Source organism: Entelurus aequoreus, linkage group LG02 (assembly GCF_033978785.1).
Source record: "Entelurus aequoreus isolate RoL-2023_Sb linkage group LG02, RoL_Eaeq_v1.1, whole genome shotgun sequence".
NCBI classification, from domain to species: domain Eukaryota; kingdom Metazoa; phylum Chordata; class Actinopteri; order Syngnathiformes; family Syngnathidae; genus Entelurus; species Entelurus aequoreus.
In genome coordinates this window covers 40,130,800-40,419,157 of record NC_084732.1, presented here as the reverse complement: position 1 = coordinate 40,419,157, position 288,358 = coordinate 40,130,800, and the positions used below count along the sequence as shown (strand labels likewise).

General features: G+C 40.4%; 2 protein-coding genes across 2 annotated transcripts; one reads left to right on the top strand and one right to left on the bottom strand.

The window, feature by feature from the left end:
- Positions 1–78,614: 78,614 nt before the first annotated feature.
- Positions 78,615–279,253, bottom strand: spon1a (spondin 1a). The gene is made up of 17 exons (XM_062026768.1): positions 279,190–279,253; positions 278,322–278,723; positions 271,696–271,802; positions 242,522–242,655; positions 191,613–191,686; positions 191,120–191,242; positions 175,352–175,500; positions 108,889–108,953; positions 100,882–101,083; positions 96,934–97,074; positions 92,055–92,130; positions 91,803–91,985; positions 89,763–89,933; positions 89,517–89,684; positions 85,900–86,064; positions 84,425–84,694; positions 78,615–79,653 (listed from the first exon to the last, which is right to left on the bottom strand). Exons 1-17 carry the CDS (start codon positions 279,236–279,238, stop codon positions 79,490–79,492), a joined length of 2,643 nt encoding a protein of 880 aa, XP_061882752.1. The 5' UTR covers positions 279,239–279,253; the 3' UTR covers positions 78,615–79,489.
- LOC133663219 (uncharacterized) lies at positions 258,309–262,551 on the top strand. Its single transcript, XM_062067528.1, has 11 exons — positions 258,309–258,388; positions 259,621–259,698; positions 259,788–259,862; positions 259,968–259,994; positions 260,113–260,303; positions 260,506–260,623; positions 260,777–260,868; positions 260,984–261,061; positions 261,151–261,224; positions 261,324–261,464; positions 262,409–262,551. The coding sequence occupies exons 3-9, from the start codon at positions 259,807–259,809 to the stop codon at positions 261,201–261,203; spliced, it is 615 nt and encodes a 204-aa protein (XP_061923512.1). The 5' UTR covers positions 258,309–258,388; positions 259,621–259,698; positions 259,788–259,806; the 3' UTR covers positions 261,204–261,224; positions 261,324–261,464; positions 262,409–262,551.
- Positions 279,254–288,358: the final 9,105 nt, after the last annotated feature.

Here is a 288,358-nt window from a genome sequence, read left to right as displayed (position 1 = left end):
TTATAATTGTTCCCCCAGACTTCCACACAGTAGGTTAAGTATGGTAAGACTAATGAACAGTAAAGAATGTGGAGTGATTTGTGATCCAGAACCTGCTTTGCTTTATTCATTACTGAGATGCTTCTTGACAGCTTAGATTGTACATGTTTTATATGCGATTTCCAGTTAATTTGATAGTCAATTGTAACTCCAAGGAATTTTATTTCAAAAACCCTTTCAATATCCACCCCATCTATTTGTATCTGCACCCTTGTTTCACGTGTCCTCTTTCCAAACAGCATTAACTTAGTCTTAGTCAGGTTTAATGACAATTTATTATAGTCAAACCAAGTTTTTAGTTTACTCATTTCTTCCATAATTACTTCCTGCAATTGATTTAAGTCATCCCCTGAACAAAAAATATCAGTGTCATCAGCAAATAACACTAATTTCAATAATGTAGACACTTTACATATATCATTGATATACAGGATGAACAATTTTGGCCCCAACACTGACCCCTGGGGTACACCACAAGCAATGTCCAAACACGATGAACAGCAATCCCCCAACTTCATAAACTGTTGTCTCTTATTTAAGTAACTTTTAAGCCAGTCTAGTACAACTCCCCTGATTCCATACGTTTCCATTTTATTGATTAATATTTCATGGTTAATGGCCCTGCGATGAGGTGGCGACTTGTCCAGGGTGTACCCCGCCTCCCGCCTGATTGTAGCTGAGATAGGCTTCAGCACCCCCGTGACCCCGAAGGGAATAAGCGGTAGAAAATGGATGGATGGATGGGTTAATTGTTTCAAATGCTTTTTTTAGATCAATAAATATTCCCATTGCATATTGTTTCTTGTCTATGGAATTTGTGATTTCCTCTATTGTTTCAACTATTGCCATTAATGTAGATCTGTTTGATCTAAACCCATATTGACAGTCAGAGAGTAATTTATGCTTTTCTATAAATGTATCTAACCTGTTATTGAATAGTTTTTCCAATATTAGGAGAATTGTGAAAGTAAAGAGACGGATCTATAGTTTGTGAAGTGGGGTTTGCTCCCAGTTTTAAACAGCGGTATAACTTTAGCTATTTTCATTTCATTTGGAAATGCGCTGGTTTGAAATGACAATTTTCAGATATATGTTAATGGTTTTGATATCCCTGTAATGACCTTTTTCACCAATGCCATACTAATGTCATTGGAGTCAGTGGACATTTATTTTCTGACATTTGTTTACAATATCCAACACTTCTTCTTCACCCACTGCATTTAAAAACATAGAATTGGGATTTCTCTCCAACAATCCCTCCATATTTTTACCAGTTGTCCGTGGATCTGGGATTTTTTCTGCAAGTTCAGGTCCAATACTTACAAAGAATTTATTGAAGGCATTAGCCACGTCTTCAATATTATCATTTTCTTTTCCATCATTCGTGAAATACTTTGGATAGTTATTTGAAGAGGTACTATTTCTTATAACACTGTTTAATGAATTCCAAATTCCTTTGATATTGTTTTTATTATCATCCAGTAATTTCTTATAATAATCTCTCTTATTTGACCTTATAATATGAGTTAATATTGTTTTTATGTTTTTTATATTTATTTTCTGCTTCTTTTGTTTTCAATCTTATAAATTCCCTGTAAAGAGTGTTTTTCTTTTTGCAAGCATTTTGCAATCCCTTTGTGATCCAAGGACAATTAGTATTTTTTTTTTTACTGGTAAATAAATAAATGATATATAGTGGTGCATTCTTTTATTGGGCAATTTGTATCATATAATGACCTACATGTTCTCAAGAATATATTGTAAGCACTATTAACATCACCATTTTCATAAATTACATCCCAATTCTGCTCCAAGTAAATCATGTTTAAATGAACTAATGGATTTCTCTGATCTCGTTCTTCTGTATTGGGTTGGCTTTCCTAATTTTTTTGTCCTGTAGTTTCCATTAAATATCTGAAAAACTGGGAGGTGGTCAGTGATATATTTGATCAATAGCCCACTTACGGTCTTATTCTCAATATCATTAGTGAATATGTTGTCAATTAGAGTGGCAGTGGGATGTAATTCGACTTGGTCTGGTAATTTTGGGATATAGACTCATACTGTACATTGTGTCAATGAAATGATCTATATCATTATTTTTACTGGGATTTAACAGGTCAATATTAAAGTCTCCACAAATGAAGACAGCTTTATTAACGTTGCTCTTCTTTGAAAACAGGCATTCCATCCAATCTGTAAAATGTTCAATGCATGTACCTGGCGAACTGTATATCAACTAATAATGACATTTCTACTTTTGTCCATACACATTTCAACTGTTAGACATTCAAGTAGGTTATCAACCACAGTTGTCATATCATCCAGATGTTTGAATCTCAAGGTGTTATCCACATTGATTGCCACCCCTCCACCCCCTTGTTTTGTCTATTCACATTAATAAGTTCATAACCATCCAGTTCAAAATCTGTCACTTTTTCACTGTTAATCCAAGTTTCAGATACTGCACTTATGTTAAAGGACTACTGAAATGAATTTTTTTTATTTAAACGGGGATAGCAGATCCATTCTATGTGTCATACTTGATCATTTCGCGATATTGCCATATTTTTTGATATTTAGTAGAGAACATCGACGATAAAGTTCGCAACTTTTGGTCGCTGATAAAAAAAGCCTTGCCTGTACCGGAAGTAGCGTGACGTCGCAGGTTGAAGGGCTCCTCACATTTCCCCATTGTTTACACCAGCAGCGAGAGTGATTCGGACCGAGAAAGCGACGATTACCCCATTAATTTGAGCGAGGATGAAAGATTTGTGGATGAGGAACGTAAGAGTGAAGGACTAGAGTGCAGTGCAGGACGTATATTTTTTCGCTCTGACTGTAACTTAGGTACAAGGGTTCATTGGATTCCACACTTTCTCCTTTTTCTATTGTGGATCACGGATTTGTATTTTAAACCACTTCAGATACTATATCCTCTTGAAAATGAGAGTCGAGAACGCGAAATGGACATTCAAAGTGACTTTTATCTCCACGACAATACATCGGTGAAGCACTTTAGCTACGGAGCTAACGTGATAGCATCGTGCTTAAATGCAGAAAGAAACAAAATAAATAAGCCCCTGACTGGAAGGATAGACAAAAGATCAACAATACTACTATCAGGAGACACCGAACCAAACACTGGACCTGTAACTACACGGTTATTGCTGTGCCGCCTGTCGAAGCCTAGCAATGCTGTTGCTAACGACGCCATTGAAGCTAAATTAGCTACGGGACCTCGTCAGAGCTATGATAAAAACATTAGCTATCCACTTACGCCAGCCCTCATCTGCTCATCAACACCCGTGCTCACCTGCGTTCCAGCGATCGACGGCGCGACGAAGAAATTCACCCGATCATCGATGCGGTCGGCGGCTAGCGTCGGATAGCGCGTCTGCTATCCAACTCAAAGTCCTCCTGGTTGTGTGTTGCCGCTAATACACCGATCCCACCTACAACTTTCTTCTTTGCAGTCTTCATTGTTCATTAAACAAATTGCAAAAGATTCACCAACACAGATGTCCAGAATACTGTGGAATTTTGCGATGAAAACAGAGCTGTTTGTATTGGGATACAATGTGTCCCAATACTTTCGGTTCAACCATTGACGTCACGCACAAACGTCATCATACCTAGACGTTTTCAAGCGGAAGTTTCCCGGGAAATTTAAAATTGCACTTTAATAAGTTAACCCGGGCGTATTGGCATGTGTTGCAATGTTAAGATTTCATCATTGATGTATAAACTATCAGACTGCGTGGTCGGTAGTAGTCGGTTTCAGTAGGCCTTTAAAGGGTTGTGAAAAGGTGTGTAAATAGTCCTTGATGTCCTTGAAATTCCTGTTTAGGCTTCTACTATTGAAATGGATAATTGATAATTTGCCTTTAGTAATAATATTCTGGTTGTACTGTTCATTGGTGTAGTAGCAGCAGTTCTCATTGATATTGAGGAGGAAATTATTGTCCGGGTCTATATCATGTTCCAAGTCTTGTAGGTGGTGCTCAGTGTATTGAGATGCTTTCAACTGTACATTGTCATATTCACTTACCAACTGAATTATGTGGCTAGTGTCATCTTGCGTATTGTCAATGTGTGTCATGATTGTGTTTAATCGCTTTTACCTTACAGTCCAGTTCAAACGTCATATTCGTTCAGATCTTCGATGTTTCTAATCACCAGCACTTTGGCGTTCTCCGGAGTACCGTTGAGTTGGATGAATACTTTACAGTTCGCAGTCCAAGTTTGTAGAATTTTCTTCTCTCTCCTCATTTGGTGTGCTTTTCGGGCTATATCAGCATTTCGTTTGGTCAAATGGTCGTTCGTGTATACGTTTGTTCCTTTTAGCTTTCTTCCCTGTTTTAGTAACGCGATCTTGTGCTTTCTGTTTACAAATCTCAGGACTACGCTCGGCTTGTCGTTTGTTCCTCTCCTGGGCAAAAGGTGACATGCTTTGATGCTGTTACAGTACAGTTTTATATCCTTGGACTGCATGAAGACCGCTACCTGTCGCTCCATTGAAATAATATCCAACTCCAGCGGCTCCCCTCCATTCGCTGGGGTTACTGCTCGTGCGTAAGACCGGGGTTTGATGCTAAGTCCGGTGATGATCACATCATTGATCCGTGTGTACTGCTCAATATCAGCAACTCTGTTCTCCAGAATTGCAATTTTCTTATCTTTCTCCAGTTTGTCCAGCTGCACAACAAGGGCTATGATGGTTTTTTGCTGCTCCTTGATCGTAGCAACTTCTTCGATCAGAGTGTCGATTGACTTTTTAAGTTCGCTATAATCAGCCTTGGGCGCCATCTCGTCTTTGTAACAGCGCACCGGCTAGTTACTCCAGACATTCACTTGTTAGATTAATTGCAAACTTCCTCCTTACATTTTTAAACTTAAATGTATGGAGTAAAACTCGTGAGCGGGTGCATGTGCTATCAAATTTGCATGTGTTTTGCAAACCTTTAGTAGATCAGGCCCTGCGTGTCAGCCCTAATATTGCAAGGTGATGACTCCGAGGTATACCCCGCCTCTCACCCTGGGATTGACTCCAGCACCAGTAAATGCTGTAAAGAAAATGAATGGATGGATGGAATTAGTATAATCCACTTTAGAGGAAATCCATGGTAAGACGAAGAGAAAATAAGGACTTCTGTACAGCGAGCAGAGCAAATCATCCATCGGGATTCCGTTTAAGATTGATAGGGTTCTTATCATGTCACTTGTCATGAGCTGCTGAGAAATCTGCTTGGTTTATTGCCAAGAAAGAGATGAAAAGCAGTGTTTGGCGCATCAGAATCAAAGTACAAGAGCTCCACTATTTGTTGTTTCACAGAAAAGAGGGCACCCTCATCACATACATAGAGGTAAATATAGATTGAAACCTGCAGCTCATACAGTAATGTTTAAGACAATGTAGCACATTCTCATTTAGGGAGCTGCTCTGCTCCTGTTTGCTCACAGGTAAATGACTTTGCTTTGCCTCGATCGGTTCCATTTGACTTTCAGCTTTTCTGGTGTTTCCCACTGTTTACTTTCCCTCCACTTTCCTGTGGTCACGGAAATCACCACTGAAGTACATTGGCTCAAATAAAAGTATGTCCCTGCAGAAAAGGAGCAGAAATGTTCAAAATGGCACCAACTTTTGAGCCTCGGAAGACAGGACTTGCATGCTGACCCAAGAATGTTCGAATCCTCTATAAGAATATAGTATATAGCATATTTTTTCTGACCCTAAGGTGCACCAGATTATATGACACACTGTCGATGAACGGGTCTGTTTTTATACAGAAGGTGCACCCGATTATAATGCGCATTAAAGGGGTCATATTATGATTTTTTTTCTACACTTAAAACACTTCCTTGTGGTATACATAACATATTATGGTGGTTCATTGATTATATTTTACATATAGTTTTCAAGCTGCTCTTTGACCGTCTCTTCACGATGCGCCATTTTGTGGGCGGATCTTATTTACGTGGTTCCACTTCGACAGCATCATCTCCCCGTCATCTGTTGTTGTAGTTTTTAGCGCTTCCATAGCGAGTCTACTGACAGAATGCGTTTTAACTTTACACTACTTTGTATTAGAAATGTCAAAAGTGCAAGATGAATGCTTCACAAAAAGAGGATAGAGATAAAGAAGGAGCTTATTGACACGGACTATAATGGCGGATACGGGCACATTTTCGGGACTTATGCAGATCCCAAATACACAACAGCAGGGACCAATGGATCAGAAAAGTTGGTTTTGCATAGAATTGCCAAACACAACGCCAGATAATGTCTCCTAATAGGTGCTATTATGGGGTCCAGAATAATACCCGTGTGTTGAAGCATAGTACGTCTGACTATGGTAGTCGTAATGCTCTGCGTTCCGTCAAACGGCTTTGTAGCTTACCAAAGTCGTACTGAGCGCCTTGTGCAATGTTCTATATTGTCAATAGCATCATTGCTAGCATCATTTATTGAACAGGCGTCAACCTGCAGTCCACACGTATCTCTTACGTGTGACTGCCATCTACTGGTCACACTCATCATTACTCAATGTACCACATAAAATTGGTTCGATGTCAGTAACCCCAACCAGAATTAATATGTACATTATGCGCACAGGGTTATAATATAAGGCTGTCACTGTTAATTTTGGAGAAAATGAAAGGATTTTTAAAATACAGTACATACTGTACAGTCATAGTCTGATATCAATCAGGATTATTGTGGTATAACACAGTAACATTTCCATTGATTATTGTTTAAAGGGAACAACAGAACAGGAAAACGGTTAAGTGTCAGTCTTGCATACAAATCAATGAACCATCAACCACATACGTGCAACTCAATGACTGTTGCCTCTTAAAAATCACGCTGGTTTTTTTTTAACCGCTCACCATTTTTTGACTCAAACAATGACATTTGTAAAAGAGCAGAGTAGGAAGGCGAGGATTTTTTTTTTCTTTATCTCCCCTTTTTGTTGCAGTGTCTTTATTTTTTTTCAAATTGTTTTTTTTTCTTCATTTTTTCTTCTGAAAGTCAGGCTTTGTGTGTGAGTGACAGGTCTTAAAACAGCGTGTGTGCACAGAAGATACAGTGTGTAATGGAGAAGCTGCAGAAATGATTGCACTGTCCGTACCAAGAACAGGATAAGGCAGAGTACTGGTATGGGGGGAGGGGCAAAGAAGGAAAAGTGGATGTCAGAGGGAAAAATACACTTGGTCAAAATAGATGTTGAATAGCCATGCCAGGATTTAATTTTTTTTTTTTTGTGGCAGACATTTATTATCATCCATGGATATTATTGTCATTCATTAAATGACTTTGATTATTTTGATTTTCAAAGAATTACCACACAATGTGTCACAGTGTTATGTGCATATACCGTAAAACTGCTTATGGAACAGGCTGGTTACAACATATACAGCAAACTCTATAAGCAACTCATGTTAACATTATAATCTAAATGTGGTCATATGATGAATATGGCCATTAGTTTTGGGCTATTGTCCAATTATACACAGCCGGTGCATAAATGTGAGTGAATGAGCTTTAGGTGCTAGCTCGGGGACAGGTGCTAGCTCGGGGACAGGTGCTAGCTCGGACGCTAGCTCGGGGACAGGTGCTAGCTCGGACGCTAGCTCGGGGTCAGGTGCTAGCTCGGACGCTAGCTCGGGGTCAGGTGCTAGCTCGGACGCTAGCTCGGGGTCAGGTGCTAGCTCGGACGCTAGCTCGGGGACAGGGGCTAGCTCGGTGACTGGTGGCTGCGGCTGAGAAAAGCAGAAGACAGGGGGTATTTGTCTGGCAGGTGGTAGCCTGTCTGGGTGCAGCTGTGCTACCACATCAGCACAGCCACCAGTACTAAAATGGAAGAGACTAGTACTACCCCCCCCCCTCCAGCTGTGGAGGTGCGTGGCCGCTGTCTGTGCGGCGCGTGTGGGGGCGTGTCCTGCGGTGCTTGCAGCGCACAAGGTTGAGGGCGCATTCCAATGCGCCCCGGCCGTGACACACACTTGACTAACTACACTAGAGCAAGCCCAGGCACAGGCAATTACAGAGTCTGCTAGTCCGGGTGAGGAGTCAGTTAAGCTCGAACTAGCCAGCGCCAGGCTGGATAATCCCTGTACGCATAGCAATTCTCTTGGAATAATACACAACTAACATAATGTTTTTTCTGTTGTGACTGTGTCAGAGATGGACATGCATTCTACTGAGGTGGCAAATTATGATGCGTTCAGTTTATCGCAGCACCAAGCAAACAATCTGAAAATTCCAGTCATAGCAATTCCTAGATATGGTCGAAACTATTTAAAGTGCACTACGCATAATAAACGCAACATTATTAATATTGCTACTACGGATAATTTCAACAAAAACTCGTCAAAACAGCCCAATACCTATAATATGGGCTTTTTAAACATGTCTACCAAAACATTATTAGTTAATGAGGTCATTAGAGACAACAATCTTAACGTCATTGGTCTCAGCGAAACCTGGCTCAAACCAGACAATTTTTTTGCGCTAAATGAGGCATCTCCTCCTAACTATACGAATGCCCATATTGCCCGTCCTCTTAAAAGGGGTGGGGGGTCGCACTAATATACAATGAAAACTTTAACATTACCCCTGACCTAAATAATGAAAATAAATCGTTTGAGGTGCTTACTATGAAGACTGTCACACCGCTACCTCTCGACCTGGCTGTTATCTACCGCACCCCTGGGCCCTATTCAGATTTTATCAGTGATTTCTCAGAGTTCGTTGCTGATCTAGTGACACACGCCAACAATATAATCATAATGGGGGACTTTGATATCCATATGAATACCCCATCGGACCCTCAGTGCGTGGCGCTTCAGACCATAATTGATAGCTGTGGTCTTACACAAATAATACATGAACCCACGCATCGCAACGGTAATACAATAGATCTAGTGCTTTTCAGGGGTGTCACCACCTCCAAAGTTATGATACTTCCGTATACTAAAGTAATGTCCGATCATTACCTTATAAAATTTGAAGTTCTGACTCATTGTCAACAAGCTAATAATAATAGTAACTGCTATAGCAGCCGCAACATTAATGCTGCCACAACGATGACTCTTGCTGACCTACTGCCTTCGGTAATGGCACCATTCCAAAATTATTTCGGCTCTATTCATAACCTCACTAACAACTTTGACGATGCCCTGCGCGAAACCATTGATAGTATAGCACCGCAAAGCAAAAAAGGGCCCCTAAAAGGCGCACCCCATGGTTTACAGAAGAAACTAGAGCTCATAAATTATCATGTAGAAAGCTGGAACGCGAATGGCGCGCGACTAAACTTGAGGTTTTCCATCAAGCATGGAATGATAGTTTAACAACTTATAAACGAATGCTTATCTTAGCTAAAGCCAAATATTACTCAAATCTCATCCGCCTCAACAAAAACAATCCTACATTTTTGTTTAACCCAACAAGGGACTCCTCCCAGTAGCTCTACCCACTCGGCAGATGACTTTATGAATTTCTTTAATAAGAAAATTGAACTCATTAGAAAGGAAATTAAAGACAACGCATCCCAGCTACAACTGGGTTATATTAACACAGATACGACTGTGTGTAGATGGATGGATGGATGGATGTATGGATGGATGGATGGATGACTGTATATACGACGGATACCGCCCTCCAAAATAGTCTCTCTCTTTTTGATGAAATAACATTAGACGAATTATTACGGCGTGTAAGTGGGATAAAACAAACAACATGTTTACATGACCCACTTCCTGGGAAACTTATCAAGGAACTGTTTGTATTATTAGGTCCATCAGTGCTAAATATTATAAACTTATCACTTTCCTCCGGCACTGTTCCCCTAGCATTAAAAAAAAGCGGTTATTCATCCTCTGCTCAAAAGACCTAACCTCGATCCTGACCTCATGGTAAACTACCGGCCGGTGTCCCACCTTCCTTTTATTTCGAAAATCCTCGAAAAAATTGTTGCACAGCAGCTAAATGAACACTTAGTGTCTAACAATCTCTGTGAACCTTTTCAATCCGATTTCAGGGCAAATCACTCTACGGAGACAGACCTCGCAAACATGAGTAATGATCTATTGCTAACGATGGATTCTGATGCATCACCTATGTTGCTGCTTCTTGATCTTAGCGCTGCTTTCGATACGCCGATCATAATATTTTATTAGAGCGTATCAAAACACGTGTTGGTATGTCAGACTTAGCCTTGTCTTGGTTTAACTCTTATCTTACTGACAGGATGCAGTGCTTCTCCCATAACAATGTGACCTCGGACTATGTTAAGGTAATGTGCGGAGTTCCCCAGGGTTCGGTTCTTGGCCCTGCACTCTTCAGTAGAAACATGCTGCCGCTAGGCGACATCATACGCAAATACAGTGTTAGGTTTCACTGTTATGCTGATGACACCCAACTCTACATGCCCCTAAAGCTGACCAACACGTCGGATTGTAGTCACCTGGAGGCGTGTCTTAACGAAATTAAACATTGGATGTCCGCTAATTTTTTGCAACTCAACGCCAAGAAAACGGAAATGCTGATTATCGGTTCTTCTAGACACCGACATTTATTTAATAATACCACCTTAACATTTGACAACCAAACAATTACACAAGGCGACTCGGTAAAGAATCTGGGTATTATCTTTGACCCAACTCTCTCGTTTGAGTCACACATTAAGAGTGTGTCTTGTCTCGGTAACTGTAACGTATTATTTTCAGGTCTCCCCATGTCTAGCATTAAAAGATTACAGTTGGTACAAAATGCGGCTGCTAGACTTTTGACAAGAACAAGAAAGTTTGATCATATTACGCCTATACAGGCTCACCTGCACTGGCTTCCTGTGTACTTAAGATGTGACTTAAAGGTTTTACTACTTACGTATAAAATACTACACGGTCTAGCTCCTGCCTATATTGCTGATTGTATTGTACCATATGTCCCGGCAAGAAATCTGCGTTCAAAGAACTCCGGCTTATTAGTGATTCCCAGAGCCCAAAAAAAGTCTGCGGGCTATAGAGCGTTTTCTATTCGGGCTCCAGTACTATGGAATGCCCTCCCGGTAACAGTTAGAGATGCTACCTCAGTAGAAGCATTTAAGTCTCATCTTAAAACTAATTTGTATACTCTGGCCTTTAAATAGACCCCCCTTTTGAGACCAGTTGATCTGCCGTTTCTTTTCTTTTCTCCTCTGCCCCCTCTCCCTTGTGGAGGGGGAGTTACACAGGTCCGGTGGCCATGGATGAAGTGCTGGCTGTCCAGAGTCGGGACCCGGGGTGGACCGCTCGCCTGTGCATCGATTGGGGACATCTCTGCGCTGCTGACCCGTCTCCGCTCAGGAGGGTTTCCTGCTGGCCCCACTATGGACTGGACTCTCACTGTTGTGTTGGATCCACTGTGGACTGGATTTTCACAATATTATGTCAGACCCACTCGACATCCATTGCTTTCGGTCTCCCCCTAGAGGGGGGGGGGGTTACCCACATATGCGGTCCTCTCCAAGGTTTCTCATAGTCATTCACATCGACGTCCCACTGAGGTGAGTTTTCCTTGCCCTTATGTGGGCTCTGTACCGAGGATGTCGTTGTGGCTTGTGCAACCATTTGAGACACTTGTGATTTAGGGCTATATAAATAAACATTGATTGATTGGTTGATTGAATGGGCGCCTCCACCGCAGTCATTGTAAAAAGCTGGTGTTTACGCATCCGGTCGCAGTGTAAAAATGCTTTGAGTGTCTTGAAGGTAGAAAAACACTTAGATTTACCATTTACAAGCCCACAGGGGAGCTTAAAATCTTGCTAGGCACTGCATTGTCATCTTGTGAAAAGCTCTTAAAGAAATTAGATGGACATTCATATTCATGCTCTGGACACTTCATAAGGAACACATACACAATCTAATTCAATTCAATACATAGTCATTACATGGTCATTGCATGACGCAGCATACTTTTACAACATGGCATACTGCAATGATAAGAACATGGCATGGTTACAGTAAATTTGCAACTCAGTCTATGCGTTCACGGTTGACCTCATTAGAACTTGACACAAAAAACATGACACAGTCACAAGCCCCAGCGGAAAGATTTGGCAGCATTTGAGCTGAATGCAGCACAATAAAGCGGTGAGCAACAGTTGGCCGGGAAGATAGCAGGTCACTGGGGTAATCAGCTGGTGAGTGGAAACAGGTGTGTCGAAGTAGACTCAGTGGGCAGATAAAGGAAAAAACCCTTTTGGGAACTAATACATGACATAAACAATTGGAGCGGCACCATGAGAGTTGAGTTTTCTGGTTTGGCGTTCACATAAAAATTCATTGACAGAAGAGCCACAGAAATAAGTTTTGTGAGGAAAAAGCTTCAAGCTAAATTTACTTTGGAGCCAGGGACCCCCTTGCTGCATGACAACCGTGGTAAATGATGACCCACTCTGCCAAAATCCATGTAACCTTTGAATTGCAGAATTTCGCCATTATGGTCAAGATGTACAGATTCCAAAGTGGTCAGCTTGGATGTGGCCATAGCAGCATTTTTATCCAAACTCGACAAATTGCCTCATAAATGAGCAGAAATTGCACTGAATGTTTTTCTTCTCTAAAGAATGTTCTTACTCTTCTCCCGACCGACTTAAGCAAGAAACGCCAGCTCCTAGTCAAACTAGCACATCTAGTTTTGTTCTTAAAGGTGCTGTTTAGATCATGCTCAGTAGAAGCATTTAAGTCCCATCTTAAAACTAATTTGTATACTCTATCATTTAAATAGACCCCCCTTTTAGGCCAGTTGATCTGCCAGTTGATCTGCCCCCCCCTCCACGAAGGAGGGGGGGGGAGGGGGGGGCTTAGCCCACTCAAGATGATCTCCTACTGGCCCCACTAAGGACTGAACTCTCACGTCCATTGCACCGGTCCCCTCCAAGGTTTCTCATTGTCATCCCATTGGGTTGAGTTTTTTCTTGCCCTGATGTGGGATCTGAGCCGAGGATGTCGTTGTGGCTTGTGCAGCTCTTTGAGACACTCGTGATTTAGGGCTATATAAGTAAACTTTGATTGATTGATTGATGGTTTGCAACTTCCTCACAGTAACATTTTTCAAAGCATAAAATATATAACAAGAACACCACCGGCTAGCTCATGTTACCATTAGTTGTTTAACAGTGTCATGTTTTGTTTCGTTTGATATTTATTTAGCTGGTGATTAGTTATGTTGTTTGTTTTCTTTGTTGCCAGGGGTGCTGATTTTTGCCACCTGCCTCTGATTAGTGGTCGGGACTCTCCCCTACTCCCGGTCACTAATCAGAGAGCTATTCATTCTTGCCTCCCACCATACTCTACCTGGCAGTCTTAGTCGCAATATGCGACACTTACGTTGGGATTTATTTTCATGTGAGTTTTGAACTACTAGCTTCGTGCTCCCTGGTTTTCGAGTCTCCTTGTTAAGCTTTGCCGTAGCTTCCCATGCCATCGGCACGTTTTCTGTTTTCATTTGTTTGCCTTTATTATTGAAATAAATCACATTCTTACCTGCACACTGCCTCTGGACGTCAATCTGCAGTTTGGGGAACCGACCACCGCATAAACATGCGACCCTGACGTGACAAACAGAACACATTTGTTTGACAATTGTCTATATTTTTCACAATTCCAAAGTTGATGTAATAAACCATGTTACCGGGCGAATAAACGCGCCTCGTCAACGTACACGCAGGGAGCGCGAGAACACATACAAAAGCAGTCCAAGAGAAGGAACAAACAATTTGCAGTCATGTTGTTGTTATGATTGAATATACATTCAATGACAGCTGATGCTAGCAATCCAAATTGTTATTATTAGCCAACAACACCTAAACTTAATGCGCTTGAATGTGTTACATGCGTACTTAATTACATCATTACTTCTGAGAAGCCGTGAGAGGGAGTGATATATTGTGTAAAATACATTGGAAAGTTGGCACCCTCTAGGCATCTGTGTAAATGTTGCAAACAGCCCCTTTAAATGGAACATTTGTTCAATCCCCGTTCAAGTTTGTCTGGCCTCTTGCCCTAGATTCGATTTCTCTCTATCCATTTTATCTTTTCTAATCTTTTGAGAACACTTTCACAGCGATCAGTCTCCAATCCTGCTTTTCCCAGCTATCTGAGGACAAAAAAGTAGACAATGTCCTGGATATACTATTCCACTACCCTTAAGACTTTTGTAGGGGTTTCCTTTCTTAAGGTCAACTTAATTGATTTCCATGTAAAAAGAAAACCCCCAAAAAAACTTTCAAAGTCCTTTCCATGTGTGTGTCACTGATATTTGTATGGAAATGTGGGGAAAACGCATGACTTTGGGATTGAAGGATCTCAATCCGCCTGCTTGTTGGCGGTGTGATTGGCAGACTACAAACTACTCTGGGAATGAGATGTGATGCTGTGAGACACAGTTTACCTCATGTGGGAGCATCCCAGATAAAAGGTTAACACGTGCTAAAGCCTGCTGGGGCCTCACGGGATATTGCTCTTAAAAAGGATTTAGGCAGTGGAGAAAAGAATAAAGCGGAGGACACGCATGGATTCAGTGTATCAATTCTAGCCGTATTTATTTATTTTATTTTATCTGTGGGTGCCTACACACCTATCTTATTCTTCCGGCACATGCAAAGACATGTTGTGAAAATGAAAAAAGCAGTGTGTGTGGGGGCTTGCTCGTGGGCTTTAATGGGGCATGGTCGGAAGGGATGAGATGCATGTTTTTGAATAATATTTATAGGAAAAAAATGTTCAATAATAATTTTTTTGCATGAAATAACAAACTTAACATTATTAAATAAATAACTTTACTTTTGTTTTTCAAGATTTCACTCTGATTTAGTGTATTCTTTACCTTTTATGTCGTGGCTGTGATTCGAACTACTGTATGTTGGTTGAAACAAAAGACTGAAACTCCAGCACAAGACTCCTCTTATTTAGTTTGTTTTCTTTTACTTGTTCATGATTCATGTTGCCGTGTGGAGGAGAACGCTCTCTTATTTGGCATCTGACCGCTGATGCATGCTGTAAAACGTTTCATGTTTGTAAGAAGGCAGTCCTAGGAAACCAATCAATGAGCTTGTGGGCGGTCTAAAGGGACAAGCTTCAGGCTGAGCGCCCCTTTTCCGCCTGACACAAGTGTTTGACTTGTCTCCATTCAACATTATTTTTGGATGTTAAAGAGCGCAGGAGACAAGTACAGCTTTTTGAAAAAGTGCTGGGGACATTGGGCTCCAACAGAAATGGCACTTTTCTCACAAAGGGCAAAAGAGCGGGTGCTTAAGCATCATTATCTGTGCAACACCTGTTGTTTGATCAAGTCTGAATCAGGCTTGTAAACCGGCTGTTTGGTGTATTTTCACACATAAAAAACCCATACAAAACCATGTGAGATCAGCAAATGCTGTTTGCCGTAAACATGGAGGCAGGAAAAAGGAATCGGAGTACTGACTAGCGAGTGAAGTAGTCTTGATAAATCCACCTATGGAGCAAAATTGGCATTTGTTGAGGATGATCTAAGAAACCACAGTACACCATCCACATGATTTAAATGATTCTCCTCATGTTATCCTACACTAAATATGGTAAGACAACTGTTACATTGTCCAGAGCTAAAGTATGTCACCTTATGCAGTTTATAGGAGACCCATTATGCAAAACAAACTTTTGATGGTACCTGTTTTGTGTGTTTCGGATCTGTATAAGTATCTAACATTTTAAATCAAACCCTGGAGGCACTGCAGGGATATTTATAAAACAGTCTTGCCTTCCTTCATACTTCCTCCTAACCATCTATTTGGAATTTGCTCTGGCCTGTGGCGTATACTGCCATGTGACGTCTCCAGATAGCACCACATATGGTAAAGTTTTACCCAAAGTTATTTGCTTGAGTCCGCAATATTTAATTTATGTAGGAGCGTTTGAAGTCCACAACATGTCCAACACAAAATGCTCTGTTGTTGGTTGCTTTAACCAGCGCACGTCATGACACACACTTTCAGCCTCATTTGATGTAAAAAGTGCCTTACATTTAACTTTTATGATTCCTGGCAATGTGCATTCATCTGTGAAAACTCCTGCTTCACAAACATGAGCCAGTTTAAAGATGGATTTTCCGAAAAACTACTTTTTTTTTTTTTCTTATAATGTCCTGCCCAGCTTCTCAGGCAAATCATATAGTAGATGTAGATGCCCATATCGGCTGTTCAGATTTACTTTACAAAAGAGAAGTGTAGGATACTTCTCTTGTTGCCTTATTTGTATTTTGACTTTATTAAATGTATTTATATTATCATTTGGTGCAGCCGGGCCGGAGCAGGAGGGGATAGAAAGAGAAAAAAAGGAAGACAGAAGGGGGAATTGTGGGGACAAGAGGGGGATTAGACAGAGAGACAAAAACAACAACAGCAAACACAACAACAACAACAACAGAGCAACATCAGCAAATACGACATGTACAAATATGATGGTAAAAGTAATAGCAAATAAGCAGTTAGCGAAAATAAAAAACAATACAGAAATGACAATGAGCATTATTACACAAAAAATGGAGCAATATGAATACCAATAGAAATAGTGCTATTGAAAATAAACAATATCAATACTTTACCTTTATTATCAACAATACAATTGTTCAAATGCAACAATACATATACGTAATGATAACTTGAGATACGAAAGAATGCAGAAAAATGGAGGGGAAGAAAGAGAAGCAACCTACATTAACCTTGTAGATTGTTATAGGTCCAATAGGTTAAGCTTTGTCAGTGTGGCATGTGTTATACCCAGTTTACCCTAGGGCAACAACGTTAATATATGTTTGATGAAACGTGATTATGTGCATGAATGTATGTGTGCATATGTACTTGCATATGTACAGTATGTGTATATGTGTGCTTGTACAGTGAATGTATATGTACAGTATGTGTACATGTGTGTTTGAACAGTGAATGTATATGTATAGAATGTGTATGTGTGTGTTTGTACAGTGGATGTATATGTACAGTATGTGTATACAGTATGTGTGTTTGTACAGTGAATGTATATGTACAGTATGTGTATGTGTGTGTTTGTACAGTGAGTGTATATGCACAGTATGTGTATATGTATGTTTTTACAGTGAATGTATATGTACAGTATGTGTATACAGTATGTTTGTATAATGAGCGTGCGTGTGGATGTACGAACTTTGAGTGTGTAAATATGTACTGTATTTGTATATGTATGTGGGAGTGTAGGTACCTATGTATGTGTGTATGTATGTATGTGAGTATATGTGAATTTGCATGTACAATACATTTGACTCCCAGTGTGTGCGGGAGCCAGAGTATGGCCCCAGCCTCCCCGAGAGCCCATCCCACAAACAGTAGGTGTGGTGCCCAGGGAACCAGGGACCACCGCCCCCACGCAGCCAAGCCGGACAGCGACAGGAACCCCAGAGCCTGGCCCACAGCGCCGCCCACAAGGGCCAGCAGCAGGCCGCAGACAAGGCACGAGAAAAGCAGGGGGAAGCCAGACCCCAAGCCAGCGAGAGACCACACCCCACACGGACAAAAAGGCGGGACGCCCCGCCTGAGGGGCCCGGAGACCCCCCACAACCGGACGGGAAGACTGCCCCCGCCCCACCGGCAACCGGGCCCCCATGAGCCCCCCCGAAAAACTACTTTTAATGGCGGGTCTGCTATTTATGGCAATGGACGAGACAATGCGGTAAGTAAAAAGAGTAGGTTAGAAATTAGTAAATGATACCTGAGCAATGTTAGCTTGATTTGTAGTGTAGCTAGTTTAGCCTTCTAATGTAAGACAACAACTTCACCGTCCTACGGCAATATAAAGAATGATTTTCCTAAAAACGACTTTAATTGGATCAGTGCCTGTTGTGTCTGGTATTGGACAAGTAAGTAATATATACCTTTATTATGTTCACCATCTAGTTCATACCTCAGCTTATAGCCTTCAGCCTATTTTTTTTTACAAGGGGTCAAAGCAGCAGTGCAGTGGTGTTGTTAAAATGATATAGAATAGAAACACCTTTTATTGTCAATATACACATGTACAGTTGACGACAGACTTATTAGCCCCCCCATGAAATTTTCATTTTTTAATAAGTATTTCCCAAGTGCTATTAAAAAGTGCAATGCATTATTAACACAGTTTTTACGAGCATCCTCCTCTCATTTTGGATGCTTCCAATACTTTAATTTGCAAACAGAAACAAAGTTAATTCACAAAAAACAAAAGTGAGTAGAGTCAAAATTATTAGCCCCCTTAAAAACTCCCACCAGTTTGAGAGACAGCAAGTGTTGAAAGCAATATGCTCTGGTTAATGCAGTGCTTCTCAATCTTCTTCTTCTTTCGTATGAGACAGCTAGGCAGCCAGCTCACTGTGTCAGGGCTCAGATAATCAAGATCCAGGTCATTGGGTGGGGGAAAGGTGGGGCACTCGTGGATGATGTGGTGGGCGGTCTGTTACTCGGCTCCGCAAGGGCAGGCTGCTGATGGACGCAGACTCCAGCGGTGCATGTTGGCGTTGAATCGGCTAACACCAGTCCGTATCCGGTTTAGTGTTGACCAGTTCTTGCGAGGAAGGTCAGCACCCGGTGGTAGGCTAGTATTTGGAGTGCTTCCCAATTATTTAAAAAAATAAATAAAAATAGTCCTTTTCAATTCCCCCTGGGAAGACGAAAACATTTCACGAACCCCCACTATCCGCCGTGACTATAAAAAGTATCACTATTGTAATTTATCATATTGTACATAGTGCTTTGTATATTATCGTATCTGTATTAACGTTAAAGAAATTAAAAAAAGAAACAAGAAAGAAATACAGATCAACTTCCAACGGACAATAACTTTATTAACATTCAATCATCGGTGCTCTCGTGCACTCTGTTTTGTTTGTTTTTGCGCGTAAATTGTGTGTCCGCGTGCTCTTACACCTGCGAAAAGCTACTGAACATCAGATCAATCACCCCTACGGACTTATTACCGGTCATTTTAGCGTCAGCTGCAGATTTGGTCCATTATTTGATCAAAAGAGGGAAACCGCACCGAAGAGGAAAGTGAACGGGAGCCCTTTTCCGTCTACGCAGACGAGGATTACGCACGCCTTTATCTGGAATCTTTCTCTCCAACGTCCGCTCACTTGCCAACAAGATGGACGAGCCAGCGTTGCTGATGAGAAGAAACAAGGACTTTTCCTCATCTTGTATTTGGTGCTTCACGGAGACATGGCTGAGCGCCAATGTCCCGGACAGCGCGGTTCAACTGGAGGGCTTTCATTTTCTTCACGCGGACCGAGACGCGGGGCTCTCCGGCAAAACAAGAGGCGGTGGAGTCTGCTTCTTCATCAACAGCAACTGGTGTACAGACGTGACGGTGATATCCCAACACTGCTCTCCTGCTCTGGAATATCTTTTCATTCACTGTAAGCCCTCTTACTCACCGCGTGAGATTGTTTCATTCATACTGGTGGCTGCCTACATACCGCCCAGCGCGGACGTGCAAGACGCTCAGCGCCCTCTTGCAGACCAGATCTTACATGTGGAATGGTCTTATCTGGACTCTCTTGTTATCGTGCTTGGTGACTTTAACAAGGTAAATCTGAGCCAGGAATTACCTAAGTCTAGGCAGTTTATTAAATGCCCGACCAGAGAGGAGAACACTTTGGATCACTGTTACACTACAATAAGAAAGGCATACCATGCAGTCCCGCGCGCTGCTCTCGGACTATCAGATCACGTGATGGTGCACTTAAAGGCCTACTGGAACCCACTACTACCAACCACGCAGTCTGATAGTTTATATATCAATGATGAAATCTTAACATTGCAACACATGCCAATACGGCCGGGTTAACTTATAAAGTGCAATTTTAAATTTCCCGGGGAACTTCCGCTTGAAAACGTCTATGTATGATGACGTTTGCGCGTGACGTCAATGGTTGAAATGGAAGTATTCGTACACATTGTATCACAATACAAACAGCTCTGTTTTCATCGCAAAATTCCACAGTATTCTGGACATCTGTGTTGGTGAATCTTTTGCAATTTGTTTAATGAACAATGGAGACTGCAAAGAAGAAAGCTGTAGGTGGGATCGGTGTATTAGCGGCTGGCTGCAGCAACACAACCAGGAGATCTTTGACTTGGATAGCAGACGCGCTATCCGACGCTAGCCGCCGACCGCATCGATGATCGGGTGAAGTCCTTCGTCGCGCCGTCGATCGCTGGAACGCAGGTGAGCACGGGTGTTGATGAGCAGATGAGGGCTGGCGTAGGTGGAGCGCTAATATTTTTAGCATAGCTCTGACAAGGTCCTGTAGCTAAGTTAGCTTCAATGGCTTCGTTAGCAACAGCATTGCTAGGCTTCGACAGGCGGCACAGCATTAACCGTGTAGTTACAAGTCCAGTGTTTGGTTCGGTGTCTCCTGATAGTAGTATTGTTGATCTTCTGTCTATCCTTCCAGTCAGGGGCTTATTTATTTTGTTTCTACCTGCATTTAAGCACGATGCTATCACGTTAGCTCCGTAGCTAAAGTGCTTCACCGATGTATTGTCGTGGAGATAAAAGTCACTGTGAATGTCCATTTCGCGTTCTCGACTCTCATTTTCAAGAGGATATAGTATCCGAGGTGGTTTAAAATACAAATCCGTGATCCACAATAGAAAAAGGAGAGAGTGTGGAATCCAATGAGTCCTTGTACCTAAGTTACGGTCAGAGCGAAAAAAGATACGTCCTGCACTGCACTCTAGTCCTTCACTCTCACGTACCTCATCCACAAATCGTTCATCCTGGCTCAAATTAATGGGGGAATCGTCGCTTTCTCTGTCCGAATCGCTCTCGCTGCATTGAAAACAATGGGGAAATGTGAGGAGCCCTTCAACCTGCGACGTCACGCTACTTCCGGTACAGGCAAGGCTTTTTTTTTATCAGCGACCAAAAGTTGCGAACTTTATCGTCGATGTTCTCTACTAAATCCTTTCAGCAAAAATATGGCAATATCGCGAAATGATCAAGTATGACACATAGAATGGATCTGCTATCCCCGTTTAAATAAAAAAAAATCATTTCAGTAGGCCTTGAATCCCTTCATACAGACAGAGACTGAAACTGGCTAAACAGACACTGTGACCTCATACATACAGTTCAATGAGGCGGGCATCATTCCAACGTGCACCAGGGCTTGTTATAACAACGACAAGCCCTGGTTCACACCCAAGCTCCGAAAGCTGTGCAAGAAAAAGGACACTGCGTGGAGGAGCGGGGACCGGAGTACCTACAGAGAAGCAAAGTACCACTTCAACAGGGAAGTGGGGAAAGCTAAATCCGTGTACTCTAACCGTCTACAGGAACAGTTCAGCTCCAATGACTCTGCAGCTGTGTGGAGAGGATTAAGGGCCCTTACAAACTATAAGCCCAAAGCCCCCCAGGCTCTGAATGACCGGACTCTCGCTCAGGACCTCAACACACATTACTGTCGTCATGAATGGCCTTCAGCTCATCAAAGCTCTGCTTCCCCCCACCATCACCCCCCCACCAACTCCAGCACTACATTAAAGGACTCCAAAGACGAGGATGTTGTTGTGGCTTATGCAGCCCTTTGAGACACTTGTGATTTAGGGCTATATAAATAAACATTGATTGGTTGATTGATTGATAAAGGACTCCAAGAACATCACAGGACTTCATCAAAAGCCCTCTCCATCCGAGAGGAGGATGTACGCCGGCAGTTCTTGAAGCTGAACACGCGGAAGGCCCTCGGGCCGGACGGTGTCTCCCCCTCCACCTTGAGACACTGTGCGGATCAGCTGGCTCCTGTCTTCGCTGACATTTTTAACACCTCTCTGGAGCTATGCCGCGTGCCGTCCTGTTTTAAGACCTCCACCATTGTCCCTGTCCCCAAGAAAGCACGAATCACAGGACTTAATGACTACAGACCGGTGGCGCTGACGTCTGTGGTCATGAAGTCCTTTGAGTGCTTGGTCCTGCCCCACCTCAAGGACATCACCGCCCCCTCCGGGACCCACTGCAGTTCGCCTACAGACCCAACAAGTCTGTGGATGATGCAGTGAACCTGAGCCTCCACTTCATCCTGGAGCATCTGGACCCCCCAGGAACCTACGCCAGGATCCTATTTGTGGACTTCAGCTCTGCCTTCAACACCATCCTCCCTGGACTGCTACGAGACAAGCTCTACCAGCTCAGCGTGCCCGACTCCTTCTGCAGTTGGATCAATGACTTCCTGACGGACAGAAGACAGCACGTGCAGCTGGGGAAGATTGTCTCGGACAGTCGAACCACGAACACTGGCTGTGTACTTTCCCCCTGGCTCTTCTCCCTGTACACAAACTGCTGCACCTCCAGTCACCAGTAGGTAAAGCTGCTCAAGTTTGCGGACGACACTACTCTCATCGGGCTCATCTCGGATGGCAACGAGTCAGCCTAAAGGAAAGAGGTGGACCGGCTGGCGTCCTGGTGCAGCCTCAACAACCTGGAGCTGAACGCCCAGAAAACAGTGGAGATGATATTGGACTTCAGGAAAGTCAAATCCTCACCATCCAGACCCACACCTTCCGCCACCTGAACATTTTTTTCCCCTCAGCCATCAGACACATGAACAATAACAAGATCTGATAGCTCAGTTACAGCTCATGTCATTCTATTCTGTGTTATATGTGTTTTTTGTTGCACGATTCCGCCAAGTAAAATTCCTAGTTTGTGAACCCGTTCTCAAACAATGGCAATAAAAACTCTTCTTCTTCTTCTGAATGTTTATTTTTTCAGCCCTAAATCACAAGTGTCTCAAAGGGCTGCACAAGTTACAACGACATCCTCGGTTCAGAGCCCACATAAGGGCAAGGAAAAACTCACAACCCAGTGGGATGTCAATGTGAATGACTATGAGAAACCTTGGAGAGGACCGCAGATGTGGGTGACCCCCAGCCCCCCTCCCCACCTCTAAGGGAGACTGGATGCAATGGACGTCGAGTTGGTCTAGCATAATATTGTGAAAGTCCAGTCCATAGTGGATACAACATAATAGTGAGAGTCCAGTCCATAGTGGGGCCAGCAGGAGACCATCCCGAGCGGAGACGGGTCAGCAGTGCAGGGATGTCCCCAACCGATGCACAGGCGAGCGGTCCACCCCAGGTCCCGACTCTGGACAGCCAGCACTTCATCCATGGCCACCGGACCTGTGCGTCCCCCCCACGCAGAGGAGAAAAGAAAAGAAACGGTAGATTAACTGGTCTAAAAGGGGGGTCTATTTAAAGGCTAGAGTATACAAATGAGTTTTAAGATGTGACTTAAATGCTTCTACTGAGGTAGCATCTCTAACTGTTACCGGGAGGTAACAGTTAGAGATGCTACCTCAGTAGTGGCCACCGAGTAGGCCACCTACTCGGTGGCCTAGTGGTTAAAGTGTCCGCCCTGAGAACGGTAGGTTGTGAGTTCAAACCCCGGCCGAGTCATACCAAAGACTATAAAAATGGGACCCATTACCTCCCTGCTTGGCACTCAGCATCAAGGGTTGGAATTGGGGGTTAAATCACCAAAAATTATTCCCGGGCGCGGCACCGCTGCTGCCCACTGCTCCTCTCACCTCCCAGGGGGTGAACAAGGGGATGGGTCAAATGCAGAGGACAAATTTCACCACACCTAGTGTGTGTGTGACTATCATTGGTACTTTAACTTTAACTTCCATAGTACTGGAGCCCGAATAGAAAACGCTCTATAGCCCGCAGACTTTTTTTGGGCTCTGGGAATCACTAATAAGTCGGAGTTCTTTGAACGCAGATTGCAAACATTGTTTTTCAAAGTGTATCAATTTCCCTGAAAGGCTGAAATCGGAAAAAAAAAGATCCCTACTAAATTATAAACATCGTTTGGCCAACTTGAACCATTTAATACTGAAAAATAAAGTTAAATAAACGCAATAAATAATAATGAATACAAATTGATCAGCAATGTTAACTCAGGAGCACAATCTATAAAGCATTTTAACCTACAAAACTAAAATTTAGTTTTTTGTTGTTTTTTTACAAACTGAAGTTAATGGCTTTAATGAGCACGTTTTTCAGTGCCCAACTTTTCAAAGCGGGGTTTGAAGCATGATACTGTACACCACCTTATATGATGCTAACAGTGCCAGCTGGCTTACTGACACAACACTCACAAAGCAGGATGGTTGTTGGAAATAATCGGCACGTTTTTGCTGAAAAAACTCAAGTGGCTTATCAGCGTGATTGGGGAGTAACGTCTTTAAATGGCGCCTTAATTTATTTGGCTTCATACTGTCCGCTGCCAAATTTTAGACACAGTAAACACACTGCTCTTTTCTCGTCTTCAACCGTAGTCGCAATGAAGCAGAGCGCGATATATTCGTCGTCGTCAACTTTCGTTTGTCTTGTCTTCATCTCTTTGTGCCTTTCTTCTCATCCCTGCTAAATATATTTCCATTGTTTCTCTGAGTCTTGCGGGGTTGTTGACTTAACTTCATATCTGTGCTGTGTGCTCTTCCTCTGTGGAAAAAACCAGAGCTCTCTGCGCAGACTCTATGACGATTAAAGCGTTACCGACGTCTAACAGAATGGATGTGCAATTACACAAAAAAAAACACGTTTTTTTTCTAACCGCATTTCCCCGTGGTCACGCACCAGGTGCACCCCACTATTTGAGAAGGGCTGGGTTAATGAAACCTATTTTCAAGTCACCAGTGAACACTGACTCTGTAAGAGAGACCTGCAGAGCAGTGCAGGAGATTCAGTTCACACTGGTTTATTTGGACTCAGAAAGGTTCATGCCAAAACAAAACAAGTCAGTTTAAACTTAAATCATTAATGCACACAAAGCATTACACAAACCATACACAGTTATCACAGTGTTTCCAATTGTCAAGAACTGGAGTGAGAAGTGTCAAATAAGTAATTCAGAGACAGCCGCATGGTACAAAACAAGCCTGGCAGAGGTAGGAAAGGAAATATTTCAAACACTCTGAAAAGAAAGCTAATAAAAGATGTCTCTAAAGACACTAGTGAATGACTTGGCTCAGTCTGTAATTGTAGTCTCAAAGAAGAGAGTCACTAAAGCATAGGAATGGACTGCAAGGCTGCAGAACAAGACCAACTCCACTTCTGCAATAAAGACACATCCGAGCCAAATTGAAGTATAAGGCCCCGTTTGCACTAAGCCGGATAAGGTTATCCAGGGTAAATCCCACCTAACCTTATCCGTGTCCACACACAACAATGCCGCCGTTTAAGAACCCCGCCCCCCTCCGTCCGCTGGTGCAACGTGACCTACTACGCATGCGCGGAAAAAAAAGCGTCCGTCTGCTCCAAGCTCTCCAGTAGATGACTTTGCTTCACTGTGAAGTTGTTCATTAAAAGAGCTATATTGTAAATAGTTTGTTGTGCATTTTACATTTGTTTGCTGTGTTTTGTGTGCAAGTTTTTAAATTAAAATGTATCTCCTTTGAACAATATCCAGTGTTGTGGTATTTCAATGAACTAGAATCCAGTGTGCTGTGGGGCCCTATTGTAGTGAATCACACCTGAGCCATCATAAATTATTCAAATATTTATTAGACATAAGAAAGTAGACAATGCGATAAACAGTTTGGGGCACGAGGGGATGGTTCCACCTTTCAGCTGCGCGCTAATGGCGGAGTTAGCGAAGATGCGGGCATCACGCACGCTGCTTGGCCATTTCACAGTCACATCCATAAAGCAATATTTGTAGTCACACACTGCCGTATCACATCCACGGGAGGAAGGGACAAAGTTTTTCGGTAAATAGAATCACAGCTGCGAAAGTTCTCTTGCCGTCTGAGAAGTGTTGTATCCGAAATAGCTGCAATCGCCCGTTGCCTTCTCTTAAGGTATTGATTTGTGATTACCAAAAGCGCCTGTACATGTACAAGGAGGAGAAACACGGGGATGTCTGCATGATCCACCTGCATCTTTGTTATGTCCGCGCCTGTGTGGGACGCTGACTTTCTGGCGTCACTTCCTGTGTGGGGCGCTGTCTTTCTGGCGTCACTTCCTCTCCGAACTTACTTTGTAAACGATCAATGAGTCCATACAAAGCTAAGTGCCGGAGATTCAAGAAATACACGGCTGACTTACCCGTGTATAAATTTGTCTGAGGACTGGGACCTTAAACACTGGTTTAGTGTGGCTGAAACGGGGCTTAGGCTAAATAATTATCCGTTTAAGGAGTTAAACGACTTAGTGTAGACATGGCCTAAAAGACAACCTAGAGAAAGACTATGCATACTGGAAGCATGTGCTTTGGTCAGATGAAACAAAAGTAGAGCTCTTAGGGCATTCAGACACTGCTTATGTTTTGAGAAAGAAGGGAGAGGCATACAAGCCAAGCACACGGTCCCCACAGTGAAACTAAATGGTGGTAGTATTATACTGTGGGGATGCTTTAGTGCATTTGGATCTGGGAATCTTTGAACGATTGTGGAAGATCTTGGAGGAAAACCTAATGCGGTCAGCGGAAGAACTGGGTATGGGTCCCTGCTTTGTCTTCCAAAATATATGTCACTCCTGGTAAAGAACTACCTCCAAAAGGCATACATGAATGTTATTGAATGATCTGCACAAAGCCCTGACTTGAATGCCAACGAAAATATTTGCGGAGAATTGAAATCCGTGGCGGGAGACCGTCAAATCTATGCGGAGCTTGAGAGGTTTGCTTGGATTGATCAGAGGGTTTGTGTGTGAGACTTGTGGGAAACTGTAACATAAGATTGCAGGCTGTTATCCAGTAAAAAGGACACACCATTGCCTAAGGGGGGCAAATTTCGTTCTTATCTGTACTGTAAAGTAAAACATTTGAATGACAATAACAGGAAGTCTCAGTCTAAGTCTAAATAAAAAAGGACCAACGTGCATTAATCTGGACATATCCTTAACCTGATTAGTTCATTTGCCAGTTAGATTACATCTCAAGACTGATCGTTTTCCCTGTATATGCTCAAAATAAACTTCAACCAACCTTAAACATAAAATTAGAAAGTAGACACCAGAGAACCTGTTGTCCCAACACATTGTTTTACAAAATGTATTAATTACTTTACACACATGCTTCTATTTCTTGGGTGAACATCTCCAGAGATGTATACAAGGATGCTTTTAACAGTATATTTTTTTCAATGCATGAGCTGCTTCCTTTTGCTCTTTTTTCATTTAGCCTGAAGGCAGTTTGGTAGGCTGCCAAATTCTTCATCATCATTTAAAACTGAATCTAAAGGAACGGGTCATTTACACTGCACTAAGTCTGACTGCTGTAGTGTTCAAACAGGTGAGCTGATGAAATTTCAAAACTCTGGTGAGTGCGCTAGTGTGATCCTCACAGCGTGGAAGAGTTTTGCTTTTATTGCTCTTGGATTGATTGAGTGATGACAAGCGATCCCACGAATAAGGCATTAGCGCCAGCCTGCATGTTACTGTGTCCATGGTGTCTTTGCAGAGCATCAGCGGGTTTGCAGAAAGAGAGAGAGAGAGCTCAGTAAGTAGACTCTGGGGAACAACAGAGGGCAGGTGGGAGCTCTGTTCATGTGAATGCTGGAAGTCATGTTTTAACGTCTTTGCTTGCTATATTATGCATGTTTTCCCGAATAAACATAAATGTACCGGGGGACAGTAAGCAACGTCATCTCATGTTTGAAACATTGCTGCGCATGTTGGCCATATTTCAAGGAATGGCGTGTTTTGTATGTGTGTCCTTAGGAGCATTGAGTATTGTCGCATTCCCTGCAGGCAGTTGTCCAATATAGGGAATCACACCACTATATCCAAAACTAATAGACGTATAAATATTTTAGTTGAGTATCATCATGTTTGAGTCACTGCAACAGAGTGGTTCTATCTGTGCTTGATTTGATGTATATTTTATATTATAAACAATCTTAACTGGTAAATTTTAATAAGAAATTTGGAATTGAATGTAATTGTTTTCATGTGTGATTTCCTTAGGTGTCGGGTCTTTCTCAACACCATTGCAACGACCACCAATCTTACAGTCGAAAAGGACGCACACACACACACACACACACGCATGGTGTGGTTGCCGTGGTAACAATGCAGCAAGTATCCCAAGCTCTCATGTCTTCAGTTATGGTTGTCCACTTCCATTCTTAGGTGGAAGGATTGATCGCTTTTCCCTTCCCCAAATCTCAGCATTTAGGAGAAGCTGGGAATGGCCTCAACTTTTTAGTCTCTGAAATGCTGCACTTTACGCGTCAAGTGAAGAAGAAAACCAATTGATTTGGTACTTGTGTCACTGCAAATGGACAAATGCATTTTCAGCTTTAAACCTCCAGGAAACAGGAAGTATGCATTTCTCAGGTGGACTTCCTGGATGCTTTATCTGCTTGTAGGGTTAAGGCGTCTTCCAGGGATGAGATGGAAGTTGATTAAGGAACTGTGTTTGCACAATTGTACCAGCATGATACCAGTGTTTTGTCGCAGAGGGTGGAGCAAATAATCATGACCGGCAAACACATGTGTGACTACTTTGCCATGACCAGTCTGACACAGCAGCAGCGGTAAGCGCACCCCTCTCCAAGCAAGCATGCTTATGATAAAAATGTGTCAAAATGCAAAGCAAAATATAATTTGAGTGGCCATGATCAGAAAGGATGGTCCACATCGGAATAATTCATTCATTAACAACTGCCATTAAGTTCTCCTCATGCTTCATCTACATACAGTGCATACGGAAAGTATTCACAGTGTTTCTTTTTTTTCCACATTTTGTTATGTCACAGTCTTATCCCAAAATTTAAAGGCCTACTGAAACCCACTACTACCGACCACGCAGTCTGATAGTTTATATATCAATGATGAAATCTTAACATTGCAACACATGCCAATACGGCCGGGTTAATTTATAAAGTGCAATTTTAAATTTCCCGCTAAACTTCCGGTTCAAAACGCCTTTGGAGGATGACGTATGCGCGTGACGTCGAGAGATCCACGGAAGTGTTTGGACCATATTGGACACAATACACAGAGCTCTGTTTTCTTCGACAAAATTCCACAGTATTCTGGACATCTGTGTTGGTGAATCTTTTGCAATTTGTTTAATGAACAATGGAGGCTGCAAAGAAGAACGTTGTAGGTGGGATCGGTGTATGCGGCTGGCTGTAGCAACACAACAAGGAGGACTTTGACTTGGATAGCAGACGCGCTAGCGGAGAACTCACCTTGACTTCCTACGTCTCCGGGCCGCCGACCGCATCGTCAAACGCTGGAACGCAGGTGAGCACGGGTGTTGATGAGCTGAGGAGGGCTGGCTGGCGTAGTTGGAGCGCTAATGTTTTTATCATAGCTCTGACGAGGTCCCGTTGTTAAGTTTGCGTCGTTAGCAACAGCATTGCTAGGCTTCGACAGGCGTCGAATACACATTAACCGTGTATTTACATTTCCAGTGTTTGGTTCGGTGTCTCCTGATAGTAGTATTGTTGATCTTCTGTCTATCCTTCCAGTCAGGGATTTATTTATTTTGTTTCTATCTGCATTTGAGACAGATGCTATCACGTTAGCTCATGCTAAGAGCTTCGTCGATGATGGGTGAAGTCCTCCGTCGCGCCGCCGATCGCTGGAACGCAGGTTGATGTAACCGTGTAGTTACATGTACATGGTTTAATAGTATTGTTGATCTTCTGTCTATCCTTCCAGTCAGGGGTTTATTTATTTTGTTTCTATCTGCATTTGAGAACGATGCTATCACGTTAGCTCAGTAGCTAAGTGTGTCACCGATGTATTGTCGTGGAGATAAAAGTCACTCTGAATGTCCATTTTGCGTGCTCGACTCTCATTTTCAAGAGGATATAGTATCCGAGGTGGTTTAAAATACAAATCCGTGATCCACAATATAAAAAGGAGAGAGTGTGGAATCCAATGAGCCAGTTACGGTCAGAGCGAAAAAAGATACGTCCGGCACTGCCTCTAGTTCTTCACTCTAACGTGCCTCATCCACGAATCGTTCATCCTCGCTCAAATTAATGGAGTAATCATCACTTTCTCGCTCCTAATATCTCTCGCTCCATTGTAAACAACGGGGAATTGTGAGCAGCACTACCGCTTGTGACGTCACGCTACTTCCGGTAGGGGCAAGTTTTTTTTTATCAGCGAGCAAAAGTTGCGAACTTTATCGTCGATTTTCTCTACTAAATCCTTTCAGCAAAAATATGGCAATATCGCCAAATGATCAAGTATGACACATAGAATGGATCTGCTATTCCCGTGTAAATAAAAAAAATTCATTTCAGTAGGCCTTTAATACAAATTAATTTTTGTCCTCAAAATTCTACATACAATACCCCATAATGCCAATGTAATAATATATATGTTTTTAATTTTGCAAATGCATAAAAAAAACATGCTTTCAGCCCTAATGCAGCTGAGATAGGCTACAACACCTCCAGCAATCCCGGAAGGGACAAGCGGTTGAAAATAGATGGATGGATGGATGGATGGATGGATGGATGGATGGATGGATGGATGGATGGATGGATGTACATAAGTGTTCACAGCCTTTGCTCAATATTTTGTCGATGCAACTTTGGCAGTATTACTACAGCCTCAAGTATTTTTGAATATGATGCCAAAGGCTTGGCATATCTATATTTGGGCAGTCTCGCCCTTTCCCCTTTGCAGGACCTCTCAAACTCCATCAGGTTAGATGGGAAGTTTCGGTTTTCATCCAGGATGTCTCTGTACATTGCTACATTCATCTTTGTATAGTCAGGAAGATGACCAAGGACCCGATGGTCACTCTCTCAGAACTACAGCATTCCTTTCTGGAGAAAGGTGAACTTTACAGAAAGACAACCATCTCTGCAGCAATCCACCAATCGGGCATGTATGGTAGAGTGGCCAGACGGAAGCCATTTCTTAGTAAAAAGTTTGCCTAAACGCACCTGAAAGGCCACTCAGACCAAGAGAAAAAAAAGTATCTGGTCTGAGCAGACAAAGACTGAACTCTTTGGCGTGAATGCCAGGCGTCATGTTTGGAGGAAACCAGGCCCCGCTCATGACCAGGCCAATACAACCTCTACAGTGAAGCATGGTGATGGCAGCATCATGCTGTGGAGATGTTTTTCAGCGGCAGTAACTGGGAGACTAGTCTGGAAAGAGGGAAAGATGAATGCAGCAATGTACAGAGACATCCTGGATGAAAACCATCGCTGCCTATCAAACCTGATGGAGTTTGAGAGGTGCTGCAAAGAGGAATGCGTGAGACTTCCCAAATATAGTTGCATTTAAAATGTATATATATATATATATATATATATATATATATATATATATATATATATATATATATATATATATATATATATATATATATATATATATATATATATATATATATATATAGCCGAGCTAAATTTTATTTTATTTTAATTTAATTTTGGTCAATTCACATCATTTTTTGTTGTGAACTTCCCCAAAAGTGTTTCTCATTGTAAATAGGTTCCACTCTATTATTTTCCGTTACATACCTTTTTGTTTCCCTGGGGGGGGATTTGGCGTTGCACCTTTGTGACCAGTTTCAGTGAGCACTGACGCTCGGAGCTGGTAAGTCACGTTTATGTCTCTCTCCCTTTGTTTTTTTATAAACTTTTTGGATGTCGCTTATAAAAGTGTTTTGGGGGAATGTGCATTGTCTTGTGACTTGTTGGTGTGCATGCGTGTTGAATTCCCGAATGGTTGTTGAATTGTTGAAAAAAAAACGAACTTTTGTATGCTAAAGGGTGTGTGGATTAGCTTGATTAGCTTACTGCTAGCGGCAGTTGTTGCAGGGTCTCCTGTCTCATGAGTTTGTGCACGGGTCAGGGGCTCTGCTGTGTGTCTGTGTGGACATCTTGTGTGCCGCTGTAGCATTATTTTGAGTGTGTATTTTTTTCTTTATTCTTTAGTGGAGAGAGATTCTGTTTGCCGTGGACTGTGTGTGACGCCCTGTTTTTGTTTTTTTCCAAAAAAAGGTATGTCTGTTATGAGTTTTTTTGGCATAGTTTATTGTATAAAAAATATAAAAATAATTGATGTGGGTGGGAAAGATGAGGTGTATTGCTGCACATTTAAGGATCCTTTTTCTTAATATATACTATTTGCTGAAGTATATATTTTATATACTGTGTTTTATTTAATCAATTTATTTCAGACTATTTTATGCTTTATTTACCTTTATTATTATTATTATTATTATTATTATTATTTCCATTTCCACATTTAAACATATATCATTGAATTCAGTGAGCACTGACGCTCGGAGCTGTGGAGAGAGATTCTGTTTGCCGTGGACTGTGTGTGACGCCCTGTTTTTGTTTTTTTCCAAAAAAAGGTGAATAAATCCCAATGATTCAACTCCGGTGTGTGCGCCTCACTAAGAAAATACACAACGCAGAACACTGACTGTTACATATATATATATATATATATATATATATATATATATATATATATATATATATATATATATATATATATATATATATATACTGTATAGCGTTGTTCTTTAAAGACTCAAAGCGCTTTACATTGTTAAACCCAGTGGCGGGCTGTGCTTTTCCCACCTAGGCCTTCAGTGATGTCCGACTTCAATGATTACCTCTCAAAATACCATCATTTATGTTACCACATGACCATTGCTGGAGAAATACTATACAGACACACATTTACGCACTACTGGGCATTGAATCACCTCAACAGTGTACACAACTGGTTATTTTCTGGCGCATTTAAAAATCAATAAAGCCGCATCAGCAATTAAAACGTATCTTATGTGGTACTGTCAAAATTAAAATTGCAAAAAACATATTAAACGTGAAATAATAAATAAATAAAATATCTGAACTCACATTTTGTAGAACCCATTCGAGCTTCCGGGGTTGGCCGACATCGTCTCACAAGATGTAGTTTCTTTTTAAATATCCTTCTTGAAAATGGCCTTGCAAATATATGTGTTGTCTTGTCTAATCATAAAAGATGCAGACGAGGCGTGTTGGCTGACTTCTTAAAGTTTACTCCACAAGGTGCTGATCAAAAACATCCCGCTGCCGGTATGGCTAAACGCGGCTACTGCGCATGCCCTTCACTCCTGTGGCATGCTGGGTAATGGAGTTCTTTTGTTATCTAGCTCATAACATCACAATATATATCTGCCTTAGGCCAGATAGAAGGCCTTACTGACAACAACTCGTGATCTGATTGGCTATCGTAATTGTCTGTCAACTCAATGTGCCCGTTCACTTACAGTATGCCAACATTGTTGATTCTGAAGGCTTCGGGCAGATTTGGTATAGCATGACAAGATAAGTTTGCTGAATTCTGATTGGATAAAAACTCTACAACCTAAAAACAACAGCGCTCGAAGGAGCATAATATGACATGAAGAGAATATAAATACTTTTAGATATTTAGGGAAAGTTAATAAAAAAATACTTTTATCTTAATTATGATCATGATTTCTGGTTATGTTAGGCCAGCATAGAAGGCCTTGCTGGCCCTGATGGCACACCACTGGTGAATCCCAATATGTACATCTTCAAGCTACATTTAAACCAGTGTGGGTGGCACTGGGAGCAGGTGGGTAAAGTGTCTTGCCCAAGGACACAACAGCAGTGACTAGGATGGCGGAAACGGGGATGGAACCTGGAACCTTGAAGTTGCTGGCACGGCCGCTCTACCAACCAAGCACGCCTCTATAACTTTTCATATTGTCATTATGAGGTATTGTCTGTAGAATGTATTCAATTTTAGAATAAGGCTGCAACACACCGAAGTGTGTAAAAAGTGAAGCACTGTGAACCCTTTCCAGATGCAATGTTGTATTTTCACAACACTGAACTATTTAGGCTATGGCAATATAGTTAATTACTATTTTACAAAGGTGTATGCATTATTGATACATTCTGGTTTACAACACTAGATTATTTGGGTGAACTTCTCATTTCCATTGAAGTTATTGACACAGTGAAGACGCTGCATGTGTACAATTAATCACACCAGCTTCCCTGTCTTAAATGCTGCATAGTCTGCATAAGACATGGACATATGTGCAGGCGGTCCGCCTCGCAAGCTAAGCCAACATATTGTAATCGCTAAATGACGCCGAGCTGTACGGTTAAATGGAAATTAACAGGCTTTGAGGAAGAGGCAGTAATATTACTGAGATAAAGAATAACCCAAGGAGTTTAATGCTGGGTGGGGGTTGCGAGATATGGGAGAACACTAGTTAGAGCCGTCACATGGTCGCACACAGTTCAGGAAGCCATTAGCTTGTACAAACAAGTCAAGCCTTGGCTGAGCTTTATTCATTGATTTACCAATAATCTGTCTTTGAACATTGGGGAAGTGCAGGGGTCCGCGACTTACACAAAAGAGCAATTTTGCCCCATCTTGCACAAAATACAAATAGTTTAAAGCTGCAATATTTAACACATCTTTTAAACATTCGAACATTTTAATCTGTTCTTAAATTTTACCTGTTACAACAATTGAATACAACAAACAAAAAGGCAAGACTGTGGTAATCTGAAATTTCCTTGCTCATTTCTGTTGTCTGCACTCCATGTTCACTCTCTCTCTCGTTCACAGTATGGAGTGCAGCTGACGCAAGGCAGCAGCACACACCTGACAGTAATTAGAAACAGCTTATTTAACCTGGCTGCTGACAACCTGTGAGCGCCGGAACTTTGCCATTGCTTGCAACCTGTTGGTCGTGCCAAGAGAACTCACTAGTTCATCGCGTACCTTTCACCTCAGGTTGGCCCGTATTATTCCTAGCCTTGCCTAGCGTTTTATTTTGTACCTAATCTATTTACTTCTTTCATGAAGTATGTTTTCCTAGCCTTGTCTAGCGTTTTTATTTTGGTACTTTGTTTTTTCTATTTAACTTCTTTCGTGAAGTATTTTTCCTAGCCTTGTCTAGCGCTTTTAGTTTTGTGTGTTTTTTTCTCTTAGTAGTTTTTTACATGGTGTGTTTTTGTGTTTTCCACCATAGCCTTTGTTTTGCTACCTTGTGCTTCCGCCTAATAAAAGGAAGAACAATTGTATACACAAATTCGTCTCTGCATCCTTGGGATCCACCTCACCTATATCGTAACAGAAAAGTTCCGGCCAATACTATGGAACCCACAGAGACAGACTCCTGCAAAAGAGCATTTCAAGGCCATGCTCAACGGATCAACCAGCAGGGGGACCAGCTTGACCACCTGAGCCGAGGTCTACAGGGGATGTCGGAGCGTCAAGACGCCATGTTGGAGCGAGTCAACATGCTGCTAGCCACCGTCATACCCACCTCGACCGCTGTGCCTGACCAGGCATCCACCCAACCTACACAACCCGCAAGTACCAGCAACATACGGCTATCCCGACCCGAACGTTTTTCCGGGGAAAGGGAAGACGTAAGACAATTCCTGACGCAGTGTGAACTTCATTTCGAGCTAAACGCTTCCGCATTCACCTCTGAGCGGGCTAAGGTAGCGTTTGTTATCTCTCACCTGTCTGGCCGTGCTGGCACCTGGGCGACTGCCGAAGGGAACCGTCAGACCACCTCCAGCTCCACATACGCGAACTTTTCCAAATCCTTGAAGCAAATCTTCCAACGACGACTCCCAGGTAGAGAGGCAGCGAGATCCCTTTTCCGGCTGCAACAGGGTTCACGACGGGTCGCGGATTACGCGATCGAGTTCCGCACCATGGCCACCGATTTTGACTGGGGTCCCTCAGCGCTGTTGGACGCTTTCTTCCTGGGTCTCGCGGACAAGATTCGTCACATGATGATCCCGCTGTCACTCCCGACGAATCTGGATGATCTCATCGAGCTGGCGGTGCAAATCGACTTCCGCCTATTGGAGGAGAGGAGGGATCGACGAGGGAGACAAGCCCCACCTAGCAGCCAATCAGCGCCTGCTAGACCTGCCATCTGCAAGACGGAGCAACTCGAAGACACCTCTCATTCATGGCAGATAGATGAGCCGATGCAACTGGGAGGCCGCCGACTCACCACCGCCGAGAGGGAACGTCGCGTTCGCCTCCAACTCTGCCTATATTGTGGGGCCGCTGATCATCTCATCTCCCGCTGCAAAGAACTGCCGCGCCCCGCCGCACGGCCACGAGTGCGCCCTCACTCGCCAGAGGACACGTCCACCAGAGGTCGCCGTTCTCCTTCGTTGGCCGCAGGCAGAATGCAGCTAAAAGGTACTCTTTCTTTGTCTAACAAACTAATAGACATTTGCGCTCTCATTGACTCAGGAGCAGATGATAACTTTTTGGATTTTGAGTTCATGAGACTCCATAAGATTCCTGTTGTCAAACTGTATGTGCCCAAGAGGGTGTATTCTCTTGATGGGCGCCTATTAGCCAGCATAACCCACCAGACACTCCCACTCAACCTGCGCTTGTCTGGTAATCATTGTGAGAAAATAATTTTTCTTGTTGTGCCATCACGGTCCGCGCCCGTCATTCTAGGGTTAACCTGGTTACATAAGCATAACCCGCACATAGACGGGCCTCGTTCGGCCATTATTAATTGGAGTGTAACCTGCCACACACATTGTCTTCGTTCCGCAGCAGGATCTCATACACCGCCACCTACCGCTGTTATAGAGAACATAGACTTGACAAACATGCCCAAGCACTACCATGACTTAAGGGCGGTGTTTAGCAAGGATAGAGCACTCTCACTTCCCCCCCACCGACCCTACGATTGTGGCATTGATTTGCTAGCCGGGGCGGCGTTACCATCTACCCGTTTGTACAAGGTGTCTAACACCGAACTCAAAGCACTAGAAGAATACATAAACACATCTATAGCTGCCGGCCTCATTCGCCCTTCGACCGCACCTGTAGCCGCTGGATTTTTTTTTGTAGAAAAGAATGACAAGTCCCTACGGCCTTGTATAGACTACCGCACTCTTAATCAGATTACTATCAAGAATAAGTATCCTCTACCACTCCTTGATTCTGCTTTTACTCCATTACAATCAGCTAGGTTTTTTACTAAACTCGATCTACGTAACGCTTACCATCTAGTTCGCATCCGAGAGGGGGATGAATGGAAGACCGCATTCAACACTCCTCTCGGACATTTTGAGTATCTTGTCATGCCTTTTGGACTTACTAATGCACCTGGCGTTTTTCAGGGCTTCATTAATGACATTTTTCGGGACATGACAGGTCGTTTTCTCTTTGTTTACTTGGACGATATATTAATTTATTCATCAACATTTGACAAACATGTGCAGCAGGTTCGGTTAGTCCTTCAACGATTGCTCGAGAACAAACTGTTCGTCAAGGCGGAAAAATGCGAGTTTCACTCATCCTCCATTCCCTTCTTAGGTTTTATCATTGAGGAGGGTAGACTCAGACCGGATCCCGCTAAGGTAAAAGCAGTAGTAGATTGGCCCACTCCGGTTTCCAAGAAGCACCTTCAGAGATTCTTGGGCTTCTCTAATTTTTATAGGCGATTTATTCGTAATTTTAGTCGCGTCGCTGAGCCACTTACGCGGCTAACCTCTACTAAGGTTCCGTTTGAATGGACACCCGAAGCCAATTCCGCGTTCTTGAGGCTGAAAAGATTGTTTACTTCGGCTCCTGTTCTGTGTTACCCTGACCGTTCTCTCCAATTTTTTGTTGAGGTGGACGCTTCTGATTCAGGTGTAGGGGCCGTACTCTCCCAGCAATCTACTACCGACCAGAAGTTGCACCCCTGTGCTTTCTTCTCTCGTCGCCTATCCCCTGCTGAGAGAAATTATGACATTGGCAACAGGGAGCTTCTGGCGGTCATTTTGGCCCTTCAGGAGTGGAGACATTGGCTGGAAGGGGCGGAGCAACCATTCATCATCTACACGGACCACAAGAACCTGTCCTACTTAAGGACCGCACAGAGACTGAACCCCCGCCAGGCCAGGTGGCAACTATTTCTGACCCGTTTAAACTTTATCATCACTTTCCGACCTGGTTCTCAGAATGGGAAGCCCGATGCCCTGTCCCGTGTCTACTCTTCGTCCTTTGAGAATTCTTCACATGAACCAATTGTTCCCCATACCCACGTCATTGGGGGACTCCAGTGGGACATCGAGCGGCAAGTCTTGGAGGCCCTGAAGTCGGACACATCTCCTCGGGGCTGCCCACCAGGTCGGTTGTTTGTGGTTCCTCGGCTCCGTTCCAGCGTTCTGGATTGGGCACATGGGTCGAAGATCGCTTGCCATCCAGGTATTCGTCGCACCAGTTTTGTCCTCTCCCAGCGTTTTTGGTGGCCATCCATTCTGGCAGATACGAAGGCGTTTGTGGCAGCATGTCGGATCTGCGCCCGGAACAAGGCATCCCACCAGGCTCCAGCAGGACTGTTACACCCATTACCCATCCCCTCCCGCCCGTGGTCACACATAGCTGTGGACTTTGTCACAGGACTGCCCCCCTCCGAGGGAAATGACACTGTCTTGACCATTGTGGACCGGTTCTCGAAGATGGCCCACTTTGTGGCCCTCTCCAAGCTGCCGTCAGCTCTTGAAACTGCCCAATTATTAGTGCTCCACGCTTTCCGGCTGCACGGCATCCCCACTGATGTGGTATCCGACAGAGGACCACAGTTTTCCTCGGCCGTCTGGAGGGCATTCTGCAAATCTCTGGGGGCCTCCCCTAGCCTGTCCTCTGGCTACCACCCTCAGAGCAATGGACAGACCGAGCGGACCAACCAAGACCTGGAGGCAGCCATCCGGTGCACTTGTCATCAGCAACCTTCAACCTGGTCTGAGAATCTCCCATGGATCGAATACGCTCACAATTCCCTCATTAGCTCCGCCACCGGCCTGTCTCCATTTCACGTTGCCTATGGGTTCCAACCACCAGTTTTTCCTTCTACCCAACCCAGTGCCGACGTTCCATCAGTTACTGCACACCTGCATCGGGCTCACCAGGCTTGGCGCAACACCAGGGCGGCGTTAAGAAGAACATCGGCCAGGAATCAACTCTTAGCCAACCGCCATCGCACACCAGCCCCACACTACCAGTTGGGACAGAAGGTCTGGTTATCGTCCCGGGACCTACCATTGGCCACCGAATCTAGGAAACTGGCTCCCAGGTTCATTGGACCATTCCCCATTGCCAAGATCATCAATCGTGTTGCAGTCAAGCTCCATCTCCCTAGATCTCTCAAGTGCCATCCTGTTTTTCACGTGTCCCGCATCAAGCCTGTCTCATCCAGCCCGCTCAGTCCTCCTGAGGTACCGCCTCCTCCACCCAGGCTGGTTGAGGGTCACCCAGCATTTACAGTAAACACCATCTTGGATGTGAGAAGAAGGGGCAGGGGTTTCCAATACCTGGTAGACTGGGAGGGGTACGGCACGGAGGAACAAGGAATTTTACGTTTGATTCCCAGACAAGCCAGGTAGGCCGCCAGGAGGCGTCCGTTGAGGGGGGGGGCTACTGTGGTAATCTGAAATTTCCTTGCTCATTTCTGTTGTCTGCACTCCATGTTCACTCTCTCTCTCGTTCACAGTATGGAGTGCAGCTGACGCAAGGCAGCAGCACACACCTGACAGTAATTAAAAAAAGCTTATTTAACCTGGCTGCTGAAAACCTGTGAGCGCCGGAACTTTGCCATTGCTTGCAACCTGTTGGTCGTGCCAAGAGAACTCACTAGTTCATCGCGTACCTTTCATCTCAGGTTGGCCTGTATTATTCCTAGCCTTGCCTAGCGTTTTATTTTGTACCTAATCTATTTACTTCTTTCATGAAGTATGTTTTCCTAGCCTTGTCTAGCGCTTTTATTTTGGTACTTTGTTTTTTCTATTTAACTTCTTTCGTGAAGTATTTTTCCTAGCCTTGTCTAGCGCTTTTAGTTTTGTGTGTTTTTTTCTCTTAGTAGTTTTTTACATGGTGTGTTTTTGTGTTTTCCACCATAGCCTTTGTTTTGCTACCTTGTGCTTCCGCCTAATAAAAGGAAGAACAATTGTATACACAAATTCGTCTCTGCATCCTTGGGATCCACCTCACCTATATCGTAACAAAGACAGCTAATGTCTGTATGCTATAGCAGTGGTCCCCATCCACCGGGCTGCGGCCCGGTTCCGGTCCATCGACCGATTGGTACCGGGCCGCACAAGAAATTTAAAAAAAATAAAATATATATTTTTTAAATTTTTAAAAAATTTGTTTTAATCAAACCAACATGAAAAACACAATATATACATTATATATCAATATAGATCAATACAGTCTGCAGGGAAACAGTCCGTAAGCACACATGATTGTATTTCTTTATGACAAAAAATAAATAAATAAAATACCATAACCGCAGCTACAAAAAGGTTGGGGACCACTGTGCTATAGTACAAACGTATGTTGTGTAAACTTCACAAACGCCGTAATAGGTGCAATGCCCAGCAAAACGACCACCCATTTTTTTTAACTCAATAGATAGCACCAGGGGCGTAGCACCAAATTTTGGGCCACTATAAACAAGACTCCTGAATGCCCCCATCCCACCCTAAACCCAACACACACACTTGGTATGTTTACATGCACTAAAAACTAATTATTGCATGGATTTGGTTGGAACCATCTTTTTACAACACATGTAAATACCTTAATTAGGTTTTAGTTGTTTTTAAAGATGAGATTAACATATCTAGAACATATGTGGACAAAATTCTCCCCAAAAATGGCAACAAATTTAACAAAGTGACATAATATAATTTTAAGTAATCATGTAACCTGAAACTTACTGCAACTAAGTAACTATAACCTGTCGTTATTTACACATTTTCTTGATTGGACTTTGAAACGTCTGGAATCCGTCCCTTGGGGGGAGGGTACTGTCATGATCTGTTTCTGCTCGCCCTGTGGTTTGTTCCCCATGTGCTCATTAGTGTCATAAGCTTCACCTGTGCCTTGCCCTGGTTTCATCCAATCCACTCTCTCTTTCCGCTTGTTTATAGTCCAGGTGTATTCAGTTGTCTTATTAGTCAGTGTATTTAGTTCTGTTTGCTGTCTCGTCTTTGTCCGATCATCAAATGTCCGGTGTGGTGAGTTCCCCTCCAAACTCTTGTTATAAGTCACGGTCTTAGCTTTTCCCTTCTGTTTTGGACATTTCTACTTTGTTTCTTATTTTGGAATCCTGTGTTCTCGAGTTGTTTGGTATAAACCTTTTTTTGAGCAGCCTTCCTTACCTTCCTTGCAATTGGGTCCATCCTTATTATTAAACACCCCGCCAAAAACAAACTAAAGCCCATAGTGCGCAACTCGAGGCAAATGCAGCACAAGCCCAAGGTGCTAAGCAGCAGAATGTTGAACAGGCAGTTGGAATGGACATTATTCAACAGCTGTCAGCAAAGATTGAGGCACTTACCAAAGTGGTTGACTCACTAAAACAACCAACACAGGTACAACCACCAGAACAGTCATGTCAATGTCCCCAGAGGAAATCGACGACTGCTGGGAGAGAGAGGACTAGTGGCTTTCCTAAGTGTGTGGAGCAGGGCCTGTCACTTTGTCGTCATTGCTTCATCTGTGGTGAAGAAGGTCACAGGGCTGTGGGGTGTCTAAAAAGACAGAAGAACCAGGGAAACTGGAGCCGGTCACTGCAAGGGGGAAACCAATGATCGAACACCAACCGCCCCAGCACCGTGGTGTCCAAGACAGCCAGACTAATACAGAGGACACGACCAAAACAAAACCTTCACTATGTATCTCTCCAGTAGTAGCCTGTGCGAAACAGAGACATGGACAGAGAAATATAACCGCTGAATTGCCATCATCAGACCCACTGAATGCGAAAAATGAACTAGTTGCAAGACTAGTTGGGAGAAAAGCGCTAATTCAATCTCACCTGAATGGGCTAGCTGTGAATGCTTTGTTGGATACTTGGGCCCAAGTGAGTATGATCGACCGGGCGTGGAAAGACAAACACTTCCCTCATCTTGAGACCCAGCCGCTCACTGAGCTGATGGAAGAAGAGGATGAGCTGGGAGTATATGCAGTGAATGGAGACCTCATCCCATTTGATGGTTGGGTAGTAGTAACAGTAAACTTACCTGGTAATGAAGACCCTAACCTGTTGATCAGTGTCCCATTCCTCGTGAGTAGCATGGCTTTGGAGAGACCGCTGCTTGGTTTCAATGTCGTGGAGGAGCTGATCCGGGGGCAACCAGAGAAACTCATCCCAACACTGATTACTTTACTCTGCGGGGCCATCTCCATCACAAATGACAAAGCAGCGGCCATAGTGAGCTGTGTATCCATCACAACACCCAGCATGCAACACGGACGCCTGAGGCTAGGCCAACATGACATGGTCATCCCTGCTGGTCAGGTTTCATGGATAAAGTGCAAAGTCCCACCCAGCATGAGTCCATCTAGCCCTCTCTTGTTTGCGCCAGACGAGTGCAGCGTGCCACTAGAACAACTTGATGTGGGTGAAGGCTTGCTCGAAATACAGAACCAGAAGCGACCATATGTGACAGTGCCAGTTGGGAACAATGCTAAGCATGACATCACTCTGCCTCGAAAGACTGCCCTGGGAAATGTTCAGACAATAGCAAAAGTAGTTGAAACATACTCACCTGACAACACTGAAACGGACCGGTTGGGGTCGACGTGAAGATAAACAGTGTCACCACTTCATCGGCTGATGAAAGTCCATCCTTGTGGAACCCCCCAGTTTATATCACCCACCTAGAAGAGAAACAGCAAGAGACAGTAAAGAAGATGCTGTATGAAGAATCGACAGCTTTTTCACGAGACAGCGACGATATCGGCTGCATTCCAAGTTTGGAGATGGCGATCAATCTCAAAGACGACATTCCCGTTCAGAGAGCGTACTCTACCATCCCAAAGCCATTGCTCAAAGAGGTCAAAGAATACATCCAGGATCTCCTGGCAAAGGGGTGGATAGTGAAATCTACATCCTCCTACTCGGCACCAATGGTGTGTGTTCGGAAAAAAGATGGAACTCTGCGCCTCTGCGTAGATTACCGCCTTCTCAACCAGAAGACCGTTCCAGACCGACATCCGTTACCCCGTATCCAGGACCTAACAGACTCCCTTGGTGGTTATTCCTGGTTTAGCATATTGGACCAGGGAAAAGCCTACCACCAGGGATTTGTGGAGCAGAGGTCCAGACACCTGACGGCCTTCGTCACACCCTGGGGGCTCTACGAGTGGGTACGTATCCCATTCGGCCTCACAAACGCACCCGCAGCCTTCCAGCGGAGCATGGAGGAGATGCTAGGCCCCTTGAGGGACGAACACTGCATCCCCGACCTCGACGATGTCCTATGCTACGCAAGGTCATTTCAAGAACACGTGGAGGCAGTACGCAAGGTCCTTAAAGCGCTCCGACAACATGGCATGAAACTGAAGCCTGAGAAATGCGAAACTGTTTCGTCGAGAAGTCCGGTATGTGGGGAGGCTGGTGTCAGCCGTGGTAATCAGAATTGACCCAAAAGATCTGGAGGCAGTGGTGTCCTTTAAGACCAAGACTCCACAGACAGTGGGATACATGAGACGCCTTCTCGGATTCCTAAGTTACTACAGATCGTAAATCCAGGACTTCTCACGGATTGCCAGACCTCTTTATGAACTACTGCAAGTAAAGCCTGAGATGCAAGGGTCCCTGACACGCAAAGGGAAGTCCAAAGGACCGCAGCTATCCTCCAGAACTCCTGTAGAGTGGACAAGAGAACATCAGATGACACTTGAGCGACTCGTGGACATGCTCACAAGCCCACCAGTACTGGCCTATCCTGACTTCAACCAGCCGTTCGTGCTGCATACCGATGCGTCCGAGCAGGGGCTCGGAACGATCCTGTACCAGCAGCAAGAGGGGAAGTTGAGGGCCATTGGGTATGGTTCAAGAACATTAACCCCTGCAGGGAGAAACTACAACCTACACAGTGGGAAGTTGGAGTTTCTCGCCTTGAAATGGGCAGTGTGTGAGAAGTTCAGGGACTACCTGTATTACGCCCCTCACTTCACGATTTATACAGACAACCCGCTCACCTACATCATGAGCAGTGCCAAGCTAAATGTCGTGGGGTATCGATGGGTAGGGGAACTGTCTGATTTCCGTTTTGATGTGAAGTATTGCCCGGGCAAGGTGAACATCGATGCAGATACGCTGTCACGGATCCCGCTAGACATTGACAGATACATGTCCGCTTGCACTGAGGAGTTAACCCAAGATGTGGTGTGTGCAACGTGGGAGGGAAACAGAGCGGCTCAGAGGAAAGATGTCGCCTGGATCGCTGCCCTACACATCTCCTCTCTGAACACCAGACAGCAGCCACCTGCACTCCTGCCAATGATAAGCCATGATGAGCTGGTGAGAGCACAGCGAGAAGACCCGGCTATTGGAGAGATCGTGAAGTTCAAGGAGACAAGTACAGCACTCACTGATGAGATGCGGAAAGCAGCCAATGTACATACCAGGAAGCTCTTACATGAGTGGAGTAAGCTACACTTGGAGAATGAACTCCTGTACAGACGGACTGATTCCAGACAGCAGCTTGTCCTACCTGCAAAATACAGACCTGTGGCATTGAAACATCTTCATGAAGAGATGGGACATGTTGGTACGGAGAGGGTGCTCAACCTGGCTAGAGAACGGTTCTACTGGCCCTATATGAAGAGGGAGATTGAGGACTATGTTACCAGGAGGTGCCCATGCATCAAACAGAAGAAACCTGTCGCTCACATGCGGGCTCCTATGGGCAGTATAACGACAAGCTTCCCTCTAGAACTCGTCTGCATTGACTACCTACACCTTGAGACTAGCAAGGGAGGTTATCAATACATCCTGGTTGTAATTGACCACTTCACGCGATTTGCACAAGCGTACGCTACGAAGAACAAGTCAGGTCATACCGCAGCAGAACGCATATATAACGATTTCGTCCCACGTTTTGGTTATCCGGCCAAGCTGCACCACAACCAGGGTCGGGAGTTCGAAAATTAACTGTTTCGGACGTTGCAGAAACTCTCAGGAGTTGGACATTCCAGAACGTCACCATATCACCCACAAGGCAACCCAGCAGAGAGGTTTAATCGCACCTTATTGCAAATGCTGAGAACGCCGGCAGACCGAGAAAAGGAGCGCTGGAAAGACCATCTACCACAAATGGTACATGCGTACAACTGTACCCGGCATGAGGCCACTGGTTACTCGCCACGTTATCTGCTCTTTGGCCATCACCCACGCCTGCCAGTCGATCTGTTATTTGGGTTGATGGAAGAAACAGACCCAGTCACACCAAAAGGGTATGCACAGAAGTGGGCAAAGAGAATGTCCGAGGCTTATCACATTGCAAGCGAGAACAGCAAGCAGTCAAGTGCCAGAGGCAAGTCATATTACGACCAAAAGATGAAAGGATCTGCCCTGCAACCTGGAGACAGAGTGCTTGTGAGGAACCTCAGCGAACGAGGTGGTCCTGGAAAGCTAAGGTCGTATTGGGAAAGAGCCATATACATAGTCAAAGAACAGGAATCAGAAAACCCTGTGTACGTTGTGTATCAAGAAAGTGGAGACAAGCAGAAAACAAGAACCCTGCATCGTAATCTGTTGTTGCCTGTGAGTGACCTACCTGTCGAAACTCTTCCTGGTCCAGTGAACTCAGCACCTGAGGGAAGACAGAGAAAAAAATGTTCAAGAGCTTGTGATGCAGAGCAACAGATGCTTGAGAGTGACAACTCTGAGGATTCAGAGGACGAACAGAGCACTGGACGCTATTGGCTAAGACTGCCTTTGAATAGGACAGAACGGAGAGACTCAGTCCATGAACCGAATTCAAGTCGAAGAAAATGAACCTGTAATGGAGGGAATAATGAGTGAAGAAGAATTCTTACCTGGTAGACTCCAACAACCTGTGAGGGAAGAAATACACTTACCTGATCCAGTGGGAGTACCTGAAAGGGAATACCAAGGACAACTACAAGAACAAAATGATGAAGAATACATGCCTGATCGAGTTCCATCACCTGCAAGAGAAGAACTGAGGCAATCAGAAGGAACAAATGACGATGAACACTTACCACTAAACAGTGATGTCAGAAGATCGACCAGAGAGAGGAGACCACGACACATATTTACATATGATACACTTAGGCAGCCAACAGTAAACACAGTTGAGGCATACATACTATTCTGGGGTACACCCTACCATGTTCCACTAGCATACCCACCCGCACCTTACATGCCACAAAGTGGTTAGAGTGTCCGCCCTGAGATCGGTAGGTTGTGAGTTCAAACCCCGGCCGGGTCATACCAAAGACTATAAAAATGGGACCCATTACCTCCCTGCTTGGCACTCAGCATCAAGGGTTGGAATTGGGGGTTAAATCACCAACAATGATTCCCGGGCGCGGCTACGCTGCTGCCCACTGCTCTCCTCACCTCCCAGGGGGTGATCACGGGGATGGGTCAAATGCAGAGGACAAATTTCACCTCACCTAGTGTGTGTGTGACAATAATTGGTACTTTAACTTTAAATTTAGCATACAGTCCATACTTTGCACCCATTCATTGATTTCGAGTTTTGAAGAAACATTTGTATTGAATATTTTGAGAATGTCAGGAGCCATTTTTATTTTGTCGGGGAATGTGTGACACCCACAAAAAGTTGTCATTGTGTATTTTTATAATTTGTTTTGATAATATTCAGGTGAATAATATTTAATGGCGAAGTTGGTAGAGTGGCTGTGCCAGCAATCGGAGTGTTGCTGGTTACTGGGGTTCAATTCCCACCTTCTACCTTCCTAGTCACGTCCGTTGTGTCCTTGGGCAAGACACTTCACCCTTTGCCTCTGATGGCTGCTGGTTAGCGCCTTGCATGGCAGCTCCCGCCATCAGTGTGTGAATGTGTGTGTGAATGGGTAAATGTGGAAATACTGTCAAAGCGCTTTGAGTACCTTGAAGGTAGAAAAGCGCTATACAAGTATAACCCATTTATCATTTATATTATCATTTAAACAACAGCTAACTACTGACAGCAGGGGGCAGTGTAGGTCTGTTTCACCATGGGAGTCTCCTGTACACTGACGTACTTCCGCCCAAACTTCACAATCCTGTGGAATTTGGGAAAGCGACAACACGTTTCAATTTGTGATCCTTGTGTCCATACTGCAGGATAATTATAAGCTGTAACCAGGTACCCAAGCCGAGACCTGTAACAGTCTCATTTACAATGTTTCTGTATTTTATTGTCCCATTGATAAGGATGCTACACTTGCATTGAATATAATACACAGGCTGTTCAAATTCATGGCGTGGAACAAATATTTAGGCAATAGGTTGAAAAACAGAAACAGTCCAGCGCCATCCACCAAGTGAGTGTACTGAATGCAGTGCATTGAGAGTATAGACTTGGCTGTGCACTAAAAAAGAGAGGGCAGAGTTAAGACAACCTCATCCCAGGTTTCTTCCCTGTAAAAAATGTTTTGCAATTTTTCCCTAAAATGGCCCTATGATAATTTTAATCTGAATTTACAACACTTCCTTGTGGTGTACATAATATGTACTGGATATGTTTTGGTGTAAACTTTGCGTAAATGTTTCTCCACAGTCACTTTTAAACCCATTTTTTTGAGTCTGTATACAGGATGTTTGATCCTGGAGGTATTCTAAGATTGCAAATGAAACCACGCACCACCTTCTCCAAAAGTATCATACCTTATTTTATGAAAATGTACACTCTTTAAAATAATTCTTGAAGACATCACAGCAATTTTTTTTTCTAGATACGTTCAAAAATACATTTCATAAGCATTACATAGATGTATCTATTAGGTACACCTGCACACTGGCCAATTGAACCAGAGCTACAAGCTACAATTAGATGAAAAAACTACTCTATCCTACCTTTTTTATGTTTCCTCATAGCCTGAATCAGAGAGGTAGGGGCTCTTCCCGCTCTGGCCGAGAGATTTACTTTATGTCCAAATTAGAACGCCCTCCTGGCTGTGACGTTATGATGTAGCTCGACTGCAAAACCCCGCAAACAGAATCATCCAAAACCGCAAATTGCATTAACCTTACGATTTGACACTTTACTATTGTTTAACACGAGTATCAAATATAGTAGCATTTATAAGTGAGGAAAGACAAAATTCATCATCAGTCCCCTTGACGAAAAAAACAATTGGAATAACAAAACCCAAAACCGGTGAAGTTGGCATGTTGTGTAAATCGTAAATGAAAAAAGAATACAATGATTTGCAAATCCTCTTCAACTTATATTTAGTTGAATATACTGCAAAGACAAGATATTTAATGTTCGATCTGAGAAGCGTTTTTTTTTTGCAAATAATCATTAATAATAATTTCCTTTTAACAACACTCAGTAAGCGTTTGGGAACTAAGGAGACCAATTTTTGAAGCTTTACAGGTAGAATTATTTCCCATTCTTGCTTGATGTACAGCTTTAATTGTTCAACAGTCCGGGGTCTCCGTTGTCGTATTTTACGTGTCATAATGCGCCACACATTTTCAATGGGAGACAGGTCTGGACTACAGGCAGGCCAGTCTAGTACCCGCACTCTTTTACTACGAGGCCACGCTGTCGAACACGTGGCTTGGCATTGTCTTGCTGAAATAAGCAGGGGCGTCCATGATAACGTTGTTTAGATGGCAACATATGTTGCTCCAAAACCTATATGTACCTTTCAGCATTAATGGTGCCTTCTCAGAAGAGTAAGTTTCTATTGCCTTGGGCACTAATTTTTTTGATTCATTGAAACTTGTATTAGTAAATTGCACAGTTCAGTACATATTCCGTACAATTGACCACTAAATGGTAACACCCGAATAAGTTTTCCAACTTGTTTAAGTCGGGGTCCACGTAAATCAATTAAAGGTACAAATATATACTATCATCATAATACAGTCATCACACAAGTTAATCATCAGAGTATATACATTGAATTATTTACATTATTTACATTCCGGGGGGTGGGATGAGGAGGGTTTGGTTGATAACAGCACTTCAGTCATCAATAATTTCATCCTCAAAAAAATGGGCAATGAGACAGTATAGATCTGACTTGGTAGGATATGTACATCGAGCAGAGAACATAGTGAGTTCAGATAGCATAAGAACAAGTATATACATTAGAAATACATTTGATTATTTATATTTGGTTATTTACAATCCGGGGAGGGGGGAGGGTGTTAGTCAAGGGTTGAAGTTGACTGGAGGTATTGTTTTAGTGCGGTTTTGAAGGAGGATAGAAATGCACTTTCTTTTACACCTGTTGGGAGTGCATTCCATATTGATGTGGCATAGAAGGAGAATGAGTTAAGACCTTTGTTAGATCGGAATCTGGGTTTAACGTGGTTAGTGGAACTCCCCCTGATGTTGTGGTTATGGCGGTCATTTACGTTATGGAAGTAGTTTGACATGTACTTCGGTATCAGGGAGGTGTAGCGGATTTTATAGATTAGGCTCAGTGCAGGTTGTTTTACTCTGTCCTCCACCCTGAGCCAGCCCACTTTGGAGAAGTGGTTTGGAGTGAGGTGGGATCTGGGGTGGAGGTCTAAAAGTAACCTGACTAGCTTGTTCTGGGATGTTTGGAGTCTAGATTTGAGGGTTTTGCAGGTGCTAGGGTACCAGGAGGTGCAAGCGTAATCGAAAAAGGGTTGAACGAGAGTTCCCGCTAGAATCTTCAAGGTGTTTTTGTTGACCACAGAGGGGATTCTATAGAGAAATCTCCTTCGTTGGTTGACCTTTCTGATTACCTTGGTTGCCATTTTATCACAGGAAAGATTAGCCTCTAGAATGGAACCTAGGTAGGTGACCTCATCTTTCCTGGTGATAACAATGTCACCCACTTTTATAGTGAAGTCGCTGACTTTCTTGAGATTGATTTGGGACCCAAATAGGATGGATTCCGTTTTACCTAAGTGTATGGATAGTTTATTGTCAGCGAGCCAGGTGCAAATACTAAGGAGTTCGGCACTGAGGATTTTTTCCACCTGTGACTTGTCCTTGCCGGATGCCAGCAGGGCCAAGTCATCCGCAAACAGGAACAATTCACAGTCGCATGCTGATGACATGTCATTTACGTATATTAGGAACAGTAAAGGCCCTAATACACTGCCTTGGGGGACTCCACAGCTTACTGAGAGGGGGGGACATGGTGCCGTTCACCTCTACCACCTGTTTTCTCCCCTCCAAGTAAGATTGCATCCAGCTCGATGAAGTTTTATCAAATCCGATTGCTCTGAGTTTATGCAACAGTATAGCATGGTTAACGGTGTCAAAGGCCTTCTGAAGGTCTTGGCGTCCGAATCAAACGGTTTTGAAAACAAATGAAATAAAGTAAAAAAAATACACCCCCATACCATCACAGATGCTGGCTTTTGAAGTTTGCGCCTAGAACAATCCAGATGGTTATTTTCCTCTTTGTTCCGGAGGACACAACGTCCACAATTTCCAAAAACAATTTTAAATGTGGACTCGTCAGACCACAGAACACTTTTACACCTTGCATCAGTCCATCTGTGGCTTTAATATAAGCTCTCCATGTGTTGGGCGTTTTATTTTATTTCTTAAGGTGTTTTTAAAAATATGTTCATCAATTGGCCCACCTGCCTCTGATTAGCACAATTAACCACATTGCCTAATCTCCATTTTAGCAAATATATCACATTTCTTACATGTACCATCATCATTAAAATAGGCATGGAAATAAAACAAGAGACGAGAGTGAGTGAAAGAAAGTGGAACACTTTTTATATACAAGAATTGCTCAACAGGGTGGTCAAAAAATCATGTTTCAGCCATTTAAAGTAATACCAAGTATTTTTTGGGGGCAGGTTCTGCTTTGTTGACATATCCTTGAGATGCTATATTCTCGGCTGCTACATGTTTTGAATCAAAGGCCATTGGATTTGGACCACTTGGATTATGTGTGCACTCAAGACCTGATGTTCTGTAGTGCCAGTTCTAATATTGAGACAAATCATAAGCATTTGTGGCAAAGGAGTAATATCTAATTCACTGTATTGGGGCTATGTACAGCATAACTGGTCCACCGTTTGTTGAGGAATGGTGTAACCTTCCGCCTGGGGAGTGACAAGTGTCAGCTGCCTTTGTCCACTTCCCCCTGAAACATTAAAATATCAATCAAAGTTCTAAAGTTTGGTATAATGACATGACTAAGAACACAGAATAGCAGTGTAATTTGATGAGTGGATGTGTTTATCCGCAGCCTTGTAAAACATCAACAAAGTGAATATTGGCTGCATCACTTTGTATGTACAACCATTATTGTACATGTGTGCTTATTTACAGTGGCGTGCAGTCACTAGAGGCAGATAAGGCCGTGCCTCACCTGCCATCATGGAAAGTAAAAAAAAGTAAAAAGAAAAAAAAAAAATTAAATTGTTATATGTATCCAGTGATTATACTAAAGTTATTTTCCATTTAACTTCACCAGTTTTAGATTAATTTTATTTTTATTTTCACATTTGCCGTTCAAATACTGAGAAGAGACGGTGCGGTGATCAGCAGCCAGTTGAGGTACGTCACTGCGTTGTGCCTCAACATGGATTGTGCGCAATGACTCGGCTAACTGCTGGCCTGCTGTGCAGTGAGACCGTATTACTATATGAATTATATTATACATTTCCATAGTTTAGTTAGCTGAGGTATATAATGTCCAGTGTATTTTGTCAACAACTGTATGTGTGTAACGTATTTCTTGTGCTGAGCCATCATAAATCTGCTGCGAAGACGCACTGTGAGAGGCTCGTCTCATAACCCCGCCTCCTTGTGCCAAGCACCTCCACCGCAAAATGCACCGCCCGACGCGAGCGCCACAGCCACATCAACCAAAGCCCACACCCAAACCCTCCACGTGCAAGACCGAATCCACCCAAAAAAAGTCACTTAACAAGAAGCCAAAAAGTGCAAAAACAACAATGCTCGCGCTGGAGAAGCCGCGAACGACCGCAGGGACACAACATTAGGTACACCTGCAGACTGAAGCACGGATTTCATATTTCATTCATTCACAACTCTTCCAACACGAACACCACTGTTCCCGCACTTATAAGTAAAGGTAAGACCATAATAACATTATTTTTATTAAATGTGCTTTTTTGTGTGTTACAGTTTGTAAGTATAAAGTTAAAGTTAAGTTAAAGTACCAATGATTCTCACACACACACTAGGTGTGGTGAAATTTGTCCTCTGCATTTGACCCATCCCCTTGTTCACCCCCTGGGAGGTGAGGGGAGCAGTGGGCAGCAGCGGCGCCGCGCCCGGGAATAATTTTTGGTCATTTAACCCCCAATTCCAACCCTTGATGCTGAGTGCCAAGCAGGGAAGAATGCTGGTATGAGCTTTTAAACATTACCCGTTAACTGCTGCCAATCACATGGTGAATAAGATACTATTTAGGGTTCATATGTTTGTAAATCTGACTGTGATGATGCAGTGCCTCACCAGACATTAACCTCACCGCACGCCACTGCTTATTTATGACATATTAAAGATCATTAAGAACAAAATACTTTGGAGAAGGACAACCAAAAATGTGAAATTGTGTGACACATTTTATTATAGGGGTCATTTAATGATTTTGTTTTCTATATTTAAAACACTTCCTTGTCATTTACATCAGTGGTCCCCAACTACTACTCCGGGGACCGGTACTCGTCCGTGGCGCATTTGCTACTGGGCCACATAGAAACATGAAGTACTTTATAAACAACTGCCTTTTCTCAGGGTCAATGTCACTAATGCGTCAGATCCCGTTTACACTAAGCCAGATAAGGTTATCCAGGATAAATCCCACCTAACCTTATCCGTGTCCACACACAACAATGCCACCGTTTAAGATCCCCTCCCCCCTCCGTCCGCCGGCGCAACGCGACCTAAAACGCATGCGCGGAAAATGCACACGTCATAGTCAGGCTTTGTGTGCAAGTTCTTAAATTTAACTTATCTGAACAATATCCAATGCTGTGGTATTTCAATTAACTGTAATCCAGTGTGCTGTAGGGCCCTATTGTAGTGAATCATACCTGAGACATCATAAATTAATCAAATCTTTATTAGACATGTAAACAATGTGATAAAGAACATTTTACATCAATCAAACTAGGGATCTACATATCTGGTCAGGACACTCCTCACTCTTTTGCCTTCACCTTCATTGTCCATTTGTTTTTGGTGACTTTATATATAGCTTTATAGTATAGCTCGGTTGGTAGAGCGGCCGTGCCAGCAACTTGAGGGTTGCAGGTTCGATCCCCGCTTCCGCCATCCTAGTCACTGCCGTTGTGTCCTTGGGCAAGACACTTTACCCACCTGCTCCCAGTGCCACCCACACTGGTTTAAATGTAACTTAGATATTGGGTTTCACTATGTAAAGCGCTTTGAGTCACTAGAGAAAAGCGCTATATAAATATAATTCAATTCAATTCAATTCAATTATATACTCTGGACCTGGACGTTGAGTCCGCGACTTACATGGCGGACAATAACTGTGAAGTGAAGTGAATTATATTTATATAGCGCTTTTCTCTAGTGACTCAAAGCGCTTTTACACAGTGAAACCCAATATCTAAGTTACAATTAAACCAGTGTGGGTGGCACTGGGAGCAGGTGGGTAAAGTGTCTTGCCCAAGGACACAACGGAAGTGACTAGGATGGTGGAAGCGGGGATCGAACCTGGAACCCTCAAGTTGCTGGCACGGCCACTCTACCAACCGAGCTATACCGCCCCCACTAACTGATACAGTCTGCTTTGCCAGTCCAAATGCACTCGCCATTTTCCTCGACGGCCAGGTAATACAAAGCACACGCTACCTTTTTATCACATCCACGGGAGCTCGCATTCTCGTTGTCTCTCCTTCGACAAATGGACAAAGTTTTTCGCTAAGTAGAAACACAGCTGACCCGGCTGGACATTCGAAAGTTCTCTTGCCGTCTGAGAAATGTTGTATCCGAAATAGCTGCAATCGCTTTCTCTTAAGGTATTCATGTGTGATTTCCACAAGCATCTGTACATGTAGAGGAAGGAGAAACACTGGCATGTCTGGATGACTTGCCTTCATATTTCTAGTGGTTAGCTCCAAGTTACAAAACCGCTTTATTATGAAGCTGGCTGTGGTGCGTTTTTTTCTGACGTCACTTCAATCAATCGATCAATCAATGTTTATTTAAAAAGCCCTAAATCACAAGTCACAATAAACTTCCTCTCCGAACTCAGTTTCTAAACGATCAATGAGTCCATACAAAGCTAGGTGCCGGAGATTTAAGAAATACACGGCTGACTTACCCGTGTAAAAATGTGTCCAAGGAGGGGGACCTTAAACGCTGGTTTAGTGTGGCTGAAACGGGGCTTAGGCTAAATAATTATTCGTTTAAGGGGTTAAACGACTTAGTGTAGACATGGCCTTGAATTTCAAACGGCTCATAAACAAGCAATGTTCTGTTTTTTATGCATGCTGAAATATGTAAAGTTGTAAAATTTTAGATTTAAAGGCCTACTGAAACCCACTACTACCGACCACGCAGTCTGATAGTTTATATATCAATGATGAAATCTTAACATTGCAACACATGCCAATACGGCCGGGTTAACTTATGAAGTGCAATTTTAAAACTTCCGGCTGAAAACGTCTAGGTATGATGACGTTTGCGCGTGACGTCAAGGGTTGAAGCGGAAGTATTCGGACACCATTGTATCCCAATACAAACAGCTCTGTTTTCATCGCAAAATTCCACAGTATTCTGGACATCTGTTTTGGTGAATCTTTTGCAATTTGTTCAATTAACAATGGAGACTGCAAATAAGAAAGCTGTAGGTGGGATCGGTGTATTAGCGGCTGGCTACAGCAACACAACCAGGAGGACTTTGAGTTGGATAGCAGACGCGCTACTGTCCTCACCTTGACTTCCTCCGTCTACGGGCCGCCGACCGCATCAATGATCGGGTGAAGTCCTTTCATTTCAGTAGACCTTTAACCAATACATTTAAAAAAAAAGATTGATAAATCACCTGCCAATAAAGATTGAAGTGCAGCATGCACAAAGCATGTTTTGCAACTGGTCATGTTTTTCTTTTTCTTTATCTTTGTGGCTTTTTTCCAACATGTATTCCAAAATGAGGGGTATCAGAGGAAGAAGAACATGTACTGGAAGTTATGTGAGATAATAACAATAAATGTACTATATTTGTTGTTCTTTTTTGGAATTAAACTATGCTGTAGAATCAAGTTAGATAATATTGCACACCAGACAGTAAAATATGATTATTAGTTTTATTTGCAAGGAGCTAACGATGTGTTGCACTGCCACACTATTGTTTCCATGTTAGAATAAAATACAATGACAATTAGGTCTGTAGAGAATTATTTTCATTCATGCCATTATAATCCAGTGAACAAAATTGGCTTTGACAATAATCCCTCTGGGTGATGTAGGGAAAGCATCCCTTGATGCAACCATGGCAACATTACAGCATTGCAATCCTGTCCGTCCACACAGGTGTTGGATACCTTTGGGGGTACAAGCTTCATTAGCAAGCTAATCTCCAAGTAGCTCTGCTTTCATCCACCTACTGCTGACAAATTTGTTGAGATTAGGAAGAGACAATGTTGGTATGTTTAACCTTAGTTCTCCAATACCTTAATGCTTTCACCAAGATTTGGGGGGAGAAATTACATGCATAAAATGTTGTATAAATTGCAGAAAGCCAGCATATAACGCATGAGATGTAAATATATTACAAAAGACCTAACTGTGCATGTGGTTTGATTTTTTTTTTGCGGTTCAAAGTTTTGTATAACCATTTATAGTTCCTGCCTAATCGGTTTAAGATCTGACACCTTGTTTTTCCAAATGTAAAAATTCATTTTCCAATCTTAATTCTTCATTTTAGCAAGATCGCTATGCTTCCAGCCCTGTGGTAAATGTTTGGGTGAAGTTATTCATTAGCTTCGTCCAGGCATACATTGTATCAATTTATGTCTCTAAATGTACAATTTACACAAATGTACGCCTTTAGGCTCTTCCAACAACCCAAACGCCTGCAGTAATAAAAATGTGCTTTGTATTTGTCGTCAAACAAATTGACCATGCATAGAAATAAAAGCAATGTGATAGAGTATGTGGAACAGAAATTAGCAGCAAGAGACATATCTTACCAGGCCACAGCAGCTCGTCTATATGGTCGTAAACAGTGTTTCATGAGGCGCCGTATCTTGATAGTGGTTATTAATTTCACAGGAAATATCACAGGGACCTTTGGTGCAGCCCCAACAGATGGGCGTGTGATTTTCTGGTTTCCTCGACATCTTCCTCTTGATTCATTGAAGCCCAAACCATTCTGGACAGAGTGGAGGATTGGGCACACTCAGAGCGAGACTAGATCGGGTATCAGCAAAAAAATAGGTATCTAAAATGTACGACATTAGAACTTTGATGCAAACAGTGTGTTCTGAGCTCGCTAATGTTGCTTCTTGCAAGCTCAGCAAACAGATAACATTTAGCGTTCGTTTGAAAGCCTTTTAAGAGTCTTTACTTCAAAACATTGCAAAACTGAACAAACAGAACAGTATGTCAGTATAACTTACATGATATACTAAATAACTTTTCTGTGACATTCTAACATAAAATACATTCAAACAAATGTGCTAGATCGATGCTAATTTACATTGTATATGCCACATATGCATGCTACGAACTAGCTCCAGCAGTTTTATATGGTCATTTATACACCTCCAAACTTAATTATAGTGCAAGTTTATTTTATTTGTCTTTTATATGCATTCAGTAACGTTATGATTCATTATGTATTTCCATTTTTTTTCTCATGACATGTCCGAAAAGCAGTAGGAAAAAGCAGATCTTCTTTAAACCTACCCCTTTTCCATTGCATAACACATTTCTTCACTTCCTGTTCTCAATTTGTAAACAATTTAAATCCTTATATAACACAGTTCTCAATCAATAGTAAAATACGTTATCATTTGCATACTGAGATACAGTAAATAAGATTATCACATTTTTCAATAAATTTAAAAAAAAAAAAAATCAGGATGTCAGGCTTGTCACTGACAGTTTTGCTTATGTTTTAGTTTTCCCTCTGTTTGTTTTTTATTTTCTGTCAGCGCTCTTATTTTTGTTCAGTTTCCTGCTTGCCTCCCTTAGCGCTGTTCCCCTCAGCTGCGACTGATTGGCACCTGGGCACACCTGGTGTCAATCAGTCGGCTGCTATTTATACCTACCTTGCCCTCCAGTCAGGGCTGGAGTATTGTTTGCTGTATGCTGTGGACTGCCTGTTTCTTGTATGCTGTGAGCTAGTGATGGGTTGATGAGGCGTCATGAAGCGTTTCGACACATAGCAAAACTGTATTGATACTGTGTTGATACTGTGTCACTAAATACTGACATCTGCTGGACATTAAAAATCCCTACAGGCAACCTATGGACCGACTCAACTGACACTGATTTTATGACCTAGTATATACAATAATATAAACCATCCATCCATCCATTTTCTACCGCTTGTCCCTTTTGGGGTCGCGGGGGGTCGCTGGAGCCTATCTCAGCTGCACTCGGGCCAAGTCATTGTATTTCATTTAGGATTATTTCATATCTTCATTTAAATAAAAATATACTTTTATCTTTTTTAGATACAATCAATAAATAATGTGAACATGTATCATAACATGGAAAACTAAGAGAACGTGTTGTGGATGAGGATGCTTGTGGGATGGGAATTTTTTATTTTATTTTTTTTACACATTTTTATTTTAAAAAAACAGTTTTTCCAACGTATTAAATTTTAGATGATTTCTCTTAGTTATTATTTCTCCGGCTGTAGAAAAGACCCGCTCACAGGCAATGTTCCCTCTAATTGTTCTTGGGTCTGAGCAAACACAAAAACTCCCTGAGCATTCAGTGGAGCACATGTGAGCAACATCACACGTGGCAATACCAGTAGCACACCTGTCTCAAACCAATCTTTTATAATAACACTCAAATGAGAGGAGTCATTTTCATGAGATTATTTTGTAATATTAGTGATTTGGCCCACTTGTAATGAAAATAAAAGAAATGTTGTTTTTCATAAGCTATGGATTAGTATTGTACAGTATGTCTGGGTGGGGGTCCTGCTTTGGAAATCATTTGTACCCCTTTCAGAGATCACATTTAGTTCCCCTTAAACATCCTTATGTTGCACAATGAAATGTAAGCATAGGATGAAGTGTGGATTCCTGTAACTTTCTCTAGTAACAGCATTCCATGATTAATATCAATAAATTAACATTAATAATAAATGACAGTAGAATAAGCACACGTATGACTGAGGAGTCATAGTGTAACTTTGTGTGGTGTTTGAGTTGTCTGACTTTTTGTGTGGCCATAAACGCACCAGTGGCTTAGTGGTATGCGTGTTGGTGACAGATGACAAGTTGGTTTTGGCCTGGTTTGTACAGGAAAATGACAACATTTTCGAGATATAAGTTTTTTACTCATGTTTTTGGTGTGGTTATGGCCGAATATAAACAGTTTTGCTCAATAAAGTGATCGATATAATTCCTGTCCTCGAAGCATCTCGATAGACGTTACAATAATTGAACGGTGTTGACGAACACCGTTAGGGTCGCTTGTTACACAGAATAAATGTGTTTATTTTGTTTAGAATTGAGATGGGTTTGATTTGGTGCGCGGCACAAATTTGCTGTGCGCAGAGGACGCTTGAGCAGTGCACAATTGCGCAGGCGCGCACCTTAGAGGGAACGTTGCTCATAGAGCACAGAGGAGGCGTCAGTGCGACACAGTTCGCGTATCAGTCACGTGACCAAAACAGCCCATGATCGGTCACGTGACTTTCTAAAAGCGGTATGCGCACCGACACAGGGTTTCGCTCTATGAGCTCGACGCATGCGCCGATGCATCGGTGTTGCCGGACCCATCACTACTGTGAGCTATTCCCTGGATCCTGACTCCTGTCCCTGTTTGCTGTTTCCTGGTTTCTGGTTCAGGTTTTCCTTGCATTTTTTTAACATTAAAACCATGTTTTCTTGTACCAAGCCTGCCATCTCTGCATCTTGGGGTTCGTCACCACCACTTCATGACACAGGATTCTTCTTCTTTGTACTTTAAACACTTTAAAGTTTAACAGTTTCCTAAACAGCATTATACTAGTACATTATTTCATTTTTTTTGCTTAATCCATTCCACAATTTAGAGCCATGTACTGATAAACTAAAGTTCTTATTTCTGTACCTATGTACAATTGTTTTAAATTACTTTTTAATTACTTGGTAATGAAAACTTCTATGAAGATGCACGTTACAAAAAAAAAAAAGTCTGATCTGTATCAAGTAAAAATAAGTATAGACAGTCTATAAGCTTCAAGAGTGGCACATCCAAACTACTTCCTGACTATGGCAACACATCTGGGACAAACTGAAATTGTCACGAGTGAGGAGGTAGCTTTGGCGACGTGACCCCAAGATGCAGCAGACGAGCGCCAGATGGTGAATAATATTCTTTAACTTAACAAAGGAAAATGCACTCATGAAGGAGGGGTAAAACACATGACGAGGAGTAGAACAAAAGAAGGCAAGTGCAGCTATGAGCAAGAAGTGCAATGATCCGGCGCTGTCTTCAGACGGCGTCGGATAGGATTAGGGGACTTATTGGCAACTGGGTGCAGGTGTGTCCTGGTTGCCAATCAGGCAGCAGTTGTGGACGCTTGTGCACGGCACAGTGAAGTGAACATTATAAATAGGGGCACAGGTCAGGAACTAAAATACCACATACAGAGAAAACACAAACATAAGCCTAAAACAGGTACAAGGATGTCAGAGATATGAATGCTTACTTGCAAATGAGATTTAAAAGTGTAACAAAACAAGATATAACAACAAAATAGATACAGTAGACTTTGCTCAAGCACCAAGATCCAGCATTTAGAGCCTAATTAAAAGTAAAAGTATGTCTATCTGTGTTGGCCCTGCGATGAGGTGGCGACTTATCCAGGGTGTACCCCGCCTTCCGCCCGAATGCAGCTGAGATAGGCTCCAGTACCCCCCGTGACCCCGAAAGGGACATGCGGTAGAAAATGAATGGATGGATGGATGGATGATTAATGCTTGTATCGGAATGGACCGATAACCGTATCGGCCAAAAGTCTGGGCTGCAAAATTGGTATTGTATTGGAAGTGGAAAATGTTGTATCAGGATACCTCTAGTAAAAAATGGTTTGTTGACACATGACTTTATTTGTTTTTGTAAGTTAACTCTTGTGATCCTGAACAGCTGCACAAAAAAGAGTGAAAGCTTGGTAAAACATGCACCACTACTGTGTTGCATGCGTTATTGTTTATCTGACAAATACACCACACGCTGATGCTCTTATTGACCGGCTGATCCCATAAGTCAAAATTCCTTGAAACTCCACACAGCTCAATGTGCTGTAAAAAAAAAACCCACATTGTTACTTTAAAGGGGAACTGCACTTTTTTGGAATTTTGCCTGTCGTTCACAATCATTATGAAATACATGATGACAGATGTACTATTTTTTAATGCATTCTAAATATTAAATACATGCGATTAAAGTCTGCTTACAATAGATCCTATGGGAGCCGCTCCATTCTGCCTACAAAGCCCTTAAAAAAACATCCAAACACCTCCATTAAGATGGTATATACATGATGTAAGTATATATGTAATGTAGTAACAGGCACATGAATTTAAAAAATGCATCACAGCGTTCGCTTTTTTTCTAACCACATCACTGATTACTTCTCACTGCAGACTTTATGAGAGCCAACAAGAAAAGAGGGGTGGAACCAAGCATCTTTTTGTGTCGTCCTCGCCATTACTGGGTCTAAATTGGCTGTCAAAGTGTACCAATACGGTACGGAATGCGTCTTGGTCCGTCTATCACCCAGGTGAGAGGCATGATTTATGATCGAGAATAAAGTTTGACAAGCAAGGAAGCAGTTTATCAGTCGATCATGTCAATAAAGCCACAGTGCTTCTCAAATGTTTTCTGTTACACACATAACATACTTTTATTAACATTAAAGGAAACAACACACCAGTCTTTCCTCTTCTCCTACTATGTGGTTACGGTGGAGCCAAGTACTACAAATGCTTCATCATATTCCGATACGGCAAAAAAAGCATGTTCCTTGAGGTAACAAGTGCCACCCCACTATTTGAAAAGGATTGATATAGCCACACAAGCTAGTGATAACGTCACCGCTATAAATAGTTTGTCTGCGTTAGCGCTTATAATAAAAATATCACTAATACTTGGTTAATACTCAAGTCACAAAAATGTAAATGGAGTATTGTTGGTGCTTTTTGGATGGTTATTTATTGGGTTTTATTGACGGAATAGAGGACTTCCTATTGGCTCTGTTGTAAGAAGACTTTATTTTACATTTATTTACAAGTTAGAATTCATAATTTAAAAAAATACATCCGTAATCATGTCTCTCATGATTGTGAACGATGGGCAAAATAAATAAAAAAACGTGCAGTTCCCCTTCAAGGTGTTTAGCCAAATCACTTTTGAAATTTGGTACACACTTAAGGGACTGACGAGCACTTGTATGTCAAAGGTGAGCAAGATTGGTTGAAAAACATGGCCGCCATCAAGCAAAACGTAATTGCAGGGACACGAGCTGTCACAATTTGTCACGACAGGTCTGAAATTTTCCTGTGAAGTGAATTATATTTATATAGCGGTTTTCTCTAGAGACACAAAGCGCTTTACATAATGAAACCCATTATCTATATCTTTAAGCGATATTCTGACCAGTGTGGGTGGCACTGGGAGCAGCTGGTTAAAGTGTCTTGCCCAAGGGCACAAAGGCAGTGACTAGGAACCAGGAACCCTCAATTTCCCTATTCTCTGCATTGTTTCTTGTTTCTGCTCACTTTCTGTCTGGTTACGCCACTCTGGCCTGAGCACTGTTTCCCTCACCTGTTCCTGATTGGCAACCACAAACAGGTGTGCTCAGGTTGCCAATCAGGCTTCTTTGTAGCCCAGCCTGCCCTGCAGTGATTTAGAGGCAGAATGACTTGCTCCCATTAGCTGCATTGCTAGTTGCCTAGAAAAAACAATATTACAAATTAGATTGCAAAATTTAAAAAAAAACTTTGTCTTTAATAAGGATTGTGAACGATAGGCAATTTAAAAAAAAGTACAGTTCCCCTTTAAGGATATCTGTATAAACTTACATGAAAAATAGGACCTTCCAACTCGTTAGACTACAGCTTTGTCAGCTGGTTCACATGTTTTGTTAGTGTTTTTTTATTTTCAGTCTCAATCATATATTTGTAATATAGATGAAATGACATTTAATGTGCAGTTTTAAATCCAGACAGGTTCTACACTTGGGCAGTCAGTCTAAACATTTTTAGAAAGCAGTCAACTACCCCATTGATTTTCCTTTTGAGGTTTATTAGTTCATGAAATTCAATAATTCCTCTCTTGCTGGGAAACTGTGCTCCAAGCAAAGAAAAACAAAGTGCTGTCATAAAGTCTGGCAATATTTCTCCTTCTTTTGAGAAGGAGCTTTCTCACTTAGGGCATGGAATGTGTCAATGGATTGATTGACCCTTCATATACTCAAAACTCCTATTGCTCAGTGTTCCTTTTAAAGATTTACTGTCTTCTAGTTCGGCGAGTGCGTGTGTGTTAAAAAGATAGCGTGTACAAAATAATGGGCTGCTGTCAAGACTTGGTCTGTGGCGTGGTTTGCTCTCCCGTGGTGCAAATGAATTGGACCATACGTGGCGTCCAGGTGAGGACATGTTTAATATTTTAACTCAAACAAAAAGGTACAAACAAAAGGCGCGCACAAATGCGGAAGTAGAAAACTAGACTATGAAACAAAAGACATGCACTTGGGCATACAAACTATAAACATTAAATCAAAACTTACTTGGCATGAGATGAAACAAAAACTATGGTAAACAGGTGCAGAGCATAAATTTGTGTGGAGAAGGTGTGATATCGCCAGGACGAACAACAGAAACAGAAAAGCTTATATAGTGACATGATAAGTGAAAACAGGTGCGTGACTAACCGTGAACAGGTGCGTGACATGACAATGTGAACCAGGTGAAACTAATGGTTGCTATGGTGACAAAGCAAGGGAGTGAAGACAAGAACTAAAAAGTGTCCAAAAACCAAGCAAAACAAAAACAAGATCAACACAGACATGACAGAGCCCCTCCCCTTACGGACAGATCCCAGATGTCCAAAAAACAAAACATAAAACAGGATCAAGAGTCATGGGAGGGCGGGAGGGGGACATGGCGGTGGGTCGCCAGGCCAAGTGGCCCCGAATCCACCGAGGCAGGATCAGGTGGCGGCGACGCGTAGACCGCCGCTGTACCTGACGAGGTGGGCGACCCGGGAATGGCCATATCCATGGCCGATGAGGAGGTGGGCGCAATTGGCGTGGCGGACGACCAGGCAGTGGCCACCTTCGTGGCAGACGAGGAGGCAGGCGTGTCGTCATCATGGCAGGCGGCGAAGCTTGGCGTGGCGAAGCTTGGCGTGGCGCGTCAGGCGGCGAAGCTTGGTGTGGCGCGTCAGGCGGCGAAGCTTGGCGTGGCGCGTCAGGCGGCGAAGCTTGGCGTGGCGGGTCTTGGCGAGGGTCTTGGTCTTGGCGTGGGTCTTGGTCTTGGCGGGGGTCTTGGTCTTGGCGGGGGTCTTGGTCTTGGCGGGGGTCTTGGTCTTGGCAGGGGTCTTGGTCTTGGACTTGGCGTGGTTGGTCTTGGTCTTGGACTTGGCGTGGTTGGTCTTGGCCTTGGACTTGGCGTGGTTGGTCTTGGACTTGGCGTGGTTGGTCTTGGACTTGGACTTGGTGTGGCGGTGCTTGGACTTGGTCTTGGTTTGGGGGTGCTTGGTTTTGGCGTGGAGCTGCGACTGGCGGCACTGGGCGTCGTGGAGCTGCGACTGGCGGCACTGGGCGTCGTGGAGCTGCGACTGGCGGCACTGGGCGTCGTGGAGCTGCGACTGGTGGCACTGGGCGTCGTGGAGCTGCGACTGGCGGCACTGGGCGTCATGGAGCTGCGACTGGCGGCACTGGGCGTCGTGAAGCTGCGACTGGCGGCACTAGGCGTCGTGAAGCTGCGACTGGCGGCACTAGGCGTCGTGAAGCTGCGACTGGCGGCACTTGGCGTCGTGAAGCTGCGACTGGCGGCACTTGGCGTCGTGAAGCTGCGACTGGCGGCACTTGGCGTCGTGAAGCTGCGACTGGCGGCACTTGGCGTCGTGAAGCTGCGACTGGCGGCACTTGGCGTCGTGAGGCTGCGACTGGCGGCACTTGGCGTCGTGAAGCTGCGACTGGCGGCACTTGGCGTGGAGCAGGTACTGGCGGCGCTTGGCGTGGAGCAGGTACTGGTGGCGCTTGGCGTGGAGCAGGTACTGGTGGCGCTTGGCATGGTGGGGCTTGGCGTGGAGCTGGGCGTGGAGCAGGTGGAGGTGGCCGTGCTGGTGGCTGTGGCTTGGCAGGTCGAAAGACAGGTGGTGGGGGTCGTGCTGGAGGCTGTGGCTTGGCGTGACGAAAGACTGGTGGTGGGGGTCGTGCTGGTGGCTGTGGCTTGGCAGGTCGAAAGACTGGTGGTGGGGGCCGTGCTGGTGGCTGTGGCTTGGCAGGTCGAAAGACTGGTGGTGGTGGTCGTGCTGGGGGCTGTGGCTTGGCATGACGAAATTCAGGTGGTGGTGGCCGAGCTGGAGGCTGTGGCTTGGCATGGCGAAGCTGACCCACCCCACCTGAACAATTCCCAGCCCTAGCCCCCCCCCCCCTCAAGGAGCGGATCCCAGACGCGCTCCCCGCGGTCTGGAACCGTCTTTTGGGGTGGGTGAAGGGAGGTCGGAAGGGGGGCAGAATCCTCCCCTCCAAACTGTCCAAAAGTCTCTCTTTTTCTACCTGGGACTTTGAGTGAGAATTTTTTTTTGTTGTGACATGGGCGTGACTTGAGTCCTGGGGGGCGGGACATGGAAACTGGGTGACTGTGATTGACATGCTCTTATTTCTAAAAACATGTTTTGATAGTGCTCTATCTTGGACTTAGAGTCTTTTGCTGGGGGCGGATGATCAGAAGAAAAAGAGTTCAAAAAAAAAAATCCTGGTCTGTGATGTCATCCTGGCTAAGCCGGGCAGGCTGTCGGACCCCACATGAGATCCCTGCGCTCCATGGGGGAATGGCGGAGTGACTCGGCTTCCATGGCGCGCAGGACCTCCCACGTTCCTTTGTCCAATCTTGCGGGAGAAATCTTATGCTGGCGACATCTGTCAAGACTTGGTCTGTGGCGTGGTTTGCTCTCCCGTGGTGCAAATTAATTGGACCATACGTGGCGTGCAGGTGAACACATGTTTAATATTTTAACTCAAACAAAAAGGTACAAACAAAAGGCGCGCACAAATGCGGAAGTAGAAAACTAGACTATGAAACAAAAGACATGCACTTGGGCATAAAAACTATAAACATTAAATCAAAACTTACTTGGCATGAGATGAAACAAGAACTATGGTAAACAGGTGCAGAGCATAAATTTGTGTGGAGAAGGTGTGATGTCGCCAGGACGAACAACAGAAACAGAAAAGCTTATATAGTGACATGATAAGTGAAAACAGGTGCGTGACTAACCGTGAACAGGTGCGTGACATGACAATGTGAACCAGGTGAAACTAATGGTTGCTATGGTGACAAAGCAAGGGAGTGAAGACAAGAACTAAAAAGTGTCCAAAAACCAAGCAAAACAAAAACAAGATCAACACAGACATGACAGCTGCTAGATAATCATCCACTGATCAATACATTATATGTTAGAGATTATAGAAAGTGTATTGATTAATTATTTGTTTCTCTATTTTGGGGGGAAAACACATCCTCTCAGTGATATGTGGTGATATTCAAAACAAATCAATATGCTCTGATCAATAAACAACTCTTTTTTTGGAATTTTGCCGATTGTTTACAATCATTATGAGAAACAAGGGAATAAGTGGTAGAAAATGGATGGATGGAAAACACATACAGTATATATTTTTTAAAATAATTTTATAGACTTGGAAAATGCGGCTAATGAGAGTCACCCTTGTAGCCTTAAAACAACTTTAAAACCCCCATCAACATTTTGTATACACACTGCAAGTCAATATATATAATGTAGTAACAGTCACGTTACTAATGTAATCATGTGATATGTTCAATGTATAGCATATTTGTGTAATTTCCGTTTCCATAGCAGCACACGTCTGACTTCTGGCAACAATCCCTTCAAGATACAAACATGCGAGTGTGTTTGAATCCAGGCAGATTTGGTAACAAACAGCAAATGGACAAATGAGGATTCACAATCTTCATCTTTTTTAATATGAATTTATGGAGGATGAATTACGGCTTCTGTAAGGAAGAGTGAGACGTTGGAGCAGATGGAAGCTGAGAGAGTGAGGTGAAAGCGAATCGAAGCTGCAAAATGTGGAACTTGAAGCCAAGCTATTTCGACATAAATGGATTGCTTACCCATAATTAACCGGAAAAAAACTTCCCTGGCCAGCTGGAACAAAGAGACAACTGTCCATTGAGTGAGACACCTTTCATATCGACAGCAGCACACGTTGTCTGTCTCGCTGTGTACAAACAAAACATGAAATGTGGGCTAATACTTTACAGATACTGTAATATGATTGTTCATGTTTTTCAGTCAGTACAGATTGGTGTCTTTTTGCATTACAAACGTGTCGTACATTACGAACTCAAACGTGTTTAGTGCTGACTTAGAAGTTAGCTTATCTCTTTCCGTAGTTAGCTTCTACGGCTAATACCGTAGCACATCCATGTGTTAGTATGCTAAAAAAAGAGTTCCTCATTGTTCGCTCTTACAATAACAATGTCGCTACAGTTTGGTTATTATACAGGTTATGGAACGTAGATGAAGTATTGTTGACGGTTTTTGAATGCATTTTTAAAGTGGTTTAGAAGAAGAATTGATTGCTCCAATTAGTTGCATTGCTAGCAACCAAGAATGAGACTATGTTTACATGTTAGAAAGCGAAAAAACAAAAACAAAAAACCTTTTGTCTTCTTGTCTCTTATGAAGATGTTGAATGAGTGCAGTTCCTCTTTAGGAGGGTAACAAAAAAAAACAAAAAAAATATTGACTGCCATAAACACGTCATAAAAATAGTTCTTAGTATCATTTATTTACTTACCTTGAATCTGTATCCGAAGTACACGTGCCTATGTTTCTCCAGGAAAACTTGGTTTTAAAAGTATGATCGCCTTCTCTTTTGTTAGATTTTGATCTTGGATGTATAATCCACCATATTTGCAGTCATTATTCAGCATTAAAATATATTTATTGCCAAACAAAAATGCTGGCTTCCTCCAAAAATAAACATTAGCTCAGAGTACTACAGCGCCTCTCAGTATGATTATTCTTTATCTTTATCTACATGAAAAATGTCTGGTGTCCTCGCTGGAAAATTAGAAAATATAAAAAAAATATGCCTCATTGGTACTTTAGATAAATCTGTTCCCATGTTTGGAGCAAATAAATGATGTGCATTCAAGTAAGTAATTCATTAAAGATTAAAGTACCAATGATTGTCACACACACACTAGATGTGGTGAAATTTGTCCTCTGCATTTGTCCCATCCCCTTGGGGAGCAGTGGGCAGCAGCGGCGCCGCGCCCGGGAATCATTTTGGTGATTTAACCCCCAACTCCAACCCTTTGTTGCTGAGTGCCAAGCAGGTCCCATTTTTATAGTGACACAAACATTGCATTTGTATCAAAATGTTTTTAATTTTCTTCTTAAAGTTGATTTTCTTTGTGCACGTGTGACAATCAAAACATCACAATTTTTCACTCAATGTACAAACAGCTCATTAAATTTCAAGTCAAAAATATTGAAATTTAATGATATTTTTTTGTATCAAACTGCACAAATAATGTATAAAGCCAAAATAAATAAACTCCCAGGAAGCATTCAAAAATTGTTCAGCACACGAGAGGGCGGTTATAATTTAAGGGGGAATTTAAATTTCAAAATGCTTAGTTATAGAACGACCATTAAAAGTTTTTGTATTTCAATTTGTGGAGTGAAATTATGGAATGGTTTGAATGATGAGTTAAAGCAATGTCCAAACATAAACCAGTTTAAAAATAAGTATAAGTACATGGTATTCCAGAGGTACAGAGATGAAGAAGGGCTTTGATATTGGGTTGTTTGTGTTACAGAAGAGTGTGGGGCTGCCCATTGAGGCAGTGGTGTTGTTGTGGTGGCATGATACCATTTCCATGATCACTAGTGGTAATGATGTGGCTATGTATGTGTGTGGTGTGCATATGTATGTATATATCTATGATGTATGTACAGTATATACAAGTTCATTAAGTTTGTACATTGAGTGAATAGGTAGTTCTAGTTCAGAGTAATTTATGATTTAAAGAAAAGGGGTGGGATTAAATAAGTGTAAACTTATTTTCACTCCTTTTCAAATATGTAAAAAAAAAAGGAAAAAAGAAAAAGAAAGTCCAATGCTCATTTGTTTTTGTTTTTTATTCTCCATTGTTTTCATTTTGTTATAATGGCTGTTAAGGCTATAGCACTGTATTGGATCAGGCGTGCTCTTGTTTTTATGCATATTTGAAATAAAAATATATCAATCAAAAAAACAATTGACTATGCAGTGTTTATGGAATGAATAGCCGGAGTCATAGGTGCCATAGTAAATATTCAACTGCATTTTAAAACTGATTGCTAGTAATTTGTTCCCCCCGTTTAGTATTATTTTTATTATTTAGCTTGGATATTTATTTTTGATAACTAACAATATGGTCACTTGGGATGATTTGGCTCGTTGGCATGGCAACATTGTATTAATAAATAAAATTTCAAAATGTGCATTTATTTTCATCCTTAGACAACAATGCACCTATTGAACTGTTTGAAGAAATAATGCAATACTAATACATTCATTCTTCTTTAACAGTTATTATAAGTTATATGCATTGTCACAATATGAGACTTCTTGCATTATGCACAAAGCAATTTATTATCTGAGGATTATGTTTATTAGTTATGATGGCTAAAATACATTGTGAATGTACATACTGAACATACTTGCTTAAGGCAGAGGGAAGAAATGATTGATAGCTTAAAGGCCTACTGAAATGAATTTTTATTTATTTAAACGGGAATAGCAGATCCATTCTATGTGTCATACTTGATCATTTTGCGATATTGCCATATTTTTGCTGAAAGGATTTAGTATAGAACAACGTCGATAAAGTTCGCAACTTTTGGTCTCTGATTAAAAAAAAACGTTGCCCCTACCGGAAGTAGCGTGACGTTGTCAGTTGTTCACTCCCTCATATGTTCCTATTGTTTTCAACGCAGCTAGAGCTATTCGGACCATTACCCCATTAATTTGAGCGAGGATGAAAGATTCGTGGACGAGGAACATTAGAGTGACGGACTAGAATGCAGTGAAATACATATTTTTTTTTCGCTCTGACCGTAACTTAGGTACAAGCTGGCTCATTGGATTCCACACTCTCTCCTTTTTCTATTGTGGATCACGGATTTGTATTTTAAGCCACCTCGGATACTATATCCTCTTGAAAATGAGAGTCGAGAACGCGAAATGTACATTCAGTGCCTTTTATCTCCACGACAATACATCAGCGAAACGCTTTAGCTACGAGCTAACGTGATAGCATCGTGCTTTAACTGCATATAGAAACAAAAAAAATAAACCCCTGACTGGAAGGATAGATAGAAAATCAACAATACTATTAAACCGTGGACATGTAACTACACGGTTAATGCTTTCCAGGCTGGCGAAGGTTAACAATGCTGTGCTAACGACGCCATTGAAGCCTACTTAGCAACCGGACCTCACAGAGCTATGCTAAAAACATTAGTTCTCCACCTACACCAGCCAGCCTTCATCTGCTCATCAACACCCGTGCTCACCTGCGTTCCAGCGATCGACGGAAGCACGAAGGACTTCACCCGATGCGTTTGGCGGCCTGGAGACGTAGGAAGTCAAGGTGAGGTCGCCGGCTAGCGCGTCTGCTCTCCAACAAAGTCCTCCTGGTTGTGTTGCTGTAGTCCGCTGCTAATACACCGATCCCACCTACAACGTTCTTCTTTGCAGCCTTCATTGTTCATTAAACAAATTGCAAAAGATGTCCAGAATACTGTGGAATTATGAAATGAAAACAGAGCTTTTTGTATAGGATTCTACGGGGTACCATAACTTCCGTTTAACTGACTACGTCACGCGCATACGTCATCATACCGCGACGTTTCAGCCGGATATTTCCCGGGAGATTTAAAATGTCACTTTATAAGTTAACCCGGCCGTATTGGCATGTGTTGCAATGTTAAGATTTCATCATTGATATATAAACTATCAGACTGCGTGGTCGGTAGTAGTGGGTTTCAGTAGGCCTTTAAACCTTTCCATTGCTTCATGATTTCACAGCATGGGTTATAGGGAGGCATATTGATGCATGTTTGACACTTTTCAAAACGAAGTAACAGAAAAAAGTCATTTCAAAAACTCAGTAGGTGACGTGAAAGAAAAAAAATCACTGAGATTCTTTATGTTCACAATCTAAAGATATCTCAGTGTAACCTTCATGCTAAATTGGTTTAACAGTTATCCAGAATAGTGACATGCTTTTCCATGATTCAATTAGCCTCTGAGAGGACACCCTGTCTGTGCACGTCGGTGATAAATTTTTCAGAACACTGTTAAAATGTTAGCTTGCTAATCATGTTAAAAATATATATAACAAAAACATATCAGCCCATTTGTCTCTTAGACCAGCACAAGGTGCTAATGCATGCTTTTATTTCTGGTCTACATGAAAATAATATTAGAAATTGCAATTACTGTATTACAAAACTCATGCTGACGAGGACCGGAGGGTAGGACCACATTACACCTGTTTTAAAGTCGCTGCATTATCTCAACGACAGCTTCAGGTCTATTATTGGTTTTTAAAAATCCTAATAATATTGCACCTTCTTATCTATCTGACCTGCTTTTACCATGTCAACCCTCATGGATCCTGAAGTCCTCCGGCACCAAACATTTATCTTTACCAAATACCAGAACAAAGCGTGGGGCACATAGCTTATGTGATCATTTGGTGTATGACAATAACATTGAATTGAATTAAAGTATTTATTTCAAACCAGCACAGTACAACAACACATTTTTTTTTACAATTTGGCAGAGACATTTATGCAAGGTTTGAAAAGGGGTTGGATGAAGCAGATGCTTATAATATCCCAACCCCTCTCACTCATTCCACATTTAACATAAACAATATAATACAAGAACAATACCATACAAACAAAAACAAGAAAAACTCCTGTACACTAACAATATAATAGTACCACTGTTAGTATGAGACAAGACAAGACAAGACAAAACACACACACACACACACACACACACACACACACACACACACACACACACACACACACACACACACACACACACACACACACACACACACACACACACACACACACACACACACACACACAGAGGCCCAAACACACTGACCATACACCTCTCTCCCATTGCTATGTGCTGAGGGTATCACTCTCTTTCCTCCTCGTTCTTCTTCAGTACTTCTTTTTAAACAGTGTTTTAAATTGAATCATGTCAGAACACGTTTTTAACTCGTCCCCTAAGTTGATCCACAGAGTGACTCCACGCACTGAAATGCACATTGATTTTAAAGTTGTTCTAAATTTAATACATATTTATAGTTCTAAACATTGCATTTGTATCAAAATTATTCAAATAATGTAAGAAAATAAATGATTAATCATGATTCATCCAACTTAAAAAAATATTCCTATTTTTAAGAATTAATTGAACATAAGTAGGAATGTGAATGTGCAAGTGTAATTGCACATTGAAGGACTCTTTCACGTGAGTATATTCGTTACATTAAATAACGCTATTTGTTTGTATTTTGTCATAAAATACACATGTTTTCACACTATAAACAATTCCTACAGCGCTTCACTTTTTCTTCATTTTGTTATGTTACATCCTTTTTCTTTCTCCTGGAGTAAATGTATTGTTGCCCTCAAATTTCTACACACAATACCCCATAATGGCAACGTGAAACAGTTTCTTTTTAGAAATGTTTGCAAAATGTAATAAAAAATAGAGTAAGAAATCACATGGTCATAAACCCTTTGGTCATTTGTTTTCCTTTACTTAACTAAGTAAAATCTCATTTAGATTAAACTCTCTTTTGCAAGCGGGACCTGGCCAAGAGGGGAGAAAAAACAGGTATCATAGATACATAGGACAACAACAAAAAAACAGGAGCAGTCACACACTTTAGCTAAAAGTGCAAATAACTTACAAGATAAACATAAAAATAACCATCCATCCATCCATCCATCCATCCATTTTCTACCGCTTGTACCATAACCAATAGTTAAAAAAACTTAAAAGAGCCTTTCATGCTAAAATTTAATTTGCCTTTTATGTTGCTTATTTTTCCCACCTTAAGTATATTTTACGGTTTTTAATACTTTATTGATGCACATTTGGCAGCAATTACAGCCTCATGTCTTTTTGAATACGATGCCACAAACATGGCACACCTATCTTTGGGCAGTTTTGCCCTTTCTATTTGCAGCACCTCACAAGTTTCATCAAGTTTGATGGGAAGCCATTTTCAGATCTCTCCAGAAATGTTCAATCGGGTTCAAGTCTGGGTTCTGGCTGGGCCACTCAAGGACATTTACGGGGTTGTCCTGAAGCCATTCCAAAAAAAGTTGGCACAGGGGCATTTTTACCACTGTGTTACATGGCCTTTTCTTTAAACAACACTTAGTAAACGTTTGGGAAATGAGGAAACCAATTTTTGAAGCTTTTCAGGTGGAATTATTTCCCATTCTTGCTTGATGTACAGCTTAAGTTGTTCAACAGTCCGGGGGTCTCCGTTGTGGTATTTTAGGCATCATAATGCGCCACACATTTTCAATGGGAGACGGGTCTGGACTACAGGCAGGCCAGTCTAGTACCCACACTCTTTTACTATGAAGCCACGCTGTTGTAACACGTGGCTTGGCATTGTCTTGCTGAAATAACATTGCTTGGATGCCAACATATGTTGCTCCAAAAACTGTATGTACCTTTCAGCATTAATGGTGCCTTCACAGATGTGTAAGTTATCCATGTCTTGGGCATTAATACACCCCCATACCATCACAGATGCTGGCTTTTCAACTTTGCGCCTAGAACAGTCCGGATGGTTATTTTCCTCTTTTTTCCGGAGGACCCGACGTCCACAGTTTACAAAAACAATTTGAAATGTGGACTCGTCAGACCACAGAACACCTTTCCACTTTGCATCAGTCCATCTTAGATGAGCTCGGGCACAGCAAAACTGATGGCTTTTGTGGGTGTTGTTGATAAATGGCTTTCACATAGTAGAGTTTTAACTTGCACTTACAGATGTAGCGACAAACTGTAGTTACTGACAGTGGTTTTCTGAAGTGTTCCTGAGCCCATGTGGTGATATCTTTTACACACTGATGTTGGTTTTTGATGCAGTACCGCCTGAGGGATCCAAGGTCACAGGCATTTAATGTTACGTGCAGTGATTTCTCTACATGCTCTGAACGTTTTAATGATATTATGGACGGTAGATGGTGAAATCCCTAAATTCGTTGAGAAATGTTGTTCTTAAGCTGTTGGACAATTTGTTCACACATTTGTTCACCAAATGGTGACCCTCGCTCCATCCTTGTTTGTGAATGACTGAGCATTGCATGGAAGCTTTTTTTATACCCAATCATGGCACCCAACTGTTCCCAATTAACCTGTTCACTTGTGGGATGTTCCAAATAAGTGTTTGATGAGCATTCCTCAACTTTCTCAGTCTTTTTTGTCACTTGTGCCAGCTTTTTTGAAACATGGTGCAGGCATCAAATTCCAAATGAGCTTATTTGCAAAAAATAACAAAGTTTTCCAGTTGGAACGTTAAGTATCTTGTCTTTGCAGTCTATTCAATTGAATGTAGGTTGAAAAGGATTTGAACACACAACGTGCCAACTTCACTGGTTTTGGGGTTTGTACATATGGTTACCTAAAAGGTGGCGCATGTTGCTATACGATCAGTGATCAGGTTAATGCATATGACAGTTAATCAGATTTGAAGAGTTAATCACACTATTAACACTTGTTATTATATAGTGGTAATAACCAGTGTTCCGTTCCAACACCATATTTGCAGTCTTGCAAACACATGTTGTTTTAGCTCTCAACAGCAGCATTAAGCACACTTCTTCCTTCAGCACAAATCACACGCAAGGTGCATTCACCAAAGGAATTACATGCATCAACATGTAAAACACAACCAGACCGTTTGAGCAGTGTTTTTCAACCACTGTGCCGTGGCACACTAGTGTGCCGTGAGATGCAGTCAGGTGCGCCGTGGGAGATTATCTAATTTCACCTATTTGGGTTAAAAACATTTTTTGCAAACCAGTAATTATAGTCTGCAAATTACAGTATGTGTTGTTGAATGCCAGTGCTGTCTAGAGCTCGGCAGAGTAACCGTGTAATACTCTTCCATATCAGTACGTGGCAGCCTGTAGCTAATTTCTTTGTAGATGTCGGAAACAGCGGGAGGCAATGTGCAGGTAAAAAGGTGTCTAATGCTTAAACCCCCAAAAAATAAAGGTGAGTGCACCAAAGAAAAGGCATTGAAGCTTAGGGAAGGCTATGCTGAACGAAACAAAAACTGAACTGGCTACAAAGAAAACAAAAACAGAATGCTGGACGACAGCAAAGACTTACTGTGGAGCAGAGATAGCGTCCACAAAGTACATCCGAACATGACATGACAATCAACAATGTCCCCACAAAGAAGGATAAAAACAACTGGAATATATTTGATTGCTAAAACAAAGTAGGTGCGGGTAATATCGCTCAAAGGAACACATGAAACTGCTACAGGAAAATACGAAAAAAAGAGAAAAAGCCACCAAAATAGCGCAAGACAAGAACTAAAACACTACACACAGGAAAACAGCAAAAAAGTCAAAGTAAGTCAGGGCGTGATGTGACAGGTCGTGACAGTACACCTACTTTGAGACAAGAGCTATAGTGATGCATGCTTGGTTATGGTTTAAAGAAAGGGTGTCAAACTCAAATACAGAGTGGGCCAAAATGTAAAACTGAACAAAGCCGCGGGCCAAGGTTGAACAAATTAACCTTTAACGTACTCTACGAGCTATCGTCACGTCCGCTTTTCATCCATTCTAACATCGTTCAGACCCAGTCACAAGATATGTGCGGCTTCTGTACGCACACACGAGAGAATGCAACGCATACTTCATCAACAGCGATACAGGTTACACTGAGGTTAGCCGAATACAAAACTTTAACACTGTTAGAAATATATACGTCACACTGTGAATCCACACCAAACAAGAATGACAAACACATTTCGGGAGAACATCCGCACCGTAACACAACATAAACACAACATAACAAATACCCAGAATCCTTTGCAGTACCAACTCTTCCGGGAAGCTACAAAATACACCCCCGCTACCACCAACCCCTTCAAAACACTGCGTTAGAGTAAAACAATTAATACAAATGTAAATACTCATTATTTAAAATACTCAAATTAGAGCTTGGGTCAGGTTTAAATGATACAGGTGGGCTCAGGTTTAGTGCAAGGGTTAGGTTACGGCTTTGTTTATTGTTCATCTTCTACCTAACATTCTTTGCTGAGGCTGATTATTGTTGTTTTTTTACAACATAGTTAACCATTTGATGCTATCTGAAGTGACCTCTAGTGAGATACGCTGTTATGCAGACATTTCACTTGACGTCTTGCAGGTTTTTTACAACAACAAAAAAAGTGTAATTCCAACCTTTGGTTTCAGTATGAGGGATAAAAGATGCATTGTGCTATTTATATCACCTTTAGCTTGGTTGTCCTTGGAAGAAACTAAATATACTTTCACAGACCTTGTGCATCATTTCAGTTGGAAGCTGCAGCCACAGGCGAGGGCAATAGACCGTGTGAGCTCAAGAGAGCTTTCCAATCAGATTACTTCCCAAAGACAGACACACACGGTCGGGACAGGGATGTATTTATTTATTTTTTGAAAGCACTTGTCATTTCTTGGTAGTAGATTTGTTTCCTTGTCTGCGGAATGTGTGTTATAGCAGCTCAATCACAGCCATGATTCCCCCCCACCTCACACACACATATTATCAACGCTTGTGGAGTGTGTAGGCTTCCCATGTGTGCTTGTGTTGGCATGGAAACAGGATTGGCTTTGTAATGTGTGGATCAAATTCTTCACCCCGAGTCCCCAGTTCCAAAGTGAGGAATGCATGACAACATCCACCCCCCCCCCCCCTGAAAACATAGGGAAACAAATGCAAATCATCTATAAACTTGATTTCCAAAGGGAACGATTAATATCATAATTTGAAATATTTTCTATTAGTCTGTAAAATGTATTGTTTTGATGACTATTTAATTAATCAAACATGCTTTATTCCTTAATCCAATACTGAATGGTTTTATATGTTTGAAAACTAGGAATTAGGGCCATTTTGCAATGGCATTCACTGTCTCTATATAAAAGGACCATGGAACAGGACCTTTTGAATGCACTCCATTCTTGGAAAATAATCAATTATGCAAGTTATTAATGAGAGTTATGACAACCTAACCTAACCTAAAGTTTCACGGTGACATCTAGTGGTTAAACATGGCAAATACAGCAACTTCCCCTTTGGAATTGTACAGTATGTAGTAACATATATATATATATATATATATATATATATATATATATATATATATATATATATATATATATATATATATATATATATATATATATATATATATATACATACAGTATCATATATATACATGTATGTATGTATGTATGTATGTGCTCATCACTTGCTTTTTACATAACAGTGGTGATCTGTGATACAATCCTCAGGATTACCTTTTTGGTCTTTTCATTTGTTGTCGTATTTAGGCCATATTTTTTGTTGCGTTACTCGGTTATACCAATTTTTTGTTAAGAAAGTATTTTTAAGTTTTAATGTCCATTCTTTTCCACAGGTGTACGATAAACTGGCAATTATTCGACAATACCCCAAAGCCAAACGAGACCTGTAAATCCTTCAGTTTACAGAAGGCATAAAAAAAAAACATTTTGGCTCTATCTATATTGTTTTACTTTGTTTGCTTAGATATTTCAATAAACTAAATCCAAAAAAAAACAAAAAAAAAACATGTTATATATTCAATTTTAAACATTTGAAGGCCTTTTGATCAAAGTGTGTCAAAGTTTGTAATAGGTATACTGTAAATTGACATCCATCCATCCATCCATTTTCTACCGCTTGTCCCTTTTTGTAACATTAACTGATCAGAAGGCCTTCAAAAGAGTACAAAAAAACCTACAAAAAACCTTACATGTTTGATATTTTGATGGGACTGAAGTTTATTGTGAAATTTCAGCAAAAAAAATAAGAACAAAACAAACAAAAAAATAATCCTGAATGTGTTTACACTAAGGCAGTGGTTCTTAACCTTGTTTGAGGTACCGAACCCCACCAGTTTCATATGTGCATTCACCGAACCCTTCTTTAGTGAAAAATTAAACTTTTTTTTTTTTTTTAATTCAAGACAAAGTTATATGTTTTTTTTTACTGGTGCACAAAATGAACCGTTCAAAGAACAAAACCAACACAGTGCATACACTCACAACAAATAACACACCTGCAAATCAGATGCAAAATTAGAGGGAACATTGTTTGGGGGTATCCATAGCACGCCGATAGGGAGAAGTTTTTATTTACAAGATGAGTCGGGTGTGTCTTGACCTCCGCAGCGGAGGCTCCACCGAACCCCTGAGGCCGACTCACCAAGCCCCTAGGGTTTGATCGAACCCAGGTTAAGAACCACTGCACTAGGGCTGTCGAGTTTAAAAAAAAAAAAAAAAATCAGATTAATCACACTAATGAATGCCGATTAATCATGATTAATCCTGGGTTATTATTTGCTTGCATTAAAAAATGTGTTTTAGAAAATACCCCAATATTTTTATACAAATGCAATTTTGTAGTCAGAATGTCATACAGGAACATTTTTTAAATGTTTTACTGAACTGCAAGTTATTGATATGCTCAAAACTTGGTGACAGTAAGTATAGTAAAAATTAAGTGCACATTTTGAAAGACTGTAATGATATAGCGAGCGAGGTACAGATACTGATCTATAATGTAGTTATTTTACATTACATTATAATACAAAAAATACATTGTATTATTATTATAATGTAACAGTACATTGTATTACTTTTATTATTACTAAAGCAATAATAATAACGTTGTTATTAACAAAATATGGTACTATTATAATATTAATAATTCGAATCATAATGAATAAATGCACAGATTCAGTTGACAGGTCGTCACATTTACTTTTATTGTAAAGGTAATGTTATTCCAAAATATTAACATGTCAGAGGAAGAAACAGAAAGCAAAGGGGAAGAGGACTACGTCTTAAAAACATCTACACGACACTTTGGTCAGAAGTTTTTACGCACAAAAGGGATCCACAGAAGAGATTTTAAAAATCCAAATCATTGAAGAATGTTGAAAATGACTTCAATGTCAAATGTGGTGCATCGACTTAATATTCCTGGATAAAAAAGTCAACAATGTGTGTGACCTGCAGAGAACCACTGAAGGCAGTACAAAACACTGGAATGGTTGGGCACCTATGGGTGAAAATGACTATGCAAAGGATACCACAAGATAGAATAATGTAGATATTTATTTATGAAATCTATTCAGAATATTTTTTCCAAGATATATGGTACCACAACACGTTTACAATAACCTTGCCAAAGTGTATCAGATAAACAGCAAAGGGGAATCAGTCAGCAGATTTTTCAAACTTTCAAACGATGAATGAAACTTGAGTTAGACTCCACAAGTGCCATCAATTAAAACCTAAACCGATCAGTTGCCTTACAAGACATGTAATGCCTCAAACATGACCCAAAGAACGCAGAGAGGACAGGAGAGGACATTACTAGGACTTTAGTAGCACCAAATCAAGACTTTGGCCCTAAAATATTCCACCCACTCCTCTCGTTGCCCTCTTGTGAATTTCACTCTGTGATGTGAAATGAAATGTACTGAGAATGTTGATGCAAGACGATAGGACTGATATACTGTAGTAAGTGCTGTCAGTGCCCTAAACAGAGTACACTTGGTTGTTGTGGGACAGCATACCATGCTGGTCTTCCATTCTCAACTGCCATCCCATACCTGCTTCCTAACAAGGGTGGACATTACAAGCTCGAATCTCCTTCCTGTCCTTGCAGCTGGACAACTGTGCCGTCTTGAACCTTTGCTTGACAGTCATGAGTCGCTCTTGAATACCTCCCCCGCACATCTTGGTACATTCCGTCCAACTTGACCACGGCCTCATTTTACATCCTAGAGGAAGGAAGACATGAAGAGGTAAAGTATGATAGCTTGCTTGTCAAAACATTTTACAGTTTGCTACTGGAGGACAAGTATAGTAGGTTAGTTAGTTAGTTTCAGTTTATTGGGGACACTCATACAATTCAATTACAATGTAATGCATCACATATTTCCAGTTGTTTCATTACAGCATGTCCGAAAAAACATAGGAAGAAGCAGAGCTTATTTAATTATATCCCCTTTCATATCATAGCAGTTTTATCACAGTAAATAAATAGATAAATACACCATAAGTAAGTAAACAACGCGATAGAAGATAATGTATTCTTCTTGTTGCAAGCATTTTTCAGTCATTTTGTCATCCATGGTTGATTGTTTTTATTTTCCCTCTAACTAAGTTGTTTTAATTGACAGTGTTTGTCATAAAGCAACAAAAATTACCATATGCATCATCTACATCATTTTCACTGTATACATTGTCCCAACTTTGATCTCTCAGTTCATTTTTGAAAGCTGTCATACTTTGTTTGTTCTGTACATATTCTTCAAAATTTATTTTTGTCATCAATGTTCCTCTTTTTGTAGTTTCCGTCGTAGATTATGAAAACTGGCAGATGATCACTGATGTCGGATATTAGCAGGCCACTTGTGGTATTGTTATCAAATTCATTAGTAAAAATATTATCAATAAGTGTGGCACTATGTCCTGAGACTCTGCTTGGCCTTGGGATTTTAGGATATAAACTCAGGCTATACATTGTGTTCATTAAGTCATCTATGGGTTTTTGTTTGTTAGGGTTCAAAAGGTCAATGTTGAAGTCTCCACGTAAGAAATGTATTTTTTGACTGATTTAAGTAAAAGTTGCTTTAATTCGGTTCTCAAACGTATCAATGTTTGACTTAGGTGATCTATATATTCAGATGATTAATATGTTCTTGTTTTTTTCATGACATATTTCACTGTTTAGACATTCGAAGATATCATCAATACCTAATGACATATTTTTTATCACTTTGAAGTTCAAGTTCTTCATCACGTACACAGCTACTCCCACATCGTTCTTGTTGGTTCTGTTCATATAATTTAGTTCATATCCTTACAGGTCAAAATCCATTCCATATTTAGCATCTATCCATGTTTCTGAGATAGCATAGCTTAAAATTAAATAACTTCCTCTATCAATGAATGGCGTAAATTAACATTTAATTACTTATGACAACAATGTATACCCATGGGCATCCTTCAATTATTTATAGTAGGGAAGCGATTCATATGGCCCAATTCCTGGGTGGATCTCATGTGAAATGAAGAAGGAGGGTTAATAATTTTGCAATGCAGTCTGCTAAAAATGATGGAAAGCGCCACGTTACATAGCAACTGAGGCTGGCTAAAGTTGCAAATGTCACGAAACACATTAAGATATTAAACACTACTTTCCCTGGGGGGGGGGTCACCCGCGCAGAAGTGCATATGCGGTCCTCTCCAAGGTTTCTCATAGTCATTAACATCGACGTCCCATTGGGGTTGTGAGTTTTTCCTTGCCCTTATGTGGGCTCTGTACCGCGGATGTCGTTGTGGCTTGTTCAGCCCTTTGAGACACTTGTGATTTAGGGCTATATAAATAAACATTGATTGATTGATTGATACTGCCGTGTGGCGGCTAAAGTGGATAGTGCACCCCCGAATTAGTCACATTTCATGTGTCAGTTAAACCTCCACAAATGGGACCATATTAAACCCCATATTAATCCCCTTCTTATTGTTTGTTTGTGTAAGAATTCTACATACATTTCCACAAAAAAGGCTATATTCGTATTCTAAAACATGATATAAAGGGTTTGATCTAATGGCATCCCAGAAATAACACATGCAAAATAGTGTGTACAAATTATAAAATGGTGTATATTAGTCATGGGAGGGTGATCAACAAGACTGCATGCACAATTGACAAGATGCGCAAAAGTGGTGCAGACCGCCCTATTTTCAATGAGGTTTTTGCGTGTATAACCAGCTGTCATGATCCAATCTGTGCTGTTTTGTCATGTTGTTGAACATGCAATACACAAATTTAACCTGCACCAACCTTATTGGGCTATATAGAAGCGAGATCTGGAAAATATAACCTATTTTTAGTACGCCGAAAGTGCACTCTGGTAGGTGCCGTTGTTGGATCACAAAAATTGTTGTTTTTTTGAGAAAGGAAATCCAAAAACGAACGCCATTTTAAGAAAATACCAACAAAAAAAAACGCCATCAGACACTAAAAGAAATCAATTGAATTTGTTTTAAAACAGCCTCTTAAGTCATCGAGCAGCTATAAAATGACATTACTGAATAGGCCAAATATTTTTTTATTTCTGACAGTTTTATACAGTATGTTGACACGTACACGGTTGGAGGTTTCTCTCACCATCGTCTGTCTTTGCAGCACAACCGCCTCCCTTCTCACAGTATTTTGTGTGTAACTGTGCCAGTTTACACTGAATCAAAAGGGCTAAATACAGGCGAAAAATAGCGGCTGCAAAACAATTTCGATTTATGAACTTATTTGATTCTTGTACAAGGTTTGTAAACCGAAAAGCTTGTACTGTATAGTGACGCAGTGTTCCCTTTAATAATCAATTTAAACATGAGTAATTGGATCGAGCCTAGACAAAAGTCCCTATTTTTTTTGTAAAAAACGGCACACTTCGAAGACACTTTATATGCTGTATATAATCTATAATAAATCAACAAAACAAGCGGTAAATGGCTCAACGATTTCTTTTTTTATCCAAACAACACAACGTTACAGCACACTTAATCGTCAACAGGCAGACAGACACACACAAAATTATCATACCTTGATGCTACAATAAAAAAAGAAAATTTTATTACTTTGTGTCTGCGAATATTTGTGGCATTGTTGAATACTCAGGGAGTTTCGGAGTGATTAATGAGCAGTGGCAGCACTAGCTTTAGCACAAACTAGCAGTGTGAGGGGATCCTTCATTGGCCTGTGTCCCGGTAGTTCATTCTCCTTCGCTGTAACAAAGGTCTGATCTGGCATGTTTTTCGGTCTCATCACAATTAAAGGCTTGCTGCGGAACAAAGCCCCCTTCGCTGATAAAATACTCAAACTGATGGTGCCCAAAAATGCTAACTACGTTTGTAGCTAAAGTGCTTGCTCAAAAAGGTTGTCTTGCAACTGAGAGTTTGGACACATTTAAAGCATTTATGATCACTCAAAGTGATTCCTAAAACAGGCTGACACAACTCTGGCCGGCGCAATGTACAACAATTGTGGAAATAAACTCGTTAGAAGTGCCGCACGTGTCGAAGCTTTTCGAAATGGCCGTGCCCGTGTGTACAGAATGTAAGCAAGATGTGATGTAGGGGGCCCCGCCTCTTCAAAGTGGCCTGTGCCTGCGTTTAGAGGAAGTGATGTCATCAAAATGGCAGCACCCGATGAATGAATAAATGAATAAAGCGTACGTCGAGATATGGTTCGAACACATGTAAAGGTTCGTAAACCGAAATGGTCACAAATAGAGGCGTTTGTAAATTGAGATTCCACTGTAATCATCATCAATAGCTGATTTTTCTCACTGGCACTCATCGAGGGCGGACGCTCCCCTTCCCTACACCTTATCTCTCCTGCTTGCTTCTTTGTCTTGTCTTGTCTTTCTTGTTACCTCTTTTTGCACTGCTCTCCAAATCTGAACAATGGAACTAATTAACTGGCCTCTCAACGAAATTGACAAGATCTTGGGTTTGGGGGAACCTGCCTGTCTTGACAGAGTGGTTGTTGCTGGACACACAACGGACTCTTGGGAGAACAAGGAGTGCCGCGTGCCTGGCAACCCTTCCAGTCGAGGACGTGAAGACATCCACCTATTCGGAATTATGACAACAGGACATCTACTTATTGGAGTAAGCGTTGCTCTGGTTTGTCGACAAATTGGGAGTTGCTGGCAGTCTTCAAAGTACCCCAAAGCTGCCACAAATGATTGGATGATGCGGGAAGAACTGTGGACACTCTTGTGATTTTGGATAACATCGGAGCGTCTGCCCTGCAGGATGAATTTGAGGACCAGTAATATACAATTTATAGTGAAAAGCACATTTTATTTTCACTCGCATACAATACATTCTAACTTGGATTGTTTCCTTGGCTTCAAGACTCTCCCGAAGGACAGTGCAGCAAAGACACAACAAACTCCCTTCTTGTCTCTCATGGACACACACCTCGTTGTTGACTTTGGACTGACTGGCGGCTGCAAGAACACAGAGGTCGCGGAACAGAGACACGCTGCAGGCTTACACACACACATGCATCCACGAAAAATATACACCACACACATACCCCACCCCCCATCCCACGCCTCTGATGCTTAAATCCCTTAGGGTTGATGGACGGATGGGCAGCGCTTGAAGAGCAGCAGCCAGCCACCGTAGCCCCAACTCCCTTCCCTCTGTTGCAAGTCTCGAGTTGTATGTTGTAATATGTATATGTGCTTTGCTATGGAGTGTTTTCCCACTCCAGACTGGGCCACCTTAGGAGCCCAGTCTAGATTGTATTTTTTTACTCATCCTCCCCCAGCATCTACATTTTCCCATCTTTTACGGGGCGCACTGTAGCAACCCATCAGCGTTCTTGTTCTGTAACCATGTACACTGTTTGTTTGTATAATCTTGAACGGGTTTGTGCTGAAAACAAAGTTCTGTTCTACTTCTGCAATGACAATACAGACCATACCTTACCATAAACTGTGTTGAGTTGAATTACAGAGGAGAACCAACCTGGATGCTCGGCAGCGACCTCAGTCCTGCTCTGTTTGCTTCTCCTCTTTTCCCGTTGCTCCTTGCGTCGTTTCTGCTCATCACTGTTCCCTTGTCCTCCTCTCGTGCACTTCCTGACCTTACACTTCTTCCTCTGGATGCTTTCAGGACAGGGGTCCCCTCCGAACTGAGGCTCAAACTTAACCGTGCGCGTTCGGATGGTGTGACCTTTCCCGCAGGACTTGTTACACTCGGACCACTCGCTCCACTCCGTCATGATACAGTCTATGGCTGAGGATGGAACAAGGCCAGACAAGACAGATAGATTTATATGAGACAGTTCACCTTAAGATTGTAGTTCAGTCCATTTGAAGGTCAAAATAGAAAACAATGAGAAATTTATCGAGAGTAAGACAAGAAACATGACAAAACAAACATCCTCCGTAGGGGACATTTGTAATTGTTCGATTTATTTTGTCAGAGTTACACACTCCTGCAGAGGACGCTGGTTTCCAGGAGTATATTATGACTTGGATATTTGGGTCTGGGATAAAGGAAACTATCTGTCTTTATGATAAAGTGCAACCTTAGATTACTCACAATAAAAAAAAATTTTTTAACTTGACCTCGTCAATCAAAAATTATCAAAGTAAAAAATTAAAACATTGTTCAGTTGTGCATCTAATGTACTGTCCATTGAGAAAATATGTATAACTTGGGTAACTTATACATAGGGATCAGTACCTAATTCAGTACCAAATTAGTACTACCGGGTATCGATTCACGTAAAATCAAACAGTACCATATTTCGATACCTCTTGTTGCACATGACGTCACGCTCAGTTGCAGACTCAGCACTAGCTCAAACACTCAAACAGCAGTAATACTCCACTTTTCAAACTACTCTAGCTTGATGATAATTTACAACGGACTTGCTATAGATACTCTACCGATTAGCATTAGCGATTTTACATGGCAATTTCAACACCTCCAAATTTGGTAACAAAAACTACATCTAAGGTGCACGTTACAACTAAACAACTGGTGTGTAATAAATACAATACTTACAGTACAACCACTTTGTAGAGCGCAAGAAAAGAAGACTGGCCAATTCAACTTAATGGAAAAGACTACTTCCTGGCTAAGGCAACACACCGTAGTTGATACACTATTGCCATCTAACGTCTTAGAATTGCAACTATATGCAAGGTCTACTGTATAATAAAGTACTGTAAAATACTTGCAAATTGGACACAAAAATGTAAGCAAACAAGATAACTGGACAGCACAACTCAGTATTAAATGTTACATTTAAAAAAAAGATTTATCTTCAAACAATTAACATGTATTTACACATGAACATGCACAAAAGTACAAAAAAATTGGTACCGTTGATTACTGACATTGATTCCCATTTACTGGAAATTAGCACCGTATTGATTCAAATCTGAAAGGTAACAATCGCTACTTATACGTATAACATGTGTACAACTTACGGCATTCAGGCAGCATGCACTTTTCCACCTGGTCCAACTCTTCAGTGCAGTCTCCAAGCTCAACGGGCGATTTGAGCATACGCTGGCGTGTTCTTAGTCCCTTGCCACAAGTGACACTACAGTCGCTCCAGTCAGACCACGTAGTCAACATACAGGGGATTGTATCTAGATGCAACAAAACACACATTTGTACAAAACTGTGTTATGTTATAAATATGGTATGGAGCTCTGTATTCTTCTCAATGTCCTCTCACACATCCTCGGCCTGATAAATAGCATGTGCAAACTTTCAAATTGTGTGTATTATTAGTGGGCGTGTTGACTACTAAGACAGCGAGCACAATTGATAGCAAGTACAAAAGTCGTGCTGGCTGCCCTACTTAAATGAGTCACCATGGAGACGCTAATTTTTCCCTTGACATTAATGACATCACATGGTCCTGTGTCATGTTGTTGACATGCAGCACACACATATATTATGTACCACCTTTTCTAGGCTATATTGAAGTTCAGTCTAGACAACAGAGCCTAATTAAGCATGCTGAAGATGTGATCTAAGAGGTGCTGTGGGTTTGTGATGGTAAGAACACATGTTGCCAGAAGTTTTTTTTTCCATGTAGAGATATGTTAATATATCTCCTATACGAAATGTATTTTAATCAGCCCTTTAAGTAATCCAGCAGCTGTAAAATTACGAAATGTAATCGCTAAACAGACAATGTGTCTAATATTTTTATTTCTGACAGTCAGAATATGTTGACACGCACACAGACAAAATATTCTCTCTCTCAATCTTCTGTCTTTGAGGCGCTATCCTTTCTCACCGCCATTTGTGCGTGACTATGCCAGTTTCCACTAACATTCCAGACATGCTAAATATAGACACAAAACAGCGGCCAAAGAACAATTTTAGTTAAAAAAAAAACACATTGCGAACGCTGAAATATTATATTAGCATCTTTTCTTCCAAGTATTGTGGCCGTTCGAATAATCAGAATACATTATGCATATATCTATTTATCTATTTTGCTTATTTAAGCTGTAGATCAGCTTTGTGTGCGCTATCAAGTTTGCATTTGTTTTAATACACGCAAACCTCTGGAGATCTGGCATATACAATAGCTGCATTAACTACAGAATCTCACAAAAGTGAGTACAGTTGATCTTTTCAATATATGCATATATGTATGTATGTAAATATACACACATGCATGTATTTTTGTAAATATATATTAACGTATACACTACCGTTCAAAAGTTTGGGGTCACATTGAAATGTCCTTATTTTTGAAGGAAAAGCACTGTACTTTTCAATGAAGATAACTTTAAACTAGTCTTAACTTTAAAGAAATACACTCTATACATTGCTAATGTGGTAAATGACTATTAATAATAATAATAATAATACCTGGGATTTATATAGCGCTTTTCCAAGTACCCAAAGTCGCTTTACATGTTAAAAACCCATCATTCATTCACACCTGGTGGTGGCAAGCTACTTTTCCAGCTGCAAATGTCTGGTTTTTGGTGCAATATCTACATAGGTGTATAGAAGCCCATTTCCAGCAACTATCACTCCAGTGTTCTAATGGTACAATGTGTTTGCTCATTGGCTCAGAAGGCTAATTGATGATTAGAACACCCTTGAGCAATCATGTTCACACATCTGAAAACAGTTTAGCTTGTTACAGAAGCTACAAAACTGACCTTCCTTTGAGCAGATTGAGTTTCTGGAGCATCACATTTGTGGGGTCGATTAAACGCTCAAAATGGCCAGAAAAAGAGAACTTTCATCTGAAACTCGACAGTCTATTCTTCTATATTATATAAAAGCTGGATTCAACATACAGCCATTATTGTCTAAATAGTAAATAGCTTGCAAAACAAGCGAGTACCAACATAATTGTGTCTTGCCTACAGTCAAGCATGGTGGTTGTAGCATCATGGTCTGGGGCTACATGAGTGCTGCTGGTACAGGAAAGCTGCTTGTTGTCAAGGGAAACATAAATTCCAACATGTACTGTGACATTCTGAATTAGAGCATAATCTCCTCCCTTGGTAAACTGGTTGGTATGGCTGTTTTCCAACATGAGGAGTTTAAACATACCTCCAAGATGAACGGTGATGGTGTGTAAGCATGTGGCTACATTTATCTCTTCTTGACCTGAACCCAATTGAGTACCTTTGGGGCTTCCTCAAGTAGAAGGAAGGTGGAGGTGTGCAAGGTGTCCAACATCCACCAAGAAGCATAATGGAAGAGTGAAGGACAATTCCATTTACAACTAGTGCAGCTGCGGTGAATTCCATGTCTATGACTAAGGAAGTGCCAGATAATGGTGCTCAGTTGCTCAAATTAAATATTGACTCTTTGGACAAGTGAGATGTGGGATGCACTGTTACTACCCTGTTTAGACAATAACGACTGCATTGACCAGTCATTACGGTAACTCGATATTTAGTGACTCTTATATATACATGCTTGTAAATGCACAACGGAAATCATGTGGCTACTTATTCACAATCCTTATGTGAGACAAGTACACATGTTTTTCTTTTTTTAATGCATTCTTACTTAGTTAATACAAGTTAGCCAAAGTCACCTAACAATGTAGCAATGGGAATTGCTCTTTTACGCCTGTAAGGCGCTTCAAAAAACATATAAAAGCCCCATCAACATTTGAGTAACAGGCACAATCATAATAACATGTAATATTTACAAATGTTGGTCATTTTAAGCATACAGAAGTGTATTATTTTAACACACGCATCACAATGTTAGCTTTTCCCTTGAACAAAAACAACTACTCCTAATCACGGCAAACTTTGAGCCATCAAAGACAACTTTGGGACAAAAGGTGATCCAGAAACGTATATTTGTGAGCCTGAATGTGAGGAGCACATTTTAAAAGCTTTGTGCTAAAAGATCCAGCTTTACTGAAACACATGCATCATGTAGCAGTATTGCTAAGTGTATTTTTTCACGTTGAGATGAATAATTAAATTGTAATCCACCCAGAGGTAAAAAAAATAACAAAACATTTTTAAAAAGTGGGCGCAAACAAGCGTTTTTTCATGTCTTTCTTGCCATATCCAGGTCTAAGTTGACCAACTTCTCGGTTTATGACTATGACCTTCTACTTTACAGGTGAAACGCATGATTATTATTCTAGATTTAAAACTCAGTGGTGATGCAGGAGCTCACTGGGTCAAGATGTCATAATAGCAGCACAAGCGAGTTAGCGCTCTGTGATCACAACACCACTAAAAATAGGTCGTCTGCATGAGCGCTTAGAATAAAAATATCTATAATATTTGATACATTTTAATTTAAATTGAGTTCTGTTGGCGGTTTTTAGATTTTTTTTTTTTACAGGACTTGGTGTGCTCCCATTGGCTGCATTGTTAGCCACCTCGTATATATACCGTATTTTACAAATTAGAATGCATAAAAAATGAAAAACATATGTGTTCTTGTGTTCAGGATTGTGAATGATAGGCAAAACTCCAAAACAAGTGCCGTTCTCCTGTAACAATCTGTCCCCATCACTTCCGAAATGAAGAATATACGCCCTTCACTGTACTAACATGTCGAGTAATGCTTTTGAATGCTGACTTACGACATTCTGGCATCATGCACTTCTCCACTTCCAGCACCTCAGCTTCACAAATAGAACCATCTGCAGGAGGCATCTTCACCATGCGCTCCCTCCTCTTCATGCCGAGACCACAAGTGGCGCTGCAGACATCCCATTCTCCCCATTCGGTTACCAGGCAGCTGCTGGAAACTGAGAGCAAGAAAAGACATTGATCAAAACAGAGACATAAACATCAGGTTTTGGTCAGATGTTGAGTTTCCCTCTCACAGCATTCCTCGTTGACCACACAGTCTTCTGCCTCCTCCGTGGGCAGAGTGCAGATTGAGCCGTCGTCTGGGAACTGCTTAACGTAACGCTCTCGTGAACGTGTACCCTGTCCACAGGACACACTGCATGGAGACCAGGTGATCCACTCTGACATCATACAGGTCGATGCATCTAAAGAGTCAAGTGATTTCAACCTTGAACAAACAGGGCAGATGTTCTACAATGTTGCTATGAATGTAAATAAAAAAAGTGTTCTAATTCAGGGGTGTCAAACTCGTTTTTTATTGAGGGCCACACACAATTATGGCTCTGCTCAGAGGGCCACAATAATTGATGTGACAGACCACACAAATGATGTGGTTGGCCACTTTAAATTAAGTGGCATAACAAATTGAATGACATTGTGGCCCACATTAAATTATGTGACGGACTACATTAAATGAAGTGGTGGACCGCAGTAAATGACATGACAGGCCACAATAAATGATGTGGCGCGCCAGTTTAAATGATGTGACAGACCACATATGACATTAAATGACGTGACGGACCACATTAAATGATGTGACGGACCACAGTGAATGGCATGGCTGGCCACAATAAATGAAATGGCGGGCTACTTTTAATGATGTGACAGACATCATTGAATGACATGGTGGGCTACATTAAATGATGTGGCAGACCACTTTAAATTGAGTGGCAGACCAAATCAAATGACATTGTGGGATACCTTAAATGATGTGACGGACCACTTTAAATGACAAGGCGGACCACTTTAAATGATGTGACGGACCACATTGAATGATGTGACTGACCACTTAAAATGACTTGAATAACCACATTAAGTGACATGGCGAAACCACATAGAATGATGTGGCGGACCACATTAAATGACATGACGGACCACAGCGATTGATATGGCGGGCCACTTTAAATGATGTGACAGACATCATTGAATGACATGGTGGGCTACATTAAATGACGTGACGGACCGCACAGTGGCGTGCAGTCACTAGAGGCAGGGGAGGCACGGCCTCACCTGCCATCATGGAAAGAAAAAAAAAGTAAAAAGAAAAAAAAAATAATTAAATTGTTATATGTATCCAGTGATAATACTAAAGTTATTTTCCATTTAACTTCACCAGTTTTAGATTATTTTTATTTTTATTTTCACATTTGCCGTTCAAATACTGAGAAGAGACGGTGCGGTGATCAGCAGCCAGTTGAGGCACGTCACTCAGTTGTGCCTCAACATGGATTGTGCGCAATGACTCGGCTAACTGCTGGCCTGCTGTGCAGTGAGACCGTATTGCTATATGAATTATATTATACATTTCCATAGTTTAGTTAGCTGAGGTATATAATGTACAGTGTATTTTGTCAACAACTGTATGTGTGTAACGTATTTTTAGTGCTGAGCATTCATAAAACTGCTGCGAAGACACACTGTGTGAGGCTCGTCTCATAACCCCGCCTCCTGGTGCCAAGCACCTCCGCCGCAGAATGCACCGCCCGACGGGAGCGCCACACCAACCAAAGCCCACACCCAAACCCTCCACGTGCAAGACCGAATCCACCCAAAAAAAGTCACTTAACAAGAAGCCAAAAAGTGCAAAAACAACAATGCTCGCGCTGCAGGAGCCGCAAACGACCGCAGGGACAAAACATTAGGTACACCTGCACTGCAGGTTCATATGTTTGTAAATCTGACTGTGATGATGCAGTCGTGCCTCACCAGACATTAACCTCACCGCACGCCACTGGGACCGCAATTAATAATGTGACGGACCACGTTGAATGACGTGGTGGGCCAGAACTGTTCTAATATATCCAACAAAGTCAAGCCTTCACTTAGTAAACTATCAATGCAGAGATGAAAGTAATAATATATAACTCAATAAAACCAGAGGGAGATTCAGGTGTCCTCATTTCACTGTATGTGTGTAACGTATTTGCACGTCTGGAAAAATGTCTTAATCTTTCATGTCAATATACGTAAATAAAACTCCTCAGTTATCTTGCATTTGAACATACTGTATGTACCCTCATCGCTGCATCCCGGCCCCATGCAAGGCTCAAAATCCTGTGTGTGCGGACATGGAACGCTGAGGTCCAACTGGGCCTTGAGCATCCTTTGCCTCATCCGCTTGCCCTTTTCACAAGTGGCCGAGCTGCAAGCCGACCATGGAGACCAATTGGAGTAGATGCACGTCTCGGGGGTGTCATCTGCAGGGGTGAATACATATTAAATATGCGTTCAATCTAGTGTAAAAGGGAAATGGTGTAGATCCAAACCTTCGTCTTTCTCCTCCTGGGCAATGTCTGCCACAATGTCATCCACGTTGTCTGGGACAATGTTGCACTGCTCTCCCTGTGGACATGAACATTATTTTGAACTTTTCTGTGACTGGACAATAATTAGTGCCCATACATCAACTATGACGGCAGAAAATAATGTGTTAACCAGTTGGAAGGTGCAGTGAATGGATCGCAGAGAGAGTGATCACAAATTCCCCAAGCAGCCTGTAGATGCCACTAAAGGTCTTCAGTCTACCAGCTGTGTGCATGAAAGGTTTTCACCTCTAGCAAAAAAATGATAAAGGTTGCAGTGGAATTAAATGCCCGGTTGTTTTGTTTTTCATCAGTAGAAAAACATCATGCAGACACCCAACAAAGCATAATGGTGGCAGTTTCTTGTTTTGGACTGTTTTGGATCAGCGTAAACTGGAGCCTTAGTCAAGGTGGAGAGATTTAAAGTTATTTCAAAATAAATTAATGTCTTGGCCAATTGCTCTTTGTTGATTGCATGATTTGTTGAATGTTACTCTTTTGGTTGAGTATGACACATAAAAGTATCAAAACACTGGAAGAAATTGTGTGAGAGATATTAATGAAAATATGTTCAGCATTTTTTTTTTTTTAACAATTTTGAAGGCATGCACTCTTTTAAACCATTTTATAGGAGTCTTAAAAGCTTCTGCAAATTAAAGAACACTCTAATTAACTACTAATTAAGAACATTTTGCATGCATGTATGGAGAAAGAGTAATAGTCATACTCTTCCTTGGGGCCTCCCTTTATGGGAGCTGAAGTGGGGCCCCAAGCAGGATTCTATTTGGAGCCCCCCTGCCCCGGTAAAAGAAACGTTTCACACTTTATACTTTATACATTTTTTAAATATTGTTTTGTACTAAAACTATTTCATGGAAAAAAAGCTCATTAATCCTGACAACAAATTACACAATTAAAAAATATCATTTTAAATCTTCCCGACTCTTTTTTGACCAAGATTCAATTCCAGTACCACCACTTTTAGTAACAAGCACTAACGGTGTGTGCCATAGGGCCCAGTGAAACTGCTAAGGGAATTGTGTCATTATATTCTACAAACCCCGTTTCCATATGAGTTGGGAAATTGTTTTAGATGTAAATATAAACGGAATACAATGATTTGCAAATCCTTTTCAACCCATATTCAATTGAATGCACTACAAAGACAAGATATTTGATGTTCAAACTCATAAACTTTTTTTTTTTTTTGAAAATAATAATTAACTTAGAATTTCATGGCTGCAACACGTGCCAAAGTTGTTGGGAAAGGACATGTTCACCACTGTGTTACATCACCTTTTCTTTTAACAACACTCAGTAAACGATTGGGAACTGAGGAAACTAATTGTTGAAGCTTTGAAAGTGGAATTCTTTCCCATTCTTGTTTTATGTAGAGCGTCAGTCGTTCAACAGTCCAGGGTCTCTGCTGTCGTATTTTACGCTTCATAATGCGACACACATTTTCGATGGGAGACAGGTCTGGACTGCAGGCGGGCAAGGAAAGTACCCGCACTCTTTTTTTACGAAGCCACGCTGTTGTAACACGTGCTGAATGTGGCTTGGCATTGTCTTGCTGAAATAAGCAGGGGCGCCCATGAAAAAGACAGTGCTTAGATGGCAGCATATGTTGTTCCAAAACCTGTATGTACCTTTCAGCATTAATGGTGCCTTCACAGATGTGTAAGTTACCCAAGCCTTGGGTACTAATACAACCCCATACCATCATAGATGCTGGCTTTGCTAGCTAACCCGCTTATTGCGATATAGTCTTATCTTTAAATATTATGTGAATATCCATCCATCCATCCATCCATTTTCTACCGCTTGTCCCTTTTGTCTTCATAATATTTTACATGCTTATATATTTTCTACTCAGTTGGGCCATATACAGGTGTACGTGCAACTTTTATCTTTGCCCCTGAGATTTACTTTGTGCTTTTTAACTCTAAAAACGCCACACCTCCTCGTCTGCACTATTTGATCTTCTTTGCTTTGATGGTGTACGAAAGCATAATAAAGAGAAGCCAATTCCACTTTTATGTTAGTTCTAATTTGCTTTTAGTAGGAGTGGGACAGTGCATTAGATGTGGGTAATAAAACCTGCACCTGTAATAGTGTATGAATGCAGTAGTGTGTTGTGTAAGTTAAGTTTAAATTAACATAAACTTAAAGCAGGAAATCAATATGCAAAGTTTAAAGGGGAACTGCACTTTCTTTGGAATTTTGCCTATCGTTATCGTAATCATTATGAAAGACATGACGACGGATGGATTTTTTTTTTTTATGCATTCTAAATATTAAATAAATGCGATCAAAAATCAGCCTACAATGGAGCTTATGGGAGCCGTTCAGTTCTGACTTAGAGATGCCCTAAAGAAACATCTAAATACCTCCATTAGGGTTTTATATACATGATGTAAGTATATATGTAATGTAGTAACAAGCACATTTATAATAACATTTAATATTTACGTATTTTGATCATTTTAAGCATGTGCGGCACATTCATTACAAAAACGCATCACAACTTTTAGCTTTTTTTTTGGTTTTCTTCATCACTGATTATGACTCACTGCAGACTTCATGAGAGGCAACAAACATAATAAAACATCACTTACTGTATAAGGTCTGCTGTCATTAGGATGCAGACTGCTAGGATGTTCATATATTCCCATTTAGATGAAAAATGTCACATAATCCTTAAGAAGAAACAGGGTGGGGGTGCGGTGAACAAGTGCTTCTTGTGTCGTCCTTGCCAGTTACAGGTTCTATATGGCTGTCAACGTGTTCCAACTTGTCGGATTATATCAACAGCTACCTTCTGTCCAGGTGAGATGCATGATTTATGATCTACAATAAACATAAAGGGAGCCAGGAAACGAGGAAGCAGCTGATCAGTCGATGATGTAAACATCGACACACAGGAAGTGATCACGTCGCCACTATAAATAGTGTGTCTGCGTTAGCGCTTATAATAACAATATCACTAATACTTGGTTAATATTCAAGTCACAAAAAGCAAATGGAGTATTGTTGGCGCTTTTTGAATGGTCATTTATCAGATTTTATGAAATGCATAGTGGAGCTCTCATTGGCTCAGCTGTAAGCAGACTTTTATTTACGTTTATTTGATATTTAGAATGTGTTTAAAACAATCTATCCGTCGTCATATCTTTCACAATGATTGTGAACGATAGGCACAATTCCAAAAAAAGTGTTGTTCCACTTTAAGTTGCATGAAATTACTTCAATATCTCTATAACTCACACTAAATTATTGTAGTATGTATAGCTGTGTTGGTAAATCACAACTATTGTTGCTTGCTGAAGTTGAAATTCACTTTTTTTTTTAAATCATGTTAGACTGTGTGTCAAATTATAAAATAAATAACCAGTGATTGTAATTTTAAAATCAACAATGCACTGCCATGTCCTTTCACACATGATGGATCACATCTGATGGTGACCACACACAACAAATAAACACTGAGCTAAGAGAATAATTGATGGCGACACGGTAATAATTGAAATGGTAATGTAAAGTATGATTGACTTTTATTGTCATGACTCATGACCATGCATAAATGATATTTTGCTTTTGTTACTAAGTGCAAAACAACTGATACAATTCATATGTATTACATATGATGTTGAATAATATGGAATGCAAATAATAATCTTACATCCTGCAATAATAGCGCTGCTACTGTACGTCTATCAATTTGTGCCTAGCACGACACTGGTACATGTCACAACAACCCAATCAGTAACCTTGTAAATGTTGAACACAAAAAGTGGGTAACATTATTTTTATACATCAAAGAGTGCAGGGGGAAAATTAATTGAATAAATGCATAAGACATGCCCTTCCCCAAATTACTTCCATGTAGTCAAAAGACATCGTTCAGTCAGCGACACACAGGAGCTTGTTGAAGTAGATCAACGGTTTATTCGACTGTCTCTCCAAAGAGGGGGACCCGCCTTTATCGCTGCTTTGCTAATCCTAACGCTCTGTCAGGCTCCCCATGATTGGCCGAGAACCTATTCTAAGCTAACAGCTCGTGTATGTTTGTGTGTTTGGAGTGAACAATGGTTTGTTTTGTAAAACAACAAAAAACACATGTACTCCACCGCAGAAACCAGAGGTTAACAAGATGCCTTTAGGACCAGTTTATTTTAAAACACAATTTTGTGCAAGATATATAAGTAAATCTAAACCATGTGTCACGGCCCGGGCGCACTCCAATGCGCATTCATCTGTGTGCTGTGCTGCGCTGCAATCAATCAGCAATCAGCCCACCTGAAGCTGATGAGACGCCGGGCTTCTTAAGCCAGAGCAAACCTGCGTTCCGGGCCAGAACGTACCGACCTGTTCCTGTATAGTAAGCCAACATCTCTAGCTCTATGCTCACTCTCTCTCTATCTGTGTTTTCTCCTTCTTCGTGTTCATTGTCTGTTCTCGTGTCGTTCCAGCAGCATTCATCCATTCCCTGATTACGAGCTGTGTGTCTCGTCCCCCCGTATCCCCTCTGGTTCCCTGGCTGCCCTTTTGGATCTCGACCTCCCGCCTGGACACTGACTTTTGACGCCTCGCTCTTGCCCCTGACCTCCTGGCTGTCCCTGGATCTCCGAGCTTGCCCCCTTGGACTTCCGCCTCTCGCTCAACACTCCTGGCAACACTCAGTTAATTGCTACACATAGTCACACCATACACATATTTGGATTGAGTTCACACTTCATAATATTGTATTTAATAAATAGAGCTAAAACAACGTCCCTGCATCTGTGCCGTCTCCTTTCTCTCCCCCTGTACCGTAACAACATGACCATTACCAACAACATACCTTTCTGGCGATACGCTCCACCATGACTCGTGCCACAGGACTGATTGCGCCCCCTTCAGGGTCATAAAATGGACTTTGAGGGTGGTCCAGACTGGTCAGAGAACGGATCTTATCTTGAGGCAGAGAGGGCTTGTTGGGAGACTGAAAAATGAGAAACATATATGGAAGACAAAAGACAACGATTATTATATTTAGGAAACTAGAACTACAGTGGAACTTCAATTTATGAAACCCTCTATATGAAAATGTTACAATTTACAGACTTATAGATTGTGCCATATCTGCTTCTGTGTGCGAACCATGTCTTGGTGTACGAATGTTTCATTTATTAATTAATTTTGTTCGCTGCTGGAAGCCTTAGGAGAGGCAGAGCTCCCTACATCAAATCCTGTTTACGCAGTCCATTACTCAGCCGCCACTCCTCAGTGTTTCACCGTGTGTGTTCCTTTTATCGACATTCACCAAATGTTGTCTATTTTGGTACTTAGTATGATTTCAAAAAAGCCAAAATAAACAGCCTGGAAAGAAGGAGGGAATCGCTGTGGACTTAAAAAGGACTAATTGCAAGGATTACGCCAATAACGACAACATCATGGGTCACCACAGACCAGTTTTAAAGCACCTCCAAAAACAAGGCACGTTGGACAAATTCCTGTTGCAGCGAGGATGAAGTGAGACCCAGCTGGATCTCAGTGATACCAACACTAAGCACAAAGAGGAAGAGAGTAGAACCCCGGAAGAAAAGACTGCCGTTCCTCCCCGGCCCCTCCTCTCGCTCCTTTCTGTGCCTCATCTCTTGTCCCTGCATTCATCTTCTCTTGTGGCTTGCATGCCACAAATATTCGCCGAAACAATGTAAAAAAACATGTAACTTTTTTTTTGTAGCAAAATGTTTTTTAACATTTTTTAGAGTGCCCGCCGTGTGTGCGTGCTTTGACAGTTGAGCTTGCCGTTGCGGTTGTACTGTTTGCATAATAAAGAGATTGTTGAACCATTACCCCCTTGTTATGTTTGTTTGATAAACTGCATATGTAAACATTATATTGTCTTCATAGTGTGCCTTTTTTTTTTTTTTTTACAGAAATAGGGACTTTTGTCGAGGCTAAAACCAAATATTCATGTTTACCTCGTTTCTTATGGGACACTTTGCTTCACTATTCGGTTTACGAACCGTGATCAAAAACCATTACGGTTTGTAAATAGAGGTTCCATTGTGCTGGCTTAACAATTCAAAATCTCCCTGTATTACTCCATCTCCTGTAGGTGTTGACGTCACATCATCATATAAAACATAGTGGTCAACTTTGATTTAAGTTTCTCGTTCTGCTTGCTTTAATCTGTCGAAAAGAAAAACAACTAAATTAAGCCATGTCAGATGCCAGGGTAAATTTAAGAGCTTAGTGGGACAATCCAAGGATTTCATACAGTGTTGACATCAAGTTTGGTCTAACACACACACTCACAAACACACACATCTCTCTGAAGGAAGAAGATACAGATCACATAAAAAACAGCATCTCAAGGTGAGGGCAGGACAGGTAGATGTCCTTGTCAGATTTAGGAATAGTGGGTAGTGGTGCTCTGACTTGATTTGTTACAGACTGGCAGTTCAAATATGAAGAAATGAGGGAGGTGGGCATGTTCATGAATGTAAGCAGCAAACAGGTCGAGCAAGACAAGGTGTAATGTGACCACAGGGTCGGAAGGCTGCTCAGAGTCTGTGTTGAGAGGGAGGAGGAGGGATATCCAGAGGGAAAAAATGGAAAGGAAAGTTTTTCTTTTGACTACAAGCATTTGAAAAAATATGAAAGCACACCAAACTGAAAAAACATTGTGCTGTAATGCATTTTGAGCATCAGACCTAAGAATTCCTGGATCTGCTATAATGGCATATATACATGTACATATTACATACATACATGGATAAAAACACAACCTCCTATTAACAGTTACTAATAATACAATACTGACATTAGATGCATTTAACTTGCATTAGAAAAGTTACTTTGATACCTAAATAGTGGGTTTTTTGATTGGACACTGTCTATTTAAAGTAAACTTTACTTTTACTTTCTGGCTTTGCATAGACATCATACTTAATATTAACTGGGTATTGTACTAAGGTTTTAGGATAATATAATATTTTTGGTTCCGTTCTTTGCCTTTTGGACACAAGAATCATGCGTTTACTATAGCATGTTGGATGCAATAGATTGTGGAGATGTAACGTTTGCAAACGAGTCTAGTCTTTTCAACTATTCTTTTAAGTGAACAATGAGCACCGATTCGCAGTTGCGAGTTATTTTTATAGCAATTGCCCAGCCATGTGTGCACCCGACTGGGCTCGAAAATGAGTCAGAGTCAAAGGAAAGCAGCATTTGGGTTACAATTTTTGGGTTAATTGTTCTGCTGTGAATTGGTATTTCAGGTGTTAACACCAGGCTTTGCATTCATTTTTTAATCTTGTTTTAATTTGTATTCAAGTTGTAATTATAAATTTTTATCATTTGTATATTTCTGTGTACGTATGATCGACAGTGTTTTTAAAATAGTAATGTCATTACAAGATATGGAACCACCCTATAAAATGTTTTACAATGAAAATAAAATATTGATAATGTTTAAAAAATAATTCCCACCAATAACGTAGACTTATTCTCTTGCAAATCGTATCTAAAAACTGCAAAAGTTTTTTTTTTTTTTAATTATTATTTTTGCTTAATCTTATTATTTATTTGTGTGTGGCGTCGTGCGGGCCTCGCTTCCTGTTGGGTGGGGTCCGTGCCCGTGTGGCCCGACCTTGCGCTGTGGGGTCTCTGTTGGTGACTTGATGTGGTGGCGGCGCGGCGCCCATGTCTGGTCTGGATGCTGTGTCTCGGTTGTTTGGGCGGTGGTGTGTTTGTGCGGGTTTGGGTTGGGGTGGTGGGGTCTTTTGGTGGTGGTGGTGGTGGTGGTGGTGGGGGGGGGGGGGTGTTGGTGTCTCGTGTTTGCGTGTTGGTGTTTGTTAGAACTGTACATTACTTTGTAATAGAAATGGCAACAGCGGAGGATGAATGCCCCACAACAAGAGGATACAGAAACATAAGGTACTTATTGACTACTGCACAGAATATAATGGTGAATGTGTGCAAATGTTTTGGATTTATGCAGATCCCAAATAAGAAAAGTTGTTTTTGCATAATATTGCGAAACAAAACCCCAGATAATAAGTCTCATAATATGTGCCATTTTAGGATTCCAATACTAACACCATAATAATAAAGCACAGTACATCTGACTACGGTAGCTGTAACGCTACAACAATCCATCAAGCGTTGCGTCTTTGTAGCTTACCTTTGTCGCCATCGTGACATATTTTTGAGCGCTGTTTGTAATGTTCTAAAATCTCAATTAAACATCAAAGTTTTGGTATTGCTTGCTTACCTGTACTTACTAGCGTCATTTATTCAACTTGCAGTCCACACGTATCTCTTATGTGTGACTGCCATCTACTGGTCACACTTATCATTACACGAAACAAGCACGACCAGAATTAAAACGTACATTAGGCATACCGGGTTATAAGGCACATTGTTGATTTTTGAGAATGGATTTCAAGTGCGCCTTATAGTCAGAAAAATAACATACTTTTAATATTCAATGTTTTATCGTTTATACTTCATATCATAGTGTCGTCACGGTCTAATAGGTTGAAATATTTTATAACTTTTAAAGTTATGTGTTATTGTTTAGGCTTAGTGTTGACCATAGTTTGCTTCAATTAATGCTTTAGAAAATCGAAATGTCTCTGTTCACACAAACTGTATAACATGGAAACAACCCGCAGAAATGTTCCAACAGAGATTAGACTCCAGGTCTCCTGACTGCCAGTCATCTGAATCTAATAGTAATACTAATTAAACAACAAAAACAAATATTATTAAAAAGCATAATTATTAAGTTACTGACCTCATATGATACCCCGCTGTCAGTGCCCGCATCCCAAGGGATGAGATCCTGGACTACTCTCTGAGCCCATCCACACTCTTTCGTACACAAGTCCTCTGCAGACAGACCTACGTTCCAATCCGGACTGGGCCCCAACATTGTCAGGAAGGACATGAGATGGCGGGTTCGATCTACTGAGAACTCCGCTGATGGTGCTGCCCGCCTAAAAAGAGAGTGACAATTTACTATTTGTTATTGTTGGATTATAGACACCCGGGTAAGGATTATGTAAAATTTGTGTTACATTCGAGCCGCATGTTTGCAAGGGTTGCTGTGATCCCAGATGCAGCAGGACAGGCATGAAGCAGCGTGCAGGTAATAATTATTTTGGTCCTTGGAGTCAGAGCAAAATACAAAAACAGTGTGCTGCAGGGAAGACTACGTGGAGCTCAAGTCGAAATTTAGCATAGCCGGCATCACGTAGGGTGCCTTCAACTTATTTTTAAATATCTGACAGTATTATTGCGCCAGCTTTACTGTCATCTGGTGGACGATGTGAGTATTTTAGGCTGATGGCCATGAATTGCACTTTGATTCGCACACAGCACAGCAATGTTTTATATGACCCAATCCAAACAACCTTTGCCATTAATGGCACAAATAAACTAACACAAAAAGTCAACACACTTGGTCACTCAAAACACAACCTGCTCAGTGAACTTTGTGAGTACTATAAAAAACGTCCAAACACAACACATACTTCAAAATTACACCCAATTAAATTCCCTGCAATGCATGGTGGTTAAAAATGCTAAACACTCTCCACACTTAACCATGTTTGGCACATTTTAGCTGCTCGATATTTCTGCTTGATTACCAAACTTTAAGGAGGTCGCTACGGAAGTCAACAAGGTAAGAGTCAAACTTTCACATACTCTTAATATCCAATTAAATTAATTATCAATTAATTAATTATATATCCATTATATATATATATATATATATGTAAATGTATAGGCAATATGTGTGTGTATGTATATATTTTTCCTGTACATTACATGTAGTCTGCTTTCAGCCCCCGGCCAAAATTGTTAGAGAAGAACATAACATAGAACATAACATAAACTGAACAAACGTAAGCTGTTGCACAGAGCTAACCATGGACCTTTACCGAGTGAATGGCGAGACCGGGTATATAAAGGGGTATGATTGTGAATAGGTGTGTCTTAATCATGAACCAGAGGCTGGTGTGCCCACTCAATGCTCCAAGCAACAAGAACGGTAACCAAGAATGGAAAGAAGCTCTGAAAAAACTAAACTTAATACCAAAATTAGGATAATTATAACAAACATGAAAACAAGACAACAGGTCATGACAGTTTTGTCCCAGTCTGCCATATCCATTGAGGTTCCTGTGATGTTCCTGTCAAAATGAAGAACATAACTCCTCCAATTAAATATTATATTATTGTCCTACAGTATAACAGAAAAGCCTTTAACTGTTGCATCCAATCCAGCACGTATTTGCTTGTGCCCTTCAGAAAGACCCCACCCAGCAAAGCAGGGGATAGCGACTGCAATGTGTCATTATTATTATAATGTATTAGATCATCAATTGAGTTTTAAAAAATACTTTTCTCTGACTCGTGATTTAAAATGTTGTTTATGGGTGTGTTTAGGGAGTTTAAAAACATTGGTGGCTTCTCATTTTTGAACACAAATATCTACTTGTATCCATTATGATTAACTATTTAAAAATAGTTTCCCAGCCAGTGCAAATTCAAAGTGACACAATTCTTAGTGTCACATAGACAATCAGCTAGCCACTCTTTTTTTTTAGACCCGTCATCGTGTAGATGCATTTGACTTCAGTGCAGTCCTGCCCTTGAGGGCTCTTGCTAATGATGGCCGCAGAAGACGAGGAACAGCCCTTATTTCCCCTTGGAATGTGCAAAGAGAGTCCAGCACCCCTTTCTCAAAGTGTGCTGGAACTCTGACATATATCGCCGGCACCACCTGGACTCCACAATAAGTCACTGACAGCAAAGGAGAGACAGAGCAAGGCTGCTCGCAAATTAGGAAGGCCTTAATCACCCCAGGTAACCTCAGTGAACTGCGCCTGTTCTTGAAAAATGCTTGACACTAGTTTCAAACATGGACAAGTACGAACTCGGATAAAAAGTAGTGGTTTTGTTAAAGAAAGGTGAAACAGGGCCAGTGTGCGGCAGCTTCCTCGTGACTAGTTTGACTAATAAATTACCTAACAAAAATAACTGTGTTTGTGAAAAGGAAATCGAATGTCACAATTTGAATAAAATTCAAATTTCTACTTTAACACTGACAATAATTTTGCATTGTTGGATTTTTCATTTTATTTTGTGATCTTAAATTGGTTTGTCTTCAATCATGGCACATAAGCAAACATAAGTGCATCGCATTCATACTGTTACACTACGCAACATATATGTTAAAGGAGATCTGATTTATTTAGTCTTTCCTGACTTAAAATGTTGTGTTAAATAATGCCAACGCATCAAATCATAGGGTTCATGCAATTTGGTGGGAGCTTGCACACAGTTTTGGATGCTTTTGTTCGCAGGGTTTTGCAGTCTAGCGATGTTGTGACATCACTGCGAGGTGAAAGCACTTATTTTGACATTAAGGGCCTGATTTACTAAGATCCGAGAGAGGCAAAATGGATTACACACCTTATTCAGCTCAATTAACAGATGCAATCCACTTTGCACATGTTTAGTAGATCAGCTTTGTGTGTGCTCTCAGGTTTATACGTGTTTTAGTACACGCAAATCTTTAGTAAATCAGACCTTAAGTCTAGCTCTCAACCAGAGATGGGAGCTTCTCCCCTTTGCTTTAGGCTATAATGAAACACACAAAAGGTAGGATAAAGTTTTATTTTGATTTAATCTTGGCATTCGCATAATAACATTGACATGCAGTGACATAAGTGCTGCTAAAAACAGCTTTTTTTATGCAGACTTTTTAATTGATCGACGAGTGTTCAGGTGTACCTAAAGCTTTGACCGTGCGAATCGATGTAATGTTTATGTATTTTCAACCATGTCTTGGAAATGAAATTACAGTAATGACTTCAAGATGTATATTCAAACAGTGTACATTTTCAAAGAAACATTATGATACTTTTGGAGAGGGTGGGGTGTGGTTTCATTTGAATACAAATGACTGTGGTGCAAAATGTACCTACATTTTACACCAAAGCATATGTATATAATACATAGGATTTAGACCACAAGGAAGGGTTCTAAATGTAAATGGAATCATAACAGGTACAATCAGGTGTGCTAACGGACTGTATTCCTGCAGACTGTATTGATATATATTGATATATAATGTATATATTGTGTTTTTTATGTTGATTTAATAAAAAAAAAAATAAAAATAAAATATTATTATTATTTTCTTTTTTTTGTCATAAAGAAATACAATCACGAGTGCTTACGAACTGTATACCTGCAGACTGTATTGATCTATATTGATATATAATGTATATATTGTGTTTTTTATGTTGATTTAATTAAAACACATTTTTTTAAATTTCTTGTGCGGCCTGGTACCAATCGGTCCACGGTGGTTGGGGACCACTGTTCTACAGAATGTTGGCATGTGTTTATGCTAAGTTTTTGTCTATTTGTGTGAGGTCAGACGTCACTGATGTTGGACAATAGAGAAGACCAGTTTTCTCACCATTTCTGTGCAAGTCAAGGAATCATTGTCATAGTGTATGCAGATTGGTAACACATATCAACATATGACTCTCCTTTAGGTTGACAAACTTATCTTGTGAAGCCTCTGTTGTAGAGATAGATACAAGTACTGAGATTTTCCCTTTTTTCAGGTATTTATTTTTACTTGGTAGACCTATAAAGCTAGTAGTGGGACAAAACACAAACGGTTTGTGGCAAAAGACTGCAAAATCTGGTATTTTTTCATAGTTCCATGCACAATCACTAACATGTTCAATGCGCAACAAGTGGGCCAAAGTGTGGCTTACCAAATTAAATACATATTCATATTGATCTCTTGAAACTCCTCACATGTTGTGCTGATGTATGCTTAAAATCGCTATGTTCAGCTCGCTACCCATTGACACATTTTCACTTTGGTAATTGTGCTAGCATTTTAGAGAGGTGAAAACGTTTGTTCCCCTTCAAATTGTATGATTGCATCGGATACGAATGATTTTCAAACTCTAAAAAATAAGGGGGATTTTTTATTTCCTAATAATACCTCCAACATAAATTTCCTACCGTCTTAGGTTACTTCTTTCAATTAGAATATACCAATGCAATTACCAAAATTCACTTTTAACTCAGAATCTGCCAGGGGATCAATAACTTAAAGAGGTCACATTATTATATTTTAATCTACATGTAAAAATACTTCCTTGTGGTCTACATAAACTGTAATGGTGGTGCTTTAAAGGCTCAACACATTGCGTAACTTTTGTCTAAAAGACCATCTTCAAGCCCCCTTTTCATGGAAACCGCTTCCCTGCCCAGTCAGTCATTTGTGTAGTTTTTGAGAAACGCACTTTGCGAAGGACAAAAAAATATCACACATTACATATTTTACTTCTTATTAGGAATGGCAAAAGTGACAATTTTTAGCATCCAACCGTATGAAAACCTCTACCATGTATGGCGATATTCGCTGAAATAACAATTGCCACCTGCATCACAATTCAAACGGCGTTTATAAATGGTTTATGAATATCTCTGCAATGCCTCCATGGTTTGAAAAAATAAAACAGGAAAGAAAAGTGGGTTTTGCATAATCTGAACCATTTAACTGTAATAATGCCACAATATATGTTTTCAAAGAAAATCATCTCCATCTCTCTTTGAGAAAAGTAAGTAACTGCACAGTGTACTATGTGATGGTTTGCATCGCATAATATCTCCAACCACATAATACCTACTATGGACTATGGCTTAAATTTGCCATGGAATACACATTTTATTAATATTATATAAAAACAAGAACCAAACATAACCGAGTCACACAAAAACTATATGAGGGGCATCATGGCGCCTCATATATTATAAAGTAATTGTCATAGTTCAGTTAGACATAAATATGCGACATACAAAAGTAGATTTACAACGTAAAACAAATGTATTTTCTTTCTTAATACTGTAAATGTCTACTATGATTAATCTGACTGTTATTTTTTCTGTACAGTGCCTCAGGATGAAACAAATAATTGGCTGCGCAGACAGTGAGGTAAGTTAATTATCCCTGGTGGATATCCTTACTTCTATTCCTGGTTGTGCAATTCCCTTTGGAGATTAAAGGCATCGGCCTTTTTGTCTGCGTAGGAAACAACATTGCACAGGTTGTTACCGTTGGAGTTCTTCTCCTCGAGCTGAGCCAAGAAGCATCTTGTTTTTCTCATGAATAAGAGATGAAATAGCTACAGGAGCTAATGAACTCACAAAGAATGTGGTAGACGGCAGTTTCAGGGAAGGGTTTGAACTGATTAGCATTTACTGGGTTCAACTTGCAGGATTGTTTAACTGACCTCAAAAAAGATACTTCAAAATTTGAAGGAAAAAACAATATTTAGGATTTTTTGTGATCTAACCAGAAATGATGGGCAAGCTACTCGGAAAATGTAGTAAGCTAGGCTAAAATGTATTCTTAAACAAATGTGGCTAAGCTACAGGAGAAACTATCCCCAGAGAATTGTTGCAAGCTGCACTAAACGCTACCTACCTACATGGCAAAAGTAGCTTGCTACATCAAAGCTATATATACATATAGAGTTGTGGTCAAAAGTTTACATACACTTGTAAAGAACATAATGTCATGGCTGTCTTGAGTTTCCAATCATTCTACAACTCTTATTTTTTTGTGATAGAGTGATTGGAGTACCTACTTTTTGGTCACAAAAAATTCATGAAGTTTGGTTCATTTATGAATTTATTATGGGTCTACTGAAAATGTGACCAAATCTGGTGGATCTTAAGTATGCATACAGCAATGTTAATATTTGGTTACATGTCCCTTGGCAAGTTTCACTGCAATAAGGCGTTTTTGGTAGCCATCCACAAGCTTCTGACAAGCTTCTGGTTGAATTTTTGACCACTCCTCTTGACAAAATTGGTGCAGTTCAGCCTTGTCCACACGTTTAAGTCAGGACTTTGGGAAGGCCATTCTAAAACCTTAATTCTACCCTGATTTAGCCATTCCTTTACCACTTTTTACGTGTGTTTGGGGTCATTGGCCTGTTGGAACACCCAACTGCTAGGGATGGTGTTCCTGGGATTAAAGGCCTCACCGTTTCTCCTCCCAACATATTCTTGGGTATTGTGGCCAAACAGCTACATTTTTGTTTCATCTGACGTATTGACTATCGGCCAAATTGTACAATTGTGTAACATTTTAATGCCTCTGAACATTGCATTTATTGTGTTTTAAGGCCTAAATTTTCACAAAATCCATTTAATAACTTTTAATGCTTTTTTCTGCCCCACGGAAACCCAGAGCTTAAAGTGTCCCTCTGTTATCTGACTCCCTTGTCATGTCACGTAGGTGCCTGTCTGTTATTTTGCTTCCTGGTTTCGATGACCCGCCTGATCTTGCTCCTGATTGGTGAGCCCATTATGTTTTGCCCTAATCTTAGCCAATTGTGACTCATCACACAAACACCAACCAATCCTCATGGATTTTCTACGTTTGTATGGATGTTCTCATTCATCCGGGTCATTGTTTTTTCTCCATATTTTTTGGGGGGCAAAGATTCGCAGTCCATTTTCTCTTTTTGTAGCTTGTAGCTTTTGATGTAAGCTACAAGCCACATGGGTCTAAAAAAAGCTACGCTACAGGAATCGTTCAAATAGTTGCAAAGCTCCTGCCAAGCTACTGGGAAATGTAGTTAAGATATGTAGCTTCGCTACTTCTAACAAGCTACTGCCCAACACTGCCAACCAGAATGTTGAGTACAGCGGTACCTTGGCTTACATCTCTTGGTTATTTTTTTGCTTTCGGTTTCGGGCAAACATTTTGGTTACAAGCCAGCTAAAGATGCCTGGTAGACGGATAAAGCTTTGTTTTTTAAAATCTGGGTACAAAGGAAGTCAGTGTGAAGGACAGTGAAGAGAGAAGAAGCTTAAGATATACATTGAATTTAAGAACAAAATAATTTGAACATATGCAGCGATGTGTGTGTAGCCCGACTTAGCGAAGCAGTGCGAGCATAAACTTTAACTGCTGTAGGGTGGTGTGGCTCCGATGGTAGAGCCATTCTCCTGATGGGTTGCGGTTGGCGCCTTTTGTGGCAGCTTCCGCCACACACTGAATGTGTGTGTGAATGGGTGAATGTGACTTAGAATGTAATGCGCTTTGTGGATCGTGCAGGTATAATAAAGCGCTATATGCTGTAAATACAGACCATTTACCATTTAAACTCTGTATGACTAATTACAGAACATTACTTCTCTGAAACTACTAAATCCTTTTGAGAACAGGCATAACAATGACATCTCAAAAACTTTCAGTTTCATCTGAGGACCGCAGTGATTTAGTAACAGTGAACATTTAATAAATAAAATGTCTCCAATTAGATTAACATTTCCACTGTCTAGAGACCTTGATCAAGACATTGGTCCCACGGATGCTTCTGCCTTGCCATGCTTGTTAGTGTCTCTCCATGGTGACATTTTCCATCACCATTAGCTCTTTGACAACCTCCACGGTACAATGCTGCTTCATAAATGCATTGACCAATTACTTCAGTAGGTTGGCTAGCCTGTGCAGCTGCCTCTTAATACTACAGTGGCTCACTATTTTTTGGCAGAAAGCTCCAGAGAGGTTGTTACTTTACTACTTCAACCCATCATAGCACAGCCTTCTGGCAATTATGACTTTCACACATTAACGGCTCACTGCTGCCTCTTGAGGGATAAATTGGTATCATGAGACAAGAGGAACTGCCTCTTGCATGTTTCGATATATTTACAGTAAGTCCAAATGACATGAGATACTTACACATTAAGTGGTTGCCAGGCCGGCCATTGTGCTTTCATTTTGATGACGGTCAGGACCTCGTCACCCTAAAAAGACAAAAAACACACTTTCAAACCATTATGTATGTGCTGCACAGAAAGTCCAATAAAACAATATTGAAAGCATATGTTGCAGTCTCACAAGAATTGCTAATGCTGTGATTTATTTAATTTCCCCACCACAAATCTGACAGGTAGGCGCAAGAATGGAAGACTAATCCTATTTCAAATGTAAGAGTTTTACCGAAGGCCCACTTCCCCTGAGAAGGAACTGAATTTATTGAGGCAACAGGAAGCTGAGCTCACAAATCCATCTGACTAAGCCATAAACTGATGCCTTAGTAGGCCATTTGAAAAAAATAGTCTGGACCAATCATAAGCATTAGCTCCAGGCATTGTTTTTGAGGTGATTGAAAATAAACGACTGTACAAGCGTATAAAAAACAAGCCTATGAATGAAGAGAGCAGTTTTATCAAACATGGTCAAGAGAAAAGCAAACAACAGCACCGATGACTTAATAGTAGGGATGTTCCAATCAGGTTTATATGCTACCAATTCCAATACCGTTCATCCATGATACCAATAACAATCACATCTATTCACTACATTTTCCATGTGTTTAAAGTATGAAGATGAAGCATTCAAATGGCCCCATTCATTGTGGTTTACCTGACACATGAGACATGACGAATTGGATAGTGCACACAACTACTAACGTACACATGGCGCAGCCCCACTGGCTGACCCTCATTACACTTACAACATTAACCTAAAAATGCACCGGATTACAACAAAAATTGGAAAATAAATACTACATTGATGTTTTACTTGTTTTAAACCACACAGACTTAAAATAACACATTAAATTGAAGTAAAAGCACATACTTGTAACTCATTGTAGAATGACTCTACAGTTTTAATTATTTGTAAATAATGTTAGTAAAATATATGATGTCTCTGTTTTCTCTGTCCTCCAGGTGAAGACATTCTCTGTATATTGTTTTATGCTTGCAAAGTGTTTGTCCATTTTAAACATTATTTATGTTCCAACACATTTATCCCCAGAGGTTAAGAGCATTTGTAAACTGTTAAAAGCAGTACTTTTTAGGATGAGCAATTATCATCACACTTCAACTTCTTTGTCATCTGAAATATTCTTATTTCCTAGGTTAGCCTTGCAAATTATCATTATTATTATTATTTTTTTTTTTTAACGTTTTGATTGGACATTTGATATGAACTTTTAAGCTCTGCTTAGAGACAAATTCGATTGGCGAAAATGACGCTGATTGGCCAAAATGTGTAGGTAAATTGCGGGCACTGGATGAGGTTACGAGACAAGGCAAGACAAGTTTTTTATAGAGCACAATTTGTACACAAGACAAGTGCTTTACAAAAAATCCCAAGACGGTAAAAGTAAAAATACAAATAAAATAAATAAATACTCATGAAAATAATCACAAATCAACTTAGAATGTTCTTGTCGATAAAATATTTTCAGCTGCCATAAAAAAAAGTGTTTTCAGCCTGGATTTGAACAATGTTATGGCCTCTGTTACGTCTTTTGAATGACTATTCCAGATTTTAGGAGCATAAAACTGAAACACAGCTTCACCATGTTTGGTCCTGACTATGGGCATCAGCAGGAGACCACTCCCTGAGGTTCTCACAACCCAAGATGGTTCATATGCTTCTAATATTTCAGAGATGCACTTTGCCTGAATTGGTGCAATCGCAATGTCACAAATTCCTGGAGGGACTGATTCCATAGACCAGTGATTCTCAAACTGTGCTACATGTACCACTAGTGGTACGCCAAATTAAAGTTAAAGTTAAAGTACCAATGATTGTCACACACACACTAGGTGTGGCGAAATTATTCTCTGCATTTGACCCATCACCCTTGATCACTGCCTAGGAGGTGAGGGGAGCAGTGAGCAGCAGCGGTGGCCACGCCCGGGAATAATTTTTGGTGATTTAACCCCCAATTCCAACCCTTGATGCTGAGTGCCAAGCAGGGAGGTAATGGGTCCCATTTTTATAGTCTTTGGTATGACTCGGCCGGGGTTTGAACTCACAATCTACCGATCTCAGGACGGATACTCTAACCACTAGGCCACTGAGAAGGTTCAAATGATCAATTGCTTAAGTGTTTTATTTTCGTATATTTAAACACAGTATTACTATATATATATATATATGTTGGTCATTATGGTGGTACTTGGAGAGCTAGGTTTTTTTCTCAGGTAGTGAAAAAAGTTTGAGAACCACTGCTATAGACTAATTCCAGCCAGGGGATCATTTGATTTTAATGTATTTATTCATTATTGTGTGTGTGTGTGTGTGTGTTATTTGTTTATAGAACACACACATACTCCACTCCTTTTGGTCCCCTGTACCTTTTATCGTCCAAAAACAATGTTACGGCGCTATATTAAATGGAGACAGGTCAAGCAATAGAACCATATGACAAAGGGCCACTCAAGCTGAAGCCTGTTGACATAAGATTTATGGACCATATATTTAAAAAAAAATACTGGGCACTAAACACTCGGAAAACTAGGATTGTAGAATGTGCCACCGTTTTTTAAACAAGTAGGTTTTCCTTCCAGTTACATACTTTGAACATATTCATTTCTTTAAGCTTCTGCATGAATTTGTCTCCTTGTCCATTAAAACCTATCTCCATTCCTGAAAAATTAAATGTTTTCAGTGCTACTTAGGATTTAGATGGATTCTATACAGACAGTGGCATAAGTAATACAGGCTGCAGTGATCAAGTGATTAGCATGCAGGCTGCGCAATCAGGAGATATGTGCTCATATCTCCATTTGGGTATCTTTGTGCGGAGTTTGCATGTTGCCCATGCGATTCTGCCCTGTGATTGGCTGGCGACCAGTCTGGGTTGTTTCCTGCCTCTTGCCCAAAGTCAGCTGTGATGGGCTCCATTTTACCCAAGACCCTAATAAGGATGAGTGGTATAGAGAATAAATGAATGAAACATGATACAGCGGGTCCTTGAGCCACGAACATGTTCCGTTCCGACCACTGTGATGTAAGTTCATTGTTAGTGTAACTTGAAACCAGTGGCAGATAGTGGTCTTTCAACTAGGGCAAGCTCATTTTCATATAGCTATTTTCTAAACAGGAGTACAGTCTCCAATAACAGATCAAAAAGCTAGATTTTACAAAGAAAACTCTTCTAGAGATGCTCGACATCCGTCGGGTGGGACAAAGCCCAGTATTTATCAAATGACTGTCTAGTTTAGCTGCAGTGGAACAACCCACTTTATGCTCTGCTATTGAAGTCAATGGATGCTCAGCTTCAACGCTGTTTAATGCACTTTCACAATCACAATCATTGAGAATAAAGTTGCATCAGCTGTTACGAAAGTTACAAGCATTCTAGCGCATATTTAGTCAATGAAATGTAATAATAATAATAGATTGGCTTTATATAGCGCTGTTTAAGACACTCAATGTGCTTTACAGACAAAACTGAGAACAATCATTCATTCACTCCACATTCACACATTGGTAAGCTACATGTAAACACAAAAGTACATATTTGAACCCTTTTTTTTAGGTATTTGAGTGGGTAGCTGACCTTCCCTTGCAGTCTGAAGACAATCGCCACGGCTCAAAACTAAAACCACAAACATACAAAAATCAACACTTATGTCACTGACACAGTACACAGAACATATCAAGGACATACAGTAATACAAATATTAAATACCAGAAATAAATGTGAATGTAATTAAAACGAAAACAACTCTATACGTGTTTCCCTGTAGTTGTCTTGCACACTGGAATCGGCATTGCAAGGGAGGGAGAGGCAGGAGGAAGTCTCAATAATGAGACCACTACACTTCTTAGTTATCACTGTTCATTTCATTGTAGAAGATCCTTTCACATGTCCAATAATACAATATTCATGCTTGAAGATAGTCGCTGCGTTTGGACAGTTCCGACCCAGGTATGTGGCCAAAATGTTTTTCTCCACTTCTCCACAGAGGGTTTTACGATGCTGAAATCCACTTGGGGTTTTACTTTCACTTTCCCTTTCTTTGGTGCGTTGGCCGCATGAAGAGTCTGCCTTATGCTTGGGAGACCTTATGGATGTTAAAGTTAAAAAAGACCAAAAGCAAAGTCTTTCCTGAGTATAGCGAGCACGCCTACATATTACTATGCTCGCACATCGCTATTTTTTTCATTTTGTACAGTATGATAGTTTATGGGAGTGAGTTTATGATAGTTTATGATACGGAACGCCAAAAAACAAGGGTCATCTGTAGTTTTCCTGCACAATATAACATATTTTTAGAGAGAACCATTATAACCCAGGTGACATTAGAACACATTTCGAAAACATGGTACCACACCATAAAAAGCCTTGATGACAGTGAGAAGGGTAGTTATGTTTCATCTTCAAGCTTGCACACCAAATTGAACTGTCAAAAGGAAATTCCAATTGCTAACAGGTGACACAGTTCATGTTTCAAACGTTACACTTAGCATTGTCATACTTTACCATCCTATTTTACCGCATTTACACAGACGCCAATCTCAACAAAACGCCAACACAAATGATAATGAATGAAAAAGTTATTCTTCTGAACTTCCACAAGTATTCACAGTTCTTACCACGTCTCTCATAAATGTCTGCACAAAATGATGGACATAAACTCACTTTAACTATATCAGACAAGTTGGGCATTTTGTTTAATGACCGGTATCGTACAGAATTATTGGCTTAACGACAGACTGTCAAACAGATCATTAACTTGCAAAGACTATAAAGCGTCTGAACGCATTTCATGTTTAAGTCCCCTTTTTTCATTAACGACATTCATACAATGAAACATGGTGGTAATTATTATGAAAATGATAACATGTTATATTGACTAATGTTTCCATCACATCTGTAATGTGTGGATGAATGTAAACATTTCAAAGATTGATGACTGTCTTGCCAAAGTGCAAGCAAAAGCAAGATTAGTTTCATCACATGTTTTGTCTGCAACACCTTATTTTCACTGTCACACATTAGCACAAAATACTTTCATCACATACATTGTGAGAGGTTTTTGAAAATATATTTTCAGAAATAAAGGTCAGATACAAAGAAAAACATCGGACATCAAAGTATTCTACTGCTATACATTTGTTGTGTCAGTTATGTTAAAACCAACAAAAAACAGGCAAACACAACACTAGATAAAAGCACAAAATGAATACAAACCCACCATCTGTATGAACCTGTGTGAAGTTGGCCCTCCGCCCTTCGCACAACTCTGTTGAAATAGTCTCATTCGTTTGTGCTGCGTTTGTGCTGGTTTGTGCAGTGGAAATGGTTGTTTGTGCTGCTTTTGTTTCTGAATTATTACAGATTCTTATATAGGTCAATCAAAGGTCACCCAGACCCCCGTTCTCCAAATTGAGTCCAAAATAAGCCAAAATAATCTCATTTATTTGTGCTACGTTTGTGCTGGTTGGAGAAGCAAAGAATATTGATTGGGGTGCTTTCGTTTTCAAGATATTGAAATTTCAAATTTCCGGAAGTGACGTCCTCGTGAACCTGACCCCCCGGGTTTCCTCAAAATAGGCCAAAATATCTTCAATTGAGCCAAAATAGTTTCATTCGTTGGTGCTAGGTTTGTGCAGTTTAAATGATCGATTGTGCTGCTATAGTTTATGAGTTATTAGCGATGAATACATTAGGAAGTGACGTCACGATCAAACAATAATTCTTAATTTTTTAACAAAACAGTCTAATTTGTGGTCCAAACAATAACGAAATAGTCTCATTTGTTTGTGCTATGTTTTTGCTGATGTGTGAAACTATCGATGGTGCTGCTATGATTTATAAGTAAATAATTACGATATTGAAAGTGATGTCACCACTTACAGTAAATCAATTACCGTATTTTTCGGAGTATACGTCGCACCAGCCGAAAATGCATAATAAAGAAGAAAAAAAACATATATAAGTCGCACTGGAGTATAAGTCGCATTTTTTGGGGACATTTATTTGATAAAACCCAACACCAAGAATAAACATTTGAAAGGCAATTTAAAATAAATAAAGAATAGTGAACAACAGGCTGAATAAGTGTACGTTATATGACGCATAAATAACCGACTGAGAACGTGCCTGGTATGTTAACGTAACATATTATGGTAAGAGTCATTCAAAAAACTATAACATATAGAACATGCTATACGTTTACCAAACAATCTGTCACTCCTAATCGCTAAATCTGATGAAATCGTATACGTCTAGTCCAGGGGTGGGCAATTAATTTTTACCGGGGGCCGCATGAGCAACCCGAGCACTGCTGGAGGGCCACATCGACAATATTTCAATTACATTTTGCTCAATATTATTTTTGATATACCGTAAGCTAAATAATAATAATAATAATAATACTTTCATTTAACCTAACTTAACTTTATACCAAAAGCAGATAGCTTTTGATGGTTTTATTTTTAACACTGTCTTACACTACACTTCCTGATGTATAATGCAATGCAAAAATGTCAATTTCTGCACAGGGTTAATTTAAAGTTTATCCTGCATCCTCTTTAAAAGTCCAACATTTTTCCCCGTCAGATTTGGACAGTGTTGTCACACCTGCCAGCTTGTCCCATTTCAGTCCTAACATGTCTAAACACGCATTTATCTTTGTGAACAACTCATTACCTGTGGTTGTCTCTTTAATTGACTGCATGGCTGCCAGCTCTTCCGTGATTTTAAAGTCTGCAGTTATCCCACGTAAGAAGATGAGCAGCTGGGCTGCGTCGCGTACATCGCCAGCGAAAAACAGTCAAAGTCGGCCGTTCTGTTCTTCAGCTGAAGCTCCACATTTCCGGGCATATCAGCGCAACAGAGTCCGATAAGCACTCCTTAATAAACTCTCCGTTAGAAAACGCCTTACTTTTTCTGGCGATTTTGTGAGAAATTACGAAACTTGTCCTGACGGCTGCATCTCTGGGGGTGTGAAATATGGCAAAAAGTCCTTGTTGGGTTTGCATTTTACCATCAACGCATCAGCCTCCCTTGCGCGCGCTTCATCAGACAGATTACGGTATTTTTCCTTGTGCTTCGTCGTGTAGTGGCGATTCAAATTATATTCTTTAAACACAGCAACCTGTTTACCACACATTAAGCACATGGTTTTACCTTTAATATCTGTAAAGAAATACTTGGCAGCAACGTTCCCTCTAATTGTTCATGTGTCTGAGCAAACACAACAACTCCCTGAGCATTCAGTGGAGCACATGTGAGCAACATCACACGTGGCAATACCAGCAGCACACCTGTCTCAAACCAATCTTTTCTAATAACACTCAAATGAGAGGAGTCCTTTTCATGAGATTGTTTTGTAATATTAGTGATTTGGCCCACTTGTAATGAAAATAAAATAAATCTTGTTTTTCATAAGCTATGGATTAGTATTGTACAGTATGTCTGGGTGGGGGTCCTGCTTTGGAAATCATTTGTACCTCTTTCAGAGATCACATTTAGTTCCCCTTAAACATCCTCATGTTGCACAATGAAATGTAAGCATAGGATGAAGTGTGGATTCCTGTAACTTTCTCTAGTAACAGCATTCCATGATTAATATAAATAAATTAACAATAATAATAAATTAGAGTAGAATAAGCACACGTATGACTGATGAGTCATAGTGTAATTTTGTGTGGTGTTTGAGTTGTCCGACTTTTTGTGTGGCCATAAACGCACCAGTGGCTTAGTGGTGTGCGTGTTGGTGACAGATGACAAGTTGTTTTGGGCCTGGTTTGTACGGCAGAAAATGACTAGTTTTTCGAGATAGAAGTTTTTTACTCATGTTTTTGGGGTGGTTATGACCGAATATAAACAGTTTTGCTCAATAAAGTGATCGATATAATTCCTGTTCTCGAAGCATCTCGATAGACGTTACAATAATTGAACAGTGTTCAATTGAACGGTGTTGACGAACACCGTTAGGGCCGCTTGTTGTCACTGTCACTCAGAGTTGCATTGCAAAATTACACAGAATAAATGTGTTTATTTTGTTTAGAATTCAGATGGGATTTGATTTGGTGCGCGGCATACATTTGCTGTGCGCAGAGGACGCTTGAGCAGTGCGCAATTGCGCAGGCGCGCACCTTAGAGGGAACGTTGCTTGGCAGTCCATGTCTTGTTGAAAACACAGTATTTGTCATCAACTTTTCTCTTTTTTAGCGTCTCGGGTGTAAACCGTGCATCACTTGTCGCTGTGCACCTTCACTCACAGGTTACACACGGACATACGCCCATAAATACCACTTTTCAAAATAAAAGCAGCACAGTTGTATTGCACGCACGACATAGATGTTTTTTAAACTTTATTTTGTCATTTGTGATTGCAGCTGTTCACATTCACTCACAATCACGCACGGGCATACGTCCACACGGATGTAATACAAATAACGCTTTTCAAAACCAAAGCAGCACCGTTGTATTGCACACTCGACATTGATACTTTTTTACATTTATTTTGTAATTTATGATTGGCCTCACGCGGGCCGGACAGGGACGCACAAAGGGCCGGATGTGGCCCGCGGGCCGCAGAATGCCCAGGTCTGGTCTAGTCTCTTACGTGAATGAGCTAAATAACATTATTTGATATTTTACGGTAATGTGTTAATAATTTCACGCATAAGTCGCTCCTGAGTATAAGTCGCACCCCCGGCCAAACTATGAAAAAAACTGCGACTTATAGTCCGAAAAATACGGTAAGTTGTTTTCTGTTGTTCCTGCCATGTTCGTATGCTAAGTGCTGCCGCCCCAAACATAATTGTTGTCCAATTTTAAAAAGTTTGCTTTCATTGTTTTGACAGGTTTCTCTCATAGCAATGGCACTACACTGCAAAAAGTCAGTGTTCAAAAACAAGGGGAAAAAATACAAAAATTAGGGGTATTTTATTTGAACTAGGGCTGGGCGATATGGCCTTTTTTTAATATCTCGATATTTTTAGGCCATATTGCGATACACAATATATATCTCGATATTTTGCCTTAGCCTTGAATTAACACTTGATGCATATAATCACACCAGTATGATGATTCTATGTGTCTACATTAAAACATTTGTGTTCATACTGCATTAATATATGCTCATTTTAAACTTTCATGCAGAGAGGGAAATCACAACTAAGTCAATTGACCAAAAGTGTATTTATTAAACAGTTATTAAGCAGTGGCACAAACATTCATGTCATTTCCAAAACAGAAAGTGCAAGATTGTCAGAGACATTTTAAAATGAGCTATTAGTGCACTTTTGTGCATGATGTCACTAAGAGGACATATCAAAACAACACTAAATTAAAGTGCACTCTTTGTACAGAACGCCACTACAATAGTTTAAAACAAATAAAGTGCACTTTTGTGCATGATGTCACACAAGATATTTCAATAACTGTCAACTAAAATGAGCTGCATAATAGGAAATCAAATACTCTTCGTCCTTAGCTATGTGGTAGGTTACTGCGGACATTATCTCCTTTTGTTGTTGACTTATTTTTTTCATACGGTGTTGATCTGGAAATGTTTGCCTCGGCATTTTAATGGTGTGGGCGTGTGGCACCGAACGGAGATGTTGACATGCGGAGTAAGCACTCTTCATTCTCTAGCAGGTGACTTTTCAAATGATGCTACATATTAGCAGTAATGCTACTTTTTGTAGCAACACTTTTGCCCAACACTTGACAAATTACGGTTGTCTGTTCGACATATTCCCACTTGAAGCCAAACCACTGCCAGACGATGAACCCCCTTGTTGTTGGAATTAATTCTTCCTGCATTTGTTATCAGATTTGCACCTTCTTTCTCTCGTATTACCACTCCCACCACAGCTAACTTTAGCCATGCTGCTACCTCTCTGCTGCGCGAGGACGTATACGTATGTGACATATGACTTGACAGTATGTGACGTGTGTTAGAAGGTGCGCTCGCTGTCTGTGAGAAGGAGACACAAGAAAGAGTGAGAAGAGCCTGTAGTGTAATGCCAGCAGCTAAAAGCAACTGCTTGAGAACGTATACACGAATATCACAATATAGTCACTTTCTATATCGCACAGAGACAAACCCGCGATATATCGAGTACATCGATATATCGCCCGGCCCTAATTTGAACTAAGCAAAATGATCTGCCAATAGAACAAGAACATTTGGCTTTTCAAGACTTTCCAAAACAAGTAAAATTAGCTAACCTCAATGAACCCCAAAATACCTTAAAATAAGTATATTCTCACTAATAACAAGTGCACTTTTCTTAGTAGAAAAAAAAAGAGACCTTTTTGCTCAATATGTTGAAAAACATTCTTAAATTAAATAAATGCTAGTGCCATTATCTTGACATAATGATATGCGCTCGGCATTACATTTCTTGAAACCAGCAAACTTTTACTTAAAGGCCTACTGAAACCCACTACTACCCACCACGCAGTCTGATAGTTTATATATCAATGATGAAATCTTAACATTGAAACACATGCCAATACGGCCGGGTTAACTTATAAAGTGCAATTTTAAAATTCCCGCCACACTTCCGGTTGAAAATCTCCTTTGGATGATTCATGCGCGTGACGTCATAAAATGCACGGAAGTGTTTGGGCCCTATTGGACACAATACACAAAGCTCTGTTTTCTTCGACAAAATTCCACAGTATTCTGGACATCTGTGTTGGTGAATCTTTTGCAATTTGTTTAATGAACAATGGAGGCTGCAAAGAAGAACGTTGTAGGTGGGGTCGATCGGTGTCTTAGCGGCTAAGTACAATACTTAAAGCAACACAACAAGGACTACTTACCCTGATAGCAGACGCCTAGCTGATGCTTGCCGCCAAACCCACGGATGAAGTCCTTCGTCGCGCCGTTGATCGCTGGAACGCAGGTGAGCACGGCTGTTGATGGGAAGATGAGGGCTGGCTGGCTGGCGTAGGTGGAGCGCTAATGTTTTATCATAGTTCTGTGAGTTCCGGTTGCTAAGTTGCTAAATTAGCTTTAGCGTCGTTAGCAACAGCATTGTTAAGCCTTACCAGGCTGAGAATTTTTAACCGTGTAGTTACATGTACATGGTTTAATAGTATTTTTGCTCTTCTGTCTATCCTTCCAGTCAGGGGTTTATTTATTTTGTTTCTATCTTCATTTGAGAACGATGCTAGCACGTTAGCTCAGTAGCTAAGTGTGTGTCACCGATGTATTGTCTTGGAGATAAAAGTCACTTTAAATGTCCATTTCGCGTGCTCGACTCTCATTTTCAAGAGGATATAGTATCTGAGGTGGTTTAAAATACAAATCTGTGATCTACAATAGAAAAAGGAGAGAGTGTGGAATCCAATGAGCCAGCTTGTACCTAAGTTACGGTCAGAGCGAAAAAAGATACGTCCATCACTGTCTCTCAAGTCCTTCACTGTAACGTTCCTCATCTACAAATCTTTCATCCTCGCTCAAATTAATGGGGTAATCGTCACTTTCTCGGTCCGAATCTCTCTCGCTCCATTGTAAACAATGGGGAATTGTGAGGAATACTAGCTCCTGTGACGTCACGCTACTTCCGGTACAGGCAAGGCTTTTTTTAACAGTGAGCAAAAGTTGCGAACTTTATCGTCGATTTTCTCTACTAAATCCTTTCAACAAAAATATGGCAATATCGCGAAATGATCAAGTATGACACATAGAATGGATCTGCTATTCCCGTTTAAATGAAAAAAAAATCATTTCAGTAGGCCTTTAAAAACTAATTTATTTTTCTTAATGGAAAGGCAACAAGGCAACCGCTTGTTACTCTCGGGGTCTCCTAGCCGCTCAGGCAAATCATATGGTCTAAAAATGCACTTTTCCATCGATACCATGACATCATCGCGCCAAGTGCGTGCTCTTTCAGTCAATTAGTGCGCATATATACAGCCCGGCCCCTGGCCCAAATTTTTTAAATTGTAATTTGGAAGAATTTATCTGAATGTGCATGAACTATTTCTGTTCAAAATTGTTTGAAAAGTCACATGTTAAATGTTTAAATATTAACTTTATTAACTAGTTTACTGTACTGTGCCAACTTTACTACTATATGAGTATGTATTTTCTATTGTTTCATTGAAAATAAAACAGCAAATTCCATTCGGCTGTCATCTGTTTTAATTATGAGATTATGTCAAAATCATGATTTTTTTTTCATGCTTGAAATAAGAAATAATTACTTTAAAAAAGTAGTTTTATACTTGTGAGTGTTGATGACACAGCTTTGCAACACTTGATATTCTAGTTTCAAGCATGTTTTACTCAATATAAATGATAAATGGGTTATATTTGTATAGCGCTTTTCTACCTTCAAGGTACTCAAAGCGCTTTGACAGTATTTCCACATTCACCCATTCACACACTGATGGCGGAAGCTGCCATGCAAGGCGCTAACCAGCAGCCATCAGGAGCAAGGGTGAAGTGTCTTGCCCAAGGACACAATGGACGTGACTAGGATGGTAGAAGGTGGGGATTGAACCCCAGTAACCAGCAACTCTCCGATTGCTGGCACGGCCACTCTACCAACTTCGCTACGCCGTCCCTAGGTCATCAAATCTCAGCAACAAGCTGTAATATCTTACTGAGATAATTTAGGACCAAAACCCTTAAAACAGGGGTCACCAACGCGGTGCCCGCGGGCACCAGGTAGCCCGTAAGGACCAGATGAGTAGCCCGCTGGCCTGTTCTAAAAATAGCTCAAATAGCAGCACTTACCAGTGAGCTGCCTCTATTTTTTAAATTGTATTTATTTACTAGCAAGCTGGTCTCACTTTGATCGACATTTTTAATTCTAAGAGAGACAAAACTCAAATAGAATTTGAAAATCCAAGAAAATATTTTAAAGACTTGGTCTTCTTTTGTTTAAATAAATTCATTAATTTTTTTACTTTGCTTCTTATAACTTTCAGAAGGACAATTTTAGAGAAAAAATACAACCTTAAAAATGATTTTAGTATTTTTAAACACATATACCTTTTTACCTTTTAAATTCCTTCCTCTTCTTTCCTAACAATTTGAATCAATGTTCAAGTAAATTTATTTTTTTTATTGTAAAGAATAATAAATACATTTTAATTAAATTTTTCATTTTAGCTTCTGTTTTTTCGACCAAGAATATTTGTGAAATATTTCTTCAAACTTATTATGATTAAAATTCAAAAAAATTATTCTGGCAAATCCAGAAAATCTGTAGAATCAAATTTAAATCTTATTTCAAAGTCTTTTGAATTTCTTTTAAAATTTTTGTTCGGGAAAATCTAGAAGAAATAATGATTTGTCTTTGTTAGAAATATAGCTTGGTCCAATTTGTTATATATTCTAACAAAGTGTAGATTGGATTTTAACCTATTTAAAACATGTCATCAAAATTCTAAAATTAATCTTAATCAGGAAAAATTACTAATGATGTTTCATAAATTCTTTTTTGAATTTTTTCAAAAAGATTCGAATTAGCTAGTTTTTCTCTTCTTTTTTTCAGTTGAATTTTGAATTTTAAAGAGTTGAAATTGAAGATAAACTATGTTTCAAAATTTAATTGTCATTTTTTTCGTGTTTTCTCCTCTTTTAAACCGTTCAATTAAGTGTAAATATCATTCATTATTAATAATAACATAGAGTTAAAGGTAAATTGAGCAAATTGGCTATTTCTGGCAATTTATTGAAGTGTGTATCAAACTGGTAGCCCTTCGCATTAATCACTACCCAAGAAGTAGCTCTTGGTTTCAAAAAGGTTGGTGACCCCTGCCTTAAAACAAGTAAAACACTCTAACATAAAATCTGCTTAGTGAGAATAATTATCTTATCAGACAGAAAATAAGCAAATATCACCCTTGTTTGAGATATTTAATCTTACTTAGATTTCAGTTTTTGCAGTGTAACATTACCTATATTTCATATCTTTGTTACTTATACGATGTGTTTGGTATTGTAGAGGATTTAAAAATGAAGTATCACCATAATACATAGTCTTATACTAAGTAAGGACTGAGGACACCACTTTAATGGTGGACTATTTTTACAAATGGCGGCGCATGGCTATGGCTATGCTGCGGCTTGCTAATGCTCTTGGGAGTGTAGAGCGATTTGGCAAAAAACACCCGTCATTTCTGTCAATTTCATGGCTGGCTCAAAGCGTGAACACTCTGTGATCACCTACGACCGACAGATAATTCTGGATGTGGATGGATCGGGTCGTTATAGACTGAAAGATGCATGTACGGTGGACCTCCTCGCTAGCATGGGAATACTTCACGGGCTAAATCGAGTGGCCTTTGTAGCAGCGGAGTCAAGTGCTAGCGGTGACCGCCAAAGGAGACGACGTAAGCGGTGCGAGCGGAAGCAGAAGCGGGGATGCCGAGCGGGGCTAACAACAAAGAGAAAAGCTAACCAAAGAAGCGTGGAGTCTCCGGGTAAGAAGCCATTTTAACTAGAACTAGCCGGCGTCAGGCTGGATAATCCCTGCACACATAGCAATTCTCTTAGAATAAAACACAACTCACATAATGTTTTTTCTTTTGTGACCGTGTCAGAGGCAGACATACATTGTACTGAGGTAGCTAACTGTGATGCGTTCAGTTTATCGCAACATCAAGCAAACAATGTGAATATCCCCGTCGTATCAATTCCTAGATATGGTCGAAACTATTTAAAGTGCAATACGCATAATAAACGCAACATTATTAATATTGCTACTTCGGATAATTTCAACAAACAATCCTCAAAACAGCCCACTACATAAGATCACTATCTTCCAAAACGTTATTAGTTAATGAAGTCATTAGAGACAACAAACTTGACGTCGTTGGTCTCGCCGAGACCTGGCTCAAACCAGACGATTTTTTTGTGCTAAATGAGGCATCTCCTCCTAACTATACCAATACACATGTTGCCCGACCTCTTAAAAGGGGAGGGGGTGTCGCACTAATATACAATGAAAACTATAATCTTACACCTAACCTAAATAATAAATATAACTCGTTTGAGGTGCTCACTTTGAGGTTTGTCACACCGCTGCCTCTCCACCTGGCTGTTATCTACCGCCCCCCTGGGCCCTATTCGGACTTCATCAGTGAATTCTCAGTTTGTTGCTGATCTAGTGACGCACGCCGACAATATAATCATAATGGGGGACTTTAATATCCATATGAATACCCCATCGGACCCTCCATGCGTGGCGCTCCAGACTATAATTGATAGCTGTGGTCTTACACAAATAATAAATGAACCCACGCATCGCAACGGTAATACGATAGATCTGGTGCTTGTCAGGGGTGTCACCACCTCCAAAGTTACGATACTCCCGTACACTAAAGTAATGTCCGATCATTACCTTATAAAATTCGAAGTTCTGACTCATTGTCAACAAACTAATAATAATAATAATAACTACTATAGCAGCCGCAACATTAATGCTGCCACAACGACGACTCTTACTGACCTACTGCCTTCGGTAATGGCACCATTCCCAAATTATGTGGGCTCTATTGATAACCTCACTAACAACTTTAATGACGCCCTGCGCGACACCATTGATAGTGTAGCACCGCTAAAGCTAAAAAGGGCCCCTAAAAGGCGTACCCCATGGTTTACAGAAGAAACTAAAGCTCAGAAATTATCATGTAGAAAGCTGGAACGCAAATGGCGTGCGACTAAACTTGAGGTTTTCCATCAAGCATGGTGTGATAGTTTAATAACTTATAAACGCATGCTTACCTCAGCTAAAGCTAAATATTACTCAAATCTCATCCACCTCAACAAAAATGATCCTAAATTTCTGTTTAGTACAGTAGCATCGCTAACCCAACAAGGGACTCCTCCCAGTAGCTCCACCCACACAGCAGATGACTTTATGAATTTCTTTAATAAGAAAATTGAAGTCATTAGAAAAGAGATTAAAGACAATGCATCTCAGCTACAACTGGGTTCTATTAACACAAATACGACTGTATATACGACGGATACCGCCCTCCAAAATAGTTTCTCTCTCTTTGATGAAATAACATTGGAGGAATTGTCAAAATGTGTAAATGGGACAAAACAAACAACATGTTTACTTGACCCAATTCCTGGGAAACTTATCAAGGAGCTTTTTGTATTATTAGGTCCATCAGTGTTAAATATTATAAACTTATCACTTTCCTCTGGCACTGTTCCCCTAGCATTCAAAAAAGCGGTTATTCATCCTCTACTCAAAAGACCTAACCTCGATCCTGATCTCCTGGTAAACTACCGGCCGGTGTCCCACCTTCCGTTTATCTCCAAAATCCTCGAAAAAATTGTAGCACAGCAGCTAAATGAACACTTAGCGTCTAACAATCTCTGTGAACCTTTTCAGTCCGGTTTCAGGGCAAATCACTCTACGGAGACAGCCCTCGCAAAAATGACTAATGATCTATTGCTAACGATGGATTCTGATGCTTCATCTATGTTGCTGCTTCTTGATCTTAGCGCCGCTTTCGATACTGTTGATCATAATATTTTATTAGAGCGTATCAAAACGCGTATTGGGATGACAGACTTAGCCTTGTCTTGGTTTAACTCTTATCTTACTGACAGGATGCAGTGTGTCTCCCATAACAATGTGACCTCGGACTATGTTAAGGTAACGTGCGGAGTTCCCCAAGGTTCGGTTCTTGGCCCTGCACGCTTTAGTATTTACATGCTGCCGCTAGGTGACATCATACACAAATACGGTGTTAGCTTTCACTGTTATGCTGATGACACTCAACTCTACATGCCCCTAAAGCTGACCAACACGCCGGATTGTAGTCAGCTGGAGGCGTGTCTTAATGAAATTAAACAATGGATGTCCGCTAACTTTTTGCAACTCAACGCTAAGAAAACGGAAATGCTGATTATCGGTCCTGCTCAACACCGACATCTATTTAATAATACCACCTTAACATTTGACAACCAAACAATTAAACAAGGCGACTCGGTAAAGAATCTGGGTATTATCTTCGACCCAACTCTCTCGTTTGAGTCACACATTAAGAGTGTTACTAAAACGGCCTTCTTTCATCTCCGTAATATCGCTAAAATTCGCTCCATTTTGTCCACAAGCGATGCTGAGATCATTATCCATGCGTTCGTTACATCTCGTCTCGATTACTGTAACGTTTTGTTTTCGGGCCTCCCAATGTCTAGCATTAAAAGATTACAGATGGTACAAAATGCGGCTGCTAGACTTTTGACAAAAACAAGAACGTTTGATCATATTACGCCTATACTGGCTCACTTGCACTGGCTTCCTGTGCACCTAAGATGCGACTTTAAGGTTTTACTACTTACGTATAAAATACTACACGGTCAAGCTCCTGCCTATCTTGCCGATTGTATTGTACCATATGTCCCGGCAAGAAATCTGCGTTCAAAGAACTCCGGGTTATTAGTGATTCCCAGAGCCCAAAAAAAGTCTGCGGGCTATAGAGCGTTTTCTATTCGGGCTCCAATACTATGGAACGCCCTCCCGGTAAAAGTTAGAGATTTTACCTCAGTAGAAGCATTTAAGTCTCATCTTAAAACTCATTTGTATACTCTAGCCTTTAAATAGACTCCCTTTTTAGACCAGTTGATCTGCCGTTTCTTTTCTTTTCTTTTCTACTCTGCTCCCAACCCGGGGTGGACCGCTAGCCTGTCCATCAGATGGGGACATCTCTACGCTGCTGACCCGTCTCCACTCGGGATGGTTCCTGCTGGCCCCACTATGGACTGGACTTTCGCTGATGTGTTGGACTTTCACAATATTATGTCAGACCCACTCGACATCCATTGCTTTCGGTCTCCCCTAGAGGGGGGGGGGGTTTACCCACATATGCGGTCCTCTCCAAGGTTTCTCATAGTCATTCACATTGACGTCCCACTGGGGTGAGTTTTCCTTGCCCGTATGTGGGCTCTGTACCGAGAATGTCGTTGTGGCTTGTACAGCCCTTTGAGACACTTGTGATTTAGGGCTATATAAATAAACATTGATTGATTGATTGTTTGTTTTAGTCTGTCTTTTCCAGAAAACCGGAAAAAAATGCATTTGTAGTTACATATATTCAAAGGTGACTGCATATACAATATAACAATTGTAGCTTTAGTTCAATGTGCACATTGGATAATCAAATAACAGTTCAACATTTAAAGATGAATGTAGCACAATGGCACGTGGGGTTAGTGCATGTGCCTCACAATACGAAGGTCCTGAGTTCAATCCCGGGCTCGGGATCTTTCTGTGTGGAGTTTGCATGTTCTCCTCGTGACTGCGTGTGTTCCCTCCGGGTACTCTGGCTTCCTCCCACCCCCAAAGACATGCACCTGGGGATAGGTTGATTGGCAACACTAAATTGGCCCTAGAGTGTGAATGTGAGTGTGAATGTTGTCTGTCTATCTGTGTTGGCCCTGTGATGAGGTGGCGACTTGTCCAGGGTGTAACCCGCCTTCCGCCCGAATGCAGCTGATATAGGCTCCAGCACTTCTTGCGACGCCGAAAGAGAAAAAGCGGTAGAAAATGGATGGATGGAAAGATGAATATAGAACAAATATGAACGTAAACACTAACTATAAATTGTGAGAAAGTCTCTAGTTCTTTGTGTACAACACATCATGTGGGAAGATCCTTGTTGTTTCTGATGCTGATTGTACACTTCTCAGATCATCATACAGCTCCCAGACACATGCAGCCCTTTTGCAGTAGGATACATCATGTCCAAGATCACTCTGGGTCAAGCCTGCCCGAAAAGCAATGACAGCCCTCAATGTGAAGGCCAGTCCATGGAGCACCATGTTGGAGGGATATTCATACAAGGGAAATCCTCCCTGGTGGACACCCCTTTGTGCTGGAGTTGCTGAGCAATGGCTGCCAAGGTCAGTGTCAATACAAATAAGTTATACCAGCCTCTCACTGTGGGTAACCCTCCCTGCACTCTTCTTAGGGGTAAACATCCTTTCGTCTCTTCTCTTCTACAGTGGATGCAGGGTCAAAGGCAGTATTATCTTTTTTTTTTAGCAGACAAATTAAGCATATTTTCTTTACTGAAGGAAATATGGTAAGCAGTAAAACGATCCACCCTTTTTGGTAAGTTTTCATGTTTGAAAATACATTGTTTCATATTTTTGAACTTCAACTTCGGCTGAACTTGCAGTGGCGCGGGTGCTGTGGAATCGTGGCACCATTATTCCTGTCTAGAGTGATAAGTAACTTGCAAGTGTTATTATATGGGGAATAATCTCAGGGAGGAAGTAAATGTTATCGCAATCACCATCAGCCATGGCAAGTGACCTGCTCTCCTCACATATTTCAGTTACTCACTGTCGGACGTCAGTCTAGATCTGAACACATGCATCCACTTATTCCTGTTCTTCACCCTTGTCATCTGGAATGGCGACACACTTCTGTGTAATTTGTGCTCTCAGGTAATTCTTGCACCTTTCTGATGAGAAAGGGACTCCAGAACTATCATTATCTTCGGCTTCACTTCACACCACAAAAGTGATAGCACGCAATAGTTATGTTGCATGCTCCACAGACCAAAGACCTCTTCTTCAGGCAGTCCCAGTTGCAGATCATCTTGGTGCAGTGTGCAACATCAACCCTTACAATACGAAGTGGTAGTTTTGCATCTTGTTTACCAGGAAAAATGTTAAAGCATTCATCTATGTAACTTTTCAGGTCAGGAGAAGGAGTAAACACCTTCACAAGAGCTCCTAGAATGGCCAGAGAAACATCACTCACAACTTCTTTTGGAACAGGTGCACCTGCACAAATCCATTCGGTCAGCCAATGTACAATGGCTGATGTATCTCCGACAGCATTTGCACCACTGGGAGACTGCTGTGCCGTGTCAGAACACCCTGATACAGGAAGATATGATCGGATGAGCCATTTGGCCTTGTCAGTTTTCTTACAACTGATCCAGTTGCATCAAAACATACTGTCTGGACAGTTTTCTTTATGAAGGTCTTGCACACATGCATTTGTGTTTGACTCCAGTAGTGGCAGAAAAACGGGCCCAGTCCAATACCTCTGATGCGACCACTATGAGGTGAATTGTATTTTAACAGCTGCAAGAAATAATAGGATTTTTGTCACCTAATTCCAAATCATTCCTTTTTTTTTGCTTTGCGCAGGGTGGCTGAATTGGGCAGATGAGTTGGCTTTGGAATTCCAAAGTCCATAAGCTTGTGTGCCTGTGATGCCCTCCAGACATTGGGTTGCATCCTGCCCTTGCACAGTTCTGTGGCTACCTGCACACACAAGTCTCCAGACAAAAAAGCCAGTGAGCAGCATTATAACACCATTGGGCTGTTAATTGCAGGCTCTCTGTCACATGTTAAATAGACATGACCGTACCATAAAGTAGTTTTTTTATGGAGGACATTAGCAAGTCAGATGAAAAAAATCTTCAAACGTAGCACTAACAAATTACACTTCTTCGGCTTAATTTGGACTAAATTTGGAGAACGTGGGGGCTGGGTAATCTTTGATTGACCTATAAAATAATCTTTAATAACTTACAAAAGAAAGAAGCACAAACAACAATTTCAATTGCACAAACCATCACAAACAAATGAGACTATTTTGGTTTAATTTGGAGAAAGTGGGGAGTTTGGGTGACCTTTGATTGCGCTATCAAAGAAACTTTAATAACTCAAACAAAAGCAGCACAAACAACCATTTCAACTGCACAAAGCATCGCAAATGCAGCACAAACGATTGGGACTGGTTTGGGGAGGTTTTGACATAGTTAAGGACTGTTTTTATGTAATAACAACCTAATTACATGTTAAAAAACATTAAAAACCCTAAAATGTTATTAACTTAAAAACAATAATAGTTAGACTAAACATTTTTGCAGCACAAACGCAGCACAAACAAATGAGACTATTTTGGGGCTGGGTCACCTTTGATTGACCGATAAAATAATCGTCAATAACTCGGAAACGAAAACAGCACAAACAACCATTTCAACTGCACAAACCAGCGCAAACGTAGCACAAATGAATGAGACTATTTCAAAAGAGTTCTGCGAGGGCGGGGGGCCAACTTCACACAGGTTCATACACATGGTGGGTTTGTATTCATTTTGCCTACCATGCTTGACAGTAGGAATCGGTGTTCCTGGGATTAAAGGCCTCACATTTTCTCCTCCAAACATATTGCTGGGTATTGTGGCCAAACAGCTAAATTTTTGTTTGATCTGACACCACATGCACAAAGATAAGACCTTCTGGAGGAAAGTTCTGTGGTCATTTGAAACAAAAATGTTGCTGTTTGGCCACAATGCCCAGCAATATGTTTGGAGGAGAAAAGGTGAGGCCTTTAATCCCAGGAACACCTACCCTACCGTCAAGCATGGTGGTGGTAGTATTGTGCTCTGGGCCTGTTTTGCTGCCAATGGAACTGGTGCTTTACAGAGAGTAAATGGGACAATGAAAAAGGAGGATTACCTCCAAATTCTTCAGGACAACCTAAAATCATCAACCTGGAGGTTGGGTCTTGGGCGCAGTTGGGCGTTCCAACAGGACAATGACCCCAAACACACGTCAAAAGTGGTAAAGGAATGGCTAAATCAGGCTAGAATTAAGGTTTTAGAATGGCCTTCCCAAAGTCCTGACTTAAACATGTGGACAATGCTGAAGAAACAAGTCCATGTCAGAATACCAACAAATTTAGCAGAACTGCACCAATTTTGTCAAGAGGAGTGGTCAAAAATTCAACCAGAAGCTTGTGGATGGCTACTAAAAGCGCCTTATTGCAGTGAAACTTGCCAAGGAACATGTAACCAAACATTAATATTGCTGTATGTATACTTTTGACCCAGCAGAAAATTCATAAAAGAACCAAACTTCATGAATGTTTTTTGTGACCAACAAGTATGTGCTCCAAACACACAAAAAAATAAGAGTTGTACAAATTATTGGAAACTCAAGACAGCCATGACATTATGTTCTTTACAAGTGTATGTAAACTTTTGACCACGACTGTATGTCAAACCTTTATTGGTTATAATTTTGATGATTATGGCTTACAGTTTATGAAAACTTTAAATTGAAAATCGCAGAAAATATAAGGTTTCAAAAACTGTAAGCCCAGATCATCAACATTATAACAAATAAAGGCTTGACACATCTCATTTTGCATGCAATGAGTTGATATCACATATTAGTTTCACATTTGAAGTTCATTGCCGACATGAATGAACTTTGGCACCATATTGTATTGTTTTGAATTTCACCTCTATAATATGGAAAATCTGGTTGCAGGAAAACATGCAACTTTTCTCTGACTACAATTGAACATTCACCTACCGAAAATGCAAACTTTTGAGCACAAACTTAGTCGTTGCTCGGTGACATTTGTTTAGGGGCAGGAGTGAAGTGCTAATGCAATCTTTTCTTGTAAAATGTTAGTGTTTGGTCCACCCGGGCACTACCATTTTGTGATCTGACGTCACTGCGCACTTTGTGTAATGATGTCATCCCCACCCGGAAGAATCGTTAAAAGGAACCGTTTGAAAAATGGTAAGCGAATCCAAAGAATTGATACACTGGGAGCCAGTTCTGAACAAGAACCATTTTTTGATTCTCATCCGTACCATGATTCCTACCTTATCTTGAGGTTCCTCAAACCAAGTAATACTTTTGCAATGGCGCTGTCTTTTTTTATTGGAATCTCTAATTCAACCTTGTAGTGGTCTATGTTGACAAAACACTTCTGTTGACGTTTTGGCATTGTTTAACAGTATCCAATGTAGTATCCAACATTATGACAGCATTTCTAAGTCAGAAAATACAAAAATCATCACAGGTTTCTTTCAAATAAAATAAAAAAATACCAGTTAGTTTCTTTAGCATCATATCGCCACAGATCATAATCAAGCTCCAGTTTAAAGAGCAACATCAACATCACAATATAACAAGCTCCAGTTTAAAGAGCAACATCAACATCACAATATAACAAAATCATAATAAATCTGCATAGCTACAGTAGAAACATTTGGCGGCCTTTGATCTTTAGGGGGAAGACCGAGGCCGAAGTTCAGAATTAATGAAGTACAGTAAACATCCTCCACCCTGCGGTTTGTACTGAAATAGTCAAACGTGTCATAAAGCAGTGCATAAATAAACAGTGCATCTTAACACAGCCAGGACATAAAGGGACACTTCAGCAAGATACCGATTCCACATTAGTAGTTGTATTATCATCTTTTTTTTATTTAGGTTGACCCAAGGTGTACACTGCCTTCTGCCTGAGTGGAGCTGGGAAGGCTCCAGCCCTCCCGCGACCCTGAGAGGGTCAAGCGGTAGAAAATTGATGGATGGACATACATTTTGTTCAAAATAGATATGTATTTATATGAAATATACAGTAGGGACAGGGATTCATCAGGCGCCATTCCTGGGTGGATCTAGCATGAGAAGAAGGTGGGGTGTTAATCATTTTGCAATGCAGTCTGCTGAAAATGATGGAAAGCACCACTCTAAATAGCAAATAACGCTGTGGTCAAAGTTGGAATTGCCACAAAAAACATTTTAAGATATTCAACTAAAGTAGGTAGTGCACTCCTCAAATCATCACGTTTCAGGTGTCAGGTAAACCATGACGAATGGGGCCTTATGAATCCCCTTCTGACGGTATACTGTTTTTTTTTCTATTAGTTGTTCTGGTTGGGCTGTTTACTGTGGCACATTTTAGCATTGCACAGTTATGGTAAATGGGTTACACTTGTGTGGAGGGGGGCGTGGCCTGCGGACCTGCAGCGAAGCGGGGTGTGCCAGGACCGGCTGCGAGATCAGCGACAGGTGTGTAGATGGCTCACCTGGGCCTGCTTGTCTAATCACATGTCGCTCTGTTAAAAGGCAGCAGCCGGGGAGGAGAGGAGAGTTGGAGGTGGAGCACGAGCGAGAGTGAGACAGAAGAACACAAAGACAACTGCTGAAAAGCAAGACAATTGATTTAAAAATAAAACAGTATTGTAAACCTGGACGAGACTGTCATGTCAGTACTTGGTGGTCCGAAGAACCCGGAGAAGAGATACCTCCACAACTTGTATAGCGATTTTCTACCTTCAAGGTACTCAAAGCGCTTTGACACTATTTCCACATTCACCCATTCACAAACACATTCACACACTGATGGCGGGAGCTGCCATGCAAGGCCCTAACCACATCCCATCAGGAGCAAGGGTGAAGTGTCTTGCTCAAGGACACAACGGATTGATTGATTGATTGACACTTTTTACTAGTAGATTGTACAGTACAGTACATATTCCGTACAATTGACCACTAAATGGTAACACCCGAATACGTTTTTCAACTTGTTTAAGTCCGGGTCCACGTAAATCAATTCATGGTAAAACGGACATGACAAGGTTGGTAGAAGGTGGGGATCGGCCACGCTCCCAACCGCGCCACACCGCCCCCCAGTTAAAAAAAGTGTCCCCTTATTAGGACTTTTACTGTATGTGCTATTATTTTTTTGTCTCCTTGTGTCATAGGTAGACAGGTATATAATTTCTAAGATTATAAATTCCTCACATGGACTGCATTTCATGACATGACAGAATTCGGCAGCAATGTCCCTGGCTTTCTCCTGCCAAATATAATTATCAATGTTTTCGACAGCCTGTCATTTGCTTCCATTAATATAACATGGAGCCAAGTAAATATATCATTTTGTTGCACCTTCTAAGATGATGCATTAGTGCACCAATATTTACCCTTACTGCATTTTAATGATTTGTTTTCAGCACTCTGTAACCATCATTCATCCTATTATTCTGGATTGATTTAGCGGTTTCATGTCAACAGTCCTTTTTCTTTCTCAACAATATTGCTCAGATTTATAACACTCTTGAAAATGTGCATCTGGGAAAGAATGCAGCTTCACAAAGTGAATACATGAATACTGATGCACTAGTTGATCTATATCTGTTTTTAACAACTGTGATAAAGAATACTGTTTCAAAAAATGCTTTTTACATTTTAATATTTTTTGTACTTTTTTGTTTGCCATGATTAATCATTGTTGGACTATGGCAGCCATGCATTGCAATTTGTGTATCTGACCAACTGGAAGCATACAACAGATGTATCACATAATTGATTCACACAAAAAAAAATAAGGAAGCCCAGCAAAGCGATGCAAGAGTATTTGTCAAAGTCAGTGCTGTGTGTATTTGAAATATTCTTCAGCATTTTCTACAATTGTGTGCTGCAGGGCTGCTGATAATTATAATTCAATACTGGAAAGCCAAACACAGAATTGTCTTGAACAAAGTCTGCTTATTACTTACAGTACATCAAACACAACTTAAAATGAATATATATTTTGGATACTAAACAACTGTAATGGATTTCAAATACAGTATGTGGTTGAGTAGCCATATTAAATCAACGAACTGCTCAAATTTACTTTTCTTTACTGTATGCAGCAACCAGTTAGCCTCAAATTGAGACCAATTTTAAAGAATGCTGGACGATAGTAGCATCTTTTACACATGTAACAATGTGATACCAAATCAGCCCAACATCACAGCACATCGCTGGATACTACAACTAAAGTAAATCACCAATATCTCAAACAAAATAGTGGTTATTAAAGACCTAATTAGCGGTTTGTTAAAAGGGAACTGCACTTTTTTTGGAATGTTACAGAGCCCCTAAAGCAGGGGTGTCAAACTCATTTTAGCTCAGGGGCCGCATGGAGAACCATCTATTCCTACGTGGGCCGGACTGGTAAAATCATGGCATAATAACTTTAAAATACAACTACGGCAACTTCAGATTGTTTTCTTGGTTTTACTTTGGCCTAAAATAGAACAAGCACATTCTGAAAAAAGGACATATCACATATGATCCTCTTGACAAAACAATTCAAGTTAGTTGAAAAATATGCGGAAAAAAATGGTACAGTTTCAAAAACTCCATGAAGAACACAATGAATTTAGACTTAATCTCAGTGTATCTACAAAGCAATTCAACTTTAAGTCACAGCCCATGTAGGATTGAACAAAAAACATAAGAAAGCATAAATAAAAACTCCTCTATGTATCAACTACCTCATTTGTCTTTCCACTGTTCACTTTCTTTGAATTTTCACAGAAGAAACTAATTTTCACAGAACCATATCAATGTGTCTCATGCAGCATTTTAAGTGGGGTTACCAATTGTTTATTTTACTCCTGTGTGTTTTACGTTGGGTCAGGGGGGAGGAGTCCCAGTGTAGCTACTGTGTACCTCTTTCTTGGTATACTTGCTTGCCCCAATATAAACAATTTGCTTGCCTAACAGAATTGCTATTGCGACATCCAGTGGACACATTTAGAAAAACAGTTTATTTAATTTTAAAATGCAGCTCAATTTTACACTGACTCATCTCGCGGGCCGGATTGAACCTGTTCGAGGGCCTGATCCGGCCCACGGGCCGCATGTTTGACATCCCTGCCCTAAAGGGACATGGGGGAAATGTTATTATTATTTTTTTTTAAATATTATTATTTTTTTAGACATGTATCTCGTGCACACGAGAAAGTTTCTCGTGCGCACGAGAAACTTTTTATAAAGTTATAAATAAAAAAAAACATTTTTTATAATTTCTTGTAATTTTTTTTTTAAGACATTGTATCTCATGCGCAAGAGATAGTTTCTCGTGCGCACGAGAAAGCATTGGATGCGTGCGCATGGTTTAAGGTGTGTGTTAAAATGCTAGTTCAGGAGTTTATTTGGCTGTATTTCCAACTAGGACTTTCCCCCATGTGTGTTGTGGCAAAATGTGAATGCCTGCCAAAAATGTATTTCCCTCGCGAGGGCGCGCGGCGCTCGCTGAACCTACATTTTTGTCTTGGTCTGTCCACAGCGAATTACTAGGTGTGAGACAAACACTTTATCTTCCTGGTTATTATAACGCTACATGTTTTACATTATTTAAGACTTTATCATGCCCGGAAAAGGACAGTTTTCCTCTTCTGTAGCTGTGGGGGGTGGGGGCCTGCAGCGAAGCGGGGTGTGCCAGGATCAGCTTCGAGATTAGCGGCAGGTGAGTAGATGACACAGCTGAGAGTGTTTGTCTGATCACCTGTCGCTCTGTTAAAGGCAACAGTCAGGAAGGAGAGAGCGGTTGATGGTGGAACACGAGTCGAAGCAGAGAGAGAGACCATTGAAATGCTCAATCAAGGCAAAAGACGATTGCTGAAAAGCACAAAGACTTTTGCACCATCTAACACAATTATTGTAAAATAAACAGTGTTTTAAACTCTGAAAAGGAGTGGTGATGTCGGTGATTGGTGGGCCAACGAACCCGGAGGAGCAAGACCTCCACAGTGGCATTAATGTGATTGAAAGGACTGTTAGTCCGATGTTGATGTGATAACATTTCTTTCTTGTTTGGAAGATACACACACAATTGTAACTGTTATTTCTTCCTGCACATAATAAATATGTACAACATGTTTGGATGTATTCATTTATGTAAAATTGTCATTAAATGTAATAATGCCTGACAAAAAGTGATTCGGTGTAATATTTTGAGAAACTATCTCGTGCGCACGAGAAACTTTCTCGTGCGCACAAGATAGTTTCTCGTGCACACGAGATAGTTTCTTGTGCACACGAGATATATGTCTAAAAAATACAAATAAAAAATACAAATATATATATTTTTTTTATTTATTTTTTATAACTTTATAAAAAGTTTCTCGTGCGAGATACATGTCTAAAAAACAAAAAAAAACAAAAACAAAAAAAAACAAAAAAAAAAAACAAAACAAAACAACAACAAAAAATATATATATATATATACATACATATATATATATATATATATATATATATATATATATATATATATATATATATATATATATATATACATATACATATATATATATATATATATATATATATATATATATATATACATATACATATATATATATATATATATATATATATATATATATATATATATATATATATATATACATATATATATATATATATATATATATATATATATATATATATATATATATATATATATATATATACATATATATATATATATATATATATATATATATATATATATATATATATATATATAAATCCCCCATGTCCCTTTAGGGGCTCCGTAGAATGTTGCCTATTGTTCGCAATTATTTTGAGAGAAACTACGACGTATGTATTTTATTTTTTCGATGCAGTCCAACTCATAAATAAACGTGAATAAAAGTCTGCTAATATTGGAGTCAATATGAGGTCTTCTATTCCACCCATAAATCCCTGTAACATCTATCCAAAAAGCACCAACAATACTCCATTTACATTTTGTGACTTGAATATTAACCAAGTATTAGCGATATTGTTATTATAAGTGCTAACGCAGAACATCTATTTATAACAGCGCCGTGATCAGAGAGAGCTAACAGATCGTGCTGCTAAGTTGATCTCATCGGCTGGTGAGCTACTCTCTCGCCTCGGAGCTCATAAAATTTTAATCGAGATTATAAATAATGCCTCTCACCTAATAGTAAAATAACAAAAACATAATCCGACGACTTACTCAACTGTGGCATCAAATTTAGACCCATAAAAGTTAAAGTTAAGGTTAAAGTACCTATTATTGTCACACACACACTAGGTGTGGTGAAATTTGTCCTCTGCATTTGACCCATCCCCTTGTTCACCCCTTGGGAGGTGAGGGGAGCAGTGGGCAGCAGCGGTGCCGCGCCCGGGAATCATATTTGGTGATTTAACCCCCAATTCCAACCCTCGATGATGAGTGCCAAGCAGGGAGGTAATGGGTCCCATTTTTATAGTCTGTTGTATGACTCGGCCGGGGTTTGAACTCATGACCTACCGATCTCAGGGCGGAGACTCTAACCACCAGGCCACTGAGTAGGTGGGAAAGACACGAAAAGATGCTTGGTCTGCGCTTGGTTACACCCCCATTTTTTCCTATATATGAAAATCCGGGTAGTTGGCATCCTAGTGAGAGCAGACATTGTAGAGTAAGTGATGTTTTATTACGTTTGTTGGGTCTCATGAAGTCTGCAGTGAGTAATAATCAGTGATGTTGTTATAGGACAAAAACAAATCTTGCGATGCGTTTTTGAAATGAATGTGCCTCTGAATGCTTAAAATGATCAAAATACATAAATATTACATGTTGTTATGAATGTGCCTGTTATTAAATTACATATATACTTACAGTGTGTATATAAAACCTTACTGTTGGTGTTTAGATGTGTTTTAAGCGTTTTATAGGCAGAATAAAGCGCCTCCCATTGGCTCCATTGTAAGCAGACTTTTGATTGCATTTACAGTAATTATTATACAAATTGCATTAAAAAAAGAACATCATATATTCTTGTCTTACATAAGGATTGTGACTGATAGGCAACATTTGAAAAAAAGGTGCAGTTCCCCTTTATATTAGGTGCAGATCCAGTTTAACTTATGACTGTCTGGAAGTTTTGCTAAAATGTAAGTCATTGTATGTGTCTAATTCAGCCAGGAATATCAAATCTTTATTCCTGAATACTCTTTGGCACTAGGCATATATATACAGTACAGTTCAATATGCCTCTAAAAAAAAGATGAAGTGGGAATCTGTGATTTAACTAAGCATTTTCATAATCGAATCTGAGTCGTTCCATTTTTGTTATGATCCTTTATGACTATTTTGGTTTTGATGTCATCTTCCTGTCTTTACAATCACTTCCTGTCCTGGTGATCTTGTTTTGTCAGTATTTACTGTTTGGTCTCTGTGTTTTGAAGCACATTTACTTTCTGTTCCATGTCCTGCAAGCACACCTGATTCCCATGAATTAGATCTATTCAGTTCCACCTGGGTGCCTTCTTCAGGGTTGGATCATTGTACTTGGTAGTCTGCTTGGTGTGCTGGAATTGTTTGTTCCCTGCATTTGTTGCGATTATATCTAGTTTTACCCACGTCCTGCCTGACTTTCTCCGCATCCTTGAGGTCACTCTGCAAGCAGCGCTCACCAAACCTTGACAATTTTGCACACATAGTCGATATTCAGTCAAATCAATGGGATTGTTTTGTTTTTTGCTTTTTTTTAAAGCGCAGCTAATGGGGATGTTTTCCTGTAAATAGATTATAAATTTTATATTTCGTGCTACACACTGCTCACTAGGGAAGAGTAACAAGTCACAGGAAGGAGAAAAAAGGATAACTACAGTAGGGAAGGGTGGATCTTGATCATTTTGGTAGAAAGCGCCTCTCTAACTCTACATAACTGACGCTATAGTCAAAGTTTGAAGCGCCATAAAACACATTCAACACTCCACTGCCATCTGGCGGCTAAAGTGGATAGTGCACCCCCCCATTTGTCACGTTTCATGTGTCAGATTAACAGGGATGAATGTATAAAACCTTGATGGTATCGTGACCCTACAAAAGTTAATAAAATAATTGTAAAGCTTTACATCAAACATAAACATAATCAAGCATAGACTATGAATATAAAGATTAAAGATAACAATAAAAGTTACTACATACCCACATTACACACACTGGCCTAAATCACTTTCTATCATGTGACTTGAAACATTATCCTCTTCAACTGCAAGCTGTGTTGTACATTACACTTTTGTAACCCTACAGGCCACTGCTTATATGGGGGGGGGGGGAGAAACTCAGCACAAAACTATGAAGGTTCTCCCTCCAACAACACATTTTCTTCATCTTTTTTGGAAGCGATAATATAACGCTATGTTGTTTAAAATTCAAATTTTCTCAAACGCACCTCATTGTGTGTGTGATGGACAATGCCCAACAGGCAGATGACATTAAAACAAGTTGAAAACTTGTTAAATTAGGTTCTGACGTTGAACAACTTAAACATAACGTTGGAACAACATCCTTTTTGACGACTTTTAGTCAATGTTGGGTTCTGACGTGGATTTGACCATTGAATTTTGGTAATTTTCCAACCAATATTTTACAACACAAATACAACGTTGAATCAACATGCTTTTTGACAACCTTTATTCAATGTCAGGTTGTGACGTTGATTTGACAATTGAAATTCCGTCATTTCCCAACCAACATTGTGGATCCAACGTTTGGCACCAACCAATTTACAAATACAACTATTTTGCAAAAGTCAGTTTTAAAGGACATGCATGTATAATCAACAATGTCTCAATGTCTTTTGCGTGCTTGGTGAGAATGTTGGTGTGTCTCTAGCAGAGAAGTGGGCGTGCAACTTTATGCACAATGTTGGAACTGCTGATGGCATGTTAATAAAGTCGATGCAGTCTATTAACTCAATGAAGATTAAACAGAGAGATGGACTCTGTTGGGAAGATACAATATCATCTCCTGCCTTCTCCTTCACCCATGCCAGAAGCTCCTCAATCGTAACGCTGACTGAGCCGAACAAAAATACTGCCAGACATACTGCACAGAAAAGCTTGAATCCTGAGTGAAACAAAGTTCATACCCTGAATTAGGGTTGGTTGTACGGTATACCGGTACTCATAAAGTACCGCGATACTAATGAATCATAATCTGTACTATACTGCGTCTAAAAAGTACCGGTTCTCTTTTTTTTTTTTTTTTGGGCACCGTCGTCACATTGCTGGTTTAACGAGCAGAGGAGCATTTTCGGCAACGCATAATCACAGAGTACTTACAGGCAGACACAGTGTGTGGACACAAAAGGGAGAGTGTACGCATTTTTTCTCAAAAACTAACGATAAAGGTGAAGTTATAACACTCAAACGCTGCTCAGCAAGAGGTGCTTTAAGACATGGCTAGCTAGCTAGCGGCTAACATCCATCCGCAGTCGGCAGCTATTTATAAATCACAAATTTTCGCCTCCATGGCAACAAAGTATGTTTCTTACAAGTACCATCCCTTCAGGACGAAGAATATAATGATATGACAAATGGGTTATACTTGTATAGCGCTTTTCTACCTTCAAGGTACTCAAAGCGCTTTGACAAAATTTCCACATTCACCCATTTACACACACACTGAAGGCGGGAGCTGCCATGCAAGGCGCTAACCAGCAGCCATCAGGAGCAAGGGTGAAGTGTCTTGCCCAAGGACACAACGGACGTGACTAGGATGGTAGAAGGTGGGGATTGAACCCCAGTAACCAGCAACCAGCAATATATATATATATATATATATATATATATATATATAGATGTGTATATATATATATATATATATATATATATATATATATATATATATAGATGTGTATATATATATATATATATATATATATATATATATATATATATATATATATATATATATATATATATATATATATATATATATATATATATATGCATATATAGATAGAATATATATACTATATATATATATATATATATATATATATATATATATAGATGTGTATATATATATATATATATATATATATATATATATATATATATATATATATATATATATATATAGATGTGTATATATATATATATATATATATATATATATATATATATATATATATATATATATATATATATATATATATATATATATATACTATATATATATATATATATATATGCATATATATATATATCTATATATATATATATATATATATATATATATATATATATATATTTTTTTTTTTTAATATATATATATAGTATAAATATATATATATACTATATATAGATAGAATAGATATGCTTCACTACAGGAGGATACAATAGCTCACCGGCGTCACCGCTAAAAAGCTGGCGCTTCACAATGTAAATAAACGCCATGGGTGGATCTACACCTGACATCCACTGTAATGACACCGAGTACAAGAGCATATCTAGTCAATACTACAATGATTGCATCGAAATGTTTTATAATCACAAAATCTTTTTTCGTTTTTAAAAAATTCATATTATGTTTATAAACTCAGGAAATATGTCCCTGGACACATGAGAACTTAAATTATGACCAATGTATGATCCTGTTGCTACTTGGTATCAGATCAATACCCACATGTGTGGTATCATCCAAAACTAATGTAAAGTATCCAAACAACAGAAGAATAAGTGAATATTACATTTTAACAGAAGTGTAGATAGAACATGTTCAAACAGAAAATAACCAGATTTTAACAGTAAATGAACAAGTGGATTAATAATCAATTTTCTACTGCTTGTCCTACATAATTTTGACAAAATAATAGAATGGGAAATGACACAATGTGTTACTGCATACGTCAGCAGCCAAATTAAGAGCCTTTGTTTTTTTACTTACTACTAAAAGAAAAGTTGTCTTGTATGTTCACTATTTTATTTAAGGCCAAAATTGTTCATTAATTGCAATAAGAAACATATGTTTAATGCACCGTAAGATTTTTTATTAAAATAAAGCCAATAATAAAACATTTCGTGGTTCCCTTTATTTAGAAAAGTATCGAAATACATTTTGGTACTTGTACCAAAAAGACAAACCTACCCTGAAGCATATTTTTCAGTTGATAGTTGAATCTGACTCCTGCAAATCAAATCGTCAACCGTATATCTCACCAGTTGTGTGAGATATGCAGTACAGTTCAAAGGTATAGAACATCAAATATGGTACAAGTGTTGTATGTAGTGTGTTTAGACATAGAAAGCCAAGGTAAATATATTTAAAGCAACACATCCAAGCATTTCCATGATTTGTGTCCACTGCAGAGCCATTTATTGACACAAAGGCTGATTGCGTGCCTGCTTGTGCATTAATGGCCTTGCAATGCCTGCCTTGTCACACACACTGCAAGTCATTCTGAGCATCGTGTGTATTTGTCGCTGATGTACAGCTGTGCTTACTCAGTCTCAAGCGTCACAGTGCATCACAGGAAGCTTGCAGGCAAATAGACTCATTTCAAACATGTGTTGGAATTGTATGAACCCTTCAGAGTGCTTATCTTTTTTAGCTTTTCTTGCTTTGGGAAAAATTAAAGGAGGTTTATGTGAACATGTATGAGGTTATTCTAACACAAGCGTTACCTCAAATCAAACCAAACTCCCTTGAAAAATATGCCCCAATTGTCTCACAAAACTATGGAGTCTAAAAATTCAAAGTCAAAATATTTGTACTCTTGTTTGATTAAGAATTCTTAAATATTCCTACAGTTAGTGAAGCTTTTATTATGGTGACAGCTTAACCTTGGAACATTTTATTTCTATTTTCATTGGGAAAGAATAAGAACTGTCTTTTCCCTGGAATGGCTTATGTTAAACCTTAGTTTTGCAATTTTAGCGGACGACAAAAGGATTTAAAAATGGTTCCAATGGGAAGAATACATTATATAGAAAATGTATAACACGAAGAACTACAGAGGCAGAATATGAAATGTATAAAAACAAGCTAAGTAGCATACTTCAAATATGTAGAAAATAATATTCTGGTCAATTATTAAACAGGAACAAAAACAATATAAAGGCAACATGGGGCAACCTTAAAGGCATTATTCAAAAATGACATTACGAGGGATTACCCCCAATACAACATGAATGAAGTAGTAGAATGCTTTAATAATTACTTTGTAAATATTGGACCACAACTGGAGGAAAAGATTCCAGACCCAGTTTCAACTAAGGACTTTAATGACACAACAGATAAAAATCCCAAATCAATGTTCCTCACGGAAATTACACAAGAGGAGCCATCCATCCATTGTCTACAGCTTGTCCTTCTTAAGGTCGCGGAGGTGGCTGGAGCCTATCCCAGCTGCATTCGGGCGGAAGGCGGGGTACACCCTGGACAAGTCGCCACCTCATCGCAGTACCAACATTGTTCAATCTTTATACAAATGAAATTGGTAAAGTTATAAAAGACTTAAAGTTAGTATTATTTGGAGACGTTACAACAGCATTTTTTTCAGGAGAGAACACACAGAAGCTAACACAAACAATAACTTAAGAAATAAACTAATTTAAAAGATTGTTTGACAAAAACAGAATCTCAGCAAAACTAAAATAATGCTATTTGGTAACAGTAGAAGGGAAAGTTAAATATGAATACAAATAGACTGAATAGACATTAAAATAATAAATTAAATCTAATTTCTAGGTGCAATAATTGATGATAAAATGAACTGGAAATCTTATATAAAATACACAACATAAGTTGGTAAGAAATACACCAATAATGAATAAAGCTAAATATGTATTGGACCAAAATTCACTTCCTATTCTTTACTGCTTGCTAGTGTTACCATATCGGAACTAGTTTCAGTTTCTGTTTCAGTTTAATTCGAACATGGTTACAATACAATTACAATGTAATGCATCACATATTTCCAGTTGTTTCATTACACTACGTCCAAAAAGGAGTAGGAAGAAAATGAGTTTATTTAATCCTACTTCTTTTCATATCATAGCAGTGTTATCCCATTTCTTTATTCTCTGTTTGTAACAGAACAGTGAATACATAAATAAGTAAATACATTAAATATACCATAAGTAAACAAATACATACATTAATACAAATATTAGACATATAAACATATATACAATAATTACAGTTCTCATAAATAAAGAGTTAAGTAATATATGGTTCACCTTGGAGATGAATGAGATTATCTCTTTTTTTTATGTTTAACATAATTATTCTTTTTTGTACTTTTTGAACACTTGTAGTGTGAAAAGTGTCTTAAACTGAATCATATTAGTGCTTTGTTTGATTTTCTTGCTTAATCCATTCCATAATTAAATTCCACATACTGATATGCTAAATGTTATTGTGCAGAAATATGGGAAATAACTGCAAAAGTACGCTTCAGTCACTAACCGTGTGACAAAAAAGATCAATTATATTAATGCATATAATGTTGGATATCTAGAACATTCAAACCTTTTATTTATTGAATCGAATATATTGAAATGTCACGATGCAGTGAAATTGTAAACAGCTGAACTTATGCACAGACTATAACCTGCTACCCAAGAACATACAACAATTCTTCTCAACAAAGGAAGAGAAATATAATCCATCCATCCATCCATCCATTTTCTACAGCTTATTCCCTTCGGGGTCACGGGGGGCGCTGGAGCCTATCTCAGCTACAATCGGGCGGAAGGCGGGGTACACCGTGGACAAGTCGCCACCTCATCACAGAGCCAACACAGATAGACAGACAACATTCACACTGACATTCACACACTAGGGCCAATTTAGTGTTGCCAATCAACCTATCCCCAGGTGCATGTCTTTGGAAGTGGGAGGAAGCCGGAGTACCCGGAGGGAACCCACGCAGTCACGGGGAGGACATGCAAACTCCACACAGAAAGATCCCGAGCCCGGGATTGAACTCAAGACTACTCAGGACCTTCGTATTGTATTTGTATGCATTTGTATGCATGTATAAGTCTTCAAACATTTAGTATATCAGTATGTGGAAATAAGTTATGAGATGTATTAAGTAAATAAATCAAACTGTGTACTAATATGATCCATTATAAGAAACTGTTCAAACTCGAAGTGTTCCCAAAGTTCAAAGAAGAAGAACCATTGTAAACATGCTGAACTTATTGATAATATTGTTCATCTCACTATATGACATACAACTTACTTTACTATTTATTTTTTGAATGTTATAATTTATGGAGTATATTGTGAATACATTTGGGAACAGGAAGTAAACAAAAGTGTTAGCAATTGCTATGTAAAGGAAAAGGGGTAGGATTAAAAAAGCTCTGCTTCTTCCTACTCCTTTTCGAACATGTAAAAAAGAAAATTGTGATGTATCATGTTGTAATTGTACGCATTTTCGAAATAAACTCAAACCATAACCACAGTTGCAGTAGTTCTGGTGAAATTCCTTTTTTATTTGTACTATCACATAGTGGTATTATACCATAAGCAGCGCTAACGATTGGAGTTTTATTAGCATGTCAACATATGATCCACTAAATAAAATGACCATATAGATTTTTACCACTATATTTCTGCATGCTTATTATTATATCAGACACATAAGATACTGTGCAATTGTAAATAAGTTACTTGTGGGCCTTCTGATCTTAAAATAGTTAACCCATAATCTTCATGGCCAGGCTAAAAGCCTCACACAATGCAGTCTACCATAACACCAGGATGTTTAGACTTGAAAAAGGAAGAGGTATTTATGGAAAACATCACCGTGGTCTGCAAACCAGGACAGGGAACGTTGCCAATGTAGGTCAAAAGGTAATATCAAATGTCTGTTGGCTAGAAAGTGAGGAAATCAGACATGTTTTGATATTAGATATGATACGCCAAGATGTTCTGCCTTATAAATAAGGCTGTTTAAGATTGTAAATTTCTGCTTTAATCAGCCACACTGTTAAATACATCTATGACAGGGAATGTAGAATTGACAGCCACTTGGTAAGTCTTTATTATAAAACAAGATGTCAACACTGGTGATTCAAGGCATTCCAAGATTACACTTTATGGCTACAATTACTCTGCATACCCAAATCTGATTTGTTGTTAAATCCAATTTTTTTATGTAGTCGTTCACATTACCAAAATAAAAAATACACGCGACTTCTAATTATGGTATGGCAGTTTGTGGGGTTAAGGGGCACTTGTTGCTACGTCTGTAACAAGGACCGTGTAGGTGAGGAGGCAAAGCGGTAGGGACATTGACGGAAGTGCTTTACATTTTAATCACTTTTAAATAAGGCTGTCTACGACAAAGGATTTTAATAGTCAATTCTAAATCGTTAGATTTCGCCCATAATCGACTATCAGTTGAATCTAAGGCATTTTTTAAAAAGAAAAATAAACATATGGTGTGAAGTGAACTATATTTATATAGCACTTTTTTTCCCCCTCCAGAGACTCAAAGCACTTTACATAATGAAACCCATTGTCTACAACTTTAGGCTCCATTTAAACCAGTGTTGGTGGCACTGGGAGCAGGTGGGTAAAGTGTCTTGCTCAAGGACACAACAGCAGTGACTAGCACTTGTCTTATACCGTCAATTTCCTAAAGTTTATACATATGATTATTAAATAAATACAGTCTTTAAATTTAGTGAATAAAACAAATATGTCATTTGTGAGATTAAAAAAAAGGCTAAACTGTGATGTAAACCCCAGTTAGTCAGGTACTCGGCTTTGCATGGTGCAGCCCCAAGAGAACATATCACACTTGATTAACTAGAGAAGGTAAAAATCATGAAAAAGCATCAATGTGTGGATTGCGGAGGAATAAATGATGGGTTTTCAGCTCTCCGTAAAGCGCTTTGACTGTCTAGAAAAGCGCTATAGATCGGTAGGTTGTGAGTTCAAACCCCGTCCGAGTCATACCAAAGACTGTAAAAATGGGACCCATTACCTCCCTGCTTGGCACTCAGCATCAAGGGTTGGAATTGGGGGTTAAATCACCAAAAATGATTCCCGGGCGCGGCACCGCTGCTGCCCACTGCTCCCCTCACCTTCCAGGGGGTGAACAAGGGGATGGGTCAAATGCAGAGGACAAATTTCACCACACCTCGTGTGTGTGACAATCATTGGTACTTTAACTTAACTTTAACTTAAATATAAATATTATTATTATTATTATTAGACTCAATAATGCAGTCTTTGGGGTCCATAAAACACTGATCGCGTTATTCTCGAGATCGCATTTTATATATATCTTCATTTTTTAATATTTTGATTTCGAAATAATACAATAAAATTATCTCCAAACCAAAAGTGATGTGAATGGTGGGTCCATTGTGCTCCCAAGTCACAGAATGGCTCAGGTAGCTATCTGCTAAGCTAGCTCCACAAAGCTAACCCCGGTCTGAAGCTTTGTGTTCTACTTGCACCCTTCTCTTGGAGAGGTTGTCCCTGCTAGAGGGGCATGTCCGCCCGTTAGTGGAGAGTAACTGTGTAACTTTAGATGCTTGCTAGCGTTAGCGGTATTGAGCTAACTAGCCCAGTTTGTAGCAGCCCTAAACGGCCTACAAGCTATGGTGAGCCGGCTAAGACTCATAACAGATTTAGCTTGTTACCGAGTCTTACACCTCAGTCTACCGGCCACCACACCGCAATGTAAACGAGTGAAAATTTGGGGTCCATGGCACGATCGCAATAAATACAATATTGCGTTATATTGGACCGCATCATATCAAATTCTGAGTGTATAGAGTTTCCAGTGAAAGAGTCCTTACCTTTGTAAAAGAAGAGCTAAACCTCAGGGACAAGTGGTGTGTCCGTTTGGGCGGCAAAAGGCGTGTGATGACACGGTCAGCTTTGTGTCTGACAACAGTGTGTCCCTCCTAACACTACTCGTAAAATATTCTTGTCCAATTATTATTATTATTATTATTATTGACCAAAAACACAGCCAGCAACGACCGGAAGAGGCGAACACTTTCTTGTGACCGCCGAAATTGAAAGTAGATAAGAATGATCTTTTACGCTCTAAAAAGTATTTGTCTGTACAAAAGAGTCTTTGACCTATATTTAAATAAGACATGATGAACGCAATCTATTTATCCTCCTAACACAGCTGATGTTGCTGGGGCCTCAGCAGGAACTGACCTTCCTTCCTTCGCCGTAGGTGGGTGGCGGGTTTAATATCAGACGTTATGAATACAAGGCTTATGGCCGAACCCAACTCCTCCAGATTGAATCGTAGAATTGTTGACTATTTGAAGACAACCATACTTCTAAAACATAACTTATTTCAGCAAGACAATGCCAAGCCACATGTTAAAACAGCGTGGCTTCATAGTAAAAGAGTGCAGGTACTAGACTGGCCTGCCTGTAGTCCAGACCTGCAATATGAAGCCTAAAATACCACGACGGGGACCCCGGACTGTTGAACAACTTAAGCTGTACATCAAGCAAGAATGGGAAATAATTCCACCTGAAAAGCTTCAATAATTGGTCTCCTCAGTTCCCAAATGTTTACTGAGTGTTGTTAAAATGAAAGGCCATGAAACACAGTGGTAAAAATGCCCCTGTGCCAACTTTTTTGGAATGTGTTGCTGCCATTAAATCCTAAGTTAATGATTATTTGCAAAAAAAAAATAGGTTTCTCAGTTCGAACATTAAATATCTTGTCTTTGCAGTGTATTCAATTGAATATATATATATATATATATATATATATATATATATATATATATATATATATATATATATATATATATATATATGTATATATATATATATATATATATATATATATATATATATATACATATATATATATATATATACATATATATATATATATATATATATATATATATATATATATATATATATATATATATATATATATATATATATATATATATATATATATATATATATATATATATATATTAGGGCTGCAACAACTAATCGATTAAATCGATTAACATCGATTATAAAAATAGTTGGCGATTAATTTAGTCATCGATTCGTTGGATCTATGCTATGCGCATGCGCAGAGGCAATTTTTTTACATACATTTTTTTTATTTTGTATTTTTATAAACCTTTATTTATAAACTGCAACATGTACAAACAGCTGAGAAACAATAATCAAAATAAGTATGGTGCCACTATGCTGTTTTTTTCAATAAAATACTGGAAAGGATAGAAATGTAGTTTGTCTCTTTTATCCGATTATTAATCGATTAATCGAAGTAATAATCGACAGATTAATCGATTATCAAATTAATCGTTAGTTGCAGCCCTAATATATATATATATATATATATATATATATATATATATATATATATATATATATATATATATATATATATATATATATATATATATATATATATATATATATATATATACACATATTTATATATATGGATTTGTTAATCATTGTATTTTGTTTTTATTTACGAATTACACAACGTGCCAACTTAACTGGTTTTGGGTTTTGTAATATTTGGGCAAGAATAATTGACCTGCTGTGTAAAGAAGGCTAAAAAAGAGGCTAGTTTCCCAATGCACTCAGTTCCTGTATCACAGATAATGAAAAAACATGCAAAGTGTGAGCGGTGTCACCCTTACAAGAACACACTGTCATCATTATCACAGCTCAGAGTGTTAACAGAATAATTATTTTGTCGTGTGAAATTTTTTCCTCCAAATGTTTGGTCAGTTTAACGTTTTTATACATACAGTATGTATGTCACTGGGTATATTTGTATGCATGCAGGGTATCCAAGTTTCTGGCTGATAAAAATATGACGGCATATTTACAAAGAAAACCTAGAGGTACTATGAGAGTGGTGAGCAAGATCAAATTAAAGCATGATTAGTTTTTATTGACCAAATGTTGTCACTGCTGAGAAGTATTGCCTTTGCTAATGGCATGTCTTCAAGCCAGAGGGTGTTTAATCAAGACGACGTTGAATGCTGCATGACCTTGCATTTTAGAAGCAACGCAATCCTTTGTGCGAAAAGTTTGAGTTCATTCCCATCGTGATAGTTTTGTAAGTATGCTTACACAAAGGATAGCCTGCAAAGGTAACAAAAGCCCATTGTTGCTCGGCTTCAGGCAGATAATGGACAAAATTCCTCAGATGTGGCCTTGCCGGTCATTATGTGACCATCGAAAAGTAGGCATGGCACTCAGCTGTGATGCCTCAATCTTCCAACTGCTCACACACACACAATTTATCCAACATTCAGATTACGATGCACTCTCACTCAGAGAATTTAGTTCCTGTGATGTGTAAAGATTTAAAAGCAGAGCAGCGCGTTCAACTTTGTTCATCTTTGTAACAAATATTACCAAAATAAGTTGGAAACCACTTATTGGGGATTTTAAATGTCCAGAATGTACTGCAGACCAGAAAATATGTGGCTAATTCACCCTTACTTGTCAAATAGAGAAACCTCGGACAAAAGCATTAATAGTACCATATAGGATCATTTATCCTCGCTGTCCAGTAATAATACACCAGCTTCAGATATCAATACTGTACAATATGTGCAGTTGTGGAATTAATGTGAATTTCACTCTGCACTGCATCAAAACAGATGAACAGACCAAATGTTTTATTATGTTGTTTTTAACATTTGACTGGTCTGCTACTCACTGCTACTTATACTTATGTGTTCACTTTTTAATATCTTTTTTTTGACTATATAGGTTATTACAGAACAAACTCACAGAGCTGTCAGGGAAGTTTCAAATTGTATTACATTTCACAAGAGTCAAGTGTGATGTAATAAACACGGTACGGTGTATGCTGCTTGTAAAACATCCATCCATCCATCCATTTTCTACCACTTGTCCCTTTAGGGGTCGCGGGGGGTGCTGGAGCCTATCTCAGCTGCATTCGGGCGGAAGGCGGTGTACTCCCTGGACAAGTCGCCAGCTCATCATAGGGCCAACACAGATAGACAGACAACATTCACACTCACATTCACACACTAGGGCCAACATGTTTTGTATTAATCAAGTACACCAGAGAGTCCGGTATGAAAGGGTCTCAAGAGGCACACTTGCAAGGCAAATAAAAAAAAAATCAACTCAGCATATTTTCATTCGTCAAATGAAAATTACCATCATGTGTCAAGTCTCGTCTGACTAATAAAATTGTTGGCTTGTGAAAACAAGATTAAAAACGGTGGGAAAAGTCTTCATCAAATTTGGACAGGATTTGCTCGACATTGGAGCCAAATATGGAAGTAACGTACAGGTGGAAGACTTACTGACTATCTAAAACGAACGTATGAAGCCTTTACATAACTGCATAGCATTTAAGAATATTTATGTTTATAATCGGGTCTCTGTAGTCCAGCAATGTTCCATTGCATATACTGAAATCAATATTTCTATATAACCGTCAGTGGCATCATTTGTAGGGCAGAAAACGGCTTATTTTCATTAGAAGAGACGGTCCATGCAGTGTAAACGACATACGCTCTCATTTTGAAGGGGAAAGATTTATATTGCATGAATAATTTCCATCTAGTCCTGACATGTGCAGTGAACCTTAATTTGTAATGCTTCATTTAACATTGGTAATGCCCTCTTAGGCGAGCGACGACATTCAAACGGGAATCATCACCGATAGGAAATGGCGAGGAACAAATATGCAGTGTTAATATGGTTTAATAATGGCCGCTTGTTCCACTGACACTTAAGAGTTTAATATGAATGTGGGTGAGAAGAAGGCCATTGTCAGGAAGAGATGCATACGATGAATATCGCAGAGGGGCAATCACATGTACACAGAGCACACAAAGGCACAATGACACACTTAAGACAATGGTACGTAACAAAAACTCTACGAATATGCTATACTGACACGCTACAAATTCAGTTTATTGTGTGGAATAAATTAGGTCTAACAGTAATTTAAGCAAAATTGTGTGTGCTCATGGCTAAAAGCTGAAGGGGCACTGCTGCTCTCTAAACAAGAACAATATGAATTTAGCTATGAGAAGTTGAGCTACTGTACGTGACCTAAACAGATCTCCACTGTGGAACTACTCCTCCAGGCAGCATTATTCTGATCAGTATAACAGTGGCCAAGAAACAGGAGTTCCAGTACATTCTAAAATTTGGAATGGTAATCGAAAACCTGTTCTTGTTCAGAACCCATTTCCAGTGTATCGATTCCTTTGAATTGCTTGCCATTTCTTCACACGATTCCCTTAACGGTTCCTGCAGGTAAGGATGATGTCATTGCGTGACGTGCGTAGTGACGTCAGACAGCAAATGTTTTCTTTAAGTCTTAAACAACAAGTTTCCTGACATTTTGCAAGAAATTATTGCAACAGTGCTACTTTTAATAATTCTACGATTGCAATTCTAAGGTTGCTATTTCACCAAGAGGAGGACCTACAAGCTGTCACATTTATGAACCGCACCGATCTCATCCCAGGCAGCAGCAGTCCATTCATCCATCCATTTTCTAACGCTTGTCCCTCTCGGGGTCGCGGGGGTGCTAGAGCCTATTCCAGCTGCACTCCGGCGGAAGGCGGGGTACACCCTGGACAAGTCGCCACCTCATCGCAGGGCCAACACAGATAGACAACATTCACACTCACATTCACACACTAGGGCCAATTTTAGTGTTGCCAATCAACCAACATCTGACAGGTACTAATACCGCTGATATAGTTAGCGCTATTACCTGTTAATTTGAAATGAATGCCTCCTCATTCAGATGAGCATGAGGAGACATATTGTAACAAGTTTCGAGGTGAGCAGAAATAGCTCCAGTTCACTTCTGCCGCTAGCTTTCACGGCTGCAGGGAAGAGTACCACTCTGCCAGGAACGACGAATGTCACCGAGCAGTGATAAAGTTTGTGGTCAAAAACTTGCAACAATTTGCCACATAGATGCTCCTTCGGTATAGATGAATGTTCAATTGTATTCAGAGGAACGTTGCATGTTTTCTTCCAACCACATTTTCGCTCAGTCATTATATGGAACTCATAAAATTGAAATATTGTGTAAAAGTCCATTCATGTCAGCAATTCTACTTCAAATATGAAACTGTATGATATGAACTTAATACATGCAAAGTGAGATGTGTCAAGCCTTTATTTAATGTAATTTTGATGATCATGGCTTAAAGTAAAAAAAAAAAAAAATTTCTGAGATTTTCAATTCAAGGTTTACATAAGCTGTAAGCAACAACAACAATATTTCAAAATAGGGCTTCAAATGTCTTGTGTTGCATATTATGTCATTATATTAGTTGCACCTTGTAAATCTAAACAAACCATCGCACAGTATATTTTCTAGGCAGATGATAATGATTCTTAAAAGTTTTACAAATGTTACGAATTGTTACATTGTTGTGTAATTTCCACATGTTTTATTTTGTTAAATTGTACAGAATATTGTTTTATAATTTATTTTTAAAGGTTTTTTTCTATGCTATGTGCCTCTTAAGACCTCACTGTTGGTTTTGAAAGGTCAGGTTAGCTCTAAACTAAACAAAATTACTGCTAATCCAACTTTTCGTTAGCTTTTTTATAAGAATCTTTAATAAGAATCGATAAGACAACCAATAAAGAACTGAATCATTAAGCAGAATCTAAAGTGGAATTAGAATCGGAAAAATCATATCAATTCCCGTCCCTATTCTAAAAGGATAGTCTCTTATATTATTGCAAATATTTACACAGTTTAAATATCTTGTGATCTCTCCCATGAGTGAAGGCAGAAGTGCAAGATCTAAAAGTGAATCGGCACAGTAAGTTCTGCAGTAAGGCAGTCGCCATACCAAAATGAGTTTCCTCCGTTGGGTGGCTGGACTCATTCTAAGAGACAGGGCTATGAGCTAGGTTATCTTAGGGTAGCTCAGTTAGAGTCAATGCTTTTTCACATTGAGAGTAGCCAGTGGCTCAGGCCTCTTGTCTGAATGTCTCCTGGATGCATTCCTCGTGAGGTGTTTCGGGCATGCCCAGCCGGCAGGATGCCTCGTTGACCCAGGACACGCTGGAGGGATTATCAATCAATCAATCAATCAATCAATCAATCAATGTTTATTTATATAGCCCTAATGCTGGCCTGGAAATGACTTGGCGTCCGCTTGGTGGAACTGGAAGAGGTGGCCAAAGACCGGGAAGTCTGGGCCTACCTACTGAGACTTCTAACCCCGCAACCCCGATCACAATAAGCAAGAGAGAATAGATGCATGGATAGATCTACAACAATTAAACCTGCTACTTCTCCCCCACCCCCGCTGTCAATTAAGAAACTATATTAACATGCCCATCACAAGTGCTGAAAACAGAACCTTTTGAGACAACAATATGTTTTATTTCCCACCCCTTTATCTTCTTTATGTGACCGTTTACATTGATAAAGTTTCCCTGTATTGGTTTCCTTTGTTTAGCGTTTAGGTCTGTTTCCAGCACTCCTCGCCTCCCTTTGTTTACTTTCTTGTTGTTAGGAGCGCTGCGTACACACACCGGACTGTTTATTGATTAGTGTTTCCACCTGCTGCTAACACCAATCTTTGACAGCAAATTGGCATTGGCAGCAAAACAGGCCCAGAGCATAATACTACCACCACCATGCTTGACGGTAGGAATGGTGTACCTGGGATTAAAGGCGAACATTCCTCCAGAAGGTCTTATCTTTGTCCATGTAATGTCAGATGAAACAAAAATTGAGCTGTTTGGTCACAATACCCAGCAATATGTTTGGAGGAGAAAAGGCCTTTAATCCCAGGAACACCATTCCTACCATCAAGCATGGTGGTGGAATGGGCCTGTTTTGCTGCCAATGGAACTGATGCTTTGAATGGGACAATGAAAAAAGGAGAATTACCTCCAAATTCTTCAGGACAACCTAAAATCATCAGCCCGGGGGTTGGGTTTTGGGCGCAGTTGGGTGTTCCAACAGGACAGTGACCCCAAACACACGTCAAAAGTGGTAAAGGAATGGCTAAATTAGGCTAGAATTAAGGTTTTAGAATGGCCTTCCCAAAGTCCTGATTTATACGTGTGGACAATGCTGAAGAAACAAGTCCATGTCAGAAAACCAACAAATTTAGCTGAACTGCACCAATTTTGTCAAGAGGAGTGGTCGAAAATTCAAGCAGAAGCTTGCCAGAAGCTTGTGGATGGCTACGAAAAGTGCCTTATTGCAGTGAAACTTGCCAAGGAACATGTAACCAAATATTAACATTGCTGTATGTACTCCCTTGTACCTTTGCTTGAACTACAGTGAAACCTTTGAAACCTGTGCCTGCCTCCAAGAATGTCCATCCATCCATTGTCTACCGCTTATTCCCTTCGGGGTCGCGGGGGGCGCTGGAGCCTATCTCAGCTACAATCGGGCGCCAAGAATGTCATTACAGAATATCGATAAGGGTATCGTACCGATAAAACCTTAACAATACACATCCCTATTGACAAGTACAATTTATCCAACAAGTTAATAAAGTAAATGTAACAGAGTAAATGTATGGTGTTACTACCCACCTCGGTTCAGTACTTGAATATTTTTTTTCTCTGAATACTTTGTTATACTCAATTAATGATTTGGATGACTACATGTTACTATTACTTGAGTTGTATGACTCTACAGTAATCGTTTGAGTTTGAGTTTATTTCGAACATGCATGCATACAACATGATATATCACCAGTTTCTCTTTTTAACATGTTCAAAAAAGGAGTAGGAAGAAGCAGAGCTTATTTAGTCATACCCCTTTTCCTTTACATAGCAGTTGCTAACACTTTTGTTCACTTCCTGTTCTCAATGTATTCAAAATATACTCCATAAGTAATAACATTAAAAATAAATGAATAAATAATAATTAGTGAAGTAAGTTATATTTCATATGGTGAGATACATAAAAGTATCTAGAAAATGAATAGATGGATGGAATAAATTCAGAATGTTTATCATGGTTCTCCTTCTTTGTAATTTTAAAACACCTTAAGTTTGAAGAGTTTCTTGAATTGGATCATATTATTACATTATTAGATTTATTTGCTGAGTCCATTCCAAAATGTAATTCCACATACTGATATACTAAAGGTCTTAAGTGTTGTACGTGCATACAAATGTTTTAAATTAGATTTTACTCCAAGGTTGTATTCCTCCTCTTTTGTTGAGAAGAATTGTTGTTTATACTTTGGTAGCAGATAATAGTTTGCTTTGTAAATAACTTTAGCTGTTTGTAAATTCACTATGTCGTGGAATTTCAGTATTTTCGATTCAATGAATAAAGGGTTTGAAAGTTCTCTATATCCAACATTATGTATTATTCTAACTGATCTTTTTTGTAACACAGTTATTGAATGGAGTGTACTTTTGAAGTTATTTCCCCATATTTCTGCACAATAACTCAGATATGGTAACACTAGCGAGCAGTAGAGAATATGGAGTGATTTTTGGTCCAATGCATCCAACCATCCATCCATTTTCTACCGCTTGTCCCTTTTGGGGTCGCGGGGGGTGCTGGAGCCTATCTCAGCTGCATTCGGGCGGAAGGCGGGGTACACCCTGGACAAGTCGCCACCTCATCACAGCATGTTTAGCTTTATTTATTATTGCCGTGTTTCTTGCCACCTTATGTTGTATATTTTTTATATGAGATTTCCAGTTAATTGTATCATCAATCATTATACCTACCTGATTTCATTTACTCTTTTAATTCATATTCCGTCTATTTGTATTTGTGTTTGACTTTCCTTTCTACTGTTACCAAATAACATTATTTTAGTTTTACTGAGGTTAAGGAGAGTCTGTTTTTCAAACCATCTTTTAAATGTTTTCATTTCTTCTGTTCTTTTTTGTGTTAGCTTCTGTGTGTTCCCTCTTGAAAAAAATGCTGTTGTATCGTCCGGAAATAATACTAACTTTAAATCCTTTGTAACTTTAAAAATGTCAGTTATATAAAGATTGAACAATTTTGGTCCTAGTATTAATCCCTGGGGTACACCACAGGATATATTTAGCGTTGTAAATGTGTGCTCGCCTAGCTTCATGCATTTTCCTGTTGGTTAAGTAACTTCTAATCCAGTTTAAGACCAACCCTCTGATGCCATATCGTTCTAATTTTTTGATTAAAATATTGTGATTAATTGTGTCAAGTGCTAATGCACATATTTTACTATCTATTGCATTGGTAATTTCCTCTGTTATTTCAATTTAAGCCATCAAAGGTGAAATATTAGCTCTGTATCCATATTGGTTCTTAGCAAGTATTCTATATTTGTTTACAAAGCTCTCCAATCTGTTATTGAACAATTTTTCATGATTTTCAAAAAAATTGTGGAAGTAAAGAAACCGGTCTATAATTTGTAAAATGGTGTTTGTCTCCAGTCTTATAAATTGGTACAACTTTAGCTATTTTCATTTTTCGGGGGAATTTGCCTGTTTGAAATGATAGGTTACTAATATACATTAATGGTCCTGAGATCTTTTCAAGAACCTTTTTTATCATTTCCATATCGATTCCATTACAATCGATTGAAGTCTTAGAGTTGCATTTTTTCACGATTTAACTATTTCCTCCTGTGTCACTTTCGTGAGGAACATTGAGTTGGGATTTTTATCTATGGTGTCATGGAAGTCCTCAGTTGAAACTGGGTCTGGGATCATTTCCTCCAATTTTGGTCCAATATTTACAAAGTAATTATTGAAGCTTTCAACTACTTCCTTCATGTTGTCATTATTTATGTTTCCGTCTGAGAAGTATTGAGGTAATCCCTCTTAGTGCCATTTTTAAAAATGCTATTGAGGATGCCCCGTGTTGCTCTCATATTGTTTTTGTTCCTGTCTAATAGACTGTAATATTATTTTCTACGTGTTCGTAGTATGTTAGTTAGCTTGTTTTTATACGTTATGTACTTATTTTCTGCCTCTGTAGTTATTTGTGTTATACATTTTCTATATAATGTTAAGTTAAAGTTAAAGTACCAATGATTGTCACACACACACTAGGTGTGGCGGAATTATTCTCTGCATTTGACCCATCACCCTTGATCACCCCATGGGAGGTGAGGGGAGCAGTGGGCAGCAGCGGTGGCCACGCCCGGGAATCATTTCTGGTGATTTAACCCCCAATTCCAACCCTTGATGCTTAGTGCCAAGCAGGGAGGTAATGGGTCCCATTTTTATAGTCTTTGGTATGACTTGGCCAGGGTTTGAACTCACAACTGTTCTTCTTATTACAAGCATTGTTTAATCCTTTTGTCATCCATGGTTGATTGTTCTTTCTCTGCTTTCTACTGAGTTGTTTCCATGGACAATGTTTGTCATAAAGTATTATGAACGTGTTTAAAAATGTATCAACATAATTTTCATTGTACACATTGTCCCAATTTTGCTTTCCTAGCTCTTATTTGAAAGCAATCAAACTCTTCTCTGGGCTCTTTCTCCGTACTCTTACTTGATTGCAATTTTTGTGACTCTCCCCACCTGTGGGTGTTAGGAAGGGTTGTGATTTATTTCTGAATGCTGAATAGAATTATAGTATGCAACTTGTGTGTGAGTGGTTTGTAATTTTTATACTCAATATTCTGCCATTTCAACAGAGTAAATCTGCTGCAAGAGGTGGTGACATTTGGCTATTGCGTGGCACCAATGTGTGTTGTGCATTTCAATGTTGACTTAATCAGCATTAAAAGGATCCCGTGGATATACCAGCTAGCCATGAAATATGTACGGTCTCGCAGACAGACGCTGTGCAGGTTTGTGCATTCATTACACAGATGAGGATAATTTTTCTCCAAATGTTGGAACAAAACAGCACTGAACAGAGTAACAGGACCCAAATGCAAGAATGAAAGGGACTTTAATCAATTACACATACACTCAGGGAAATAAATCAAATGACTATGCTGTTCTTGTATTAGGAAATAAAAAATAAATAATAGTTCTTGATATTTTGTTTTAATTCCCCTGACTCAATATAGTAACAGTTCCACATAAAACGGTTACACCTGGAGCTTTTGTCATCTCACATCCCCTGTGGAATATCTAACTCGGCACATCGTCATATAATCACCATGTTAAAAAGATAATTAATGCTAATTATCATTCCAAATACCTTTTGTTATTTCTTCCTTGCTCATTAATATTCTTTGGAGAGCGTATTACCTTGGAGTGCAGCACTATGCAAATACAACCTGCATAAAAATATCCTTTTTGGGGGGTTATTGCAAAAGAACATGCAGTTTTCCTGAAGACTAATAGTAAACAAATATGGATTTTTGTGCACTTGGCAGGACAATTACAATAATTTGGCAAAGCCTATAGATGGCACAGTCTTTATTCAAACTGGTCAAATATCCCTAAGGATGACACAACTATGAGGAATTATGGGCTGTTTTCTGCCTACAAGCCGATGTGTCCCTCTGTCTTTACTCTGGATGAGATAGAAGCGTTTCTGTGATCAAAGTTCTGTCGCAGCACAGCCTCCTATTAATAGACACTAAATTGGTTTGAAACTCCAACGGGTGCAAGCTGGCTGTTATCTGTTTCTGGCGCAAAGGTTTGCACAGCCTTCAGGTGTTAATTAAATCTCCACTGACATTCCCTCATCCTGCCCTGCAGAATAAACTGTAGTCATTTTCATTAAACTGATTTTGCTCAAGAGTGAAGAATAGAACGTTTTGGAGTGGCAACCAGCCAAGTTTAAGGCAGGGCTTGTTTCTAAGCGTCGACTACTTTTCTGGAGGGTTGGGAATTGATTTTTTTACCGTGGTCATCTTCAGTGCTGATTGCTAAGCCTTGTGGTCTGGATGTCTGTAGTGCTGCCTCACGCACATCACATTTGGGCCTCACAACCTGAGGCATTGCACACATAGAATCCAGCTGACACTAAGAAGTGAAGTATTATTCATCCGTACAATTTTTACCACTTATCCAAGTAAGGGTTTCAGGGACACTGTAGCCGAAACCTGGCTGACTCTGGGTTAAAAAGGCGGGATTGGTCGCCTTTCAATTACAGGGCACATTTAAACAGAGAAGCAGTCACACTGACATCTATGCCTATGGTCACTGACTGCACCAGAGGCCAGTGAGGTATTATTGCAGGATAATTGCACACTACCTTTAATGACCCAGTTTAAATTGTCTGCCACTCTTTCTGCAACTTCCTCTCCTTCGTCCACAGTCCTTCTCCCAGCAGGAGATCTTCTCAGAGTGAACCTGGAAATGTTATTCCATGTATGTATCACACACAGGATGCACTTTGCAAAAAGCCTCTCCAGCGTCATGCACCAGCAAACTTCATATTTTAATTCAAGTCAAAATTCACAAGAGACATAAACTCTGCTTTACCTTCAAGAGAAAATACAAACATAGATACACAAGAAAAAACTACTTTGCATAAACATATGCAACACTACAGAAATGTGCGGAAATTATGTAGACACACTATTCTTCCATAACCCCCATTTATAAAGATTTTGCAAAATTGCCTAAATACAATATAAGACATGTCATGGGTTGAATGCATTCAAACACTAAAAAAACGATATTGTTGTGTAGGCTATAAACTCTTGATAAGAAACTTTGAGATTTACTAATTGTAAAAAATCTTACTAAAGTTGTCTTTGCACGTAATAAATGTTTATGATGATAAATCTTTGTTTTGTTTGTTTGTTGGGAAAATAGTTTCAAAATTCAGATTTAAACCAGTGCCAACCTGTAATGGGTTGTGTTTAACCTTAAACAATGCAATAGTAGACTTTTTGAAGGAAACTAATCTAATGGCAGCATGATCCTAAGGAGCCTGGGTGTGTCACATTGTCTAAATGCTGTGCACTCTCTCTGTGGTTACCACGGAGACTGCTAATTGACCTGATCTGAAGTACCCTGGAGCCAGGAAATAAAAATATCCACTTCCGGGGACTCAGTCTCTCTCCTCCCAGTCACTTGGTTGCACCTTGCTGGTTTTTGTTTGGCTTTTGCTTGACTGTCTGAATGTTATCCTCATTATTTACTGTTTATGGTACATTAAATCATTCAAAACCTTAAAGAACCCTTAGAGTCTGGATGACCAAAGTTGTCTTTCTGTGTTATTTGCTCCTGAAAATAAATCTGACAGTCAATTCCCATAATATCAGTTAGTTTTTGGGTAATTGGTAGTTAACTAATTGTATTTGAAAAGTTCCCTTTTCCTTAATAGACTAGTTATGGCGTCATATACAGAATTGGAACTAATTTTCTTGCATAGACGGTGTGGATAAAGGAATGTAAAACTACAATTTTGAACACGTTTTTTGTTCCCGTTATCCATGATATCCGCTTTAAATTATACTCCATGAGCATTTAAGGAATCGCTATTTCTAGACTTCCCTGCTCTTCCATCTCTCGTTTTAGAGCGCCGAGTCTGCTTTTCTGTCTGTTTTTTTAGATTTGTTTCCATCCAAACTCCGAACAAAGCCCCTCTTCATTGAAATCAGAGTTATTCAATATTAAATGAACTGAACATTGAAAATTAAATGACAATGATCACTGCAAATTACACTTTCCTCGCTTGGTCTGTCCCATTTTGCGCAAATCAATTTGACTCGATAGGTTCATACTCTCCTCATTTTTCCATTATTTAGAATTGTATGAAGGCTGATCTCCTCTTTAGCTTTATTGCTACAACCTGCAACAATGCATGTAATAATTCCTACAACTTCTGTGCAGAAATATAATTCGGGAAGAAGATGCTACCAAAACAAACTATGCAATATGAAATTTCCTCCAGTCTTCTGTCGGTGACGTCAGCAGGCCCGCCCACAAAAAAAGGGAGTTCTGAATTGTGCTAAACTTGTTAGAAAAGAAGCCTTAAATAATTGTTGTCTATTTTAGGTGGAATTTTACAAGGAAACTTCATTTTTAGGGGTATTGTCGACCGTCTTTGTCATAAAGGGGACCTATTATGCAAAACCTATTTTTCTTACCGATCGGTAGCTGCTGTTGTGTATTTGGGATCTGCGTGAGTCCGAAAAATTTGAAATCAAACATTGGAGGCATTGCAGAGATTTTTATGAAGCAATCTTGGCTCGTTTAGAAGAAGTGCGAAAGCAGAAAGCAGCTTGAAGATGATCTGTAAAAGATAATCGATGCAACATTTTGACCAAAGAACCACCATTACATATTTTGTAGACCATAAGGAAGTATTTAGATTTAGAAAGGAAAAAAATATATATGACCCTCTAGCCTACGAGCCAGGTTGTGACAATACCAATGGAAACCGTCATGCCCCACTAAATACAAAATAATACCCTGCATCAGAGCAAAACACAAAAAGGAAGAGGCCATTTTATTCACATTTGTTGTGCTAGTCCCCCATTTTTGTTCAGATCACAACAATCACACACTTTCAGACAATTTTATAGTAGATACTATCATAATACTGTACATGTAGACATTCGTTACTGTGTTTTAAAATAACATTTTCATAATGGTAAAGCCTTGTTTTGACAAAATCAGTAACACTGTAGTTGCAACGACAATGAAGAACTACCTACTTTAGCGTCCTGAAATCTTTGATGTCTTTGAAATACAGTGTACGTGTGTATATTGTTGGACCAGCCGAGACACATTTCATCTTGTGTAAGCACTACGGAGACAGTGCATTGTTGTCTTTGTAAAGGCACAAATGTTTGACGCAGTTCTTGTTGTGAATTGATCAAGGTTATGCAGTTGTACCTAATAACAATTCTGGTGAGTCTATGCTATAAATCAGGGGTCTCAAACTCAATTTGCCTGGGGGCCACTGAATGCAGAGTCTGGGTGAGGCTGGGCCGCAGGAAAATATTTCTTAAAAAAAATATTTTTAAATGTCTTTATTTTTATTTTCAACACAAAATAAAATCAAAATATAAATGAACAAAATGAGAATTAAGTAAATAAATCAGTCATAAATAATAACAAGAGAGGAGAAGTCTAGCAAAACTCCTAGCCATTATGGACAACACCTCCCACCCACTACACTCAGACTTTGCGGGGAGGATGAGCACGTTCGGTGGAAGGCTCAGACTCCCAAAATGCAACACGGAACGACACAGGAGGTCCTTCATACCGACAGCCATCAGACTGTATAATGCATATGTTCCTTGACTGCACTTAAATGTAGAGTATATGTAGTATATGTAGAATATATTTATATATTATATACATAATATATAATATTATTTATTGTTATTCTTGTTTATTGTGAGCGAACTGTGGTGCTGAATTTCCCCCCAGGGATCAATAAAGTACTTTCTATTCTATTCTAACAATAATAATTTGATTTCTCCAGTCAGCAACAATGTATACACATACACATAATGTGCAACCCGGTTCACTCTTTCATCTCCCTGGTATTTTGCATACTCCTCAGCATGTATAGTTGTATAATGACGTTTTAAATTGTATTTCTTGTGCACGGCAACTTTCTCTGTACAAATAAGACATGTCGGAACACACACACATATATATATATATATATATATATATATATATATATATATATATATATATATATATATATATATATATATATATATATATATATATATATATATATATATATATATATATATATATATATATTAGGGCTGTGAATCTTTGGGTGTCCCACGATTCGATTCAATATCGATTCTTGGGGTCACGATTCGATTCAAAATCTTTTTTTTTTTTCAATTCAACACGATTCTCGATTCAAAAACATTTTTTTTCCCGATTCAAAACGATTCTCTATTCATTCAATACATAGGATTTCAGCAGGATCTACCCCAGTCTGCTGACATGCAAGCAGAGTAGTAGATTTTTGTAAAAAGCTTTTATAATTGTAAAGGACAATGTTTTATCAACTGATTGCAATAATGTAAATTTGTTTGAACTATTAAATTAACCAAAAATATGACTTATTTTATCTTTGTGAAAATATTGGACACAGTGTGTTGTCAAGCTTATGAGATGCGATGCATGTGTAAGCCACTGTGACACTATTGTTCTTTTTTAAATTTATTTATAAATGTCTAATGATAATGTCAATGAGGGATTTTTAATCACTGCTATGTTGAAATTTTAAATAATATTGATACTGTTGTTGATAATATTAATTTTTGTTTCACTACTTTTGGTTTGTTCTGTGTCGTGTTTGTGTGTCTTCTCAATTGCTCTGTTTATTGCAGTTCTGAGTGTTGGTGGGTCGGGTTTGGTTTTGGAATTGGATTGCAATGTTATGGTATTGCTGTGCATTGTTTTGTTGGATTGATTAATTAAAAAATAAAACATTAAAAAAAAATTAAAAAATGTAAAAAAAATTAAACAAAAAAAAATAAATTGATTTTTAAAAAATGAGAATCGATTCTGAATCGCACAACGTGAGAATCGGGATTCGAATTCGAATTGATTTTTTCCCACACCCCTAATATATATATATATATATATATATATATATATATATATATATATATATATATATATATATATATATATATATATATATATATATATATGTGCTCAACAAAGAAATATTGCATCTCCCACTTTTCCTGGAATTGTCTTTGCTCATCACTAACCTTTCTCTTCACTGCACCCTTTGAAAAAGACATGTTTGGGGTTGTAGAATATATTTGTATTTAACTGACGCACGGAGAATAATGTTATTTCCGCAATGTGTGTCATTCCGCTTTTCCTCCCGACAGCAACACGGCGGTCGGCGGAAAGTTCCGGGGAAAAGTGACGGCTCCCGGAGTGTTATATGGCGTCATATAAAAATATATGTAGTGTTCATCGTGTGAGGCAATGCAAATTAAACAATAAAAAAAACAAATAACGGTTTGAATTGGTTCAGGTTATCGCGGACTTTATTACCGACGGACAGGTGTCGCCGTGTGACTGCCCTCGTCTCCATGGCAACGTTTCTCTCGCTTTCACTAATTTGCCGCTTTTCCACTAACGCATGGGTATTTTGGACCCAAATAACAAAAATCGTCTCAGTCTGGAACCAACGGGAGGGGGCGGGGGGTTGGGGGGGCTCGCTGTGGAGTTTACAGCGAGAGAGAGCAAGAGAGAGCGAGAGAGAGAGAGCGAGGGAGGGAGCGAGGGAGGGAGGGAGGGAGGAAGAGCGCGAACGTCAATGTTCTGTCCTCGAGAGCCATATACCACACCATGATTGGTAGATTCCTTGTAGCCCGGAAGAGTTAGGGCTACAAGGAATTCTGGGTATTTGTTCTGTTGTGTTTATGTTGTGTTACGTGAGGATGTTCTCCCAAAATGTGTTTGTTATTCTTTTTTGGTGTGGGTTCACATTGTGGCGCATATTTGTAACATTGATAAAGTTTTTTTTATACGGTCACCCTCAGTGTAACATGTGTGGCTGTTGAACAAGTATGCATTGCAGTCACTTACGTGTGTCTGTTATAGCTGCATATAACATGTGGCTGTGCAGGCACATTACTTGTATAGAGAAAAAGTGGACGCTAAACCTCTTGCCCTCAATATTATTGTCCTCAGTATTGTTGCCTCAATATTTTTGTCCTCAGTATTATTGATGGGTGAAAATTGGGAGAGTTGGCAAGAATGCTTCAGCTCCGCACACAGCGCTGTCAAGCACCGTTCATATAAAACTCACGGGCCGCACTAACATTAAACCTTCATATTAAGGTGCGGGCCGCACAAAGACGACTCGCAGGTCGCAATTGGCCCGCGGGCCGCATGTTTGAGACCCCTGCTATAAATGGACAAAATTAAAAAAATCTAAACTGTCAATCCTAGTTTACTTTATCATGTTCGACCCATATTAGGAAGAATATCTTATCGGTCCCCCAGCCAAACAAATGACATGGAAATGTCAGTGAAGGGATGTGTTGGGGCGTGTTTGGAAGAGACCGAGCCAATGGTCTCATTTACATAAGGACAAGATAACAAGCCCAGACATCACCGGAAACAGATTTATCAGGGCTATCTCATGAATAAAAGATCACACAGATTTATAATGAAGGTTTATTGTATTTAGTTGGCCTTGATCTTATAAAGATCTAACAAGTATTCAGGACGCATCTCCTCCATATTTAAGTAGCCTAGCCTGGAGAATCATAAGGTCTAATCTGAGATCTCTATCTGGGGTTTCCCAAATTGCTACTTTCAAAAACTTTAAAAACAAGACCATTTTATTATGCAGCAATTATCAACGAACACACCGGACATATGTTAAGCAGTTGGATGCAGTCGCTACAGTTCCTAGCAGATGGGATGGAAATGGTAGTAATTGCAGCCTTTTTCAATATCTAACGCTCATTTACAGCATAAGGTTTAATACCCATGTCCTAAAGGTGCATACAAGATCTCTTTTCCATTAGATATACATTTTTTATGTAGTACTAAGATGTGTATTATTATATGAGTTTGCATTATGTTGTATTAATTGAATCTGTATAATTATCATAGTGCTGCATGGCAAAAAAAAAGAAAAAAAAAAGAGTGTAAGCAGGGCCAGCCAGTGTGGCAGTGTCGTGTGTATGTTATCAAACCTCACTTTCTGACAACTTCAAGAGTGTGCTGCCACCTGAGTTACAGCAGTATTTTCTTCCCTGTGGATGTTCAATATGTTTTTTTTTACACCTGCTCTAAATGATGTTTTCTTTGTCAAAACTATCGTCTTTTTTGGAAAACTGTACTTGTGTTTAGAAAGTGGCTGAAAATAGGATTCCCCTACTTGAAAGACCAGCAGCCACCACAAGCATTTTGCTGAATTTATTCCATCCATGTTTCTCCCCTAATCCTGTTTAGGGTTGCAGAGAGCTAAAGCCTATTCCAGATGACTTCAGACAAAAGGCGGGGTACTGTTACCGGTCATTCACAGGACACACATACTGTAGCTAAGTAAGCCTGCTTCCTGAGAAAAGCTAAAACCAAGGAGTCAGCTTAATTTACATGTCAATACTGTGAAATTGTGTATTTTAAAAGACAGGATTTGAACCGTAACTAAAATGATAAATTAAGCATTGTTTTCGAAGCGCTTTTTTTTTTTTACTGGATGTGGTAAATTTGCATAATCTGTCAAATATCTAATAATTTGCAGAATTGTAAACTCGCAGTAAATTACTGGCTAACAATTGCATCATTTTCACAGAAAATATGTAAAACTCCAGGTGATATACTTCTACTTAGGTATAATAATAATTTAATAATATACCTGAAATAACTTTAGAATCACAGCTGTGAAATTACAGTAAACTACTATCGAGATATTTCACAGGAAATTACCGCAAATGTTTGTGCGGAAGTAATGCAAATGCACAGTAAATTACTGTGAATTTATAAAGGATTTTTTTACGGTGTCGAGTTCAATTTATAAGATGGAATAGCCTTTGTAGCATTGTTGTCACGGTGTGGTCAGCGTTGCTTGATGCGTGACCCCAAGGATGCAGAGAATGTCAGGCGGAAATGCAAGTAAAGAACAATTTCTTACTTACAAGGAGCATGGAAACAAAACAGCACACAAATCATCGGTCTCAAAAGGAGGAGAAAGAATGATCCAACCCTGAAGGAGGGACCCAGGTGGAACTAAATAGAACTAATTAAACGAGGAACAGGTGTGATGACAGGACATGGAACAGAAAGTTAAGGTGCTGCAAAACACAGAGACCAAACAGGAAACACTGACAAAACAAGATCACCAGGACAGGAAGTGATTCTAAACACAGGAAAACCCAAACATAACCAAACTGTCAGTAGCAACCCTGACGATTGTACCCTTCTCTAGCCAGCATCCTCTGTTGGTTGCTGCGGAGTAGTTCATCAATTGTGCTTCTATTGAATGAAGATTTTAACCAGCAGACTACACAGTAAAGTTGTAAATAACGATGCTAGATCGACAAAACATTTGTATGTCCACCCCTATCTTTGAGCCAGCAGTCTGTCATTCCAGTCCACTCCATCATTTAGCCAATATGTTCATGTTGCACTTAGCTGCACACAGAAGTAATAAGTCATACTTAAAGCCCAACCAGACACACATAAACACAATGACCTGATGACTTTAAATCATGAAACTTGAAGCATACAAAGGCCTTCATGCACATGGGAATATGTTGTAGCCAGCATGCCTTTTAATGAAACAAAACATGCTTTGTTGTATTACTGTGTACTCTAAATAAATGGAAAAAACATTGTCCTGTGCACAACAATATAACTGTGCCAGCAAAGCACATATTGGCTCCCTCTTCCATGGTAAATTGGGCTCGCCTCTGGCTGCACTGTACGATCTGAGCGATTCTAATGACTGTCATGGGATCCACAGCATGCACGCATGCTTTTGGAATGCTTTGTTTTCCTAAACAGGAATATCTGCTGGGCTCAACTTGCATTATGAGTCATAAGAGGAGGCTTCCAACTGAGATTAAATAATTAATGTCCTTTTTTATTAGATAAACAATGATGCAGAGAGAATGATATTTAAAAAAGGAGGCAGCCATTACAATGAACAAAATAAAAACTTAAGGTTCTGTTCTGCTTCTATGGCTGCAATATACTATGAACTATGAATGCCACTTTTAAACCAGACTATATCCACTTTAGTCGATGGATCCTTTATATTATTTGTAATTAGGGTTGCCAACGCTCTAGTAATATATTTGTGGGGGTATCTTTTCATTAGGGTTGTCAAATGATTAATCACATTTTGTTAATAGCTAACTCAAAATTAATTGTGATTAATCGCAGATAGGTATAATTTTTCATCATTAATAAGTGTACCCTACACAGATAATTTTTTTTTTGGGGGGGGCTATCCCAGCTGTAATCTGTGATATTTCTACCAAGAAAAAATGCTTTTGATATTCTGTACATTACATGTTGTACAAGCTAATGGTCTTAATATTGCTGCATGACAATGTTTTAACCTTCTCTATTAATTAATAAAATGTAATATTGAGCTTTCTAATTATTCTGTCATTGAGGACTCGACCTGAGCATGTTATCAAATAATTTACACAATAATTCAGCCAGAAAAAATTGCACCCCACCCGCAATCATATTCCTCAACTGATATACTAGCATTTCTTTAGGTGCAAACATCACAGAATAACATTACAAAACATCTCTGACAAAGCATGATCGTAATTTAAAACATTTTTATTTTGTTGATTTCAGGTAAATTTCCAAAATATCTGTGGCGGTGGGGGCGTGGTTATGGGGCATGGTCAATAGGACGTCATCAAATGATTTGCTATGATGCATATATTCTTTAAAAAGGCAAAAAAAAAATGAATATACATTTAAAACAAATCTGTCATTATTAAGTATAGTATTAACATATATATTGTATCATACATATTATTTTGTTGTATTTTGAAATTTTAGCTACATATTGTATAATGTATTTAGATGAGAATGTTTTTTTTGTAAACGGAACTGTGAGTAAAGAAAACTATGTTGTCAGCATACATTAAGACCTCCACATCCTCACAGATGAAAGGTAGGTAATTGATGTACAAACTGAAGAGCCCCAAAATAGACGCTTGAGGGACCCCTGTGGTACAGGAACTGAGCGGCGAAGTTTCGTCATGTATTCTTTTGCGCTGGAAGCGATCTGCGAGGTAAGATTGAAACCACCTGATAGTGTTTGTGGAGAGATTGAAATCCAGTAATTTTGCCAGCAGCACTGAGTGATTAACTGTGTCAAACGCCTTACGTAGATCCAGGAGAACGGCCCCAACCACCCCTGCCCTGTCCAGGCTGGACTTGATCACCTCGAGGAAGTAACAGCCTTGTTATTATAAAAATGCAATTCCTTGCTGCTTGCTGAAAACCTGGTCCATCCATCCATCCATTTTCTACCGCTTGTCCCTTTTGGGGTCGCGGGGGGTGCTGGAGCCTATCTCAGCTGCATTCGGGCAGAAGGCGGGGTACACCCTGGACAAGTCGCCACCTAATCGCAGGGCCAACACAGATAGACAGACAACATTCACACTCACATTCACACACTAGGGCCAATTTAGTGTTGTCAATCAACCTATCCCCAGGTGCATGTCTTTGGAGGTGGGAGGAAGCCAGAGTACCCGGAGGGAACCCACGCAGTCACGGGGAGAACATGCAAACTCCACACAGAAAGATCCTGAGCCCGGGATTGAACTCAGGACTTCTCAGGACCTTCGTATTGTGAGGCACATGCACTAACCCCTGTACCACCGTGCTGACCCTGATTAAAGGAATATATTTCCGAAAATTCTGTACAGATTGTGTACGAGAAATATCGATTTATTCTATATGTCCATACGGTCATCATGTATAAAATGTTTTAAATGTTAAAGCGAGGTTTTCTATACAGCTGGTCCTGTTCAGGGCTCCAAGTACATGTAGCTGGAGGCTATTCCAGGTGACTTCACTACACCCTGTATTGGTCGCCAGTCCATCACAGGGCACATACAGCATAAGATAACATGCTGACCGAGGACAGCACAGTCATTATTAAAAAAGAGAGAGAGAGATTTTTTACAGACACTGATCCACAATTCCTGCCATCATTCTTCAACGTCTAATTTGGCTTCAGCCTAAATCAGGCCCTCTCTGTGTGTCACCTGTGGAACTGAGAATAATGGCGGCTTGAGTCAACGTTTATATTTGGCAGTCACGGAAAAAAAACCATGCTGTGAAGGGAAATGGGAGATTTTATAGTCTAAATGAGGTATTTGCCCTGGTGTCCTGTCGCTGGAGAAGTCTTTTTTAACTTTTCATTTAACAGACAAGGCTGATTTCTGTAATGGACTGTGTGCGTTTACAAATTACCACAGACATGAAAGGTGGGGGACGACAGCGATAGAGGATAGAAATCTCAATGCCGCCAAGTCCTCTGATTGGAGAATTTGAACAATATTGCTTATGTTTATGAGCTGTGGACAATAAAGACATGCAATGTGTAAATCCTCTAGTAATACTGCTGCATGCATTCTGCCTTGAGATGTATATTTAACATAAATTACTATGGGATACATTAAATACATTCAAATGTGAGCTGGCGGAGAGCCGCCATGAATGCAATTGGGGCGACAATCATCTGCTACATTCAGCGGGATGTGCAGCACAGTGGCATGATTGCTTGTGTGAAAATACGAGAATGTGATGGGTCGGCTGTGTTTGAGAGGGTTCTGGCCTGAAATATTATATTTATTATCACCAGGTCATTACATTATAGTGTAAGCCTTAAATGAGTGGGCCAAGCAGCTTCCACTAGAACTAGAGTGTTTGTACTGAACGACTGCACTCAGGGAAATTATGTTTTGTAGAGTAACATCTAAAAACACTATACCACTCAGTGTTATAATTTGGATTTTATTATGATATGCAGTCAGACAATAGCCTAAAGCTACATATTATGTGTATGTGATATGGTACTATGAGCAGCAAAGGCAATACAAATATGATGAGTCCCAACACTGCCGGGAAACTTCGGTGTAAAACAAAGCCATTGCACTGAAGTGAAGTCGGTAAATCAGACACATCGAAAAGTGGGTGTCCACGCTTGTGTGTGTGTGTGTTTGTGTGTGTGTGTGTGTGTGTGCATGTGTTTACATTGTGTGCATGTCTGCAAATGAACACTCAGATCAGTGTGCCCCTTTGCTGAAGTGGTGCATGGTTGTGAATTTCAATTTTGCACTCATCGTTTGGTAGCCCCCTCCGACGCCGCACCTGACACTAAAGCCAATCAGCTTTCTGTGTGTGTCAGCACTTGCTAAGAAGCTGAACAGCTAAAAAAAAAAATAAGGAGCCTCCCTGGACTAGCCTCCTTCACTCAAGGGCATTGACAGATTTTGTTTGTTTTTTTAACTGTGTAAAATTGAAGTGTGTGATTAACATTTTTAGATTCAAGGTAGGGGATGTAAACTGGTCTTTTCATATGCAGAAAAAATGGATGGGGTACCCATCACTTATGGTAGATGGTAGGGCTGTCTTCTAATAGTCGAAGGTTGAACAATTCGATTCAGAGGAGTCTGATTCGACGATCAACCAAATAGTCAGAAATTAATATTCCCTCCCCTCTCTACTGGAAGAAGTGAAGTAAAGTGAATTATATTTATTTAGCGCTTTTTCTCTGACTCAAAGCGCTTAACATTGAGAAACCCATTATCTACATTAGGTCACATTTACATAAGTGTGGGTAGCACTGGGAGCAAGGTGGGCATGTCTTGCCTACAACACAACAGCAGTGACTAAGATTCCCAGCCCGATTCTAACCAGGAACCCTTAAGTTTCTGGCCGGCCACTCGACCATTTAAGCCAGGAGTGTCCAACCCCCTGGGGCCTGCCAACATCTTCAATTTGGCCCAAGGGGGTCTGACAGCCAAGGGGGTCTGACAGGTGGCAAACTGTCATTATCTCCTGGACAATGTGAGAAACTCAGGTCAGTAACCATGATGTGTACTTATGTGACCCAATCCAAATATTCTTCCTAGTAATGCAGGAAAAACAATTCCACCAGCACAGAAAGTCAACACACATGGTCACACATAACACAACCTGCTCACTGAACTTTTTGGATATTATATAAAAAAAACATCTCATCACCATAACATTTGAAATTACACCCATTTAAATCCATTGCAAGGCATGATGGGAAACATGCAGAACACTCCCTGCACACTTACTCACGTTTGACTTTTGGTGCTTGATATTTCTGATTGATTACACAGCTTTAAAGAGGTCATCACCGAAGTAAACAAGGTAGGAGTTGAACTTTCACTTACTCTTAATATTCAATTATAATATGTATTAATGATAAATCCACAGGGTTTCTGCAGGTTTCACACATGTCAAATTTAAGACTTTTTAAGACTTTTTTTAAGACCATCGTGAAAATAATTTAAGACCATTTCACATCCATATGGACAAAACATACAACGACAAAGTAAAATTAGAGGTCCAGAATAAATTTCAAGTACATGAATTAATTCACTGCTCTTTCACATTGGAAAACAAAATGGTTAAACTAACTAAATACACCAGGAGCTTCTCTAGTGGTGTGTATGGATACATTTTTACCTGTTTTTTGAAAACATATTGCTAATACACAAGGATTAGTTTCTATTTAGGCATGACAAAATGACATTGGCAAATCTCCATTGCTTTCCTTACCCCACAATAAGATGAGTGTAAACACTAAACAGGCAACCGCTTTTAATGTCAATTGCTGTGTAAACTTGGGGAAAAGGTTAGACATGAGAAGCTGGAACAAATAATATAAATAATATAAGAGAATTATGTTTTTTTTAATATAGTTTTACTGCTGAGTGCACTACTACCACAGATAAATGAGCGTGTGCTTACTGTATGAAATAGTATGATGTCACTACTATCAATCCATCCATCCATTTTCTACCGCTTATTCCCTTCGGGGTCGCGGGGTGCGCTGGAGCCTATCTCAGCTACAATTGGGCGGAAGGCGGGGTACACCCTGGACAAGTCGCCACCTCATCGCAGGGCCGATTTCACTACTAAATATCTCATATTGATCTCCTTAGGCAATTGGTGCCACTTAACCCACATAACACTCCTTTAGGTGGGTTAAGTTTATCTTTGTATAGTTTCAGCATCTTTTGACACAGATTTATCCCAGATTTTTTGACTTTTACATTATCATTCCATTCACTTTCACCGCCATGTTTACAAATGCGGCCCTCCTCGATGGCTGCACATCTGGATACTAAACACTTTATTTGGTTCCATCCACCGGGTTCAACCATGCATTCAATTGATCGTTCAGAAGACACAAATCGTTGAACTTTTAGTTACTCATCTTATGCAAGTAATTTGGCTTTGCTGTGGGCTTTTGTTTAGTTTTCTCCACTGCTATGCTTAGCTGTAACAGCACACTAGCCTGTGGTGCTTGATAAATTGTGACGGGTTAGCACAGGTAAGTACTTTAGTTCCGTTTTGTAGATACGTTTTAGCGCCCTCAAAAATCTAAACATTTAAAAAGCAAGATTGAAGTTAATGCATGTTTTAAACAAAAGTAAGGTCAATAGATTTTTAAGACCTTTCAAAATCGTATTTAAGACCTTTTATGAGATTTTAGGATATTTTTTTTACATTTTAAGGCCTTAAATTCAAATTATTGGATTTAAGACTTTTTTAGACTTTTTAAGAGCCCGCGGATACCCTGATCCATTATATTATTATAATATTTAAACGCTCACGCGCACGAATGCATACAAACACACACACATATGGTTACTTTGCATGCAATCAGCTTTCAGCCCCCGGCCAAATTTTTTTAGCCGAACCAATCAGGCTTTACATTGATTTTGCGTATAATCATCGCCCGTGCAATCACACATCCGCCATTCCTGCTACACATATAAGGCAATTTCTTTTGACAACTCCCCAGCTGCAAGGTACTATTTAACAAGTGGGTCCAAATTAAAAAGGTCACTTTTCCTTTCAATCAATTCAGCATTTTTTCTAAAAGAAAACGAGGCATTGACTGTCATTCCAAAGCACCCATATGCTCAATCAAATCCTTTTTGCTACGTTCCTAGATATGAAAGAAACGAGGAAAGTGGCACTCTAATAGCAACCAAAAGTCAGCAATGACACAGAGAACCCATTTTTCACACTAATTATCTGCTGCGTTTTCAGGTCTTCAATATTAGCCAATAATAAGCACTCTGCAAGACCATCTGTTCTGCCAGCATCGGTTATTTTTGGACTAGGTGGTAGAGAGGAGGGAAAGGAGAAATAACATAACATGCTTTTTGAAGAGATCGTAAAATGACAACAGATCATGGAGTATAGAAATTCCAAGGCTCAAAAATGACTATGTAATGCATGTTTGACAAGATTTTGAAAATGCTTCTTAAGCAACATAGGCAGTAGATGTCAAACTGAGTTTCAATGGATGTCATGTATGTTGACACTCCCCCACAGAGGAATGTGTACATCTTGTACCGGTAAGCATGTCTGACTACATATGTTGTCTATTTGTGTCAGTGTAATAACTGTCCAGATACTTTTGTATAGGTGTTGGAAAATTAAAAAATTGTACCTTTTGTCTGATCTCCTCTTCCATTTTGACAGGGGAGCCCAGCTCAGCAACCTGTTTGACTCCTTCACTGGCAAAGCCTCCGTACTCCCACAACACGTAGTTCCTTGAATGGGATGCACCAATGAGGGCTGACCAGTGATTGGCACGACCTGTTATAGACATGGAGTTTATTCATTAGCTTGGTTTGTTCCAAATCCAAAAGAAAGTCATTTTCATCATATGTTTTCACGCAGCTTTCTTCTTTCCTGGACAGTCCCCATTGTTGGTTGAATTTCATGTCAGTAAATTAAGGGGGTCATATTGTGCAAAACCAACTTTTCTTACATGTTGGCACCTGTTTATTTGGGATACCCATAACTTGCCAAAAATGTAATCCAAACCATGGAGTAACGGCAGAGTAATTTATAAAACACTTTTACCTTTTTCTAAATGAGCCGTTTGAAACTAGAGACAATTATGACATATTTTGCCATAGTTACGTCAGCGGATATCTCCATACATGGTAGAGTTCAGTTGCAAGAAAAAGTATCTGAACCCTTTGGGACTATTTTATTTTATTGATATATTTATTTGACAGGGACAGTAGAATTAAACATTGCTACCTGTAGGTAACCGATGTCAAAGTACATAAGACTTCTAGCCACAGGCTAATTTGCAACCCTTGTCCCTGGTTAGGCTTTTAAAGAAAAGTTGGGAAAAGTCAAAAACACATACAAAAAGATTAAGACAAGTACAAAATAAAAATACATTAAAAAAAATTGGCCCCATTTGTCCATACTACATCCAGTTATAGTGCTCACACTTCTGATTTTCCTTAAGACACTTTTTTACTGGGATTTCTGCATAATTTGGGCATAAAATGAGTTGTGGTCTTCATTTAAGTCACAACAATAGACAAACAGTCTTTTTAAACTAATACTGTACTTAAAATTGTATGTGTTCCTGTTTTTTTAACACAACGTGTACCGGTAAACATTCGCACAGTAGGTATGGAAAAAGTATGTGACCCCTAAACTTATGACTTCTCCAAGAGTCAATTGGAGCCAGAAGTCAGCCAACCTGGAGTCCAACCACTGTAAGTCCAAACTATAAAAACACACACCAGTTTTGAGTTCGCTGTTCTCAAGAAGTATTGCCCGATGTGAACAGTTGCTTAGCAAAAAAGTGCTCTCAAAAAAGCTACGATCAAGAATTGCTGACTTACATGAAGCTGGAAAGGGTTACAAAAGTATCTCTGAACGCCTTGAAGTTCCTGTGTCTACGGTAAGACAGAGTGTCTACAAATGGAGAACGTTCAGTACTGTTGCTACTCTCTCTAAAGTGTTGTCATCCTGTAAATATGACCGAAGAAGCATGGCGCAGAATGCTCAATGAAGTGAAAAATTATCCTAGTGTGTCAACTAAAGACCTACAAAAATCTCTGGCACATGCTAACATTTTTGTTGACCAACCAACACTAAAGAAAACATTAAACAACAGTGGAGTTCATGGGGGGACACGACAGAGGAAGCTCTCACTGTCAAAGAAAAATATTGCTGAATGTTTGAAGTTTGCAAAAGAGCATTAGATGTTCCACAGCACTACTGGTAAAATATTCTGTGGACAAATAAAACCAAAATGGAGTTGTTTGGGAGGAACACACAACGCTATGAGTGGAGAAAAAAAGGCACAACACACCAACATCTAAACTTCTACCTAACAGTGAAATATGGGGGCATCACGGTTTGGGGCTGCTTTGATGTCTCAGGGTCTGGACGGATTGCTGTCATCGATGAAAAAATGAATTCCCAATTGTTTCAAAACATATTACAACAAAACTTAGGAGCAACTATCCACCAACTGAAGCCCAAGAGAGGATGAGTGATGCAACAGGGCAATGACCCATAAAAGTAAATCAACAACAGAATGGCTTAAAGGCCTACTGAAATGTGATTTTCTTATTTAAACGGAGATAGCAGGTCCATTCTATGTGTCATACTTGATCATTTCGCGATATTGCCATATTTTTGCTGAAAGGATTTAGTAGAAAACATCGACGATAAAGTTCGCAACTTTTTGTCGCTGATAAAAAAGCCTTGCCTGTACCGGAAGTAGCAAACGATATGCGAGTGACGTCACCGGTTGTGGAGCTCCTCACATCTGCACATTGTTTACAATCATGGCCACCAGCAGCGAGAGCGATTCGGACCGAAAAAGCGACGATTTCCACATTAATTTGAGCGAGGATGAAAGATTTGTGGATGAGGAAAGTGAGAGTGAGGCAAACTTGCCAACCTTGAGACCTCCAATATCGGGAGGTGGGTGGGTGGGGGGGGCCTTGGTCGGGGTGGGGGGGCGTGGTTAAGAGGAGAGTATATTTACAGCTAGAATTCACCAACTATATATATATGAAATACTTCATATATATATATATATATATATATATATATATATATATATATATATATATATATATATATATATATATATATATATATATATATATATATATATATATAAATACTTGACTTTCAGTGAATTCTAGCTATATATATATATATATATATATATATATATATATATATATATATATATATATATATATATATATATATAAAAATACTTGAATTTCAGTGAATTCTAGCTATATATATATATATATATATGTATATATATATATATATTTATTTATTTTATTATATATATATAAATAAAAGAAATACTTGAATTGTAGTGTTCATTTATTTACACATTTACACACACACACACACACAACACTCATCTACTCATTGTTGTACTTGAAAGTACAATGCTTTGTTAAGGGTTCAATTGTCCATCATCTTTCTATTCTCTGTCACTATTTTTCTAACCATGCTGAACACCCTCTCTGATAATGCATTGCTGTGTGGCACGCACAAAAGTGCTTTCATCAAATGCACGAGAGTGTGGAATCTTCCATCTCTCCCTAGCATGGCCCAAAACCGGTCAATCCTTGCTTCCTGGGGAAGATCTTCCCTGGCAAGCAATTGGTACTCCAGTACTTGTACCCAGAGGCTGGTCAGGTCCAATCGCAGCTGCGGCAGACTTTTTTTTGGGGGGGGCGTGGCCTCCAGCTCCGGCTGAATACCGGGAGTTTGTCGGGAGAAAATCTCTGTCTGGAGGTTGTCGGGAGAGGCGCTGAATATCGGGATTCTCCCGCTAAAAACGGGAGGGTTGGCAAGTATGGATTGAGGCATTGCCTCAGAGGCAATGCCTCAGACTGGAAGTCTCTCCAGAGAGTGGTGAGGACGGCAGAAAAATCATCAGGACTCCTCTTCCTCCTATCCAGAAGATCACAAAAAGCCGCTGCCTGACCAGGGCTCAGAAAATCTGCAAAGACTCCTCCCAACCCCACCAAGGACTGTTTTCTCTGCTGGACTCTAGAAAGAGCTTCTGCAGCCTCCGAAGCAGAACCTCCAGGTTCTGCAACAGCTTCTTCCCTCAGGCCGTAAGACTCTTAAATGCATCATAATTAAATTATCCCCTCAATTCCCCCCAAAATGGATTAACTCGCTGGAATAAAAAAGACAATATAACATATATCCATAAACGTGGACGCATGTGAAAAAGTGCAATATATTTATCTGTACAGTAATCTATTTATTTATTTATATATATTTATAGGGGCGGCGTGGCGAAGTTGGTAGAGTGGCCGGGCCAGCAATCGGAGGGTTGCTGGTTACTGGGGTTCAATCCCCACCTTCTACCATCCTAGTCACGTCCGTTGTGTCCTTGGGCAAGACACTTCACCCTGGGTGCTGGTAGCGCCTTGCATGGCAGCTCCCTCCATCAGTGTGTGAATGTGTGTGTGAATGGGTGAATGTGGAAATACTGTCAAAGCGCTTTGAGTACATTGAAGGTAGAAAAGCGCTATACAAGTATAACCCATTTATCATTTATTTATTATATATATTTATTTATTTTATATATATATATATATATACATATATATATATATATATATATATATATATATATATATATATTATTTATATATATATTTATTTATTTATACATGCACCTTATTGCTTTTTTACCCTGCACTACCATGAGCTTATGTAACGAAATTTCGTTCTTATCTGTGCTGTTCACATTTGGAATGACAATAAAAAGGAAGTCTAAGTCTAAATTTAAGTCTAAGTGAAGGACTAGAGGGCAGTGGAAGCGATTCAGATAGAAAAGATGCTGTGAGAGGCGGGTGGGACCTGATATTCAGCTGGGAATGACTAAAACAGTAAATAAACACAAGACATATATATACTCTATTAGCCACAACACAACCAGGCTTATATTTAATATGCCACAAATTAATTCCGCATAACAAACACCTCCCCACTCCCGTCCATATAACCCGCCAATACAAATCAAACACCCGCACAACACACTCAATCCCACAGCCCAAAGTACCGTTCACCTTCCCAAAGTTCATACAGCACATATATTTCCCCAAAGTCCCCAAAGTTACGTACGTGACATGCACATAGCGGCACGCACGTACGGGCAAGCAATCAAATGTTTGGAAGCCGCAGCTGCATGCGTACTCACGGTACCGCGTCTGCGTATCCAACTCAAAGTCCTCCTGGTAAGAGTCTCTGTTGTCCCAGTTCTCCACAGGCCAATGGTAAAGCTTGACTGTCCACTTTCGGGAGTGTAAACAATGAAACATCGGCTGTGTTTGTGTTGCTGCAGCTAGCCGGCCGAAATACACCGCTTCCCACCTACAGCTTTCTTCTTTGCTGTCTCCATTGTTCATTGAACAAATTGCAAAAGATTCACCAACACAGATGTCCAGAATACTGTGGAATTTTGCGATGAAAACAGACGACTTAATAGCTGGCCACAATGCTGTCCCAAAATGTCCTCTACCATCTGTGACGTCACGCGCAGGTGTCATCATACCGAGACGTTTTCAGCAGGATATTTCGCGCAAAATTTAAAATTGCACTTTAGTAAACTAACCCGGCTGTATTGGCATGTGTTGCAATGTTAAGATTTCATCATTGATATATAAACTATCAGACTGCGTGGTCGGTAGTAGTGGGTTTCAGTAGGCCTTTAAACAATAGAAAATACGCATTCTGGAGTCGCCCAGTCAAATTCCTGACCTTAACTAGATTGAGATGCTGTGGCATAACCTAAAGAGAGCAATTCACACCAGACATCCCGAGAATATTGCTGAACTGAAACACTTTTGTAAAGAGGAACGGTCCAAAAGTCCTGCAGACCGTTGTGCAGGTCTGATCCACAATTACAGTGAATGTTTGGTTGAGATTATTGTTGTCAAAAGAGGCTCAACCAGTTATTAAATCCAAAGGTTCACATACTTTTTCCACCCTGCACTGTAAATGTTCACATGTTGTGTTCAATAAGAAAAACATGTTTTGGGTTTTTTGTGCAGTATTAGTTTAAGCAGACTGTGTTTGTCTATTGTTGTGACTTAAATGAAGATCAGAATGTCCAATTTATGCAGAAATCCAAGTAATACCAAAGGGTTCACATACTTTTTCTTGCAACTTGTATATGGTAGAGGTATACCTGAAATATATGGTAGAGGTATACCTGAAAAGCTTTTGCGCAATTGTAGTCGGAAATTGTAGTAATTCAGGGCCTGATTTACTAAGATCCAAACACCAACCCTTTAACAGCCTGTGCAATCTTTAAAATAATGTGTAGTATTAGTGGGCGTGTTGCATGTGATTGACCACCTTATTTAAATTTGGATTTTACATGTACTATAAGGGTGACACCACAAAGACACTCTCATTTACTGCACATTCATCTGTGGCATTTGCTATGTTTTCAAACATGCAGGAGACATGTTCCACACTCTATGGGCATTTTAGAGGCAGTACTGCAATGCATCTACAATGACAAAACTTTTTTATTTTTTTATTTTTTTACCGCCGAATGTGCGCTTATTGGAGAGAGGCTGCACTTATTCCGGCTCAAGACACAAAAATATGTTTATTTTTTTGGAATAAAAATATTATAATAATATATATTTATGTGAAAAAAACGAACGTTATTAGAAAAATACTAAAGGACACCAAAACGCATCAACTGAATTTGTTTTAAATACCCCTTTAAGTTCTTTAGCAGCAACACAATTATAAATTATGGTTGCTGAATAGACGGTGTGTGTAATATTATTTATTTATGACAAAATGTTGACACACACACGTAAGACAGGGGGTTCTCGTCTGTCTGAGCAGTTTGCAAGTCCTTTCCACACATGCTACATAAACACATAATAGTGTGCTGATGAGTGTTAATAAATCACATTCCCCGTGCTAAAAAAATATATTTGCATCTTGTCCTCCCAGTATTGTGGGCGTTTTAATGATCAGCATATATTTTGAATAATAATGAGGACAGAGACGCTAAATGGATTGCACGCCTTAACAGACGCAATCCACTTTGCACACGTTTAGTAGATGATTTGCGTGTGCTATCATGTTTGCACGTGTTTTAGTACACTCAAACCTTTAGTAAATTAGGCCGTAAATTCCTTATTTTATCTATCCTTTTGCTGTACATGCACATGCATCCTCTGCTGTTGCCACTTCTAATACAAAGTAGTGTATATCTGTCAGTAAACTACAACATGGCTGGCAGGGTGGAGATGCAGTGGAAGGTGCCTTGGCCTGGAGCATAAATAAGACCGCTCACAAAACAGTACATTCTGAAGAGAAAGTCAGAAAGTGGTTTAAAGATGACATGTAAAACAAAATCTATTCTAAATTTTAACCAAATAACCACCATTACATAAATGGTTTATACTTGTTACGCTTTTCTACCTTTAAGGTACTTCAAGCGCTTTGACACTAGTTCCACATTCACCCATTCATACACACATTCACACACTGATGGCGGGAGCTGCAATGCAAGGCTCTAACCACAACCAATCAGGCGCACGAGTGAAATGTCTTGCTCAAGGACGCAACGGACGTGACATGAGAGAATTAAGTCTATACCTTGTGTCAAAATTAATTGATTTATGACCCGTGACGGTTTTGAGTGATTTATGACCCGTGACTAATTGATTTATGACCCGTGACGGTCAAAGGTCAAAGGTCAAGTTCAAGGTCAAGTTTAAGGTCAAAGGTCAAGGTCAAATTTCACGGTGTTAAATGATTTATGACCCTAGGGGTCAAGTTCAAGGTCAAATTTCACCCGGAAGCGGTTAAGACCGGAACCGGAAGAGGCTAAGACCGGAACCGGAACCGGAAGTAGCTAAAACAGGAAGTAGCTAAAACCTGAAGTGGCTAAAACCGGAAGTAGCTAAAACAGGAAGTAGCTAATACAGGAAGTAGCTAAAACAGGAAGTAGCTAAAACCGTAAGTAGCTAAAACCGGAAGTAGCTAAAACCGGATGTTGTTAAGACAGGAATTTTGAACATGAATGGGTGTATTGTTGACGTGTGAGAAGCATGTGGTTGGGGGTTACAAAGGAGGAGGGGTGCACGCGGATGCAATTGACGAGTAAAGACTTTGTGAGTATGCTACGGAAACTCGATTTAGCCATGATTAACGAAACTCCGGTGACCATCTATAAAAATAGCAAGTCGAAAACTTACCTCGACGCCCCGCAGAAAAGCAGGATTTTTTTTAATCGTACGTCTTTTCCCTGGAGACTTTCAACTCTGAATGCGGGGTGTTTACACCGGTTGTGGTCGTCCCCATCGTGGCATGGCGCGAGCGTATGGGGGAAATGAAGGACGAGATAGACAACTTGTTTCGAAGCGGCCGGATTTGGAAAAGCATGCTGACGTTGAAAAGAAAATTGTCCTTTGAGGACACACCCCCGGAGGAGGACGAAAGGACCACCCCATGCTTCAGTTTTGAACAATCCCCTTTGATTTTAACACAGATACCAATCCATAAGAGATCTCCCGCTTTTTTGGATCGGTAAAGAAAATGCCAAACAATTAGACACGTAAAGACCTGCCTTATAGCACAGACGGACAAACTCGAACCATCCATGAGCATGACTAATGAACCATCCACTTCCATCACGAACCAATAAATTGGTAGATTGGGGTATGTTGTTTTTTTATGGGCAAAAATGTTAATGTCTCTTGTTTTTATGTTAGCATTTTAGCTGGCGTGCTGGAACCAGTCATTCCGTGCAGTTATCAATAATTTTCATTTAAAATGGTAATACTAACCGTTTTACCATGGTTATCAATTATACCCTTTATTGTTACATTCCTAGTGCCAACTAACAATAAAGATGGCAACTTTGTTTACAAATATTTATTCATACCGTAAATGTGCTGTTCATTACGCTGTTACATGAATACTAATTACTCTTAAAGTTTTGTCCATTTTATAGCAATGAAAAGTGCTGATAAAAAACTAGTAATCAATGTTTTGAGGACAGTCAAAATAGCAGCAATAAATACAAACAACACCAAAGCTTTCTTGATGTGTAAAGAAATGTAGACAAAATTAGCCGGCAGACTTTGAATAAAAGTTTTTTTGTTTTTTTTTGACTCAACAGTACATGCACATAGCTTCAGGAATCCATCAGGAATACAAAACACATTAACGTCTTATAAACAACACGCGTTTTGCCTCTAACAATAAACGCTCTAAAACATTTACAAATTAAAAAATATAAAGAAAATCATATTTTAAAACTCATATAATAGTAGAACAATATTTATAATGTTTGTTCTGCTAAAGAAAGTATATTATATAGGTGTGTTGCTAATGTTTTATACATGTGTTTATTTATTTTAAATAACACTTTGTTAAAATATTTCAAGGTATTAGTTATTTTTGAGCACATTTGACAATTGATGATAACCGTGATATTTTGCTCACAATAACTGTGATATGATTTTATTTTTTAACATTTCTAATTCACATAAACTTGTTGCAAAGCCTCCATATTTGTTTTGTGTTTTAACATTAGGGAAAGTCTATATTGTTTTTTATTGTTGTTTGACACAGTTTATTTCCAACACGGTAAGCGTTTTATTGAAGTACATCACAGATTAACACTCGGACATGTCCGAGAAGGAGTACGAAGAAGCGTAGCTAATTTACTGTTTTTGACCAAATTGCAAGATTTTGTGCCATTCCCTCCCCTTGCGACAGACCCGTGATGAGCTGACATGGGCTACATTCTATATGTTAATGTGCATGGTGTGGTCCATTATCCAGCGTAGTAATCTGGCCCATAATATTTCGGGGTAGATGTAAAAATGACAGAAAATAACACAGAACCACTGCACTACAATAGGAAAATTCAATAAGACATAAAGGAATGCTGAATAAATGTAGAATTTATTTTAATTTATATGTTGAGAGAGTAAATGGAGTACGGGGGTTGGGGGAATCCAACAGTTATGTTTATTGTGCAGAAAATCTTTTTTTTTTTAAGGAGTAGCTGATGCCCCATCTGTATTATTTTCTCTGAAGAGGCTTACTGTTCCAACCCCTGATTTATACTCTTTTGAACTCCCCTGGAAGTTGAGACATCATAATTTAATTCCACATACAGATATACTAAAGGCTTTAAGTGTTGTACGAGCATACACATGTTTTAAATTAGATTTTCCTCTAAGGTTGTAGTTCTCCTCTTTTGTTGAGAATAATTCTTGTACATTCTTGGTTAGCAGGTTATAGTTTGCTTTGTACATAATTGTATGGCATCAAAACAGTGCCAAAATCATTGCGCAGAAAAAAACATACCATACAGCCTATCTTTTTGCACTTGTTCAGACTCATTTTACGCATGCGCAGACTCTGTTTGCGCTCGTGATGTTTCTGTACTCACACGGCGTTCCACTTCTTTGGCACTTAGAGGTGGGCATTAAATACACAGCCGCTGCAATTCCCCTAGTCTCTGATTGTTCATTTTAAACATATACTGTCCCCTGTTTAGAGCCAATCCAAGGAGACTATTATGTTTTGCCCAAAATATCTTGCTTTGGTGCTGGAATTTCGACAGTTTAAAAGTGTCTTTAGTAAGCCTTACAAGGAACAGCTTTAATGCATTGTCCAACAGAGTCTATGGCTTCACTTGTAACATAAAGACTACACTGTAACTCTGCAACATCTGTAGCTGACTGACAGATTGTGCACAGCTCCAGGTTTTGTTTTAATTTTTTTATGGCGGTGAAGCCTGATGTAGCCTACTCAGATGAGAGGCGAAACGTCTTCTAAGACAAACCAAACAGTCCAGTTGCGATCGATTGAATGACCTGAGATTACAATGACCTGGATGAATGAAAACATTTATAGACATGGCAGTTTTTTCCAAAACTGTCCTCCGTGATGTAAAGGATGCATAGACAAGGCCAGGTTAGAGCCAGTTCAAAGCAGTTATGTCCCTGAGTAAGGAGGGGTGAAAACAAGCGTTAGTCATATAGCTACAGGCAATAGGGAAACTTGACTGTTAAAACTAAGGTTCTCCAATTATTAGAAAATGTAATCAGGTAGTTTTAAATGAAATAATTATCATTATTGTGTCTGAAATATGCCCATTATCACTGTAATGTGCCAGCTGTCATGACAAGTTTGGACATTATTAGTTTCCTGTATTTTGTATTCTTTTCTGACCACCGCTTTTATTTTTTGCTCTACTTCCTGTCTCTTTTTGTTTCTTAGCCACTTTACTTCTGGCTTGAGCACCTGCTCACAGTCTGTGATTAGGATACTCACCTACTGGCAATCATTTATGAGGAGACTTCTTATGCTAGCCCTGTCCAGAGGACAGTGCTGAATCATTGGTATTTTGCTTCATACCATGTTGTTGCTGCATAGTCTTCCTTCTCTTTGCTTCCTTTGTCTGGTTATTTTTTGTGAACTTCCCTTCTGCACTATTTTTGTTGTGCTTTCCTCAATAAAGCTTTTTTTTAAATCTGCACTTCAACGGGTGTCTCTGCATCCTGGGGTCCAGACCATCAACGAGCAACACAGACTGTATCACTAGCAGAAAGATACATGACAGAACACATTTCTTTATATTTACTGAAACATACTATATATTTATTAACATCTCCTTATGAATTGAAAATTATAATCAAGCTAAAACATACTACACCTCATTATAGAATTACGTTTTGGACGTATAGTCTTGCTTTTTGTTGTAGTGTATTATTCTCTGTCAGGTTCTTATTTTTTTAACTCCATTTCCTATTTTGGCCCGTTGGCAGTAGCTTTGCTTGGAATTATTAACCAGCACTAATTAAAGCCCCACTTAAAGACCTTCAGTTTTTGGTTAATTTTGGCCGCACCAGTGTATGGAGCCAGAACACTGCCATTAAGATTTGGTATCGAAAAAAAATTGACATTGTAGAAAAAGTTGTATTTCACCGAAACAAGTTTTAGCAATAAATAAATACAAACATTGAAAAATATAAATATTTTTGGTGGATATTTTCGATGACAATATTCATATTTTTCTACACTTGTATTGTTTTTGTGTGTTTCGAAGGTTTTATGATCGCTTCTCTTTTATACAATTTATTTTTTAATTTTTTCGGTTTCGCTTCTTTTTTTTTACAGTATCAATATAATGGCAGTGTTTTAACATGACTTACTGTTGCAACCTTAGACGTTTTTTGTTTTTTCTCTCTTGCTTTACAAATCATCTTTTGGCGAGTTTTCACAAGGTGCCAGCCGTTCTTCATAGCAAGCATGCCTTCTTATTTTGTTCATACTTTCACATTTGAGTCTTGCTTCCTTTTTGGTTGCACCTGCAATGATGTGGTGGCATTATTGGGCAAGGCCATGGGCTTGGAGAGCACACCATGACACAAAGCACTTACAACTTTGGTAAAACTAAAACTCCTTCTTGCATCATCATTATTCACATTATAAAAAGTAAATGTTTCATAATAGGATAACTTTTAAACTGCTTGCTGATGTCACTGTATTTAAACATCATGCGGTAATTGCAGGAATAAAAGATCACCAAGTAGTTGCAAGATCAAACCAATAGTGAAGCAGGGCTTCTTTCGGTATATGTTAACGGGATGTCTCGAGAAGGGCTCTTTTTTCCTCTGGGTTGCCCAAATAACTTCACTGATTCAGATGTATATGTTCACACAGATGGAGCAGACTGCCATGCAATGTGCTTCCATCCATCCATCCATTTTCTACCGCTTATTCCCTTCGGTGTCGCGGGGGGCGCTGGAGCCTATCTCAGCTACAATCGGGCGGAAGGCGGGGTACACCCTGGACAAGTCGCCACCATATCGCAGGGCGCAATGTGCTTAGTAACTGATTATTTAAACTCATCAGCCCGTTTTGCTGTGGAAGGCAAGTGGTAAAGGAGATTCATTTTATTCTGATTAACCCTTACTCTCTCAGCACAACTGCCATTATACAACAACGTAAGCAGCCTGCGTTGAATCCATATATCATCTGGTTCACCACAATTGTGGACCTTGCGTGCCAAAAGTATATCTTGAGAGCCATCAAGCTATGTAATATTACTAAAGGCCTCCCATTTGAAACCTTGGTTCCGCAGTGACCACTAAGCCTATAGTTCTGCTCTTGAAAGCAATTTGGTTGGTTGTAATAGGTAGTCCTTGAGTCGTTTGGGCTTTATAGATCTTAAAATACCCTTGATTATTCCACTGCCACTAAAAGAGATTAAACTGCCAAATTTTTAAAAGAACAACTGATGGTTTCTGAAATATGAATAAATAAGTATTATTTACACAATGAGTGTCACTCAGTAATTGAGAGCTTTGCATTGCGGCTCAACTCCTTATTCTCCTTCAACTCCATCACTGAAGACGCCGCACTAATCCGCCTGTCGATCTCACAATCCACCCTTCCCTCAGTCGTGAACAAGACCCCGGGGTGCTTGAACTCCTCCACTTGGGGCAAGATCTCCTCCCCAACCCGGAGATGGCACTCCAACCTTTTACGGGCGAGAACCATGAACTCGGACTTGGCGGTGCTGATTCTCATCGCTTCAAACTCGGCTGCGAACCGATCCAGTGAGCGCTGAAGATCCTGGCCAGATGAAGCCATCAGGACCACATCATCTGCAAAAAGCAGAGATCTAATCCTACAGCCACCAAATTGGATCCCCTCAACGCCCTGACTGTGCCTAGAAATTCTGTCCATAAAAGTTATAAACAGAATAGGTGACAAATGGCAACCCTGGCAGAGTCCAACCCTCCCCTTTTTCGGTCTCAACACAAATAAAGACTCGCTGCGGGGAAAAAAACCCTTAGATGATAAAATCCTTGAACGGAAAGGGCTGCAAACCAGAGGCTACCGAGCTAAAGCGCTATCTCAAAGCGGTTGTCTAGCAACCTGAAGCTATACAGCAAGCCTGGGAGAGTTTGGCCACATTTAAAGTGTTTCTTGAACACACAAAACAATCTCTTAAACAGGCTGACATAGCTCTGATCCGTGCATTGTACGACAATTGTGGAAATAAACTCGTCAGAAGTGCCGCTCATGTTGAAACTCCACGAAATGGCTGTGTACAGGAAGTGATGTACAGGGTCCCGCCTCTTCAGAATGGCGGTGGCCCCATGCAGCATGCAAAATGAATAAATAAATGAGGCAAGCGTTTGTATGTCAAGACATGGTTCGCACACATAGGCATATTTGCCACAATGTAAAAATTCGTAAACAGAAAAGTACATAAATATAGGTGTAAATTCAGGTTCCACTGTACAGGAATATTTGTTTTGTTAAAAGCTATTTCACACACAGTGACATAAGCTAGTAGGGAACAGTTTAGAGAAATCACAAAACCTACCGTATTTTCCGGACTATAAGGCGCACTTTAAATCCTTGTTTTCCCTCAATACTCAACATTGTGCCTTATAATCCAGTGCGCCTAATGTGAGTATTAAGTTTGGTTGAGCTTGCCCACCTCAGAGCTTTAAAAGTGTTGAACTGGGTGAAAAATGGTCTTAAGTTCTCAATGTCAAGAATATCTGTCACCCTGTATGATCATAGTCATCTTTAATGATCAAGTAAATTTTTAACACCCCATAACATTCTTAGTCAACAGCCATACATGTCACACTAAGGGTGGTCCTATAAACAATGCCAACACTGTCATAAATATGTGCCATATCGTGAAACCACACTAAACAACAATGAGAAACACATTTCGGGAGAACATTTGCACCGCAACACAACATAAACACAACAGAACAAATACCCATAATTCCCTGCAGTAGAAACTCTTCCGGGACGCTACACTATTTTATTTGATACAAGTAAGTGTGACCAGTAGATGGCAATCAAACATAAGAGATAAGTCTCAAGTAAACAACACCAACATTTGAAATGTTCCATTTAAAATATAGAACATTACACACGGCGCTGAAAAATCTATCAAAATGTTTTAGTAGTAAATGTTTTAGTGCCGTTTCTAATATAAAGTAGTGTAAAGTTCTTACTTATATCGGTCCGTAAACTCGTTATAAGAGCGTTAAAATGTAACGACGTAGTGAGTTTACATTATTCTACTAAAGAAACTTCAGTTATTAGAGTTCCGGTCGGACGGTTTTTCACGGGACACATTTCCGGTGTGGTTGCTTCCGGATGAGAAGATGCTGAAACGTTATTGATTTCAGTAAAGTCTGAATGTCGTTAAAACAGTTAGCTCCATCTTTTGACTCTTCTTCCACTCCCGTCCTTGCACGCTACACCGCTACAACAAAGATGACGGGGAAAAGACGCTGCCGAAGGTGAGCCACGTAAATAAGACCGCCCACAAAACGGCGCATTCGGAAGCGACTGTCAGAAAGCGTCTTGAAGATGATCTGTAAAACATCATCTATGCAACATTTTGACCAAAGAACCACCATTACATGTTATGTAGACCAGTGGTCCCCAACCTTTTTGTAACTGCGGACCGGTCAACGCTTGAAAATCTGTCCCACGGACTGGGGGGAGGGGGTTTATTTATTTTTAAATTTTATTTGTCATAAAAAAATACAATCATGTGTGCTTACGGACTGTATCCCTGCAGACTGTATTGATCTATATTGATATATAATGTAGGAACCAGAAATATTAATAACAGAAAGAAACAACCCTTTTGTGCGAATGAGTGTGAATGAGTGTAAATGGGGGAGGGAGGTTTTTTGGGTTGATGCACTAATTGTACGTGTATCTTGTGTTTTTTATGTTGATTTAATAAAAAATAAAAGATAAAATATATTTGGTTTTTTTTGTTTTGTTTTTATTTCTTGTGCGGCCCGGTACCAATCAATCCACGGACCGGTACCGGGCCGCGGCCCGGTGGTTGGGGACCACTGATGTAGACCACAAGAAAGTGTTTTACATTTAGAAAAAAAAAAAATATATATGACTCCTCTAATGCGCCCTATAATCCGATGCACATAATATATGAAAAAAGATCAAAAATAGACCATTCATCTGCAGTGCACCTTATAATCTGGTGCGCCCTATGGTCCAGAAAACACGGTAGATAAAAAACAGTGAAAATGAAGCGACATGGAGGAATCTCTTCCATACCAACAAGCCCCAAAACAGTGATTCAGGGCTTCCTTGGATTATTAGGGGTTGACTTCCTCCGCTCTCAACAGTATATTGATCCACTTGGTAGGAATTTGAACAAGAGAGGCACCGTAATCCATGAATAAATTCACATCCTGATAGCCAGGTACAGGGTTGTGTACACACATCTCACTTGTGTGGCAAACCAGCAGTTTCTTGGCTGAAGGGCCATGATTTACATTACATATATAATAAAGCAGATTTGATCACGAGCATATGAGGATTTGCTTACGTGGGTAGTCTTTGGGATGAATCTTCTCTGACCAGTTCCCAAAGAAGGTGACTCTGTACTTGGCTGTTCCACAGGCACAACACTCCAGCAGAGGTTTATCTGTAGCATCTCCATACAGAGATTCTGCACACAGGGATTTGGAGAGATGAGGTACAGATGAAAGATTGAAGGCTCTCAGAGTTATATAAGAAGTTGAATATGGCAGCCATTATAGAGAAGTCTAGCTTAAGTATATGTGGGAAACCGGAGGGAGAGAATAAGTTAGGCATTAAAAAAGGAGAGAAGGTGCAGCGTGATTCTTTTTCTTCTGTTGCTCTGTGTTGCATCCAATGTCACAACGGGGTCAATGGCAATTATAGTCATTCACGCCAAAGCCCGACAGCTGCGTAGTACGCTATCACAACCAAGAAAGAAGCAAAGCGAAATGCGAAGCCAAAAAAAATGATGGTAGATGGTATATGGTAAGCATCCAGAAAGTGGCAGAGAATCCTACCTTTTTCACACATCTTCTTAGTGAGTGAGCCCTCGTCCTGGAAATAGATGATCCTCTTCTGCACAATGCTTGCCCTACACAGGCACGAGAAAAAGGCCAATGAGCAGTTAGTCAGAAGCGTTAAAGCTGTAAAATCAGATGGAATATTTGAAAAATGTTATGAATAAATAAACATTATTTGAAAAATTGTGGCAATGTTGAAATTGACTTCAATCTAAATGTGAACACGTACTGTGTTTTAACATACGTGTATTATTATGGTACGTGTATAAGGAACCCAAAATGCACCTAATTATTGGGAGACATTTTCTGCCATTTTGTTTCACCTCCTTGTGCAAAACCATATTTGTACCTGCTGTTGTGTATTAGGGATCTGCAAAGGTCCCGAAAATTTGTGCGCGCCTGCCATTGTAGTCCGGGCTGTAGTCAATAAGCTCCTTCATTTGCGCTTTCCTCTTAGTGTGGGGCATTAATCCTCTACGGGTGGCGTTGAGCCTACCAGCGGCATCCAGGGTGATGTTCCCGGACCTGAGGAGGACCATCCTGGACCGAGTGGGCAGTTCGGCAGAGGACCACCGGCGCCGCTTCCGGGCCCTGAGGCTGGGCTCAGAGGACAGGCCATTTGCACTGGGCCAGCAGTTGCGTGACGGGACCACACGATGGCTGCATCCCACCAGGTACGACAGTGCAATGTTTGAACTGATCCTGCTTGAGCAGTTCCTGGCGGCCATCCCGGAGCGAACCTCGGCGTGGATCCGGTACCACCGCCAACAGGACCTAAAAGCGGTGGTGACCCTGGCAGAGGACCACCTGGCTGTCCACCGCGAGGCAAGACGGGAGCAGGCGGCCCGAAGGGGAACGGAGCGGCCGATACCGGCGCTGCGCCAACGGCCCGCGCAAAGGGAGGGGCCAATGATGATGAGATCTCGACCGGCAGATGCGGACACGACCCACAGACAGGTTCCCGCACGACACACCCCAACACCGCGCAGGAGGCGCCAACGATCCACACCAGTCTCGTCCGGGGGGGAAAGCTGGGGTTATAATCTGTCCTGTACACCTCCTTTCTTGCAGGGTCCGAGCGCTGCTGAGGTGTGGCTTCACCCACAGACGGCGCTTTGCGCACCAGGGCAGGTGTGCTGGAAATGCGGACAGCCTGGTCACGTAAGGTGGGAGTGCCCACTAATGGAAGTGGGCCAAGTGATGCAGGTTGTCGGCCTTCCAGTACCCTCCCCTGATCCGGGAGAGGCGTACTGCGTCCCGGTAAGGGCACAAGGGAGTACATACCGGGCTATGGTGGATTCGGGCTGTAGACAGTCCATGATCCACCAAAACCTGGTTCGACCCGGGGCTTTGAGGCAGGCAACACGGGTGAGAATTAGATGTGTGCATGGGGATGTGCACGAGTACCCTATGGTGCCAGTGGAAATTTGGTATAAGGGGGAAAAGCATAATGTCAAGGATGCTGTTAGTGCGCACCTTACGCCCCCCCCCCCCCCATACTTTTAGGCACAGATTGGCCGGGATTTAATAGTTTAGTGACACAATGCATAGGGGTGCGTTCACGGACCGTAGGAGAGGGGAGTGTCAGCGCCGTTCTCAGTCGCGACGCAGGTGCATCCGAGACGGCGGGGGGGGGGGACCGGCAGGGACTTCGCGGGGAGCCCCCCCGGAAACCCGGTGGGCCCCCACGGAGGATAGCCCCCTCGAGCAGTCTCGTGATGAAACTTTGCGCGCGGCCTGGTGCCAGGTGAATTACAACGACGGTCAGCTGGTGCGCCCGGGAGCGGCGCGGGTATTCCCTTATTTTTCGATTATTATGGATAGGTTATATCGAGTGAGCCGTGACACTCAAACAGGCGAGGAAACCACCCAGTTGTTGGTGCCAAAACGCCGCCGGGAAATGGTTTTCTAGGCGGCGCACTACAATCCCATGGCTGACCACATGGGGTATGAGAAAACCCTTAATCTACGCGACCAGGAACGTCAAGAGCGCACGTATAACCGGGGGACCCAGCTGCGGAAATTTTCACCGGGAGAAAAAGTGCTTGTATTACTCCCAACATCCAGCTCAAAATTACTTGCCTGCTGGCAAGGGCCCTTTGAGGTCACACGACAGGTGGGGGATGTGGATTACAAGATTCGACGCTCGGACCGGGGCCGAGACATGCAAATATACCATCTGAACCTGCTGAAAGCATGGAGGGAGGCGGAGTCTGCTTCCATGGTAACACTGGTGGAGGAACAGGAGGAGTTTGGGCCTGAGGTCCCGCGCTCGGCCCCGCCCTCCTCCCTTCCCTGTGACCATCTGCTCACTTTAGCACTGAAAGCGGATGTTGCTAAGCTGCAACGGCGCTTCTCTGATGTGTTCTCCCCTCGGCCCGGCCGCACGAACCTCCTCCAGCATTCGATTGAGACTAGCCCGGGGGTTACGGTGCGGTCTCGGCCATACCGGCTTACCGAACAAGTAAAGCAAAGTAGTTCGGGAGGAATTAAAACAATGCTGGAATTGGGGGTAATAGAAGAATCCCACAGTGCATGTTGCAGTCCCATCGTTCTGGTAGGGAAGAAGGATGGGTCTGTGCAGTTCTGTGTGGATTACCGCAAGGTGAATGAGGTGTCACGTTTTGACGCATACCCAATGCCTCGGGTCGACGAGCTCCTGGATCGGCTGGGCACTGCTCGTTTTTTCACGACACTGGATTTAACCAAGGGCTACTGGCAGATTCCCTTATCACCCGAGTCCCGGGAAAAAAATGGCCTTTCCCACTCCAGAAGGTTTATACCAGTTTGTGACGCTTCCGTTTGGCTTGTTCGGTGCGCCTGCCACGTTCCAGCGCCTCATGGACCGGGTGCTGCGTCCTCATGCGGCATATGCAGCTGACTACCTGGATGATGTCATCATCCAGAGTAGCAGCTGGGAGGAGCACATGCGGCGGGTGGGGGCAGTGCTCGAGTCTCTGAGGCGGGCGGGGCTCAAAGTGTGCAGTTGGCCGGAGGGAGGTACAGTATTTGGGGTACCACTTGGGAGGGGGACAGGTGCGACCGCAGGTGGACAAGACGGCGGCGATCGCGGCCTATCAACCCCCCAAGACGAAAAAAGAGGTGAGGCAGTTTTTGGGACTGGCGGGCTACTACCGCTGGTTCATTCCCCGATTCGCAGACCTGACCAGCCCGCTGACTGACCTCACCCGAAAGGGTGCCCCAGAGCTGGTCCAGTGGACGGAGCAGTGCCAGCAGGTGTTTGTGAAGGTAAAGAGAGCCCTTTGTGAGGAGCCGGTTCTCCACATGCCTAACTTTGCTATCCCCTTCTGTCTGCAGGCGGACGCGTCGGGCAGGGTACTGGGGGCGGTACTGTCGCAGCGGGTGGAGGGCGTCGACCGCCCCGTATTGTACATCAGCCGGAAGCTCTCGGACCGGGAGGCGAGGTACAGCACGGTGGAGAGGGAGTGCCTCGCCATCCGGTGGGCGGTCGGGGCCCTCCGGTACTACCTCCTGGGGCGCGCCTTCAGTCTCTGCTCGGACCCCAAACCACTCCAGTGGCTCCATCGCATGAAGGATGCCAACGCGCGGATCACCCAGTGGGACCTCGCGTTGCAACCTTACAACTTTCAGGTGGTCCACCGGCCAGGTGCACGGATGGCGGTGGCCGACTTCCTCTCGCGGCCCTCCACGGAGGGGGGGGGGAGTAGGCGCGGCCGGACGGCTGCCCGGCCTAGGACTGTGGAGGCATGTGGAGGGGGCGTGGTCCACGCATCGCCTGTGGGCGGAGCATGTGCGGAAGCCGGCTACGGAGCAGCTGCAGGTGAGTAGATAACCCAGCTGGAACAGGTTGTCTGATCACCTGTCTCTTTATTTAAAGCAGCATGAGGAGCCCGGAGAGGCAGAGGAGCCCAAAGAGACTGAGGGAGACGGAGAGTGAACTAGAGAGAGAGAGAGACTCGACAGAGTATAAAAAATAAAATAAAATAACTTAAATGTCTGCTAAACCAGCCTGATTCTTCCAAGTCACAAAGAACACACAACCAGACGTGTTACACAGACATTCTAACATAAGTAGATATAGTTGCATGTTTCCATGGGGACAGACCCAAACAATGCGGTGTGTGAATGTTAATGGAGAGGCTGGACTTTAAATTAATGTGGAAATGGTGCAGACGGACTGGTCGCATACAAAATATTGTGGAGTAAAAACCAAACTAAGGTTTAAACGGATAACCTTCATGGAGACAATTGATATTACACAGAAGTTAAATTAAAAGTGAATTGTTATTTTATTATTGGGTAGCTTTTAGTTGGAAATTAACTCAAAAGGTGGGCTAATAAATAGGTCTTGATAAGGTGCAACAAATTAATTTCAATGTATACTTTAATAAGTAATCAATTAAATTTATGCGTTAATCCAGTGGTTCTGAAACTTTTTTTTAATTTTTTTTTTACCAAAAACCTTAAAAAACACTTGTCTCCCCAAGTAACACCATAATGACCAACAATAAGATACAGTAGCTCAGTAGGCCAAAATATTCATTAAAATCATGGCAGAGTTTTATTTAACAAGTGTAGGCATAATGTTTGGCCACTGTAACATTCCACACAGTTTGCACAGTAACATTGTGTTTGAATACAGGAAAATAAAACACTGATCACCTAATTGATTCTTTTGGCCAACCACGACATGGCGCTCATGTACCCCAGTTTGAGAATCACTGCTGTAATCTTTACTTGATTACAAACTAGATATGTGCTGGTCGCCGGTTACAAAGTATACCAGAGAATGAAAAAGTGATGGTTTCAAAGCTACTAAAATTTTCCGTCCTAATGTCCCTGCAGTATGAAAGAAAGTGAAGGTCAGAATTCCATCTGGTCGCATGCAGCTGCAGTCCAGAGTACCAGACCTCTGGAGGAGGCAAGTCCCGAAACGTTTTCCCCTGCCCAAAATACGAAGCGCGTCTGTTTGGTAATATTTTGGCTGGCTTAAAAATATTGACGGCCACGGTTGGGAGTGAGAAGATCGTCCAATGTGCTAAACGTCATTGTGGACAATGGCAGTAGGAGAAGAAACAATATAAAACATGATGGCCTGATACCGAAGTACATGTCAAACTACTTCCATAACGTAAATGACCGCCATAACCACAACACCAGGGGGAGCGCCACAAACCACGTTAAACCCAGATTCCGATCTAACAAAGGTCTTAACTCATTCTCCTTCTATGCCACATCAATATGGAATGCACCCCCAACAGGTGTAAAAGAAAGTGCATCTCTAACCTCCTTCAAAACCGCACTAAAAGAACACCTCCAGGCAACTTCAACCCTAGACTAACACCCTCCCCCTCCACATCCCTTCTCCTCGGATTGTAAATAATCAACTGTAAATAATCAAATGTATATACTTGTTCTTATGCTTTCTGAGCTCACTATGTTCACTCCGCGCTGTACATATCCTACGAAGTCCGACCTACACTGTTTCAATGTCCATTTCTCAGATGATGCAATTGTTGATGACTGAAGTGCTGATATTATAATAATAATAATAATAATAATAATGAATTGCATTTGTAATGCACTTTATATTTGTTAAAATCTCAAAGTGCTACAAAGTATAAGGATATATGATATCAACCAAACCTAACCCCCCCCCTCCACATCCCACCCCCCGGATTGTAAATAATGCAAATCCTACATGCAGAACAGCAGGTACCAATATGTTTTGCATGATAGGGCCCCTTTAATATGGATAATAATAATAATGGTGTGTTTGTCTTAAAAACGACTAGAGTTACCGTAGAAGTCCAGTCTCTAAGGTAAATGCTGCAGATTATTATTATTATATTTCTTCTTTAAACCACTGTAATTTGTAGTACATTCTATTGTAATATGTCTATACAATATGCCTGATCTAAAAGTTAAATTCAAGTAAAGTGTGTCACACACACACTAGGTGTGGTGAAATTTGTCCTCTGCATTTGACCCATCCCCTTGTTCACCCCCTGGTAGGTGAGGGGAGCAGTGGGCAGCAGCGGCGCCACGCCCGGGAATAATTTCTGGTGATTTAACCCCCAATTCCAACCCTTGATGCTGAGTGCCAAGCAGGGAGGTAATGGGTCCAATTTTTTTTATAGTCTTTGGTATGACTCGGCAGGGGTTTGAACCCACAACCTACCGATCTCAGGGCAGACACTCTAACCACAAGGCCGCTGAGTAGGCCTAGTTATTTTATTTTAAAAATGCATGTTACAAGTTTAAATAGTGCTGTTTTGTGAGAGGAGGGAGGTTGCACCAATTAAATTGATTTCGGTTAAAGGGGAACTGCACTTTTAAAAAAAATGTTTTTGTTCACAAGCATCATGTAAGACGAGAAGATAGATATTATTGTTATTGTGACTCGTAAATTAAAGTAAAAAGTTTACAAAGGAGTCAATAGGGTGTCAAAGCCCTCTAAATAATCACCAAAAACCGCCAACAATACTCCATTTACATTTCATGACTTGAATATTAACATAGCATTCATGATATTGTTATTAAAAGCAGACAAACTATTTATAGTGGCGCCGTAATCACTGGGAGCTAACTAGCTTGCGTGGCTATGTTGACATCATTGGCTGGTAAGCTGTTTTCTCGCCTCATTGCTCATGAAAGTTTAATCTAGATCATAAATCATGCCTCCTACCTTGATAGTAGCGGGATGAAGACATAATCTGACAAACTGGTCAATTTTGGCATCCAAATTAGAGCCGGAAATGGCGAGAAAGACAAAAAAAGACCCCTTGGTTCCACAGTTCCACCCTACTTTTTTCTTTGCGATAAGTCATTTTTCAACGAAACAGGAATATATCAACATCCTAGCAGTCGGCATATTGGTGACAGCAGACATTTTTACAGTAAGTGATGTTTAATTATGTTTGTTGGTTTTCATCAATTCTGCAGTGAGTAGTAACCAGTGATGTTGTTGAAGCAAAACGTGAACGTTGTGATGGGTTTGTAAAATTAATGTGCCGTCGTATACTTAAAATGATCAAAATATGTAAAAATGATATGTGATTATGAACGTGCCTGTTACTACATTACATATATACTGCATATAAAATGTTGATTGTGTTAAAATTTTTGAATATGTTGAAATTGTTTTGAGTTAAAGGCCTACTGAAACCCACTACTACCGACCACGCAGTCTGATAGTTTACATATCAATGATGAAATCTTAACATTGAAACACATGCCAATACGGCCGGGTTAACTTATAAAGTGGAATTTTAAAATTCCCGCCACACTTCCGGTTGAAAAACTCCTTTGGATACGATTTATGCGCGTGACGTCACAAAATCCACGGAAGTGGTTGTACCCCATCGACCCGATACAAAAACCTCTTGTTTTCTTCGACAAAATTCCACAGTATTCTGGACATCTGTGTTGGTGAATCTTTTGCAATTTGTTTAATGAACAATGGAGGCTGCAAAGAAGAACGTTGTAGGTGGGATCGATCGGTGTATTAGCGGCTAAGTACAATACTTACAGCAACACAACAAGGACTACTTACTACGCCTAGCCGATGCTTGCCGCCAAACCCACGGATGAAGTCCTTCGTCGCGCCGTCGATCGCTGGAATGCAGGTGAGCACGGGTGTTGATGAGCAGATGAGGGCTGGCTGGCGTAGGTGGAGCGCTAATGTTTTTATCATAGCTCTGTGAGGTCCGGTTGCTAAGTTGCTAAGTAAGCCTTAGCGTCGTTAGCAACAGCATTGTTAAGCCTTACCAGGCGGACAATTTTTAACCGTGTAGTTACATGTACATGGTTTAATAGTATTGTTGATCTTCTGTCTATCCTTCCAGTCAGGGGTTTATTTATTTTGTTTCTATCTTCATTTGAGAACGATGCTATCACGTTAGCTCAGTACCTAAGTGTGTCACCGATGTATTGTCGTGGAGATAAAAGTCACTTTAAATCTCCATTTTGCGTGCTCGATTCTCATTTTCAAGAGGATATAGTATCCGAGGTGGTTTAAAATACAAATCCGTGATCCACAATAGAAAAAGGAGAGAGTGTGGAATCCAATGAGCCAGCTTGTACCTAAGTTACGGTCAGAGCGAAAAAAGATACGTCCATCATTGCCTCTCTAGTCCTTCACTGTAACGTTCCTCATCTACGAATCTTTCATCCTTGCTCAAATTAATGGGGTAATCGTCGCTTTGTCGCTCCGAATCTCTCGCTCCATTATAAACAACGGGGAATTGTGAGGAATACTAGCTCCTGTGACGTCACGCTACTTCCGGTACAGGCAAAGCTTTTTTTTATCAGCGAGCAAAAGTTGCGAACTTTATCGTCGATTTTCTCTACTAAATCCTTTCAGCAAAAATATGGCAATATCGCGAAATGATCAAGTATGACACATAGAATGGATCTGCTATTCCCGTTTAAATAAAAAAAAATCATTTCAGTAGGCCTTTAAGAGCTTCATCAAAGATCTAATTAAGCTCAACAACAGGGGGTTAGCCTCCCGGAGATTGACAGGATGCGAGTGTGCGTTGTGCGGCAGCGAAAAACTTTTGCACTTGCAAGACCTTTTAGCTCACAACTTGTTGGCACCATATTAGAATTACACAACAAACAGTGAAGACATCGGAATGGTTGAAACTGGAAGTGGAATAAAGCTTCAGTCATCGTTGGTAGGCATGAGATGGCCCAAATACAAAAGTAGTGGTATGAGAGAAGCTTCCAGGCAAACAGGGAAACGTTGCACAGATAATAACAGTGTATATGAACTTGCAAAGCGCTACACAGTTGACCTGAAAATAGAGGTGGTTCTGGTGGTAATAAATCTTTTCAGATTTTCAGTAATGTTGATATTGGTGGAACAGATGGGATAGGGCATATATGTTCTATTGTATTGTTTACAAATGACTGCTAAATTGAAGAGTTTGTGTATACTCTTCTTTCCAATTAAGACATTTCAAAATAGTAAATGTTAGTGATGTAATGACACTGTGAATTCATGATATTGTTGCTCGAAGTTATCGTGTCGTCAGAATCTCGTACGAGCCCATGCCTATTACTAACTCGATACAATAACATCACAACGATATGAGCCAGTAGTTTGAGGAGGGCCTTAATAGGTACATGTACACTGATATATTGGTTGGGAGATAATAATTCAACAGTGAATTCCTCACTTATATGTTTATTTTCTGTTGAAATGTCAGTCGTTCACTTCAAGAAGATGAGCAAAGCTGTGATGGTGACCTTGCTGATATTGACTTTTGAGTTAAAGGCCTACTGAAATGATTTTTTTTTATTTAAACGGGGATAGCAGATCCATTCTATGTGTCATACTTGATCATTTCGCGATATTGCCATATTTTTGCTGAAAGGAATTAGTAGAGAACAACGACGATAAAGTTCGCAACTTTTGGTCGTTGATTAAAAAAAAGCCTTGCCCCTACCGGAAGTAGCGTGACGTCACAAGCTGGAGTGCTGCTCACATTTCCCTATTGTTTACACCAGCAGCGAGAGAGATTCGGACCGAGAAAGCGACGATTACCCCATTAATTTGAGCGAGGATGAAAGATTTGTGGATGAGGAAAGTGAGAGTGAAGGACTATAGTGCAGTGCAGGACATATATTTTTTTTCACTCTGACCGTAACTTAGGTACAAGGGTTCATTGGATTCCACACTTTCTCCTTTTTCTATTGTGGATCACGGATTTGTATTTTAAACCACCTCGGATACTATATCCTCTGGAAAATGAGAGTCGATAACGCGAAATGGACATTCACAGTGACTTTTATCTCCACGACAATACATCGGCGAAACACTTTAGCTACGGAGCTAACGTGATAGCATCGGGCTCAAATGCAGATATAAACAAAAGAAATAAACCCCTGACTGGAAGGATAGACAGAAAATCAACAATACTATTAAACCCTGGACATGTAAATACACAGTTAATGCTTTCCAGCTTGGCGAAGATTAACAATGCTGTTGCTAACGACGCCATTGAAGCTAACTTAGCAACAAGATCTCACAGAGCTATGATAAAAACATTAGCGCTCCACCTACGCCAGCCAGCCCTCATCTGCTCATCAACACCCATGCTCACCTGCGTTCCAGCGATCGACGGAAGGACGAAGGACTTCCCCCGATCATCTGTGCGGTCGGCGGCTAGCGTCGGCTAGCGCATCTGCTATCCAAGTCAAAGTCCTCCTGGTTGTGTTGCTACAGCCAGCCGCTAATACACCGATCCCACCTACAACTTTCTTCTTTGCAGTCTTCATTGTTCATTAAACAAATTGCAAAAGATTCACCAACACAGATGTCCAGAATACTGTGGAATTTTGAGATGAAAACAGAGCTTTTTTGTATTGGATTCAAAGGTGTACCAATACTTCCGTTTAACTAGTGATTTCACTCGCATACGTCATCATACAAAGACGTTTTCAACCTGAAGTTTAGCGGGAAATTTAAAATTGCACTTTATAAGTTAACCCGGCCGTATTGGCATGGGTTTCAATGTTAAGATTTCATCATTGATATATAAACTATCAGACTGCGTGGTCGGTAGTAGTGGGTTTCAGTAGATAGAAGTCCCAGCATGTTTCTGTCTACCTAGAAGACCCAGAGAGGGGTCATTTGGCCCGACGCTTTTCCCGAATACACTAATCACTCATTTTGTTATGGTAATGAGGCTGTTAGGGGCAGTTTGTCTAGGTAGACAGAAAAATTATACATGTGGGAAATGCCGAAAGGAGCAATGGCAGTGCCAGGATTGTGAGTGACTGCTCAAATGTATGTCAGTCACGTTTACATGGACATGGTTTTTCATTCTTTGTAAATATGCTTTTTTCTTTGTAAATTTTTTTTTTAAACTATTTTTGGCACACAAAAATAACAATTGCTTCTGCAACAACCCTCCACACCAAAACTGGGAAAACAGTTGCTTTTTCATTCTTTGTAAATATGTTTTGTTTTGTATTTTTTTTAACAATAAATGTCAGAGTGTTGATCCCTTCATTCTGTTGATCCTTGCAAAAACACACACAACCTACCTCAGAACTAAAGCTTGAGCTGTAAGGTCCCCTCCCCCACACAGGCTCAAGTGGCCCCCTGCCGTGTGCCACTAACAGCCACATTTTCATAACAAAAGGAGTGTACACAGGGGGGACTAGGGGTCAAATGACCCTCTTGTGTGTTTTCTAGGTAAAAATGTCAATTGACCCTTCTCTGGGACTTCGCGTGTTAAATATCCCACCAATAAGCCAAGACGGTATTGGAGTTGATTTCAATAAGACTCGGATGTGCAGCTTCCTTCACTTACAGGCCAGAAGTTCACTCACTTGGGTAGACACTAAGGCATTCTTCAGCACATGAATTTTATTTTTTTCTCTGAACTGAGTCGCTCATTCTTAGACACACAACATAATTTACATTCACAAGTATTACATATATAAAGACAACAAAGGCAAAGCAAAGTACAAAAATGCCAACAATTTTAATATACCTTTTTTAATGTAACTGTTGTACTGATCAGTGATTCTCAAACTGTGATACGCTTACCACGAGTGATACGCAGGCTCCATTTATTTGTTTGCCAAATAAAAAATATTTAAACACAGTGTTACCGTTCAGATTATGTGTAATATTACAGTTGCCGAAAATATTAAATATATTTGTTAAATACAACTTCTGGTCTGTTTTTCATCAATATTTAGGCTTATGACGCTACTGAAGAGCTCAGACGGACAACAGTGGAGAGGCTCTTTTATCTACACCAGGGAACAGTTGTTAGCGACACCAGTTATTAGCATCCAGCTAACGGACCCGGCGCTAACTAACAAGATCCCGGAGGAGCTAAAAAGGACTTATGGAGGTGCTCGTGGCTGTCGAGGGAAAGGGAGACGCTCGAGACAGAAGAGGGCTGAAGCGAGGAGGGAGAGAAGGAGATATAAATAAATAGTAAATAAATGGGTTATACTTGTATAGCGCTTTTCTACCTTCAAGATACTCAAAGCGCTTTGACAGTATTTCCACATTCATCCATTCACACACACATTCACACACTATTGGCGGGAGCTGCCATGCAAGGCGCTAACCAGCAGCCATCAGGAGCAAGGGTGAAGTGTCTTGCCCAAGGACACAACGGACGTGACTAGGATGGTAGAAGGTGGGGATTGAACCCCAGTAACCAGCAACCCTCCGATTGCTGGCACGGTCACTCTACCAACTTCGCCACGCCGTCCCTGAACCATATCTTCCTTCCGCCGTCATGGGTAACGTGCGGTCTCTGGCAAATAAAATGGATGAGTTGTCGGTGCTTGCCGCTAGTCAGAAAGAATATCGTGAGTGTAGCCTAATGTGTTTTACTGATGTTTTACTGTGGTTTAGGTTCCGGATAGTAACATCTCTATAAACGGGTTTCAAAAGGTGCGCGCTGACCGGGACCGAACCAACGGCAAGCGGAAAGGAGGGGGGCTTGCTTTGTTTATTAACAAGAAATATTGTCATCCCGGTCATATCACAATAAAAGAGCGCCACTGTGACCCGAATATAGAGATGTTAGCTGTAGGACTCAGACCATACTATTTGCCCAGGGAGATTCCACATGTTATTGTGATGGCAGTATACATCCCCCCCTCTGCTAACGCTGCAGCTGCCAGTGACGTCATCCACAGCTCGATAGCCAGACTACAAACCAAGCTCCCGAAAGCTCTCATCCTCATCTCGGGGGATTTTAACCATGTTACTATGGACAAATCACTACCCAACTTCACTCAGTATGTCAGCTGCCACACCAGAGGAAATAAGATCATGGACCTGCTGTACGCAAACATCAAGGATGTGTATACAGTAGCTCCATACCACTACCAGAGCTGGGCCGGTCAGACCACAACATTGTTTACCTCAACCCCATGTTATGTGCCTCTGGTCAAAAGACAGCCTGTGACCAAAAAAACAGTGGGAAGGTGGTCAGAAGGGGTCCAAGAGACACTACAGGGCTGTTTTGAGGTAACTGACTGGCAGGTGCTCATGGAGCCTCATGTAGAGGACATTGACGGGCTCACAGAGTGCATCACAGACTATATCAACTTCTGTATTGACTCAAATGTCCCATCAAGGACGGTCACCTGCTACCCAAACAACAAGCCGTGGGTGACCAACGACATCAAAGCCCTACTGAATGACAAGAAGAGGGCATTCGATGCTGGTAACAGGGAGGAGGTGAAAAGAGTTCAGGGGCTGCTGAAGACCAAACTCAGGGAGGCCAAGGAGAACTACAGGAGGAAGCTGGAAGGGAAGCTGAAGGACAACAACATGAAGGCGGTTTGGAGAGGTATGCAGACCATCACCGGCCTCAAACCGTCGGGGAGTAGGGGCCCCCTGACATCTTCAGCGATCCAATCCATCCCCACCTCCCCTCCTCACAGACTCCCAACTCCAATGACTACCTCCCCCCACTTAACACCTCACCCTCGGCTTGATGAACCCCCCCTCCCCCAATCACCTGAGACCCCCTCAGTGTGTCTGTCTGCAGAACAGGTGAATGCACAGCTAAATAAGTTACACACAGGCAAGGCCGCGGGTCCTGAAGGCGTGAGCCCAGGGTGCTCAAAGCCTGCGCCCCACAGCTGTGTGGTGTGCTCCAGCACATCTTCAACATGAGCCTTAGGCTGCAGAAAGTCCCCACACTTTGGAAAACCTCATGCGTGGTCCCCATCCCCAAGTGCACGCGACCCAGCACGTCGAAGGACTACAGGCCGGTGGCTCTAACCTCCCATATCATGAAGACCATGGAGAGGTTGGTCCTGGAACAACTCCGCCCTACAGTCAAGCCCCACCTGGACCCACTCCAATTCGCCTATCAGCCCCGACTGGGAGTGAAGGACACAGTCATCTACCTGCTGAACCGAGCCCACACCCACCTAGACAAGCCTGCGAGCAGTGTGAGGGTCATGTTTTTTTGACTTCTCCAGTGCTTTCGATACCATACGGCTTGGGCTGCCGGGTGTGAAGTTGGAGACGATGCAGGTGAAGTCCCCCTTGGTGTCCTGGGTTGTTGATTACCTGATTGACAGACCACAGTACATGCGACTGCAGGACTGTGTGTCTGACAGGCTGGTCAGTAACACCGGGGCCCCGCAGGGCACAGTCCTCTCCCCCTTCCTCTTCACCATCTACACAAACGGTTTCCACTATCACTCAGAGTCCTGCCACCTTCAGAAGTTTTCTGATGACTCTGCGATAGTGGGGTGTATTGAGGATGGTGATGATGAGGAATACAGGTCACTGGTGGAGGACTTTGTCACATGGTGTGGAAAGAACCACCTCCAGCTTAATGGGAGGAAGACAAAGGAGCTGGTGGTGGACCTGGGAATGAGGAGGAGTACTCCAGCGACCACTGTTTCCATCAGGGGGGTCGATGTGGACATGGTTGAGGATTATAAATACCTCGGAGTACACATCGACAACAAGCTGAATGGGTCAAAACACGCTGAGGCACTCTACAAGAAGGGACAGAGCAGCATCTACTTCCTCAGGAGGCTAGGATCCTTCAACGTCTGTACAAAGATGATGAAGATGTTCTACGAGTCGGTGGTGGCGGGAGCCTTATTGTACGCCGTGGTCTGCTGGCGCAGCGGACTGAGAGCGAGGGACGCAAACAGACTGGACAAGTTGGTAGAGAAGGCCAATAACGTGGTGGGAGTGGAGCTAGACTCTCTGGCGGTGGTGTCAGAGAGGAGAAGTCTAGCAAAGCTCCTAGCCATTATGGACAACACCTCCCACCCACTACACTCGGACCTTGCGGAGAGAATGAGCACGTTCACTGGAAGGCTCAGACTCCCAAAATGGAACGACACAGGAGGTCCTTCATACCGACAGCCATCAGACTGTATAATGCATATGTTCCTTGACTGCACTTAAATGTAGAATATATGTAGAATATATTTATATTATTTATATATTACATATATAATATATTATATATATTATATTATTTATTATTATTATTGTCTATTGTGAGCGAACTGTGGTGCTGAATTTCCCCCAGGGATCAATAAAGTACTTTCTATTCTATTCTATTCTATTCTATTCTATTCTGTATTTTAATGTTGGTCATTATGGTGATACTTGGAGAGCCAAGTGTTTTCTGACGTGGTACTTGGTGAAAAAAGAGAACCACTGTACGTTATCAATATATTTTGTTTGCCACATATCTAAACAAGTTCCATTCCATTCTATTCAATTACAATAATCTTATTTCTTTGAATTCCAAAACAATTGAGGAAAATTACAAAACACTTTTGGCTGCATATACAGTCCTATATTGTAATCAATGCAGCTTTATTTTGATCAAGGTGGGATTTGTCCTCGATTCTCAGTGGCATGCCAGGTCTTGTTATTGTCAATAGTAGTCTGTGTGTGTGTGTGTGTGTGTGTGTGTGTGTGTGTGTGTGTGTGTGTGTGTGTGTGTGTGTGTGTGTGTGTGTGTGTGTGTGTGTGTGTGTGTGTGTGTGTGTGTGTGTGTGTGTGTGTGTGTGTGTGTGTGTGAAAAGCACTGTGTTGCAATTTAACTGTGCATAAAAAGTGCAATATAAACAAAGTTTGATTGATGACTGATTGATTATTTACCTTTGCATATGCTTTAAAATGTTTGTTGCGCTACTCAGCTGTTTATGTAATCATTAACATATACACACAGAACCAATCAAAAATTCTGCTACAGAATCCCTGTTGACTTGTCGGTCCAAAAAGTGGACATGCTCAAGTAGAAAAATAGCATTTGGTTGGCCGCGACCCCGAAAGAGACAAGCGGTAGAAAATGGATGGATGGATGGATGGTAAGCATTGCAATGTGCGTTTTTAAGATCTTAACAGGTAAAATATTACCAAAAATATTCGGACTGCCTGACAACCAACAGTAATAATTACTACATTTACTCTACGGTAAACTTTAGTAAGTGCTCAATTGAACAAGTACCAGTGAAATCTAATTAGATAATTATAAAAATAAGTGTGTGCACTAATATTGGGGCCAATGTAGGGATTTAGATTAAAAGTTTGAATATGAAGACTCATGGTTACTTGCCAAAAGTGCCCCTATAATGCAGATAAAAACAACTCTACGTAAGTGAAGCCACCAGCACTCCCCTAATTGTTCACTCTTTAATTCAATCTCACCCCAATTTCATATATCTCAGTGAATTGCTCACTTCGCTGCACCGCTCGCCCACTTTGCTGGGCTGGCCAGACAATCAAGTGCAGCAATGCTTACTTAACATCCAATTTAAATTATATCTCACTTTGCCTGGTCCACACCGCGACCGATCCCAATCACCCCTAAAGTGCATTGATTTGACAGAGTGCATGTGTGTGTTTCGGAGTGTGCATGTGTGTGTAGGCGCGTGTGTGTGCGAAATAGATTTTTTTTTTTTTACTACAAAAGCTTTTTCCATTTAGAAGCTCAATAGATGTTAAGAAGAAAAAATAAATTTCCATTTGGCCTGCTTGGGCTCCAACCAGAGATTACCTAAATTAATGTATTACTTTCAGCTGCTCCTGCATATTTAATAAAAACAACAACTTTTAGACAAAGCCTTGGGAAGAATGCACAAAGGGCAACTGATAATGGCACTTTGATGTTCTATCATTGTTTTAAAGGGTTTGACACCTGCATGTGGTAGGTGACGCTCACTGATGAACTGTTTCATTCAGACTACCAATCAGAAGGCGACGCGCTATACCGGCATAATCTCACACCAGAGGGAGATGAGGAATAAATTGCTTCCCACCAACAAATGGAGAGAAAATTGATGGCGGCAACTCACTCGTGACTCTTCCATGACTTACGATTGCTTTACGGTACAAGATGGATATAGTTTACCGGTTCTGCTGGGTTTGCCATGCGAGTTTCACTCTAGGCATTTACCATAAATTCCAGATTATAAACCGTTACTTTTTTCCTATGCTTTGCACCCTATGATTTATAAAATGGTGCGGCTACTTTATGGATTTGTCTTCGCTAAAAGACATAAAGCAAATAGTTTTCATAAAACACAAGCAAAGACACTTAAATGGTGTGTCATTGTTTGTGCTATGGTGCCATCCTTTGGACGAGTTCACGCACTGCAGCTGCTGCGGGGTGAACGTCTACAGAAATGTCTTCTGCATAGTGCTTTGAATCATAAGTAAAAGTGATGTTTTGTCTTCTAGTTGTCCATAGCGTTTCTACTCGTATGGATTTTTCATTTGTCACTTCAAGCTACGTGTGTAAGTTTTATAATATAACTAAACCTATTCATACTTACTAAACAGCCCCATTTGTACGTGCTGTCATAATCTAACGTAAATAGTAGCTAATATGCTGACCCGTTTAAAAGTGTCTGTGTTAGTATCATTAATTTATGATGGCATTCTTTTTGTATTGTCACCTTGGAGTTAATGAGTTAGCTAGCAGGTCCGTGTCGATGACTTGTAGTTTGTTTGATCATCTGTTTTACTGCCGTTAGGCCGTAAGGTGAACCCGTTTTTCGTTTCATCTCGTTCCCATGTCTGGGCACTAAATAATTTTTGGTTCTTTAAAAATATATTTTGGTTTTCAATGAGAAAAAAATAGTTCTCCACTGGACATCCAGGCAATTTTTTAAAATTAGTGTTTAAAGTTGGGACTATTTCTTTCTTTTTTTTTTTTTTTGCAAATATTTTTATTGAATTTTACAGTTAAAATCACATTTACCAGTCATACTTTGCTCACGCAAAGCCTTCATACAATCACACATCCACTCATACACTCTCACATGCACACTTGAGGAGAGAGGTGCACTTGAACTTTAACAACTCAAGGTTTACAGTATAAACATTATTAGAAAAAATACCCAGATATTGTATATATATAGCCATCCATCCCGCTCCGGCTCAGGATCAGCAGGCTATCGAGACCACAGCAAGATGGATGAACATTCCTCGGCATCAAGAATCCTCAGGAAGTGATCCCAAGATCACCTCTCGAGGACCTCTCCACCGTTCACACTTAAAAAAGAAAAGGAAAGTCACACAAATTGATCAGATGCAAAACAGTACCAGATAAAAAGTCACAAAAAAAATAAAAATAAAATAAGCAAGTAAACCGTGGCAAAGCCATATCAGAAGTAACAAAAAAAAAAGCAATAATAGTGTAGGATCAATACAGAAAATAATAAAGATAATACAACTACAAAAAAGATGGCAGTTTTTTTGTTTTTGTTTTTTCCCTTCCCCTTCCTGTTTTTCCCTTTTTCTCTTTTCCTTAAATGTCTAAATTATAATTCAATATATGTCAGTAAAGGTTTCCTAGGTTAGTTCCCATTTATTCATACTTGCAGAGTTTATAAATCTTATTTTTTTCAAGAGTCATTACATTCACAAGTTCATTTAGCCAATTCCTGAAGTTGGGTGCAGATGGGCTTTTCCAGTCTTTGAGAATGAGTCTTTTGGCCAAGACCGTTCCGAGCAGCAACACAGCTGTAATATATTTTGGAAGTTTTTGTGTTTCTGAAGACCACCCAAACAAGATTATAACCCTGTCAGGGACAAGTTTTCTCTGATATACCCCCGAGTAAAAATAGAAAATGCTGGACCAAAATGATTGAATAATTGGACATTCCCAAAACGAATGAGACAGTGATCCTTCAGCAGATTTACATTTATCACAAAGTGGAGATGTATCAGGATAAAATTTGTGTAATAAGACTTTGGAGTAGTAAAAACGATGAATCACTTTAAACTGTATGAGCCTGAGTCTGCTGTTAATTGAGCAATTGTGAATTTGAGAGAGTGTCCGTTCCCATTGCTGTTTGGGTATTGTTGTTCTTAGTTCCTGTTCCCATGCTCTTTTAACACCGTCTGCTGATGTCATGGGCTTAATGAAGCAGCTGGCAAATTTGGCAATAAGCTTTTTACTTGTGGGTGATAAATTTAGTAATTCTAAGAGAGGGTGTTTTTCATTTACCAGCTGAGACTTTGAAATGTTTTCTTTAATAAATTTGTTTGCCTGCAAATAGCAAAACCAACTGAATTGGGACACATTGAATTTGATTCGCAATTGCTCAAATGACACAAGACTGTCCTCGACATGCATGTCTTTTATGCATTTAATTCCATTTAAGTACCAGTTAAAAAAATGTCTGTCTGTTATCGTTGGAATAAATGCATGATTGTGACACATTGGTGAATACATAGTTACATTGGAAATATTCAATTGTTTTTTAATTTGAGAAATAATTTTGATAGAATGTCTTACTACTACACTATGGCTTGTTGATTTAATAGAAGAGACTGGTTTAGTAAAAAGTAGAGATAGCAATGATGTGTAAGGTTTAGCTAATGACTGCAGTTCCAATTTCAGCCACAAGGGAGCAGAATTAAGTGATTCATTCTTTGGGAACCCCATCTTCCAATAGGTCAATGCATTCAGATTTGATGCCCAATAATAATTTTTGAACATTGGAAGACCCAGTCCCCCTTCCTTTGTAGATCTGAATAAGTGCTTTTTAGATACTCTGCGTTTTTTATATCCCCACACAAAATCTAGAACTAAAGATTCAAGTTTTTGGAAAAAATCTGCAGGAATTAGAATTGGTAAATTTTGAAAAAGATATGTACATTTTGGCAGAGTAATCATTTTGATAGCATTCACTCTACCTAACATAGAGAGCGGTAGGGTCTTCCAATACTCTATACACACTTTCAGTTTCTCAAAGGCTTCAGTAAAGTTCAATTTTAGTAATGATTCATAATTTTTAGATATTTTTAAGCCAAGATAGGATATATAGTTTTCTGCAACTTTAACTGGGTTTTGACTGATCTTAACATTATCTCCGAGGAACATAAGCTCGCTTTTGGACCAGTTTATTTTATAACCAGATATTTTACCAAAAGAGTCTACATATTCTAAAAGAAGTGGTAATGCAATTTCTGGCTCAGTAAGTGTAACAAGTACATCATCTGCATACAGTGAGATGAGACTCTCTGATGTGCCCACTGAAAATCCTTGAATATTAGAGTTCATTCTTAAACTAATAGCCAGTGGTTCTAGGGCCAAATTGAAAAGTAAGGGCGAAAGGCAATTGCCCTGTCTCACGCTGCGATGCAATTCAAAACTATCCGATATTACATTATTAGTTATGACATATGATTTTGGTGCAAAATAAATTATTTTAACCGATTTTATAAAATCTTCTCCCAACCCAAATAATTTGAGAACATGAAGTAGATAAGCCCACTCAATTGAATCAAAAGCTGTATGAGCATCCAGAGTCAGGACGGCTGCCTTTTTGTTTCCTATGCAGTCAGAGTACAACAAGTTCAATAATCTCCGTACATTGCCAAAAGAAGGTTTGTCCGGGATTAAACTGACCTGATCCGGATGGATAATTTCTGTTACGTGGTTGCTTAACCTTGTTGCGAGTACCTTAGTTAGAATCTTATGGTCTAGATTGAGCAGGGAGATAGGTCTATAATTGGCTGGATCGAGTGGATTTTTTCCCTTTTTCGGTATTATACAATTTATGAGCTTCATACAAGGAGCTTGGAAGTTTATTGTTTACAAAAGAGTCATTTAACATTCTTAGTATTATAGGGGATAGTATTTCACTAAAAGCTTGATAAAACTCCGCACCAAATCCATCTGGGCCAGGGCTTTTATTCACGGAGAAAGATTTCAGTGCTTTTAGCAGTTCTTCATTTGAAATAGTATTGTTTAGAGAATTCTGATGATTTGGACTCAGTTGAGGTAGGTTTAATGGAGTAAAAAAATCATTTAAATCATTAACCGATATAGCTGAACTAGATTTATATAATTCTGAATAAGAGTCTTTAAAGACATTGTTGATATCCTGTAAATCTGTACATATTTCACCTGTTTTTGAGCATATTTTATGGATAGCAGCTTTAGCTTGATCTCCTTTGAGCTGTCTAGACAGAAGTGTTTGTGGTTTATCAGATATTTCAAAATGTTTTTGTTTATTTTTCAGTAAGAGTTTAGATACTTCCCCGTGAAGAAGAGAATTGTATTCATTTTTCAGTTTCAGCATCTTATTGTAGTCAGACTGCAAAAGAGAATGTATATGAATTTCTTCCATTTCTTTCATTTCTTTTTCCAATTCTTTATGCCTTTTTCTTACTTCTCTTTGTTTTGAGCTTTCAAATGAAATGATATATCCTCTCACAGTAGCTTTAAGGGCTTCCCACAGTATAGAGTCTGAGACCTCTCCGTTATCATTCACCTCAATAAACTCTTGGATAATCGTATTCATATATTCTTTAAAATCTTCATATAATAATAATTGTGGATTAAATCTCCATTTTTGTTTGGTTTTATGGAGATCAATTTGGATCTGTAGACTCACAGGGCTGTGATCTGAGATGACTCTACTATGGTACTCAGGATTACTGACATTGGAGAGGGCAGAGGCTTCCACTAAAAAGTAATCGAATCTTGTGTAAGAATTGTGTACAGCGGAGTAAAATGAATACTCCCTTTTATCAGGATGTTTTGTTTTCCATATGTCTAGGATATTTCTTGATCTCATAAGATTATTCATGGTTTTAGTTGAGTTAGCAATTACATGAGATTTAGTTGACAATCTATCTAAAGTGGGATCCAAAAGGCAGTTAAAATCACCTCCAATGTAGATATGAGATGAGCTATCATCAGGAAGTAGACCAAAGACTCTATGATAAAAGTTTGAGTCATCTGTGTTTGGTCCATAGATATTCAAAAAAGTTACTGGGTAGGATGTAATATGACCATTTAATGAAATAAATCTTCCGTTAGGGTCAATTATTTTTGATGCAAGTATGAAAGGCACATTTTTATGAAATAAAATGGCTACACCTCTAGCTTGTGAAGTAAAGGGTGCATGATAAACCTGAGATATCCAGCTAGCTTTAAGTTTGTGTTGGTTTTCTTTACAGAGATGTGTTTCTTGTAGGAATAAAACATCAGCTTTTAATGAATTTAAGTGTGAAAAAACCTTCCCTGCTTTATTTTTTTGGCTAAACCCCTGACGTTCCATGAAACTAGTGTCATTTTTTTCTTATAAGTTGACATTAAAGTTTTTTTAGAGTATTCTATCTTTACGTGAAAAAAAACCTTAGTAATTGGTAAGTTGAAATATAATTGTGCACCTCTCTCCTCCACATTCATGCTCAGATTCACACACTCACACCCCATTGTTCCCCACTCCCTCTGTCCCCATTGTGTGTAGTTCAATGTTTTGGAGTGAAATGTCCATTGTGATGTTATCCATACGACGTCGTGTTGGTCGATTCCCCAGTCCAAAAGTCCCCCACCCCCACCTCCATCTTCAGGCGCAGGGCGCATGCTAGTAGTTGCGTTCACTGCTCCAAGCAGCGAAGTGTTTTCTTTTTTTTTCTTCTTTTTTTTTTCCTGCGTCCTCCGGTGAAATAAACCTCAGTGAAAAAGTGTATTTCTGCTTTATGCTTATCATAAGCCTTGTGGTAAAGCCGTTATTGATGATTAGCCACTAAGATGTTTTATAATGAAAGTCTTAGTGTCTGTAGGAGAGGTAAACACCTTTACCTGGTCGTTGTACTCCACATGCAGGCGAGCTGGAAAACGCAACCTAAACTTGATTTCCTTCTCCCGCAGCGTGTTCATTACCTCTCGAAAGGCCCGTCTTTGCGCTGACACCTCGGCAGTGTAGTCTGGAAACAGGAAGACGCACAGGCCGTTGTAGATCAGCTCCTGGCCGCGGCTCAGTCGAAGAAGTAGCTCCTTGTCCTGGTAGAAGTGTACTCTTGCGATGATGCTCCTGGGGCGCTTGCCGTCACCACAGCGAGCGAGCGGGACACGGTGCGCGCGGTCCACCCCCACTGGCTTGGAGAAGTTACTCGCTCCAAACAACTTTGGTATCAGGTCCGCAATGAAATCCGTAAGTCTTCCCTTTTCTTCTTGCTCTGGTATCCCGACTATTCTTAAGTTATTACGTCTTGAGCGCCCTTCCAATTCGTCTATTTTAGCTGCCAATTTCTCATTGCTCTTCTGCGTTTCAGTCAGTTTTTGTTTGAGCGCTTCGATGCGGCGCTCATGTTCGAAACCTTGCTGCTCCATGTCCTCCACTCTGTTGGTCAATGCCGCCTGCTTGCTTGTAAGAGCCTCAAGCTTTTCCTCAAGCATGTCAAAACGTTTGTTGATAGATTCGAGTATCTTATCCAGCAACTTCTCAAAAGTTGATGACGCCATCTCAGCGCCAGCCTCGAGCTCGTTTACGGCCACAGGTGACTCTGATTGCTTCCCTTTCCGTGTCTTGGGCATAATTGTTGTTATCTATGTCTTGATAGAGTATAATTCACCCAGATTGATAGGCATGCATATAGTTGGCCAAGCGTTGTCAGTTTTAATGAAAAAAAAAAAGCAGAATTTGAGTTAAATCTTAAAGTTTTCACCGGAGTTACCGCAGAGGCAAACTACTGCTTGCGCATCTTAGCCACACCCAACCCGTTGGGACTATTGTTACACCAAGCAAGAAATAGTTGGGACTATTTCTTGCTTGGCGTAACAATATTTTCGTCTCAAGAGGTGACGTTTTTGTCATGTGCTTCAATTCGACCAATAGGGTAGCTGCGCAGATCCAAGATGGCGATGTCAACAACTTCTAGCGCTGAAGAGGAAAATACTCTAAAACACCTTAAAAAAGTTTGAAAAAAGAACAACAAAATATGCTACATGCATGTTACGTCTGTTAGGAATTAAGAGGTGAATGATTTCACTATCACAAGGTGGGATACTTGATAATTGTTTAAAACAGTGGCTTTGCTGTGATGGCGAGTCTCATAAAGTAGCCGAGACATTCACATCCTGTATCGATGTTGAATTTAAAGATATTCCTGATGATGCTGGGCTTCACCCGACTTGTTACCGGCGGTTCATTGATAAGAAGCGTTTGGATTCTCCCTAAAAACTGGCCAATCGGCTGGATGTGGGTCAAGATGAGTTTGTGGCATAGGACATTCCAAAGAAAAAACTAAGATGGAAGACGGGCCTGCCTGTCGGTTCTGCTGGCCCTGTGCTCCCTGCCATTTGTGTAATTTGCAAGAAAACGGACAAGAGAGTTACTGTGGGAGGCAAACGGCAGAGGGACCATCTTTCACAGGCAGAAACGCTTCCACCAGGTAAACACACACACACACACACACACACACACACACTACACGTAGCACTTACACACAGACAGTTGATGAACGCTGCCAGGATAAAGCAAGACAGTAGCATTCTCTTGCATATTGAAGACAGAGACTGTGTGGCCATGGAAGTGCGGTACCACAAGTCCTGTTACAGACAGTACACCAGGTTCATGACAAAGTCTGATGTAACACTTACTGGAACCGCAGATGAAGATGTGTGAGTTGCATTATCAATTATATACAAACTATAAATTACAATTCATATGGGCAGCACGGTGGAAGATGGGTTAGTGCATCTGCCTCTCAATACGAAGGTCCTGGAGTTTGCATGTTCACCCTGTGACTGCGTGGGTTCCCTCAGGGTACTCCAGGCTTCCTCCCACCGCCAAAAACATGCACCTGGGGATAAGTTGATTGGCAACACTAAATGGTCCCTAGTGTGTGAATGTGAGTGTGAATGTTGTCTGTCTATCTGTGTTGGCCCTGTGATGAGGTGGCGACTTGTCCAGGGTGTACCCCGCCTTCCACCCGAATGCAGCTGAGATAGGCTCCAGCGACCCCCCGCGACCCCAAAAAGGAACAAGCGGTAGACAATGGATAGATGGATGAGAGATGCATGACAGATACAGTGTCAATAATTATGAAATGAATATAGAATAAATCACTTTTTTAATTGACTTTTCCATGATATTACTTTTGTTTTATATGCACTTGTAAAGGCTGTTTGTATGTAGCTACAATCTTGACTGTATACCTTTTGGCACATATTAAATGTGCGTGTGTGTGTGTGCGTGTGTGTGCGTGTGTGTGTGTGTGTGTGTGAGTTTCTTTTCAGAAGTGAACCAACCTTTGATGCCAGCTACAACATATTCTGCGAGAGGATCATCCGCCATAGAATAATTGTTAACCAGGAGGTGCTGTGAATGAACCAGCTACGACCAATGTTTTTAAATACAGTGCAAAAACATGAAGATTGTGATGCTTCAAACTACAGGTAACAACAGAAGCTTTTTTTGGCAGCGATGTAAAACACTTTTATGCTGGAAAATATCAAAAGAATAATAAATAATTTAAAAAAATGCTTTGATAGTATATTTAAACTACTAATACTTATGAATATATCTTTATTTACACCCTTGTGCTCCTCTTTCCCTGTGTTCTTATGTTGCAGGCAGGATAAATTAAAGAGAAGGCTGACTCTGGACTTTCCCCAACTGGTGTTTCAAGCGTAACATCTACGAACTGGTTTTTGTTGAGACATTGTCTGCAGATAAGCTGATAGACAGGCTACCTTATCCATCAGGTACAGACACAACTGAGTCAACTGAAGTAAGCCAAGGTGAAAGTGACACTGAACACATGGCAAGAACAACAGCTGGTCCGCAAACTACTGAGAACACGAGGACACTTTATAGTGCAGCGCTGATATTGAAGCAGCTACTATGTGACTCTCCCGGTATGACGTGCCCCCAGCCAACCACATCAGATGATTTAAATGTGTCCCATGCAAAATCTGTTGTGCCACTTGAACGGTACAATGTTATTGCTTGGATTGTAGGTGCAACAGAGGAACCAACATCAGCCTGTTATGTTGATATTCCAGAAGATGTGAACCAAAAAGTGATATCTGTTTGTCAAGACATTACGTATCTTGCTTCTAAAGGTCAGAGGTAGACACCCAAACCATTATGTCTTGGTCTAAGTATTCGGCATTTAACAGGTTCCTCACAAGTTGTGTCACTGCTGAGTGGACTAGGACATTGTGCTTCATGAGACATTCTCTCAAAGGTATAATGTCTGCCCCTTCACCCAATGGCAATGGATGGCACATTGAGGATGGGGAGTTAAATGTGACATGGATGACTACAAATCCTGCCCCTGATAGTGTGTTAAAGGTAGTCCACTGCAGCTGCAAGCAGAGCAAATGTGAGACAGGAAGATGTTCCTGTATGTCTGCAAGACTGTCCTGTACTGATTTGTGTCGGTGCCAAAATTGTGCCAATATTTCCATGGAAACAGAGGATAAAAGAACATGGGAAGATGGCTCTGATGATAGTGATAGCTAAGACATGAACAATGTCTCTCTCCTTCAGAATACACAAAGTCACACTTAATCAGTTAGTTCTCTAATACAAATTTGAGTTTTTGAGAAAAATCCCTCAGAGTAATTTATATTTCTTTTTTTTTAGTTACTTCAGTTAAATACTTTAAAAATAGAATGTGAGGTTACGGTGCACTAGACCTTGAAAAAAATGATAATAATCATAGTTTGAGTTTGTGCCAAATTTGAGGAAAATCTATCAAAGAATTCTTGAGATATGGCTTTAACAATGTGCAAAGTTAAGACAAAATAATAAAAAAATTGATTTAAAAAAAATACTCAAGACCTGCTGTGACATCAACACATTGTTTTGTTCATGTAAGTATTTTTTTGTACCATATTGTGTACACATTCTAAACTGTAATGCAGTTTTTGTTGTATTTCCATTTTTCTGCATTATTCGATATTTTGATTGATGTCAGCCATTTTGGGCCAAAGTGTTCTTTATTTTTTACTTATTCTTATAACACAGTATCTACTGAAATGTTTAATTTATAAAACATCATTGTTTATCAAAATGTACTATGTGTATGTTGAATTGTACAGGTTGCTATTCAATTATTGTGAAGCGTTTTTTCATTTTTTTTGTATGTTTCATGGTTTAAATTCAAATTAAAGTATACCAATACTAAAATACTTGTCTCAAATGTTAGGTATATGTATAAATGTAAATTTGTGAGAGAGATTATGTTTCCAGAATGAATGTAAATACATTTACAAGAAAAAACAGCTGCATAAGATTTTCCTTTTTTTGTAACTTTTAACCTAATGTCCACAATGGCATAGTATATGCAAAAATGCAAAAAAAGAGTAGTGCCCAGACGTGGGAACGAAAATCACTTTCTAGCCATTTTTTCCTGGTTCACCTTATGGCCTACGTGTAACAAGCACCATTTGGAAACAATTAGGGTACAGTATTTAAATAAAAAATTACAAAATATTTTGGTGTGAATACCTCATTTCACAACGTATATATCTGCGGCTTATAGTTTGGTGTGGCTAATATATGGAAACATTTTTTTTTCTTCTAAAATTTAGTGGGTGCGGTTTATTTATCAGTGTGCTCTGTAGTCAGGAAAATACGGTACACATCACTTTTAATTTCAATAGTTGCCTATTGGTGAACAGTATGGAAGGACTCCCACTCTATGCCCTATTAATTTATACACATCCAAGATGCGCGCTTTGGGTGTAGCAACCCTGACAATTGGGCGTTCCCTGTCAAACGTGACTTTTTGCGTATTCTCTCGTCGACTCAAGTACTTTTCTTACGCGCCACTAAGGCTGGAAAATGTCCAGCGCCCCCGCAAGTTGAAACATTATATTGCACCTGAACTTTGGAAGCGATGTACATCATACCTAATAATAATGAAAATAAACTTCCAAAAAACTATAAAAAAAACCTGTTTTAGTTACTTAAATTGAGACATCTGGAAACATAATTTGACATAAGGATAAATAAAAACAAAATGCCACTGGACCTCTGGACAGTGATCACTGAACCATGTGACTATTTAATAGAAAATACATATAAATAATCTAGCGTCCATCACTTGATTCAATTCAACAAGAGAGTGGCACTAACAGTGGATAGGCTGTACATAAATGGACAGCTGTATCGGGACCCAAAGGTTACCCCCTGGCTTTTTTAGAATGGGCATTCGTGGGTGTTTTTAGTATCTTGGTTTGGCCTGTGTCATGACTACTTCCAGTACTGTTATGTCCTGCACTAAGCTGGGCCTTCATAGGGGCCTGGTGTTAGCTCACGTGAATGTATGCAGCATGCGTAATAAGTATCAGGAAGTAGAGTGTATTATCAAAGATAATTTTATCAATATCTTTGCCATTTCTGAGACCCACCTTGATGATTCCTTTTCTGATTCAATTGTAGCCATTGAGGGGTTCTCAATTTTTAGGAAAGATAGGAAGAGGTTTGGGGGTGGGGTGGCTATTTATGTTCAGAATAATTTATCTATCAAAATGCGCAATGATTTGATGAGGGAGAGTATTGAAGCTATTTGTGTGCAGGTCTATCTGCCTTATTTGAAACCAATTATAGTATGCTGTTTCTATAGGCCTCCTAGTGCTGATGCTCTGTATCTGAAGGAGTTATGTGAGATGTTTGACAGGATATCAGATGAGAATAGAGAAATCTATTTACTGGGTGATATGAATGTTGACTGGCTGGGACAGGGGTGTACAAAGAAAAATAAGTTACTATCCATTTTAAATGCTTGCAATCTGTCCCAAATTGTTGCCCCTCCCACGAGAATAGGTAGTAATAGTGATGGTATTATTATAGCTACATGCATTGATCATATTTATACAAATGTTCCGGACCAATGCTCCAAAGCAGTCCCGGTTATAATAGCTGTCACTAGAAAGACAAGGGTTCCTAAACCTAAAGCGAAAATTATTTTTACAAGGTCTTATAAGAGATTTGATGAAGAATGTTTTATTGATGAAATATCCTGTTTAAATTGGAACGAGGTGTGCAGTGAGGAAGACCCTGAGGCTGCACTGGACTTATTTATGTTAATGTACATGAGTGTTGTGGACAAGCATGCTCCTTTGAAGAAGTTTTCTGTCAAAACTAAGTCTGCCCCATGGATTGATAATGGACTTAGAAGTTTAATGACTGAAAGAGACATGGCTAAAAAAAGCCTCCGTCAACTCAGGTTTAATTGATGACAGGCATAAGTACTGTTCCTTAAAGGCCTACTGAAATGAATTTTTTTTATTTAAACGGGGATAGCAGATCTATTCTATGTGTCATACTTGATCATTTCGTAATATTGCCATATTTTTGCTGAAAGGATTTAGTATAGAACAACTACGATAAAGATTGCAACTTTTGGTATCTGATAAAAAAAAGGCTTGCCCCTACCGGAAGTAGCGTGACGTAGTCAGTTGAACATATACGCAAAGTTCCCTATTGTTTACAATGATGGCCGCATGAAGTGAGAGAGATTCGGACAGAGAAAGCGACAATTTCCCCATTAATTTGAGCGAGGATGAAAGATTTGTGGATGAGTAAAGTGCAAGTGAAGGACTAGTGGGGAGTTGAAGCTATTCAGATAGGGAAGATGCTGTGAGAGCCGGGGGTGACCTGATATTCAGCTGGGAATGACTACAACAGTAAATAAACACAAGACATATATATACTCTATTAGCCACAACACAACCAGGCTTATATTTAATATGCCACAAATTAATCCTGCATAATAACACCTGCGTGTTTGTTATGCTAGCTCCTAGCTCCTATGCTAGCTCCTAGCTCCATAGAACACGCCAATACAATTCAAACACCTGATCAACACACACAATCACTCAGCCCAAAAGACCGTTCACCTAACCCAAGGTTCATAAAGCTTATATATTTTTAAAAAGTTACGTACGTGACGCGCACATACGGTCAAGCTATCAAATGTTTAGCAGCCAAGGCTGCATACTCACGGTAACTGGTATTCAGCTGGGAATGACTAAAACAGTAAATAAACACAAGACATATATTTACTCTATTAGCCACAACACAACCAGGCTTATATTTAATATGCCACAAATTAATCCTGCATAAAAACACCTGCGTGTTTGTTATGCTAGCTCCTAGCTCCTATGCTAGCTCCTAGCTCCATAGAACACGCCAATACAATTCAAACACCTGATCAACACACACAATCACTCAGCCCAAAAGACCGTTCACCTAACCCAAGGTTCATGAAGCTTATATATTTTTAAAAAGTTACGTACATACGCGAAAAAAAGTTGCGCACATACGGTCAAGCGATCAAATGTTTAGAAGCCAAAGCTGCATACTCACAGTAGCACGTCTGCGTCTTTGTCATCCAAATCAAAGTAATCCTGGTAAGAGTCTGTGTTGTCCCAGTTCTCTACAGGCGTCTGTGTATCGAAGTCAAAAGTCCTCCTGGTTAGAGTCTCTGTTATCCGAGTTCTTCCATCTTGACTGCATCTTTCGGGAATGTAAACAAAGAAGCGCCGGCTGTGTACTGTTGTTGCTGACTACGTTCGAAAAATACGTCCATTTCGCACCGACAACTTTCTTCTTTGCTTGCTCAGCTTCCTTCTCCATAATGCAATGAACATGATTGCAACAGATTCACGAACACAGATGTCCAGAATACTGTGGAATTATGAAATGAAAACAGAGCTTTTTCGTATTGGCTTCAATGTGGAAGGCATACCCGTGTTCCCCGGTCTACGTCACGCGCATACGTCATCCTCAGAGGCGTTTCGAACCGGAAGTTTAGCGGCAAATTTAAAATGTCACTTTATAAGTTAACCCGGCCGTATTGGCATGTGTTATAATGTTAAGATTTCATCATTGATATATAAACTATCAGACTGCGTGGTCGGTAGTAGTGGGTTTCAGTAGGCCTTTAAGAAACCAGGTCACAAAGTTAAACAAACTGAACAAAAGGGAATATTACAAACAGAGGTTATATGATGTGAGATATGATAGCAAAAACTTATGGAATGTTTTGAATGAAATCATGGGTAGAAAGAACAATGTCTGTACACCTTTTGTGGAATCAAATGGGTTGGTACTCACTAAGCCATGTGACATTGCCAATCATTTTAATAACTATTATGTTGACAAGGTATCTCAATTAAGGCATGGTATGCATACATCCAATAACAACAAATCAGCTGACCTCATTAGGAATATTATAATGGATAATAAGGACTGTGAAATCAATTTTCATCAGGTTGAAGTCAGTGAGGTTGAGAGGTTACTACACTCTCTTCCGGACAACAAAGTAGCTGGTGTAGACAACTTGGATAGTAAATTACTGAAAATGACTGCTGGTATCATATCAGTGCCTGTTTGTCATATTTGTAATAAATGTTTACAAGTGGGCCTGTGTCCAAAGATATGGAAGGTGGCTAAGGTTACTCCTCTACATAAGGATACCAAATTGGCTTTCAATGAGGGCAATTCTAGACCAATAAGCATCCTACCTGGGTTATGTAAAATACTGGAGAAATGTGTGTATGCACAAATTCAAGCTTACTTTTAATCAAATGGGCTAGCAACTGATTCTCAACATGCATATAGAACGGGCCACTCTACGTCCACGGCTCTTATACAAATGACGGACGATTGGCTTAATGCTATAGATAATTCTATGTTGGTTGGAGCTGTCCTGTTAGATTTTAGTGCTGCATTTGACGTGATTGACCACTCTCTTTCAATTGAGAAACTTAAATGTTATGGTTTTAATACTTCAAGTTTAATGTGGATACATAGTTATTTGTCCTCAAGATCACAACAGGTGTATCTTAATGGCAGCTTGTCTGATAGCAGAAGTTTGGATTGTGGTGTTCCACAGGAAAGTTGCCTAGGACCTTTACTTTTTTTTATATTCACCAATGATTTACCTTGGGCTACCAGGCGTGCAAGATTGGTTCTTTATGCTGATGATGCAACATTATATCATGCTGCACCATCATGCAGTGTACTTAATGTAGTATTGAGTGAGGAATTAAAAGCTGTGCATGACTGGACAGTATGTAACAGACTTGTCCTTAACGCCTCAAAAACAAAAAGTATTATATTGGGGACTAGGCAAGGGTTATCTTGTGACCCAAAGTTGGATTTGAGGCTAGGTATTTCAACAGTTCAACAGGTCAGAAGTGCCAAGCTCCTTGGAGTGATGCTGGACTGCACTCTATCCTGGTCAAATCATATCAGTGATATAGTTACAAAGATGGGAAGGGCTGTTGGTATTTCCAGGAAATGTGCTGCTTTTGCTGATCCACCTCTTCTTTGTCAAATTGTTAAGAGTTTAGTCTTGTGTCATATTGACTATTGTTCTACAGTCTGGGCGTCTGCTGCAAGTGGTGAGATCAGTAAGCTCCAGATTGTCCAGAATAGGGCAGCAAGGCTGGTTCTTGGTTGTTCACTAAGAACCAATGTGAACCAAATGCATGCTTCTCTTTCCTGGCTAACAGTGCAGAACAGGTTGTTGGCTAATACTCTTATATTGTTCAAATAACTCCTGCTTTTCTCATGGCCCAAATAGTTCACAGTAGCACTATACATAATCACAATACCAGGGCATCCAGTGAGGGGCATTTTGTACTCCCTCGTCCCAGGAAGAATGCTTTGCGGAAATCTTTTATTTATAGATCTTTATCGCTCTGGAATAACCTGCCTCGAATTCTCACCAGCATTGAAAGTAAACAGGTTTTTAAAAAGAGAGTAATATTTTATCTGAGTTTTTAAATTAGTTTGCTCGTTGATGATGTGTTTGGTTTTATATTGTGTAGTTATATTTATATGGTAATTATTATTCTGTGACTGTAAAATATTTGCTTGTTTTTTATCGATGCTTTTATTTTTTTCTGTATTGTGTAGTTATAATTATATGCTTTTACTTGTAATTGTATTGAATTGCGGACCCCAGGAAGACTAGTGGGTTGTTGAGGCAACCAGCTAATGGGGATCCTTAATAAAAATCAAATCAAATCAATTAATTTTTTGACAGTTAATATCAAAACTGTCACGCTCCCGTGTGCAAACACAAACACACAAACAGCTGTCAAGCCCCTCTGAGGCGTCACAGCTACACAAACATTTGTACTAAACATAACTCGTAATATCACAAATAACATCAAAGCGTTTTTTCGTGTCGTTCTCGCCGGTTCCGGGTCCTAACTTGGCCGTACCAACTTGTCTGATTACATCCTCAGTCATCTACTTTGCAGGTGAGAGGCATGATTTATGATCTACAATAAACTTCCAAGGAGCAGGGAAGCAAGGAAGCATCAGACCACTTGATGATGTAAACACAGTGACACACGGTAGTGATCACGTCGCAGCTATGAATAGTTTGTCTGCGTTAGCACGTATAATAAAAATATCACTAATACATGGTTGATATTCAAATAATGAAATGTAAATAGAGTATTGTTGGCGCTTTTTGAATGGTTATTTATTGGATTTTATGGGCGGGTCATAAGACCTCCTATTGGCTACCGACTTTTCTTTATGTTTAATTAATAGTTAGAATGCATTAAAAAAATTATATCCGCGGTCATGTCTTTCAAAATGATTGTGAACGATAGGCAAAATTCCCAAAAAAGTGCAGTTCCCCTTGAAGGCCCCATTTCCCCATGGGAAAAGCTGTGCAGTTGCGCACATTCCGGCCACATGGCATTCTGTCACTATTCGGTTTAATCCAAGATATGCACTCTGGCTTAGATGTGGGCGGTGTCAGTCAACTTTGCCTTTCAAAAGTGAAAACATGAGATATACCACACTTATTAAAATGATTAAAAAAACGTGTTCAATGCATACAATTCCAGCAGGAATGTTTTGTAGAAAATAGATATATAACCGTATCTAGCGTATGTCAGACGCTACAAAAAACACGGGGAAGTTACAACTGCTTTATTGAACACAATAGTTCATTCATTTGATTGGCAGTTAATGTCAAACTGTCAGCTGTCACTCCCGCCAACACACTCGCATACAGCTATCCAAGCCCCTCGTGGCGTGTGGTCACAGATCCACAAATAGTTGTACTGACACATCACACTTAACATCAGAACACCAGGGTATCTAAACAACATGGCTATGACGACACACAAGCACGGCCTGGATGGATTATGGCCTTTTCAAATATAAAGTGTTATCTTTTTCATGAATTTCAATGACATTACAAAGTGTTGGCAAATCTCCATGTTTTATGATTTTCACAGCCAAAAAAAGGCACCTTAGTTAAATGAATCACATGAGCCTGCCTCTATCCACAATTTACACGCTTTACTCGGGGTGGGCGTTTGTCCGCAGTCTGGATGGGAGAATGTGATGAAGACAAATGTGCTTAACTTCAAGCGAGTACAAAAATACTAAAGCGCTAACGGGAGAAAAAGGCCCTATGTCAACTGTGCACCATGAGTGACTGAAAATCAATCAATCAATCAATTTTTATTTATATAGCCCTAAATCACAAGTGTCTCAAAGGGCTGTACAAGCCACAACAACATCCTCGGTACAGAGCCCACATACGGGCAAGGAAAAACTCACCCCAGTGGGACAAAAACAAATCCAGGTGAGTTTGCTGGGATCGGCTGAAGCCCTTGCCGTGACACTGAACAGTTATAGTGGTACAGAAAATGTCCACAGTATTACAGTAACCAAGAGTATAGGCAAAGCAAATGTATTTATAGAGCAGAATTCGTACACAAGCATTCTAATGTGAAATTGAAATAATCTACCGCCGGGTCACATCCAGGAGCTACAACGGATTTATCCAAAGATGTCCGTAGTCCATATAAAACATCAAGTGGCAGGACAAGATGTCAAACCTTGAGGCACAAGTTTGTCTTACCGTGTATCAAAAGTCTGATCGTCAAAGCCCAGCTCCACTGGGTTGGCCATGTTACAAATGATTGGTAGCTTCATCCCAAAAATGCTGCTCCATTGGCAACTAAAGGAGGAATAGCGTACTATGTAAAGGCCCCTACTTTGCTTAAAATACACACTGAAATCCAATCTCGGAAGTTGTTACTTCGACGAAGGAATCTGGGAAGATGCAGCTCCTGAAAGAAAAAGGTGCAGGCAGCAGATCGGCCACAGCATTGAGTCCTTCGGTCAGGCAAGAACGGCATCATTCCAAAATACGAGAGCACTACAGAAAGTGTGGACCTCTCATTGCATAACAGGACAATATTCCCTGCAGTGTTTGTGGAAGATTGTGTGTCCCGGGAATAGGGCTGCACTCCCACATGAGGAGTCAGCCCAAAAGGAATAAAATAAATGCTTACCTATTGATATGTTGGACTGACAAGAGACCCAATTATACTGTAGACTTCCATTCATGTCTTACATTAAAAACAGCATTGATAATCATTCATAAACAATTTCTAAGGCGCCTGCAGTTTACCTGCTGTCAACACATTTTCATTAGTATGCTTTTTTTATTCAAATAGTTAGTAAATGTGCGAAAGGCAACATATAATTAGCTTCAAACGGTGCTGAGTTGTTTAACTACACGAGTAGAAGATTGGTCGAGAGAACAGTTCAACACCTATAATAGGACCATTTCTATCATATTGTAGGTAGTTAAATAAGTCTTTTTTTTAATGTGGTGTATGGCAGGTAAGCACCATAGTTCTATTTACAGTTCTACAGTATCACGCCATGCAAACGAATATAAAGACAGAAACAATGTGAGGTAGAGTCAAAAATATGTCCAAGGCAGGTTTGGTGCAGTTTACTCAAAGACCATACAACTACAACTATAAATGCTGCAATTATAGCCAGGGCATTTATTTTCCTAAAATGAGTATTATGTGTATGTATATATATATATATATATATATATATATATATATATATATATATATATATATATATACAAAACCAGTGAAGTTAGCCCATTGTGTGTAATTCGTAAATAAAAACAGAATGCATTGATTTACAAATCCTTTTCAACTTATGTTCAATTGAATAGACTGCAAAGACAAAATATTTAATGTTCGAACTGAGAAAACAATTTTTTGTTTTCAAATAATCATTAACTTAGAATTTAATGGCAGCAACACATTGCAAAAAAGTTGGAACAGGGACATTTTTACCACTGTGTTACATGGCCTTTCCTTTTAACAACACTCAGTAAACATTTGGGAACCAAGGAGACCAATTTTTGAAGCTTTTAAGGTTGAATTATTTTCCATTCTTGCTTGATGTAAAGCTTAAGTTGTTGAACAGTCCGGGGTCTCCATTGTGGTATTTTAGGCTTCATATTGCACCACACATTTTCAATGGGAGACAGGTCTGGACTACAGGCAGGCCAGTGTAGTACCCGCACTCTTTTACTATGAAGCCACGCTGTTGTAACACGTGGCTTGGCATTGTCTTGTTGAAATGAGCAGGGACGTCCATAATAACGTTGCTTGGATGGCAACATATGTTGCTCTAAAACCTGTATGTACCTTTCAGCATTAATGGTGTATTCACAGATGTGTAAGTTACCCATGCCTTGGGCACTAATACACCCCCATACCATCACAGATGCTGGCTTTTGAACTCTGCGCCTATAACAATCCGGATGGTTCATCCACAGTTTCCAAAAATAATTTGTAATGTGGACTTGTCAGACCACAGAATACTTTTCCACTTTGCATCAGTCCATCTTAGATGAGCTCGGGCCCAGCGAAGCCGGTGGCGTTTCTGGGTGTTGTTGATAAATGGCTTTCGCTTTGCATAGTAGAGTTTTAACTTGCACTTACAGATGTAGCGATGAAATGTAGTTACTGACAGTGGTTTTCTGAAGTGTTCCTGAGCCCATGTGGTGATATCCTTTACACACTGATGTAGCTTTTTGATGCAGTACCACCTGAGGGATCAAAGGTCCGTAATATAATCGCTTCCGTGCAGTGATTTCTCCAGATTATCTGAACCTTTTGATGATATTACCGACTGTAGATGGTGAAATCCCTAAATGCCTTGCAATAGCTCGTTGAGAAATGTTGTTCTTAAACTGTACAACAATTTGCTCATGCAGCTGTTCACAAAGTGGTGACCATCCTTGTTTGTGAATGACTGAGCATTTCATGGAAGCTGCTTTTATACCCAATCATGGCACCCACCTGTTCCCAATTAGCCTGTTCACCTGTGGGATGTTCCAAATGAGTGTTTGTTGATCATTTCTCAAGTCTTTTTTGCCACTTGTGCCAGCTTTTTTCAAACATGTTGCAGGCATCAAATTACAAATGAGCAAAAAATAAAGTTTACCAGTTCGAACGTTAAGTATCTTGTTTTTGCAGTATATTAAATTGGATATAAGTTGAAACGGATTTGCAAATCATTGTATTCTGTTTTTATTTACGATTTACAAAACATGCCAACTTCACTGGTTTTGTGTATATATATATATATATATATATATATATATATATATATATATATATATATATATATATATATATATATATATATATATATATATATATATATATATATATGTAGTTATGGTGATCATATATATATATATATATATATATATATATATATATATATATATATATATATATATATATATATATATATATATATATATATATATATATATATATATATATATATGTAGTTATGGTGATCATATATATATATATATATATATATATATATATATATATATATATATATATATATATATATATATACACACACACATATATGTGCAAAACAAAAAACACTGCTACCCTTACAGTTTTGGACTTGACTGGGCTTGGAAATAAGCTCCGTTTGTCCAACTCCATCACCAAGCAGCTTTAAATTACAATCAATTACAGGACTAGATCCCCGCCACAATCTCATTAGGAAAACAAGACCATTGTTAATCTCCCAACAGCAGTCCTAAATTGTGCAAACACATTTCCACTGCCGACTGCCAAACACTATTCAGGAAAGGTTTTTGTTATGAACAGCAGACCATAAGACTCTTTAATGGCTGTTGTTGACAGCTACAGGATTTGAACCACAGCCTCCAGCTGCTAAGTCAGAGTTGATTTGTGTCAACATTGCTGTACCCAAAACCACTTCACTCTTTGTTGCATGCTATTTAGAGATGATGTCGGATTAAACGGTACATTTCCTCACCAGTGTTGTGTGATGTAATAATATGAGACATTCTGGGCATTTGAATTTAACAACAGACTCAATAGTTATTTACATATCTGCCTTGTCTAACCAATAGAACCATTCGAGTTATTGGTATCCCTAATAAAGAATAATACCTTGTGTAACACCATATATAACAAAACATGAAGCTACAGCTGGATGCTAAAATGTTTTTACTTATGATTTAGGACTAGAATAAGCATCTTAGTCTGACCCTGTCATCAGTAACCTTAAGGCCAACCAAACCACCAAACACAGGCTTCCATCAAAAAGACAGCAACTGGCCATCAATTATACTGCCGTAAACCACTTGGGAGGGGCAACATGTGAGTCACAGGAGCAGATACTCTTCTAATTTTGAGGACATATTCTATTTTTACGATGATGTCTTAAGTATATACTGACCGCTGTGTATAGAAATGGAAGTGAAATGAAAAATAAGTATTGCCTCATCTGAGGCTATACCGAAAAAGTAATTATCTGCCATTATTACATTTGTCAAACATGAAAGCAACATGTAGCTTTCACTCCTGTTAGTTAGGATTACGCAAGAACTACATAAAGGATTTCCATGAAAGCCTGCAGATAAGTGGTGCATGTACACAGCAAGAACCCATTTGAATTGTGTATGCTCCAAAATAAAACAAACAATTTTCTCTGCGCTAATTACTGGGCATAATAATGTGAGCCACATGTGGCTCGTTATGCCCACTAGACATTTCTGAATTATTATTTTCAAACTTTAACAAGGATGCTGTAGCCGGCAGTAGAATTTGCAAAGCTCTTTTTAAATTTAACTATACAAATTATTCCAATGTTTTCTAAAGCAATCTGTACTTTCTAGAGATTCAAAGGTGATTAAGGTAATCATAGGGACTTTGTTAGAGCAGCTCCAGGGAAACGAAGTTGGAGAGAAAATAGAATGCAAAGCAGATAAAGCTACGTGACCGAGAAGCAATCTTTAAGCGACAAAAGTACAATTTTATCGGTTATTGTGTGTGTTTTTTATCTGTGCTTTCATATTTTGCTGTGTTTGTTGCATTCTTGCAGTGTTTTCGCTTGATTGCAAAAACATATCAGGGGGGTCATCCAGGAAGTAAACGAGGGTCATTCACTTACTTTTTTTAATTAAAGTTTTATTGATCATAGTTTATATTGTAAATCCCACATCCTTTATTCACATACATTCTGGGTGTCTTACTTAAAAAAAACCTGTACAATTAAATTCCGTTTTGTGAAGTAGTCTGCCATAAAAACTTTTAGCGTTCCATAATTTTTTACTGTGAGTTTTTTTTTTTATTACCGGGTAGAGATTGTAACATTATATGTACCATCTCACAGCAGAGAAGCATTCTCCCAACACCCACCTTTTGAGCCTGAAACAAGACAACTACTTTTGCAGTGCAAGGTAATTCTTATGTTTCGATGTGGCTGTTGTTGGTCATGACTCCATGATGCAGGGACGACAGGCAAGGTGCACGAAACAATGTATCCAATGACAAAACACAAATTAAGAAATAGTGCACAAGGAAACCTATGCACGTTTAGGTAAAGAAAAAGCACAAAAGTAAAGCAACGATAACTAGAGGACAGGGCTGGTATATAAGAAAAGCATCCTGAACCGGTGCATCCTGATTGCCAATCAGGGACAGGTGAGGAACCCAGCACCAAGAAAGCAGAAATAGTGGCAAAAGGAGGCAAACAGAATGAGAGTGCTGGACAGGAAATAACACAACATACCAGAAACTACTAACACTTGTCATGAGACGTGACATGACAGTAATGATAAACCAACTAGCAGCACACCACACAATTCCATGTTCAAAATTAGTCAATTTTTTTTTAAAACAATTTATTTTCTTTTATTCTGATACGCATGTTTGAAGTACCAATTTCCATACACTCCTTGTAATCCCACTGTTGGCCATATCCTGTGCACCAAGGGGCGATTGTGGTCATTTCAGCTCGTTCAACTTTGGTGGATTACGGAAGTGGAAAAGAATGCTACACGCTAATAAGATAAGGCTAGTAACTGTCACAAGCAGAAACTCCAGGTAACTATAACTTTCACTCCTATTTTGTGTTGTTGGGGATGTTTTAACGTGTTTGAATAACATATGCTTAGTTGGTTCTTGTAGTTATGGTGATCATCAGAGACATAGAAAATGACTTCCATTGTGGTGGATGCCTTTGATCTTTTAGCTTCAAACTACACAGTGAATGATTTCTAATTGCCAGTTTACATGTCTATGGTGTGTTGTGGTGTCGTAATTAAATTGTTGTGTATGGACATTTAATCATTACATCACTAAAGTATGATTAACAATGTTGCTTGTGGGTGTTTTGAATGAATGAGGCAGACATTCATCTCTATTTGTTATTGTTGTCTATCACTGGCGGAATACACATGTATTGTTTTTACTTTGCATTCATTTCATTGCGTATACAAATACGTTTTAGTGTTAAAATGCGGCTGTTTGATAAGTCTCTGCCCACCAGGATGTGCGTTTAGTGTTTAAATTAGTTCTATAATCCAGCTGCAGCCGCAGCAGAACAGCTTCAAATGGTTGTTTACCTGAATAAAATTGTATACGGGTAACAATGTGAATACAAACAGAGTGAAACCAATTTCGGTTGACGAGCCTCTAAGTGGCTGACTTACGTCTATATAAGCGGTTGTTGACCTAACAGAAACCAAAAGCGAACATATCCATTGCCGCATGTACTTTTAAAAGGCATAGGAAGAATGGCTTAACTGCTGCAGTCATTGTGGTTGTATGTGTTGGCGACAATGTCAACACAAAGGAAAACAAATTAATTATTGCATTTTGTTATTTACTGTGGTAGAATTCCAGTTATTACTACCTTAAATTAGTACTACCATGTAGAGGTGTAAAGATTGATTGATATATTGATAAATCAATTTATATTCCTAAAATAGAAGAAAATCGATTTGCGTTCGGTGAGTTGGCCTTCCAGAAGATATATATCGATCTAAATTTTAAAAGGTAATTGGTCAATTTTATGGATACCAGAGAAGAAAACATTAGCTTTAAGAAGATCTGTCTTTACATAAAGTTTTTTGGCACTTTTAAATAATTGCAGACCGTAAATGTTACGCGAAAAGATCAGAGATGATGCTCCCCAGAGGGCGACGTTGCGGAGGTCTCCGAATCAATCTTGTCGTTTTACCGCTTTTCCTCAACTTCTCGTGCAGAGCTCGAAGGACATATTATGAAAAAAAATCAGAGTGTGAAGTTAAGGCCATTTTACCTGCCCAAAGAACTGTAATGTATTACTGCAATGTATTATTATGAGTGTCGTGTACATTCCCACCTTCGCTAAGGAAGAGGCTGCACTGAAGGAAATACATGATCAATGATATTGAAAATACTCATCCGACGCTGCTGGGATTATTTTGGGTGATTTCTACGGTAATTTCCTTACAAGAAATAACAAAAATATAGGAAACTTCCCCTGCAGTGACCAGTATCCTGTATTTATTTCACAGCCACACTGGTTTAATTTTTTAATAAAAAGTTACTGAATTGATTACAACTCGCTGTATCATTTTGAATCGTATCGTTCCCAAAAAAATAATATTGTCCCTGAATCGTACAGGCAACCACAAATTCTGAATCGAATTGTTAAAACAAATCGTTACATCCTTACTACCATGCTTTTATTTTGAAGCTTACTCTTTGCTGAACAGGACCTCACTACATGTGTGTTTTAATGCTGTGTTGTAACTAGATGGAAGTTATGTTGTTCTGGCTTACACACATTTTTTAATTTGTTTTAATAAAAATTACTCCCTTGGGTCTCATATTGTAAAATCACTTTGTACAGGCACTTTTGAGGAATAAGAACACAGGACTTGTATAAAATATCTTCTTGTGTATTTAAAGTATCTTGACACCCTTCAGTCAGAGAGGATAAGCATCTCTCCGTTTAATAGGTCTTGTATTACAGTGTTGCTTGTTAGACAGTTACATGTGTAGCACTTCGATCAGTACAACTTCATTAAAACTTGTTTGTGTTGCAGCCCAGAGGCACACAACAACCTTCATTTTGACATGCACGGGTAAGGGGAAGGAACCACGATAAATATCCACTGACAGCCTGTGATCAAGATTTTCTGTAGTATCTATTTGAAACTGTACGCTTTTCACACTCTCCCATCTTCCCAATGTCAAGGCTTTGGTATGTTGTCTTCATTTTGACTACTGTTCCTGTGTATATATATGTATCTAAATCGATGTCAAGCAAGTACTTTGGGAGACCTGGTGGATAGTCCAGGATGTAGTTAGCTGGGATAAGCTCCAGTCTCTATTATGATCCTGAAATGGAAACAAATGAATGGATAGATGGTGTACTGTTGAAGGAAAACTGCATTAGGTAAGACCAGGACACACTTGATTTCCTTTTTCTGTGCATTCTAGATAGATAAAAACTGCTAGCACAAGGCGGCTAACAATGCGAGTAATGGGGATTCACCAATTCCGCTTAAAATCCCTCTAAAATAATATCCAAAAACCTCCAACACTGTTGTATATACATGTTGTAAGTACAGTATATATGTATTGTAGTAACAGGCCCATTTATGATAGCATGTAATATTTGCAGTATTTTGGTTATTTTACGTGGAAGTTCACTTTTTTTTTTTTTACATTCACAATCCCTGTGAGGCAAAAACAGATGCCTTTCTTTTGCCTATGTTCTATCTGTACATTGTAAATAAAGGCAGGCAAGAGGTGGCTAACAATGCAGGTAATGTGATTCGCTCTATTCCACCTATAAAGCGCTCTAAAAAACCTCCAAAAACCCCCATCAACATGTTATATACATGCTGTAAATATATATGTAATATAGTAACAGGGATATTCGTCATATTCATCATAACATGTGTAATATTTACCTTATCATTGAAAGCATTACGGTGACACATTGATTTCACAGACTGTCAGACTATCACTACTATTTCCTTCAATAACAATTACCACTAATCAGGGCAGACTTCATGAGAGACAACAATGACTACTTTGGGACAAATGATGACCCAGAACATTATATAATTGATCCTGAATTTAAGGAGGATGAGCTACAAGTTTTGAAATCGGAGTGGTAAGCAGATCCAGCTCTAATGAAACACTAAGCATTATGTAGCAGTACTGTTAAGTGCTAAATAAAAAATACAAATTATGAAAATAATAAAACAATCCCTAACTGTACAATGTCTGCTTTCACTGGGATGCCAACTGATGGGATGTTTATATATGTCAACACAAGACTTGTGTTCCTTGATTAGATGGTTAATTCAGCATAATCCTCATTCAGGGCGCAAACAAGCGTTTTTGTATATTTTACGTGAGGTCTCCGGGTCTAAATAACAATTCAAAGTTGACCAACTTCTCAGTTTATGGCCACAACCTTCCACAAAACAATTAAGAGGCATGAGTTATAATTTAAGAAGAAGAATGCCCAAGTGCTATTACTGCTATCATGACGGAAGCTGCAAAACAACCAAAGAAACGAAAAGTTTTGTCTTAGTAGACAAAAAAAAAAGAAAAAGGGAGGCGACCCGGATAAAAGCGCAGTCAAGGATCAACATTGGCCTGGCCTTCACTCGCTGCCGTGTGCTCAAAGACAAGGAGGGATTTCAGACTGATGCTACCTTGGCTCTGTTCCTGCTGGACTAGTAAGTCAATTTTGATGCTCAAATCAAAATAATAATGCTAATGTTAGCTATCGAATATTTGTGTGGTAGCAATAAATAGCTACCAGCTTAATAGTTTGCAGTTCCACACTGACACGACAAGCTACGCAACATAATCAAAAATACTGTATAAATAAAAAACAATGCGATGACTGCAAACCGCAAATATAGCGTTTGATTAAAATATGTAGGTTCCTACTGTGGAAATATCAGTCATACTGACTGACAAATAGGGATGATGCTCGAAACCGGTTTTCCCAGTTGTTCGATAAGTAAAGAACCGAGTCCTCGGACTCGAATCCCTTTTTGAGAACCGGTACCCGTTGTCGAGACCACTATAGTAAAGAAAAAGAGTTGGTTCTTTATTCGAATCACTTGGAACGAATCCTGTCCCGACAAGGAATGCCCCGTGTGACATCACAACAATAGACGTCACGTAGCTCAGTCATTTGTCACGGTGGGGTGCAGCGTGCTGCGGTTAGTTCCCGGGATGCAAAATTGACGGCTCCGGACGAAAGCGTGCAGGTAGGAGATGAAACGAAACAAAAGGAAAGCGTGCCGTTCGCACGAGAAGCTAAAACAAAAACTTACTTAGCACAGGAATACTAGAAGCTAAGGTAACTTAGCACAGGAATCATGAGCTCGAAAACCAGAATGCCAACGTAAGTGCTGCAAATGCAAACAATGAAGCCACGACGAGTGACCGGCAAAGGCAGGCTTAAATAGAGTCTCTGATGAGCAACAGGTGCGTGTACAAGGCAGGTGAAAATCATAAGTAACCATGGTGACTAAAACAAACCCCCGAAGTGCACAAAACAACTAAGGAAGTCCAAAACTAACAGAACATAACTAAACAAAACATGATCCGACCACATCATAATACATCACAGTTTCATATCATTTCACTTTACAGGAGTAGGAAGAAGTAAAGCTTATTTAATCCTACCCCTTTCCCACTTCATACAAATATATACATCATTTACTGACCTTTTTATAATAAAATATCTGGGAATTAGTATATATAACAGTTTTGTAATATGTAATTAATTAATTCAGTCATTATTAATATACTGAGATGAAGAATATCTTATTTTAAGGTTGAAAGTAATTCTCATAATTTGTCTTCTTTGTACTTTGTAAGCACTATTCATTTGAACAGCTTCTTAAACTGGATCATATCAGTACAATGTTTAACTTCTTTACTTAATCCATTCCATCATTTAATTCCACATCATTTTAGCTGTTTGCAATTTACCAAATCATCGAACTTTAATATTTTTGACTCAATAAATAAAGTGTTTGTATGTTCTCTATATCCAGCATTATGCATCAGTCTAATTAATAATTTTTGTAACACGATTAATGAATGTAGCGCACATTTGTAGTTATTTCCCCACATTTCTGCACAATAACTCAGATATGGTAAAAACTATAGTAGCGAGCAGTAGAGAATGTGAAGTGATTTGTTAAACCAAATATTGTGTTTTTTTCCATATACAACAACCTACCTGGACTCGATAAGAGAATCGATAAGGGATCGGTTCGATAAGAGGATTCGATAATAGGCTCGAACTCGATAATTTCTTATCAAACATCATCCCTACTGACAAACCCTATGTGCTAGTCCTCCTGGGAAATATGGTCTCCCTTCAGGCAAAACACTACCGATCTGGTACACTGGCGTCACCAAAATCAACCAAAACTAAAAGTTCTTAAGTCGGGCTTTAGAAGGTGATGCAGCAGCAGCAACAACTGCAGTACATGCCACCAACAATGTTCCATTTACATGCCTTAACTTGCATATTTATCAAGCAATAGCAACATTGTTATTGAAAGAGCTAACACCAAGAAACTTCTAGTTTATTGACGAATTGCCTTGCTCACCTGCTCCTCCGACAACTAGCGACTGTAGCTACTTGAGCATATTCTGCTGCTGCTGTATCGCCTTTGAGTTTGTAAGATTTAACGCCAGGTTATAAATCATGCCTCTCATCTGTATAGTAGAAGGCTTTGGCACCAAGCCGAGAAGTTGGTAAACTTCGAAACTGAAGGCTATGTATAAATCAGGACCAACTCAAGCAGTGGAGGCTTGCTCTCAACAAATGGATCGCAGCACAACACCCGACAGCATCGCTAGTAAAACTCAGCCAATGCTTGTTTCCTCCCAGCATATTTTGTCTAAGGATTATGCAAAATGTATCAGCTCAAGGAGAGCACAAGTGAAAGTTACAACCATCCTATCAGTCGGCATCTCAGTGAGAGCAGACATTGTAAGTCCCTGTTTTATGGTCTTTATTTGAAATGTTACGCAATAGAGCTACACGATAATAGCTCCAAGGCTCTCATGAAGCCTGCCATTAGTGGCAGTGACATAAGAAGTGCTCTCTTCGCTGTTGTTGTTCATGTAAGTAGAACGTTAATTGCTATGCCTTTTGTGAAACCAGTGCGCCCAGAAAACAAGTTACAATACTACACAATACTGTAAGTATTATATGTCATGTAATAACATGTAAGTATTACATGTTATCATAAATGGGCCTGACTACATTATATAAATACTTTGACCATGCATAAAAAAGGGCATTAGAGATATTTTTGCAGGGCTTTAAAGGTACTAACCTCGTACTAGCAGATTGTTATGATTATACAAACAAATTCACTTCAGAGATGCCAACAATATGGTGAAGCATTAAAAGAAAATTCATTAATTGAACAGAATACTTTTTCAACCTTCCTTTTTTTGCAAACATATTCTCAATATTTCCCCACAGTGGATTAACAAAAGGATATCTGCGATTTTCTGTTTTCAACTGAACATGAATACAATTGTCTCTGATTGGGCCTGGAGGGCACACAGCAGAGGCATTTATGTGTGTCAATCAACTGTAAAACCAATACAGGTTAATGAATACCTTGAGAGGCCAAGTGGGAAGGAAAATTACATTTTTTTTTCTGCTTAGCTCGGGGGGGGTGCAATATAATGAAACTAGAAGATTGTTTGCAAAATGTTCATATGTGATAATGGCAGAGCTTTCAATAGTAAAAACTTGGATGGATTGATTTACTTCCATTTGGACGCTGGTGCATCGTAATCACAGCAGAATAGGTTTCACCCTCCATACTTTAGTAACCCCTCTAAAAATGTCTAAGGGAAATTGATCTGATAGTTATAGTGTAAGCCTGATCATTAACAAAAGCAAACAACAATCAAACTAATCCAAACAACCCTTTGGACATGACAGATTTACTGTATCAATGTGCTATGAAATTCAACCTGGGTCCAGTTTCTACCACTCTAACAAAATTGATCTGAACAGCCTTGTGAAGAAATCCAGGTAGGAAAATCTCTGTAATCATGCTCAATAATTATAGGGTAGCAAAACGGAGCCATCGGACTCACCACATTATTATGTCTGTCAAGAAAGCAAAGCAAGGGCACGAGAATACACCAACACAGAATCGTGTAAGCCAATATTGGATAGCAGTAATCCTCAGCGACACGCATACAATCAGACAACCACAGACAACGGACAATGTCCTCTATGTTTGACCACTGGAGCACTTTGGAGGAGAATATAATTTGAAGGTCCAATCAACTTCACTTTTGACGTAAGATCAAAGTATAGACTGAAAACAAGATGTGCACAGTCTACATTTTGGCACACTATAACATTGGAGAAAGATAAAGCATGTACACTGAAAATAGACAAAAAAAATGAACTAAAACTATCAAAGCTGTAGTTTAATTCCTCAGACACAAATGGACAGAAAAATATAGATCGTGTTTGGTCACAACACTGTATCCAACACTCGCTTGACTATTGATGTAATGATATGGAAACTATATGGAAATGTATTATCACGGTTATTGTGACCAAAATTATTCTGATTATCATCATTATAACAGTAGAGTTATTGTTGAATGTGCTCAAGAAGTACTTATACCCATAAATACCGGTGCTACCTGCCAAGTAGCTATCAGTGTGCCAGCTAACTTATCCAGGAAATGAGCAGTATCAACAAGCGGTGAGTTTTTTGACGTGTGGTAATCAATCACATTTTTAGAATAATTAACATTTGACACGGTAAAAATGACCGTATTGGATTTTACAGGGGTTTATTATTATCAAAATTTGTTACATCCCCATACCTGCCAAATATTCTAACCTCTTAAAGACAGCTAGCACTCTTTACTTGGACATCTACCAATGGGTACTCACTATGGGTGCAACAGTGTCGTCAAAAATCGACAATAAAGACATAAATAGACAGCAACATTGGAGGGGAATACATGGATAGTATGGAAACATTTCATTCTAAACATGTCTTAATCATGAATAACTTACTTAATTTGTAAAGTGGACCTTGCTGTGTGATGTCGGATATCAGGAGGATCTGGGGTCTCATTGAAATAGATTTCACCAACCATTTTTGCCAAGGTCTACCTGCTAAACTTTGTCTACGTGTATCAGTCCAAATACAGTAGGGAAGGGATTCATGAGGCCACATTCCTAGGTGGATCCCGCGTGAGACAAAGGGGGCGTCGGGTTAATCATTTTGAAATGCAGTCTGCTGAAAATGATGGAACGCGCCACACACATAAACATTAGGCACAACTGTGCTAAAGTCATAAAATAATGAACATACAATATTTTAGATATCTTAAATGCCCCAGAAAAATATTAAGAAAATAATAATATACAATGAGAATAGATAGCTGAAAATGCCAAGAGTTAATAACATACCCGAGTGCAGCTTTGTTAACACATCACCACAACATGCACTTTTCTTTTTGAGGGCGCTAGATAGCTTTGGTGTTGCTTTGTCATTTACATAAAATAATTGCTGCTTTGTTTTTGTCAGCATTTTGTCTGTCCTTAGTTTTAAATAGGGGAAAAAAATGTAATAGGTATTTTTGTTTTGCAACAGCGTAAAGAGCAGCACAGTTACAGTGTAAATACCTGTACATGTCTAAATGAAGTAGGCATCTGTATTGTCAATTATAACTGACCTAAAAAAAATTAAAACAGATTTTATTTCTTAATTTTTTACATTTTCATTTTTTTTCAAGCTAAAATCAAAAGCCGATGGCTAAATAGTTGTAAACGTCATAATCCAATTAGTGGACTAATCGATAATAATAATAAGATGGTTGATGACGAGTCGACTATCAGAATATTTGTTAGTTGCAGCCCCAGTAGGCTGTACACTGGAAGTCATCTACTGTAGCATTTGCTTAACAAACACGTAAAGCATGATGGAAGTGATATATGGTAGCTAGAGTAGACATATTTTTATTTGTGTTTTTATAGTTTTATGGTTTGTTGTGTTAAGTTACTTTTAGTGTTAAAATGTCCTTACACTGCACCGTTAGAAGTGTGTTGACATTCCTGTTGTTTTTGTTCTTAAAGTACCACCAGCCACTGGCTCCCACTAGTAAGACCGTCCATTTGACTTTTTAGACATTACTATTTATCAATGGTTACACATTTTTCTATTCCCTATTAGAAAATGGAGACCTAAACACAGGAAGTAAACACATTTTCTAAGACTACAGTAAATGTAAAACATATGATGAATTATAAATGTCAACAATTAAGTATTAGGATGTTTAATCTTGGGGATCCCCCAAATGTGGTGAATATTATAGGTCCCGGGTAAGGGTTTCAGCTATAATGGTCGCAAAAGTAAGCCATATATGTTAATAGTTTTTTGTACTTTTAAACACTTAAATCTCTGGATCTACATAAGCTCTATTCGTCGATATAACATTTTTAATCTGTTCTTTTTACTGTTTTATGCTTTTTTTGTCAAAGAAAAACCCAGTTTTCTCTCATGGCAAAGACACAAACTTTGCAATATTTGTGCATTCATGCACAATATTTATGTAACCGCATCCAAACAATTCTTATCTCACTACCAACTCACCAACATCGTTTTTATTACACGTTGTTGTCAGATTTAAAGGAACTATGTGTCATGATCCATCGCCCGGGTCACGTTAGGTTTAGTTTGGTATTTCCTTAGTTGTTGTTTATTTCTGTTTCAGCACCCTCGTTTGTTTTCTTAGTTGCCATGGCTGCTGATTTTCGTCACCTGCCTCGGATTAGTGGTCGGGACGCTCACCTGCTCCCGGTCACTAATCAGAGACCTATTTATTCCTGCCTCGTGTCGCAGTCTCGTTTCATACGACAGCTTGCGTTTTGGTTTCTCCTACTTGTCACTTGCCTTTGCTTGTTCCTGTGTTAAGCTTTGTAGCAGTTTCCCATCGGTTACGTCGGCCTTTTTGTATTTTTTCCCCTCACTTATTGAGAATAAATAAGCACCTTACCTGCACGGTGCTTTCCTGTCGCTCTTTCTGCATCTTGGGAACTAGACCGCCGCAACCATGCGACCCAGACGTTACACTATGCGCCTAAAATTAATATATGGTACTCTGGCGGTGTCTAGTGGTTGAGAGGTCAAAATACATCTCTAACAAGGTTTGCACGTTTCTCAAAGGGAATCGCTTGGATTAATTTGGTTTTCATGAAAAAAACATTATAAAATACCAGGTTTACAGTACATCGAAAAATGGCCATTATAAAAGGGAGTCAATGGGGGACAAAAGGGTCCTGGGGAACTCCAATTAATATTCACTCAATAACTTGTGCTAAAAATAACTTAGCATAGAATGGACAGTGGCCTAGTGGTTAGAGTGTCCGCCCTGAGATCGGTAGGTTGTGAGTTCAAACCCTGGCCGAGTCATACCAAAGACTATAAAAATGGGACCAATTACCTCCCTGCTTGGCACTCAGCATCAAGGGTTAGAATTGGGAGTTAAATCACCAAAAATGATTCCCGGGCACGGCCACCGATGCTGCCCACTGCTCCTCCCAGGGGGTGATCAAGGATGATGGGTCAAATGCAGAGAATCGTTTTGCCACACCTAGTGTGTGTGTGCCAATCATTGTGTGCACCTTAACAATGCAAATTTTGAGACTAATTGCTGTACAACTCCTGTGGCTGTACGGTATTTTACCCTGCCAACCTTTAAAATGAATATTATGTTACATGATGTCATCTTCAAAAGCAATAAAAAGACCCACATAGGTCCCAGGTTTCCCCAAGGTTAAACACATTGTATTATTGTATTAGCAGGAAAATATTCGATTGGCCTTGCTTCTTTCTATTCCTTTTCAGATGATGAATTGGGCAAGTGTTAATGTGCGATATTCTTTAATGTACAGTAACTTGGCGTGTCTGAAACCATTACCATACGTACTTGAGTAATACACAACCAGATCCGCTAGGGGGCGCAGTCCAAAACACCTGGATGCTGGTGCGTCGGCGTGGTGTCCCCTCAGTCACTGCTGGTGGGCAGTTGATCATAAACTGTGTTTCCTCCTCGTCGATTATCTATCCAGATGACACACAAACAAATTGTTTTGTAGATTGGCAATAGACAAAACCAAACAGTTTCATTCAAATTTACTTGTACAGCCCTTTGAGACACTTGTGATTTAGGGCTATATAAATAAACATTGATTGATTGATTGATTGAATAATGTGCAAAAGTGACTCAATGTGTTATTAAACACAACTGTTGTATCTTTGTTAAGAGAGAAGAGTGTAAACCGCCTGCTCTATCCAGCTGAGTCCTTGAACCCTCATCCCACTAATTTAAGAGTCGAGGGTTCTAATTGGCTGTGGTGTCAGCCTTCGTCCAGCGCAACTCTTAAGGTGGCAAGGAGTGAGGTAACCAAAAATGTATTTAGAATCTTTTCAAGCTTTAAAGGGGAACTGCACTTTTTTGGAATTTTGCCCATCGTTCACAATCATTATTAAAGACAAGAACACCGTTTTTTTTTTGTTTTATTAGAAAGATGATAAAAGATGCAGCTAATGGGAGTCACTGTTGTAGCCTTCAAAGCCCTCTAAAATAACTTCAAAAGCCACCATCAACGTTTTATATGCAGGTATGTACATAATGTAGTAACAGACACATTCATCCATCCATCCAGCCATCCATCTTCTTCCGCTTATCCGAGGTCGGGTCGCGGGGGAAGCAGCCTAAGCAGGGAAGCCCAGACTTCCCTTTCCCCAGCCACTTCGTCCAGCTCCTCCCGGGGGATTCCGAGGCGTTCCCAGGCCAACCGGGAGAGATAGTCTTCCCAACGTGTCCTGGGTCTTCCCCGTGGCCTCCTACCGGTCGGACGTGCCCTAAACACCTCCCTAGGGAGGCGTTTGAGTGGCATCCTGACCAGATGCCCGAACCACCTCATCTGTCTTTTCTCGATGTGGAGGAGCAGCGGCTTTACTTTGAGCTTCCCCCGGATGACAGAGCTTCTCACCCTATCTCTAAGGGAGAGCCCCGCCACCCGGCGGAGGAAACTCATTTCGGCCGCTTGTACCCGTGATCTTGTCCTTTCGGTCATGACCTAAAGCTCATGACCATAGGTGAGGATGGGAACGTAGATCGACCGGTAAATCGAGAGCTTTGCTTTCCGGCTCAGCTCCTTCTTCACCACAACGGATCGATACAGCGTCCGCATTACTGAAGACGCCGCACCGATCCGCCTGTCGATCTCACGATCCACTCTTCCCTCACTCGTGAACAAGACTCCGAGGTACTTGAACTCCTCCACTCGGGGCAAGATCTCCTCCCCAACCCGGAGATGGCACTCCACCCTTTTCCGGGCGAGAACCATGGACTCGGACTTGGAGGTGCTGATTCCCATCCCAGTCGGTTCACACTCGGCTGCAAACCGATCCAGTGAGAGCTGAAGATCCTGGCCAGATGAAGCAATCAGGACCACATCATCTGCAAATAGCAGAGACCTAATCCTGCATCCACCAAACCAGATACCCTCAACGCCCTGACTGCGCCTAGAAATTCTGTCCATAAAGGTTATGAACAGAATCGGTGACAAAGGGCAGCCCTGGCGGAGTCCAACCTTCACTGGAAACGACACATTCATAACAACTTGTATTATGTAAAATATTTACCATATTTTGATCATTTTAATCAATGACGCGACTGACTTCTCTGATTTCTGTTTCCATAGCAGCGCATGTCCGACAATTATGTGTTCCTACTTCCGGATACAAAACGCTTGTGTGTGTTCTAGTCATGGCAGACTTTGTAACAAACAATGAAGACGACTATTTTTGGACAAATGAGGATTCAGAACCGTATCTTTTTGAACCAGAATTAACAGAATATGAACTGCTGCTTCTAGAAGTGAGCACAGTGAAGACGGTGAAACGTTGGAGCAGACGGGAGCCGATAGAGTGAGGTGAAAGCGATTTGAAGCTGCAAATGTGGAAATTGGAGACAAGCTATTTCGACATACATGGCGTTCTTACCCTAAATAAACCAGAAAAAAACGTCCCCGTCCAGCTGCACCAAACAGACATGTTGATGTTGTGACTTAGTCCATCCACTAAGTCACACTTTATATCGATCATGATACACGCAGCACATCATGCGTGTTATTACAACTACAGTACATTCGCTGTCTGGCTAGCTGTGTACAAACAAAACATGAAATGTGGGCTAATGCTTTACAGATATTGTAATATGATTGTTCATGTTTTTCAGTCAGTGTCCATGTAGAAAAGATTTGTCTGTAATTTCCACTTTCCTTTGACGATACTAACTCACAATACTCGGCACCTAGCACCCAGAGATATTATCAAGGCTGAAGTTAGCCTCAGATTCAAATTGAATAGTGGCATTGGAGCAATTTTTCTGTGTAAAAAAAAAAAGCCAGTCGGACCTTCCTGCTTTTCACAAAGAGTTGAACACGAACACAGACTGTGTTTTACACATACAGACAAATCGCAGCAGGCACGCCCATTTTGTTTTTTTTACACATACACACGCGCACAATTCGCCACACGGACGGACAGATTGTTTTCCCAAACAAAGAAATCCAAACACAGACACACAAACTAGACAACCGACACATCTGATTACACACACAAACACACAAAAACAGATTGAGATATGCATTTGAAAATTGTTTTGCAACAACAATACTTCCATAGGGGTATTATTTGAGAAACACTGAGGCCATTAGGATTAGCTCCCGTTCTCTGTGTGTGGCCTGTGAGATTATACCCCGTTGATGTCATGGTTTCTCAAAGGAATCCTCTGGTGACTTGTTTGCATAGTAGCAATGTATGTTAAAAGGGACTTTTTTATGCAAAAACAACTTTTCTTACCTATTGGTACTGGTTGTGCATTAAGGATCTACATAAGTCCCGAAAATATGAAATCAAAACATGGAGGCATGGCGGAGATATTTATAAAACAATTTTGCCTTCTTGCATAATTCCTCCAAATGAGCCGTTTGGAATTTGCCCTACTTGTGAAGTTTTTCCAATTGGTGACATTAGCGGATATCTCCATTTATGATAAAAGTTTACCCAACAAACTTTGCGCGAGTCCGCCTTTGTTGTCCGACGTTGTAGTTAATGATTTGTTGTAGGGCAGACTGGTTTGTACATGCACATGCATCCTCCGCTGTTGCTATTTGTAATACAAAGTAGCGTATAGTTGTAGCTTACATCTGTCAGTAGACACGATATGGAAGTACTAAAAACTACAACACGGCTGGCGGAGAGAAGTCTATGTCGAAGTAGACGCATGTAAATACGACTGCCCACAAAAACGGTGCATCCTGAAGAGACGGTCAGAAAGTGCCTTGAAGATGATCTGTAAAACAGACATTAATAATGCAAAATTTTGATTAAAAAAACTGTTACGTTTGTGTCACATGTTTGTCAATTCCCCAAGATACAGAAGGATGTCAAGAAGCAGCGTGCAGGTAAGATTCAGATTTATTCTCAATAGGCGGAAGACAAAAATCAAACCAGCGTAAAGCTGGGAACATACAAGATGCTTGAGGCTAGCTTTAAGTTAACATAGCCATGCAGAAAGTCTTTACCATAGGAAGAAAGAAATACAAAAACTACAGAGTAGCGTAACGCTAAACTGACGCGTGTAGCCAACAAGACTGCCAGGCAGTGCAAACGGCGAGGCAGGTATAAATAGTTTGCTCTGATTAGTGAGCAGGAGCAGGTGATTGTCCTGACCACTAACCAGAGTCAGGTGCAAATAATTAGGGTCCATGGCAACAAAGGGAGAATAAGAAAAAAAAATGAACACTAAACTAAGGCCCCGTATACACTAAGCCGGATAAGGTTATCCAGGGTAAATCCCACCTAACCTTATCCGTGTCCACACACACACAATGCCACTGTTTAAGATCCCCTCCCCCCTCCGTCCGCCGGCGCAACGTGACCTAGTACGCATGCGCGGAAAATGCGCACGTCATAGTCACCTCAAGTGTTGCTTTGTGTGCAAGTTCTTCAATTGAACTTATCTGAACAATATGCAGCGTTGTGGTATGTGGTTGTGCTGTGGGGCCCTATTGTAGTGAATCACACCTGAGCCATCATAAATTCATCAAATCTTTAATAAACATGTGAAAGTACACAATGTGACAAAGAACATTTTACAACAATCAATCCTGGGATCTAGATATCTGGTCAGGACATTCTTCACTCTTTTGCCTTCACCTTCATTGTCCATTCGTTTTTTGGTGACTTTATATACTCTGGACCTAGACGTTGAGTCGGCGACATACATGGCGGACAATAACTGATACAGTTTGCTTTGCCAGTCCAAAAGCATTTGCCATTTTCCGTAGTTTTCCCTGGACGGCCAGGTAATACAAAGCACACGCTCCCTTTTTTATCACATCCACGGGAGCTCGCATTCTCGTTGTCTCTCCTTCGACAAATGGACAACGTTTTTCGGTAAGTAGAATCACAGCTGACCTGGACATTGGAAAGTTCTCTTGCCGTCTCCAAAGTGTCGTATCCGAAATAGCTGCAATCGCTTTTACCTAAGGTATTCACGTGTGATTTCCACAAGTGTCAGTACAGACGGAATGAGTAACACGGGCATGTCTGGATGACTCGCCCGCGGATTCTTTCTGACGTCACTTCCTGTGTGGGGCACGGTCTTTCTGGCGTCCCTTCCTCTCCGAACTCAGTTTCTAAACGATCAATGAGTCCATACAAAGCTAAGAGCCGGAGATTCAAGAAATACACGGCGCACTTACCCGTGTAAAAAAATTATCCAAGAAGGGGGACTTTAAACGATGGTTTAGTGTGGCTGAAACGGGGCTTAGGCTAAATAATTATTCATTTAAGGGGCTATCTGGCTTAGTGTAGACATAGCCTGAAGAGATATGACCAAACTAAACATTTCAAACATGACCCGGGCAATGAACCATGACAGAACCACCATTACATGTTATGTAGACCACAAGGAAATGCTTTAAATGTAGAAAAAAATCATAATATGACCTCTTTAAAACAAGTAAGTCCTAATGGGAATTAAACACCTCTACTGTATACTACAACATTTATAAAATAAATAAACCGTAAGCTGTGACCAGTTTTCATTTACAAAAACAAGAAATTGGAACAAATCAAGGACATTTTGTGGCAGATGTATTATTTCATTCAGAGCTTTTGGCTTGAAGTGTGTTCTGTTGTGTTCATGTCACATCCCACGCTGCACTTAGCCACATGAGGCCACGTCAACATTGGCTTTCTTGTCCGTCCCGCTGAGAAGTATTGTGTCGTCAAGATACCGCCCACCGTTTTAGCCACGCTCTTGCCAAGAAGAGCGCGTGGTGGCAGCTGAGGCTCCGATTAAAAAAAGTGCTTCAGTCACAACCTGTCCTGAGACAAGATGGTGCACACTCAGTTTTGCCAATGAGCTGCGCATGAAATAACATCTCGTATTGAAGATTTTTCTCCCTGAAGTCCATAGCTCTTTCACAGTGGAGAAGTTAAGTGTGTGTGTGCATGCGTGCATGTGTGTTGGGCTTCTCAAAAGACATAAAACACTAAAGATTAACAATAGAGGGATATATCTTTTGACAGGAGTTTAATGTGACTGCATGACGTCAGGAAGAAGAAAGCCACTAAGGCCTAACAACTACCTTCCATGTCTCTCTGCAGAGGGCATTAGGTTGATACAGCGTTCTTTTATTTACGATATCAAAGGTATTATTCCATCCATCCATCCATCCATCCATCCATTTTCTACCGCTTATTCCCTTTGGGGTCGCAGGGGGTGCTGGAGCGAATTTCAGCTACAATCGGTCGGAAGGCGGGGTACACCCTGGACAAGTCGCCACCTCATCACAGGGCCAACAGAGATAGACAGACAACATTCACACTCACATTATCATTATTTCATTATGTTTCCTTCCTCAGAGATGTTGTTGCTTCCTGGTAAAACGTGTATATAAACAGCTTGCTAGGTTTTGGACTCCAACATCTCTTACTCTTTAAGATGTATTTGTCTGCACACAAGAATATTTTACTAATAGTGTTTAGGGGAAGTTTCAACATTGTTGACGTGATGTGTATGTCTTTTATGGCAAAGGTACTGATCCTTCTGAGGGTTCACGTACTTAACTTTATTAGTAACAATTCGTACTTCCTCTATTTTGTTAAATTTGATGAATACTTGGTGCTGTGTCAGACTAAGAGGACTTCACTAATATATCCAATCTCTACAGTCTTTATTTGTTTATGAGAGTGTTTAACCTTTTTTTTTGTGGTGGAAAAAGTCACACTTGAGATCTCTGTTTTGTTGACTTCAATGTAAGGCTGGGCGATATATCGATATACGCGATATATCACGGGTTTGTCTCCGTGCGATATAGAAAATTACTATATCGTGATATTGGAGTATACGTTCTCACGCAGTTGCTGTTAGCTGCGGACATTACACTGCAGGCTCTTCCCACTCTTTCTTGTCTGTCCTTCTCACAGACAGCGAGCGCACCTTCTTACACACGTCACATACTGTCACGACATACGTCACATACGTATACGCCCTCGCGCAGCAGAGAGGTAGCAGCATGGCTAAAGTTAGCTGTGGTGGGAGTGGTAATACGAGAGAAAGAAGGTGCGAATCTGGTAACAAATGAAGGAAGAATTAATTCCAAGAAAAACAGCACGGGGTCCATGGCTTCAAGTGGGAATATGTCGAACAGACAACCGTAATTTGTCAAGTGTGGGGCAAAAGTGTTGCTACAAAAAGTAGCATTACTGCTCATATGTAGCATCATTTGAAAAGTCACCTGCTAGAGAATGTAGAGTGCTTACTACGCATGTCAACATCTCTGTTCGGTGCCACACGCCCACACCAACAAATTGCCGAGGCAAACATTTCCAGATCAACACCGTATGAAAAAAATAGTCAACAACAAAAGAGATAACGTCCGCAGGAACCTACCACATAGCGAAGAACGTACACAATTTGATTTCCTATTAAGCAGCTAATTTTTATTTGACACTTATTGAAATATCTTGTGTGACATCATGTACAAAAGTGCACTTTATTTGTTTTAAACTATTGTAGTGGCGTTCTGTACAAAAAGTGCACTTTAAAGGCCTACTGAAATTATTTTTTTTAATTTAAACGGGGATAGCAGATCCATTCTATGTGTCATACTTGATCATTTCGCGATATTGCCATATTTTTGCTGAAAGGATTTAGTATAGAACAATGACGATAAAGTTCGCAACTTTTGGTCGCTGATAAAAAAAAGACTTGCCTATACCGGAAGTAGCGTGACGTCACAGGAGGTAGGATTCCTCACAATTCCCCGTTGTTTACAATGGAGCGAGAGAGATTCGGACAGAGAAAGCGACGATTACCCCATTAATTTGAGCGAGGATGAAAGATTCGTGGATGAGGAACGTTAGAGTGAAGAACTAGAGAGGCAGTGCAGGGTGTATCCTTTTTCGCTCTGACCGTAACTTAGGTACAAGGTCTCATTGGATTCCACACACTCTCCTTTTTCTATTGTGGATCACGGATTTGTATTTTAAACCACCTCAGATACTATATCCTCTTGAAAATGAGAGTCGAGAACGCGAAATGGACATTCACAGTGACTTTTATCTCCACAACAATACATCAGCGAAGCTCTTTAGCTACTGAGCTAACGTGATAGCATCTGGCTCCAATGCAGATAGAAACAAAATAAATAAATCCCTGACTGGAAGGATAGACAGAAGATCAACAATACTATTAAACCATGGACATGTAACTACACGGTTAATAATTCTCAGCCTGGCAAAGCTTAACAATGCTGTTGCTAACGACGCTGAAGCTAACTTAGCAACTTAGCAACCGGACCTCACAGAGCTATGATAAAAACATTAGCGCTCCACCTACACCAGCCAGCCCTCATCTGCTCATCAACACCCGTGCTCACCTGCGTTCCAGCGATCGACGGCGCGACGAAGGACTTCACCCGATCACAGATGCGTTGGCGGCTAGCATCGGCTAGCGTGTCTGCTATCCAAGTAAGTACTCCTTGTTGTGTTGCTACAGCCAGCCGCTAATACACCGATCCCACCTACAACTTTCTTCTTTGCAATCTCCATTGTCCATTAAACATTTTGCAAACGATTCACCAACACAGATGTCCAGAATACTGTGGAATTGACCGATGAAAACAGAGCAGTTTGTATGGTGACACATTGGGTACGAATACGTCCGTTGCCGTCGTGACGTCACGCGCATACGCATCATCCAAAGACGTTTCCAACTGGAAGTTTAGCGGGAAATTTAAAATTGCACTTTATAAGCTAACCCGGCCGTATTGGCATGTGTTGCAATGTTAAGATTTCATCCCTGATATATAAACTATCAGACTGCGTGGTCGGTAGTAGTGGGTTTCAGTAGGCCTTTAATTTAGTGTTGTTTTGATTTGTCATCTTAGAGACATCATGCACAAAAGTGCACTAATAGCTTGTTTTAAAATGACTGACAATTTTGCACTTTCTGTTTTGAAATGACATGAGTGTTTGTGCCACTGCTTAATAACTGTTTAATAAATACAGTGTTGGTCAATTGACTTAGTTGTGATTTCCCTCTCTGCATTAAAATTTAAAATGAGCATATATTAATGCAGTATGAAGAAGAATGTTTTAATGTAGACACATAGAATCCTCATACTGCTGTGATTATATGTATCAAGTGTTCATTCAAGGCTAAGGCAAAATATCGAGATATATATCGTGTATCGCGATAAGGCCTAAAAATATCGAGATATTAAAAAAAGTGTTGTGGTTTTGCAGGGGAGGTGACGGCGACAGACACTAGATGGCAGTATGTACAATTATTTATTATATATATAGTAACATACATATATATATAATAATAATAATTAACAATACTAATAAACTAGAATGGAGTGTGACAAAATCCAAGAGTGTATGAGAGTGACTATGTGTGTAGATTAGCTGAAGTGTGTGTTACCAAGTGTTGCACGAGAGAAGAGGAAGTCCAGGGGCAGGCAGGTGATCCGGGGAGATAGAGAGGCGTCAGAATCCAGGGACGAGCAAGGAGTCGGGGAACGAAGGAGGCAGTCAGGGAAGCAGGGGAACGACGAGGAATGACGAGTCACACAGCAACGTCAAACACAGGAACGGAGGTCTGCAGTAGGATGACACGACAATGAGACACGGAAGGGAAAACAGACAGAGAGAGGAGGATTGCATCAAGCAGGATGATCGCTTACTATACGCCAATTGAAGACTATATTCCGGCGGCGGCAAGCCAGGTTGTCCACGCTTATGAAAGCAGCTACTTCATTAACGGCAGGTGTGCTGATAGATGATTGCCGCCAGCTGTGGAGGTGCGTGGCCGCGGTCTGCGCGGCGCGTGTGGGGGCGTGTCCTGCGGTGCTTGCAGTGCGCAAGGATGAGGGCGAATTCCAATGCGCCCAGGCCGTGACAAAAAGGCCATATCGCCCAGCCGTACTTCAATGTAATATGGTATTCTTTTTATGACTACAATTGTCACTTGCCTCGTTGCGCTTCAAAAGTGCGGCTTCAAAACATTGCTGATTTTTTTTTGTGGATATTGTAATATGTTTGGTCTAAATTAAGTGTAAAATTAAGTCTCTACTCTATGTATGTCTTGCATTTATTGCAGTACAGTATTTCTCTTATTTTCTATTATGTTATTATGTTGTAGCAATCGATAAAGATATTCACCTAGAGGGACTTCCGTTTTCGGGTTAAAGGTAAACACGGCGGCTAATCTTGGAGATATCTTTACCATGACAATCGAGTTGACAAACTTATGGCAGAAAAACTTTTTGATGGACTTCATCTTCAACTTCATCTATTTATTCATCTTCATTTGATTATCCTGTTTAGGGTTACGGGGTCAGCAGCCTAAGCAGAGAAACCCAAACGTATTTCTTCCCCAGCTACTTCATCCAGATCCTACCGGGGGATCCTAGGCCAGCTGGGAGAGAGTTTCTCCTATTGGTCAAACGTGCCCTGAATACCTCCCCATGGAGGCGTAGGAGGGGCATCCTAACCAGATAACCGAGCCACCTCATCTGGCTCCTCTCGATGTGAAATAGCAGCAACTTTACTCTGAGCCTCTCCCGAATTACAGCGCTATTCACCCTATCTCTAAGGGTGAGCGGCAATCTTGTCCTTTCAGGCACAACCCAAAGCTCATGACCATAGGTGAGGACAGGAACGTAGTTTGACCAGTAAATTGAAAACTGTGCCTTCCAGCTCAGCTCCCTCTTCACCACAACGGACTGATGCAGACTCAACATAACTGCCAACGCTGCACTGATTCGCCTGTCGATCTCACAATCCACTCTTCCCTCACTCGTGACCAAAACATCAAAGTACTTCAACTCCTTGGGGCAGGATCTCATCCGCAACCCAGAGATGAGACTCAACCCTTTTCCAGGCGAGACTTAGACTTGGACTGAGGTGCTTATTCTTATCGCAGTCGCTTCACACTCAGCTGCAAACCGTTCCAGTGAGAGTTGAAGATCACGGCCAGATGACCACATCAGTTGAATAAAGTTAAAATCTAATTGTGCAGCCACCAAAGCAGATCCCCTTAACGCCCTGACTGCACTTTGAATTTCTGTCCAAAACAGTTAGGGTTACAATTGGTGACAAAGAGCAGCCCTGGCGCAGTCCAACCCTCACTGGAAATGGGTCCGATTTACTGCCAGCAATGCTGACCAAGCTCTGACAATGATCCTACAGGGAGCAGACAGACCACAATCTGATGGCACGATGCCCCATATTCAGGAGCACTCCCCACAGGATCCCCCGAGGGACAAGGTTGACTGCTTTCTCCAAGCCCACAAAACACATGGAGATGGGTTGGGCAAACACCCATGCACTCTCAAGGATCCTGCTAAGAGTTAGAGCTGCTCCTCATGAATCCAAGGTTCGATTATCCAGCATAGCCTCCTCTCCAGTACACCTGAATAGACATTACTTACCAAGATGGCTGAAGAGTGTGATCCCACGATAGTTTGAACACAACCTCCGGTCCCCTTTTTTACAGAAAGCCTCTTTAACTCATGCTTCATCAACAAACCTTCTCCACATTGGTGAATCATTGACGTGAGCAATTAAAAAATCCAGACGCCAGTACTAAATTGGAGATAATGGATCCGCTTATTGCTAACAAAACGCCATCACAGATTAACCTTTTTGATGCACTTCATCATCATCAGCTCCACATGACATTGTTGAGCACTTGGCGTGAGCAATATGGAATGAAAATGCGGGGCATGCAATGCTAACAACACGGAATTGTAACAACACGCTATAATAGTTGTAGCTGTGACTGTCATATGAGGAGGTCATAAACAGCTTGTTATGTCCTAACTATGAAAATATTTGATTTATTCAAATTTAGTCTTTGCGGAATTTTTTTTATCACGGCTAGGTCTGGAACCAATTAGCTGCAATAAATGAGACACAAAGTTATCTTTATCTTCAGAAATTCACCTTATAAAAAAAAAAAAGTCCCAACGATTGTCACACACACAATGGGTGTGGTGAAATGTGTTCTCTGCATTTGACCCATCCCCATGTTCACCCCCTGGGAGGTGAGGGGAGCAGTGAGCAGCAGTGTGCGCTGCGTTCGGGAATCATTTGGTGATTTAACCCCCTATTCCAACCCTTGATGCTGAGTGCCAAGCAGGGAGGCAATGGGTCTCATTTTTTGTAGTCTTTGGTATGACTCGACCAGGGTTTGAACTCACGACCTCCCAGTCTCAGGGCGGACATTCTAACCACAAGTCCACTGAGCTAGTGGCTCAACATTCACGTGACATTACTGACAACAAGTGACCAGTCAGTGTAGATATACACAACCACATATCATCAAAATCTGTTTATTTCTCTCTAAAAAAAACTTTAAAAAACTATACCATAAATGATACTTATTATCAACTATGGACAAAATCTAATGAATCAGATTCAACTATAATAATCCTTAGTCGAAAATAGCCATAAAAAAATGTTCCATACTGCTTACTTTAACGAGGGTCGCGGGTAAGCTGGAGTCTATCCCAGCTGACTTTGGGCAAGAGATGAGGTACATCCTAGACTGGTCATCAGCCAATGGCAGGGCACATACAGACAAACAATAAATGACACTCACATGAGTACCTACTGACAATTGAGTGTCTTCAATTAACCTAACATGTATATTTTTGGAATGTGGGAGGAAACCGTAGTACCCAGAGAAAACCCACGCACACACGGGGAGAACATGCAAACTTCACACAAAGATGTCTAAACGGAGATTGGAAACCAGATCTCCCAGATCACCTGACTTATGGACCTATATGATAACCATGGCAACAATGGCTACGAATGGCATATTTAAAAAAAAAAAAATTAAACAAATGTATTGTACAAATGGCATATTACAATAAAGAAGGACATACTTTTTTTGTGTGATTGACAGTTATTTGATGACTTCATTGATCACAACTTCTCCTCTGCTAATTATTCCTACTTTGGAAGAAAATGCATCACTACAGGTCACACTTGTGCTTGTTGTGCATGCATGTGTGTGTCTGTGTGTGTCTTGAATTGAGTATTTTTTTCAAGGAAAATAACTACTGGTAGATTCAGGTCAATATTGTTAAATGCCTTTGAAACAGCACAAAATCTTGGAGGTCGAACCATCATCGTGCACAACAGCCCATCAGCAAATCCCAAGAGACTTTAGCTCATTGTGAGCATTGAGAGGACTAACGCCACAAGAAAACATTACTTTTTTGTGATTCCAGAAGCACAAAACACAAGCAAACCAGGAATTGTAGTGTGATTATAACAACTGACAGAGAAATGCAACATATCATGACTTGGGATGGGAATCAAAAACATCCCAGTGTATCAATTTCCTTGGAATCACTTTCCAATTTTTCAAACGATTCCCTTCACAATTCACGCAACGTGAGTGGTGAGTTCAGACAACAACATGGTGCTCAGGCCGCGGAAACACTTTAAAGTTTGGCTACACTTTACAAGAAAGGATTGCAACAGTGCTACTTCTAATAATTGCAAGGTTGTTATTTCATCAAAATGACATACAAGCAATACGTTGAAACATATAAACACACAGCATGCAATAACTATAAATAAATGTTGTGTTTTTAACCACTCCAAAGTCATCTCAGCAGCAGTCGTCTGACGTGAATATGACAGGTGCTAACACAGCCTATAATGTTAGCGGTATTACCTGTTAAATTGAATTGAATGCCTTCTCATTTAGATGGGTATTATGAGGGACAGTTTCTGACTGGCTTTGAGGCAAGTAGTACTCGCTCCAGTTCACGTCTGCCGCTGGACAAATGTTACCGAGCAGTGACTAAATTTGAGGTCAAAAGCTTGCATCCATTTGCTACAGTAGATGCTCCTAATTTTCGGTAGGTGAATGTTAAAGGCCTACTGAAACCCACTACTACCGACCACGCAGTCTGATAGTTTATATATCAATGATGAAATCTTAACATTGCAACACATGCCAATACGGCCGGGTTAACTTATAAAGTGCAATTTTAAATTTCCCGCTAAACTTCCGGTTGAAAACGCCTTTGGATGATGACGTATGCGCGTGACGTAGCCAGTGAAACAGGAGTATCGGTAGCCCATTGAAGTCAATACAAAAAGCTCTGTTTTCATCTCAAAATTCCACAGTATTCTGGACATCTGTGTTAGTGAATCTTTTGCAATTTGTTTAATGAACAATGGAGACTGCAAAGAAGAAAGTTGTAGGTGGGATCGGTGTATTAGCGACTGGCTGTAGCAACACAACAAGGAGGACTTACTTGGATAGCAGACGCGCTAGCCAACGCTAGCCGCTAACCGCATCTGTGATCGGGTGAAGTCCTTCGTTGCGCCGTCGATCGCTGGAATGCAGGTGAGCACGGGTGTTGATGAGCAGATGAGGCCTGGCTGGCGTAGGTGGAGCGCTAATGTTTTATCAAAGCTCTGTGAGGTCTGGTTGCTAAGTTGCTAAGTTAGCTTCAGCGTCATTAGCAACAGCATTGGTAAGCTTTGCCAGGCTGAGAATTATTAACCGTGTAGTTACATGAACATGGTTTAGTGGTATTGTTGATCTTCTGTCTATCCTTCCAGTCAGGGATTTATTTATTTTGTTTCTATCTGCATTTGAGCCAGATGCTATCATGTTAGCTCAGTAGCTAAAGAGCTTTGTCGATGTATTGTCGTGGAGATAAAAGTCACTGTGAATGTCCATTTCGCGTTCTCGACTTTCATTTTCAAGAGGATATAGTATCCGAGGTAGATTAAAATACAAATCCTTGATCCACAATAGAAAAAGGAGAGAGTGAGGAATCCAATGAGCCAGCTTTTACCTAAGTTACGGTCAGAGCGAAAAAAGATATGTTTTGCACTGCATTCTAGTCCGTCACTCTAACGTTCCTCATCCACGAATCTTTCATCCTCGCTCAAATTAATGGGGTAATCGTCGCTTTCTCGGTCCGAATCGCTCTAGCTGTGTTGAAAACAATAGGAAAATATGAGGAAGCGAACAACTGACTACGTCACGCTACTTCCGGTAGGGGCAAGGCTTTTTTTTATCAGAGACCAAAAGTTGCCAACTTTATCGTCGTTGTTCTATACTAAATCCTTTCAGGAAAAATATGGCAATATCGCGAAATGATCAAGTATGACACATTCCACACAGCAGAAGACTGCTATACGGATCCGCCTTCAAGTCGCCCAACCCGCGTTACTGTCACGTTCGTTTTGGCTCCGCCTAGAGGATACAGCTCCGCCTCTGAAAATTGTACGGTCAGACAGCTGATCCTGAGCGGACTCGTGTCTGATTCGCATACGCGGACGCGACAAACTAAGCCGGCGCGCGCCGCCTAGAGTTATAGGCTCCGCCTACGCGCGCTGAGCCGACCAATGTCTGCACCCGCAGACGTGGATGCGCCTACTAGCGTGTACGCGCATGAGCCAAGATCTCTGGACTTTCTTTGCTGGAACACGAACGTAAGTATAGATTTATTGATTTATTGCTACATTCGCAGTAAAGATCAGCCTTTGTGTTTCCATCATCATTTATGTATGATTGTAATGACGTTGTTTGATATTAGGACTAGCAGTAAAACTTTATATTCTGTAAAAAAAGGCTTTTATTTCCAGCGCCGCCTCCCAGAATGCTTTGCATGGGGACGTGCGTCTGACGTCACGTATCCAGAGAATTCGAAATGGCTGCACGCGGGAGGTGAGGCCCGAGCAAAGAAAAGTGGAAAAGAGTGTTATTCGTCAAAAAACCCACACAACGACGGTCATTTTTTCGCCGTGCTATTGTAAAATTGTCTTTTATCTGTGTTTTGTGTTCCGGGGGACCCCGACTCCAGAATGTGAAAGTTTCCCGCGTGAAGCCGTGAGTAACGTTCAATACAGTTAACTTACGCTATCTTTTGTTAGACGCTGTGAATGTGTGTAGGTTACATGCTACGATATTCCACATATTTCCAACTGCTTGAAACGAAAGCGTATTACTTTATTGTCAGTGTTGTTTAGGCCCAGGTCGCTAACGTTACTTCGTTAGTCAACAACGTAACGTTAACGGAATGGAAACAGCCGTTCTTTGCTATTAATATGAGTGTGTATTATTGTTTTCTTTGTTCTTTAGTGGAGCTCGAGATCCTGTTTACTGTGGACTAGCTGTGTGTGACGCCATGTTGTTTTTGTTTCCATTACAAAAAAAAAGGTATGTCTATGTGTTTTTTGGCATAGTTAATTGTAGAAAAAAATATAAAATGAGGTGATGTGAGTGGGAAAAATTGCTGCACATATTAAGGATCCTTTTTCTTGATCTATATTTTTGTTATTTGCTGATGTATATATTTTATATGCTGTTTTTTATTTAATTAATTTATTAGAGACTATTTTATGCTTTATTTACCTTTTTTTTATTATTATTATTTTATTTACTATTATTATTATTATTTCCACATGTAAGCATAAATAATTGATCATATTAGTACATTGTTTGATTGCTTTGCTTAATGCATTCCATAATTTAATTCCACATACTGATATACTGAAGGTCTTAAGTGTTGTACGTGCGTACAAATGTTTTAAATTACATTTCTCTCTAAGATTATTTTTCTCCTCTTTTTTTGAGTGAATTGTTGTATATTCTTGGGTAGCAGGTTATAGTTTGCTTTGTTTATAATTTTAGCTGTTTGCAAATTCACTATGTCGTGGAATTTCAGTATCTTTGATTCAATAAATAAAGGATTTGTGTGTTCTATATATCCAACATTATATATTATTCTAACTGATCTTTTTTGTAACACCGTTAATGAATGAAGTGTACTTTTGTAATTATTTCCCCATATTTCTACACAATAATTCAGATATGTAACACTAGTGAACAGTAGAGAATATGAAGTGATTTTTTGTCTAGAACATGTTTTGCTTTATTCATTATTGACGTGTTTCTTGCTACTTTATGTTGTATATTTTTTACTTGAGATTTCCAGTTCAATTTATCATCAATCATTATACCTAGAAATTTGGTTTCATTTACTCTTTCAATTTCTATTCCGTCTATTTGTATTTGTGTTTGACTTTCTCTTCTACTGTTACCAAATAGCATTATTTTAGTTTTACTGAGATTCAAAGATAGTCTGTTTTTGTCAAACCATCTTTTTAATTTGTTAATTTCTTCTGTTATTATTTGTATTATCTTCTGTGTGTTCTCTCCTGAACAAAACGCTGTTGTATCATCCGCAAATAATACTAACTTTAAATATTTTGTAACTTTACAAATGTCATTTATCTAGACATTGAATAATTTAGGTCCTATATTGATCCCTGAGGTACACCACTGGATATATTTAGCGTTGTAGACGAAACAACCACATTAATATTAAAGATATGGTTAACATTCTTAGTGCTAAAGATATTCCCCTCTCCTTGTATCCCTTCTCCCAGCTCCACCGTCTCGCCGAGTGCCAGCAAGAGTCATGAGTACTTGTCAACTCGACTCCTCAACTGGAGATAACTTTCTAGGTAAAGACTGATCTCCAAAATAATATCTCAGCATCCAGTAACCATGGTTAATAGATCACAACCATTTAAAACCAATGTATCTCCCTTAGCACCTCACCATGGGGAAGGATGTATTCATATGCCTTCACCAGCACATGCATTAAACATGCAGAGAGCTACACAAGGTAGGGACTGATCTCTGTATACACTACACCCATAATTTCAAACCCTACTTTACGATTGAGCTGAAGTTCTGACTATTATGACCTGTACTTTTACCTTTCTTATAGTTCTTACCACCTTGGGGCACCATTCAGGTAAAATCTCAGCTCATCTTACTTGCTTATTTGTATACACTAACACCTGTGCATGCTTTTGTCCACGTTGTTCCTTTGACGATGAATAAATACCCCTTTTCTTTCTTTCTACATTAAGGGTGCCTTTTCATCTGATTAAATTTATAATGAACAGGGACATTGCGGTTGTCCCAAGTGGATGGTATGATGATAGGATGGTTTTCTGGCCCAGCTATAAAAACACCGACAGAATTGAAAGGGCCGTTTTAAATGAGGAGCAGCATGAGCCAAACTGGCCAAGATTTGACGTTTCTGTTGTCCGAACTTGTGGTATGCAAATTCATAATCTTCTTGTTTAAAAATAACGTCATAGTTGCTTCTCTTTATGCTTGGAATAACCTATTGTGTCTATTTTCTGACCAGGTCTCTTGTAAGAGAGAGACCTGATTTATCATCATCAATAATAATAATATTCTGTTCAGCTCTACAGCTAATTTGAAACTCATGTTCATTTTAACATATTCAATTTTAGACAACTACAAAGACGCATTAAAAATAATGCAACAATATGGAAAGGGCTGCGACACCTCAGACCTGCAATCTGAGGCAGAGAACGAGGAGCTGCCGGAAAAAAGGAACAGGAAGCCAGTGTAAGTGTGTTCCGTCTTGTTTTTGTCATGTTTCTACAGTAATAGGAAGGTTATTTCCGGTAGCATTCAAAAATAGACCAGAGATGCTTGTACTATATGTATATTTGGCAATTTTGGTATTGCAATAATCCTAATGATATGGTTACCTAACAGCCATCGTCTCGGGGACTCAGATGATAGCGAAGAAGACCTGGGAAATAGTGACCTCACATCTCTGGGGTTGGCAAGCCAATTGCACAGGCAGAGTAAGGAATAATCTCTTAACATCGAAAACAACGAAACCACCACATTAATATTAAAGATATGGTTAACATTCTTAGTGCTAAAGATATTCCCCTCTCCTTGTATCCCTTCTCCCAGCTCCACCGTCTCGCCGAGTGCCAGCAAGAGTCATGAGTACTTGTCAACTCGACTCCTCAACTGGAGATAACTTTCTACGTAAAGACTGATCTCTGAAATAATATCTCAGCATCCAGTAACCATGGTTAACAGATCACAACCATTTAATACCAATTTATCTCCCTTAGCACCTCACCATGGGGAAGGACGCATTCATATGCCTTCACCAGCACTGCATTAAACATGCAGAGAGTTACACAAGGTAGGGACTGATCTCTGAAATATTAGTGTATAGATAGGCCCCTTGGGTATTACCAGTCATGGTTAACTGATGGCTCTCTCACAATGCCCACCTCACTAGGAACGGCAGTCCCTCCTCGACTCCCTCCACCCCCCTCACCAGCAGCCCTCAACATGTGGCAGACAGAGGAGCCTGGATCCAGCCTGGCCTACAGGCCAACATGGCGAGGGGGAAGAATGGCCGACAACATTTCCTGCTCTGGTGAGCAATAACTGACAAACACCGGATGGTCATTATGTGCCACAAATTTTGGAAAAAATTCAAATTCACAAGCAATCACATATTTTCTTCAAACTTTGTCAATAACTTTTGTCATTAACTAAGGTCAATAGCTAATGTCAGGATTATGAGTAATGAGGATAAACACTGAAACATGTTAATTTTATACTGCTGTTTGTCAACAGCGCCTGAGGTAATCCACATCCTTAGCCTGCTGGAAACTATTAAGCACAACCAAGACCAGCTGATTGCGAAGGTAAACTTCTTAAGCCTTGAATAGGTCAATAATTCATAATGACATTGATTTTGATTCATTATTATTTTTTAAAGAAAGAAACAGCCTACATGGCAGCTTTGTGTGATTAGAGTAAACATTGCTACATTTTCTTGTTACATTTCACCTGTTTGCTCTTTAAATACCACTTTTAAAGTTTTTTATTTATTTCGATCGTATTTTTTAAAAATGTGCCCTGGGGCCGTTAAAAAATGACCTGCAGGCCGCAAATGGCCCCCGGGCCGCACTTTGGACACCCCTGGCCTACACGAATACAAACATAGAATGATAGTACAAATATAATAAGAAAACAATGTCAACCTCCCAAAGTTGGGTTATGGATATTTATTTATGCCCCCCACCCCCAACCCCCCGCCGCCGTCATCCAACAGAGACAAACAAGTACTCTGATCAAGGAACCAAATAACGATATTGTTTAAACATTTTGGATGTCTTGCACACCTATACCCTGATCACAAATTCATAGTTTACGCACCTTATTTTAACCACCTCCAGTAACTTTAAGTCATGCTTTTTTTTTCAAATGTAATCTCCTTAATACCTATCACATATTTTGTATTGTGTAAGCATACTTGGCTTTGGATGCTACATACCATAAACGTATCTGTCTTTTAATCTTGTTTGATTACAGGTGCTGTGAGTAAAAATGTGTTGACAAGGTCAGCCACGGACGCTGAGGTCACCAAACACGCCATCAGGTGGTTCAGCTTGGCGGGGGATCGGGCAACGAGGAGACGAGTCCCGCTTCCACCTCCTCAGGAGGAATAGAGATGTATATGTATAAATAAACAACCTTTTATTGGACTTCTTGTCATTCACCAGTTATTCATTTTCTGATATGTTAGCTGTGCATGGAGCAGCATTTCCTTGAAGTTGTAGCCTAATAGATTAAATACGTATATTTACTTTTTATATATATATTTATATATTATATATTTACTTTATAGAGTGAATTGACCATTTTCTGTTTCTGCATATTGACAATATTGTTGGTTTAAAAATACAAGGCAATGCATATGTAAGCCTATATTGCTGTAGTAGGGCTTAGTGAATTTTTTAGTTTCCTATTTTATCCTACAGCAAGAACAGAGGGGATTTTGAAAATAAGATAAAGGGGTCCAATACGGCCAGATGAGCCAGGGTTTTTATGAGTCCGTTGCTGGTCCGCGGCGGGAGGTTGGGCTTTGATCATGAGTGCGGAGCGGATGCAGCGCGCCGTCACGGCGCACCCGCCGCGGAAATAAGGCTTTGATCATGGGTGCGGAGCGGATTCAGTGCGCCGCCACGGCGGATCCGCGACCCGCTGCCGTGGCGGATACGTTCCTGAGAGCGAGTGGACGCCGATGCGGGTCCATTTCGCGGTTCCGTTCCGGAAAGCGCGATACCTCCACGGGGGATCCGCCGCGGAGTGTTTTGCTGTGTGGGATTGAATGGATCTGCTATCCCCGTTTAAATAAAAAAAAATCATTTCAGTAGGCCTTTAAATTGTAGTCAGACAAAAGTGCATGCTTTCCTCCAACCAGATTTTAACTTAGTCATACAGGTGAAACTCAAAATATTTGATTATGGTGTCAAAGTCCATTCATGTCAACAATTCAACTTCAAATGTGAAACTAATATGCGATATTGAGAGGGACAAGCAGTAGCAAATGGATAGATAGATGGAACTCATCACATGCAACGAGAGGTATGTCTTTTGATGATATAGGCTTAGAGTTTTTTAAACCCCACATTTTCTGAGATTTTCAATTCAAGGTATTTATTAAGCTGTAAGCCATAATCATCAAAATTATATCAAAAAAAGCTTGACATTTCTTGAATTGCATGTTAATAGCCTATGTCATATATTAGTTTCAACTTGTAAATCTAAAAAAACCAGTGGCGTGCGGTGAGGTTAATGTTTGGTGAGGCACTGCATCATCACAGTCAGATTTACAAACATATGAACCCTAAATAGTATCTTATTCACCATGTGATTGGCAGCAGTTAACGGGTTATGTTTAAAAGCTCATACCAGCATTCTTTACACAACTGTAGCACACAAAAAAGCACATTTAATTATTATGGTCTTACCTTTCTTGCTGGACATCCACAAAGCCAGCCTTTGCGTGTGTACCACGCCGTTTGAAAAGAACGGGTCTTCTGTCCCGAAGTCAAAAGCAAACCTTTTAGCTCCGGCGTTGGTCTACCTTAAATTATTACCTCCTGCTTCGATTGAAAGTCCAGTTTAGAAAACTGTTTTATTTTACATATGTAATCCTCCATGTTTTTAATAAAAGTCCAGGCGAGAGGAAATTAACAAACGCTTGCAATGTAAACTTTTTTTTCTTTTTTTCTTCTGCGGCCAAGGAATGATCTCTGGGATCACTACCGCCCTCTACCACCAGGAGGCCGCATTACTGCGAGCCTCAACCAGTACGTCTTTTGCAGCAGATTTATGAATGCTCAGCACAAGAAATATGTTACACACATACAGTTTTTGACAAAATACACTGTACATTATATACCTCAGCTAACTAAACTATGCCATAGTTTAGTTTAGTTAGCTTATTTTAATTCATATAGCAATACAGTCTCACTGCACAGCAGCTCAGCAGTTAGCCGAGTCATTGTGCACAATCCATGTTGAGGCACAAATCAGTGACGTGCCTCAACTGGCTGCTGATCACCGCACTGTCTCTTCTCAGTAGTTGAACGGCAAATGTGAAAATAAAAATAAAAATAATCTAAAACTGGTGAAGTTAAATGGAAAATAACTTTAGTATAATCACTGGATACATATAACAATTTATTTTTTATTTTTTTATTTTTACATTTTTTTTCTTTCCATGATGGCAGGTGAGGCCGTGCCTCCCCTGCCTCTAGTGACGGCACGCCACTGAAAAAAACCTTTGCAAGCTATTCAATGTTTTGGAGTTTCACCAGTATATTTTCTATGATGACAAAGATTCTTGTAAGTTTTGAAAACAATAATAAATGTTACATTCTTGTGTAATTAGTTACTTTGTGTAATGAACAATACAATTATTTAATATATTACAGTATAATATATTATTATAATACTATCAATTGTGTACAGAAAGTTAATGTTATCAAGCAAATGCTAATGTAAATTATTGTAGTTGAAACAATATTACCTAAAAAAATGCTAGTTTGAGACATACCTAGTTTGGGACATACCTAGTATGGCAATAAAGGCAATTAAACATCTAAACCTCTATAATTTATGCACATGATGTTTTATCTTCTTGTCACAACTCCAGACTGGGATGTACAAACTGAACAGAGTAGAAAGAATGCTGGCCACTGAGACGAGAAAGAAAGTGTGGAGAGGGGCGTGGCCTGCGGGCCTGCCGCGGAACGGGGTGTGCAAGTACCGGCCTCGAAGAAAGCGACGGGTGAGTGGATGGCCCAGGTGGGCCTTGTTATCTAATCACCTGTCGCCTTTATTAGCAGCAGCCGGAATGTGACACGTTGCTGGAGCCGGAGTGGGAGCGAGAGAAAGAGAGCGAGACACGGACACATAAAACATTTTGATGGAAAGCAGAACACTTGCACTTTGTGAGGGAAATAAAACTGTGTTGTAACCCTGATCCGGGCTCTTGTGACAGTGTTTGGTGGTCCGAGGAACCCACTGGAGGGCAACCTCCACATAAAGGTTTTCAGTTTTTTATATGACCAAGTTCACAGAGAATGCCACTCCACAGCAGTGTCACTCTGCTATATGAGGTCACTGTGCAAACCAGACTGTGCTGCAGATTCAATAAATCAACTAGAGGGGAAGAATAACAAGAAAAATTCAAGGTTGCTAAACTTGTCTTGTCATGAAAATATGCTGTATGATTTCGAACTCAGTGCAAAAACATGTAATCGAGTTGTCTCTAATCAAACGTATTTAGCTGACATGATAGGCTGCTGTGATTTAATTAAAAGATAACACGATGAGGTGGTAACTTGTCCAGGGTGTACTTCGCCTTCCGCCCAAATGCAGCTGGGATAGGCTACAGCACCCCCCGCGACCCAGAGAGGGACAAGCGGTAGAAAATGGATGGATGGATGGAATGCTCTTTTTTAGATAGTAATTTAACAACATGTTTATTAATGTTGGTTGGGTTGATGCTTAGCACAGTGTAAAAAAAAAAAAATCGATACGAAAGTTACGATAAACTGGCAGCAGCCCAGTCGCCAGAATTTTTCCGTAACATTTCAGGGAGGGTTTTCTCCAAATTGCGAGACATGGAAAAACGGTACCACTGTTATTTATACCGTAAGATTCTGGCGACTGAGCTGCCATTTTTTATTTTGTTATTTTTCACTGTGAAATCTATGGTCATTGTTTTTACTGTGCATTTTCATAAATGGTACCACTGTTATTTATACAGTGATATTCTAGCCAAATGTATTCTTGTTTTTACAGTGCATTATTATAACTGACCGTTATTCTGTGGCCCGCAACGCCACGTCACAGTTTATGATTCTCAAGCTGTGGTGGTACGCTGCGGGCCTCATCTAGTGGTACACTAAAGAATCACTTGATTAAAGTACAGTGCTTTATTTTCTGTGTAATGTGGCCCAAAATAAAAATAAATATATTTGTTATACAAAACTTCTGCCTTTTTTAATGAATACTAGGGCCTACTACGTTACTGTATTTTAATGTTGGTCATTATGTTGGTACTTGGAGAGGCTATTTTTTTCTGAGGTTTACTTGGTGAAAGAAAATTGAGAAATGCAAGTTTAGTGTAATTGTGGCCCACGTACCCTGGGCGGCTGATAGAAAATATATTATTACAGCACAACAAACACACATTAGGCAATGCCATTTGTATGTTTAATTTTACATTTACAATGACTTAAGGCCTACCATATCTCAGGGTCATTACTATAGTTGCTGTTAGACGTAGTTAACACATTTAGTCACGTAGATATAACGTGATTCTTAAGGGTTACGTTTAGTATTTGAGACCCCTGCTGAACATGGAAATGGAAAATGGAAAAACCTTGCCATTGTTATGTTTACGTTAAAGTTCTGGTGACTGAGCTGCCAGTTTTTCTTTCTGTGACATCTATTTTTACAGTACATTACTGTAAAATTCTGCCAGTTATTTACCGGAAAATACACATGAAGGGCTGGACGAAGTAGCTGGGGTAGAGGGCCAAACTGCTGCCCCCGCGACCCGACTTCGGATAAGCGGAAGAAGATGGATGGATGGATGGATGATATTTAAAAAAAAATTGATTGTGCATCTTACTGGGAGATGTTTTTTAAATGTTGTTTATCTTATTTACTGGATACTTGACAGGAGTATCACCTCTCAGTATACAGTATATGTAGTTAAGTTCACCACTGTGAACTATACAAGCACAATAATCAACATTGTTTTTATACTGTATTTCATTAAATTGTGCTTCTTAAAGAATATAGTGAGCGTATATATTACGGCACTCCCTATAATTATTAATGAAGCCACCAGAGCATAGATCATGAATATTTCCTGATTTAAAATCCATAATGAACCTCATAGTGTCAAGACGTGGACTATGGTGCAGTTTCCTGCGTGGATTGCTTTCCCTGGGTGCAAAACAACTTGACTGGACATCGGATGAAGGTAAAGACATATTTTAATTCTAACAAAGTACAAACAAAAGGCGCGCACAAGGCGGAGAACAAACTTGGCTATGAAAACAAAGATTAGCCCAAAGGCAAAACTATGGACATGAAACAAAAACACTTACTGTGGCATGAGCGGAGCATGAAATCAACATCAGGTAACATGAGTACCACGGGTAGCATGGGTATCATCAGGCCGACTGCCTGGCAACTACAACCTTAAATAGTCGTGACATGTATAACAACAGGTGCGTGAGTCCGAACGTGAAACAGGTGAAACTAATGGTCGTCATGGTGATAAAGCAAGGGAGTGAAAACAGGAACTAAAAAGAGTCCAAAAACCAAACAGAACATAGCCAAACAAAAAAATTATCAAAATACATGACAGAGTTCCCCCTTTTAAGGACAGATCCCAGATGTCCAAACGAAACAACGATCAAGAGTCATGGAAGGGCTGGAGGGGGACTTGGCGGTGGGTTGGCAGACCAAGTGGTCCCGAATCCACCGGGGCAGAGTTAGGTGGCGGCGACGCGTAGAACGCCACCGCACCTGACGAGGTATGTGACCCGGGAACGGCCACATCCGTGGCCGACGAGGAGGTAGGCGTACTTGGCGTGGCGGACGACCCGGGAATGGCCACATCCGTCGTAGCAGGCGTGGATGCGCGTGTCCTCGTCGTGGCAGGCGGCGAAGCTTGGCGTGGTGCGGCAGGCGGCGAAGCTTGGCTTGGGTCCTGGCTTGGGTCTTGGCGGCTTGGGTCTTGGCGGCTTGGGTCTTGGCGGCTTGCGTCTTGGCTGCTTGGGTCTTGGCTGCTTGGGTCTTGGCTTGAGTCTTGGCGTTGTGGAGCTGCGACTGGCGGCACTTGGCGTCGTGGAGCTGCGACTGGCGGCACTTGGCATGGTGGAGGTACTGAAGCTTGGCGTGGTGCAGGTACTGAAGCTTGGCGTGGTGCAGGTACTGGAACCCGCCGTGGTGCAGGAACTGGAACCCGCCGTGGTGCAGGAACTGGAACCCGCTGTGGTGCAGGAACTGGAACCCGCCGTGGTGCAGGTACTGGAACCTGCCATGGAGCTTGGCGTGGTGCAGGTACAGGAACCCGCCGTGGTGCAGGTACTGGAACCCGCCATGGGGCAGGAACTGGAACCCGCCATGGTGCAGGAACTGGAACCCGCTGTGGTGCAGGAACTGGAACCCGACGTGGTGCAGGTACTGGAACCTGCCGTGGACTTTGGCGTGGTGCAGGTACTAAAGCTTGGCGTGGTGCAGGTACAGGAACCCGCCCTGGTGCAGGTACTGGAACCCGCCGTGGTGCAGGTACTGGAACCCGCCGTGGTGCAGGAACTGGAACCCGCCGTGGTGCAGGAACTGGAATCCGCCGTGGTGCAGGAACTGGAACCTGGTGTGGAGCTTGGCATGGTGCTAGCCTTGGTGCAGGTGCTAGCCTTGGAGCTTGGCATGGAGCTAGCCGTGGAGCTGCGACAGGAGCTAGCCGTGGTGCTGGTGCTAGCCTTGGAGCAGATGCTAGCCTTGGCTTTGGTGCTAGCCCTGGCGTAGGTGTTAGCGTTGCCGCAAGTGCTAGCCTTGGCTTTGGCGGAGGTGGCCTAGCTGGGGGTTGCAGCTTGGCACGCCGAAAGACTGGTGGTGGTGGCCGGGCTGGAGGTTGCGGCTTGGCATGGTGAAAGACTGGTGGTGGTGGCTGGGCTGGAGGCTGTGGCTTGGCCTGACGAAGTATCCCCAAGGAGCGGACAGCAGACGCGCTCCCCGCGGTCTGGAATTGTTTTTAGGGGTAGGTGCAGGGAGGTCAGGGGGGGGCAGAATATTCCCCTCTAAATTGTCCAAAATGTCTTTCTTTCTTCCCCACCTGGGTTTTTGTGGGTGGAAAAAAAAGAAAAGTTTTGTGACGTGGGCGTGGCTTGAGTCTTGGGGGCGGGGCATGAGATTGGGATGACCTGGATTGACCAACTCTAATTTCTAAAAACATGTCCTGATAATGTTTTATCATGGTTTTAGAGTCTTTTGTTGGCGGTGGCTGACAAAAAGAAAAAGAGTTCAGGGAAAAAAAATCTTGGTCTGTGATGTCATCCAGGGGCTGCAGCCTATTTCCGGAAGGGGTGAAGCCTGCGGGAGCGACGCGTCCTGTCCGCTCGTGGAAGCCTTCCCTGGCGTCCCTCGCTTCCGGGGTTGGGGCGACGCGCCAACGTCGCCGGGCCAGACGAAGCTTATCGGGATCAATTTTACGCTAGGACTCCACATGAGATCTCGAGCTATCATGGCACCTAACTTACTTACTTACTTAATCCTAATAGTTGTGACATGATTAACAACAGGTGCGTGAGTCCGAATGTGGAACAGGTGAAACTAATGGTCGTCATGGTGACAAAGCAAGGGAGTGAAAACAGGAACTAAAAAGAGTCCAAAAACCAAACAGAACATAGCCAAACAAAAACATGATCAAAAGTAATTAAATATTACCTTAAAGCTCATCACACCAACACGTTTTAAAATAAATAATGCATTTTTTTGTGATGCTCCTCCTCGACAGTCCTCAAGTGCGTACAGTAGAGTAGATCATCAAGCAGCATTCTCCTCTTGGCATGAGAACTACAAAGACTTATTTTGACTTTTACGTGTGAATGTTTGTAACAGCACCCTGCTGTGTCTGTCTGCCAACACTTGTCTTACTCAGACTGTAGCTACCTCAATAAAGGCTAATTGGCCTGTAAACACCACCACTTTCCAAGAGTGTACAACTAAACGTATACTATATTTTATGTGGGCAAATTTTGGAGTGAAAATGAATTTTGATGAGTTGAATGCATTCAAATCATTTAAAAAATAAAGTAAGAAGTTGTGTTACTGTGAAGATGAAAAATGAATATTTTGACTATGTTCACAGTGTGTTTACATTTTTTTTAAAAATACCCTGAAAGGGACAAGCGGTAAGAAATGGATGGATGGATGGATTCATATTCATGATATTTTGGAGAAAACGCTCTTTTGCACCATCATAAACGATCCTGATGAACACATGCTATTTAAAGCTCCCCTGTTATGCACAATTTTAATATGTGCCCCTAGAGCCTGTTTATGAGCACCAAACTAGAAAAAGTCTATAATCTCCATCACTTAATTGCTCCATTTTTGAGAGGAGAGGGACTCATATGGTCCCTTTTCAAGTTCCAGGTCATAAATGAAAAACCTAACACATGACAACCCGCTCTACGTATATGCCCGCCACTTTACAGAGGAAGGTTTTGTTATAAAAAAAAAAGCAGGCTTTGCTACATATCTTAAAAATAAACCAAGGAGCTCTACCAACTAACCACCAGTCAGCTACAGACAGGAAACTTTGAGTCATTATTTTAATAATTGTTTTATTTTGTTTGTCTTTAGCAAATAAACTAACCTAGCCTGATGTTGTTAAAATATGACAATGTTAATACTCTAACTCACAAGGCTATGCTCGTGTCGTTTGTGTCCTCCTGTCCCACTCCATTGTTGTATGTGATGTACAACATTTACTGAATCTACAATGGACAAGTGCAGAGTTTCAGTGCATATTTTAAAAAAATGGATAAAAAGCACAATAGGCTTCTTGGCGTTACACACTGTCAAAAACAGGTGTGGGCAAATACTGCTCATTAGCATTAAAGCTACAGACACACAAAACAACATATTCCCAGTAGGGCTTACTAAAAGCACTTTTTAAATGGTGAAATTCAGTGGTCCCCAACCTTTTTGTAACTGCGGACCGGTCAACGCTTGAAAATAAGCATGGTATATTTATTTATTTTTATCTATTTTTTTTGTCATAAAAAAATACAATCATGCGTGCTCACGGACTGTATCCCTGTAGACTGTATTGATCTATATTTCTATATAATGTAGGAACCAGAAATATTAATAACAGAAAGAAACAACCCTTTTGTGCGAATGAGTGTGAATGAGTGTAAATGGGGAAGGGAGGTTTTTTGGGTTGGTGCACTAATTGTACGTGTATCTTGTGTTTTTTATGTTGATTTAATAAATAAATAAAAATATATATATATATATATTTTTTATTTTTTTTTTTTTTTTTTTCTTGTGCGGTCTATTTCTTTTTTTCTTGTGCGGTCCGGTACCAATGGATCCATGGACCGGTACCGGGCCACGGCCCGGTGGTTGGGGACCACTGGTCTAATTCCAGCATCAAGGCTAGATTTTGGCCAACATCCTTTAAATACACGACTGTGGGATTCTGAGACTCTTTTAAAATTGTTCAAAAATAGACTGAAACCTTTTAGATTCTGACCTAAGCTTTAGCTCACCTGGAAATGTCCAATGTAGTCCTCTTCTTGGTCTCCTAGTGTGCCCTCCTTAAGGGCGATGAGGGTGAAACCTCTGAAGTAGGATGGGCTGGTTGCAAACAGAGTCACTGGATGGAGGTAAAAAGAAGAGTAGCACAAAGCATTAGATGTCAGGAGACAACATCAAATTAACTATGGTTATATTTACTGTACAGTCAATGGAACAAATAGTATTGGGCCCCCGACAATAGAGGGATTCTTTAGGAAATTGCTGCAATTCCTAATTGATGAATGTCATATTTTTGTGAAACCCCTTAAATTAACACTATCATTATGGTGGTTTAAAGGCAACATCAGAAAAAGCTGAGTGACTGTCCAAATATTTGTGGACCAATCTGTACAACATTGCCATGCAACTTCCATGTAACCTTGCAGCATCCAGATTGGACGTGCAATATGATGTTTTGCACAAATCCAAGTGTTGTTTTATTCAGTAATACTATTTATGAAGGTGAAAAAAACAGTAAATCATAAGCATGACTACAGCATGGAAGGAAGCAACAAGGCTCAAGCCAGCTTTACTTTGGAACAAATCAAGCAACACTCTAAAGCTATGTTAAGATTTCGGCTTTGTGTTTGCAAAAACATCATCAATTGTCATTTCAATTGAATGTTACAAATTAAAAGCTTGGCAAATTGAACAAAAAAAAAATAGGCCTGTGTGTGTGGGGGCAGGGGAGACTCGCCGAGTGCCGATAAAGAGAGATTGCTCAAAGGAAAACGACAAGGTGAAAAAAAGAAAAATTCCCATAGAAGATGAGAGAGAGGTTTTGTGATCATTTAAAACCGAAATTGACAGACATTGTGATGAAATGTTACCACTGTCAAATTGAGCTGGCATTTCCCCATTGCTGGGTTGCATATGATGTCAGGTTAGTTTTTTTTCTCCGCAGCTTTATTCACATGATGGTCAACCAACTAGAGCGTAGCCTTAAAACTAGTGAGAATGAGTCTAGACTTTGAGCAGGAAATGCTGTATTGCTGTTCTGTTCTTGAGTGTTCGTCTTTCAAATACAGAGATAGGAAAGAGCTTTCATAGACTCCCGAAGGAAGTGGTTCAAGATGGTTATAAAGTCAAGGAAAAAACAAAGGTGCATCAAAGGAAATGGCCTTTAAAAATATCCCGATCATCACCTTTTGGAATACAATCGGATGCCCGTGTCTGCAGCCATAACTTTGTAAAATGTTTGAACATTTGATTTGTTTGAGAAACTTTCGGTGATACAATCGACATTATCCTCTTCTATATCAGTAGTGTTTGAGAGCAGAACTAAACATAAAAAAGGATAAGAGATCGCATTAGTTTGTGTTCTTATGTAATTACTGCGCCTAAATATAACTAAAAAGACCTGGTTGTGCAAATAAACGTGTAATAATTATTGTGAGTGTTTGTCCAATCCACCGTATTTTCATTGTTGATTTTTGTAACAGAAACTAAAAGCTTAGTTGTTGCGCAGGAAAGCCAAGTGCTTTATTCAACACGGATGACCACATTATAGCATCTATGTTGCTATTTGTTAGCAATCAAGCATCAATAAAATATCCTTAATATCTTTAATAAACTCGATGAATAAATCTCTCGTAGGTTCAACAGCATACACTGAATCTTGATATTGCTAGCAAACATTGCTGAACAACAAGGACATCTATAGCTAAATAATGAGACAAAATATGAACTTCACACCAAAAAAATAACTGCAGACATGAATTGTAGATGAGACTAATATTTGTAGTAAAAATCAACTGCTAACAAACGTATTGCTTTTACCATTAGCATCACAATCACAGCAGCTTGTTATGTCAATCAAATACGTTACTTAGTGATGCACAAATAAATCCAACTTTGTCTTTCACAAATGTATGCCTAATTTGCAGAGGTGGGACCAAGTCATTGCTTTGCAAGTCACAAGTAAGTCTCAAGTCTTTGCCCTCAAGTCTCGAGTCAAGTCCCGAGTCAAGACAGGCAAGTCCCGAGTCAAGTCCAAAGTCAAGACTGGAAAGTCTCAAGTCAAGTCACAAGTCCTGCATTTTGAGTTTCGAGTCCTTTCAAGTCCTTTTAACCACAGACTAATATTTTTACACAGATTGTGTATGCTTTTATACCGCTGTATTTATTTATTAAAACAAGTGCATTTGAAATTGCAGGAAAAAAAATAGTACTGACATTGCAATTCATAATAGCACTATTAACCAGTCATTTTAATAGTTTATACAATTTTAAACATTTAACTCATTCCTTTACAGAATAAACACATTTGCAAAAACAAGTGCAACTGTACTTATTTGTACAAAAGTGTTAACATTGTATTTCCATGGCATATTGCATTGTAACTAGTTCCACAGCAGTTTCTATTCTGTTCTTACCTTATCTCATTGATCTCATCTCATACTGAATGTGTGTTTATGTGTGCGTACACATGAAAAACATAACAAATACATGAACATAACAATGAACAGAGTTGTACTTTTTAGATGTCAGGGCCCTATGCAATATGTACACATAGTCTTAATATAGTATACATTTTAACTGACCTTTATTTGACTATGTTTGTCTTTTTGTAGGTGGCTAAAATATGCGGTGCTGCTGACCGCCGTCTAACGTTATGTTACTGTGTGTGATACAATGACTAACGTAACGTTAAGTTTAGGTACCTCATGCAACCCTGCTTAAAAAAATCACTTGACAAAAAGTATGAATAAGGAAGCAAACTGCAGTGGACGCAACATATTGCTGTGTTTGAAATTATGTTATAACCATAGACATCTTATAAGTAGACGCAGTATTGGTTGCTGTGACGCGAGCAAATTGCATCTTGAAGTGGTGATGAGGAGCCGGCGAGCAGCCTAAACTGACAGTTGACAGGTAGAAAACAAAGATGCCGGGCTGGTGTTCAGCGTTTTCCTGCTCAAATGAGCGGACTGTTGAAAATAGGAATCGGGGGATTACTTTTCACAAGTAAGATTTAACATTAATGTACTTTTGGTTGTATTTTATGAAAATAACATTACCACAGAGTTAAGAAGGAGCAAAGATCTTCAATATTTGTATGTGAAAATCACAAACAAATCTTCTGGGGGAGGATGACGCCCCTACAGGGATTTGGTTTACAAACTTTCAGCCCCACCTAAAACAAAATTCACCAGCCGCCACTGATTATGATGCATTCTCATTTTAGGCAAACTATCTTTTTAATATGTTAAGTTATTCTGGTATTATTTGTATTAGCTTCTGTGTGTTCTTTCCAGAACAAAACGTAGACGTTGTGTTGTGTGTTTACCTTACACAAGACATTGTACTTGGTGGCTTTCCAGTGCTGACAGCGAACCTTCACTTCCCATAATTGTCTCCTTTCTGGGTTGCTGGGAAAGCGATATAAAATTGGATGGATGGATAGATGGAAAAACTAATGCGAAAGCTCCAAAAACAGAGCATGAGCTCAACCTTGGTAGCAGTCATGGCACCCTGTAGTCCTGTGATTGCCTTTTGACCAATCATGTCGGAGATGGTCTTAAACGGGTCTCTCTACACATCTGCCACTAACGGTACACAGCATCAAATCTAGTGGTACGCCAAAGTATCACCTAATTGAATATTGTTATGATGTGACCCGAGTAGTTATCAAAGGTTTATCAGCCATCAATGGCAGTTGTTACAATCCGACTACTGTAGTAGTCGACAACAAAATAATCAAATATGACACAAACACAACTGTCTTAATTCGTCATTTCTATCACTCAACACGTGTGGGAACTGAATGTTCTCCACATTATCCGATACGTCCGTCCTTTTCCCAGCCTCCCAGCCAACAACACACAGAGCACAAGTAAACAATACATTCAAATACTGTTCAAACTGTGTGTAATGTTACGCTTGCCATAAATATTAAATATACGTGGTAAAATAAACATCTGCTTTGTTTGTATTGAATACTTAGACATACAGTGCTACTTTATTTTAATGTTGGTCATTATGGTGGTACTTGGAGAGGCAATTGTTTTGTAAGGTAGTACTTGGTGAAAAAAGTTTGAAAACCACTGCTCTACCACATTTGGAGATATCCACTGATGTAAATAAGACAAAATATGTCACTAAAGTCTCAAAATCAAAACAGGTCGTTTGGAGCAAGTTCATAAGAAGGCAAGATTGTTTTAGATATACAGATTATCTGTTTTATTTATTATTATTTTAATGTTTATTTAATCTTCATATGTCTTTCTTGTTTTTTATCCTTTATCTCTACTCATGGTCCTTACTATTACTTACTATTTTATCATTTTTACTTTCCAACGTTCCTCTGAGGTTATTGGCCGTGCTGTGGGGGCGCTTTGTGTCAGCGTCCTGGTGGCCATGGTCTAATGACCTCCTGCTGCAGATGGCTCCTGTGATAGTGTTTACTCACATGTCTCCTCAGTACTCAGCCATGCATTCATTTGTTCATATACTGTAGTTGCATGTGTGTGTGTGTGTGTGTGTGTGTGTGTGTGTGTGTGTGAATATGTGATAATGGGGGATCTGGGTCATCGGGGTATTGCTTTTAACTTTGTAAAGCACTTTGCGTTGCATTTTTATAATGTATGAAAAGCACTTTATAAATTAAGTTAGATTGATTGATTGAGGTATCTTCACCATAACTCCATGGTTTGGTTTTAAATTTCCGTATGGGGATCCCAAATACACAAAAAAACAGGTACCAAAAGGTAAAAAAAGTTGGTTTTGCATAATAGGACCCCTTAAATAAATCTAAATACTTACCATAAATTCGGGACAATAAGCCGCTACTTCTTTCTTATGCTTTGAACCCTGCAACTTATAAAACGGTGCGGATAACTTGTGGATTTTTCTTCGCTGACGGACATATTGCAAACATATTTAATAGAAAAACAAGCAAAGACACTGAATAGATGTGTTATTGTTTGTGCTTTGGCGCCATCTTTCGAACAAGTTCGCTTACTGCAGCTGCTGCAATTCTGCATTGCCCTTCTGTTTAGGGTCGAGCTTTCAACCGGAAGTACACGTGCTGTTTCGTCCTCTAATCGTCCGTAGCGTTTCTACCCGTACAGATTTTTTATTCATCACTCCAAGCAACGTTTTTAAGTTTTACAATATAACTAAAACAATTCTTACTTACTAAACCGTCCCATGTGTGATGTTTGCTGGAGTGTTTTCATGCATATTTCTACATGCTATCGTGACGTAACAAAGCTAGCATCGTTAGCAGTAGCCAATATGGTAACACGTGTTCAAGTGTCATTGTTAGTATTATTAACTTACAATTGCATTCTTTTTTGCATTGTTTCAGTTTCGTAAATTCACCAAAACGACTTATTGAGTCTGTTTATCTGATTTGAGCGCAAGCTTTCGCAGCTATGTGTCATGACGATGACTTCTGATTTTTTTGATCAGCTGTTTTACTGCCGTGTTACTGACACCAATTTGAAACCATTAATGCAGGGGTGTCAAACGTACGGCCTGCGGGCCGAATCAAGCCCGCAAACAGGTTTTCTCCGGCCCGCGTGATGAGTTTGCTAAGTATAAAAATGAGCTGAAATTTTTGAATGAAAGAAACTGCTGTTCTAAATGTGTCCACTAGATGTCGCAATAGCAATTATTTGTATCTTTGTAGATTATGTTACATATGTAAAAAAAAAATTCACCACAAGATGTTAGTTAGTGCACCAGTTGAGGAAAATGAGCACACTACATGAATAACATCCTGTAATTTGATTTTGATATTATTTTTGTATCTTAAAAGATTGAAACATTGTCACATTATTTATTCAGAAAGTATAAATAACGACAAATAAAGATAGAATACTATTAACCGCAACATGTAAGTGTAAAAAAAAAACTAACAACATTATGATTTCTATATTTTCAGAATGTGCTTGTTCTATTTTTAAACAAAGAAAACAATCTGATGTTGTCTTTATTTTTAAGTTATCGTGCCGTGATTTTACCAGTCCGGCCCACTTGGGAGTAGATTTTTCTCCATGTGGCCCCCGATCTAAAATGAGTTTGACAACCATGCATTAAGGTATGTAAATAAACATTTACAAATGTTTTCTTTGTAAATAATTCATTTTCCAATGTGGTCCAGTGCAGCTAATACTATATATGGAATATATATATACCAATATACTCTCTATAGCCCGGAATATACAGTAGATATCTGCTTGTCAACCCTGACATATGATTTCAAAGCAATTTACCCATCAATCTGTACGTAAACATAAGATAATTAAAATGCATAGTCAAGTTGTCGTTAGGTGACTATACATTAAAATACATATATATTTACTGTAAAAAAAAAGAGGCCATCAGAGGGTGGGCAAGAAGGCTATTCAAAAGAACATTGCCGCGACCCCAAAAGGGACAAGCGGTAGAAAATGGATGGATGGGTAGACTTGTCTGTCTAAGTTTTAGATAACATTTAATAAAAATAATCGAAATAAATAAATACAATAAAAAAATATTAAATTATTGTTGTAATTTTTATTTCAAAAAATTCCTTGACTATTTTAATGACATTCCAAGTGAAGAGTCTCCAAACTTACTCAAATATAAAGAATAAAGGACCCCCACTGACCTCTGTAAGTGCTCCCTGGCTGATATCTCTCGGGGTCTCCTTCCACGCGGAGCCTGAACTCGTTGTTGCCGTCCCTCCTGGTGCTCTGCGCCCGCAGGATGCGGCTGCAGTAGCCGTCCGACTTGGCGCCCGAGTCGGAGGGCTCTTCGCTGGACGTGAACATGTCGCACGCCGCCGTGGACAGCAAGCACAGCAGGAGCATGAAGCGTGGCTGCATCCCGCTGGAAGGCATCCGGAAAGCTTTGGGAACTTGGCGAGAGGAGAGCCAGAGAGCATGCAAACTTCCAAACAGGGTGAAAGTGTTGTCTGCTAGCAGGCTGCATCCATGCTGGACAAAGGCGACGGACCGGCTGGGGTGTGATGCGCACTCTCCGGGGGAGACGTGCACACTGGAGGCGGCTGCTGGTAGTGAAGTGCAAAGAGGATAATAGCAGGGGTCTCGCGTGGAATGAGTGTTGTGCTGCTGTCTCCACGGCCACAGCCCGTCATGTTGACCAACCAGCAAGCGAAGGCAAAGACAAACAAACGGAGGCAATGCTTGGACATGCTGGACTGTCTTCTAATAATCTAAGGCATCCTACACCGTTGCCAGGGTGACTAATTGTTAAACCTTTATAATTGCTAATTAACAATTTGTTTTGTTTGTAATGATGGGAATAGAAATAAGCATCACCATCCTAAAGTATTTTGTTTTGACACAGTAACATTTTGACATTCTTCACATCATATACCAGGAAGCAAGTACACATTTTGGGGTGGAAGCTGGAAAAAAAAGGCACCCATCTTGAAAATGATTCACACAATTATTATTACTACCAGACAAATCACAAGATATTTTCAATACGTTAAAAGTTAAAAGTTAAAGTACCAATGATTGTCACACACACTCTAGGTGTGGTGAAATTTGTCCTCTGCATTCATACTTGCCAACCCTCCGTTTTTAGCGGGAGAATCCCGATATTCAGCGCCTCTCCCGACAACCTCCCGACAGAGATTTTCTCCCGACAAACTCCCAGTATTCAGCCGGAGCTGGAGGCCACGCCCCCCCCCAAAAAAAGTCTGCGCAGCTGCGATTGTACCTGACCAGCCTCCGGGTACAAGTACTGGAGTACCAATTGCTTGCCAGGGAAGATCTTCCCCAGGACGCAAGGATTGACGGTTTTGGGCCATGCTAGGAGAGATGGAAGATTCCACACTCTCGTGCATTTGATGAAAGCACTTTTGTGCGTGCCACACAGCAATGCATCATCAGAGAGGGTGTTCAGCATGGTTAGAATGAGTTGATGAGTGTTGTGTGTGTGTATATGTGTAAATAAATGAACACTAAATTCAAGTATTTATTTTATATATATATATATATAGTAACGGTGTAGAAACAGACGTTCATTATGCTTGATTAATTATGAATGAAGTGTTGCAACAGCGCCTGTTGCTGGTGAGAAGTGGTATGTACTTTACCTGCTAGAAGTGCTCAGAACTGTGACGCCTTCCAACTGATAATCCCGTGACCCAAGTGGACTCACAGTCTCACAATTTGCACTGTTTTGCAGGACACTGTAATAAAATAAATTCATAATCTACCTGGTGCCAGTGATTGTTGAAGCGACAGCAGTGTGGAGCTGCATTTTGCCACATACAGTTGTGGACCGTCACAACACACACATATATATATATATATATATATATATATATATATATATAATATATATATTATATATATATATATATATATATATATTATATATATATATATATATATATATTTATATATATTATATATATATATAGCTAGAATTCACTGAAAGTCAAGTATGTTTTATATATGTATATATATATATATATATATATATATATATATTATATATATATATATTATATATATATATATATATATAAATATATATATATATATAATATATATATATATATATATGAAATACTTGACTTGGTGAATTCTAGCTGTAAATATACTATCCTCTTAACCACGCCCACCCCAACCACGCCCCCCGACCAAGCGCCGCCAACCCCCCCCCCCCCCCCCCCCCCCCCCCCCCCAATCTCCCGATATTGGAGGTCTCAAGGTTGGCAAGTATGTCTGCATTTGACCCATCACCCTTGATCACCCCATGGGAGGTGAGATGAGCAGTGAGCAGCAGCGGTGGCCGCGCCCGGAAATCATTTTTGGTGATTTAACCCCCAATTCCAACCCTTGATGCTGAGTGCCAAGCAGGGAGGTAATGGGTCTCATTTTTATAGTCTGTGGTATGACCATACTCTCCAACCTTGAGACCTCCGATTTCGGGAGGTGGGGGGCGGGGGGCGTGGTCGGGGGAGTGGTTTGGGACAGTGGGCGAGGTTGGGGGCGTGGTTAAGAGGGGAGGAGTATATTTACAGCTAGAATTCACCAAGTCAAGTATTTCTTATATATATATATATATATATATATATATATATATATATATATATATATATATATATATTATATATATATATATATATATATATATATATATATATATATATATATATATATATCTACATCCTGAAAATATGCAAACAAAACTGTGTTTGGATAATTGATAAATCTTAAGGAATACAACATAACTTGGCTTCTGAGAGCTTCAAAATGTAATGAATAAAATGCTAAAGTTGTTGATAAACAAGCAAGTATTTTAATAATTAAATATGGTCATTTAAATGAATTATTATGATCATTTAAAAGTAATTATTTCAAATATGTTTATTTTAATGTATAATTATATGGCTGGATGTAATAAGGAGTCAGAAAAAATACAAATAAAAATACAATTAATTTTGATGTTTTTAGCAAAATATAGTAACATTTATTTTTCATTAATAAATGTATTTATTTTTAGGTAAGATAAACATAATAATACAATTTATCTCTAGTCTGGATGATTTAGTTCTTGTCACCCTATCCTCCCGTCTCTTCCCCGAGGATGGCTCTATGAGCTGGGCAAACGCCTGGAGATGCCCTACATCAACAACACGGTCGGCGGCCCGTCGGTGCGCAGCTCATACATCGCCGCCCTCTACTTCACCCTGAGCAGCCTGACCAGCGTCAGCTTTGGCAACGTGTGCGCCAACACGGACGCCGAGAAGATCTTCTCCATCTGCACCATGCTCATCGGCGGTATGCCGGACGCCTCGTATGGAATAACGTGATTGGGCAGGCACGCTGTTTGTATCGTTGGAAAGCGGACGTGAAAAAAGGCTGTCCTCACTCAGGCCTGCTTGGAGCTGGAAGGGGTGTGGCCTCCAGCTCCGGCTGAAAATCTGGAGATATTCGGGAAAATATTTGTCCCGGAGGTTTTCGGGAGAGGCGCTGAATTTCGTGAGTCTCCCGAAATTTCGGGAGGGTTGGCAAGTATGGGTATGACTCGGCCAGGTTTGAACTCACGACCTACCGATCCCAGGGCGGACACTCTAACCACTAGGCCACAACAAACTCCATCCATCCATTTTCTACCGCTTGTCCCCCTCGCGGGGGTGCTGGAGCCTACCACAGCTGCATTCGGGCGGGAGGGAGGGCCAACACAGACAGACAGACAACATTCACACTCCTAATGCAGTTTCTATGCCGCTGGACAAAGCTCAAACAAAATCTCGTTGACATGTATGACTTAAGTGTTATTGACCTGTCTCCACTGAAGATGATCTCCTGCTGGCCCCACTATGGACTGGACTCTCACACTATTATGTTAGATCCAGTATGGAATGGACTCTAACAATATTAACTAGATCCACTCGTCCATTGCACCGACCGCCCGCATCCCTTTGAGACACTCGTGATTTAGGGCTATATAAGTAAACTTTGATTGATTGATTGATTGATTGAAATTCACACACTAGGGCCAATTCAGTGTTGTCAATCAACCTATCCCCAGGTGCATGTCTTTGGAGGTGGGAGGATGCCAGAGTACCCACGCAGTCACGAGGAAAAACATGCAAACTCCACCCAGAAGGACCCCAAGCCCTGGATCGAACCCAGGCCCTTCTTATTGGTTGTAAGCCCTGTGCCGCTGTGTTTCAAATTAAATACGATTTACTGTTTTCTGACAGAATTTGAAGCAAAAGTAGCACCACAGTAATACTATATCACAATACACCTCACCAGACTGTCCCCACCGTTCATCTCAATAAAAGGAGACATATTATGCAAAACTCTACCATGAATTGATTAACGTGGACCCCGACTTAAACAAGTTGAAAAACTTATTTGGGTGTTACCATTTATTGTTCAATTGTACGGAATATGTACTGTACTGTGCAAACTACTAATAAAAGTTTCAATCAATCAATCAAAAAAACCTGACTTTTCTTACGCATTGGTACCTGTTTTTTGTGTATTTTGCATCTGCATAAGTCCCAAAAATCTGAAATCAAACCATTGAGGCATTGCAGAGATAATTTATAAAACAATCTTGCATTCCTTCATACATTCTTCAAACAAGCCATTTGGTTTGTGCCCAATTTGTGACATCAGTGGATATCTATAAAGTTTTAGCGGAATAGTTTTGTGCAAGTCTGCCATTGTAGTCTAAAGTTCCTTATTTTTCTTTATCCTCTTGTTGTGGGGCAGATTGGCTTGTACAAGCACATGCAGTAATAGAAAGTAGCGAACAGTTCTAACTTAAATCTGTCAGTAGTTTCGATATGGAAGCGCTGGAAATTAAAACATGGCTGACTGAGAGAAGATGCAGTACAAATGGAACCACGTAAATAAGACCGCCCAGAAAACAGCACATCCAGAGGACACGGCCAGTAAACAGCTTGAAAATGGTCTGTAAAACATAATCTATGCAACATTTTGACCAAAAAAAAAGACCGTTACAGTAGGATGCTGGGGGTTCATATTGCCCCATTCGTCACGGTTTACCTGACACATGAAATGTGACAAATTGGGGGGATGCATATATCCACGCTAGCCGGAAAATGACAGTAGAGTGTTAGATATCTTAAAATGTGTTTTGTGCAATTCCATCTTTGACGACAGCATCAGTTGCTTTATGGAGTGGCACTTTCCATCATTTTCAGAAGACTGCATTGCTAAATGATTAACCCCCCACCTTTCTTTTATGTGAGATCCACCCAGGAATTGGGCTATATGAATCCCCTGTACATGATATGTGTCATAACGGGGACTGTGGTGCAGTTTCCTGCGTGGGTTGCTTTCCCGAGATGCAAACGAACTGACGCAAACATGGCGTGGAGGTAAAAACATGATTTTATTCTACACTATCAACTCAAACAAAAGGTACAAACAAAAGGCGCTCACAGAGGAGGTAAAAAACTTGACTAGGAAAACAAAAGGCGCGCACAATGGCGGAGAACTATGAACATTAAACAAACAAAAACTTACGTGACAAGAGATGAAACAAGAACTAACGTGACAAGGAACTGTGGACATGGCATGAATGGGTGATGTCGCCAGGACGAACAACAGAAACAGAAAAGCCTATATAGTGACATGATAAGTGAAAACAGGTGCGTGACTAACTGTGAACAGGTGCATGACATGACTGTGAAAACGTGAGACAGGTGTGTGTGAGTCCAAACGTGGAACAGGTGAAACTAATGGTTGCTATGGTGACAAACAAAACCAGGAAGTGAAACAAGGAACTAAGGAAGTGTCCAAAAAACAAAACAGCACATGGCCAAACAAAAACATGAACACAGACATGACAGAACCCCCCCCCTTACGGACAGATCCCAGATGTCCAAAAACAAAAAACAGGATCAAGAGTCATGGGAGGGGGGGAGGGGGACATGGCGGTGGGTCGCCAGACCAGGTGTCCCCGAATCCACCGGGGCAGAGTCAGGTGGCGGCGGCGGGTAGACCGCCGCTGAACCTGACGAGGTGGGCGACCTGGGAATGGCCACATCCTTGGCAGACGAGGAGGTCGGCGCACCTGGCGTGGCGGACGCCCATGGAATGGCCACATCCTTGGCCGACGAGGAGGTGGGCGCGTTGTCGTGGCAGGCGGCGAAGCTTGGCGTGGTGCGTCAGGCGGCGAAGCTTGGCGTGGTGCGTCAGGCGGCGAAGCTTGGCGTGGTGCGTCAGGCGGCGAAGCTTGGCGTGGTGCGTCAGGCGGCGAAGCTTGGCGTGGTGCGTCAGGCGGCGAAGCTTGGCGTGGGTGGTCTTGGCCTTGGCGGTCTTGGTAGCGTGGGTCATGGTCTTGGCAGCGTGGGTCTTGGTTTTGGACTTGGCGTGGTTGGTCTTGGACTTGGACTTGGCGTGGTTGGTCTTGGACTTGGACTTGGCGTGGTTGGTCTTGGCGTGGCGGTGCTTGGACTTGGTCTCGGTCTTGGTCACTTGGCGGGTCTTGGTCTTGGTCACTTGGCGGGTCTTGGTCACTTGGCGGGTCTTGGTCACTTGGCGGGTCTTGGTCACTTGGCGGGTCTTGGTCACTTGGCGGGTCTTGGTCACTTGGCGGGTCTTGGTCTTGGTCACTTGGCGGGTCTTGGTCTTGGTCACTTGGCGGGTCTTGGTCACTTGGCGGGTCTTGGTCTTGGTCACTTGGCGGGTCTTGGTCACTTGGCGGGTCTTGGTCACTTGGCGGGTCTTGGTCACTTGGCGGGTCTTGGTCACTTGGCGGGTCTTGGTCACTTGGCGGGTCTTGGTCTTGGTCTTGGCTTTGGTCTTGGCGTGGGGCAGCCACGGGCGGCACTTGGCGGCGTGGGGCAGCCACGGGCGGCACTTGGCGGCGTGGGGCAGCCACGGGCGGCACTTGGCGGCGTGGGGCAGCCACGGGCGGCACTTGGCGGCGTGGGGCTGCGACGGGCGGCACTTGGCGGCGTGGGGCTGCGACGGGCGGCACTTGGCGGCGTGGGGCTGCGACGGGCGGCACTTGGCGGCGTGGGGCTGCGACTGGCGGCGCTTGGCGTGGAGCAGGTACTGGCGGCGCTTGGCGTGGAGCAGGTACTGGCGGCGCTTGGCGTGGAGCAGGTACTGGCGGCGCTTGGCGTGGAGCAGGTACTGGCGGCGCTTGGCGTGGAGCAGGTACTGGTGGCGCTTGGCGTGGAGCAGGTACTGGTGGCGCTTGGCGTGGAGCAGGTGGATCTTGGCATGGTCGAAAAACTGGTGGTGGTGGTCGTGCTGGTGGCTGTGGCTTGGCAGGTCGAAAGACAGGTGGTGGGGGTCGTGCTGGAGGCTGTGTCTTGGCGTGACGAAAGACTGGTGGTGGGGGTCGTGCTGGTGGCTGTGGCTTGGCAGGTCGAAAGACAGGTGGTGGGGGTCGTGCTGGAGGCTGTGTCTTGGCGTGACGAAAGACTGGTGGTGGGGGTCGTGCTGGTGGCTGTGGCTTGGCAGGTCGAAAGACAGGTGGTTGTGGTCGTGCTGGAGGCTGTGGCTTGGCGTGACGATGCTGAGCCACCCCAACTGAACAATTCCCAGCCCTAGCCCCCCCCTCAAGGAGCGGATCCCAGACGCGCTCCCCGCGGTCTGGAACCGTCTTTTGGGGTGGGCGGAGGGGGTTCAGGAGGAGGGCAGAATCCTCCCCTCTAAATTGTCCAAAAGGTCTTTCGTTCCCCCCCACCTGGGCTTTTGTGGGTGAAAAAAAAATTTCTGACTTGGGCGTGGCATGAGTCCTGGGGGGCGGGGCATGAAAATTGGGTGACTGTGATTGACAGGATCTGATTTCTAAAAACATGTCCTGGTAATGTCTTATCATGTTTTTAGAGTCTTTGGCTGGAGGCGGATGATCAAAAGAAAAAGAGTTCAGAAAAAAAAAATCCTGGTCTGTGATGTCATCCTCTGGTGATGGCGTGACGTCATCCTGGAGCAGCGGGGCTGGCAGCAGCCTGCTTCCGCCCGGAGTGGGAGGAGCTTGCGGGAGTGACGCGTCCTGCCGGCTCGGAGAAGCTCTTCCTGATGGCTTCCGCTTTTGCCGGCGCTTCCGGGAATGGAGCGACGCGCCAACGTCGTCGGGCCACACGGAGCTTATCGGAATAAGTTTTCCGCTTGGACCCCACATGAGGTCTTGATCGGCCATGGCTCCTAGTGCCTCCCACTTTCCTTCCTCCATCGATTGCCAGTCGTTTGCGGGATAGCTTCTTGCTGGCGACATACTGTCATAACGGGGACTGTGGTGCAGTTTCCTGCGTGGGTTGCTTTCCCGAGATGCAAACGAACTGACGCAAACATGGCGTGGAGGTAAAAACATGATTTTATTCTACACTATCAACTCAAACAAAAGGTACAAACAAAAGGCGCTCACAGAGGAGGTAAAAAACTTGACTAGGAAAACAAAAGGCGCGCACAATGGCGGAGAACTATGAACATTAAACAAACAAAAACTTACGTGACAAGAGATGAAACAAGAACTAACGTGACAAGGAACTGTGGACATGGCATGAATGGGTGATGTCGCCAGGACGAACAACAGAAACAGAAAAGCCTATATAGTGACATGATAAGTGAAAACAGGTGCGTGACTAACTGTGAACAGGTGCATGACATGACTGTGAAAACGTGAGACAGGTGTGTGTGAGTCCAAACGTGGAACAGGTGAAACTAATGGTTGCTATGGTGACAAACAAAACCAGGAAGTGAAACAAGGAACTAAGGAAGTGTCCAAAAAACAAAACAGCACATGGCCAAACAAAAACATGAACACAGACATGACAATATGTAGACGACAAAGAAGTGTTTTAAATGTAGAAAGTGAATATGACCCCTTTAAAAGTGGGCATATAATCATTTTAATCTACATTTAAAATGATTCCTTGTGGTTAAGATCAGGGGTGTCAAAAGTACGGCTTATGGGCCAAATCCAACCCGCTGGTTGTTCAAAATTTAAAAAAGTGTTACGGTTTGTACAGGGGAAGAAGACGGCACAGACAACAGGCACGTTTATTTATATATATGTAATATATATATAAATAAGAAAATAATATTACTAAACAAGGGAATGGAGTGTGACGAATCCAAAAGTGTATGGTGTGTGGAATGTGTAGGAATGAACTGCTGAGTGTTACCGGGAGTGTTGAGCGAGAGGCGGAAGTCCAAGAGGGGCAAGACAGGCTCGGAGGTCCAAAGAACAGGCAGGAAGTCAGGGGCAATAGAGAGTCGTCGAAGGTCCGTGTCCAGGCAGGATGTCGAGATCCAAGAAGCAGCCAGAGAACCAGAGGGAATACGGGGAGACGAGACACACTTCTTGTGACGCGGAAACGGAGGAATGCTGCTGGATGACGACAAGGAAAACACGAGACAAGTGAACACGGCGGGGGAGAAAACACACAGAGAGTATAGAGCTAGATAGGAGTCACTTACTGTACGGGAACAGGTTGTTACGTTCTGGCACAGGATAGCAGGTTGTGCTGGCTTAAGAAGGCAGGTCTTCTCATCAGCGACGGGTGCTTTGATTGCTGGCGATTGATTGCAGCTGCATGCTGTAGCCGGACTGGCGCGCGCTTGGCGCGCTTTTGGAGGTGCGTCCAGCGCAGCACACAGATGAATGCGCACTGGTGTGTGCCCGGGCCGTGACAAAAAGTACATTCTTACCATGCTGTTCCTATATCATCTATGGGGTGCACTGTGTTAGTCTAATGCAGTGGTTCTTAACCTTGTTGGAGGTACCAAACCCCACCAGTTTCAAATGCGCATTCACCGATCCCTTCTTTAGTGAACAATAAAATTTTGTTTTTTTTCAAATTCAAGACAAAGTTATATGTTTTTGGAAACACTTTAGTATGGGGAACATATTCTAAGTAACAAAGACTTAATTTAGAGTTATTTGGTTAGGGTTAGGGTTAGAAGGTTAGGGCCAGGGTTAGAGGGCTAGGGTTATAAAAAGGCCATGCCGAATAAGGCATTAATAAGTACTTAATAATGACTAGTTAAGAGCCAATATGTTACTAATTTGCATGTTAATAAGCAACTAATTAATGGTGAATATGTTCCCCATACTAAAGTGTTACCATGTTTTTTTACTGGTGCACAAAATGAAGCGTGCTTGAACATCACCTTGTTCAAAGAACAAAACCAACACAGTGCATAAACTCACAACAAATTA

Coding starts and splice junctions, on each gene's coding strand:
- LOC133663219 (XM_062067528.1), top strand. CDS start 259,807: ATGTATTCATATGCCTTCACCAGCACATGCATTAAACATGCAGAGAGC. Junction 260,304..260,505: donor TTCTGTTGTCCGAACTTGTG/GTATGCAAATTC, acceptor ATTCAATTTTAG/ACAACTACAAAGACGCATTA. Junction 260,624..260,776: donor AAAAGGAACAGGAAGCCAGT/GTAAGTGTGTTC, acceptor GTTACCTAACAG/CCATCGTCTCGGGGACTCAG.
- spon1a (XM_062026768.1), bottom strand. CDS start 279,238: ATGCAGAGGACAAATTTCACCACACCTAGAGTGTGTGTGACAATCATT. Junction 92,131..96,933: donor TGGAGCGTATCGCCAGAAAG/GTATGTTGTTGG, acceptor TCATGTCCACAG/GGAGAGCAGTGCAACATTGT. Junction 89,685..89,762: donor TGTGGTCAACGAGGAATGCT/GTGAGAGGGAAA, acceptor TCTTGCTCTCAG/TTTCCAGCAGCTGCCTGGTA.